General features: G+C 38.3%; 6 protein-coding genes across 6 annotated transcripts; 3 read left to right on the top strand and 3 right to left on the bottom strand.

The window, feature by feature from the left end:
* The first annotated feature begins 50,905 nt into the window (after positions 1-50,905).
* On the top strand, positions 50,906-51,958 carry LOC121513500 (E3 ubiquitin-protein ligase TRIM35-like). The gene is made up of 2 exons (XM_041793291.1): positions 50,906-51,725; positions 51,828-51,958. The coding sequence occupies exons 1-2, from the start codon at positions 50,906-50,908 to the stop codon at positions 51,956-51,958; spliced, it is 951 nt and encodes a 316-aa protein (XP_041649225.1).
* Positions 51,959-58,683: 6,725 nt separating this feature from the next.
* On the top strand, positions 58,684-78,540 carry LOC121513499 (nuclear factor 7, brain-like). Its single transcript, XM_041793290.1, has 4 exons — positions 58,684-59,566; positions 59,654-59,856; positions 64,072-64,094; positions 78,381-78,540. Exons 1-4 carry the CDS (start codon positions 58,684-58,686, stop codon positions 78,538-78,540), a joined length of 1,269 nt encoding a protein of 422 aa, XP_041649224.1.
* Positions 78,541-80,537: 1,997 nt separating this feature from the next.
* Positions 80,538-92,903, top strand: nrsn1 (neurensin 1). The gene is made up of 6 exons (XM_041794045.1): positions 80,538-80,594; positions 86,246-86,361; positions 88,119-88,211; positions 88,335-88,453; positions 90,290-90,477; positions 90,611-92,903. Exons 2-6 carry the CDS (start codon positions 86,263-86,265, stop codon positions 90,712-90,714), a joined length of 603 nt encoding a protein of 200 aa, XP_041649979.1. The 5' UTR covers positions 80,538-80,594; positions 86,246-86,262; the 3' UTR covers positions 90,715-92,903.
* A 6,343-nt stretch (positions 92,904-99,246) lies between these two features.
* LOC121513498 (doublecortin domain-containing protein 2-like) lies at positions 99,247-140,914 on the bottom strand. Its single transcript, XM_041793288.1, has 9 exons — positions 140,628-140,914; positions 137,340-137,394; positions 130,390-130,466; positions 130,043-130,177; positions 129,612-129,761; positions 127,277-127,331; positions 126,904-127,087; positions 102,263-102,333; positions 99,247-100,017 (listed from the first exon to the last, which is right to left on the bottom strand). The coding sequence occupies exons 1-9, from the start codon at positions 140,912-140,914 to the stop codon at positions 99,247-99,249; spliced, it is 1,785 nt and encodes a 594-aa protein (XP_041649222.1).
* Positions 140,915-155,302: 14,388 nt separating this feature from the next.
* Positions 155,303-184,458, bottom strand: slc6a3 (solute carrier family 6 member 3). The gene is made up of 15 exons (XM_041793841.1): positions 184,372-184,458; positions 180,598-180,808; positions 177,203-177,334; positions 174,901-175,117; positions 170,279-170,417; positions 169,085-169,219; positions 165,971-166,074; positions 163,166-163,290; positions 162,340-162,452; positions 162,124-162,252; positions 161,863-161,962; positions 158,713-158,813; positions 157,803-157,970; positions 155,429-155,500; positions 155,303-155,326 (listed from the first exon to the last, which is right to left on the bottom strand). The coding sequence occupies exons 1-15, from the start codon at positions 184,456-184,458 to the stop codon at positions 155,303-155,305; spliced, it is 1,857 nt and encodes a 618-aa protein (XP_041649775.1).
* An 8,811-nt stretch (positions 184,459-193,269) lies between these two features.
* LOC121513496 (lysophosphatidylcholine acyltransferase 1) lies at positions 193,270-242,566 on the bottom strand. The gene is made up of 14 exons (XM_041793286.1): positions 242,133-242,566; positions 233,342-233,481; positions 232,041-232,255; positions 219,126-219,238; positions 215,684-215,744; positions 214,217-214,275; positions 207,702-207,736; positions 206,979-207,033; positions 206,549-206,631; positions 204,813-204,938; positions 204,014-204,167; positions 200,325-200,423; positions 198,811-198,952; positions 193,270-198,645 (listed from the first exon to the last, which is right to left on the bottom strand). The coding sequence occupies exons 1-14, from the start codon at positions 242,253-242,255 to the stop codon at positions 198,416-198,418; spliced, it is 1,635 nt and encodes a 544-aa protein (XP_041649220.1). The 5' UTR covers positions 242,256-242,566; the 3' UTR covers positions 193,270-198,415.
* Between the last annotated feature and the right edge of the window lie 45,792 nt (positions 242,567-288,358).

The following is a 288,358-nucleotide window of genomic DNA, read 5'->3' as shown; positions in this document are numbered from 1 at the left end:
GTCTACACTCAGAGACCTCCCATATCCCCACCATGATAAGGTTCATAGGGTCAGAGCAGAGTTTAATAAGGATAAAGACTGTGTCCCTATCAAAAGAGGAACACATCCTCTGATTCTACAAAGTAGAAAGGCTGCAAAGTGGACTAGAAAGTGGATAGGGGATGTGGGGATTCTGTTAAAATTAAATAAATTTAGTTCCAATTTCCTGGCACAGAGGGATTTGGTGTCACAAAAGTTCATTTCATTGGCCTTTTGACATGACTAAATCAAATGCTGAGGAATTCATTTTACTATTATTTGATGGGCCGACGGGATTCACAAGGCTGGGGGCCGCTGGCAAAGGCCAGACAAAGCTTTATCCCTTATTTAATGTCTGCAAGTCGATACTAGACAGAAAGAGAGAGAAGAAAAAAAGGAGAAAAAAGGCAGAAAGTTTGCAAACCAGAGAGCAAAAAGGAACTTCTGCAAAGACAACCAAAGAACAAGACCAATAGCACGCTGTATTTATAATGAAAGCAAAAGGAAAAAGAGCGAGAAGGAATCGAAGGCCTTAGATGCTGGCCCACCTCGCTGCGGGGAGCCAAATGAACATTCTGATTTTTTTAAAACCATAAAATAGCCGATTCTGAAGCTTTCCTCTGACACAGGGAGCATTAAGCTGGTTTGACTGGGCTTAGGCTGAGTTATCACATCCCCCAGCCGGACACTACACACGCAGGCTGAGCCCGGCAGAGAGGACAGAGGGAGAGGACTTAAAAGCAGGAGCCCGATTCCTGTGGCATAATGCTGAGTTGAAAAAGGGACTAGCTGTCTGTACTTTAGGCTTTATTGGTCTCCATCATACAAAGCACAGCCAGAGGCGCTGTATCAGAGGTGGGGGGTGCTATCAGTACTTACTGTAAGATAGTCTGGAAGTTCACAGCTGGAATCCACAATCCTGCCTAAACTACAAGCACTTTTTACTTCCTTCATTCCATCAGGCTCCATCAAACATCAACCTGCCGTATAGCTTTAATACAGAAAAATGTGTTTGAGGTTTTTCTCTCCTGTTAAAGACCTTTCTTTGTTACTTTTCCTTAAAATATGAACTTTTTAGTACACTGAAGCTTGTCAGGATGGTCAATATTTCAACACTTTTCGATACTACAAGTTTTAAAATTATACAATTTCTGTTACTTTAGCAATAGTATATAAAAATGTACTGAGGCAAGAAACCGTCTGTTACATGGCAAATGAGAATCCGAAAGGAATGAAGTATGTTTAACTTGAACCACATCTTCTTTTTTTGTTTTTCATTTAGGGCTCTAAGGATTTATCATGGGGCCAAATGTGCCACGACTCTGGGCTGGATACAGGGGAAGAGAGTTGGCCGGACTCAGGCTCGACGCATCAGCACATGTGTGTCGTTCAGCAGCCAAGGCCAAGCTTGTGTCCAGGTGTTTTCACCCCTGATAATATGTCTTGAGACCACCGGCATGTTTTAGGCCCTTGGGACATCCACAGCATAACCAGGGGCTCTTGGCATCCCTCTCTGCCTGGATGATACCTTGGCCATGCCAACTCATCGCACCCACCCCTTACTTCACCCTAAAGGTGTGGACTTTGTTATTTTTTCAACAGATCATTTTCTCATGTCCCTGGTTTTTAAGCAAGGACATCCAGAGCATGGCTGGGTTTCTGTCAATCCTAATTCCTGCCTGATGGTTTCCTCAAGCAGATTACTTGCCACATCAAGGTCTCACATTTGTTTGTGAGCTTTTAAAACTTTTTTTTTGCTCATAAAAGTAGCTTAAGAATGTTTTTCTCTCGCTCTAGTTACAGATAGAATGGTTGTAAACAGCACAAACCTTTGCATTTTGTCTCTCTATGCAGAATCACTTCTTGCCCTCCATCTAAAGTTCCCAGCTGTGGCTTGATGTCATTTGCAACGAGTCTGTACCCTGGTATCTGTCCTACTGGTTCTCAACTGGTCTAGCCACAGGACCTGCCACAACCTCGTTTATGACAAAAATGGCCTCTCAAATGCCATAACTTTTTAACCACTCAACTTTGTGTAATGTAAAATGTTCCATTTTCACCCTAGGTAAAACAAAACATGATTGGACAAAGAGAACATGTTTAACCCTTGAGGTACTTATTGAGATAGTAGAAAATTCAAAGTGTAAGACCAAGAATATTATTGATGGAAAACCAAGGAACCCCCCCCCACACACACACACATATATATATAATTATTATTATTATGGTGAAAATCCAGGTCAATGATGTGACCATTTATAGTTCTTACCTGTTTAGTGTAATAAATAAAAAGATCAATACATACATAAAGTGTATGCATTTGCAGAAAACGTAAAAAAGAGTCACAGATATCCAACTACTAAATAAATTTTAGGCACTAGCTAATAAGACTCAAGGTAAAAAAAAAAAAAAAAAAAAAAAAAAAAAAGTGGATAATGCTTTTAAAGTATAATAAATATGTTGTGCTGTTGTAAAACTGGCGAAATCACATATATTTCATTATTTATACCACTTATTTTTCCTTATAATTTCCTCATAAAATGTAAAAAAAGAATCACCAATACAGAATGTCAAAATGAATTTAAGCAAAAATAAAGCTTGAAGTGAAAATACAATCCATAAAATCCTCCATTAGTGTGATAAAACTGGTTCTGGTTATGAATATGACCAAAAATCACAATTATTTACTATTCATACCTTCAAAATTTCTATAAAGTAATCAAATATACCACGTAATCACTTATCTAACAACATCTAACAACACTATAGGATACTATTGTCCTACATTATAATGAGTTACATGTCAAGAAAATACCCTTAGTATGACTTGATAGATGAAATTGCCATAAATATAGGCATTAATATAGGCAAAATTTCAGTCACTGTTTTAAATCCTGGGGAATCAAAACCTATTATGACATTTAACACTACTGTTCACCTGTACAATGTGTAAGTTTCATCAGCTTATCATGGTTAGTTATGATGTCAGGGCCAAGAGATGTAAAACTACATTTCACGAGTTCTGAGAACAGGAAGTTTGAGAAGCTCTGGGCCACTGCTGATTGGTCAGATGCCATGATGTTACTTTCTGTGATGTTTTTATTGCTTTAATGACTGAGCTTTCTGATTGGCTGATAAAAAACCTTTCTCCATCACAGAGAGTTGGGGGCATGAAGGAAGTCGACCAAAGCGTCCATTTAAAGGTATGCATTATATACACATTTTTCTGTGGTTACATGGAAGCGACACATCATCACTGGAAAACCAGCTTTGTTCTCCAAATATATCAGGATAAATGAATTGCGATTTTGAGAAAACAACTAACAATTACTTGTCATCGCACTGAAATGGGGTAAAATGAAATACATGGATGTCTGCTTAAGGCTTCCATACATTAAGGACTTTTTGCCTCTATTTTTTTTTTTGTTCCAGGCGAATGTTCTTGTTAAAAACAGCTCTGCAAACTACTTTTGGGTCCTGAGCCATGAGTACCACTGAAATACACAACTGCACATAAGTGAAACACATTTCCTGATCTAGTGTGCTTATTTCAAAATGTGATTTGTTCATTGTTTATGCTCATACTGCACTTACAGTGGATTAAATGTGCAGCTCTTATATAAATAGGTTTGTCCACAATGTTACATAAACATCATAGAAATATCTAACATAAAGAAACAGAGGGAGATAAAGCACCAGGTAAATGTGTTTTACAAAACAGACAGGGAATCTGAGAAAGGTAAAAATGTCATTCAGAGACCAATATAGTTTTTACTTTGTGTAAATTTGGAGCTTTTACATAGTGAAAAACTTCTATTAGTACTTCTATTTTGATCAGAGTGCTTTCTTTCTTTCTGTGAAAAGATCCACTCTTCTCCTTGATTACTGAATCCTCTTATATTTCCCACCTCTGTCTTAAACTATAGCACCTCATGAAACATTAACTGAGGTTGACAATTCTATTTCCCCTCCATTAATCCCTCTCTTTGTGGCTCTTTTGGGTCTCACAGCTGAGGTCCCAGGTTTTAGCCAGAGGCCAAAAAACATCTCCGTGCAGGCAACACATTTATTCTATTCATTGATTTATACATTTATTGACTTTTACTGTTATTTTTCCATTGAATGTTGAGCAAAAAGCCTGCATATGCACAAGTGCAACCATAGAGTATGCATACATGAGCATGGACTCACATATGGAAGATTAACCAATAAACACAAAAGAAATACATGGAAGATCTCAGACAGGCTCAGTGGTGGACAGAAGAGGCCAGTATGCTGGTGTTGGTTTGGTAAACAGCTCTGTAAATCATTGGTATCTCTCTTTGATAGCCATTCAAGGTTATTTTACCACAGGCTACTGATTTAAGCTCCCTGCATAAAAAGCTTAAATGACATGCACATACACACACTCACAGCCATAAACATAATCCATTTACGTAACAAACATGTCCTTCTTTTTACTTTTTATTTCCATGGGGCTGGGGCTTGATCCGAGATGAAATTGTGTAAACCTGCAGCACCCACACCTCTGCTCTGTGCGCTTCATAAATCAAGCCCTCTATCATTCTCACCAGCCCGACGCCGACATTTTTTCCTTGGAAATGAAGACATAGTAGAATCAATTAGCTTTGATGGACCTGACGCGGCTGTGGTCTTCCATGTGCGGAGCAGTTTAGATCCTGTTATTGCTGCGAGAGCAAAAAGCAAAGTTTTATTATCTCCAGAGTGTTCCATAATGTAATATCTGAGCAGACCCGGTGCTCCTATGAAGGCCGGTTTCATTGCGGTCAGTGTCTTCACCCATCAACTTCAAACACATCAAAAATAGCTCAGTGAAATGTATGAGCTTAGAGTGCACTTTAAATTCCTATTTGGACCAATTTACCTTTCCCCCTTTTTCTTCCTCTGATACCATCATGATTGTGTTTATGTGGGTGGAAAAAGCCCCCTCAGTCAAAAACAAGCACATTTGTGTCTGGTGGGAGGATGGCTGTGAAACACCACTGTACTTTTCCCTTGTGCAAGCTGATTTAAAGTAATGGAAATATCAAATTGACCATGGAAATATACAAGACCACACTTTCGTCTTATAATGTCACTGCATTTTTGTTGAAAGCTGCTGAGATTAGGCAGCAAATCAAGTGTCATGGTCAATCTAAAACACCCCTAAAGGCCTGAAAGTTCCTGATTTGGCCACACAAACACCATCTGCTCTGCAAATGTGTGCATCTACTAAAACCAACATTTACAAATTTATTGCACCAGTGTCCCCGTAGCTTCACTGTGAGTTGAAATCAACAAACGTTGCTGGACTTAAGCAGAAATCAATTCATTTAAGTACATTTTTAATTTGTCATTTTTTTCAACCAGGTTTGCAAAACTGAAAAGCATCAGTGTTTAACTTTCTGTCAGGACTCAGATAGCCTAATGCATTGATCATCAAATAGAGGCCCAGGGGCGACATCAGGCCCCCCACAACTTCCCATCCGGCCCCGAAAAGCTCAATTACATCTGGTACAGAGGAAAAAAAATTGCTATATTTTGGGTATCTTTCCTGTCTTTCCTTTTATAATTCCTACTCATATTTAAGTAACTCCTTTGGCTTTGTGTCTGATGGTTTCACATAAAAGCAACCATTATTCACCATTATTGGAAAATATGATGCAAGACAGACTTCAATGCACTAAAAGTGTCTGCATAGACATAAGCTGGCCCTTATACAAATGTAGTTGATGACCCCTGGCCTAGTGGTTGGGTCAAGCTGCATACACATGGACAGCCCAGGTGCAAGTCAAGCCTGTGGCTGTTTTTCTGCATGTCTCACCCCCACTCTCCTGTCCCTGTTTCTTACTCTATCCACTGTCCTCCTCCCTAAAATAAAGGCATAAAAAGCCCAAGAACATACCTTAAAAACGAAAAAAAATCATTGGCCACAGGTTCTAGATAAACTAAAAGGAGAACTAGTGTACCAACACTTCAAATAAAGCTGCTTCCTGAAAGATTTAAGTATGACACTTAGTAAACATTAATTACAAAGACGTTTTTTTGAACAAACTTGTTGCCATCTCCTGGGTAACAGAAAGTGAAAATACAATCATTTGGTGACAGGTCTTCAAAATATTCACATATTTACTAAAAGAAAAGAAAAGAAACAAACACTTTTTTTGAATTGGCTGTTTGAGAGGCATTACTCAAAGCAGTTCCTGTCTGTAGACACACGGAGGGCCATATCACAGGCTCTCTCTCTCGCTGTCTCAGACATGATCTGAGTGTAATGACATCTGCAGTTTGGCAAAGCATGATGCAAGAAAGGAACAACCTGACATTGGTTGTCACAGCCCATGTGACAATGCAATATGATGGTTAGCATTAGCGGCTAACAGCAAAAAAGATTTAAAATGTATTAAAAATTTATGGTTCAAAGGTATTTCACTTTAAATTACATGCGCCTTTCTTGAACACAACAGCGTTGGCTTAAGGAGAGACTGACTGAATTGCCGGCATGGGAGCCAGGCAATATGGCTATGCAGACAGGGCTGTATATTCCACGCAAACTGGGCTGAATACAACAACAAAATTGTAGGGGTAAATGTGTGCTACAGTAAATTTATTTTTTTGGAGCACTATTCTGGAGCACTTCATGTTCCCCTGCCTAGAGTGCACTGATCAAGTGTCTGTACTTTCATTCATTCAACTTAAAGTTTGGACTGAAGTTGACTTAACATTTCATTAATGATTTAAAAAACCTCAGTGAGGATGAGGTCAGGGCTCTGAGTGGGTCAGTCAGGTTCTTCCACATCAAACCATGTCTTTCTAGTCCTTGCTTTGTACACTGGGACACAGTCATGTTTCAATAGAAAGAGCATTCTCCAAACTACTGTCAGCAAAGCATTGTCCAAAATATTTTGGTATGCTGTACATAGATCACCCTTCACTGGAGATAAGGGGCCTAGCCCACACCCTGAGAAACAGCCCTATACCATTATCCCTCTTTCACCAAACTTAACAGTTGGCACAACCTTGTTAGGCAGGTAATGTTCTTCCTACATCCACCAGACCCAGACTCAGCCATCTGACTGCCGAACAGAGACGCATGATTCACAGAGGAGCAGTGGAGAACACATCTCCACTGCTCCACAGTCTAGTGTCTGTGTGCTTTACACCACTCCATCTGACACTTGGGATTGGACTCGGTGATGTTAGGCTAACGTATAGGGCGATGTGAATAAACGGCATGAAAATGCGACTAATTCGGAGGCAAATTTTGTTGTGCCTTTCTATGCACATCAGGAGTGACGCAATTTTGCAAATAAATTTAGCACATACTAAAAAATATTCACGCTGCAGAAGTCTGTGGTGTGATTTTCTGTCCTTTGGTGAACAGTGATGTGTATGGGAGTGGATGTTGAAAGGAGGTTTCTCCCTATCTTCTCCGCTCCGTGCGCAATTTTACGCACAGCCAGGAGGTCAGTGCCGTTTAGTTTCACTGTTTCATTCACTGTGCCGGCCAAGTTTGCTAAGAGGAGGACTGACTTCACATTCGTTCTGTGTTAAATATTATTAATAACAATAATGAGGGCACAGCTGAGGCTCGCTGTGAGAGGAGTTAACTCTCCACAGCACACCGATTGGCTACCCTGTTTGTGTCTCAGACTGGTCAGGGGTCAGAGGAGACTGAGTTGTTAGATATTTCATTGGACTAAAGTCCCGTAGGTTAAAAAAAGCTCCAGCTGTGCGAGTAGTGCTTTTACGCTCACATGGACATGTCGGGCTGCCTGTTGCCTGTCTCCTTCTCTGCAAGGCTGCATGAGGCAACAGCGCAAGCTCTGACTACGGACAGATATGAGGAGAGGACAAACAACATGTGGTGTTGGTGAGGAGGACGTTTTTGCTCCTCCGTCTACCTTAAAACTCAGCACCAGCGAGTGTTTTGACTGGTCAGATGTGTGCTTGTTGGAGCGAAACTTTGAAAAATTGACTAGGTTCGAAAAAAATATCTGACTTTGCTGGTGTGGAAGCTTGCATTGACTTGCTACGGGTTCGAAAAATAATGTTTTGTGCAAATTATTTGCACGAAAAAATTGCCTTTGGTGTGTAAGGACCTTTACATGCAGCTACTCGACCATGAAAACCCATTCATGTAGCTATTGCTGCACAGTTTTTGTGCTTACATTGATGCCAGTGAAAGTTCAGAACTCTTCGGCTACGAAATCAACAGCGACCTTTACACACCATGTGCTTTATCAGCCATTAACCCCTGCTCTGTCTTTTACATGCTCTTCTGCTTTGCAGTTAAGTTCCTGTTGTTCCTAAACGCTTCCACTTTCAGTTACAATTACAGACAGTTGACTGTGGAATATCCAGCAGGGATGAAATTTCACAAATCATCTTGCTGCAAATGTGGCATCCATCACTATACCACACTTGAAGTCACTGAGCTCTTCAGAAAAACCCATTTTATTTCACAAATACTGTCAAATGGAGACTGCATGGTTTTTTTACTGGGACGTACTAGTTCAGAAAACATTTCTCCTTTAGAGAATTAAAAATATTTCTCCTTTTATAATGATACCAAAAAGCATTAGATTCATAATAGTTCCTGAAACATAGTTTTAAATATATTAAGTTTGGTGTTTAATCATCTTAAGAGACTAGTTATTTGCTCATCAAGCAGATTATGAATTAACCATGAAAAAAGTTGTTTTACTCAATCATTTTACATTGTAACTACATTTGCATGTTTGCATTTTAAAGATGAGGCCACTGTTTGACTATTCCTGTCTGCTCTCTCTTAAATTATCTGATGATCAACACGCCAGCTTCAGAGTCATCATCACATAATTCACACACAATCCAGAAATTATGATTCTGAGAGTATGTCTCTCTAATATCCTGCACTAGGGAAATTATGAATTTTTATTACAACCACAGTCATATATTTGATTAGGTCATAAACATCATTTCTTTGTGCGTCTAGGACTAAAGATGATTAACTCCCAATGGAGGCGGCATTATTCATATTATTAAAAACAGTCATAAATATTACAGAAGGGACAGCAACTATGCAATATAGTGTGTTGAATTACCTGTTATGAATCTTTTTTACGTTATCTTCTAAATCTCAGTCTAATTATGTTTGTCATAATATACATGAGAGAAATAATTCACAGATAAGCCAAGCAACAGCCTGGATTGTCTGCTTTCTTGCAGAAAAGTCTCTAAGAAAAGAACAGAACAACTAATAAGCACCTTGACATAGTGAAAAAGGTCAAAATTTGACATGCTAAGAACCAAAAACACTTATAGAATAAACAATCAGGGTCAAAGGCTGCGGTTTTGGAGCACATCAACAATATCAGCTGGGTCATGACCACTGCAAATCTCAACAGGCACTCCATGTAAATTCCCATTTATGTATTCTCACCACATGCTGCATCCTCTCCTTTTCATACTGAGGCTAAACACACTGAATGAGAAATATTCTTTCATGTGAGAGAGTTCAGAATATAAATGAAAGCTTTCCACCAAATCACAGTGCAGAGATCTGTTCAATCTCCTATTACCTTGAATACAAAGAGACCAGATAATACCTCAATATTCAGGGGTGGCCTATACTTACAGATAGCAATCCATGTGAGTCCTGTCCATACTTGACGAGCCACAGAGAGCTAGGGATACGTAAGGAAATGGAAGCTGGTCTGAGTAAGAGAAAGAGAAGGAACAGCAGAGTAAGACACAGTGAGAGCAAACAAATCAAAAAGAAGAAGGGAAGATGGGGAAAAAGCATATGAGAGGAATTGATCCACAGATAAACGGGGAAAAGAGAGTGAGAAATAGGGAGAGAGAGAGAGAGAGAGAGAGAGCAGAGCACACATGACAGATAGACTTGGATGAAAGAGCTTGTGGCTAAATCCATCATGATGAAACTCTCCTTTGCACCAGGAGGCCTCCACTTCTTTAAGGTCTACAGACTTTGATGGCTATCATTTTAAAGGTCCAAACATCTTACTCTCAAAGTGTGTGTAAAAACGGGAATGGGATTTTTCCACATTTTGATGTTGGGGATGAGATATTGGAGGAGTTATTATATATTGGAGAAAGTGATTGAATTTTGTTGGCTGGAGGAATTGACATTTTTTACACTGATGGTTAATCTTTACATCTAAATTAAAAGTGGTTTTTAAAATTATATACATCAAGTGGGCTTTCATGCTTTAATAAAATTTGATTAAAATAAAAAACTCAATAAAAGTATTGAGTGTTAAGACATAAATTTTGCAGTAAAAATATTGTGTCCAGATATATTTAGTGACATTTTTCCTTTCACAAGTAGGCCTCTGGACATAATAATTTATTTTTATATTTTAGTGCTCTGATAGAGAGAAAAGACTAGTAGAACATGATCTTTGACTCATTCTGAACCCCCCCCCCCCCCAAAAAAAACACAAAACTGCATTTATGACCCTGATGTCACAAGTTCAATACCAAATGGGCAGAGCACAATTTTATTATTTTTTTTTTTTTTAGATCTGAGTGCAACACTGTAGATCATGCCATTTCAATAGAACATCTCAAGACCTGGGGTTAGCACGGCACTTATTTAGTTTTATTCCTATGTTTGACATAATCTTTGGTAACCACTCATCTGATAGGCATACTCTTAACACCCTCTGCTTTTAATTTACGTACTTGTATTATCTCCTTTAAGTCGATTTAATCCTGTTATCTGTTTTATCTCTCATGATATGATGTTGTCTTCCTGTTTGTGTCATTATGTTTTATATATATATATATATATATATATATAGATAGATAGATAGATAGATAGATCTTATCATATCATATCATCATATCATATTGTCTTTTCCTGAATATTTACTATAGACTGTAGAAAGAATTGGACAAACCCTGTGTGACGTCAGTCGTCTGCTTACAATTGGCAGACTCAAATGGCTCTTGAAGCCAATCCGTGGAGGCTTCCATATTGAAATCGCGGCCTCAACCGAACTTTGGATCAAGCGGAGCTCTGCCTGCTGAGCTATCTGTCAATCAAATGAGATGCACCAATCAGCTTTCATCCTAAATATAATCCAAACTATCCTGGTACAAAAAAATCCCCCCCGTACAATGAGAGCACAATAAGACACTAGCTAATGAGACATGTTTGGTGTTTTGAACCAGGCTGCTAACCAGCTCATTTCTAGTGTCAAAACCAGCTGTTTAACATGTGTCCAGACAGGACTTCTGGTGTTCCTGCAGCCAGCCTCAAGTGGACACTCGTGGTATAGCAATTTTTGGCATTTCTGCATTGGCTTCATTTTTCAGGACCGGAGGTTGCCACTTGATATTTACATGATTTACCATTGTAACTGCCTTTCAGAATCTTTTTTGTCATTCCCCTTCATTTTAATTGAGTTAATTTTTGTTGATTTTTGTGCTTCAGCTTGTTTTGACTTTTGCTTTCAAGTCCTCATTTACTTGGTTCGATTGTTAATGCTTCTTTTATTAATCCCTCAGTTTATGGTTTTGCTAAAGGCAGGATCTCAGCACTGTTAAAGCTTTGAAAACATCTTTTTAAAGATGCAATATAAATAAAGTTATTACCATTGAAAATACAAGGCATTTAAGTCTCATGTACTCTGAGGAGAAGGTAAATCATGTTTCTATTGACATAGTGTTGTAATAAAGGACCTCAATTTTACTTGCAGCTGCTTGCAAGAGTGAAAATAAACATACCAAGACAGGTGTGTAATGAAAGGCACTAAAATAGGGCAAAGTAAGCTAATAAGTACATTTTTATGAGTAGGCATACAGCTAGAATGGGCCATTTAGAGATTGAAATGTGGGGACTGCATGCAGTAAGGCAAGGCGGGTAAAGAGGTAAGGGTTGGGATCCTGACACTAATAGCAGTATTTTTAAGTCTTTGTTTACTCTTTATCTATTTTCTGAATCATTTGAAAAAAGTTCAAAGTATCAAAGAAAATTTAGCAATGAGGGATTTTTCCCAGAGGAACACAGTAAGATGAAGGGGCATGAAACAGACTGGCTAAATAAGTCTGCCAACATGCCTTTGCTCTCTGTTAAATATTCCTTACACATGTGCATGTTTTTATAGGCATTTTCTTTTACCTGTACAACACCTGGATGCAGCTTTTTGCCGCCATTATTTAAAGGGAGATACACAAGTCTTTAGCATACACTTTAATTTTGGCTTGGCGGTTACCTTTAATTGCAAAGTCCCCAATTACCACACAATTTAACCCTCTGGTATCACTCTGGAAATTTTTGTCCAAAAGGGTGAATATTTCACTTTCATGATTTTGTTGTCTTATAAAAAAAAAAAAAAAAAAAAAAAAAGTTGTTGTGTCTGAACAATTATAGTCAAGTTTGAAAACATTTCACACATGTTTAAATGCTTAATAGGCTACACAATGAGTCTATACAGTTGGCATGATGTTAGCTCTAAACTGCTGGATCATGCCAATTTTTTCAAAATAGTGGAGCTGGGGTGATTTGTGCCAAAGGGCCTGGGTTAAGTTGTGCCAGTGGCATACCCACAAACCCAGACCCACAGACACACCCAGACCCTGACAACCACACAACCAGACCCACAAACCCACAAATCCAGACCCACACACCCAGAGACACAAATCCCAGACCAACAGATCTAGACCCTAACCCACACATCCTCTCACCCAGAACCACACACCCAGACATACACCGACACACACATCCTCACAAATTCACACAACCACACATGGAGACCTACACACCTAGAACCCAGCAAAGAAGGGCCAAGAACAGCTGGAGAAGTGAGGAGATGGGCATGCCTCATCAGTGTTTGATTTACCAGCCATTTATTTAATTTAGCTAACACTGATTTCAGTTTAGAGTTTGCACTATGCTATTAAAGAGCAGTTTTTATTCCATTTTTAAGTGGCCTAAGTCACAATGGGATGTTCAGAAATTGGCCTAAATCACTTTATTCGTATATGTTACATAACTGACAGACAGCATTCTATGTATGTCAACAGGCATCTACTACCGAAGCCTTTTTGCCTGAAATGATTCACAGATATCAATATTGTGTATTTAAGTGTTTTTGTGTTTTCCCAAAAACTTGAAAATATGACTTATGCCAATAGTTTAATAGGGTGACGATATCTAATAAACCTTAAATGAGTAACTTTATATCATATATGTCTTGCTTTTATATATTGTTACAGTTTATAAGATTAAAATGTTCTGTTTTACTTCAATAATCTTCAATAATCACTGGCACAATTTACCCCAACGTATTCTCCCCAAAGGCACAACTTACCCCGCACCGGGGTCATGTTGTGCCACAAGACCACTTTTTTTGTGAAAGCTATATTTCTAAAACAGTTTATTTCAGATCAAAAGTTATTGTTCCCAGGGCTGCACCACATCCTGAAATACTGAATACTTACTTAAGTTGGAGGCATTACTGTCATGGCCTCACTTTAAAGTCACTTTGAGTAAAAACTGGCACAATTCACCCCAGTCTCCCCTAAGTTGTTAAAAATACAGCCAAACACTTGATGTTGGTTCACCTGAGCACAGAGACAGACAACTTCAAGAGCAAAGCTCAGTAGAGGATGAACCAATCTTACAGTCTTTGGGATGGCTGGAGCTCCATGAGATACAGGAACCTTATGTAGATTCATGTTTAAATGCCCACTCCAATGTAACAAGCGTATGCAAGTATGAGGGTATAGACGGTTGTAACATTCAAACACACAGATCTGTTATGGTACATATGTAGCTCATCATTATTCAAATGCACAGTATTTAAAATTCTGCCATCAGGGGGCTCTCAAACAAAACATGACATTTTTTGTTTTGGAGGACTCTCCAATAGCATACAATGATAGCATATTTACTAACCAGTGGTTACCTGTTGCTGTTTTGGGAACTTGAGCTTCAGCTGCTAGGAAGGTGTCTGCCTCATGCAGATATCTTGAGCCTCACACTGGCTCCAGAGGTCTTTAGCTTCTAGCTTTGTGTTAGCGTGCTGCCTTTGCAGGTTTTGGAAAAGTATGATTCAGAAATCATGGCATTGGAGAGTTGTTTCTGTCCTGGTCATGGTTTACACTTCACCATCACATTCTCGCCCTTTTGTGCAACAAATTCAAAGTAGTGTTCACATCTCCACGCATTTAAAGATGTCCTTGTTTGAACTGCTCGGCTGTTTTCCTCTGATGTGCCATTCACCTGAATCAGCAGGTTTTGTGTGAGCATGCATCAAAAGGGATGCTTGATCTGCTTTTTTTATGCTCGTGTTTTACATGTAGCTGACGGCAACACCACTGCGTTACAAATGTAATGTTAATACAGCAACATGTTACTTTGTCCTGCATTACATCCAGCCCTGAGTACTGGTGTTTTATATGGAATACTTACAGTTTGCTTCATGTAATGACAAATACTACTAGAAAATGTCTATAAACACTTGTTAAAATGTACTTGTTGGTGTTGTTTCATGTTTGTACTGAGTATGTCCTGTATCATTAAAGATAATGTTTGTAATATAGCACTCATTTTGGCCTCTCACTGAATTTTTAGTAGGTCTGGAATTCAGGCCTTTCTAGTCTTAACTTACTTCCTCTTCCGAGTTTTCAGCTTTTTTATTATTATTATTTTACATTTTTAATCTTCTCTTCATTTTCTCACTTCTCCCCTCTTCTTATTTCCTGTTCATCATCTCTCCTTCTACCCTTTAAAACTTTTCCTCTTCCTCCCCTCCTGTCCTTCACCATGACTTCTCTCCATCCCTCCATGCCAGTGTGTGCGTCCGTTTCTCTCCTCCTCCCCACACATTCATCCATCCTTTCCTTCACTTCGGCAGCCAAATCACTCTCTAACAGATGCCACGCTCATTCAGTCGGCCCTCCCTGGTGTACGGGTGTGCGTGTATGAACCAGTGTCTGTTGTGTCTGTGTAATTATGCATGTATGTGCGAGGGCACACGTGTGGGCATGTGTGCGTGCGTGCATTTGTATGTGTGGGTCTCAGTGGAACAGGCCTGGCCAAGGCTAATTGCTGCCTCCTACCTGGTGGTGACAGGCCTAATCAAGGATGATGAGCTCACTGTTGGTCTCTCTCTCTCTCTCTCTCTCTCGCTCTCTCTCGCTCTCTCCCTCTCTCCTTCTTGGCAGAAAAATAGATAGACAGCCTCCAGTCCCCCATTATGGGTTGTTTTTGGAGAGGAGAGAAGGATGGGAGGATGATGGCAGGGGTAAGGAGAGCTGGGAGGAGGGAGAAGGAAGGACAAGGCTTTTCATTTCAGTTCTCTTCTCTTAAGCGGGGGGGGGGGGGGCACCATGGGAGCAGAAATTGGCCAGAGTGCTTGAGGGTTGGAGGTACACAGGTTGCAGCACAATGGGGCCTATTCACCTCCTTTCAAAAAGTGAAGGGGCCAAAATGATTGGATGAATGAATAAATGAATGAATAAATTTTGTTTTGAGGCGTACTGGGGGGTAAAGTGACAAGATGGGTTGAGGTGGGGGGGTCTACATGCATGTAGGTGCACACACGAGTGATTGTGCAGACTGTGCCACAGGCTTGAAGGGGATGGCCATCCAATGAATGACTCTTGCGGTCCAGAGCTGCTTGAGCCTTGAATTAGAATAATGGCATTTGGCTTCAACTGTATCATAACAGCTGTGTCTGTGAGTGTAAATAGGTATCAACTTGATTGTGAAGTAGTTTAAACTGCATATGTGTGGTTGATGTGAAAGCCCAAAATTACCATACAAATAACACTCTTTCCAGATGACGTCATTTTTATTGCACATGCTCATACATACAAAGTTGCACACATATCTTTATTACTTTATTGGTCCCTGATGAGAATGTTTTATTCTTAAGGGTCAAAGGTCAAAGTCAGGAAGGGATGAGTATTGAAAACAGCATCATGCCAAAGGGTGAAATGAGGATTTAATCATGAAAAAAATAATGCCATATTTAAAAACAAAGCTGTTTAGTGAAATACTTAAAAACAGATGCTATTGGTTTTAAGCTCTAATATAACAGATGACAAACAGATTAACTAAACAGAAAGGTTCATTCATATCCGCATGCATTTTAAGCATAAGCATAAATGAGCCTTTAATCTGTTAATAATAAGGTAAATTTGGTTTAATATACCATGTTGAATTGTTTTGATGAAAGCTAAAATTATTTCTTCTGATGTATCTGTTCCCATAACAACTGGAAAGCAGGGATGGTTAAGTATGATCGCCCCTTAAATAGTCAGTCAAACCAGCCCTTGATCAGCACCACAGAGCGGCACATTTATCCTGACTAATAAGCTCAAACCCTCTCAGCTTGGTTGCATTATACTACTAAACATCTAAAAATGGTCCAATAGGAAGCATACACTGTGAGAGACAATGAAGTGACCACAATTTCTTTACCATTAGTGCCATTTGTAAAAATAACATTGGAGATTAGAATACAGACGTTTTTAGTAAAAGTCAGGGAACAGCAGCCTTGCAATTTTGACAAAGTTATATTTAATATGAATATGAAAACAGTCAAAATGACTGCCATGGTCCTTCTCATGTTAGAAAGGAGGAAAAGAGAGATTGGGGAATGGGAGGGAGGGAAGGAATCAAGAAATGAAAGGGGGATTAAAAAAGAAGAGCACGCCTGCTTGGGTTGATAGTTTATGTTGGGACAAAAGACTGAGAGGATGGAGTTAGGCAAGAGGAAAATGAAGGATGAGGAGGTGACGAAAGAACCGGGTGTGAGAGGGGGCAAAAAAGGGATGGAGGAGGAAGAGGTGGGGAGGACAGATGGAGCGAGGGAAGGGAAAGGAAAAGACAGGGGGAAGGAAAAGCGGGGCGCTGAGATGGACGCGTGTGGGGGGAAATGTGAGGGGGGGATTGGCTGTTTGGTTTTGATAGCATGTGCCAAATCGATTGTGGCTGACTAATCCAGTTAGTTATGGCAGAGGCATGCAGAAGAGGCGCTTATGGGGGTGTTAGGTTATAGTGTAGGGGTGTGTGTGTGTAAGTGTGTCGTCTGGGGTGTGTTTCCTGCCCTGTTCATGTGTGTTTGTGTTAGGCATGTCCAAAGCTACCACCATGCTGTGAGGCTTAGGATTGGAGAAAAAACAACAAGCACACACACTTGTCGGTATCACTCACACATGCACATGAAGAAGTGCTGAAAGCTGAATTAAACTGCTGCTACCGGAAAACTTAAGGACGATTATGACAAAAGCTGGAAAGGCTAACTCTACTGTTCTGTCTTGATTGTTTGGGTGAAATATTGTATTCATTAGATGTTTCAAGTAGGCACACACAGATGAGGACAGATGGAGTCTGCTGGCACTAACAAAGGGGTTTGTTTCAGCTGGAAGTACATCCCTTTCCCCACTAGCCATTTCCACATCCAAGAAATATAGTGCAGGATAAAAAATTTCCTTTGTCATATTCCATTTTAAGACCTAGTCAGAAATTATGGCTATGACCGCAGCCATAACATGCAGCAGTGCTTTGCTTAGCGTGCCCTCAACCCTTAGCCTGCACTTTACAATGAGCCACTTATGTAGAAAAGGAACGCTGGCATGTTAAATCACTTCATCTATAATTGCCTGCATTTACTTCTCCTTAGAGGCTCAAACATAAGAAATCCTCGCAGGCCCAATAAATGCCGCTGCTGACCGTATTTCTGATTAGAGGGCTGTAGGGGGGAGAAAGGAGGAAAAGGGGTTGACGCTCATTTTTCACAAACAATTTTTCCATTTTTCTTCACAGGCAGACAGTTGGCATTAGATTAGGGCAGGCCTAACAGAAGCAGGGCCGCTAGCAAATTGTGCGGCTTGAAGGGCAAATGCCCCTCTGAATTTATCAACTTATGGCTCCAGTGAGCTGCAAGGGATGGTGATGACCTTAAGATACCCTCCTAAGGATGCCTTTTACCGTCACTCCATGCTACATGCAGAGGCTCCTTGCAGGGCCAGAGGCGACTGGTCTGAATGAGAAGCAGTCATCCTTTTGAAGTTACACTTTAATAAATATGTAAGTAAAATAGCTTTACATTACTGTGGTTTTATGTGCTTTCCCTCATGACTCTACCAATAATATGTACCATTTTTGGCCAGTATTTATAGCTTCCCCACAACTTTCATCATTGATGTGCAGGCTCTTATGGGCTTTTACTGTTACATTTTGAACTTTCAACACAACTCAAAACCTGTTTACGTCAGTAAACATCAAAAATATGGTCATAAACAGATTCAAACTGAGGTATGACTACCACTGTTAAATACTTATGGACAACAGTTATTTAATATTTTGTCTTATTGTTTTTTTTTCCTGTATTTGTATTAAAGGTTTCACACTATAAAGCCCCCATTAAAACGTTTTCATTGGCTACAAAACAAACTGAAACTAGCACTGATGCATCTGTATGACCTGCATATGCAAACAAGATCACCTGATTTTGACCTGAATTACTCAGTATCTTTTCCAACATGGACATGTTTCATTCCCAGATGACCCAGTGGCCATGGCAGCCATTTTGATCCTTCGCCTCAGACAGGAAATGGGTCATTTCTGTATTTTGCTTACTGTTTTGAACCTATCATGCTCGGATTTTCACCTGAACTCATCAATATCTGTCCTAATATTGACATGACTCATTAACAGATGCCCCAGTGGCCATGGTGGCCATTTTGATCCTTCGCCATTGGACAGGAAGTGGGTGTAACTCTCAAATGAAACATTGGATTGACTTCAAATTTCACATGAATGATCAGCATCTTCCTCTCTGCAAATTTCAATGTTAATTTCATGGTTTTTCTCTAGCACCCCCTACTGTAAGATACCATTAGCCCCTCCATTAGTTCTCTGATGGGACTGATCTCCTGGACCCCAGACTGGTATTTCCTGAAACTAGACAAGATGGAGATCTCAGGTTGTGCTCTGCAGGAAACACCCCAATGGCCATGTCAGCCATTTTGATCCTTGCCATTGGACAGGAAGTGGGTCATTTCTGTGTGATTCTAACTGTGTTTAACCTTTAATGCTCTGATTTTGACCTCAAGTCCTCATAATCTGTCCCAGCATCAGCATGCTTCATAACTTGATGACCCAGTGGCCATGGCAGCCATTTTGATCCTTTGCCTCAGACAGCAAATGGGTCATTTCTGCTCTAATTTTCACCTGAACTCATCAATATCTTTTTCTAATATTGACATGACTCATTAACAGATGCCCCATTGGCCATGGCGGCCATTTTGATCCTTCGCCATGGCACAGGAAGTGGGCGTGACTCTCAAATGAAACACCAGATTGCCTTCAAATTTCACATGATCAGGATCTGCCTTTCTACAAATTTCAATGTTAATTTCATGGTTTTGCTGAAGTGCCCACAACTGTAAGATGGAATTACACCTCCAAAATAAAATTTCCAACCTTTTTATAATTTTACATGATAAAATAGTCCTTCCCTCATCACCTCTACATGTCCACCTCTAACATACTGCCACCTACTGTTGAGGGGCAGTACTACCTCAAAGTGCATTGTGCAGATATTTTTTAAAGTAAGGACACCCAAAGAAGGATCACCCTGGTCTCTCTGTAGTGCTGCAGCACACTACACATGTTTGCCTACACCCCACTATTGCCACACACAGGCAGTTGTGGCACACTCTGAGCTGCGCCGGGGTGTGAGGGCCCTTCAGTGCTGCTTGCAGCCCTAGTTTTTATTTTGTTTTATTATTTTGGGCCCCACAAACAGACTTTCACACACACACTTAAAAAAAAAAAAACACTTTGACAAAAGGGCACTGTGGGCATCAAGGGGCAAAGTGGCAGTTGCTCCAGAACCCTCCGCCCCCCTGCATGTGCCAGCTCGGAATGATACATTTGGTTAGAAAACAACTTAAAGCATATCTAGGTCTTAAAACCATACCCCTGGATTTGGTCCCCTTTATCAGCTGTAACAACCTCCACTCTTCTTGGAAGGCTTTTCATAAGATTTTGGTGTGTTTCTGTGGGAATTTGTGTCCGATCATTCTGTAGAGCATTTGTGGGGTTAGGCACTGATGCTGTACGAGAAGGCCTGGCCCGACATCTCCATTCCAGTTAATTCCAAAGGTGCTCGATGGGGTTGAGGTCAGTGCTGTGTGTGGGCCAGTCAAGTTCTTTCACATTGAACTCATCAAACCCTGTCTTTATAGTCCTTGCTTTGTGCACTGAGGCACAGTCATGATGGAATAGAAAAGGGTCTTCCCCAAACTGCTGCCACAAAGTTGTAAGCATAGCATTGTCCCAAATGTCTTAGTATGCTGAAGAATAAAGACTGGCCTTCACTGGAGATAAGGGGCCTAGCCCAAACCCTAAAAAAGCAACATATCAGTATCCCTTCTCCACCAACTTTCACAGTTTGCAAAATACAGTCATGCAGATAATGTTCTTCCGGCATCCGCCAAGCCCAGCCTTGCATCAGACTCCCAAACAGAGAAGCGGGATTTGTCAATCCACAGAACTCGTTTCCACCGCTCCACAGTCCAGTGTCGTGTACTCAACATCTCTCCATCTGATGCTTTGCTTTGGACATTGTGATGTGAGACTTGCATGCAGCTGCTTGGCCATAGGAATCCATTCCATGAGGCTGTCCCCACAGTTTTTGTGCTTACAGTAAAGCAACGGAAGTTCAGAACTCTTCAGCTATGCACCATGCACCTTAGCAGTCATTGACTCTGCTCTGTGACATGACGAGGTCTTCCATGCTGTTGTTTCTAAACGCTTCCACTTTCTACTATCACTCACAGTTGACTGTGGAATATCCTGCAGAGATGACATTCCATGAACACTCTTAATGCAAATGTTGCATCCATTGCAGAACCACACTGGGAGTCACTGAGCTCTTTAAAATGACCCATTTTGTATCACAAATGTTTGCTAAAAGAGACTGAATGGCTAGGTGCTTGATTTTAAACACCTGTGGCTATGGGTCTGGTTGAAATACGTGAATACAATATTTAACAGGTAACAATTAACAGGCTTTAGGAGTTTTGTGCTTAGCATGCTGAGTGCTGAGAAATCTGGACTGCTTTGGTCTTCTATTGAAAATAAGCAATGTCATCGCCAAAAAAGGCAGCTGTGGTCACAGGCTTATAAAGAAATACAATTTTATCAGTCCTGTCAAGAAAATACACAAGTAAATGACTCAAACTGAGTTTCAGTAGTATTATCAGACAAAAACACTAATTTTATTTCTAATTTTTTAATCATTTCTATGCATATGTAGTACAATACCAGTTTGTTGTCTTCCTTTTCCTCTTTGTCTTCTGTCACTTTAGCTTTGCTCCAATAAAGGGATTAAATGTGAGAAAAAGAAATAACACTCTTTTTCAGCCTGTTCATAAGATCAGATGAAGTCTAGATACAGAGTATGACAGAGCCACATGTGAGCGTAAGTGTGTGCACTAGTGCGTAAAGCCAGAGGTGTGTTTTCCCCCAAACTCTATCACTCACCTCCTGTGACAACTCCGTACAAAGACGTGTTGTTCTATCAGGCTCGTAACTCAGCTGGAAGGACAAATACAGTGGAAACACACACATTTCTAGTCTTGTGTAAAGATCACTGCTCTGTGCTGCTGTCTGCGAGGACTTACTGTACGGCTGAATGAAATGCAGTTGAATGGATACATTGTGCTTTTAAAACAGCCTGTAAATTACACAGTTCAACAGACGTAGCCGCAGAGGCAGACGGACACATGCAGGGACATACGCACTCGAACATGCAGACAGAGGATTATTAAAGCATGTGGGTAAAATGTTTCCTGTAATTTGGTGCAGATTTAAAGCAGGTAAATGCTCCTGATTGCTGCACATACATACTACTAACAAAAAACATTAAGAAAGACTTTTGCTGTATCTCTCAAAGTTGACATCTTTGAAACATGTGACCACACCATCAGAGTCCATACATTAACAGTAAAAGAACACCACGGGCAGTAATGGGTTTATTACATGTATTATCATGGACGTATTACATGGGTATGATTTAATACTCTGACAGTGTCATTTGTTCTTACTCTAATTATCATGCAACCTAGCTGATCTGAAAGCCGGTTAGTAGTTTAGAGTGCAAGGTCACCCTTACTAATGCCTGCTTAATGAAAAATGAGGCGTTTCAATACAGGCTAATGTCATAAACAGCACTGTGAGGCTCTGACATTATCCACTTATCACATGATCTTTAATGCTATATTTGACTTGTAGAGAGAGTGTGTATGGTAAAGGCTGACTAATAAACTGTTTACAAGGGTGGTGTTATATTTTACTACCAATGCACAGGGTGTCAAGAAGCTCACACTGTGAAAAACATTCTACACAAGTCCGAGTGGTTTCCAACAAAAACTATGTCACTGAGGATACTCACTCACTTTATTCAACTATAGTACATGTATTTATCTGTTTCTTACAGCTTCAATTGAAGGTATATTTTGCCACTTTCAGAATAGATGTCTAGTGGATGTTACACTTTAGCACCACCTCCATAAGCCCTGTTTACATACTGTGTTAAGAATGAGACAGCAAGTGACTGCACTTTAGTGCTGCGGCCATACTATGCATTAAAAATACGTGTTCAGTGACGACCTGGCAGTGGAACTCATTTGCCCGCCTGCTATGCAAACAACAACCCATATATCATTTCCATAGCTCTCTTACCTTGGTTTGGTATCTCTGCATGCTTTGTGCAGTGAGGCCACTGGCCAGAGAAATGAATGCAGATGAATTAGTCACAAGCTCAGAAGCTAGTGGTGCCTGTTTAACAGCATTTCACCTCATTTGGTCATAGATATGCTTTAAAATAGTGATGTGTTGTTCACGAGTCAGAACAAAGAGAGGACTATTTTTATGACCAAAAAGCTCCAGATTCCAGCTGAAATCAGTTTTAAAATTTTCTTATTGTTATTGTCATATTATATCATTAGTGCATGTCTGTTATTTGATTGATTAGTAGGGATGACCCCCCACTGTTCTACCACTGGCACACCATGTAATCTGAACCCTAAAATATTTTCAGGAAACTGTATATTTTGAAAAATAATTGCTGAATTTGGCAGGTGGAATGAAGACTGAAATGAATAGCCATTTGAGAGACTTTTAGAGCCAGCTCTTCTTGGTGAGCTGAGCCAAATGACCCAGATCATTAAAAAGAGCAGTAATTCCCATGACTTCCAATCAATAAAAAGTGAAAATGCTACCAAATGAAGAGCTGTTTGGGAAATGAAAGACGGTCTCTTATTAGTGAGCTTGCTAAATGAGCCAGCTCTCAAAAAAGAGCTGCAACTCCCATCAGCCTGGGTCTATAAACAAACCCATGCTTGTTTACTAGCAGAAGACTGCAAGTAATGTCATTTGACAGGGCAGTCTTAAATGGTTGCATCTACACAGCTAGTCTAATATGGATGGTGCTGCTTAAGCCCTTGACGCCTGTTGTCGCATATTTGATACTTACTTTTATGATACCTCTATCTAATTAATATGCTCAATAAATTACTCAAAAAAAACTTATGAATACAATTTGATAAATGATAAAAATGCCCTCAAGTGGATTATCAGTTACCAAAAACACCTAATGAATAAAATGAGATACTAAAAATATAATCGTTAAATTTTATGGAAATTTTGATTTTTTTTAAAATTTCAGTAGAAAGTTAAATGAACATTTCAGTTCCAAAAAATTTGAATTTTCTGGCTATTATTTGTGTTTTCAGGCGTTAGGGGTTAAAACTATTATGATAAAAATTAAGATGAAAAAAACACATGAACCTCTGAATAAAACTTAAAACAATCTGAAGGAAGCACCATACAATCAGTGTGAACATAGAGCTGAGAACAACAAATCCAGAAGGAGTTTGACTACAGTCTTTTGCTAGAAAGACATTTTTCAATGACATATTAGTTGTGCATATTTTACGTGTGCTATACTGATACTTAATATGTCAGAAATTTAAAGTAATTTCTAACAAATATGCAACTAAAAGATGCACAACCTTGAAATTGGAATAGCTGATATTTGTTTACTGCGTTACGTAGAAGAAATATACTTCACTACCCTTCCTTCATCAAGGTATTTATATTTATATCTTAAAATTACTTTATATTAGTTAGTAAGACACTTTTATCCACAGCATCTTATAACAAAAACATTATCAGTAGCTTTAAAATCAACATAAACACTCACATACGCAAACAATTCATAAGGCACAACCTGACGTCTCTCTTAAATGGTGCGTTCACTTTGATCCATGAGATGTGTTGTTGCCTGTGGCAGGTTGCATTATTTTAGCATTTGATGAATGGAAACCTGTCACACATATGAAAGTGTAAAATGCAGTCATGCATGGTGGGAGTCTCTCTTTATATAAGATATAGGACATAGAGACTAATACAATATGCCTCAAATACTCCACAGCCCAATCAATGGAATACCTGCTTTTACTGTAGCCTGCCTTTTAAATTGAAATAGCATTATTTAAGTCAGAGCCATCAATCAAACAGTCCAAACATATTAAAGTCAGGAGATATTTTGATAGAATGACTAGATTGAACTCAATCATGTGCGCATGACTACCTATGAATATGTGTGAAAACCTTTATGAATATGTGAATAAAGGAATAAAGGTATGCACATTGTATTACATTTACTGTCATAATCTTTTAGCTTACCTTTCAGTGGCTCAAGGCTATTTTAAACTTGTTAGCTCTCATTTTGACCGATTATGCACATGGTAAATCTATTTAATCTTTTATCACTGAGGCAGAGTCCCAGTCATACAGGGTACAGGAACCAACATGTGGAGGACTATGGGAGAGCTGAAGAAAATCATATGTTTTTTGATTTAAAAAAGAAGGAAAAAAGGACTTGATAGAGAGGTAAAGCACAGAGAACTAGATCGGCAGTCTGATGCAGAAGCTCAGAGGGCAATAAAAGTTTAGGACAATGGTAGCATTGACCACTATGTGGAGCTTCTGCACCCACATTTTAATCCTCCAACTCTACGTGACACATGTTTACATTCCATGATAAAAAAACATAAAAAACAGATATTAATGTTACTTTAAATGGCAAATTTGGAGTCATTGTGACACAAACAGCATCACTATCTACATCACTGTAAACAACAAAGTTCTCATCAGGTGTCTCATTTATAAAACCTTTGATATACAACATTTGGGAAAGGGCAGAGTCTTTGAAAAAATCTCGGAGGGTGATTGGATGAACGTTCTGTCTGTCACATCTTTACGGGCCAATCAGAGCAACAAAACCTGTGACGTCATCGCTGCTACCGAGGTGTGTGTGTGCAGCTACCGAGGAATAAATTCCATAGAACTGCATAACACGAACCATGGCGACTATAGACAGGACAGTAAACGATTTTTGTCGTTTTTGAAAAGAAAACAACTCACTGCTGTTCTTTGTTCTTCTACCACGCCTGAAAGGACTGCCCCTCATCGCTGGTTGGTCCTGTCACTTTCTAACTGTGCCCGAATGGTTCAGACGGTAGCTTTGCAAGATAGACACGCCAATGAGAAACAAGGAAACGGGTGTATCCATCTGCTTTGCAAGGTTAGGTGAATAGTGAAGCTATTTGGGAAGTGAAGAGCAAGAAATTTTTCACCATGAAAGCATAGCTGTGTGCGATATAGCTATCCTTTGCTAATGATTGCAAAATCATTGTCAGTTACCACTTTCAGACTGTATTCTGTTGCAGTAATGTTAATTTTAAGTTAACACAATAATATATGGCAAGATTTTGGGGAAATCTGTTCAGTCTACTGTAACCTACAGAGAGCGCAATGTCTAACAGTGTTAATTGGTTCTCTGTGAGTTTATCTGATTGGATTCTCTAGAAACACATCAAAGCCTTTCTCTACATTGGTAAGTGCATCACGTATATCAGTGTCTGTTTGCAAGAAATAGATTTAATCCTTTATTCATAAAAAAAATAAATAAAAAATTTAAAAAAGCTAAAACGAGAATAATTTTTATAGTGGCCCATTGAAAAGCCCACTGAAGTGTGTGACTTCACATGAAAGCTACAAAAAACAAGTCAGAATCTGAATGAGCTTTACTTGCAAGGTACTGTTACACATACAGAGCTGTGAAAAAGTATTTGCACCCTTCCCTGAATTCTTTTTTTTTTTTTTTTTTTTTTGCATATTTGTCACATTTCAATATTTCTGATCACCAAACAGATTTTAATATTAGACGCAGATAACCTAAGTAAATACAAAATTTAGTTTTTAAATGATTTCATTTATTAAGGGATAAAAGCCTTCTAAGTCTACCTGGCCCTATATGGAAAAAGTAATTGCCCTTTTAACCTAATAATTGTTGTTCCACCCTTGGTACCAACATCTGCAAAGATTAGCGCTTGTTATAACTGGCAATGAGTCTTTCATATCCTTATGGAGGAATTTTGCCCCATTCTTCTTTGCGGAATTGTTTTAATTCAGTCAGACTGGAGGATTTTACAGCATAAACGACCTGTAAGGTCATGCCACTACATCTCAATCAGATGCAAGTCCAGACTTTGACTAGGCCACTACAAAACCCTCATTTTGTGTTTTATTTTCTGGTAGAGAGCAAATTTCGTGGTTCTGTCAATCAGTCGTCCAGGTCCAGCAAAGCAGCCCCAGGCCATCACACTAACACCACCATGTTTGGCTGTTGGTTTTATGTTCCTTTAATTACGCCAAAAAGCTCAACTTTTGTTTTGTCAGTCTCTTGTCGGTGGGAATATTTTCCCAAAAATCTTGAGGATCATCAAGATTAATTTTGGAAAAGTGAGACCAGACTTTGTATTCTTTTTGGTCAGCAGTGGTTTTGGCCTTGGCCTGCTGGTCCTAAGATGTCATGCTGGGTTCTTCTGTGACCTCCTGGATGAGTCATCGATGCGCTCTTGGAGTAATTTTGGTTTGCAGGCCATTCCTGTGAAAGTTCAGTGCTGCTCCTAGTTTTCTTCATTTGTGGAAAGTGGCTCTTACCATAGCCTTAGATATGGCTTAGTAACCATTTCCAGACTGATAGATGTTAACCCCGTAAAGCCTGAAAACACAATTATAGCCACAAAATTCTAATGTTTTGGAAAGAAAATGTTTATTTTACTTTCTAATGAAATCCAAAAAATCTGAATTTCCATAAAATTTAACAAATATATTTTTGTATCTCATTTGATACATTAGGTGTTTTTGGTAACTGATAATCCACTTGAGGGCATTTTTATCATTTATCAGATTGTATTCAGAAGTTTTTTTTTTTTTTTGTAATTTATGATCATATTGATTAGATAGAGGTATCATTAAAGTATGTATCAAATATGATACAACAGGCTTTGAGGAGTCAGTGTCTTTGTTTTGCATCTATGATGTGCTTTTGGAGATCTTCAAGCCTACTTTACTTTGTCAAATGGGTTCTATTTCAGGTGTTAGTGGATTCAACAGGTCTTAAAATATGAAATATTAAAATTTGTTTGATGTCCTGAAACATGTAAGTGTGACAAATATGCAAAAAGTAAGAAATCAGGAAGGGGGCAAACACTTTTTCACAGCACTGTACTGGAATTTGACTGTGATAGCTATGCTATGATATCGTGGAATTAAATAAATCACAGATGGTTAAATTTACAGGTGGTGGATGGTTTAACAGTATTTACACTAGAGAGACAGGGATGACAGCAAAGCATCCTACTGATATTTTTCTCATTTTCAGTGTGAAGACTGAATGCTACTTTTGGATATGAACTGTTTGGAGTAGAGCTGAAGTGTTTGCAAAACCCCAAAACAGACATTAGCCCATCGGTGACTCTCTCACATTGGATAAACTCCAACATCAGGAGCTCATCATAGGCTTGTAAGTATTCTGAACATCTGCTCATTAACTTACAATACCCACAACTCTAGGAAAGATTATAACATTTATTCAAAGCTAAAGGTGAATTTAAGAAAATATATGTAGTTAGGAGCATGTATATTAATGAACTGACACATGTATGTATACACTTTGTGGGTTTGTTTTTCTCACTACTTGTGGAGAAAAGAAGGAATCTGCTGATTGAAGCATAGATTCCTGACCACAGACGGATTATGTTATTTGTAATAATGACACATGTCCAGCTCAATCAGTGTTCTTAAACATATTAAATCACATCAGAACATCTAAATTTAATATAGAATACTATGATCTTTTAAAAATCAATTCAATTACTGTAATCAACAAAATCAAGCTATTGCAATGGACCTCTGGGAATGGAGCGAGCCAAACATATGAGCTCCAGCTACATGATTGCCTTTGCCTTTGTCGTTCAAACTGTTATGGCTGCATTAAATTATGAACTCTCCCTCATAACCTCGGGTATTGCAGAGCTTATCGAAGCCACAGCTGATTCAATTCCATACATATAAAAAACAAGCACAGCGGGCCGTAATCAATGGATAATTTCCACGTTACATGTCCCGTGGACTTCTGAGGTGTCAAATGCAATCAAAAGTGTCAAAACCTGTAAAACTTCTCTCGGGTTGTGTGTGTGAGCAGAGAATCGGAGTGTGCACTTTATCTTGCCACTCAATATCAGCACAGTCCTTCACTGCTCTTTGAACAAGAAATGGAACCAACCACTGTGGTGTAAATCCAATTTCTAACACCCAGTAGGTGTCATTGTGCACCTCCTGTCAGTCTCTCTACTTTGCACATTGAATTAACATCATCATAATTAAAAAAATCACCTTTACTCAGACTTAATAGACTTATCACAATTACTTTCTTGGATTGGAGTCTTTAATTAGTGCTTGTTATTGACACCTTAAAAGGAACCAAATCGCTTTGGTTCCATCAAATACTGCAAGTAAAACTTAAGTATGTGAAACTCCAGGTGCTTTAGAAAGTTCCTGAATAAGTTAATAGCATTGTGTAATATTTGAATGTACAGTAAGTGAAATGTTTCCAAAGAAATGGATAAATCAATGTGTAGTCCTATTCTGAATGTAATAGGGGTGCAAAGGTACACATATTCAGAATGTGGCTATAGGATGGAGTTTGGTTCTCTCTTTAATACCCTTCGTCATACAGGTGAGGTGGAGGGTTAGACATGACTTGTCATATTTTCTTATCCTCTTTTTAGTTAGTTTGCTGACTGCCTTAGAGTCATTGCTTAAATTTACTTGGTAAAAATCTCATTATAAAATCACTGTGCTTTGCCAGCATTGTAAAATGGTGAACTTTTTAACCTTGCTGAGCACCCCTCGCCAAAAAAGGACTATGTTAAATATAGTCCTAATTTTAAAAAAAGCTGGAAACAAGAGTGCAGAACAGGTGGATGGAGCTGATCAGGGCTCCTTACATGCCACCTTTTGTTACTGTTTTGACCCCCATGGCAGCTGAATTCCCATACTGTGAGTTTAAATAAAGCCAAATGTTATTCATTATTACAGAGATTTGGCATTGATGGCATCAATGTATATTAACATTGCTTTGATTTATATCAAAACAAATGAGAAATTAATATTCAAAGAGTTATTGGTGTAATCATTCTAGAATTAGCTTTTTTCAGTTTTCAAATAAAATACATGTAAAAAGGTCAATCAAACCAAATATATTCCAACACTGTCATGACCAGTCCTTACACCAGAAATCAGGAAATATCAGTAGTAACAATACAAAGTGTATCTTAACCACTCTACTCTCTTAAGACATGAGAATAAGAGAAATGATTAAATTCGTCTCCTCATTTTTTTGTGCTTGCTAATGGCATTACATCTCTTTGTTATGCCTCGCTGGTGCAGACAGCAGTCCCTCAGTAATTAAGTACAAATGCTAAAGAGAGAAAGAGAGCAAGCTAGGGAGAGAAAAGAGGAAAGAGGCAGGCTCAGCTGGTTCCCTGAACATAAAAACAGGTCTAATTAACAGCGTTGACTTCACACATGAGATTGACTCAAAGGGGAGTGAATCGCAGGCAATTACTCATACGGCAGAATATCATTTATAGGCGATTCATTTGGAAACTTCTGCCATTTGTTTCAGTGTGACAGATTGTGGACAAAGTAACATTAATTAAGTTATATTTTTGGAAATATATCTAGTGCTGAAATATCCACATCGATATTTGTAATGTTACTTATTGACACAATCAGAGGAAATCATTAGCTCATAATAGAATGATGGTTATAAGAAGAACTCAAATAGGACTGCACAATAGAGGCTGTAATGATAATAAAGGTGATTTTGATCAATAACTAGATCTAAATTATCAATATATTTTGAATTTAGGGCCAATATAGCTACATAAATAAACAAGCGTCACTTGAGTTCCATTTTTCCTTTTTTTTAATTTGGTGCCGCTTTCAGAGATAACAATTATTTAACTCTTCGGCTAAATAGAGTGAAACTAAGTGAAAAGTTCAGTCTGTTGCTGAGAGAATTGAGGTCTGGGCTTTGACCACGCCAGACCTTGTTATCTTTAAATAATCTCTGTGTAGCTTTTACTGTATGCTTTATGTCATTGTCTTTCTGGAAAAATAAAAACTGTTCAAAAACCTTTTCTTTGAGTTGCTTGGAGTGTTCTTATGTCTTCATGGGGTAAAGGTAGCCAGGAATACTGGAACACTTTCCAGACACAGGTGTCCTTGCACTACAATCTCTTGAGACACATTCGCTGCACTCAGGTGATCCCCATTTTAGTAACTGAGACTGCTAGCACCAACTGGCTGTACCTTTGTTGAATTGGGTTAGTCTCTTTAAAGAGGGTGAATATTCATTCAATCACTTATTTTATATTATATATTTTTATTTAACTTACATTACTTTGATTTAAAAAATCTGTTTTCACTTTTACATATAATTTTTTTTCCAAAATAAAATAAGATCAATATTATAGTCACCATGATTGATTATTAAAGTCAGTAAAAAGGTAAAACATCCAAGGTGGTGAATGATTTATACAGGCACTGTGTTTTATTCCTTGTGGCCTTCATACACCCACTCTACTTCACTCTGTGAATGTTTTTCAGGTGGTCGAACGATCCAGCTGTGTTTCTTTGCATTGCAGAGGTTTAATGCAACAAAATCCACATCAGTATGAGCAGCCCATCATGCAATCACCCACTGTTGAAGGACAAAGAAGCACATCTTCCGCCACTAAAATGTAGGCCAATCATCACCCCTTATTTTGGCTTTGAATGGAGTCGTTCCAGTCTTACAATAGGGAAGTTACCTTGTGTGTGGATAGTGCTTTGTCATCAGGTTTGTCTGACAAGAGATGGAAAAAAAACCCTTCCTCGTCCTTCTGCCTTCTTCTTTTCTTTTCACAGTGAGACGTGATAAATGGCTAGTCAGCGTCCCACTAGAGAATAATGTAACTCCTGCCTTTACTGTCTGTCCATGCCTCCTGCCTCTACCTCTTCCAGGATTTTCCATTCCTCTTTCCCTTTTTTTTAACTCCCTGTCTCTTGCAGACACTCCCAACCTCACCACACACGCACATACACCTCCCACCCATTTTAACCCTATCTCTCTCCTGTCTGGAACACTCCCCTCTCCCTCATACCTCCCCTTTCCCTCTCTCCATCATCCCCCCCCCACCCTCTGCTTCCCTCCACCACAGAACAGAGAGAGAAGCCAACATTATTCTAGCAGAGGAGCAGGTGAGGGTTAAAAGGCGACCGCGGCCTAGTCTTCCAGGAATTAAAGGGAAAGAGCTTGGGGAAAGCGAGGGGATAAAGACGGGGCCTGTTTAAAATTCTGACACCTCTCCGCTATAAAGTAGGATTTCTGAGCCACTTGGGGCACAGGGAGGAGGAAAAGAGACTTAAGCAGATGCAGAGGGTAAATGCAAGGCTTTGTTATCCCTGACAAGCCCACAGAATGGAAATGTCATTAACTGACTGTAAATATTCAAACTCTATCTTTCCTGCTTTCACTCTCTGATGGAGGTTTTTACAATGTTGTTTTGTCTTAAGGCACATGCATAGATAATCCACATTGTGCACAGAGAAGATATTCTGGGAGACTTATATCAATAATTCAGGCATATAGGTGGAAAAAGAAAGGCATACGTAAGTCTCCTCGTGTAGAATTATTCATATGCATGCATTTTGTAAGGCAGAGCCTTTTTGAATTATGAAACTTGGAAATGGGAACAATGTTTTGCATAGTATAGAAGGTGCAGTTTGTGAAAATGGTTTTATGTGTAGGCAGCTGTATTACATTATGCTGAAAATGTTGGAAGAATTTCATTGACATTCTACAATGCACTTTAAGACCATAAGAGTTAAACTTTTCATCCCCTGAAGTTTGTAGAGTGGCCTTTTGACTGTATGTGGTATATATCTATGTATTTTTGCATATTCTGCTAACTTACTGCTGCATGTACAAGTAAATTTATCCCCCTTAGCTACAGGGATTTGTATACATATATATTATTTTGCGGGGGAATTGTGAAGAAATCAATTTTTGCCTGCGCATCTTTGAATATTCATTCTGCATGCATGTTAAAATGATGGACACACTCAAAGTACAAAAGTTGGAGTAAAGAAAGCAAAAACGACAAATCAAATCCAAAACCAAAAGAGAGAGAGAGATATAGAAAAGGTACAGTACACACAAAAACTAGGCACAAAAGACAACCCAAGCAGATGACAACATTTTCAGCCAACATCTTCAAGGACAAATGGAATAGTGCTGGCAGCCGCAGAGCACCTGAGGGCAGCCAGCAGAATCACTCTCCACCACCAACAACATATATTTGTCATTTAGCCCTCGGCAATTCAGTCCCCTCGAGACATTTGGAATGCCTCATCAAATGATGCCGATGTTCCCTTTCGCTGGGTTTGTGTTGTGTGCCCAAAAGCTGCGAGGCACATTCATCTTTGGAATCACCCAATCCCTTTCTTTCTTCCTCCCCCTTGCGGGTAAGTTGAGAGGCCCGCTGATGTGGGTTATTTGTCCCCTCTTGCTGAACACATGGAGTTAGTGTATTTGGGTTGATGTTGTTGCGGTATACTCTACTCCACTGCAGCAGATTGGAGGACTGAAAAATCCACATAGGAAAGCTGTGTGTATCCACCGATTCTGTCAAAGCTTCAAGACCTCTGAGGTACATGATAGATCACCATTTCACTCATGCGTTCATGGTCACCAGATGTTGACTACAAATTTTGAGAATGCCCTGGTTTTTTTTTGGGCCTGCATATGCTGACATATTTCTCCAGGATGCTGTAAGATACATCACAATTATTATTTGGATTGCCATTGAAAACATGCTAAGGAATTCATATTTTTATTATCAAGGTAGATATCTCTGATATAGTGCTATTCGTGCTATTAACTACCCTCTGTCAGTGAGTGTTAACAGATTTTAAAAGAATAAAGAAAGTGTCAAAAAGATGCCGATTATGACTGTTCAGTGTTAAATTATTTGAAAAATACAGCTTATTTTCATTTTCTGAAAAATTATAAATTTGGAGACAGGAGGTTTTGGCCCGATGCCAGCGATATCTAAAATCATGCAACAAATGGACAGAAGTTCTGAAATTAATCACTCAATGAGCATGGCCGCTTATGACTTTGTTGATCCTGTGGGATTTTTTGGTAGCACTGTCTGCTTGAGATTAATAGTGCAATGACTGAACAGCGAATGCAGGATCGCCTTGCAAATTGGTGCAAGCAGTCATATTCCCTCAAGTCTAATCCGAGTCAGATTGGAGGATCTGATAAACCTTCAAGATGAACCACCAGCTTTCAATCTTGATTTCGTCTATGTTACTAACCAGAAATAACATGCGAGCATTTACCGCCAGTGCGCCTGCATTAGCAAACAAGGTAACTGTCTGGAGTAGCACTGTGGCAGGGGTGGTAGAATTTACATGAGAAGGAATAACCAACCACTGTCATGCCTGCTCAATACTAGGGATAGGTATGAGTACTCGTGGCTGTCATTACTCTAGTAATGTTTATATACAAGGACAAAAACTGAAACATCACAATGACATGAGTTCGGACCCTTGCAACAACTCTCAAATTTAGCTCAGGTGCCTCCCATTTCTCCTAATCATTGCTGAGATGCTTCTACACTTTGGTTGGAGTCCACCTGTGATATATTAAATTCATTGGACATGATTTCTAAAGGCACACGCCTCTATGGAAGTGCTCACAAGTGTGAATGCATATCAAAGCAAAACCTATGCCATAAGGTCAAAGGCACTGCCTGAAATGTTCAGAGACAGGATCAAATACAAGAACCAGCTTGGAGTTCACAAAAAAGTACCAGAAGGACTCCCAGATTGTGAGAAACGTGATTCTTTGGTCTAATGAAACCAAGATTGAACTGTTTGGCCACAAGTCTTAACATTATGTCTAAAGGAAACCATTCACCACTTGGTGGTAGCATCATGCTGTGGGAGTGTTTTCCAGCAGCAGGGACTGGGAGACTGGTCAGGGTCAGAGCAAAGTACAGAGATTTCCTCAATGAAAACTTCTTCAGCAGTAATCAGCACCTCAGACAGGGTTGAAGGTTTACCAACAAACATGACAATGACCCTAACACACAGCCAAGACAACACAGGAGTAGCTTAGGGACAACTTTGTCAATGCCCAGCCAGGGCCCTGACTTGAACTCTATTGAACATTTGTGGAGAGACCTGGAAATGGCTGTCCAGCAACGGTCCCCACTGAACCTGAGCTTGACGTTCTGAGCTTGAGAGGATTTGCAAGGAAGAATGGCAAAAAATCCCCCTATCCAGTTGTGCAAAGCTTGTTGCATAATGTTCAAAAAGAGCCCAAGGTGCTTCAACTAAGTATGAGTAAAGGGTCAGAATACTTATGTTAGTGTGATATAGAAATGTTAGAGATATCATGTTAAGAAATGTATTGTAATCATGTTAATTTGCTGAAAAGAAAACATTTAGCTCAAAGCACCAATAGCAGAGTCATCTTTATGGTGGCTCAAATAAAGGGTAAATAAATACTTAAAAAAACTATATTTTGTCCTTTTAGGATTTCACAGAACTTTGTTATGAATTATAAATGTTTCAATTGATGATGCAACACCATTAGATATTGTGAGTGTAAATCAAGGTGAGAAGAAGGTGTTGCTCCTCCTACTGTTGAAAATACACGGATGAAAATGAATAAACAAGGTGCAGATTGGGACATGCATTGTATACAACATGTTATGTTATTTTTCTGTTTTATAAACTGACCCAGCATAATGGTAACACCTTCAAAAATTTAAGCTCATGCAATGTTTTTACAGACCAAGTGGGGGATAATCCAATAAATAAAGGTTAGAATAATTCTCCATCTAAAGCAGACTGATACACAGTAGTAATGGAAAAGGCACGCTCATTATCAGCCCATTTAAAGTTAGAAATAACCATTCTACATGCTGCAGCTCTGTGCCGGCAGCTCGTTATGAAGAATGGAAAGGTACTGAACATCAATAGCATGCATGACTTCTTTTATGAGCCTTGCACACAGTTAAATTGGTGACATTTGGCCTTTAATGGGCTGGCTGAAAACTCATATCCCTTCTAACTACTGAATGAGGACTTCTAATGAACACCCAACCAGCTACGAGAGTCAGTGGCCAGTACTCAGTGAACTGAGAAACCAGGAAAGGCAATTATCAAGGTTCCCCAACAGCACTGATCGAGGATTGCTGCCCAGAGCAATGTTTCTAACCTTGGTTTTAGAGCCCTGGTTTTACTGCTGTAGCCTCGCAGCAGTTTTCATTATTAAACAAATGCCATTACACTCTTTTGAGGGACAGATTTTTCCTGAATTTGATCCTCCAAAGCGGCTGTAAAACTGAGGAAAAGAAATACACATACTAACAAAGAAAATCCCAAAAGGATTTCCAGTTTTAGCTTCAGAAGTTGACATGCAAGCACTTTAGATTGTTTAATCACACCATCAGAGACCAAACGCCCCGATCAGCTCCTTCATGATCATCTGAAAGGCCACAGCATCAAGTCAGTGAGCCAGCCGACTGTAAAGTTGCTGATGGAGAACATATAGGACATGTTTTATACTTTTCATGCCTTCATTTTTTGCACGCGACTGTGCTATTGATCTACGAGTGAGGTGATTGGACGTTGGGATTAATGACCTCAGATGAAAGAAGTATTCCTCTGAGGTCCATTCCCTGAAATGCCACTAGATTACCTTCCAGCTTCCACCAGAGCTTCATCATCACAGTGAGTGATACAGGGGGGCAGGAGGACAGAACAAATGACGGCCCCTGAGTCACAGGAGAGCTGTGTAAGTGTAAAGGTAAGGTAATTTTTGTAAAGAGCAAAGACTCCATCCCTCTCTTTCTGTCATTTATTCATTCCCTCATTCTCCCCTTTCCTCCTCTCCCTGTCCCGTCCCCTCACTCCCTCTCTTCACTCACCCCTCCCTCTGCTCCAGCTCAAGTCCTCAATTATTTTCAGACTGCCAGGCAAGGCACTGCGGGGGCACAGGGGACCATTTGGACTTAGTACATTAAAGAATTCATGATTTGAAACCACCACAGCCCACCCTGACGACTCTATGATATGACTTTTCAGTGCCTGAAGCTCCTTCCCTCTTCCCCCTTTTTCCACCAGACTGGCTTTCATTCCCCCTGACGGCTGACATTGATCTATCCTTGAGTCTTTTAGCTCCAGGACTCCCATACCTTAAACTTCTGACTCCTGACCATTAAAAGAAACAGAGTAGACGATATTTATGAATCTGTCCGTAATGATTTCCCTGTCTGTTTCTCGTGTCGCCATCTGTAAATTGGCCTGTTGGTATCAGGGACATGCAGCGACAGACATGACAGCAGACAGCTGAGAAAGAGATGAAATGTCTCAGTGTAACACATGAGATCAATCTGTGTAGAAAGAGGGGCCCTTGTTAGAGAGAAATTGGGACAAGGGCACAGCAGCAGGACAGGTTTCTGGATTGAAAAAGTGTTTTCTGACAAAAAGTTTTTTAGCTTGGTGTGATACTAGAATTAATGCTGACATCTCATTATGACTTTAAAAATGTATAAGAGACCATCATCTACAGCAGAGGACCCCAAAGTGGGGGTGGGGACCAAAGTTAGTTTTATTTTTATGAAGTTTTGACTTTGTTATTTAAATTTCAGTTTAGTTTTTTTTGTTTGTTTGTTTTATTAGTTTTATCCATTTTAATTTGGAAAAGGCTTCATTTTAGTTTGTTTTTATTAGTGTTAGTGTTAGTTTTCCAGCAATACAGGATAATTGAGTATAAGGTGTGAGCCCCTAAATGGTACACAAGTCCCATCTGAACAGGCTTCATTATACTTACTCAAATTTGATATCTAAATACAACTCAAGGCGTATGAATGTGCATAAAGTGTATTTTGTATAACAGGCCATCATATTGTAAACCACCAGGCCAAATTTCAGTTATGAAAAACATCTCCAAGTTTATAAAAATAAAAAATGAGACAGTAAAATCTGCTCTAGGATGGTGTGGGCATGTCTGTTGAATGAGCTGAAGCCACACCCACTCACAAGAAATATGATTCTCTCAAATAAAAAAGAAAAAAAAGCTTCTTATCAGAGCGTTGCTGCCTGGTTTTGTGCCAGAGCAATGAGACAGACGTTGGGGATTAAATTTACTGTTTTCTGGCACAAATCTCTCTGTTATGTTGCTTTTAAGGCCACTGTGCCTGATAGATTTTGGAAATTTAACTCACAATGAACAAAAACACAGCATGTAGGTGGCTATTAACTTTCAATGAGTACTGGGACATCAGCTAACGACAGACTGTACTGATATTAATTGCTTGGTGGTTTTATATCATTGTAGCATGAGGAGTGCAGGGTAATCTCTATCAAGACCGTTGATGTCATGGGCTCAGATATTTGCCCTGCTCACATTAAACCAAGCAAAGAAAGAGGTGAACAACTTTCTGACAGTCTAAATAAAAAATGCAGTCACACATAGATATCAGTGTTTTCATGTTTAAAGCAGCCTTATTCCAACATATCTAGTGTGTTAAGACACAAAACTTGGATTTCACCTCACAGGGTCTTTAACCATTGTGTGGCATCTTCTTCAGTCAAATCAGGCAATTCTACACTCTTCAGGATTGTGTGTAGATATCCATCAGAACGCTACTGTCAAAGACTAAAACTTTGGATAGTTTTTACCTAATTTTTCTACTATAATTGGCGACGTGTCAGTTGCTGTGTACGACTAAAGTTGCACACCACACTGTTGCTCCAATTGTCCTTGATACCCTCTAAGAAGACTTCTTGGTCTACTGGTTCAAATCTGGTGCCATAAAAAACTCAAATATGTACAAAATTAAAAAAAAAAAAAAAAACAATGTTGTGCCCATGCTGCAATCCATTTTCTTGGAATGTCAGAGCAGGGAATGACGTTGCATCTGAGTTGAATTAGTTCCCTCTGCATGAAGTTTGTAAGGGGTTGTGGGGTTTGCCCTGACTTCAGAATTGTCAGAATTCCAAGGTTCAGAGCACATTTTTGATGACGTTTCCGACTAGCAGCATGGAGTTTCTAAGATCAAATGGAAAGCACCATCACTCCACCACAATAAGAGAATCTGTGCTCTCAGACTGACACACTATTAGACAGAAACTATAACGAGCTCATGAGTGTGCTCCAGGCAGAGGTAAACTTTTCAGTTATTGTTCCTGCCACCAGCTCGCACTGGTAACTACAACTGATAAGTTCAACCCATTTTGCCCAAATTATGCCAGTCCCACCCTGTGGGAGAAAGCATCCCATTTAAAAGAATGGACATAAATGGGAAAGTCTGGGTCATTTGTGATTCAAAAGCCAGAGTCTAAATCCAATAGTTTGTGGGTTATGCATTAAAAAAAGCCATTTCAGAGTAACGACTTGCATCTTAGAATTATAAAAGTTTTGTGTAAAGGAGTGTCTGCTCAGGCTCTCAGTCTAACTGGGCAAACTGCCCCCTTATAAATATATGTACTTAACCTTGTTGATTTTAACTTTTAAAATGTCAGTAATATGCTGGTGAGTGTGTAGAAAAGATCTGTTTATCGGTAAGCAGACTACAGCTCCTGCTGTTACAGAGTGCTCACTGGCTTAAAGTCAGTAGAAACACAGTAATGGTCCAGCATTTTACCACTATAATCCTCTCTAGTTTTATTTAATTTCGGTTAGTTTTGTAAATTCATAATTAAGTTTCAATTTCTTCCTTTTTGTGTGAAGCTTAGGTTTTATTTATTTCCAGTTAAGTAGAATGAGTTTTACATTTTAGTTTTAGTTATTTAGTTATTTATAGTTAACAAAAATAATCTTGTGCCAGAAAAAGGGGGTTCATGTGAGGCTTTCCAAAAAACAAAGTAATTTTAAATGATATAAGGTGGTATATTCTACCCATTATTGTGAAAAATATCCTTAAAGTGAGTTCACTTTACTTAATAGCCATACTTTTTTAAGTCAGATTTGTAAATAAAGGAAAGTTATTGTACAAAAACTTTAATTTAAATTTCTGCATGATTCTCTGTGCAAATCTCGTGATTTAACCACCCCCAGGGACGGCAGAGGTCCCCACTCTCTGGTGCTGTTATTTGGGGGGTCATGGGCTAAAAACTTTGGTAACCCCTGATCTGCAGCAGGGGTTCCCCAGAATAACAGTGCCAGAGAATGGGACCCCCACTGTTCCTGGAGATGGTTTAAACTTAGTTGTATACAGCCATTAAAGATTACTCATGTGTAGACTTACATTTTAAGGATATTTTAATCTTTTTTTCTGCATAAATCTCACCTGATAAAGTGCACTTATTTATACATATATGTATTGCATGGATAGATTTTCACAGTCACCTGGGAAGCTCCCACAGAAGGTGTTTGGGAAGGGCAGAAGTCTTCAAAAAATGATTGGAAGGTGATATGAAGAATGTTTCATCACATTAGTGACGGGCCAATCAGAGCAAAAAGACAAAATGCGCTTAAATGCATGTGCTTCTCCTGAGCTGACAAGCTACTGCAGCTGAATTGTGAACGGCGGAACCACTCAGTGAATAAAATCATGTTAAGACGGGCCAAGAGATGTGCAAAAACATTTTCTCTGCCAGGACAAGCTTTTGGTGTAACTTTAAGTAATTGTTTTAGAGGAAAATGTGGTTCATTTCAAATTAAACACTTTCCTAGCTACATCCGAGCTATGAGCTGCTGCAACAGCAGCCATTGCATACATCAGCAAACACCACCTGTAATGATCCAAACCCACGCCAAAGCAGGCCAGGGGAGGGGCGAACCCTTTTCTTCCATCATGAAGTGCTTCCAGTGTTTTTCTTTGCTCTTGTTTTGATAAAGGGATGTTGTCTAGTTCTGGAAAACTGCTGCTGTGGCTAAGTCCGAGCTAATCACTCCACTAGAGACTGTTGTGTACAACCACTCATAGAACAACTAACCACCAACAAAAAAATAACGCTCACAGACTTATGCTGAAGCAGATCAGCAGAAAAGCAAAAACATATTTTCAATCATGATGATTAGTGATGTTTTTACTTGATTTTATACAGAAACGTGGTGCAGATCTTTTTAAAAATGCCACTACACCCGGGATAATCACTGCACTGGAGGTAGCCATTGAAAATGAACGCCACCCACAGCTACCACCTGGTTCTCCTTAAGTAACACTGACTGGTCCAGATCAGCTCCAATCAGCTCCGATCTTCAACCAAGCGTTAAATTGGAGCTTTTCAAGATGGATTTGCCTGTTGACAGAGATGGAGTCAGGCAAATCCTTTTATTTTAAATATCTTTACAAAAAATGGGTAAAATGTACAATTTAAACCATTTAAAAATTTCTTTGTTTTCTGGGAGGCGTCTTGCAACCCCCTCTCAGAGTCTTGCTACCCCATGGGGGTCCCAACCACCACTTTGGGAACCAATGTATTAATGGATTTTACAGTATTAAAAAAAAAAAAAAAAAAAAAAAAAAAAAACGATAGTGTGTGAATCTCTAACTAAACTAACATATCAGTGATAGGGAAAAAGTCTGACAAAAACCCTAAAATAAAGAAACCGGATGCATAAAATGACCTAAATTGATTGACTTGCCATTAAAAAAGTGGTTGGTAAAGATAAATGGATCCAACACGGTGAATTCCTTAAAGGATCATTGACAAAATAGAGTAATGAAAGACCTAAAAGTCATCAGGTTTGCTTTGATCTGTGGGATAAGAAATGTGATTAAATAAAATGATCCAGACTGATGATTTTATTTATTAAAATTACTGCTAACTGCCTCCACAATTACAGACACTTTGTAATTTGACAGATTTTATCTGACTCAAGTGTTATCGCTAAACAGGAAGTGCAAAGCCTCCACATCGTTGCCTGCACCTGTTTGCTCTTCACAGGAGAGGATGACATCACCAGTTTCTACCTCCCAACAACACCAGAGTTCATTTTCAGTGGCAGAGTAAAGACAGTGCCGACGTCTGCTGTTACTACGCTGCTCACAGCAGCCTCATTCATAAATTTCCATCAGCTGCATGAGCAGAGGAAGAACACAGGAAAACAAAAAATAATGTCAGGACTTAGAAAAGGCACTATGCTTCTAATATGCCTGTAAAGTGAGGTGGAAAAATGAATTAAAGTGGCACCCTGCTGCATGTAAAATAACATTTCCAATGCTGACTTAATGCTCACTAACAATATGAGCTACGGAGGATAAAGAGAGGTCTTTTCTTCTGCATCATCAGTTGTAAAATCAAGCATTACATTTTGTGTAATTTGATAATTGTTTTGACATTTCTGAATGTTTGCATGCCAACACTATATAAATGCCAGAACAGGAAAAAGCTTTTAGACAGCCACTCATTCAACCTCTACCTTTTCATTCAAGCCCTACTGTGCCTCCAATTTTGAATATTATTTGGGTGTAACAACCTGCTTTTCTATGAATACAGTATAAGGCAGTGATGTGATGGGAACATACTGCCATCTCCTGGTCCGCGTAGGTCCTGCTGTGTTCTTGAATAGAAACTGGCTGGCTGTCTGAGACATCTGCTTGCAGACGTATAATGTAGCTCAATCTCTTGAGACTTGAGTCTTTTCTTTGCTCTTCTCCTGTCCAGCCTGCTGTTTCTGTTCTCTTTATGTGCGTTTGTCTGGAACAGCGAGACTGAGACAAAGCCAGAGAGGGAAAAAAGCAAGAAAGAGAGATCATATCTGCAGCACTTTTCTAGTTAAGATACAGAAAGCCTTAGCATGTGTTTCCAGGGACATTATCCCGCTCCTTGGCTACAACATGCAACGCCAGGCGAGCCCTCCTCACTGTGGGCGGCATGCTACTCTCAGTGTGAGTTCCCTAATGGCCATAATGGAGGACAAGACCATTTATTATTACCGGGGGGTTGAGGTATGTATACGGCTACAATTAAGGAGAAAAACATCCTGGTGCTTGTAAAGGGCAGTAATGTGACTCGGGGAGTGATGGATGCTGGGGGAATGAGTTGCAGGCCGGTGGGAGTATCTTATTATCTGAGGCGGGTTGGGGATCCGTCATTGAGGTAAATTAGAGAAGGAGGAGAGAAGGGGTGATGGAGAGGAAGGAAAAAATGAAGGAGAAAGAGAATGAAAGAGATGCTGAGGAGTTGGTTTGCTTGAACAGTTGCATAGAAACAGGAGCTGAGACAGTTGGAACTACTTATTTTAAAGCATGCACATATCTTATGTGTTGTGTTGTTGGTTTTCTTTTGCATTTACTCCTCTCCTCTAGAACTAGGATAATGGTTGAAATAGGCTGGCAGCAATGACCTGCCTTTTTGTGTCTTTAATATATTTGCACAAAGATGGTGCATATTTGTGTCATCACAGCAGCCCAACAAGTTTCTTGTCATTATTTTCTCTCTACATGTGTGCACAGGTGTTCAGAGTATGCATACCATTATTTACGTTAAATCACTTTTGCATACATTCCCTGTTTTCTCTGCAGCTATCCACTGAAATTATTGTGTCACTGCAGGATCCACTAGTCATTAGTGTGCCTGGTAACACATTCTTGTATGCATGTACTAAACATGCCTGCATACCCTTTTTTAATAAGTAGCTATCTATTTGAATTACTGTATCTGGCTGCATCCACAATCACAGCTTCCCCCTAGGGACTCAGTCAGACAGACGGTATGGGTGGTCAGCAGCAAGCAAATCTCAATTACACTGACAGGTGACAGTGAACTGAATAAATTATCATTATGCCTGCAGAGTAGAGCCTAACATATTACAGGCTGTATATGTTTATATGGGGGCCCATACACGTGTGTCCTCTTTTGGGATAATCAGCCATATGCATGAATTCATTGCAAGGGGCAGCAAATGCCAATGAGAGGCCTAATAGCACCATTAGGCTCTGACAAATGAAAACACTAACTTGCCCCAAAATGGAGATTCATAGGTTTCATTGCAGTTGGTTTCTTAACCATCTCTGCAGGGTCAATCTTATGATTATGTATGCCTGTGACATTTTGAACTGCCATTGATTCAAATGGAACATTTACGTCCATGGATCGCAGCTATTCAGGTTGTACAAGAGGTGAAATTGTGGAATGAAATGTGGGCGGATTTTATTATCTTTGGTGAATGGTAATGTCCAGCCCTAAAATGGGACAGAGTCAGCTTAAATCAGGCAATCAGGGGAGGTTAACTCTGTGCTGACTTTGGCTTTGAAACGCTAATATTTTATTAAAATATGATGAACATAAAGCAATTTAGCAAATTCTAAAAAAATACATAGGTTAAGCTCTATGAAACTGGGAAAATTGATTCATCACGTCCAAGCAAGTTGGGCTAATTTGTGCAAAAATAAATTGAGGTATTGCTCTGCACTTTGCAAGTGCAAATGCCCAGTGGATGTGCAAGTAATGACTTCTTCTAACCACAACTCTATAAGGTTGGGCCATTGTGTGAAACATCATTAAACACAAAATATACAGTATTACTTTGCAAATATTTTAAAATCTATATTAAACTGAATACAACACAAAGACAACAAAGTTGATGTTCAAACTTTTTTTTCTTTTTCTTGAAATATGCACATTCTGAAATGTGAGCCTTTATCGTTGTCTAAAAAAGATGGCTTTGGGGGCAACAAAGACTGAAAGTTGTGTAATGCTCAAAAAACACTTGGAGTATTCAACAGATAGGTGGGCTAACTGGTAACATGGGATAGTACCATGTACTGCATGAAAAGTGAGATATCTGACAGAACCTATAGATCTTAAGGAGGCGTGTTAAATGAAGTGCTGTGATGCTTAAATGCATATCAGGAGGGCAGGGGCGGCAGGGAAAGTTAAAGTTCACTTACAGTGGGGCACTTACATTTAAAAACTTGGAAATACTTTCCAGGAAATATCTGGTAAAAAATGTATCAGGCCAATCGGATGACTGGGTGTTAAAGGAGAACTCCTGAAACACTGTGTGGGCAAAAAGTCCAACAGTTGATGAACACAGTGTGTTCTTGCAAGGGATTTAGAGATTTTACCATCTCTAGTATATAATATCATTAAAAGATTCAGAGAATCTGGAAGAACCGCTGCACTTAAGGGGTAAGGCTGAATGCAAGTGAACTTCAACCCCTCAGATGGCACTAAACACCATCATCATTCTTTTACAACTCTATAATGCACAGTGAAAGCTGTAAACAGCATCCAGCAGCACTGCTGACTTCTCTGGACTCAAGCGCATCTTAGATGGACAGGGTCTAAAGTACAAAAACTTTGTAAATAATGGCCATCCAGTTTTCTAGGCTACAGAAGAAAAACATCATCCAGATTATTATCGATTATTATTATTATCACCATTAGAAGCCTAAATCCAACAGGTTTCAGGTTTAGTTATTGAGAAACCTTCACTCATTAGTGTCTATGGGTCGGGTAAATTGCACATCTGTGAAGACAGCATTTATACTTAAAAGGCACAGGAATACAAAGCCAAGTTGCAATTTCCCTGCTTGAAGCCAATTTTTGCATTTTTTTCTCAATTGTGGCCCATTTTTGTGACTACTCTTTGCCAATTTTGACCCATTATTCTTTCCTTTTTTGACATTTTATACCCATTTTTGCCACTTCCTTTTGCTTATCCAACCCAGTTTTTCAATTTTCACCATTTTTTTTTTTTTTTTTTTTTTGTTCCTTTTTACAATAATTCAGTTCTTTTCTACTAAAGTTGTCTAAGTTTCTTCAACTTTATTTCCTGGCATTCTGATGTTTGTGTTCATTCTGACCGAGCTATGAAGCTGACATTGACTTCCTAATCTTTTTAGTTCAGTACCCATCAACATCCAATAGAAAGGAAAATTCTGTTTTAAGGGGTTTACCTTTTTGGGAGGGCTATGTTGTACCAGGAATTATTATTATTATTATTATTATTATTATTTTGATTTGATGAGATTGGTTATTATTCACACTAAAAAAACATGGTTATGGGGAGCAGGTGGCCTAGTGGTTTAAGGTGCTCCCCATGTACATGGGTGGCCCGGGTTTGAAATCGGCCTAAGGCCCTTTACCGCATGTCTCTCCCCCACTCTTGCCCCTGTTTCCAACTCTATCCACTGTCCTCCTCTACTTAATAAAGCCCCCCCCCCAAAAAAAAAAAAAAAAAAACATAAAAAACATGGTTAACACAGCTGAACTTTATAGCGCACCCTGATGTTGACCTCCATAGGCCCCCAGTTTGGCTGCGCCCCAGAAAGCTCTCCTCCCTTGGAGAGGAGAGGCCTTGTCTACGCAGAGTCCAGACCTGTCTCCAATTCTTAGTATATATCGTGCATTATGAAGAGCAAATATGCCAATTAAAAACCCACAGTGATAAGCAACAAGATCAAGCAACAATGGGAAAGAAAACCCTTTCAGTACTTCAACAACAGTTCCAAGATGCTTACAGAGTGCTGTTAGAAGAAAAGGTGATGTCACACTGTGATAAAATGCTCCCGTCCCATTTATTTCGAACATTTTAAAGGGCAAAAAAATTGTAACAATAAATAACTTGTTTTGTGTTGTATTCTGTTCAATATAGCTTTAAAATGATTTGAAAATAACTGTGTTCTGTTTTAATTCTAATTTTACACAGTGTCCCAACATTTTTGGTCATGGGGTTTGCAATTCCAGTATATATTGTCCTCATAGATTAAATGTAAAACCTAAGCAATTTGATTTCCTGCCATCATTTCAAATCACTTAAACAGGAGTCCATGCAGCAGTCCTCCCTGTCTGCTGGAATACGCACTGTATAACTTTAAAAAGCAATTGGTATTTATAAGCACATGGAAGCCAGACGACTAAGAAATATCCCATTTAAACCACGCTGATATGCTGTTTAGACACCATGCAACGTTTTTCCATCTCATCCTTATCTGGATAATCCAAAATTCCAAAAAATGGGAATAAAATGTCACGGTCCTCTATCTCATGTACATACCCGTGACATTTCTCGAGCATGGGGTATAAACTTTGTTTATCCCTGCATCTGTGGGTGTTGTGCTTGTGTGTTTGCATGCATTTTGAGCGCTAGTGTGTAATCTGATGTGTCTGCTGCCTACATGTGTGTTGCGTCTATGTTTGCAGGTGGACTTTGTAAATTTACTTTCCGGTAGATGTCCTTGATTTGCAGTGTCAGTGGTGTGCAATGAGAGACAGACCAGTTTAATGCACAAATAGATAATCCCCCAGCCTCATGGTGGATGCAATGTGATAAGAAATTTATTGTCGTACGGATGTGCTTTCATTGATATCATCATGTGCCAAATGCAGGGAGAGAGAGCGGAAAGAGAAGGGGAAAAATGGAGAGGAACAGGGCGACAAAGAGAAAGTAAGAGAAAGACAGAAACTAAGACAATTAGTGACAAAACGAGACAGAATGAGCACGGGGCGAGAATAAAAAAGCCATTCAGTTACACAGACAGAAGGAATGACAAAGACAGTCAGACAGCAGGAGCAGGAGATAGAAAGAGGCAGATGGGGGACATTAAGTCAAAGTTAAGTAACCATCGTCTGCTTCTTTATCTCACCCAGATATGCTAATCCAGTGAGCCTCTGCTGATATGAGTTTAACAGCCTGGTTGGTGCGTGTGTGTGTGCCTGAGTGTGTCTGAGAGTGAGAAAAAGACCCAGTTGTCCTTTTTCTTCATGCTTCCAGTTACACCAGCTCTGCTTAGCCAGTACCGGATGACACAGTTATAATCTCATTGCAATGGAAAAATGCGTATAAATTACCTCTAAGGCACTCAGGGAAATGTGACTGTGTTTGTGAAGGGAGAGGAGTGACCACAGGAGCAGAGTGAATGGACTGAATGTGTGTTTGTGTTTGTGTGGGTGGAAGGAAGTAACAGAGAAGAATTGTGCTCTCTTCTTTCAGGAAAGGATTAATGTGTTCATGCTCAATCTGAATATGTGATGGAGGAATAAGAAGGAGTAGTACTCAAGTGTTTTGTTGTAGCTGAATGTAAAATAACAGTGTAAATACATATATTTAAAGCAAGATGACATGATTGTGCATACAGTGCCTTTTAAGAATATTCCCTCCCTTGGATGATTTAAAATTTTATCAATTTTCAAAAATCAACCATGATCAAAACCTCTTCAATGTCAAAGTGAAAACAGATTTCTTCGAGGTAATGTCAATTACATGAGTGACTGCATAAATATTAACCCCTTTCAAGTTAGTATTTAGTAGATGCACCTTTGGCTGCAATCACAGCTCTTAGTATGTGTGGACAGGTCTCAGTCAGGCTTGCACGTCTGGACACTGCAGTTTGACTCCATTCTTCTTTGCAAAACTGCTCAAGCTCTGTCAGAGCATCAGGCATGAACAGCCCTGTTCAAGTCCAGACACAATTCTCGTTTGAACTCGACCACTCCAGAACATTCACCTTGTTGTCTTTAATCCATGTCTATGTAGCTTTTGCTTTATGCTTTGGGTCATTGTACTGGAAAATGAATCTTTTCCTAAGCTGTAGTTCTCTCGCAGACTGAATAAGATTGCCCTCCAGGATTTTCCTATTTTTGCAGCATCCATTTTTACCCCCTATCTTTACAAGCCTTCCAGAGATTTATTCTGAGTTTTCTTCAATGGTGGCTTTGTCCTTGCCACTCTCCCATAAAGCTTTGACTGTTGAAGAACCTGGCCAACAGTTGTTGTATGCAGAGTCTCTCCCATCTCAGATGGTGAAGCTTGTAACTCCTTTAGAGCAGTCATGGGTGTCTTGGTGGCCTCTCGCTTGTCTCCTTCTTGCATGGTCACTCAGTTTGTGAGGATGGTGTAATCTAGGAAGATTTACTCATATGCATTATTTCTTCCATTTCTCGGTGATGCAGGGTTGATAAGTGTCTTGGAGTTTTATTTGTATCCATCCCCTGACTTATACTTTTCAATAACCTTTTCTCTGAGTTGCTTGGAGTGTTATTTTATCTTCATGGTGTAATGGTAGCCAGAAGTGCTGATTAACCAGTGACTGGACCTTCCAGACACAGGTTTTTTTTGGTATATTATAATCACTTAAGACACATTCACTGCACTCAGGTGATCCCCGTTTCACCAATCATGAGACTACTAGCACCAACTGGTTCGACCTCTGTTGAATTAGGTCAGTCACTTTTAAGGGGGTGAATATTTCGCTGTCTCTTTTTCTTTTTTGGCTGACTGCTGAGGGAAGCCCTACACATGGGCCTGTATGTGTCTGAGTCTCTTACTGAATGACTGACTGAGTGATGCTACTTTCAGAGTCATACCATGCAGAGTTGGATTGTCTTGTACTGCAAGTCGTCAGTAATGGCTGCCTCCACTGTGGTAAATAGAGCCATACATACAGAGTTGCGCTGTGGGCGGGGTTTAAACCAGGTTCATTCCTGTATATGAAGTAAAGAATAAAAACAACCCTTAAAGGTTTTCATGTTGGGAAAGATGTTTTCACTCTTCTGCTGACCTGCTTCAGCATGAGTATATAATGGAGAAAGACTTACTCATTGTGAGTGCTTGTATACAAGGCCTGCTAATGGAGCAATTAGCTCCAACTAGCCTTGGTTTTGTCTGAACTGGACAACGTGTCTTTTACAAAACACAGGCAGAGAGCAACCCTAAAGGCTTCCTGTGACAGAAAACAATGTTTTTACTACTGTTTCCTACAATTATGGTCAGCTTGTCCAGTATATCCAAGGACTGCTGCTGCGTTAACTGTTAGCTTGGATGTTGCTTTAGGAAAGCTGCTGTTGACTCAGAACTGGACCACATTTCTTTTTAAAGCCAGAGCAGAGTAACCTTGCAAAGCAGATGGATACGCCCATTGCCATGTTTCTCACTGGCGAATCCATCTTGCAAAGCTCCCATCTGGACCGTTTGGGCCCAGTTAGAAAGTGACTGGAGCAGTCAGCAATGAGGGACAGTACTTTCAGGCGTGGGGGAGTCGTGATGTAAACAAGCAGCAACAAGAGGCCGGTGCAATAATGGCAGAAGACATTAGTGTGGATGCTGCTAAAGTGCCAGTTTTATCAGAACTTGACAACATTTCTTCATTAAAAGAAGAGCAAAGAACAGCAATGAGTTGTTTTCTTTTCAGAAACGATACAAGTCGAGTACGGTCGCCATGTTTCGCATTGTGCAGTTCTCTATGGAGTTTACTACTCGGTAGCGGCTACGTCATGTGTTTTGTTGCTCCGATTGGCCTGTAAAGATGTGACAGACAGAATGTTCATCCAATCACCCTCTGGGTTTTTTTCAAAGGCTCTGACTTTTCCCAAACGCTGTGTATGAGTGGTTTTCTAGATGGATGTGTGAAACACATCAATCGGGCGTACCAAGTTAACATATTATAAAAGTTATAGAACTGATGCTTGATTGTCTACAAAAATATAGTCTTGTATCAAGCATTATTTATAATATCTGCGATTCTGAGAATAAAAGTATTTAGTCCAACAGTTTTTGAAGAGAAAACATGCAATTACATCAATCATGGGTCATGGGATAGGTGTTTCCTACTGACAGGGCTTTATGTTTTAAACTTCAGGGTCCTTCAATTACGAGCCCACAGTCATGAGGAACAGCACAATTACACCCCCAAAAAGAAATCCCTCGGCCAGGACACGCAATTCAGTCAGGCATTTTAACAGGCATCCAGGAAAGTTTTTGAAAGCCATATACTAGGTTTTTATCTTGTGTTTGTTTGACAGTACTTTATAGAATTCTGTTTTCACTTTGACATTAAAGATTTTTTTTCCCTTTTTTTCTGCCAAAAAAAACCCCAACATTTTTTATAGGCACTGTAACACTTTGTCTTTGTGGCTCGGACTTTATCATCTCTACAACTGTCATGCTTAAAAACCACAAATAAACAAATGAAGCTCCACCCAGTGCACAACACAGCACAAATCAGGAAGCAGGTAGGCTCTCTTCAGAGTCTCACACTGACACACACAGACAGGAGATCATTTCCACTGTGAGAAGAATCAAATAAACTGCTTCCATTCAGAGACAACATCTTCAGGAGGGGATACAGGGAATATTTGATTACTGCTACTTCAACCAGGTTCTGACTGCACATCCACAGAGCTTCAGAAAACACATTCAGTCAGAGTAAGTTACAGGAAACTGTGTGAAAGAAGAAGTCTAACCTCAACTGTGTCTGCTTCTCGAGAGTCTCTCTGAGTAAAATGGCTCATTATTGTTCGGAGGCCGATCTGCATTGTCCTGTCTGCAATGAGATCTTCAAGGATCCGGTACTCCTGTCATGTAGCCACAGCTTCTGTAGAGCATGCGTGCAGACCTGGTGGGAAGAGAAACAGACCCAGGAGTGTCCAGTCTGTGAGAAAACATACTTATGGTCAACTCCACCATGTAACCAGATGTTAAAGAACCAGTGTGAGGAATACTTAGAGCAGAAAGCTTGGGCAGAATCTGCAGTTCTCTGCTGTCTACACTTAGAAAAACTCAAGCTGTTCTGTCTGGATCATCATCAGCCGGCATGTGTCATCTGCAGAGACTCTAGAATACACACCAACCACACAATGAGGCCCATCTATGAAGCTGCTAAAGATTTCAAGAACAAGCTCCAGAAATTACTGGAGACCCTTCAGTACAAGCTTAATAAATTTAAGAACATCAAAGAAGACTGTGACAAAGCTAGAAAACTCATCGAGACCCAGGCTGCAAACACAGAGCAGCAGATAAAGGAGCATTTTAAGAAACTTCATCAGTTTCTAGAGGAGGAGGAGGAGGCCAGAATCTCTGCACTTAGAGAGGAGGAGGAGCAGAAGATTCACAGGATAAAGAAGGAGGTGGAAGCCCTGAGCAGAGAGACAGCAGCTCTTTCTGACACAGTCAGAGCCACAGAGGAAGAGCTGAGAACTGAAGATGTCTTCTTCCTGAAAAGCTGCAAGGCTGCAGTGGAAAGAGTCAAGCAGTGCTCCCAGCTGGAGGATCCACAGCTGCCCGCTGGAGCTGTGATAGATGTGGCCAAACACCTGGGCAATCTGAGGTTCAACATCTGGAGCAAGATGAATGACTTGGTCTCATACAGTCCTGTGATTTTTGACCCAAACACAACTCACATCACGCTGTCTGAAGACCTGACTGGTGTGAGAGAAGGTGAGGGTGTTGCAGAGGGCTCTGAAGGCTTCGACTCAGGGTGTCACAGCTGGGACATCAGGATTGATTGGAATTATGGTTGGTCTGTGGATGTGCATGAGAAGTCACACAACGGTATTACTATAGGCTCATGGGGGATATATTTTACTGATTATGAATATACAGCATTCTCTCCTTTAGGTGAAGATGAAGTTTCAGAGAGCATATGGGCCCAAAGAATCAGAGTGAGTCTGGACTGGGACAGAGGAGAGCTGTCATTCTCTGATCCTTACACTGACACACACATCCACACCTTCACACACTTTCACTGAAAAGCTGTTTCCATTTATTTCTGTTGGAACATCAAATTCGCACCCTCTCAGGATATCACCAATGAAGGTTTGTGTCAAAGTTGAACATTAAGGGTTCAGTAGATCAAAAGATTCCAAACTTTTCAGCCTTTTCATTTGTAGAATTATTTTTAAACTATTTAACTATTTTACACTATTACTGTGATTTCAGTATAAATTCCTCTAATGTCTATGGTTGTATCATAACATGAACTAATTTTATGTATATATTGTTACAGTAATAGGTAAAGTATACAATTTCATATCATTTTAAAATGCCACTTTTTTTTATGGAAAGCATCTGGCAACACCCCTTTCAGTGTCTCACAAACCCTTGGGGGGTCTCGACCCCAACTTTGGAGATTACTGCTGTATGATGATGAAGTTATTGAAATAACTGCTCAAATGTTGTTCTTGAATTTTGCATCATGATTTTTGCTTTTTTTTAAATCTGACATCTTCTTAAACTGTAAAGGAGAATGCAATGTGAAAAAAATGACTTAATATCTTATAGACAATTTGCACTGACTTCTTTAAATGTTTGTGGAGCACATGTAAGATAGATTTGTTAGCCTCACTCTTTTCTCAACAATTCTTGGGATTAAAACATGTCACAATGTTTGAGTGTATTAAAAGTCATAAATCATTCTAAATTCACTTTGTCTGTTGTCATTATTCAAAACTTTTTTGCCACTTTTTTAGAACTTTTTCCACTTTCTATTTTTTTTTTGCCTATTTTTTTTTTTTTTTAGCCACCTTGATCTTTTCACCATTTTTTCTGCATTTTGCTTTTTTTTTTTTTTACCTATTTTTGCCATCTCATCTTACAACTTTAACCTTTTTTACCACTCTTTTTTCATTTTATTTTTTATGTTTATGAATAATATTGTTATTGTTTTTTTCACTATGTATTTTTGCCACTTTTATCCCATCTGTCACTTCATTTTTCCATCCCAACCCTTTCAGCCAGTTTTTCCCATTTTCATCAAGTTTTGTCTTTGTTTTTGCAGATTTTCATTATTTTTGCCTCTTGTAAGTCATTTTGCCATTTTATGCCTGTTTCTGCAATATTTTTTGTCACTTTTGAGCCAATATTTGCCACTTCTTCTTGCCACCTAAACCCTTTTTGCCCCTTTTTCCACTTTTCTTCCACTATTTCCATTTTCCTGCCTATTTTTAAAACTCATTTTTGCTACGTTCCACCCATTTTTGCCACTTTTTTGTGTTTGGTTTGAGGATTTTTTTTGTTACTTTTAAATAGTTTTTCCCATTTTTTAACCCATTTTTGCCACTTCCTCAAACTTTAATATTTTACTACTTCTTTGCCATTTTTTTGCACACTTTTGCAATCGTTTTGCAACTTTTTGCCCCCTTTCACCCATTTGTGCAATTTCAAGAGTTTTGTCTCTTATATATCATTTTTGGCACTTTTTGCAATGTTTTTGGCCACTCTTTACCCACTTTTGCTACCTAAACCCACTCTGCCACTTTTTCCACTTTTCACCCATCTTGTGTCTCTTTTCACAATTATCCTATTCTTAAAAAAAGAAAATAAAGAGAACAAAAACAGTCTAAGTTTCATCTACTTTATTTTCTGGCATCCTGACATTTTTGCTCATTATGACCTAGCTTTAAAGTATGTCATTACTTTCCTGATCCTTTAGTTCAGCATTTCCATCCACATTGTTCACAATACCAATAAAAAGGTTATTTTATTTTCAGAGAAGAGTTTTGCATTTTGATAAAGGCTATTAGATCAGGGGTGTCAAACTCGATCACAGCAGGGGCTGGATTCTTGATTCAGGACTAATCTGAGGGCCTAACAGGGTCACCTTTTAAACCAGAAACTGTCAACCTTGTTTCACCGGTTATAAAATATGAAAAAAAAAAAAAAAAAAAAAAAAAAAAAAAAATAGCACAGATGATTAAATGATTTTGACATTTGAAAAATTTAAAAGATAAGTTTAAAGGCTCACAATCTGAGAAAAATAAATGTATTCATTCAAAAAGGTAAAAACATGAAACAAATAGAAAAATATTGTTTTTTTAATGGCAAATATATTAGAAAGAAGTCAAAATAATAAGTTAAAAAGGTCAAAGTAACACTAAAAAAATTAAAACTATGAATCTTAAAGCTCAAAATATTATATGAGAAGTCAAAATTAAATGTTGAAGTACTCAAAGTATGAAATTAAAAATCAAAATCCTAAATTTGAGTCCTAATTGTGAGATGCTGAATTGAAAATGTGAAATTAAAACAAAAATTAATTTAGTTTCTTACATTCCTGACTTCTTATCTAAATATTTTTACTCCTTACTTTTTCAGATTCTGTGGCTTAGCAAGGATATCTTAAATCATCAAGGATATGTTTACATTTTTATACTTGAGGAAATCTGCAGTCCTTTTACTGATGTACCAGTTATAACAGAAATATAAGATCATCTTGAGATCATCTTGCGGGCTGGATTTAACTGTTCCATGGGACGGATTTGGCCCCCGGGCCTTGAGTTTGACACCTGTGCCATAGATAGTCATTCATTTTTGATGCTTCGATAAGATTGGTTGTTATTGATGTTTAAAATAGAATATCAATATCACGGCATAACTTGACGAAGGATCATGGTTTTGTTAACCTCCATAATCCCCCAGTTTGACTGGGACCCAGAAAGCTCTCTCCTTTATCACTCTTCATGCACGGCCCTCTGCTTATGTGAGTTTGGTTGGTTTGGTTTCCTAAGTTCAGTAGCCAATCGCAGAGTCAGGAGGACCATCAGTGAAGTGACCAGCTATCAGGGTAACAAAATTAAGGTTGCAGGTGACTCTGTCATCGTATCTTTTCTCAGCGCTGACGATTCTGATCACAGGCCTGTTGTGTCACAATTTACTGAGTAGTGTAGGTCCTCCTTGCTGAATATTAATGTCTCTAAGAGCAAAGAAATGATAGTGAATTTGAGGGAAAATCCTTCCATTGTGTCTCCTGCAATGATTAACAACCATGCTGTTGAGGTTGGGCAGCATTATAAATACTTGTGTACTGTTACTGATAATAAATTGGCTTCTAATCTTCAAGCAGAAGCTGAATTTTATTGTTGACAACACTTTTATGAAAATTTTTTACTCTTATTTTATTAAATCTGTCAAATCCTTCTCTTTTATCACTCGGTCTCTTAACATTAAAAATCAAAATGAGAGGCTAGGCTTTGTCAAAGTTTGTGGAAAAATTCTTGGTCCACTGCTGAATGATTTGACATACTTGCACAGAGACTCTCCCAGTCAGTCTAGGCTGATCACAGCCGTCCTCTGCTCTCAGAGTTTAAGTTGCTCCAATCTGGCTGCAGATTCTCTATGCCAGCTTGCAGGAAAAATAAACTCAAGAAAGTAATTTTTTACCCGCTGCCAATGCCTTTTTGAATAAATAATTGTCATCTTGTTTATGGTTTTCATCAAAATTTTTATCCCTTATTGCCCTGCTGTTATTTATTGTTGTTCTGTGTGTTTATTTGATGGCCTGATGGTTGGCTGTGTTTGATGAAATGATTTGTTTCACTGTTGACTGCCTAGCAAATTGTTCTCTACTGTGATAATAAAGAACTCCGAGAATCTTGATCCTAAGATCAGCTGGATACAAACTCTAGGTAGCATTAATTTTAAAGAAATCTCTCCTGCTGTTTTAACATATTTTGTTCTGAAACAAGGTTTTAAATATAAATGGAATTCAGGCAGTGCTGAATGGGCCTGCGTACCTTTTTGTAGGTTGGGGTTGTTGAACAGAAGGTCTGTGGACTGCTGTACTGGTTTCTATCAGCAGCTATCAGCTTTATGTCCACACAATATGAAGTCAAATGGTTTCTCTGTCAGGTACAGAACTGTCACGTACCTTTGTGCACACTGGGGTTTTGTTGTCTGTTGCAGTGGTTTCTATCAGGCACAGAAGTGTCACGCCTGTGTGCATGTTGGGGCTGCATGGATGTGCTGTGGTCAGCTGCACTAGTTTTTATCAGATGCAGAACTTTCCAGCAGCTATCAGTTCTCATGTCCACACAACATGAAGGCAGAGCATTCTTTGTAATGGCCAGTCCAGCGCTGGAAAGTAAATACTTACATTTACTCAAATTACTATAATTCGGTAGTTTATTCGTGTACTTGTACTTTCTTGGGTACATTTTGAAATCATAACTTTTATCTTACTCAAGTAAATTGTAACTAGGGTAAATTTACTTTTACAATACTCATTTACTTTTTCCACCTCTGTTGACTACACAGTAGCACAAAGAGAGAGACTGATTTCACATCACACCCTAAAACAGCTGCAAAAATTGGAGTGCTGATATCTGACATTTGAACATTTCTGGGTTAATTTTAACTCCATCCTGAGTGAAACGGTCTTCAGTGTTGGAGTTATCTGACGGTGCTGATCCACCAGTGTTAGATAACTCTGTGAAGACCTATCCTTTCATGGCTTTGTGAAAGAGAAATATTCAACACCCTGCTCTAAACATTTGGAGAATAGGTTGTTAGATGGTTCCAGTAAGAACACCACTTTGGCATACTAGCCTCTGCTAAAAGCTTGACAGGCCTTCTGTGCATGGTAAAGATTTGGGTTCGGCCTCCAAAGGCCTCTTCATTCGGTACCGCTTTGGCTAAACTTGACCAAATTTAGCAGTGTCATGATGTATGATTGATACTTGTGCTGGTATTTTACTCCAATTTTCAAATATTGTAAATATCATGTAATTATTTTAGGAAATATACCTTCTCCCCAAAACACCTTGCAGGTCAGATGTTATCTGCTTACTGGCTGGGCTGTATGACACAGCTGATATAAAACACTGATCAAGCATGAGTCTTTAATGCATGGTGTAGCTGTGGTAGAGTAGTGTGAAGTAGAGATCCACCCTACCAATCAATCAACACAGACACACACAAAATATACTACGATTATAATGGTTAACTAATAACTTTCATGTAAAAAATGTTGGAACCTTCAGTCTTCACTCAGTGACTCAGTCACAAAATTTACTTTTGGTATCTGTGCCCAGAGTCCATCTTGTAGTGGGTAACAGGAGTTTCAGGTTGCTCCTACAGCCTGGAATCAGCTGGTCTCTTTGAATGTTTTTAAAGGTAAATTATAGTTTTTGGAGGTGCTGTAGATGACTTATTGCTCTGTGACATCACTCTGTCTGATTTGTGTTTATGACTAACTCTGTTGATTGTGCTGCTGCCCTCTCTTGGCTAGGACACTCTTGTAAATGAGCTTCTTGATCTCAGTGAGGTTCTCCTGGTTAAATACATTTTAATAGAAAAGAAAAACAATGATATAGAACAGCTCTGAAAAAATATCCATATCTTTTTGTTCACATTAAAAAAAACCTGGCTTTTTGAATTAGCTGATTCATGAATAAAACATCATTAAGGTTAAGGCTGCCCATAAGGTGGGATAAAGGGGAAAGTCTGGGGCTCAGCCAAACCCCAAAAATTGGTCCATTCAAAATAAAAAGAAAGAAGGGAGCTGGATACGGTTTTTGATGAAAATAATAACAACTTAAAACTATTTTTTAAATATTCCCAGAAGCTGATCAAAGCCAGGTCCATGAAGAGTGCATCACTAAGGCTAATAACCATGTGCATGCCTTAGTATAATCAAATTATATCTGCAGAGGGTCCATTTACTGGGCCTCTCAGGGCCCTGACTGTTTTTGTATACAGACCTGCAACAGGTGGTGCAATGGAGGGAAACTGAACCCAGAAGACAAGATCATGCATACAGTGCCTATAAAAAGTATTCACCCCCTTGGATATTTTCCACTTTAATTGATTTTATAAATCAACTGTGATCAATATGATTTGACTTTTTGATTTAAAAAAATGACAAATAAAAATATTTTCAATGTCAAAGCGAAAAAATATTTCATAAAGAAGTAATGTCAATCAAATAAAAATATATAATGTAAAATAAGTGACTGTATGAAAATTAATCACTAACAGGTCAGTAAGACAAACAAATGTAAATAGAAATAATACATAACAATAGGAACAGGAAGTGGAGCATGGTTTAATAAAAACATTTACAACCATGTACATATTAAATTCTTATCATGTTTTAAAACTGAATACCTTTTCATAGGCATTGTAACACTTTGTCTGTGTGGCTCAGACTTTATCATCTCTGCTATTGTCAGACTTAAAAACCACAAAGAGACCAATGAAGCTCCACCTAGTGCAACACACAGCACAGGAAGCAGGTAGGCTTTCTCTTCAGAGTCTCACACTGACACACACAGACAGGAGATCATTTCCACTGTGAGAAGAATCAAATAAACTGCTTCCATTCAGAGACAACATCTTCAGGAGGGGATACAGGGAATATTTGATTACTGCTACTTCAACCAGGTTCTGACTGCACATCCACAGAGCTTCAGAAAACACATTCAGTCAGAGTAAGTTACGGGAAACTGTGTGAAAGAAGAAGTCTAACCTCAACTGTGTCTGCTTCTCGAGAGTCTCTCTGAGTAAAATGGCTCATTATTGTTCAGAGGCTGATCTGCATTGTCCTGTCTGCAATGAGATCTTCAAGGATCCAGTGCTCCTGTCATGTAGCCACAGCTTCTGTAGAGCATGCGTGCAGACCTGGTGGGAAGAGAAACAGACCCAGGAGTGTCCAGTCTGTGAGAAAATATGCTCATGGTCATCTCCACCATGTAACCAGATGTTAAAGAACTGTTGTGAGGCCTACTCACAGGTGAAAGCTTCAGAAGAATCTGCAGCTCTCTGCTGTCTACACTTTGAAAAACTCAAACTCTTCTGTCTGGATGATCATCAGCCCGCATGTGTCATCTGCAGAGACTCTACAATTCACATCAACCACACAATGAGACCCATCTATGAAGCTGCAAAAGACGTCAAGTTTGAACTCCAGGAATCACTGAAGACCCTTCAGTACAAGCTGGAGAAATTTAAAAAAGTCAAAGAAGACTGTGACAAAGCCAGAAAACTCATCGAGACCCAGGCTGCAAACACAGAGCAGCAGATAAAGGAGCATTTTAAGGAGCTTCATCAGTTTCTAGAAGAGGAAGAGGAGGCCAGAATCTCTGCACTTAGAGAGGAGGAGGAGCAGAAGATTTACAGGATGAAGAAGGAGATGGAGGCCCTGAGCAGAGTGACAGCAGCTCTTTCTGACACAGTCAGAGCCACAGAGGAAGAGCTGAGAACTGAAGATGTCTCATTCCTGAAAAGCTGCAAGGCTACAGTGGAAAGAGTCAAGCAGTGCTCCCGTCTGGAAGCTCCACAGCTGCCCGCTGGAGCTTTGATAGATGTGGCCAAACACCTGGGCAATCTGAGGTTCAACATCTGGAGCAAGATGAATGACTTGGTCTCATACAGTCCTGTGATTTTTGACCCAAACACAACTCACATCATGCTGTCTGAAGACCTGACTGGCGTGGGAAAAGGTGAGAGACTGATGCTTCCTGATAATCCAGAGAGGTTTAATAGGTTAAGTGGTGCCGTTACGGGCTCTGAAGGCTTCGACTCAGGGTTTCACAGCTGGGACGTTGAGGTTGGATCGAACCAAGATTGGTCTGTGGGTGTGGGTGAGGAGTCTCCATATGAAAACAAAGTCTCAGGATTATGGAAAATACATTTTTGTAATGATGAATACACAGCATTCTCTCCTTCAGGTGAAGCTATTGAAGTTCCAGAGATTAGACAGGCCCGAAAAATCAGAGTGAGTCTGGACTGGGACAGAGGAGAGCTGTCATTCTCTGATCCTGACACTAACACACACATCCACACCTTCACACACACTTTCACTGAAGAGCTGTTTCCATATGTTTCTGTTGGAACATCAGATTTGGAACCGCTGAGGATATCACCAATGAAGGTCTGTGTCACAGTTGAACATTAAGGGCCCATGACCCCCCCCACCTCCCACCCAACATAGCCCGACTTGGGGACCCCCTCTGTTTCTACAGTGGAACTGGGAATAGTTTGGCACAGTTGTACATATTCAAGAATAGTCTTCTAAATTTTAATAATATTTTTAAACATTATTGTGATTTCAGTATAAATGTCATCTATTGTCTATGTTTTGTTTTTAAAATGAAATCATCTAATGTACGGTGCTTAACAAATTTATTAGACCACCTATCATATTTGTCTCAGAGACCATCCAGCATCATGAAGTGCTTTAATGCGGACTCTTTCATTTTCAGCGAGCTGTCCACGTTTTACCATTCTGAACAGGAATGAGGGATTTCAAACTGAATTGACCCAAGTTTGAGCCAGCTCACTGGGCTTCTCTGAGAAGTCAGAAATGAATCAAGCATAACATTCAACCACTAAAACTATTTTTTCTGTTCAGGAATGGAAGTAAATAACTATAATTTGACATATTTATCAAGAAATAATAATGTGCTTTACTATTTTTTTTTTTCAGATTTTTGTAAATCAGCAAATTTGAAAATTCATGGATAACAATAACAATTATATTTTAGCATTAAAAATATCATTTGGGTTAAAGAGCTTCTACATATTGGTGTATTAACCATCGCAGAAACATAAGAAATTATTTTGGTAATTACCAATGCTGTTAATTTAAGGCAGCTGTGACATAAACCTTACTTTGGTTAGGGTTTGGGTGGTCTAATAAATTCGTTAAGCACTGTATATATTGTCACAATAATACTGTAATGTACAATTTCATATCATTTGAAAATGCCTGTTACATCTGGCAACCCTGCTCTAAGTCGCAACCCCGCTTCCCCAAAGTGGGGGTCTCGAGGCCCAATTTGGGGATTACTGCAGTAGATGATGATGAAGTTTTTAAATAGCTGCTCAAATGTTGTTCTTGACTTTTGCTTCATGATATTTGCTTTTTTATTAATCTGACATCTTCTCAAACTGTTAAGGAGAATGCAGCGTGAAAAAATGACTTAATATCTTACCATGGACAATTTGCACTGAGGACTTTTTAAAATGTTTGTGCAACACATGTAAGATAGATTTGTCAGCGTCACTCTTTTTTTTTAATAACAACAGTTCTTGGGGTAATATCTGTCACAATGTTTGAGTTTAGTAAAAGTCATAAATCATTCTAATTCACTTTGTCTGTTGTCATTATTCTACACCTCCACTTTTATCCCATTTTTGCCCCTTTACAAAAAATGTTTGCCACTTCACCATCTTAACCAGTTTTTAACCACTTTTATTCATGTATTTATTTATTGTGCCATTTTTGGCTTATTTTCCCACCTTAACCCTTAAGTGCCATTATTTTTCCACTTTTTCCCCATTATTTCCACTTTTTTGCAGTCTTTTCCCCATTTTCTGCCACTTTTAAATTATTCCTGCCACTTTTGGGACACTTTTACACTTTTTTACATGTTTTTGCTACTTTTTTGCCAGTTATTGTAAATGTTTTTCTTGCCTTTTATTTGCTACTTACAAGTTACGTTTTCCATTTTACACCCATTTTTGCACTGGGGTTTTCTTGCCCATTTAGCAAGGCTTTTTTTGCTTCTTTCAACTTATTTTTGCCACTTTTTGCATGGGGGCAAAAAGTGACAAAAAATTGTAAAAGATATAAAATAACAGTTGCAAAAATGTGAGGAAGGGGGCAAAAAAGGCTATGGTGGAAAAAAACATAGATGCAACAATTTGCTAAAAATTAAAAGTAGTTAAAAGTGGCTAAAAAAAGGGCAAAAGTCGCTGAAAAAAGGCAAAAAACAAATCACCGTGATAATAAAGAAATTCTAGAACCTTAAACCCAAGAACAATTGGATACAAACCCTAGGCTGCATTAATATTAAAGTAAACTCTCCTGCTGTTTTAACGTATTTTGTTCTGAAACAAGGTTGTGATTATAAATAGAATTCAGGCAGTGCTGAATGGGCCCTTGTACCTTTGTGCACGTTGGGTTTGTTGCACGGAAGTATTGTGGTCAGCTGCAATGGTTTCTATCAGACACAAAACTTTCCAGCCGCTTTCAGCTGTCAGGTTCACACAACATGAAGTCAGAGTAAAAATGACCAAAGAATTCACAATGAGGTGAAAGCCCTCTTCAAAAGAACAGGCAGTTACAGACTTGTGCAGTTTACTGTGAGTTATTTGAATCAAATTCAGATTTTTTTTTTTTGATAGGCAGCTGTTCTTCCAATCATACATTACCATTTCAAACACCCCCTCATATTAACAAATGTAAATATGCCAAGTGTGATTAATGTATTTTTGAGTGTGCCTAATAGCTATCATGAAGCTCTCCATTAGGTGTTCTTAATATTGAAAAAGTCACGGTTCATCACAAATTTTAAGCATAATTTGGTTTAAATTGCCTGACAGAGTCCTCTAAATATCACAGCTTTAGGATCAGACATCCCTCAGACATTGTAATTTTATATCACATGGCTGAGAGTTTATCTTCCATACTTGTGACCAATCAATTCGTCATGCATTGTACATATCTCTGAGACTTGACCTAGTAACACAATTAGATTATAATCTAACAGATAGTGTTCATGTAAGGACAAGTCAATGCTGGTAAAAAATATTTAAAAAGTATATAATAATCTCAGTGCCGTGTTCACATGTGTAGCATGACTAATCAGCTGCTACCACATCTGCAGGTCTGATTCAAATAGACCTTGTTTCATTTTCAGCAACATGTTCATGGGACATGGCACACCATGGTCAGGTGTATCCAATCATCGCTCACCCCCTAACGACTGCAGGAATAAACTCTAACATGGTATAACGCGTGTGCATGGTTACATGCTGTGAAATCCATGACACATCTGCAAGAACAGACATGCACCCACAGTCATGCATGTTCACTGACATGCCCACCCACTCACCAGAGATCTCAGAAACCTTTGTGGGTAAAATGACTATTTCAAGCCCCAATGGCTAAAGTGAATAAGGCTCTATTAACTCTCTCTCTCCTCTCCATTTTTCTCTCACCTTCTGTTTATTTTCTTTCTTAACAGTCTCTTCCTCTCTCTGTCTTCCCCTTTTTTTTCTTCCTCACCCCCACCTTTCTATCCATCTAACTCTCCTTCTCAGCCTTCTTTCCCTCTCTCTAATATCTCCCCTGCAGCCATTTTCGGGACTCTACAGGGAGGGAAGCAATCTTAGATTTATTTTACCTCCAATTTCCAATTTGAGAGACCCCTGCTGCTGGAGGCGAATCTTCTGAGGGGCCTGATGTGAGTCGTCCTGTTAAATTAAAGTCTGTAAAAAATGGTGAAAAGATTTCCACATGTTTATAGAGCGACACGAGCAAGAGCACCATCCATGTTCAGTACACAGAGCAGTATGCATCACTTACCATCATGGTTTTCAGGCTTTGATTTTGTTGCTATTACTCCTGAGCTCCCTTATGACATGAAAGGTGACATGATTCAAAGAGGCTGAGCCAGAAGTGAGACAAAAACTTGCCCAGAGCTTCATAAAAAATAATAATGAAAACATGGATCTTCAGTGGTTACTACACATCTCTCATGTGACAAATAAATCCTTTAAAGCAACATCACGGAGAAATTTGGTTTGATGTGCCTTGTATACACTGTTGTAAGGCCCTGTCACACCTCCCCTTCTCAAACAATGTGTATTTGGTAACAAACAGAGGGTAGCAACGCTTGAAATGACATCACGAAAATCGAAAGAACCATGTCACCTGACAAAGATATTGTAACGGCTGGTTCAGACGAGGTGTCATTCCACTCCTCATGAAGCTCTCCTAAGTTCTTTAATCTGCTGACAACTCTCTAAAGCTGAGCTCATCTCTGTTGCTTTTGAAACTTTTCTTAGAACACTTTTCCCTTCAGTCATCTTTCCATGGATGTGCTTTGATACAGCCCCTGAGAACAGCCTGCCCCTTCAGCATCTGTGGCTTACCCTCCTTGTAGAGGATGATGATGATTGTATTCTGGACATTTGTTAAGTCTGCAGTCTTCCCCATGATTGTGGTTGTATGAACTAATCCATATAAACTAATCCAATAAAAGCATGCAAAGTATCAGGTCAACTTCAAAATACCACACAATGCACAGACTCCCAGTCATTACTCATCTCAATATTAACATAATGTCTCATCTTGCAGCGAGAAGATGAGGTCAACAGAAGGTTGGTGGTTTGCAGAGCTTCAACACTGGTGAAGGAAAGTTGATGTTTCCATTACCAGTTTTTTATTGTGCTATTTCAATTTTGCGCATTTCCAAGTGTAATGGAAACCCAGCTACAGCTGACATTCTATTCCTGTGTGAACTTGCAGTTCTCCTGTGATCGCTGCCCTTTTGTCTCAAGCTGCTCAGGACTGCATTTCATTGTGCAACCCTCTAAACATGCAGTGTGCAAGGTTGCTCACCTTCAGTCAAATCAAAACCATGGCGCTAAGGGAGCATGGCACTGGCGCTGTATATTAAAACTGCATGCCTGATTGACTTCAAAACAACTTTTTTAAGGTGAAACAGTTACATATAGTTACCTTAAATAGATATATTAAGCTAGACTATAACTTTGGGGGGCTTGCCTTTCTAAATCAAATTTGTATGCTTGTTTAATGCCTTTTGTGCGATATTGTTGCACAATGTGGCAACTTAAACAGTATGCCTTTAGTCTGCAGAAAAACAGACATTCAACAGTTACATCAAGGATCACTGACACTTCAGTGAAAGCTCTCTTAGACTCCTGGTTCCTGCTAAATTTGACCCCCTGCAAAATAAAGCCTCATCTATCCCCAGAATGCCCTTTGATAGTCCATTACCATTGAAAAGAATACAGTCTGCTTCGTAGTCTCCATATGTCCATTCTCAAATCCTCACACAAAAGAGCCACACACAATATTTCTTTTTTTTTTTTTTTTTGCTCTTGATCTTGCAGAAACACAGTCTCACTCCTTCTCAGCACACACTGTACTCCTGCATTCACACGCACTCAGCACACACTCCTCTATTCCCAGTATAAAGCCTGGAGACAGGTGTTGGATTAGCTTTCTGGAAGAAAAGAGCTCAGCGCCTTTGATAGGAGTTGAGCTGGCCTGGAGAGCAGGGAGGCAGGTGCACCACGAGAAGAAGGGAGGGGAGACAGGCATGTGGATGTGTGTCAGAGGATGCAGCCCAGTCATCCCGTCTATTGAGAGGAGTAGAGGGGGGGTTTTGGCAGAGCTGGCTCCTGTAATTGGAGAGCTTGGCTCAGCCAGAAGTGAAGCGTGGTTGGCTGTTGCCACGTGGTGACAGTGGCTTGCCAGCCGGCCTGTCTATACACATGTAAACACACAGACTCACAATTACACACCCCGGCAGTCGTTTTAAGTTTTGAGTGACTCCATTGACCAACATTTGGTCGTCAAAGGAGGATATTTCTGTTTTCATTAAAGTAATATCTGATTATAACATCACATTGGAAATAAAGGCAATATTTTTAGCATGAATTCTAAAAAAGACAGGATTTAGAAGGATATCATGACTGCACTATAAAGTAAATACTCACACTACATACTCAAATGCTATACAAACACAAACACAAGCTGCCAGCCTGTAACCAAGGTAACAGAGAGAGCAAAGGAGGCCTCTTCCAGATGCTTTTGTTCTTAAGGACATCCCTCAGAGAGTGTCTGCCCTATCACCATGGGACTGCCTGTCTCTCTCTCACTCACACATAGAGAGAGACAGACAGAAAGGCATGCACCTCTAATCCTCCAGTTTGATGCTTTTTCATTTAAATGACCAATTACAGAGACACAGGCAGAAAGAGAAGGGGAAGAGAAGCGAGGCAGAGGGGGTCGAGGAGGAGAGTAAACTGAACGGCAGATGGAAACCACAGAATACAAAAAAAAAAAAAAAAAGAGCAGTAGACGGGAGAGTTACTGAAGTGTGTGATACAGAAGTCCAGCTGGAGCCCAAGCTTGCTCTGCAGACTGTGAGGCAGGTGCAAGGTGGCATGTAGCAGGTTCAGGGTGACTCCAGTATCAAGAAAGTAACACTCTTTTTCACAGGGTTCATGGTTAGAAACTAAAGGCTGGTGTAACACTGTTAAGCTGTTTTCACTGGGGAAGGAGAGGCTTTTTCTGGCATTTGGTAGATGAAAAATAAGCCTGGATAACAGTAAAGAAGATTCATACTGTGAATAATCCATTAAAATCTATAAGTCTTCAGAAAACACTGCCTTCTTGGTGCTTTTGTGTGCTTTATTTGTTCCCAATTCTTATCTGCATCTCCCATGAGTAGCTTTAGCAGGTAATTAAGTGAAATTAAAAGTGATATTTATACCCCTATTATCTACAAAAAAAGGAAAGACTAGTAAGAAAAAGACTATTTCTTTTTACCATTGCTGCTTTCTCTGGGTAGGTGATTAACAGCATGTTGCAGAAACCACCTTGGTCACATTTGCCACAGGAAGATACACAGGAAGTGGTACATTCAACTAACAGAGTCACTGTGGGTTTGTTGTAGAGTCCTAAAAACTGTTCAGTCTAGATCATGAAGGTCTTAAGTGACTTAAAAAGTCTACATTTGTTAAAAATGAGGCATTAAATTAGATCAGGACCAGAATAACTGTGCAGGTCTATTTAGCTTCTTTATAGTTTTCTGTCTTCCTCAGTATTAATGTTTTATCTTACCAATGATGAGTTTGGTGTTTCTCATGGGCGTAGCATGGGGGGGGGGGTCTGATTACCCAGGCCCACAGCAGGGAGGGGCCCTTCAGAAGCCTCCAATGAAAAGTGTGTTTTTACTTTTTTTCTTAGTAATCAGTTCCATTATTGAATCAAAAGTGACTAAATGAATTGGTCAACAGACTGAAATTTGTATCAAATAAAGTAGAGTAAAATACTGGGGGCCCCTGCTCCTCCCTTAAAAATGTCCAGCACTGCAAATAATGCAAGTTAATTCAATTTAACCATAGTACAAATATTGCTCATAAAACAGGAAATTATGGTTCAAAAATACATTAAAATGCATAGATATTTATAATAATGATGCAACATTTGTTGCTTTTGTGATATTGCTGTGCAGTATTCTGTCTGGGGGCCCTTAATCCCTAGCTATGCCCCTGGTGTTTGTCAAAACAGGCTAGTAAACATACTAACAAACATTATGTGGCTGAACCGGTTAGCCTAGCTCATTTGGCCATTCATACTTCACAATAATGAATTCACTAGAATGAATCACAGACTATCCTCTTCCTATGGCTACAGGTAAATTCTGGTTTCTATCATCCAAAAAGAAGCGCATTATCTGCAAAGATATACTGAACATGAAGTTTGCAAGAGAGGGCATCTGAGTGCTGTGGTCTGCAGGCAGACTATCCTGCTTGGTTTTGAGTTGATTTACATTATAGCATATTAAAGTTTATATGATGAGTTTCAGGGAACAAATGTCATCCTTTAAGTTTCATTAAAATGACCTTAGTTTGAGTTTGAAGGAGGTGCATGTTTAATCTGATGTGATCTATTTTTGGAAGGGAAGAGATCAGTAGTCACACAGCAGCTCTTGTACCAAGCATGAGCATCACCCATGGTTGATTACTGATGCCCAATGAATGTTGATTATGCTTGCCTTTTTTCAGTGATCACAGCTGAGTGTGAGCCGTTGTTCTTTTCTGACAAATGATGAGCACTGATAGAGGGAGTTTAGCTTCCTTTTAACACGCTTACACTGCACAGCCACTTAAAGCAGTGCATGTCTATCAGATGTGATCTTCCACACCAATACAGTCCTGAAAATCCAGCAAAATAAGCTGTTTTGAAGGTTTCATTTAACTCAACAGTAATATCTTCATCTGCGTTATAATCAGCTTAAGTCCAAAAGCGTACTTTTCTTGCTTCTTACTACAGTGGTGTCCTCAACACTTTCGCTCCTGACAATTCCTACCTGAATGTCTTGAAAAACATGCTATAAAGTGTGTTTTTGTGTGTGTGGCTTGTATCTGTATGAGAGCCAGTGGGGTGTGATCCAGCGTGATTAATTGCTGTTAAGTGCGTCTCTCATAAGTGATGTTGTGCCTGAAGAGCAAAGCAGAGACGATTACAGCTCAGACTCATACATCAACCCCCACAGACCCGTGACTGATGACCACTCAGAGAAAATGTTTGAAAAGGGACAATTAAAATACGGGGGCAGCTGAGGATCACCGTAGGAGCACTGGGCTGTAGCCCGCAGAAACGCTGCATGTATGTGTATGTGGGTGCTGCAGCCTGCAGGAAGAGTTGTCACAAAGCTTAAACAAATCACTGGTCATTATTTATAAATGATGCATGATTATGACTAATATCCCTGCTCTGACACATTTGTCAAACACAAGGCTTTTTGCTCAAACAGATTTGCCAGAAGTATGAACAAAAAGACTGAAATTATGGCCAAAATTTTTCTTACATAATAATTCCCATTTATGCTTGAGACCCAGCTGTGCTGTTACATACTGGATGAGGCTAAGGATATGCCTTCTTACCTTTATTATGATTTATATTTAACTGAACCAGGATAATTGTATGTCCTATACTTTTTAATGTTGAAACTGAACAACAAAGATTCAAAAGTGTAGCTACACCTAACATTTCATGACCGATTGCTTTAGAAATCTCCAGCCGTGGCCTCCCCATCCTAACCTGATTTTGTGTTTCCCCCCTGAAGCTCCTCAGATTGATAATAAATGATTACAGGACATGTAAGCGATGCGTTCTCATAACTAGGTTTGTTGAGGGCAGAGTAAAACAGATAGCCTTTGGCCAAGTTTTAATATGGGGATGCCATTAATGGTGGGGGTGGATGTGTCGGAATCAAAGACTTAATAATGGTTATATGAATATTTTTCAGCCGATTTTTCCCCCTGATCTAACTTTGTCGAAATCTGTCTCATTTTTTGAATTACTCACAAGAATAAAGAAATAAGGAAGCAGTTCTGTGATTCTTTTTTGTTGTTGTTCTATGTCTCCATAAAATAACCATCCACTGAAGGCATCCCGTCGTGTCACTTTTCTAAATTGCACATCAGAGGTTTTATTCAGTTGTTTTCCCCTCACAAACTACATTTCTTTGAAAGTGTATAAATGTTGCCACAGTTTAATGTCTGAACAGCCATAACTTTGACAGCTTTGTCCCACCGAGAATGATCACTTCCATCACAGCGACACTTTTTTTACCCCCTCCAGTCAGTGGTTTATGAAATACAACGTGGCCCAAGTGCAAAGTCCGAGCTTCCAGCTCCGGTATGGCATAGTGACAGAGAAATCAATAAGATGAAGAATGGACAATAACACCAAGGCTAAGGTTCCTGAGATGGATGGATCAGGTGTCCCTCCCTCTCATCTATCATCAAATATAAAAGGGAAGGGGAGGGGAGGGGCTAATGCAGGACAGCTCTGACCAGGAGTACTTGAGGAAGAGAGTCCTGGTTAAGGTGTTTTGTCTGCATGTATCCACAATGGGCACTGGCACCTTTAAAACAAATTATTTTTTCAGGGCAAAGTGTCATAAAAATTTCATGCGTTTCATAATGTTTATAGTGTAAAAAAAATCCACAAACAATTCTTTTACACATATTTCTTTTTATATTAAGTAGAATTATGAGAGCAAATACAGCCTAGAAGATATCATTTATATTAAACATATTGTCTTTTACATTTCAAATGCACAAAATTGATGCATCCAAAATAACAAGACCCATATTTGTTGATACACACCAGGCCAAAGCTAGGTATAGAGTTGGTGGATACGAATTTTAAAAAATGAGCCCAGAAAATGCATGGTTAATGGTGTTGTTGGTGAAGTACTTGTGGTGTCCAGTAGATGGCAGCCTTGGTAGCTGGAAGCTTTTCTTGTCTCCAGTGCTTCTTGTGTTTACACTGGCTCATAAATGAGCTGCTTCAATGATTTATCAGTTAATTTCATTATATCTGCTTCACTATAATCTTAATATTGTGGCTATTGGATCCACTTCCAGAGGAAGCATAATCATGAAACACAATGTCAAAGAATATGCTACAAAACATTAAAAAATGACTAATAGATCCTCTGACAGCTTCATAACACAAAGAACCAACATCATGATGACAATATCCTCCAGTCTGTTATATCCTCCTTGCAGCCTGCTGATGATTTGATGTCTAGTTTTATTTTTTACACTGTGGCGATTGCTTTCCCTTTTTTTATACTAATTGAGCTTAAAAAGTATGTACAGACGGACAGTGTCATAATGATCATGATATAGTTTTGCTATTTACCTGGGCAGAGAAGGGCTGAGTCAAGTTTGACTCGTCAACACACTTCTCGCTCCACAGCCAGGGTCAAGCTTGACAGCATTTCTTTTGTCAACCCCTGGTATATTTCTGGAGACCGTATGAACATGAGCTCCTGGCAGACCTACTTGCTCAGACGGTACCTTAGGCCTGATTACTCACCACATCCACCCCTTACTGTGCCCTAGGTGTGAACTTTGTTATTCAACGGATTATTTTCCCATGCCTCTAGTCATATGCAAAGACACCCAGAGGATGGCGGGGTTGTGTTAATCCTCCGTCCTGCCTGATGGAGCCCTCTGGTGGGCTTACTTTCCATTACAGGCCTTATTTGAGCCTCATTTTTTCCCCCCTAACATGCCTAAAAGTTCTGCACAGTACTGTGCATGCATAAGCAACCAGCAGAGTTCATCAATGACTTGTGTCATTGCCCATTATATCAAATTTTTGGTAATATTCAAAAAGAAAATACTCCCTATGAGTATATCAGTATTTTGTTATTCATTTTTGTCGGGCAGATTCTTTGTACAAGGCTTATAAATTTGTCTTTTCAGTTTATCTATGTAAAAAACATTACTGTCTTGGCCTAATCTAAGTCACTGGTATAGTTTTTAGTCTCCATAGAGTATAGCCACATGTCAGTCCTCTCTCTTAGGATGACAGGAGAACAAAAGAGTAATCTCACTGGTGACTTCACTAGTTTGATATACAATTACCCCCAAGACCACTTGGAAAAATGGCCTAGTTCACTCAAATGCATCATCATGTAATGTTTAAGCCTTTAGATACTAGGTCAGTGATGATGTAAAATACGGTCTTCTTATCTTTTAGTTTTCTAAAGATCCTTACTCTCTGGAGGAGCATAATGCTGGCATCGGGCCAAAACTTTATATCTCCATTTTTCATGAATGATTTTTTTCATGAATAAGCACTGCTGGTCACCCTTTACATCTGTCAGTTGGTTTAAACCGTTTTTAAAGCAATGAAAATTTTCAAAAAATTACAAATAAGTCTGACATGATTTGAAAATACTCTTTTTTTTTCATTCCATGAAAGTGGTGATTTTGGAGATACAAGGCTTTATCCAGACACCAGCGATAAGTCAAATGACAATGTGGAAATACTAAAGGTCATTTTTAGGTGAACTAACTATCACTGGTGTCAGGCTAAAACCTCACATCTCCGTTTGTCATTATTTTATCAATATTTTTTTTCTGTTAATCAGTACTATTGGTGACCCTATAAATCTGTTGGTTGATTTTACAATTTTTAAACCAATAAAAATCTCAAAAACATGCTGACTGTCACTGTTAAGTGTTAAAATTAATTGAAAATACAGTGATTTTTCATTCCTTGGAAAGTGGTGGTCTTGGAGATAGGCACAAGCACAAACCTCCAGCTGTTCGGCATTGGCAGAGAACATCTGGCACATTTTTCAGGGCCGCAACCCACATACTCAGCTCTGCTGCTCATCCCACAAATGCATGATCCTTACAAATGTGGCATCATTTAAAAGGGTAATAAACAGGCTTTCCAACGGTATAAGATTTATTACCAAGAAGCATTGTTACAACAAAGAAATAATGTACCAAACACAAATTGCTTTACTTTCTGTTTTAAGTTTAGTTATTTCAGCTCAATTTTTGACTCCAACAGCTGGCACATTGTTTTCATAAAGTAAACATATGCCAACTGTAGCTTATCTTGTCATCAGCCATTGGAAGAATAAAGCGACAGCCATAAACTTACTTGAAGACAAGAGTCCATTCAACTGTTTTGGTCAGGGATGGTTTCTCTATTTTAGCATCAGAAATTGAAGACAGTCTGTAAAACACCAGCATTCAACAAGGCAGGGAACTCTGAATGGGAAGGGATGCAGGCTGTTGGTGTCTGTGAGCCGCTATCCTTGATCAGAAATGTCCTGTGGAAGTGTTGTAACTAAGTCCCACTCTTGACAACAGTAGCTCCCGTGTGGGCTCACAGTTTCTACACCTACACCATCAGGTAACTTGGGATCTCTCCTGCTTACCAGTCTCCCAAAAACTTTCTCTCCCCTCTCTTTCTTCCCTTTGAATCTCCATCTGTATAAGAAATTCCTTTACGTACTCCAGGTCATAAAAGTATCCCCTTTTATCCAAATTAGAATGCAAGTTATTACAACTCAATCAAAAACTGCTAATTTTTGCTTAGCTGGTTGTTGCTGTCTCTGACAAAGCCCACAGACCCAAACAGCTAACAAGAGCGTGTAGGGGCCCAGAAGAGCACGTAGCCGCAGTTTGCATTTCTAAATAGTGTCAAACACTGGGGCTTTCCGGGTGAAAAATAAAATGTTTAAAAAGTTTTCTAGATAGCATACAATTGAAGCAACATTGTCTATCAGCCCCTTTTTCTTTTTTTATTTTTTAACCTTAAACTTGCTATATAATGCAGATCGACTATACACACCTGTAGCACTGTATAGACTAGCTTCCCCCAGTTGGTCATGCTTAAAGGGATAATGCACACAGAAATCTCTGGAGGCTAATGCCACTTCTTTTTCCGGGTTCCTTCTACAACCCAGTTTCAAAAATACTGGAAGATACCTTTAAGTGTAGTAGAGAAAAGTAAGCATCAGGCACACCTTAAGGAAACAGGCCAAATGGGGAGCTACATACAACAACACAATGAAAGGCAATAAAATTGGAATAAAAGGAGCAAAATATGTCCACAGATGCATGTTTGAACCAGGGTTATTATGCTCCTTATACTTGAAGCTGTATTTTTATATATTTTTACACTGCATGCTGAGAAAGTTGTTGACAACACCTCTTTCTCCAATGGCCTTGAAAAAGTGCTCTATTCACAGATCTACCTTGCTGAAGTTGATATGAGTATGTTTTTATATCAGCAGTATTGCTGGCTATGTGGGTCACAATGTTCTGACAGGCAGTCAGGTAGCATTGGCCTTATTACTGATGACTGCAGGTCTGTGTTGTCCTCATCCAGGTCTGGTTTCTGTCTACATTACCTGCAGCCTAGAAACAAAATGATCCACTTAAGCAGAAACATCTGCTGTATAAATCTACTATTTGAACCAAGATTGAAGCTCTGTTACAGTGAAATCATCCACCTAAGCTATGCTAAATAAGCTTGAATTTAGAGTTGCAATCATGGTGCTTGGAGGCTTTGTCTGGTGTATAGATTTTATCTTAAAATGTATAGATAAAATGAGCCCTCTGCACTGCATTGCAAATTAATTGTGTTGCACATGGGATTTGCATCTGTGACCAAACCATGAGCCCCAAACCTTCCTGTAACAAAGATCTGCATCCAGTGTAAGTGTGGCATACCGTTAGTATAAATGTTCTATTGTTTCTTTGCTCTATGATTAATAATCTCTCCCGCTCCCTCCAACCCGCTCCCTCTCTTTCTCTCTAATGAGCTGTGGTCTGTTATCAGTCATTACGGGAAGCCTGATTATCCCACCGGCATGCTGCACACGCTCACAGAGAACTTCCTGAAGGTGACCTTTTCACGTTGCCATAGAAACCGCCTCTCTCTGCTCCAAGATGCTCAGCTAGTAAAGAGAGAGGGAGAGAGAGAGACAGAGGGAGAGAGAGGGAGATGACAGAACATTTTCTCCCAAACAAAAGTCTATTAGTATGCTGCAATGTGATAGCACGCACACATGCCATTTTACAATGTGGCAGCACCGATTGTATTGTTAACCAATAATATATAAGATATCAGCTCACCTATTATTAAACATGGGGCATTCTAAAGTCACAATTACTCATTCTTTATAGCATCTAATTTATCTCCAGATTAGGGTTTTTTAAGGTCCATTACTTCTTGGCCTCTCACAAATGCACTCAGTACGGCGAGTTCATTCAAACACATTGTGATTTATTTTGAAGTGGATTTGGCCCGAAGAAAAAACACAAATAACTGTTTGGACAGCAAACTCACTGTGTGCCAGTGTACACACTTCTTTGTGTGATCGATTATTTGTACAATTGTAGCTTACAAGACCAAAGTGAATTCTGGGGCATAGAGGTGTTGGAATGTCTGAAATAAGAAGTATGGAACCATTCCAGAAATGATAAAACACAACACTTAGGTTTATTCTGATTCACAAATCAAAGAGATATAGTGCTACTTCAAGAAACACCCTTATTATGAGGTGCTGGTTTGACTCAGGGCTTCACAGTGGAGTGGCGGTAAGTGCTGTCTCTGCTGATTTTGCATGTTCTTCCTATGTATGTGTGGGTTCTCTCAAGGGAATCTGGCTTCCTTCTACAGTCCAAAGCATTGCTCGTTAGGCTGATTGGAGGCCCTAAATACCTCATAGGTGTGAGTGTAACTGGTTGTTTGGCTCTACATATCAGCCTTGTGATTACTGGAGATCAGTCCAGGGTGAGCCCCTCCTCTCTCAAAATGACAGCTATGATTGGCTCCAGCTCCCATGACCTTATAGATAATGGAAGGATCTTTTGACACTCTACATATAAAGGCTACATATCTTGATGTAGCTGAAGGTTTGACTCCTGGTCCTTAATGCAAGGCAGCCATCAAAAACAGCTACACCACCAGTGTTTGGACTCTAGAGAGGGATACAGACTGCTGCTGTTGAGGGTACACATCCTATGATCCCCAGTGGGCTCTATGGCAGGGTGTGTGTATTCAGGTGAAAAATTAGGCCTGGCAACTTCTGCCCAACAATGCATGCTAAGCCAAAACGGAACCTACTGTCATCGTAAACTGTCCTATACTGTGTTTATTTGCCTTTTTTATTTTTTTGTTTCCTTCGATTGTCGTTTGTGTTTACCTTTTATCATAATGGCATCCAAACGTGCTAAAATGATGTTTCAAAGAAGGGTTAATAGCACTTCTGGACATCATTGCTGTTGGCCGAAATGTACATCTTCAGCTGAATTTAACCCTGTATTCAGTCAACTCCTGCCAACCCCTGGTAAACCGCAACAAATCAGCCATCATACACCATTCTTTTCTTTTCAATCTCCCCACCAGAAGTTTGAGAGTGGCCTGGCATTAAAAAGGTGATGTGTGCATAGAGCCTATCTCTCTGTAGAGCAGTGTTAATTTTGTCAGCAAGAATTCCTGGATTTATAATTAAAGGTTTTCCTCATTTATTCATCTATTTATTGATGTATTTATTTATTTCTTAGATGAAAGTGGCTAAGCTTGCAGTTTTTTCTATCGACAATAACAACCACTCTTATCAAAGCAACAAATTTTTATTAGCCATCTAAAAAATTAAAACACTTTTTTTCTCAAAAGGAATTATAAATGGCTAAAAGTGGAAAGAAATATGTTTGAAGTGGAAAAATTGGTCAGCAGAGGAAAAAAATAGGTGGAAAGTGACAAGAATGGGTGGTAAAGGTGGTGAAATGGGGTTTCAAGGCTAGCAAAAATGAGTTAATGGGGCAATGAAAAAAATGTTTAGAGTGGCAGCAATGGGTCAAAATAGAATTCTAATTGGTTACAAATGGCAAAAATTTACAAAAATTGATAAAATGATAAAATGGGTAAACTTTGGCAAAAAATAAGCATAAAGTGTCACAAATTGATTATAATGGCAAAAAACAACAGAAGAAATGGTTTAAAGGGGCATGAAGGGGCAGAAATTGATTATAATGGCAAAAAACAACAGAAGAAATGGTTTAAAGGGGCATGAAGGGGTAGAAAAGGTGGTGAAAATGGATTGTAAGAGAAGAAAAAAAAATCAAAAGTGGCAACAAACAAGTCAAAGTGGCAATTAAAAAGTGATGAAAGCGGTTACAATTTTTAAGTTGCAAAAAAGAGTAAAAATGGAAAAACTGAGTTGTCAAAAATGGAAAAAAAATTCCCCAATATAAATAGTGTCAAATAATAGTGACAAATGTGAAAGGGGTTAAATAGTGTCCCAAATAGATCATTTCAACACCAGAACCCAATAATAGTTTGACACACTTTTCAGCTCCAACTGTTAGCCAAGATGCAGGTTAGCACTGATGCTCCTGATCCAACACACACATATAGTGATATCATCAATAAATCAGGGCCCATTCTCCAGGTTTGTCAGGAACTCAGTCAAATCTGTGGGCAGGCCTGGTGTATGTCAGGGAAAGACCACAGACTATTTTCTAAAACCACAGTACAGCACATTGCAACAGAGTCTAAGAAAACACTCTTGTCGCCTGTGTTCTCTACCTCTCTGTGTATAGCCTTTAAAAGGTATTAGAACCACTTTTCACATCCACCTTATTCCTGGGGCCGCTACTGTAAATTTGAATATGGGCGAAACTCCTGGTGCTAAGGCAGAAGTACATAATGTAATTTAATACAGCAGCTAACAATAGATGCTAACTACGAACGACAGTTGTTTGATAGAAATTCACCGTGAATTTGTAAATAATGATATATTTTTGAAATCACATGTCCACGTTGTTTGTTCTGTAAGCTGTAAGTAAGTAAATAAGGTGGATACTACATTATTCCTGGGGGGTCTACTGCTATAAATGTGGTTGGAACTTCCCATACAGTAGCAATAATAGCAAAACACAATTCTTCCAAGGGATTACTAAGGAGATTTAGTGTCAACAGTGGTTGTTCTGAAACAAATATTTGCTACAATAAATACTGCTTTATTTTTATTGACTCAATAAAGTTAAATGAGCTGAATGTTTAAATAATATTTTCTGTAATGCTCAGTACCTGTTGCTTCGGTTGTGTTTAATATGTTAAGTTAAATATACAGTGCTTTACAAATTTATTAGATCACCTGTCATATTTGTCTCAAAGACCATCCAGCATCATGAAGTGCTTTAATGTGGACTCTTTCATTTTCAGTGAGCTCTCCACGTTTTACCATTTTGAACAGGAATGAGGAATTTCAAACTGATTCCACCCAAATTTGAGCCGGCTCACTGGGCTTCTCTGAGAAGTCAGAAATGAATCAAGCATAACATTCAAGATAATATTCATTTCATTTAATAGTTTCCAATCATTCATTCACAGTTCTTGAAGTATATGTTGAAATTTCATTTTAGTCTGCCACCTCCTGTGTTTTAACATCATGATAAAGGTGTTCTGATATCTTTACCAAATGGCATCACTCTATTTGTAGATATTCTGCAAATGATGAATGAGGAAAGCTGGCAACATTTTACTAAACAACAACAACGGGTGGTGAAGTACAACTAATATTTATATTAGTACTATCAGATTTTAATGTCAAAGCTGCTCTATATACAGAGACACTGACATATTCATAAGCACAGAAAGACACAGACATAACTAGACATAACAGCCTCTCTTCAGCTTAGAAATATCATTAAGATCATCGTCATGGCGACAGCTCCTCCGACCTTTTCATCTCTCCCTGCTGCCTCTGGTTCAGCGGATCATGTTTCTTCCTACTAACCTCTCCTGATACTCCTGCTGCTAAAACGTTATTCCACACCTTGCCACAAGCTGTAAACTTTATGACAGAACCTGTAACTCTTCCTGAGTCTGAGCTTTGGAGGGTTTTTACATCCACTGTTCAATATTGTCTCTCACTGAAAATTAATAAATGTTGATTGATGGTGCCTGGGAGAATGGATCGAGTCCTTTAAGTTGTCACTTTGCCAAAACGTCAGAGAAAGAACAGTAATGGGATTGGTAATAAACCCCAGCTTAATTTTGTAATCAATATTTTCAAAGTGCTTCTAGACGTGGTCTGTTTTTTTTTTTTTTTTTTTTTTTTTTTTTATTCCACCTAGGCATTATTTTTGGCAGGATTTAAGGTTAGATGCGGCTTATTTTTTACTGTTTATTTTTTATACAGGGGGTTCTTTGGTAAAACTAGAAGAGATACAAGACCATATACATTACGTACGACAGAAGAATCCCCCAAATTAGCTGTGCAGCATTCACAAATTAACAAACCTAATCACAATCTGACAATCAGGTGCCTGATTGTCAACAGTGAGTCCAGATTCTGCCTGCACTGATTGCTGCCCTGATGGAGTAACATCTTTTGATGGAGGCAGTCAGTGGTGTGGGGGGACATCTCCTTCGCTCGAACAAGGCTTGCCATCATTGGAGGCAATCTTAATGCAGAGAGATATCAAGATGAGATTCTGCAACCAGTGATAATCCCATATTTCCACAGTGTGACCAAACCTCCAAAGTGACAATGTTTGCCCCCACAGAGCGAGGTTTATCAGAGACTACCTCCAGAATTTGGGAGCAGAGAGGACTGAATGGCCTGCCAGCAGTCCTGACCTCAACCCCATTGAAAAGAAGAGGGACCAGCTTGGGCTTGCTGTTCGTGCCAGAGTGACCAACATGGCCACATTGATGCTGGTTTAAGAACAGGCTGGTGACCAGTGTGAGGAGGAGGCGCCAGGCTGGTGTGGCTGTGTATGGTTCTTCTCCACACTACTGAGAGTCCTATTTGCAAAATAAATAAATGGCTTGTTTCTTCATACTTGAATCATCCAATCCACCAAACAACACCATAAAATAACCAATGGCAGAATAAAATATTTGGTGTTGGCAGAGAAGACCTCAAAGCATTGTATAAGGTTCTTTAAACTCTTTTATGTAGCAGCTACATATACTCTCTAATTTATTCTATTTACCATATAAACTTTTTTGATTTTATTGATCTTACCATACTTTACCCTGCCTTAAAGATGCAGGACTGGACTCAGTACAAAACAATGCCAAATGCACTTTATCATCATCATCATCATCTATGGAGCTCAGTGGAAGTTCAAGCAGGGAGACTGTTTCTTCCTCATTCATTAGTCTCTACTTGTTTATATCTCTCCCTTCTTCCATTCTTTGTCTCTGGTGATCAGCTGATTATGGATGTTCACTCTCTTAAGTACTAAGCTAATCAGATCTGACAAACCTCATTCGACTGTCATCATGCACCAGTCATATTTTAAATCTGTCATCCTCTCTTTCATAATCAATCTGTCATTTCAGTGTAGACATTGCAACCCTCCTCCACCCCAGCCACCTCCATTGAGTTCATCCACATCTAGTCCAGATGCTGATATGTCTTTGGCTTATTGCATCCTGCATACCTCGGTCTCCTCCTCCAAGCCATCTCATTGGTGCCCTGGTCCAGTTTTTCAAAGTTTTACTCCTCATATGATCCTGCATCCCTCATCCAAACCAGGACTAGTGTTTAGACTACATAGTGGGGTATACTCAACCTCACTGCCCCTTCAAGTACACAAAGTCATTATGATGGAGTCTAATCACCAAAGACATTGCACATTTCTCTTTCATCAAAATTTTAAAAATACATTTTTAAAGTCTTTCCAAGTATCTCCTGATTGAAAGATATTCACGTTCTTTGAAGACATATTCAAGGACAACCCTAATTCTAATGGTGCAGATGTGTAGAGCAGAGCAGATACAGAGAAATCAAGCAGATAGGGGTAAAACAGAAGAGTTCAGATGTGACCAGAAATTAAAACTTGGAACTGTGTTGATGGTGCTAATGTTGTCAGATTGACTGTCCCTGGAGCTTATTCCAAGTCAGAATTTTGGTAAGCTACCATGGTTTGGATCATGTAGGCTATGGCTACCCTCTTTCAAAGAAAGTGAATTCAAGAGAGAAGGTGGTAGTTTAATTAAAAGTGTGTCTGATTGAAGGCCTGACTACTGACAGAACTTGTGGAAGATAAAGGAGCATGGATAAGATGAGCAGTACGCTCTTTTCTTTATTGAACAGTGTTTCATATTTGAGTCGTGATATGGCGTGTCTCTGTAGGTCATTCCTTCGTGCTCCATGAGGAGCAGTAAGAGGGTGACTAACACTTCCTTCAACAGTGTACGTCATTGACGATGCTAAAAATAGAGCATCCTGGAATGTGACTGGAATTCTTGTAACCCTGCACATGTGGACATTTTTTTGTTTGATCCCACTTCACCTATACTGTGGATTTGATGCATGAGTCAGAGGCTTATTGTTCACCCTCGCTTATTTCTCCTCTAACTTTAATTTCACTTTCTTTGAGTAATACATAATTCTGAGTAAGAATTGATCACATATTGACACACGTGTTCACTACAACACAGATAACAGCATCTATCTATCTATCTATCTATCTATCTATCTATCTATGATTTCATTCATCTATGAATCCATCTAAACGTGAATGTTCAGTCTTGAATGGACGTCTCCGTGCAGGTACCCTTCCAATCCTCTTCCCTGGTTATTTATATTCGCCATTGAATCATATATTGTCATGGAAGTTACGCCTGCGCAGTAAGACGCGTGAAAATCTGAATCATCGATGGAGCGAGAGAGAGAGAGAGAGAGAGAGAGAGAGGTGACCGTAGAGTGATGGGACCCGGCTGAGGGAACAGCAGCGAGTGATCACTCTCCGAGCTGGTAATGACAGGTAAATGACGATTTTAATCACATTTAGGAATATTTCTGGCGTTGCAGAAGGTCATATGGTTGCTGGATTGTTTGGTTTGTGCAAAATATATCGGAGAAATCATATTTCCTGCTTGTAAACCACCAGCGGGGTCATGTTTGCACGCGATATCATTTTGCACATCTGGATGAAGCTCTCTCTCATGTTGGGGAAAATCTGTCTAAAATGTTGTTTTAAACTTTGCAGTGCAGCCTTGCTCACAATTCTGCGCGTGTTAGTGTTAATTAGAAACGCCTAGGGGTTTGATATCCTAATCCAGTGAGACAAAACTTTCACCGTAAGCTCGTGCCTTCTAATGACATTTTAAGAGAGTAACATTTCCAGTTGGAGAAGACGTCAAAATACCTTGTTTAATGGAAGTGTTTCAAGCGTTTTTAAGTTGTGTATTTGTGTCTGTGTGAGTCTCATGGGGGGTTGGGAGGACGGATGGATGAGGTCTGTTATCAGCCTGGCGTCACAGATTACGTCTGTGTGTTTTCCTGCTGGGGCTGAGGGCTGGATGTAATAATGGCGCTCAGCACCACGGACAGCTCCAGGCTCAGCAGCTCAAAGGACATGTTGGAGGGAACCTCATCACACTTCATTCTTTTAGAGCCTCAACTTAAGAACATATTACTATGACTTTAATTTTAGAAATCTTATTGTGCGGCTTGGATACTGATAGATCAAGATCTGGGGACATGTTTGAATTTGTTCTCTGCTGGTTTAATGTGCTTTAAATGAGGAAAAATGCATAATGCCAGAAGATGCACCTGGATAGAGATATAAACGATCTTTAAAGGGGCATAATGCAAATCAGCAAGCCTTTAGCGAATCTAAACTTAGTACTTATCATGTTTTCATTTCATTTGATCCAAAGTAGCTGAAAACATGAAAAATATCTAGCCTTTTAGTCCAAGGATAGAGTTGTTGTGTGTCTATTTCTTCACTTCTGAATGCCTTATAGGACCAGAGCAGGTTAAGAACAATGAAAGCCTCTTAATGGAAATTTTTCTCATTTTGAAAATTAATGATCTCAGTCATAATACAACAACATAGTTGAGTTAATGCCAGGAATGTATGCAGAAGCACAGACTTGGAATTTAGTATCAGTACAACAATTACAAAAAAAAAAATGTACATTTGAGAATCTTTACAGGGAAATCTATATGACCCTTAAGAATGAAAAATACCAAAAAAAAAAAAAAAAAAACACACATTATGAAATGCCCACTAAATATTTAATTAACCCATATGTCCCATTAGAGATCATTTTGTTGATACACTGTTTCGTCTTGTTCCTGTACTTATTTTTTCCTCATTGTTTTTCTTTCTCTACTTTTTCTGTTTATTACTATAATTTTGTGAATCAACAACACTGTGTTTTTGACCATCTGATTGTTTGTTTTCCTGCACAAGTTTGTTTGTATGCACTTACTGGTGTTATAATTTTAAGTTGTAATATAATAATAATAATGATAAGAAGAAGAAGAAGAAGAAGAATGATAATGATAAATTATGTATGTTATGTTAAAACTACCATTTTTGGGATACAGTGCAAAAAAGTTGACAAATTAGGCCTCAGTGAGGCCTCTCTCACTTTAAAAGTATTGATGTTTACATCAAAGATTGCCTATATTGTTCTATTTTACACATTTTTAAAATCTGCCTTCCTGGATGATGAATATTCATGTTTTTAGCATTTTTAATAAATGCAGATCAGGGTACAGACCGACTTATTAACATCTGGGCAGACACAGATGTTCATGAGAGTCCTCAGCAGGAACAAATTAAGCTGTAATTGACTTAACATGAGGTACAGGGAACAGTGTGTCTCATCCTAATGCTGTGTGTCACTTAGCTCACTTATTTAATGCACCTGACTGAAACCCTGGTAATAAAAGTGCACTGTCCTCTGTTTTTGTTTCAAAAAGAGCAACATATAATCAGAACAACTACAAGATGACAAACTCTGTGGATTGGTCCTACTGACTTGACTTTTACTTGTATAGCACTTTTAAAAAATGGGAAGTGCTTTAACAGACTTATTGACGGCATGAACTCAGGTATTAAGAAAATACACATCATCACACAAAAAGCCAGAATAAACTGGGGCGCAAAAGTCTACAAAAATTAACACAATTGAAAGGAATGGACATGACACAAACCATCTTGAAAGTTCATCAAAATATCAAATGGAATGAAAAACATTAAAAATGTCAGCATGGTCAAACTAGGAAGATATCCTTTACTTATTAAAATACAAAAGAAAGCAGTGAAATGTCATAATCATGTAAAAGAAAGCAAGCCTGAAAAACTTCATAACTAAATCCTGACCTCCAGACAGCTGGTAGAGAGACTCTGTTCAACTCGAGAGTCCTCAGACACAAAACCAAAACAAAAAGAAAACTATTTAACTCAATGCAAGAATCAACCAAAAAACAAGGCAAACTGGAGAGATATTTGTCCCTTACTAGGAAACATGCAGTTGTCAAATTCTTAAGCGCTGCAACTGATCCACAGCTGAGGAAATGTTTGAGCATGTACAGACTCAGTGAGCACAACCTGGCCATCGAGAGAGGATGCCATAGACAAAGATCCCTAAAGACTGTGCACCCACTGTAGCCAACAGGAGGTGGAAACAGAACTGCTCTTTCAAACCACATGTCCTTTCTACAAGGACATCAGAGACAAGTCCTCTCCTTTTGTCACCAGCAAACAAAAACAATTCACCAGCATGACCTGGTTCATATAAGAAAAAACATAATTTCTATATTTATTTATTTATTTATTATTATTATGATTATTATTATAATTATTATTATTGTTGTTGTTGTTGTTGTTATCATTATTATTGTTAATTTTATTATTATATTTGTTAATTGTATTTTTCTTATTATAAAACTGCTTTGGTGAAAAAAACAGATGTTTTACATAACAATAAAGCCAACTGAATTAAAAACGAAATATCTAGGACAAGACAATATTATATGATATGACTATTAAAAAAACAAGTAGACACTATTGAAGACAACATCACGTCACATCATTAGAAATAAAACAAAGATAAAATGATTTAAAACAGATAAAAAGAGATGGAACAAGTAAATGTATTAAAAACAGAAGATGTTAAGACAGAAACAGAAGAATATGACAGAGATAAATAGAGTGAGAACAGCAAATTAAATAAGAGTGCTTAAAAAAATTAAAGGAGACATCACATGAAAGCCATTCTGTAAAAGTGAGTTTTAAGCAGTGATGTTACTGAATCTGTGAGCGTTATCTCCTCAGGCAGGTCATTCCCAAAGGATCCCTTAAAGCATTTACATTTTGAAAACCTTATCTCAGCATGTCTCTGGTTTCAATTTGAGCTGTTCAGTGACGGGGTCAAACCGAAAATCAGAGGTCAAAGGATAAAGGTTACTTGCTGTGATTTATCTCCTCCACAGCATTGGTCAGCTGTGACTGAGGCATTTTATGGAACAACTATGATTTTGGATCAGAGCTGACTTGACTTGACTTGACAAGTATCAAAAGATATGACTGCATGTGTAGTGATGGCTGTCAAAATAACTAGAGATATAACTGAGCTGTACAAGACTGGCACGGTCATCTTTTTAATAATATTAAAACAAAACTCTTGTTTTTTTTTTTGTTACTAACTGCCATCATTCATACTGTGAAAAATGCAGTCCATGTAATTGTGTTCATGAAATATTTTACAGGTAAATATAGAAAAAAAAAATCTCACATATGTATATAGTTGTATTTTTATATGTATTCTTGTAAAAAAGAAATAAAAAACATTTTCAGCTTGTCATGTGTAACTTCACTACTTTTATTTGTAAGTTTACAACATTTTCTAAATTTTCAACTCTTAAAATGACACCATCATCATATCTGGTTATATTTTCTAAGTCACATAAAAAAAACAGTCATTCTTTTATTTATTTTTGTGTGTTTTTGGAGGTCCTACATCTAATACAGTAAGTTGCTGTTAAAACAATAGTTCTTGTTTCATAAAGTTGAGGTTGTGCTGAAAAAATGCTACCAAACATGAGCATGGTAAATATTTTCTGACTGGTCTATACTGGAAAAGAGAAAAATCAGAACTGCAACAATAGCCTTCTGATGATGCTTTTTTGTGCTCTGGCCTCCTGGAATTAATGCATTATAAAACCGCTCTTTACTAAGACTGCTTACCTACCTGCATATGATTAAATCACATGTCCCCTATTAAGTTCACACAAAAAAGTTATTCACTGAAAAAAGCTCAGATTTATTCCCCCAAAGTATAGGTGAACTTAATTTCTGGACTACTCTTTACTCTTTAGAAACCGCCACTTTAAAAACTAATGCTTTGAAAACCTCTCTTAATGGTCCAGGGAGCCCTTACAGCCTCTGGTTTTGTTTCAGATTAAGTGCAGTGAGTCATACTGGAACAAGAAGTTCTTTACTCTGGAAAATTTAATGTCAGGATGTTTTTGTGTGAGACCACAGCATACATCATATTTATATTTCAAAGGAGTACTTATTCACTTTTTTATTTCTTTTGTCATCTACTAGAAATATTGCTATAATGGGAGTCACTGTCTGCCCCACCTGTGTACTCTAGTCTGGAACTGTTGTTGTGATAAAAATGCAGATTTAGTGCAGACTGACAGATCATGAAAGTTATGCATGTTTGTACCAAGGCACCAAGCTGTAAAACGCTTCTTGATCTTATACTGACGCTTGGGGAATTTAGAGTGTGTGTAAAATGAAGCTGCTGTTTTCTTTGAAAAAATGTTACTCCTTGTTATTATGCAGGAGAAACTCCCTGAACTCATAGACCAATGACATACTAGAATAAAGAAACTATATAATGCCTGATGTGAAGACAGCTGTTACAAATGATTATCTTTAATAAATCATCCATCCATCCATCCATCCATCCAGCTTGTCCCTTTCAGGGTCACAGGGACTCAATGAATCAGTCTTAGTCAAACACTCTCAGTAGAAAACCACATATGTTTTATGGTTGTAATATCACTTCTCCTGCCTGTGACAGATCCATTGTAAACATTCATATTCAAATCTTTAACAAGTCCAAATGTGACAGCAACAAACCATAGCTTTCTTGTTGAGGCCAAGCAACCAGATACATTACCTTGCCTATTCAACAAGAAGCATGGGAAACTTTACCTTGTATGTCCTTGCTGTTTATTTTCCAACATGGCCTTTTAAACAGGAAACATACTGCATAAACACCACTTTATCTTGATGTAAAGCACAAGAAAACTGGTGTTTTTATTTTAGTTTTGCATGCAGCAAAATGAGCAAACAGAGAATATACATATCAGCAGCACTCTCTGATCTAATACTGACTCCATGGAGGAGGACAGATATAATATTTCACAGCTTATTTCATAATGGCAGACAGAGAGAACGCATCATTAATCTCAATGTACTGAGGCAGCCATCCCCTCAGAACAATGTTATATAACTCCAGTTCTGTGTTAGGGTACAAGCTGCTGTATGAATGTGTAAATGTAGGGAAGAATTGCGTAGGTGGTTCCTCACAGTAGGTGTGTAGTTGTACATTCATGCTTTAATATATTTTTTATGGGTTTTGTGTGTGCCTGTGTGTGCAGGTAGACAGATGTGAAGGATGACTTCCTGCACAGAGATCTGTGGGTCAGACTACGGAGAGCAAGCTCAGGCCGGCGGGAACTGCCAGCAGTATGGAGTCCGTTCTTACCTACACCAGGTACAACACAGACGTCAAGTTTATATGTTCCCTTGTTTAATTATTAATCTTAATGCCCTTGTGAGAATTTGACCTGTTTTCAAAAGGTGTTGCACATAAATATGAAATAGAAATATGCCAAAAAAATAATATGGATGTTTCCTTCCATGCCCTTTGCAAATCCCCTTTATAATATGACCATGAATTATGGGTGGTTTTTCAAAATTTATAGTGTTTGTTGTCTTGGCGGATCAAAAATGATCCATAGTAAATAAAATTTAAGAAAATTACAAATTCTGCTTATTTCATTATTAAAAGAAGGTATTTCATGCAGATATGGCTATGGGGCATAAATTGCAAAAAAAGAGGGGAAACTGTACAGATGGTGGAATGAAAATGGCTACCAGGCTTTACTACAGGAGTGGCTGATAGCTTATACATAAGCTTTATATAGAAGCAAATTAGAGGCAGTCTGATTGCCCCATAAGGAAGACTGCAATCATTTGCTGCTATACAGTCATAAGCATATGTTTTAGGCATGATGCTAAGGGAGGCGGCCCAAGTCAAGTTTGACACATGTCAACACATACATGTTGCTTGGCGGTCAAGGTCAAGCTCAATGGCGTTTCTTTTGTCTGGGCCTATCACCCCTGGTGATAGGCTGGTGAGTGCCAGTGGTTTTGGGGGGCCTTGGGATATCTGTCGCATGACAAGGGGCTTGGCATAACCCTACTACCCGCTTGGACAGTACCCTTGGTCATTGGTTCCTAACCTGGAGGGCGCCTAAGATCTCATGGGGGGCGCTAGGCTCTGTCTGCTCTGAGGGTGTCAAAATTAGATTGACTGTAACTAAGATCATTGCAAAACTCTACTTAAATAGTTTGTACAAACCTCTTTTGGTATAATAAACATATTGCTGGCAGTGGGCAAAAACCTCGTATCTCAAAAATCCCCACATTTCAGTGAAAAGTAAGAGGTCATAGTTAGCATTTTATAAAAATAGAGGTACGAGATTTTGACCTGATGCCAGCAATGTGTACCTGTTTCCTCCGGGTTTTGTCCATGAAACAATTAAAGCTGTTGAGTTTTGACAGTAGAACTTTTTAATTCTTATGGGCCACAGAGGCCTCGCCTGTTCCTGGACAGATGTAGGAAGCCACAGCAGATTGGCTTCCAAAGCAGTTTGAGTCCGCCTATTGTAAGTAGACGGCTGATGTCACACAGGGTTTGTCCGATTCTTTCTACAGTCCACGATCCAGACATCCAGAGCACTTTCAGGAGTGTCAGTCCTCCTTCCCATCTGTTGGTGCCCTCAGGCAGGCTTACTCACCATTACATGCCTTACTTTCCCTCAGTTTTTGGCCCAAACATTACTAAAACGTATGCATATTTTTTCTTGCTGCACTTTGACATATACCAGTCTGTGACCATTCATCAATAAATGCTTGTAACTATTCAAAAATGTCTTTTAAAAACTTAAATATCAGAAAAAATCTCATGTATAAGGCATACTAACCAAAAATTCAAAAAGTGTAAAACTTCTTTTAACAAGTTGAAATGGATTTTGTTAAAAAAAAAAAAAAAAAGTTACAGAAAAACTTTTTGCTGTCATTCCTTGAAAATAGTAAAATTAGGCTTGATAGGTTTTAGCCCATGAGGACTACTATATTTACTATCACAAAGTTTTCCTCCACATAGTCTCATTTTAAATGGACTGTTTAAAACTGTAGTTTAGAAGTCCTAATTTGTCTCATTATCTCTCCTGATTTCTTCACCAGTTCTATGAGGAATGCACAGCCTCAATCTGGGAACGTGATGAAGATTTTCAGATTCAGAGATCACCGAGCAGGTGGAGCTCTTTACTCTGGAAGGTAAAGTTAACCTTCAGCTTTTCTCCTGATGCTGTCTGGAAACACATTGTCATTCCAAAAATTTATGAGCTGAGTTAATATAGTTGGTTTTTAAATTTTATAACCTTTACCACCCTCCTGCAGGTCTGTCTCGCGTTCGGCACTCTGATCTTGGTAGTGGGCCTCATTGTTGTGTTGGTGGGTTATGGCACTCCAGCGAGGATTGAAGCATTTGGCGAGGATGATCTCCTTTTTGTTGACAGGTACAAACACTAGCCAACACAACACTATAGCTTTACAGTGCCTATACAAAGTGATCACCCCTTAATTTTTTACCCTTCAATTTATTTTTTAGATTAATCATTGTCAACATTATTTAGCTTTTTTGACAAAAAAAATCTTTAATGTCAAAATGAAAACAGATTTCTACAAAGTAACATCAGTTAAAAAAATATGTGATGTAAAATAAGTGATTGTATGAATATTCACCCTCTTAAAGTCAGTATTTAGTAGATTCACCTTTGGCTGCAACCACAGCTCCAAGTCTGTGTGGATAGGTCTCAGTCAGGCTTGCGTATCTGGACACTGCAGTTTTACTCCATTCTTCTGTGCAAAACTCCTCAAGCTCTGTCAGGTTGCATTGGAATCTGGTACAGGCAGCCCTTTTCAATTCTGAGGTCTGGGCTTTGACTCGGCCACTCCAGAACATTTACCTTGTTGTCTTTAAAACCATTTCTGTGTAGCTTTTGCTGTATGCTACGGGTCATTGTCTTGCTGGAAAATAAATTTGTTCCAAAACCGTAGTTTACCTGCAGTCTGAACAAGATTGTTCTCCAGGGTTTTCCTGTATTTTTTCACATTAATTCTATCCTCCTCCTTTACAAACCTTCCAGAGCCAGCTGCTGAGGAGCATCCCCACAGCATGATGCTGCCACCACCATACTTTGTAGTGGGGTGCTGTGTTTTTGGTATGTGCTGTGTTTGGTGTCTGCCAAACAAAGCATCTTGTCAGATGGTCAAAAAGCACAATATTGGTCTCATCAGACCAAATATCTTCCTTCCACTTGACCATGGAGTCTCCCACATGCCTTTTAGCATACCCTGGTCAAGATTTAATCTGAGTTTGCCTCATGTGCCATATTCCTTCCATTTCTTAATGATGGATTTAACCAAACTCCTGGGGATGTTCAGTGCCTTGGAAATTTTTATGTACCTATCCCAACTTATACTTTTCAACAACCTTTTCTCTGAGTTGCTTTTATTGTTCCTTTGTCTTTATGATGTAATGGTAGTCAGGAATCCTGATAAACCATTTACTGGACCTTCCAGAAACAGATGTGTTTAGACTGCAATCACTTGAGACACATTGACAAAAAAGCTAAATTAATCAAAAATTGAGCAAAATGATATTCACCATGATTGAATTATAAAATCAATAGAAGGGTAAAACATCCAAGGGGGTGAATACTTTTTATAGGCACTCTACATAGTAAAATAACTACAGTACCCACAACGTCTCTGCTGTAACCGTATAAATATTATAGCACCTGTGAACACAGGCTGTACAGTCATACTATGAAACAATCGCTCACACTGTTTTTATTTACAATTTAACACAACAATAGAAAGGAGGTATGTATATGGTTGGACACAATGAATTATTGGAATTGCAATGGATTGTGGAACACATCATTCCTTGAAAACATGCACACTGTACTGTTTCTTCGCATTTCCTCCATTTTTAAATGCTGGTTTTAAGCTGAATCAAATATTTTATCAACTTGGGTATCTGAGTAGTTGGTTAGTTTGGTTCATTGATTAAAAATGCTGATAGAAGGATTTTACAGAATGTAAACAGAGGCTATAGATTGCAGTATTTACTTCCAGAACTAGAGCATGTTCCAAATGAAGGGCAAATTGAGCTCTGTTACAGACATCAAGATAATTTTCAGCCATTGAAATTAAAATTATTTTAATTGGTTTGGAGGCATAGCTCCTTCAGCAAAAACACAACACACAACACATACATGAGATCCAAACTTGATATTGACAGTAGACTGATGAAACACAACTACAAAATAATCCTTTTTCTTGAACAGCCATGCAGTCAGCTTCAACCGTGCACTGGATGTTTGTAAGCTGACCGGCGCTGTGCTGTTCTGTGTGGGAGGCACCTCCATGGCTGTGGGTCTCCTGCTGTCTGCCTTTGCCAAAAGCTACTCCAAAGAAGAGCTCTATCTGCAGCAGAAGTTTAAGGAGAGGTTGGCAGATCTGCACGCAACAGTTGGTAAGGCCTCACATTATACAGACCTTAGTGCGACACAAAAAGATGGAGATTTCAGACAGTAGATACAGGGTTTCTTTATTCTGCACACTGTTTTGAATGAACATCCCATGTATAGGAAGTACTTTTGTCCCAGGTACCCCCATAATGAGGGCGCCGACTCCCGGAGAGGGAAAGGTGCCAGTCACACTTTCCAAAGTGCAGAACATCCAGCCAACGACCACAAAGTCAGAGACCTGACAGACGCCAACATGAAGTCATACAGTGAAGAAACGTGTGTGTGATTGACATGTGCGCAGACTGTGAGTGGGTGTGAACATGTGTGTGTATGTCAATCTGTGTGCATTTTCTCTTATTTTGAAAGGTCAGCTTACATGACTGAATTTTTTTTTGTTTGCAGTGCTTGACATCAAAGCTTCATTTTTAAGGTTTAATCTGTGCTGAGCTAATACAGCTGTGCAAAGTTTAACTTCTTTGTTTGAACATCACTAGTATGAAATCCAATTTTAGTTTAACAAAGCACATGCAGGTTCTGAGCTTTATGCCCAGAAACAAACCGCAGAAACAAATCAATAAACCACAGCAGCTGAACAACAACATCTTAGTTAAGATGTGTTTTCTTTTGAGAGGACTCACTTTGGGAAAAGAGGATTGTGTGTGTGCCTGGGGGTGGGAGGCAGCAGATGCACCATTTGAAGTAATTGCTGATTGGCGCCCATTCACAGAAATGATCAAAAGAAGCCGTGGACACAACAGCTATTATTTCAACAGAAGAACATCAGGGGAAGTGTTTCTCTGTACTAAGTACTCTTTGTGCTCCTTGTACAGACAGAAAATCACCACAGAGAGAGGTGTAAATCAAAACAGCACGATATTAACATGTGCTTTAGCCAATTAATGAGTCATTTAAGTTCTGTTTACGGGAAAGAAAACTGGAGGCTTATGAGATACTTATATTGAACTATTCAGACCATCAGAGCAGATTAGAAGAGACATTAAAGGGTGGATTTCACACTGACATTTTCTCCTGCCTTATTAGGCTTCTGACCTTCAGTGAGTTTTCAGACAGGATCGATAGGGAGGCAGCACAGATGGATGAGAGGTACACTGAAGCAGACAGAGCATGCACAACAGCAAAGTCTGTCACTTAATCAAGGGGTTACCCTCAAGTCGATACAAATAAGGCATCCATAAAGGATAAATACCGTCCATGCTTGTATTTTTGCAACAAATTGATCAAAATGCCCTCATCCAGCTGCTATGAGTGCAGGTGCTATGTGGTTAAAGGGAGCATCAGTAGAGGCAGCAACGTGACAGAAATGTTACATAACAAGGGAAGAGCGTGCGACCAGCTCTCCAGTGAGATCCCATCAGCTGCATTGTCTTTGACAGCGTGACACTTGTTGTTTTCAGCCTGTCTGGTTTCACACATGCTTTGGATACACCTGAAACTGCAAAGAGCATGGCAAGTAAAGTTGAAAAGGTTTCATATACTGGTGTCATATCCAACAGAGGTTATTTAAAGGGGATTTATACTCATTTTACTCTTTAACTTACAAGCACAACAGGCTGCTACGGTCATGTGTTGCTGCTTTTTAGAACCCATTATTTTTGTTGCTATTAAATATGTTTTATTATTGTGATAAAGCCAATCTAAATGACGCTTTCAGCTCTTGCTTATGTATGATTTCTTTTTTTTTTTTTAATCTATTGTACACAACAACATCAATTGTACCACTGCAGATTTTCTTATGTAGTTTGGTTAAAAGTATGATAGCGGTTGTCACTGTCTAACTGCCATCAAGCATGTTCATTAATGCTGCAGGAACCTTCCACTTTCTCCTGTTTAAATCCATGCACTAACAATGGCATCACTGTTGAAATGCTATGCTGGCTTTATATGTTCATGTAAGTTGACCTTTTACCATTATTCCAACAACCTCTCCCTTTCTTGTCAGATTTTATGATAAGTTTTCTATGATGTCACTTCCATTCTCAGATTTAATGCAAACTCGTAGCTCTAAGAACAGCACATTAATTGTAAAGAAACCCACTGTTAAGCTGCAAAAATGAGTAAATCAATCTGTTAAAACAAGCTGTCATGGATCAAACCTCCTGTGCGGTGGGAGCATTATTAAGTGATCGATAAACGTGCTGACTTGTAGTTCTTTATGCTGTGATTTGTGCATTTTTTTTTCATTTCTACATTTACCAAAACTGAGTTCTTTATTGCAATCCCAAGTCCATAACTTTTTTTTTTTTTTTTTTGCTTTATTTCTGGCCATCAGATGAAAATGGTCTCCCAGTTTAAGTGTCTCCTGATGTAACAGTGGATTCTACCATTAAATGAAAAATGTACTGATATCCGATAAAGAACAAATATATATCAGTGTCTATATATACAGTATGTCTATTTTTCAAAAATACAATAAAATGATCTGCAGCTTTAAATATGGGATGATTGCATTTATTTTTCCCCTCAAAGCACATTCAGTGAAGTACAGCACACAAAGAAAATAACTACAGTGAGGTGAAGAAGTAAACCCCCCCCCCCGTTCCTTTCTTTTGGCATAGTCGTCACACCTTTCAGATCATCAAACAAATTTTGAAATAAGATATTTTAAATTATGATTTCATTTATTCGGGGGAAAAACGTCCAAACCTTCCTGGCCCTTTGTGAAAAAAGTATTTGCCCCTTAAACCTGGTGGCAACAACTGCAAGCAAGCATTTACAATCACTGGCTTTGAGTCTTTAGCATTACTGTGGAGGAATTTTGGTCCACTCTTCTTTGCAGAATTGTCTTAATTCAGCAAGCAAGGGGGGCCACAGCATCTCAATCAGGTCGAAGTCCAGACTCTGACAAGGCCACTCCAAAATCTCAAATGTTTTTTAAGCCATTCAGAGGTTAACTTGCTGGTGTATTCAGATTACTGTCCTGCTAAGTGCGCTTAAGCTTGAGGTTTGGAACTGATAGCTGGATATTCCCCTTCAGGATTTTCTTGTGGCGAGCAAAATTCATGGTTTTATCAATTACAGCAAGTCATCCAGGTCCTGAAGCAGCAAAGCAGAGCCAGACCATCGCACAACCACCACCATGTTTGACTGTTGGTATGGTATTCTTCTGATGAAACGCTGTATTAATTTTACTACAGATGCAACATGACGCACACCTTTCAAAAAGTTCAACTTTTGTCTCATCAGTCCACAGAATATTTTCCCAAAAGTCTTGAGATCATCAAGATGTTTTTCGGCAAATGTGTGTTCTTTTTGGTATGCAGTTGTTTTTGCATACCAAAATAGATAACCAAAACAACAGGGAGCAATTGACTTTGCAAGAGATTTAAAGTTAAATCACCTTGGTATTTAATTTGTTGTACTTAAAAACTTAAGTTAAATTCACAAAAGTTTTCATTATACATTAGTTAAATTTTTTTAAGGACAACTGGTTTCCTCAAATTTTTTAAGTAAGTTCAACTCATCCGGGCTTACAGTGTGGGGTAAGTTGAGCTGACACCATATGGCATTTAAGTTCAGTTAATTCTGTGCGAAATATATTAATCATATTTTATATTATTCACCTAGAAACATGTCTAATTTCAATACAAATATTTATTTTGCTTAATAATTCAGTCTAGCCTCTACCTTCTTGTTTTTGGCTGCACGATCGACCATTTAAATCAGACATTAATCAGACATGTATGATGTTAGTTGGTGACTTTGTCATCGAAAACTTTGCATCCAAGTGAAGAAGCTACCTCATCTCAAAAGGTTGAAGAATCTACTCATTCCCCTGCAATCTCAATGACTTGAATACTGAATGAGTATTTTGATTGTTCAGTGGTCTTGAAACAGGTAGTTTGCTCTGGGATTAACTGAAACTAATGCCAGAGGAACTCTCAGACACCCCTTTAACAGAGCAGTTGCAGTCTGCTGCCAGAACCCTCTCAGATCCTCAAAAAGTACTCCATGTCCTTCCAGAGGTTCTGTAGTAAACCTTGTCATTAAAAACAGGTATTGTGATTGCACCAAACAACATCCACTTTTTGACAGTTCTAAGATTTTAAGCCTGAGAAACAGGTGGAGTCAAATAAAGTATTGACTTTTGCTCTAAAAGTTCAAACACACCTTTTTCACTTCAAGGAGGAAAACAGAGTAATGTCTGGTTTAATTTATAAAAGACTTCAGACTGTCAATGCTGTAGTGGTATGATAAACTTCTTGTGTGAAAGCTATTAATGTAATCAATCAGCAGAGTCATTTGCACAGGGGAAGTGCAGTTTCAGTGCTATTCAGAATCTTATTAACACACTCATGCATGCACTAAAAGGAAGCCATTGGAGGAGATAACACTGAATTGATGGTAGCTCCAGAAATAGCACCTTAAGGATCATCACCTCGACCAGTCAGGCCGTATATGACTCACACACACATACCCACCCCCGCTGCCTCTGTGTCTCCACTCTCTCTTCACCTCATCCTCTCTCTTACCCATGAGCCCCCCCTCCACCTTCTGGGACAGTGACTCACAAACACAACGACTGCATGAATCTTAATTTAAGCTGCAGCAAGGACAGGAAGACATCACAGACGCTGAATTAGATCACAGTTCACACTATAGCTTCCTGTTTTAAGGAGGCGTTTTAATAGTGGCTCTATGAGTCCTTGTTTCATCTATAGGCAGTATGGGAATAAAATAAAGACGTGTATCACATTTTTAATCCAGTCTCACCTGTCATTCTACCTGAATAATAACATTGACCAGTATGTTGGCATCATAATTCTAAGAGCCATACATAAATTATGATTTCTACACTTGGTTTTATTTTATTTATATATTTATATTTAACTGTAAGCTTTCCTCTCACATAATTATTATGAACATAGTCAAACAAACATCTGAAAACACTAGTTGGATGTTTCCTCGGCCAAACAAAGTACAGCTATAAATGGTCTTGCTCATCATGTTGTCATGGTAGTATCTTTCCTCTTAGCTCTGACATCATCTGTTTACCAACACGCTGCTGCCTTTAGCTGGAAGGATCAGTCAGTCTGGAAACATGGCTGTCCTCACTGTTCAGTTTGGAGCTAAACTGGTAATCTCATGCCAAAGGTAAGCTGTCACAAAAGCCCAATGTACAGTCAAAGATAACTCCTCCACTGAAACCAAATTTACTAGAGTACAACTAGTTCAATTTGAGATTTTCAGAAAATAATTCAGGACATAAAGGTAAGCAGTGAATTAAACAAAGGAGAAAAAATAGCAGCATGTTAGTAAGCTAAATTAAAAAAAAAGGATGTACATGCATAAGTTAGAATGGAACAGCATAGCATAGGACAGATAGGCATGTAGCACAGCATACTAAGTCTGGCAGTGGGTTATGGCATAAGATGCTACAGCACACCCGACATACTATAGCATAACTCACTGTGACATATTGCATATGTAATATGGGTGTCCCTGTGGGAGACTATGTATGAGAGACGTAAGTGAGGGCGCCCTCTCTCTCTCTCTCTGCTACATGGAAAACGAGGAAGAGCTGTGTTGCGTTGCCCAGAAAATATCAAGTTTGTGGATGATCCGTCTGTAATGATGCTGTCTTGGTGCATTACCACTGCTTGGTTTACCACCACATTATTGTGGTCAACTTTAGTGGTCCAATATGTTGTTCAGGATTCACCTGTGTCCCTAGGTCAACTTATGTTTGCAGCATGTGATTGTCATCAGCAATGACGTGGATTTCAAGGATTAGACAGTGATGCCTAATGTCTCTTCTACAAATCCCTACAATCAAATTTCCTTGGCAGATGGCTCTGTTGTGCTCCCCTGTTCTCCCACATTTTTGACTGTCGATCAATAACGCAAAGTATTAAACTTTTTATTTGTGATTCATAATAAGAGAATTGCAATGTTTACTTGTCATTCATTCATGTTACTACAGCATTCTTGGAGTCACAAGGTGAGATCATCTTCAAAGTCACTTAAATTTTCTTTGATCCGTTTGAATGTGCTCTGTATAACTCCACCAAATGTTTCTTATTAATGTCAATGTCTCTAGAGACACATCTAAATGCTTACAATCAAGATTGTTTACCAGTGTCACCAGTTAAACCAACACTGCACCAGCCCTGCACATCAGATAAGATGATAAAATGGTGGCATGTAGCTTACAACTGCTGGCCATGTTTTGTTAGTGTGGTAAGTTCCCAAAAATATTTTAACAACTTCTAATATTTTAGATGTTGTGAAACCTTTCTCATTTTAAAGCTTGTTTGATAAAAATGCATTAAGACATTCTATAGCAGCCGTGATTGGAGTCAAGACAATATCTATCATTTATAGACAATATCTAGGTTGGCCAAGGTCTTCTTTAGTGAAGTTTAAACAAATATATCCACCACAGCAAACATTTAATCACACTTGAAATATTTTTTGTCATTTATTGTTTTCAAATAAATGGATAAAGTGACAGTGATAAATGACAGAGAACAAAGTCTGTTTTATTAAAACATCTTAACAAGTGCAGTTAATTTCCCTTCATTCTCTGGCAAAACTTGTAAATATAGAAATATGTATGTGTTAAAACGATTGGAGATTATGAGAAGACTTTTAAAGTATATTCATTAAATTCATGAAACAATCTAGCTAACACTCAGACATATGCTGTATGTTCACAGTATTGCAGCTAGCTCTTATACATGTTTATTTGTACTACAAGCTTTGGGACATGAACAAATATAACACAAATACAAAAATATTTGACCATGCGTCACTAACTCAACCATACCTGTAAAAAATAAACTTTCATTTTGAGTAATTCTTATCAGAACTACATTTTCTAGCATAGTTCTCTACTAGACGGTGTATTTTTGAAACAATATAGAAGCCCAGGAGTTTACAGGTTTTATGAATGAATATATTACCACACTTTTTACTCATTTTCTTTACTCATTTATACACATGGGCAAAATTGTTGGTACCCTTCTGTTAAATTAAGAAAACCCACAGCATTCACTGAAATAACTTAAAACTGACAAATGTAATAATAAATTTTTAAAAATACTTCAAGTTAACTAATAAAAATCAGACATTATTTTTGAATTGTGGTTCAATAGAATCATTAAAAAAACTATTCTAAGTTGTCTGGATAAAATAGATGGTACCCCCAGAAAAGACTGAAAATAATTTGGCTATAGGGACATGTTAGACTAAGGTGTGTCCTATAATTAGCATCACAGGTGTCTTCCAACCTTAATTTAGTCAGTCTGTCTATTTAAAGGCTGAAAAGTAGCCACTGTGCTGTTTGGTATCATGGTGTGTACCATACTGAACACGGATCACAGAAAGCTAAGGAGACAGTTGTCCCTGGAGATTAGAAAGAGAATGATGTTAAAATATTAAAGGTAAGAGCTATAAGACCATCTCCAAGCAGATTGATGTTCCTTTGACAATTGCACATATTATTCAGAAGTTTAAGGTCCACGGGACTATAGCCAACCTCCCTGGACGTGGCCACAAGAGGAAAAACTGATGGCAAATTGAAGAGACGGGTAATTCAAATGGTAACCAAAGAGTCCAGAACAACTTCCAGAGATTAGAGGTGAACTCCAAGGTCAAGGTACATCAGTGTCAGAACGCACCATCCGTGACCAAAGTGGACTTGATGGAAGATGACTAAGAAAAACTCTGCTGTTGAAAGCCACTCATAAAGACATGAAGCTGGAATTTGCCAAAATGTATTTTGACAAGCCACAAAGGGAAAATACCTTTGGAGCAATGAGACAAAACTGGAGCTTTCTGGCAAATCACATCAGCTCTATGTTCACAGATGTAAAAATGAAGCCTAACACTGTGCCTACTGTGAAACATGGAGGAGGCTCGGGTATGTTGGGGGCCAGCTTTGCTGCATCAGAGACAGGATGTCTTGAATCAGCGCAGGGTACAATGAAATCTCAAGACTATCAAGACATTCTGGAGCAAAATGTAATGTCCAGTGTCAGAAAGCTTGGTCTCAGTCATGTTGAACTATTTTGAAGTGGCCTTCTATGAGCCTTGGTCTGAATCCTATTTAACATCTTTGGAAGGCCTGCAGTCTGGAGAAGGCATCCTTCAAATCTGAGACAGCTAGAGCAGTTTGTGCACTAGGAGTGGTTCAAAATACCTGTGGACAGGTGCAGAACTCTCACTGAGAGTTACAGAAATCGCTTGACTGCAGTGATTGCCTCACAAGGTTGTGCAACAAAACATTAAGTTCATTGTACCATCATTTTTTTCCAGGCCAGTTTCATTAGTTTGTTTTTTAAAATGAATATATTAAACCACAATTCAAAAGCAATGCCAGACTTTCATTCACTAGTTTTCATTAAGATTTTATTTCTAATTATTTTTGTCCGCTTAAAGTTATTTCAGTGACCATTGTGTTTTTTATTTCTTTAACAGTTTAAAACCAACAATTTTGTCCACGTGTGCACAACTACATGTTTGACTTGTTCTGTCTGTTTCACACATGATAAACATATAGCGTCATGATAATTAGTTTTTGAATTCATACCTGAATTTGTTGTCTTGTTTCTGTGCATTATCAAACAATCAGACATTAAAAGCTGCCACTCAAACTGCTCTCTTATCATCGCAGTTTCTACAAGGCCATTTACGTAGTGAGATATTACTGATCACTCTTGTGCTGCTTTCAGGGATCTTCATTATTTTTAGTCATATTACGGTGTTCAGCTATAGAACAACCCAACCCTTAATTGTGACTTTCTTTCTCCTTTCTAATCCTTCTCTTTCTTACTCTTACCCTCACTCTCCTCATCATCTGCCTTCTCTTTCCCTTCATTTGATGTGGCATCTTTACGGCTGGCTTCGTTTTTCCCCTCTACATCCAGCTCTGCCTCACTCTCCACCTCGTCATCCTCTCCACTGACCTCTCCATTCATCTTTCTCTCCTCTTCTTTCTTTTCTTTGGTTGCTGCCTCCTTGGTTTTGCTCGCATCGTCTTCCTGGTTACTGTTGCTACTGCTGCTCCTTCTCTTATCGCTCTCCTTTGTGTCGTTATCTGACCGGGTCTGCTCCGGGTCACTGCTGTTTTCTGTCTCCTTCTCTTTCTCCCCCGTGTCTACATCATTAACTTGGTCCTTACTTTTCTTCTCCCCCTTTCTGCTGTCTTTATCTTGCTTCTCTTCTTCCTCGTTCGTGTCGTGCTCATTGTTTTCACCCTCAGAAGATCTATGGCTTCCATCCTCTTTCTCCTCGCTTTCCTGAGTCTTATCACTGTTACTCTCGGACCCCTGCACCTCACTCTTCACCTCCTCCTTACCCTCATCTGTGACCTCGCCCTTTATTTCTTCCTCTTCCTCTTTCTCTTCAACTCCTGCAGTTTCTTCACCCTCTTTTTTATCCTCTTTATCGCTGTTTGTCTCCTGGTTTTCCTTCTGTTCTGCACTGGCTGAAGTGTCTTCTTCTGTGGTGTTTTTATCAGCAGCAGCCTCCTCCTTCTCCTCTTCTTTCTCCTCTGCAGCTTTTGTATCATCAGCAGCAGGTTTCTGTAATGCAATCAGACCACAGAAGACAAACAGGGTAATCAGATTGTTTACAGCCATTCTCTATGCGACCTACATTTCTAGAAGAGACTGACAGCACTATTGAATCAAGATTATGCACAAAATTAAAAAAGTGAAAGCAAACATTAACATGTTTTCTTACCAAAGTCTATCTATAGCATGTTGATAAGTATGCAAGACAATGCAGAAAGACAGCAGCTTCTAAGACCCCACATTTGATCGATTAAAAGAAATTAATTAACACGTAACAAAGGCGTAATGATATAAATGTGAAAAACTGTTTAGTAAACATTAATAAAGCTAATTTGTTGCATAATAAATTGATGAATTTGAGCTCAATCCTACATTTTAAAGCATTAAAAAGAAAAAACAGTGGAGATAGAAGAAGAAAAAGGTAAAGAAACTTTTTCTTAGGACAACAAGGTTCATAAAGAGTGTGTTGTTTTACAACATTTCAAAACTTGACCAGACTTCTACACCCCTTCTCATGCAACATTGATGGGATGCCATGAAAGAAAGATTGCCAAAGAAGAAGTACCCTGCCTATACAAGTATTCATCCCCTTGGATGTTTTCCCTTTGACTTTTTTTAAATGAAATAATTATGGTCAATACAATTTGGCTCTTTGTGAGTAAAATGTTGGAAAAAAAATCTATAATGTCAAAGTGAAAACAGATTTCTACAAAGTAATGTCAATTAAATGAAAAAATACAACATAAAAAAGTGACTGCATAAATATTCACCCCATCAAGGCAGTATTTAGTAGATTCACTGGCACTGAGTCTCTGTAGATAGGTCTCAACCCTGCTTACACATCTGGACATTGCAATTTTACTCCATTATTCCTTGAAAATTTCCCAAGTTTTGTCATGTTGCACAGGGATCAGGTGTGAACAGCCCTTTTCAAGTCCAGCAACAATTCTCTATTGAACTGAGGTCTGGGCTTTGACTCGGTGACTCCAGAACATTCACCTTGTCGTCTTTAAACCAGTTCTGTGTAGTTTCAGCTGAATGCATCTGGTCATTGTCTTGCTGTGAAATAAATTTTCTCCTAAGCTGTGGTCATCTTGCTGACTAAACAACATTGTCCTCCAGGATTTTCCTATAGTTTGCCAAATTCATTTTACCCTCCACCTTTACAAGCCTTCCAGGGCCTGCTGCCTCACAGCATGATGCTGCCACCACCGTACTTCATAGTGGGGTGCTGTGTTTTTGGTATGTGCAGTGTTTGGAGTCTGCCAAACATAGCGTCTTGTCTGATGGCCAAAACCACTGTTTTGGTCTCATCAGACGAAAGAACTTTCTCCCACTTGATCATGGAGTCTCCCACATGCCTTTTGGTGAACTCTAGTCAAGACTTAATATGAGTTTTCTTAACAGTGGCTTTCTCTTTGCCAGTTCCCATAAAGCTTTGACTGGTGAAGAACCTGGCCAACAGATGTTGTATGCAGAGTCTCTCCCATCTCAGCTGCTGAAGCTTGTAACTCCTTCAGAGAAGTCAAAGGTGTCTTGGTGGCCTCTCTCACTAGTCTCCTTCTTGCACAGTTTGTGAGGATGGCCTGATCTAGGCAGACTTACACATGCGCCAGATTCCTTCTGTTTCTTGATGATTGATTTAACTGAACACTAGGAGATGTCCAGTAGCTTGAAAAAATTTTTGTATGCATTGCCTGACTTAAAATTTTCAATAACCTTTCTCTGAGTCGCTTGGAGTTTTCTTTTGTCTTCATGGTGTAGTGGTAGCCAGGAGTACTGATTGACCAGTAACTGGACCTTCCAGACAAAGGTTTTTTTATGCTCCAATAACTTGAGACACATTCACTGCACTCAGGTGATCCCCATTTCAATAATTGTGAGACTACTAGCACAAATTGGCTGGACTTCTGTGGAATTAGGTCAGTCACTTTAAATGTGGTGAATATTTATGCAAACACTTATTTTTCATTACATATGTTTGTTTAATTGACATTACTTTGTATAAATCTGTATTGACTTAGACATTAAAGAGGTTTTTTAGTAATTTTTTGGTCACAAAAGCCAAATTATAATAACCATGACTGATTCATAAAATGAATAAAAGGGTACAACATCTAAAAGGTTGAATACTCTTTACAAGGCACTGTAAACCATTAGCATCAGACTAGGCTTTGTGCCTTAACGAGAAGTCTCTTCACAAAGATGCCTTTGTTTGTCACTCTGCCATAGCCTATTATGTTCACTTATATACCTCTTCTGCTGGCTGGTCTTGAGGGGTTTTGTCCTCAGTGTTTCCATCATCAGCCTTTGATTCCAGCTCATCTGTAAACAAAGAGAAGTATTAGAGAAGAGCATATAGCTGAATATCAGAGAAATGTGTTCTGATTCCACAAAGAGAGGTGCCTGCTTCTCTGGAGTAGAGGATTATCCAGCATTCAGTAAATGTGTTTCATCACTATGTGTGATAGTGTGTTTAAAGGGGCTTGTTAGGGTTATTATAACATGAAAGTGTATGATAGGTGTCATCTTGGAGAAAATACTTCATCGTATATTCCCTGTGAAATGTATTAAAATATTCTACAGATGAGTTCACAAAAGAGAATCAGAAATACTCTCATTGACCACTTCATTAGGTACACTTATTCAACTGCTCAATAATGCAAATATCCAATGAGCCTTTTATATAGCAACAGCCAATGCTGCTATAGGTAAGTAGGCAAGGTCAAGATGATGTGCTGATGTTCAAACTGAGCACTGGAATGGCAAGGAGAAGTGAAATCAGTGATTTTTAAACATGCAGTGGTTGTTGGTGGTCTGGCAAGCTTTAATATTCTGACCTTACCATTTTAATATTGCTGCAAAAATCAAGACTTATCAGACCAGGGAACATTTTCTAATTTTTTACTGTCTAATTTTGGTGAGCCTGATTGAACTATAGCCCTTCTGCTTCAAAGTCCATTCAAAGTCTGGTCATTCTTCTCAGTCCTCTACCACCAACAAGGCATTTTAGCCCAAAGAAATGCTCTTCTCCCTATTCTCTGTAGACCCTAGATATGACTATGTGCCAAACTATCTCAATAGCTATGACATGTTCAGAGTCACTTGAATCACCTTTTTTCTCCACTCTGATGCTCAGTTTAAGATTCAGCACATTGTCTTGATCATGTCTGCATGCCTCAGTGCATTTATGCTATCAACTTATAAGAGGTCTGTGTTAACAAGCAGTTGAGCAGGTATACTTAATAAAGTGGCCAGTCAATGTGTAATGCCACTGTCATTTTTCTGTGAAAGAAACAGAATCCATTGTAATTCTGTATTTCAGAGCATTGCAATTCACTTTAAACACATAAAGGACCCAGCATTTGTTGATGTATATTATTAAATGTTTTTTCTTTTGTCAATTCAAACCCTCATACCACCAGTTTTTTAACTATCTTGTGTAATTATGCAGGTGAAATATTCCTTTATGTGCCAGCTTCTTATTAAGACCCAGAAATAATCATTCAAAGCTAATTACATCATCCTAAGAAATCATAGTACCTCTCCTATTAATAAGAGGGTCTCTTATTTCTCCTTCACTTAGAGACTTGTTGAAATTACACATCTTTTATACAACAGCTGAGGGTTTCATACATGAGCAAACACGGCACAAGAGTGACACCTGCTGGTGAAAGTTGAAAAAAACAACCTTAGTCCACTCCAGGCAAGTAAACAACTTCCCCAGACAATGGAGGAGAGCCAGAGAGATCTGGAAAACATTTTATAAGCCGGAGGGAAGGAGGGAGGAGGGGATGGCAGGGAAGTCCAAGGTCATGAGAAGCTTCAGAATACAAATTTAAGACAAATTCATCATTATCATCAGCCAAATAATGATCACTACAGGTATATTAAGGTAGATGTTTTGCTATTACTATTGATTCTTGTGGATACCATACCAAGCAACATGCAAAAACAGTTGAAGCTAAAAATCTGTTTTTCACTGGCCTAATTTGCAGCCTGTAGTCAGTGTAACAAACCTATGCAGTGGGGTAGACAGTATTAAAGGACAATATTGAATATTTTTAGGCTTGTGTACTAGTAACAAGGAAGAGCCATGGTGTTGGTCTGCAAAACTACAAGTGTGGATCTCACACACTTCATTGTAATTTCCTGTCTGATTAGCTGCATGATGATATTTATGACTTTAGGGTTCTAAATTAAGTATTTCAAGTTAATATTAATGCAGGTAACTAGGGATGTAATGATACACTTGAATGATATGTATTTGAATATTGGGTGTCTGATATGATATAATTAATTCCTACAATTTTCTATGTATCTTACAAGTAACAGAAAGTCAATTTATGTCTGCATTATGTTCTTTTATTTAGGTTCTGTGCCAATAAGAATGTAAAACAGATTTTCTTTCCAAAAATAAGAAATATCATTCAGTGTATATGTTACACAGTCTCTGGTAGAAATGCACGTTTTTCTTAATACAAAGTGACTGAAACATTCTTGCAATAATATTTGAAACCTTTTTCTGGAGTTTTTTTTTTTTTTTTTTAATCCCAAATCAAATGAAAGATGTATGAAATAAGCATGGAGATCTCCTTATATGTCAACAGTTGCATTCTTTATTTGTTTCTCACATAAAACATGGAAGGTTTTTAAAGGACAAAAACTTTTGCAGTATGTCACCAAATATGAATTCTTACATGTAATTTTGAAAAATGGGGCCATTACAACTGGCCTCAACATGTTCATTATCTGCCCAAATCCTGAAAACACCATTGCGAGTAATAGTTTCTGTGTCTCTGCGTTTGGGGTTAAAGTGGGTAGACAGTAACCTTGCAAAGCAGATGGATATGCTGTTTCTTTGTTTCTCACTGGCGAATCATCTTGCAAAGTTCCCATCTGAACTGTTTGGGCCCGGTTAGAAAGGGACAGGACCAATCAGCGACAAGGGGTTAAAAGAAGAACAAAGAACAGCAGTGAGTTGTTTTCTTTTCAAACACGACAGAAGTCGTGTACTGACATGTCTGTAGTCGTGTACTGACATGTCTGTAGTCGTGTACTGACATGTCTGTAGTCGCCATTGTTTGGCATTATGCAGTTCTGGAGTTTATTCCTCCGTAGCTGTGCACGCACACCTCGGTAATGGCTATGTCACATGTTTTGTTGCTCTGATTCACCCATAAAAATGTGATGGACAGAACGTTCATCCAATCACCCTCTGAGTTTTTTTTTTTTTTTTCTTTTTCAAAGGCTTTGCCCTTTCCCAAACACTATTGAAGGTTTTCCAGATGGATGTGTGAAACATCCATCGGGCATGCCAGGTTAGGGAGACAGGGTTTTGGTATGTCTTCCAGCTTGTATGTTTGAGAGGGGTCTGACTGCAGACATCTCTGGCGACTCCTCTCAATGTCTGTATCTGTGACAGTCTCTGTTGGAACGTTAATAGATGCTAAAACCTTCTAAATAATGGATTAAACATCTGTTTAGGGTAAGGGTTAGGGTGATGGTTGGATACCAACATTTTTTGTAGAAAACCTGATCTACAAAACATAAAAAAACACCTTTAATGAATCCAGGTAAACAGTCTGCTTACAGGAGAAAAGCTTGTCCTCCATGAAAACATTCTAACACAGCAAACAACTTTACGTAGCTCTGTTAGCTGCACAGGCTATATAGACAATGTAGCTACAAGGCTAATGTAGCTAAAAATAAACTCACAAGGCAAATATGTAAGCTACACAACTATGTAATCTACATAGCTATGTTAGCTTTAGCTACATTTGCTAAAGGTCACTTGCTAAAGCTACATTAGCTTATGTAGTAATATAGCATTGCTTAAGCTTTAGCTTCAGCTAACAAAGCTATAGAGTGAACCACTGTTCTCGTCACTTCTAAAATGTGTCTATACATAAATTTATCTGTAATATTTGCAATGTGGTTATTTCATGAGTGTAACTGCCAGACTTCTTTTATGAATAAAAATGAATTTATATAAAAATGGAAATACGTTTTAGTAGCAAATTAAACCTGAAGCTCAATCCCACTAACAGTTCTTCTTATAGTTTTGAATCATTAGGAGTAGTAAGTCCGCCTTAAAATCTGTCTGCACAAATGTTCACACATTAGCCTTTTTTAAGCTTAGAGCTAAACTGCTTATGAGTTTATGGGCATTCACTGTAAGAAACTCGTTCAGCCGTCTACTTTTGTAGCATGTATACTACAGTGTTTTTAGTCTTTTTTTGAGGACATGTGTGCAAAGCAATTGCTATCAAAACATTGTCATCTGAATGCATCTGAAAAATTGACCATTTATGAATGAGGTCTTGGTTACTGCCATGTTGTCAGCTTGCATCTTCAGCCATCCTTTCTTCCCCTCCTTTGTCTGTGTTTGGAAATTTCAGTCACTCTTGCAGTTCAGAATATCGATGCATAGAAAATGTTTTCTGTTGTGTCATGTTGCAAAAAATTTTGACTTTATAAGCTAGCTAGAGAAAGCTAGGACAGATGTCAATCTCTTAAAATTAGATCAGACCCTGAAAAACCCAGAGAATTTACCCTCTCCAGTTTGATTCATTGATAACGTCAGTGTGTGTGTTGGATCAGTATCGTGGTACTAGCATACTGGCTAACAGTTCCCTCATTTTGGAGCTGAAAAGAGACACAGATTATTGGATTCTGATGCTGAAATTATTTATTCCTGCTTTTTTTTAAGCCATTTTGCCACTTTTTTCACCCATTTTAACACTTTTTAGAGCTTTGTTAACACGTTGAACCCATTTCTTGCCTATTTTTGTCACTTTCAACCAATTGTTCTGCTTTTTGCCATTTTTAGCCCATTTTTGCTGCTTTCGCACATTTTTGCAGCCTTTTTAGACACTTTTTACCCATTTTAGCTACCTTTGTTGCAACTTGGTTGCCAGGTTGTACCATTTTTTCCACTTCTTGCCCATTTTTGTTGCTTGGCCACTTTTCCTCTCATTTTTGCCACTCGATCATGTTTGCCTGATTTTTACCAATTTTGGCCACTTTTCTGGAACTTTTTTGGAACTTTTTTTTTACCACGTTGTCCCATTTGCTTGCACTTTCTGCCCTGTTTTGCTACTTGTTACAGCTTGTAGCCCATTTCTCCACTTCTTTTTGCCACTCAATCCTTTCCCCAATTTTTGCCATTTGTCCTGACTTCTTACTCTTTATTTTCCACTTTTTCCCACTTCTTACTGGCTTTTGTCATGTGTAGCCCATTTATGTGACTACTTTTTGTTGCTCTGTCCTTTTTCCAGTTTTTTTCCCCATTTTTGTTGAATTAATGGAACTTTAATCCATTTTTCCCACTTCTCACCTGCTTTTTACCACTTAAAGCCAATTTCTGCCACTTTTTGCCCATTTTGTTACATTAATGCCATTGTAAACCCATTTTGCTGTTTTTTGCCATTTCTTATTCATTTGTTGCATCTTCTGCCACTTTGAGCCCGTTTTGCCACTTTTTTTTATTTTTACTTTTTGCCGTGTTGAACCCTTGTTTTTGCCCCTTTCTACCACTTTCAACCAATTTTTGGTGCATATTTTCATTTGTAGCCTATTTTGCTACTTCTTTTTGCCACAAACAAACCATTTTTGCTGTGTTTGCTAATTTTTGCCACTTTTTTAAGCCACTTTTTACCTGTTCAGTCATTTTCCAATTTTTTTTTTGTTACTTATAACCCATTTTGCCACAGTTTTCCCCTTTTGCCAATTTTTGTTGCTTCTTTTTGCATCATGTCTTCATTAGTCAGCAAAGTTGATATTTTTGTGTGAAGTTGGGGACATTGATGTGCGTTATTTGCAAGATATTAAAAGTACTGTGCAGATGTTACTTTTCAAATGTGATTTTAGTTTGCAAAATTTTTTCAGTTAACTTAGCCAAACATATGTAGCTGTAGACATGTAGTCTCTTAATAACATAATTGATGCTTCTATTTATTTTTGAAACATTTCAGTTTTGCATGAAAGTAAAGACAGTAAAGAGCTTTTAACTTTAGCCCAGACTTTGTATTCACATCTGTTAGCTATTTGTGTACAGACTTCTTTTGAAACAATCAGCTCCATAAGGGATGTTTGCAGGAGTGCAAAATCATTATTTTCTTTTCGTTTTCATGTGTCCATCAAAGGCCTCGGAGTAATTAACTAAAAACATCATAAGAGGAATACAACTCCACGCTCTGATAAACAACATAATTACACACTTGTTTTTCAAACACTGGATGAGACTGAAATTTCCAATCAGAAATAAGCGTCAAATGAGTGTGTGGAAAAAAAGAGAAGGGAACAGTGTAATTAATGTCTTTAATATTAGTTTCCCTTTCCACTCACACCAGTTAAAGAAGAAAAATGACTCGGGTAGAGATTAGAAGAGTTTATGGAGACATTTAATGCATTTCAAATGCAAAACTGATTGAAGTCTAGCTATGGTAGGAGATGAAACGTTATGGTAATAATAACGGACCTCTTTAAGAATATTTTATGGAAATCGCCGCATTCATTAAGGACGGTGAGGGCCAAGCGCTTGAGTGTAAGCAGTAAGCAGAGGATGAGCCACAGCGACTCTAAACATCTTAACGTGATTTGAGGATGAGACGCAGGCTCATGAAAATGCTAAATCAAATTAAACACAAGATTTAGAATCGCTCCCTCCTTTGCTTTCTGCTCTTCATTAAATCTTGTAGATTTGGGTTCTGGGATTGCAAATGTTCAGACATTTTTGTGTATAATAGTGTATAAAAATGTGTCTCTTTTATAATCAGGCACATTGCTCCTTTTACATAAACACTCCAGCACCCACACAGACATAACACACTCACATTTCAGAGGTATTACAACATCTCATCCATCAGCGTGAGCTAAAACAAGAATGCAAGTCTAAGTGTGTATAATTACTCATATAAATGGCTCTTACTGCCATTTTATGAAAGTTATAAATGGCTGTTGCTGCACAGAATCATAATAAAACTAAAGATGAAGTGATAGCAGGTAGTGAACTAAAATAACCTCCACAAAACAAATGCCATCTCTCCCTTTAGACACAACAAACATATATTCTGCTTTATGGCTGGAGGATTTTAGTTTTAGGGGACTGCTTGGTAAAACAATAAAACAGGCCTCTTGTGATCTCTAGATACATCGATTTGCACAATATCATGCAGCGTTGCTTTGATCTGTGTTTCCATTTGATGTGCTCATCCAATTCCGGTAACCCGAACACGCTGAGGGAATCCAGAGTGCAGTTTACACCAGGTAACATGATGTAAATACTATTCAATGAAATATGTATGGACTTTATTCATCAGCTTAATTAATAAAACAACCATCTGTATCACAGAAGAGACAAGTGTGCTCAGATGAACCCTGAACATGAACTGTACTGTTGAAGGCACATCACAGCAAACATATGCTGCTTCTTTTCCATTCCTTCTTCAGGGGTAAGGCTGACTTGTACATATTTTTTTATTTCATACAAACAGAAATTTTTAAGAGCACATTGCATATCTTTTTTCTGTTACATGTTATTGTGCGTTAAACCGGTGAAATCCTGCAGTGTCAGAGGGTGCAACCACTCCTAGCAGGGACTAACAGGATCTGATATGTTTTAAAGCTATTTCACTCCTGCAGGAATCATATCAGAGTTACATCCAGCCAGTGCAATCACGTTCATGACTCCAGAGCAAATGTTTATCAGAACAAGGCATAAATACATTTTTCATATTGCAAAAGGAAGATTAAATATCTAAACAGGATATTTGTTACTTTAAAAAGATGTGTAGTCACTGTACTGGAGGACGTGCAGCTTTTCATGTTGTGCAAATCATTTATTTAGGGATTTTCAGGAAGCTTCTCTGTCCTTTTACTTGAATTGGAACTTTAACTTCTGAATCTCAAACTCCACCTTCACAGACGGATGGACTTTAAGGTGCATCCTGACTGGTGAGTCCTTAGTGCTGTCCCATTCTTAAATCAAGTGTATAAGGAATGTGGTGTGAACTTCTCAACCGCTAACTGGACACTTTCCATGAGTCATACATAGCTCTGTCAGCTGTTTAAACTATGGAGCTAATGGAGCTAAAGCTAAGCGTACAAAACAGCTAAGTATGCAATGTGTCTTTGTTATCTGCGCAGCTAAATTAGCTTTAGTCATGTTAGCTGAAACTCATGTTGCTAAATCTAACATAGCCACGGATGATGTAGCCATGTAGCTAATACAGCTAGAGATAAGCTCACAAAACAGTTATGTAAACTGGGAAGGCATGTTATCTTCATACCTACGTTAGCTTTAGCTACATTTGCCATGCTCATGTTGACGAGGTTTATGCTGCTAAAGCTAACTTAGCTACATTGGCTTATGATGTAATGTTAGTTACATAGCTAGCGTAGCTTTGTTAGCTTTAGTTAAAGCCAATAGCATATACATAATTAAATCCCGGATTATACCTCTGACCTTTTGTTGATTGATCCTGATCCTGCATCCCTCATCAACGCCACCACCAGAGTCTAGACTCCATAGAGGGTATCCTATCCCTTGACCTTATACCCCAGATAGACTGTGGTAGCCTATTTATCTACAGCATAGATAGCCTATACTTCACATTCATCTGGGAAAGCTCCTTTAGAAAGTGTCTGTGAGGGGCAGGACTACTCAAAAAAGTCTCAGAGCAACAAGACAAAATAATGTTCATGTACTTTTCCTGAGCTCACAGGTTACTGATGCAGAAGTTGTGAATAGCAGAGCACCTGGATGAATAAGATTCATGCCAAGGCCAGCAAGGAGATGTCCAAAAACATCTTCTCTGCCAAGGTAAGCTTTTGATGTGACCCCGGACCCCCCACTTTCCTACAGCTACAACCAAACTAATAGCTACTGCAGCAGCAGTCATTGGATACACTGGCAAACCCCATTTGTAATGGTCACAAACTCACGCGAAGCAGACTGGGAGAGGAGCAAAAAAACAATGTATTTTCCGTCATGAAAGCTTTCAGACTGTCGCTGTGGCTACATCCGAGCTAATCAGTCCACTAGCAGCCATTGTATACAACCACTCACAGTACAACTAACTACCACCTTGTAAATCCTACAACTCATACAAACAGCTGTGAAACTAAACCCCATAGCTACTGGCTTATTCTCCTCAAATGACCCTGATTGGTCTTAACAGTGTTTGGTTCGGTGCAAACATTGTTAAGATTTACCTGATGACAGACATGGAATCTGGCAAATCCATCTGCTTTGCAATGTTACCTATCCCTGCCATCGGCCTCGCTACCCCTTCAAGTACATGAAGTCAGCATGATGGAATCCAAATACAAACATATTGCACATTTATCTTTCTTCAGAATGTGTAAAATAAATAGTTGTTCACTCATAATTAAAACTTCCCTGACTGAAATATTTACAATCTCAACTCATAGCAGCTCTGACTTCTGAGCAGGTTGTTGAGGAAAAAATTACTCATAACACATAACATAAGGGAAAATCTGTCAAGATAATCTGTACAATAATCAAGCCTTTGCTCTATTTGGTCGAAAAGGAGGGAATCAGGTTGTAAATTGTCATGATTTTATTATGTTGTGTGTGCCGGGCTTTAGGTTTTCAGCAAAGAAAGAAGATTCTAGTCACCTGACTGGCAGAAACTGTTGTGAAAGGGACTGTGACCCTCTTTCAGATTCTGAAAAAAATTACTAGATGGACCAGTTATTCCCAGACTGATATCATTTACGGTGCCTTTAATTGTGAGAATGGGCCTTTCTTAGTAAATTTCCTACAAGACTTATTGCTGTTTTGGTAGAAGAGGCCCAAGTGCAGCCGTTTGCTGGAGTGTTTTATTGTGCAGTTGAGCCACCTTGATTTGCTGTGAGTGAATGTGTGTAATAGTTCTGATTTAGCTTCGAATATATTTATAAAACTGGTAATGACGATTCATTAGAGCTTAACCATTTAAGGCTGTTCAGTCGATGCAGAGCTTGAGTGGAAAGACTGCTGAACACAATCAAGCCTCTAGTACCACAGCTTACTGCAACACTCAATTTTATTGCATCATTTCTTCTTGCTGATATGCACCACCACTCAGGCGTTATGGACTCTGACATCTTCATCACAAGCATTCTGGTTAGATTTCTTTTTGTGTCAATGCTTTGCATGTCAGGTCAATATGACTGTAGCACTTAGTAGAACAGAATCTGTTTTCCTTCAAAGCCATTACTCAATATAAATATCTTTATATGGTGGAGATTGTAGTTATTTATAAAAAAACAAATCACTGTTTTAGTGTGTAGTGTATTCATGCAATGAAACACAGGCAGGTGAAATCAATGACATGCTCCAACAGCCATATACTTGAGTGGATTAGCAGTGCACTGTAACACAAACACTTAGGCCTTGGTGTAGTACTTAATGTACCTAAATCACTCCCTGTATATCACCACCTACAGTACTGTATACAGCTTATTTACACCCAGCTGATTTAACCCACTCAGCACATGGCTGAGTTATAGCAGGCTGTAAAACAACACGGGTAGTAACTGTTAATTGTAATTATGAAATGTTGCCACTCAGCATGTGCGCTCCAGCCACTGACCGAGGTCCTGTTAAAACATTTAATGACCGTATGACCAGCCACCATGAGAAAGGCCCAGCCGGTGGTGAGTTTATAGTAATGTGACAGCCAGGAAACAATCCCACAGCATAGGGTAAATTATGATGACTGGATGATAAGCTTTGCTCATGTGGTTCTCTTTCTCTCTTGTACAATCACAATGAATTTACATGGGATTCACAAGAAGCAAAAAAACATACCACAAAGGAAGGAAAATAAGCATTTTGAGAATGTTTTATTGGTAACAAGCCAGGTAATGAGAACTGCTTCTAACATGTTGTATTTCTAATGCAAATGCTTGCCAAAAGCTAAATTACTGACTCAAAATTTTCAAGGGGAAATCAAATATTTTATGCAAAAGGTTTAGTTTAACTGCAACAAAGAGAACAACTGTAGCTCTGGAACACAACAAGGGCTAAAAGTTCCTGCACTGAAATTTGAAACTGAATAGAAATGGGATGAGCCTGATGGAAACTGGCTAAAAGATAAACCTCTTTAAAGCTTTTGAAGGTCTAATACTTGGCAATCAATGCAGTAGGGGTCACACTTCAGCACCAGTTTTAGACTAAAATGAAACCCCCTTAACCACCACCTGGACAGGATACTAAGCATTCTCAACCTTGCCATCCTAATCCAGCGGGGGTCAACAGATGATAGAGGGAGAAAAAATTAAAACCTTTAAAATTAACTAACATATTTTTGACTAGGGGTTGTTTTTTTTTTTACATTAAAATGCTTGTACCAATAAGATCATTTGTCTTATATGGCTGTTGTGAGGTTTTTTAGGCATGTGTCATGTAGCCAGCACTGGGCTGGCTACATGACAGTTCATGTACGTGCCCTCATGATGTTAAAATGGGCTGCTCCTACATGTGTTATCATGGTACCACAGGCTGCCTGTTATTTGCATGTCACTGTTGTTAGAGCTGCCTTTTCCAACCTAAAATAAGGCCGTAAACTAACTTTTATTAACATCTCTTGGCTTTTTAAATGTAAAGCCCAAAACACATTGGCACCATCCAATGTGTGTCCAAAGGATCTCCCTCATTTTATTCTATGAAATAACCAACACCGATGGTGGCCAGGTGCCCTGTGACACTCTACGTCACTGCTCTGTTCCCAGTGTAAAAGGAATTTAGCACCATCTTTTGGTTTTTCCCCTACCCTGTTAGGCAGGGAAGCGAGCCCTGAATGGGCTCTTTACTCTGGTATAAAGTTCCTGGCCAAGCTGGATGGTGGAGAGTTTGACCATTGACGTGCTGCTGTTGGTTTTTGCTAGGGACACCAATTGAGGTGCACCATATGACACCTTGCGACTGTGCTTCAGTGTGTTTTGGGCTTAAAAAATCGATACAAAAAGGGCTCATGTCACCTCAAAGCTGTTAGAACTATAGGAACCACAAATCCAGAGGCAGTTTGACTTCACTCTTTTTAAAACCCCTCACAAGTATGCAAGGCCTTCCCTTAAAGCAATGTTGTCTGGATGGGAACATATGTTACTCTAAAACCTGGATCATCCCATTTCTCTTTAGACCACAGGACAGTGTCCTTGGTTTACAAAAAGAGTTTTAAATATGATTAATCTTACCACAGAACAGTTTTTCATTTTCCTTTGGTCCATTTTAAATAAGCTTTGGCTCAGAGAAGACGATGGCCTTTCTGGATCATGTTCACATATGGCTTCTCCTTTACATGATACAGCTTTATTTGTGGATGGCATGGCCAACTGTGTAGACAGATAATGATTTCTGGAAGTGTTCCTGAGTCCATGCAGTGATTTTAGTAAAGAATCATGCCTGTTTTTAAGGCAGGGCCACATGAGGCCCCGACCTTGCCCCTTGCACACAGTTTATGATATTCTTTGAATCTTTTGATGATATTATATACTGTGGAAGATGGGAAGTCAAGCCCTAGCAATTTTATGCTGAGGATTTTTTTCCAAAACTGTACCACAATTTTTAGATGCAGATAAGTGCACCTTTGTGTTTTTATTTACATTTTACACAGAGCCCCAACTTTTTGGGAATTCTGGTTGTAAAAGTCATTACTCAATAATATTCTTAGAGATTTTATAACTGCAACATTAATGTTTAAATTCTATATTATAGTTCTTAGCAGAATAAGATGACTTGTGTTGTGTATAAACAGGGTAAAAACAGTAGTAACTGTTATACCTGATAATGATAATATCATTTGCATTAAGGTTTGTTTCCAAGATGCGTGTGAATTAATGAACCTTGGGCCGTATCTTTGTGGCAGACTTTCTGGCAGTATATAAAATGCCTCTTATCTGTAGTGTGTGCTGCTCTGGACTTAGATAGCTTTGACATTAAATCAGAGGAGAGCTCTGCTTAACAACGTCGCAGTCAGACAGGCAGAGCAATATTTATAAAGGTCATGGCTTCAGAGAAATAATTTAATAATAATAAGTGGACTGTGTTCTTTCTCAATTTTCCTGTGGTCGCCTGAAACCTTATCATCCAGTGTCCTTATGAGATAAAGCTTTAATTCCAAATGGGTTCTGTCTGGCTAAATAATAGAAACAGATTGGAAACACAGTTGTCTTTCATTTTAATTTTCAATAATTTTTGTTTTGACAACTTAACAGCATTATTTGGACTCGAGTGACATAATTGTATAACATTTGTCAGTGGTGAACATCCCTGCCCCTCTAGCTGCCCTCTGAGCTCCAACATATGATGCACACTTCTGCTCTCCACAAATGTCACATACAGTATTTACTCTAGCCTTTAAGGTTGAATGTCAGAGCTGTTTCTGTGTCGTAGGCTGACTTAGACCCTGCTCCTATCACACCTCGTCCATATGTGCTAAACTCACAAAACTACAAAAAAACAAGACAACCTTGATAAGAAGTGACACAAATAAAGAAAATTTGTGTCACTAGAGGTGTCTAAATGTTACCCTAACCCTATGCTTTCCATGTCACAGCCAGCTGTGTTGTATGTCACAGCTGAAACACTTGTTAGTAGATTAATGTGATAGATTAGTACAGCTAGCCTGCTCTTTAATCCAGTAATCCTGCATCAAACGGGTCATGAAGAACCTTTTTCTGCTGTAGTGAGAAAGAAGAGATTAGAGGAGGTGAAGATTGAATGAAGCAAGGATTGGGAAAGATGTATTCAGAAATGTGACACAGAAATGGTGCACATAGCCCACGTGTGAATATTTTTAACACAGTGCTCCCACTTTCTTAGAACTCACAAGGAAAAAAAAATCTTGCTTAAAATGTTGCTGTTTCTCATCCGTTGCCACTGAGCCTCTTTTGACACAAGCACACGATTTAAGACTCACGACCTCTTTGTGCACACATCTCCTGTCTCCCGATGCTGTTTTGAACCCTGTTTCACTCTGACAGGAATTAGAGATACATATGCTAACAAGGCTAATTCCCCAAGGAAGCATCACATTTTATGACACCAGAGGCAGAGTGTTGATCTGGCTGGATGGCTCGTAGATGTGCCATGTCTCACAGAAACACACAGATACACACAAACACGCTCACATACCCAACAATCCTCAGTCCTTTCACATTTAATTTGCTAAGTATACCACAATTTTTGCCATTTTGACCTTTTTGAAATTACTTATTTTTTTCTGAATAACATTTAAAACTTCCTTCAAGGGAAATAAAAGGAAGGGACATAATGTAGATCCACTGTGAGGCAGAAATTTAAATGACTTCTGCAACACTGAAAGACTGAGCTTTGGATATGAGAAGGAGTCAGCAAGCCAATCATAAATTTTTTTATCTACATATGATGTCCTTGAGCATTCACTGCAACTTCTGACAGCTCTCCTGACACTTATTATCTACACACTGTGGGGTTTAGGAAATACAAATAGATACACTGAAGATGCATAACCAACAGTAGAAGCCATAGGTCGTGTTTTTTTGTTGTTTTTTTTTGTTTGTTTGTTTGTTTGTTTGTTTTAATATGTGCTGGGGCACTTTAGTATTAATAAAGCATTAGTAAAGCATTTGTTAAATCATCTAGAAGCTTTGCTACTGATGCGGTTTTAAATCATGCTATACATTTTTTTTTTGTTGGCAAAGCAATACCTGACATAGCCAGACTGTTTCATATATCCATTACATGGATATATTTCAAATTCATCTAGGAAACCTCCCATGTAAAGTGTTTGGGAAGGGCAGGAAAGTGATTGGATGAACATTCAGTCTATCACAATCATTATGGGCCAATAAGAGTGAAAGACAAATGTGGTTGTACGCTTGCACTTCTTCGGTAGTAACAGGCTAACAAAAATGTCTAACGAAAAGGCTAACGAAATTAGTTCTTCAAACCTTTCTAGATAAACAAACATGGAATATTTGACACACTCTTAAACTGCTTAATTGTTCACACCTGTGATTTTAAGTTGATGAATGCCAGGTGCTCATGAGCAACTAATTAGCACAGAGAATTGCCCTTTGTATGCCCATATAAGGACATATAAGGGCTGTGTGCAAGGCACACAGGCGTGAGAAGAGAAGAAGCCAAATATCAGTAAGGGGTGGAAAATTACTAATTACATTCACTCAGATTACTGCAATTGAGTTGTTTTTTCATGTTCTTATACTTTTTCAGGCACATTTTGAAATCACTACTTTTACTTCTATTTATGTACATTTTAACCAGAGAAATTGTCATTTTACTTAAATACAATAATCTTGTTCTTTTTCCATTTCTGTTAACTGATTCCATATCACATCCCATAACAGCTGTTGAACATGGAAAAAAAAACAAAGTGATGAAATCTCAGAGTTCAACATTTTGGAGTTGATGTTTACTCCCATAGTGTAATTTTAACTTCATTCTGAATGAAATGGTCTTCAGTTTTGAAGTTATTTTACAGTTTTGATCCACCATTGTTAGTTCGATTCTGTTAAAAGACGGTGACTTCAAATCTGGGGCAATAAGTGGCTGGAGTATCCCATCATGCTCTTGGGCAGAGTGTTTGTATGTGTTTTATATGTGTTTAGCTGTACAGTGGCCACTGCTGGGGATCTTTTGCTCATGTTTCCACTGGATTGTTGCTGTTTTTTATGTTAGACACATTTGCACCATGAGTGAAGTTATCCACTGAGTCAGAGTTCCTGCCTGTGACTTCAGGTGTTCCTAAAGAAGGTACAGTGCATATTCTTCATCAGTATAGGCTACTGCCTTGCAATGAGGTTGACCCTATGCAGAGGTGACCAATCTCTGGTAACGTCCAAGTTCAATAAATCATTAAAAACAATTGAAATACTTTGATAGTTTTAAAAGTGAATGAAGTCCTGCTCCAAATTAGCATGCTTAATATGGCAGCAGTCATCACGGTGATCTGTGTATATTGTGTATGATATTTATAAATTGTACATTAATGCCTAAATGATTGTAATTACACTTTAATTGATTTAATGAGAAAAAAAAAATCTGCTTCAAAAATCAACTGGTGATGCAACTGAGTCAATTTTTTTGTACCAAATAACATTTCAAGATGCTTCTGAAAATTTTCAAGAGAAAATCTATTGCTACATATTTTTGATCTACAGTACTGTATATAACTCATAAAATGTTGCACAATTTAAGCAGCATTAGATGGCTTTGTCTGGCTTAAATTAAAAAAAAAAAAAAGTGTTATTCTTATACCAGCCTGCGCATTTTGAGACTACTTTGATAAAGAGAAACAAATATTGATAAGTAACTCCAATATATTTGTGTTGAATGCAGTGTTTTGTCTTTTAGCAGGTTTCTTCTTTGTGTCCACTGGGTAAAATTGTCTTATTTGCCAGGTTTCCATCATGTGCAGTGCTCATCTGGTGAGTACAAATACATACTTTGAATATCAAAACGCTAAAAATAGAGTGTCAGCGTAATAATAAATGCACAAGGGCATAAACAGAGTGTTTACAAGCTTAAAAATAATCAGTCAGTCAGAACACTTCTCTCTTGTGCTCCTCTCTCTCTCACACATCCTCCCCTCCCTCTCTGTCCGTCCTCCTTGATGTACAAGACTCTTTTGTTTGATTTTTTTAGAGTTGCAATTTGGCCCCAGCAAGGGGCAGAGGCAAGTCAAATTCTGCTTTGATGACTCTGAATGATGAGATTATCCAAATGAAAGGCAATTATCCAAACCCTACCCATCCCTCCATCCTTCAGTAACTCAAGGCCTTTTTTTCCCATTATGCTCCACCATCTCAGGCTGTTCATCATGTTCACTATTTCATCCACCTGTATTCTTTTATTCTTCCTTTCTTCTTACTTACAATATTACTTTTCAACCTTTTATTAACCCCCTTTTACATCTTCCCTTCTTATGTCCTGTGTCCTCTCATCTGTCAAAACAGATCTTTTTCTCGTTCTTAGATCGTTTTTCTTTTCCATTTGTCTTTCTCTGCTCCCCTTTAAAAGTATTTTTTTGTTCTTGTCAACAGCCATTAACAGAACTGGTATCAAAGACCCTTTTAGAAAACACAGATGCAGATGGTAAACAGATTGGTTTTCTGCAACTTTAACGTGAATCTATTATTAAGGCAAAAATTGGCTAAAGGATGTCAATAATTCCTCCATTTTGACAGAACTTCCATAAAGTAAATGGATGAGGCTCCATCAGGCAATGTGTCTTGTTGTTTGAGTCTTTTAAGCCAAATGTCTTTGTTATATCAAGTTCAAATTCATGCGATGACCTTTGCTGCATGACTTGTCGCGCTGCCTCCCCCTTGTCTCTGCTGTCACTCACTGCTGTGTTCAGTCTAATGAAGCAGAAAAGTCAGAAGCTTTACAATAAACCAGACAGAAACTGCTGGAGTTATCCTCAGTCTGCTTCCCAGCAGCTGATAGACAGTGAATAATGGGGGCTGGCGTACACAGACACGCACACACAAATGTCACAACAGAGTCCGCACAGAGCAGAGGGGGAGAATCTCCGATTACAGGGTCACTCAGTCTCATTTGTCTCCTCTCTTCTCTCACTCTCTTCATCATTTGCTTGTTTGTCTCAATGCCTGTCTCAGTGTATTTGTAATAAGATGACACCTTCATAATAATCCTTTGTTTTCACTCCACTGTTCCAGCACATCAGAGATCAACAGTGTGGGTTTCATGCTGTGTTTTTTTCCACAGCCGCTGCCAGTCAGACAACTTTTTTGGCGGCGTTCCCTTTGGCACCAGAGTGGGATGTGTTTACCTCATAACTAGCCAGGGCAGGAATTCCCAAAAGGGAAAATAACACCAAAAACACCTCTGCACTGTCACTACATCACTATAAAGGTGATAAAAACACACTGTGTTCACATTGAGGAGCTATACTAGGCGGCATGACGACAGTGCTAAAGTTAGCAGCTAACAGGTAGAGAATTCATTTGTTTTTCACAGCCAACACACAGCTATACTTTCAGCTCATCTTTAATTGTAGATAACTGTTTGTAATTTTTATTGCATGAACTGTAGTAAAGAAGAGCACATGACATTTATTTTTCAATGCCAAGCAAATGAACACTGCATCAATCCTGCACTCTTTAATAACCATGGGGGCGACTACAAAAAAGCCTGCAAAAAGACGTGAGTGTATCAAAACAGGTGTTAAAATTATGTTCTAATACAGTGAACAGTCATTATTCCTATTGTGATCTAACTTGACGATGTCAAGTATTCTATGTCATGATGTTCAATTTGCAAGTTAGGCAAAATGAATTTTCTAAGCTCCATCTCTGTCATCATTCAAATCCATCTTGAAAAGCTTCTATCTATAACGTTTGTGCAGAACCAGTGTTCAGTCCAATCTGTGTCATTTGAGGATAACGAGGCAGTAGCTATGAGCACACTTTAGTTGTATTCAAAGCTGTTCGCAACGGCTGCCTCCAGTGTGGTGATTAGCTTGGTTATTGTTCTAGCATATCTTCAATTTATTAGAACTTGACCTTGTTCTGCATTTAATAAGGAAAAAACCAAGCATTTCATGATGTCTTTGCTCGTCAGTAGACATAAGATTGCAAAGCAGATGGATACACCTATTTCCTTGTTTTTCACTGGCGAATCCATCTTGCCAAAACTCCCATCTGAACCATTTGGGCCCGGTTAGAAAGTGACAGGACCAATCAGCGATGAGGGGCAGTACTTTCAGGCGCGGCAGTCGTGACGTAAACAAGCAGCAGCAAGAGGCTGGTGCAATTATGGCGGAAGAGCTTAGCGTGGATGCTGCTAAAGCGCCTTTTTTATCAGAACTTGATGACATTTCTTCGTTAAAAGAAGAACAAAGAACAGCAGTGAGTTGTTTTCTTTTCAAAAATGACAAAAGTTGAGTACTTACATGTCTATAGTCGCCATGTTTCATGTTATTTCCTGTAGCTGCGCACATGCAGCTCAATAGCTGCTACGTCACGTGTTTTATTGCTCTTATTGGCCCGTAGAGATGTGACAGACAGAACGTTCATCCAATCACACTCTGAGTTTTTTTTCAAAGACTTTGCCTTTTCTCAAATGCTTCCTATTAAAGCTTTCCCAGTTGGATGTGTGAAACAAATCCATCTGGCGTGTCAGGTTACATTTGACCGGCATGAGATTGTGAGCATTGGGGGGGGGGGTTAGTTGTATTGCGAGTAGTTACATATGGCTGCTATAGTGGAGTGATTAGCTCTGATTTAGCCACAGTGGCAGTTTTGTCAGAACTGGAAAACATTTTTTTTTTTAATTAAAACAAGGGCAGAGAGCCACACCGAAAGCTTTTCATGCTGGAAGAGACATTTTCGTGTGTCCAATGGCTGCTGCTGTGGTTGTCCCAGCAGAGAAGTCATTTTTGCTTGTCTCTTGACCATCATTTATAATCTACGGCAGCGGTAACCTGTCAGTTCAAGAGTAGTGCATGCATACTATATCATTTTGTCTTGTCTCTCTGGTGGGCCGTCATGAGTATAACAGACAGAATGTCCTCCAATCACTTTCCACGACTTTCTTTGAAAAAGTCCTGCCCTCCATTGCTCTCTATGGGAGCTTTTCCGGATAGATGTGAAATATATTCATGTAATGGATATTTGAAACAGTCCATCTGAAGTGTCAAGCTAGTACCAATTATAAAAATGAAGAATTTCTCTGTCTATACATTTTTTGAAATATGATATAGACATTTCACTGCATGATATTCTACATACTGTATCTTTAAAATGCTTTGATCCGGGACACCATTTGACCAAGGCTCCTCAAAACAGGCGACCTAGGTTTGATTCCAGGCATCAGCTCCTTTTCAGAGCGTTATTACATACTCTTACTTCCTAGTTTCCCACATTTTACCCTGTGTAAAAGAATCTAAAAAACAGGATTTTTTGTTAAGTGCCATTATCTCCATTCTTTTCAGTGACCAGCAGGAGCAACTTCACTGGCAGTAGGAAGAAAACAGATATTTTTGACAAAATATGACAATAGTTGTACTCCTACTATGATTATTACCCTAGATAACTTCCTCTTAATTGGTATATGGTCTCAAATGCTAGTATCAAGTCTTGTTAATACCATGATTAACTATTTTGTTAAAAGAAAAAGCCCTTTATGTGAAAGAGACCAAGAAACGAGGTGTTTTTTGGCTATGGCTACCTATAATTGACAACGATTTTAAATTTAAAAATACGTAGCCATCCAGTGTTGAAACACAGTCCCTTATGATCCAAAAGCAAGATGGAAAATGCAACAGGTCCTCTTAAAAGGAAGAACAAACAAATGGCTACCTTGAACAATCATTATTTATAGCATCTTTGTTTAGGAGTAGCTTCTGATGAGCTGGTTCAGAACCATGTACAGAGACATAATCTTAATGTTAAACCAAGATTGCATTCAATGACCTTAATCCAGCACATCAGACAAACAAATAAGGTAAATATTTTTTATGTAAACATGACAGCATTTGAAAAGACTTTATAGGTCAAACAGTGAAGGGTGCATGAGAATTTGATATGCTCTCTAAGCCATTCAAACCATCCTGTCTGATGCCTGATCTTGTTTTCCGAGCTGTCTGTCTGTTAATTTAATCTTTGGTCAATGTCACCCAAGGGGACCAATAATGCAACATGTTTTTTTTCTCCTTCTGTAACGTGACATGCCACACAATCTGATGTACAGAGGAGGATACTGAGGGTGAAATTACAGGTTTGAGAAGCACACATGTACACACAGACAAAGACATCTTGCACACACATTCCTCATCCTTCTCTTTTTGATGCAAAATGCCAGCTCCCCTGAACCAAAGACACAATTCTCCACGCTCCTCTGGGCTTCTGCTGTCAACTCCGCTGCCAGACGAGGAAACAGGCAACATCTATCATGAGCCACAGGATGACGTAACGTGGTTAGTGCTGCAGTAGTCCTTACTAAAAGGTCAGAAGGAGTATGAGGAAAAATCAACATCCCCTCCCTTTCACTGGAAAACTTCAAAATAAGGTCATGAGAAAAACTCACAATCCAACTCCATCATTCTTTGAAAATCATTTATCATTTTTTGAAAAGCACCTCTTATTATCCACGGACAACCAACAATCTTCATGTTCAGAGGTTTGCAGCTGCCAGTGGGCTCAAAAGTAGCACAAATTCAGAGTTTTTTAGGACATTGTAATGTTCTGATCATGAACCCAGAGGATGATGTAATGTGTTTCTCCTTATAGTAGTAAATGTCATCATTCCAGACCTACTTTCAGCACTTACAGCTGCACCTTTTAGTAGAGCAACAGTGCCACTGTGTGGAAGGTAAAGACAGCAGCAGGTTACATAAGATTACAAGAGCTATGCATTACATCATATATCTTTATGTTTTATATCCTAAGTATGTCAAAGCCTTTATGTAGATCGTGTTTAAATGACTATTTATGGAAGAAAGCGATTCAGACAGCTAGACATTAAAGGGCCATGTAACAGCTAAAGTAAAATACTGTAACATGAGGATAAGATGCAGAAATGTTGTAGCCAGAGACTCGTCCTCTCTCAATTCGGCTTGTGCAACCTCACATGTATGTTGGTAATACTTGTTTTACTGTGTAAACCTTTTAGCTTTGGTTACATGGCTTAAATGAGCTCAGCAGTTAAACATAATGATTCCTGCTTTTGTTGGTTAACTTAACTATTATTCATGTTTACTTCTATAAAAGCCTTCCTAATAAAGTACGGTCATTGAAAGTTAGCTTATTAGGTGCCAGAAAAAACTACATTGCATTTCACTGTATTTTGATTAAGTTATAGTATGTCACATTAAAATGTGCATTAAAATACCATATTTTAACTCTGTCCTGGAATTTTGCTCCTTGGTCTTGTTTGTTCTCCATGCCCCTCTGCAACCTGCACATGTGTGAGAAGCTTAAGAAAAGTGGATGGGATGATTTAATGGATGATAGAGGGGTCTTTGCTTAGAAAATATTTAATGGAGTACACCATATCCTACATTTTGGTGCAAGTCAACATGTCTTCGTGTTTTAGTCTGGCTATAGCATAAGGAGTATTTTGTAGAAGATAATGGAGAGAATGGGGCGATCATTAGCTATTGAATGTGCCTCATTAGTAATATTGTTACATTTTTTTTTTGTTGTGCAGTATCCCATTATTCACTATCGGTTAAAAATCCATCAATACCCCGTCACCAGACATAGATTTGCAGATCTTTCTTTGGATAAATAATACAACCCCAATTCTAAAAAGTTGGGGCACGACAACATATCAAGTTGAAATTTTACCATTTCATGAAAATATTACCTTAATTGAGATTTGATAGCTGCAACACTTCTCAAAAAAGTAGGGATGGGGCCATGTTTACCTTTGTTTAGCATCCCCTCTTCTTTTAACAACAGTCTGTAAATCTATATGAAGGGAGGTCAGTTGCTGGAGTTTTAGGAGAGAAATGTTGTCCCACACTTGTCTGATGGAACATTCTAGGTGCTCAACAGCCCTGGCTTATCTTTGCCAAATTTTTTTCGTTTGATGTTGAGCCAAATGTTTTCTGTTGGTGAAAGGTCTGGACTGCAGGCAGACCACTTTAGCATCCAGACTCTTAAACTTTGAAGCCATGCTATTGTAATGGATGCAGTATGTAGTTTAGCATTGTCCTACTGATATACTGTATGTAACGCCTTCCATAAAAGGGACTTTGTCTGGATGGGAGTATATGTTGCAATCTCTGTATACTTTTCAACATTGATAGTGTCTTTCCAGATGTGTAAGCTGCCCACACCATAGGCAGTAATGGCAACCTGATACCATCAATGATGCAAGCTTTTTTTTTTTTTTTTCTTTTTTCAAAGATTTATTTTTGGCCTTTTTGCCTTTATTTGATAGGACAGTGGATAGAGTCGGAAACAGGGGAGAGAGCGGGGAGAGACATGCAGGAAATACTGCCATGGGCCGGATTCGAACCCGGGTCGCCTGCGTATATGGCATGCGCCTTAACCACTCGACTGCCGGCGCACCGATGATGCAAGCTTTTGAACTGTGCACTGATAACAAACTGGGTGGTCCATCTACTCTTTAGCCCACACAGCATAGCATCTGTGGGTTCAAAAAAGAATATCAAATTTTGATTTATCTGACCACAGAACAGTTTTCCATTTTGCCTCAGTCCATTTTAAATGAGCTTTGGGCCAATGCAGACGGTGGCTATTCTTAATTATGTTCACATATGGCTTTTTCCTTGCATGATATAGCTTGAACTTGTTTTTGTGGATGCCATGGCCAACTGTGTTGAGAGGCAGTGATTTCTGAAAGAGTTCCTGAGCCCATGCAGTGATTTCCAGCATGTAATTATTAATGTTTTTAATTCAGTACCACCTGAGGGCCTGGAGACCACTAGCATCCAAATGTGCATTTGTGGGTCCTCCAGCTATTTTTCATTTGTACCACTTACTTTTTCAGCCTTTTCCATGAAATGGTAAATTGTCTCAGTTTTAAGATATGATGTATTGTGTATCCTGTATCTCAATTTTTTAAATTTTTTTTTTAGATTTGCAAATCATTGCATTCTGCTTTAATTGTTATACATACAGCGCGCCAACTTTATTGGAATTGGGGTTGTATTCAAGTGGCATCAATAATCATGTTGTGAACAAGACAGGCTTATAGTTTGAAAGCAATGAATCCCTTTTAAGACAGACTCCATTAGCTGACACAAATGTTTTGACTGTGATTATCACTTCCTTTTCTCTTCTCTGAAATTATACATATATGTCTATGTTTCTTAGGAGGTCAACATATAAAATAATCATCTAGTTAGTCCTTTAGTCTCCCTCCTCTTCACTGTTCATCTGATGTTTGCCAGCATCTGTTTGAGTCCATGCTACAAATGTATTTATCTTTTCTTTTATCATACCAACAACATTAAGCTGAAATATTCCTTTAATTGATGTGCACCTGCTCTGTCTGTGAGCGTCCTTCTTTCTGCTAAGTAATCAGGTCTGAATAAAACAACCATCAGAGATAGCTTGCATTCTAACAGTCAATTACAGCAACTCTATGAGGAAAATGTTTCACTTGTTTGGCAACTGTCAAGTTTCAAATTAGCACCACCGCCAACCTTTACCACCTTTACATTGCAAAAATGTCACATGTCGTATGCAGCATGCTGTATGTGGTGTGCAGTATGTGAAAAATTAAATCTGCAGCATGCTAAAAACACCTGGATGTTATAGTGATTCACAAAAATTCTACAGCATGCATCATATCATTCTACCTCATGTTCTGCTACCCACAATGCTAATCACCCACCTAATATAGGGTTTCAATGGACAACAACGGCAAAAGCCTTATAAGAATTGGCATTAATTCTTTCCAATGCAGGTGAATTTATTTTCTGTCTTCAGGTTATTACATGTGGTAAATGTTCAACTCAATGAAACAATTAAAATCCAAATCACATGTAAGCTTTATGCAGACTATAAATGGATGCAACAATGTAGCAGCATTTGCACTAATGTTCTTATTTAGGTCTTCTTTCCATAACCGGAAACTGACTGAACAAGGCCTATTGCAAAAGAATAACTGCCTGAGAGTCACATCACCACTGTCAAACATACTGAGTAGTTTGTAACTTGAAGTATACACTGCATAATTCTCTCAATAGTAGTATGTAGTAGATGGTTTTGAATACAGCCTTTGTGTGTTTTTTTTTATTTGATTATTTATGTTGTTTACTTCTGCTGCCTAAAAACAAATGAAAAATAGCAAAAGCATAATCATGACCCAAAGATCTGTTCTGACACAAAAAGGTAAAATCACAATACGTTTATTGCTTGTTGTGTGAGTTTCTGCAATACCGTTGTCAGCGATGCCGAGTGTCATGCTTTGTCCACTTCTCTTCTTCCTGAGAGAGATGAGTCTAGCCTGAGAGATCTCTCTGACGATGGAGGACAGATGCTCTTTGTTGTTTCCAGTATGAGCTGGAGGAGAGGCCTTAGAGTCTCCATCTCCACTATCGCTGCATCGGACTGTTGACTTCGCCTATAGGAAATAAAGGGAATAAAGAAAATCAAATATTTCTCTCTTTTCTGCATTATCTTAACATTACCATGTCATTAATGTTCTTTGTCTTTTTTCCAATTCTAAGATATGAGAACAAAAGAATACATATATATATATATATATATATATATATATATTAATTCTGCTTGAGTCTCAAGCAGTTCTTACATTTCCATTTTGCTTGGAGAATCTGTAGATGGGCGGTAGAGAGTGAGCTTTTATTCTGAAAAGAAGAAATTTTACTCATAAATTCACAACATGGAGCAGTTAGATTATAACAGTGATGCATGATGTGATGATAAATGATTTCACTTAGTCATGAAAAATAAAACACTAGAAAAACAGACAATTACTATGCAATGCTGTATAAAAATTAACCTCTTACATTAAGACTTATATGTCTTAAAAAAAAGAAGAATCTTTGTGTTTGTAAAACACTTATTAGGCTATTATTAGTCTTTATCAATCACTAAAGGAGGAAAGCTAAGAAGTTAATTCGCATGCAGCAAACTATTCATCTGGGTAATAATCCTTGGGGGTGAATGATGAAGGCTCGAGAGATTTGAAAGAAGATTTTCACCCTGGAGGAGTAATTATTTTCCTCTCTGGAGCGCATAAAAACAAACTGAACGGTTTCCAAGAACAGTCCCTGGTAGCCATTGTGTTTTATTTTGAAGTTTCCACAACTCCTCATGAATTACCCTGGTATCTACGCACTGATGGACACTTATGGTTTGCAAAACTGCTCATGTTTCAACAATTTAGGGATTTTTAGGGTAGGAAAACAATGGCACAGGATTCACCTCAGTAAGTTTCATGATAGATTTGCAAAGGGTCAAACAAACCTATAGGTTACCAGTTTTAATGTTTACGTTTGTTGTTGACTTCTTACATGTGATTCTGTGAGTTTACATGTGATTTCACAATGTCTGTCCCACCCAAGCCCAGAAGGCAAAATCAGGAGTAAATCTTATTAGATGCAAGTGCTATATTAAAAGTCTGATTCTCCCTTAAATCCCCCACAGTCATCTTTCTCGTGAACATTTTGTAAAAGCAAAGCTTGTAAGTCTTGCAGAGCGACGCCTGCAAGATAGTTCAGTTAAATTAATCTTTACTCATAAGCAAACTCAGTTACATTAGTGAAATAAATAATTACAGACATTACAGACAAAGACAATGTTATAAATAAATTTTAAAGAAAAAAGCCAGAGGTCTTATCCAGGATGAATGTATAGACCTGTTACAAAAGTAGTTACATGAATGATTGCTTGCTATAGCTTCGTTAGTTTTAGCTACAGCTAACATAGTTGTGCAAGTTACAGAAATAACTACTACAAGAGCCTATGTAGCTAAGTTAGCTTTAGCAAGGTGAGATTTAGCAAATGTGTCTAAAGCTAATGTAGCTACATAGATAACGTACCTACTAAGCTTACATAGCTGCTTTGCAGCCGGAGCTTTAGCTACATTACCTATCTTAGCTTTAGCTAAAACTAACATAGCTACACTAGCTACATGATTGCTACATAAGCCAATGTAGCTAAGTTAGCTTTAGAAACATGAGTTTTAACAAACTAGCAAAAGCTAATGTATCTATTTTGCTTACATAGCTGGTTAATAGCAAAATAACTATTTTAGCTACATAGCTCTGTTAGCTATAGCTAAATAAGCTGTAGCAAATGCAGCCAAAGCTAACTTAGCTTCTCAGATATGGGGCATTATGTTGTTTACATAGCTGCTTTGTGAGCTTAGCTTGAGCTGCATTAGCTACATAGCTATGTAACTCCATTAAAGAGCTTACGCAGTTAATGGAGCTACATAAGCTACATTGGCTGCTAAGAGTGTTTTTATGGAGGACTTTTGTTTGTTTGTTTGGTGTTTTTTTTTTTTTTTTTTTGCTATAATCAAACCGTTAACTCAGATTAAATAAAGTTTTTGTAATTAAGTTTTGAAGTTCAGGTTTTTGACTTCTAACTTTTGATATCCTAACCGTTACCTTCGCCCTTACCCCAAGCCTTAAAGGAAGTTAAATCCAATTTTATTAAGTTTAAGCATTTATTTATGTTCTGATATGTGTCTGAGACGAACAGAGGTCTTCAGAGGTGAACAGTCTGAAGCCAGATTGTCTTGAGATTCTCTGTTTGTGAGTACTGTCAAAGTGACTCACCTAATGTGACAGAGCCTCTGACATTTGTCTTAATTAGCCTGGTTGTAAAATGTTATTTTCTGTTACTTTTTGGTCTCTGAAATAAAACCTGAATGTAGTTATGATCTAAAATGTGTTGTAGCCCAGTGTCAGCACTGGCATTTCTGCTTATAGTGAGTGAAGTCATGGTAGTCACATGTCTGCAAATTGTTGACAGATAAGTGACAAATGCAAATAAGAATAGGGTATCATAACTATTACTTCTAATTAAACATAGTCAATGACTTTTCATAAAGAAAAAAGCTTTAAGTCTTCACATGGTGATTAAATGTAGTTTATATTCTGTGGTGCAGTGCTTACCCATTGACCCTCCTCGTCCCTCTAGGTTTGGTGAAAAGTAAATCACTGTACGGCAGCTTCTTAAACCTTTCTCTCCCTGCAGCCACATAAAGCTGCCCGCTCTCCAACTGATTCCCATCAGTCACCTGGTTGCCTTCATAGGTGTACAGACTAGAAAACAGACCCAGAGTCAGAAACCACAGTCTAAGTGATGTACTCATGCCAGTTTGTGTGCATTAACTATAACTCAGCACGTTTTACCGTGTCACCTGAAAAAAAGATGACAATTTTATTTTATATTATATTTTAACAGGAAGCAGTTAGATTAATTCTCTTGTAATCTATTAATGCAAATGTATGCAGTAAGGTGCAGTCTGAAACTTTTGTGATGTTGTTGAGATGTTTTAATGACAAGAATAATGTAGGATAATGATGCATTTCTTAGTGTTTACCTTCGTACTCCACCCAGGACTCTCAAGCCCATCTTCTCCGTGATCATCTCAAGGATTTTGTCGAACTGACTGAGCATCCTTTGGTGGATCAACAGCCTCACCGCAGGGTTCAAAACATCCCCATTTGCTACCACGCTGTGTACAGAAAATACAAAGGAATATAGCAACACTTTAGCTGAACATTTCTATCAGATATAGTCCCATGACTTAGAGAAGACTTTAGGACTTTAGGAGAAATTAATGGTCATAGGATGACATTAAAAAGACTGAGAGTAATAGGAATAATACAAAAATCAAGAGCTCACTTTGACATAACTCTGAAAGAGAACTAGGGAATAACCACTTACAATATCGTGCATGGCTCTTTGATGGGTTTCAGGAATCGAGCTGACACGATTATTCGATTAGGTGGCAGCGGCTTGGCCTGAGGACAATGAAAAAGAAGAAAAACGTACGCATATGTAAAACAAATGATCTCAATGATCACATTAATAGGTGCATGTCAATGAGCAAACGTCTAACAGTTAATCACATGGATGTTGGTGCTAGAAAGGCTGGTCTGATTGTTTCACAAACTGCTGATCTGCTTAGATTCTAACACAACCATCTCTAGCATTTACAAAGAATGGTCCAAATAAGATAAACTATCCAATGAGCTGCTGTTTTTTGGGTGAAAATGTCTTATTGGTGGCAGAAAAACCAGGCGGGTTAGCTGATAGAAAAACAACAATAACTCAAATAACCCCTTGTTACAACAGATGCCTGCAGCAGAGCATCTTAGAAGGCACAACACATCTGTTGTCAGCTAAGATTAGGAAACTGAGGCTTCAGTTCACATTGACTGACCAAAATTTGACAGAGATTGAAAACATTGCCCGGTCTGATTGTTGTCAGTCCCTGCACAAACAGTCAGATGGAAGGGTCAGAATTTGGTGTAACAACTTGAAAGCCTACCAGACCACCAACAATCCTGGCATGTTCAGTCGGTTACATCACCTTTCTTCCCCATTATGATGCTCAGCTTGAACTTCAGTGCATCATCTTGACCATGTCTACATGCCTTAATGCATTGGTTTTTGCTGCCATGTGATTGGCTCAGTCTGGCCTGCCCACAGATTTGTCTGGGCCCCTGAAAAACCCAGAGAATAGGCTCTCCCCGGTTGTGATTCATCCATGATGTTAATAAATATGTCAGATCAGCAGCATTGGTGCTAGCACCCTGGCTAACAGTTTCCTCATTTGGAGAGCATCAAACTATTATTGGTTTCTGATGTGAAATTATTTATTTGTGCTATTTTTACCCATTTTAACACTTCTTCTGTCTGTTTTTGCCACTTTTCTGCCCCTTTACACCACTCTTTTCACCCTTTTTTGCCACTTTTTACCTTTTTACTCTTTTGCCACTTATAACCAATTTCTGCAGCTTTTTGCTGTTTTTTTGTCACCCCTATTGTCCCCTTTTAAGCCATTTTTGCTGCCCCCTTTCATTATTTTGCCACTTCTAACCTGTTGTTTTTTTTTTTTTTTACTGCTTTTAACCATTTTTTTCTATTTTACTCATTTTTGTCATTGTTGTCACATTTTTAACTGGGTTTTTCCCTTGTTTGCCATTTTTTTGCCCATCATCACCCATTTCTTACTACTTCTGACCAATTTTTTGCCTCCTCTTACAATTATTTGATTATTTTTCATTAAAGTTGTCTCAGTTTCTTCTGCTTTATTTTCTGGCATCCTGATGTTTGTGCACATTATGGCCTAGCAGTAAAGTCTGTCATTACTCTCCTAATGGTTAAGTTCAGTGTGTCCTTCCACATCATTAACATTACCAATAAAAAGACCATTCTGTTGTAAAAAAAAAAAAAAAATAACAATAACAATAATAAATAAAATGGGGGTTTACATTTTGAAAAAGGCTGTACAAATAAATATATTTTTTCTTGCTTTATTAAGAGTTATTTTAATTCAGGTTAAAACCGAATATGGTTAATACATCTTCGCTCTACAGTGGATTATGATTTTACTGACCTCCATGGGCCCCCACCTTGGCAGGGCTTAGAAAGTGCCCCCCTTTATCCCCCATGTGGGTGACCTTGGGCTCAGTAGATATTTGTGTTGGTAAATAGTAAATATAACCTAGTAATAGGATCGGTAAGTGTAAATAATGCTTTTACAAGATGGCTGCTATTTTCATTCTCACCACTAGATGCCTCTACATTCCCCACATTAGTCCCTTAATGAAAAGCTCTCTTCCCATTGAAAGCTTAAAAACAGACCTTTGAGAACTTTCATGGTTGTTTCTTAAAACAGTTGAAAACCTTACGCATGATCCAGATTTTAAATATAACTTCCCCAAGGAAACTGAAGGTCACTGCAGGTTAAGACTTCAGATCCTCTAAGGACAAAAGTGGCTGGAGAATCAGAGCCAGTATAAATGTGGCAAGTTTTTCTCCCACTGTGAGAATTTATGACTCAGAGGTGTGACCAAAACAAGATTTTAAAAGCTTTAACCCCTAATGGCAAAGATGAAGGGCTATTGTTCACACATCAAATAACAATGTTGTGACAGCAATAGAATAAATGCCTAGTAATCCTTAGAGATTGGGAGGATGCACAGAGTGAGGTCCTGTCCCCTGATGACCTGCTGTGACTCTAAGACTAAGATATGAATCCTGTGAGGGTTAGAAAGGGAGATACTGAGGTGGTATATTAGAAGTCCTCTAGGGTCAAAGGCTGCTGCTTGGCAACTGAGGTGTGAAGGTTAGGAGTAGGATTCAGAGAACTATTTTCTATCTATTTCTAACTATTTAAATCGCATAGGTGCTGAAATAATGAGTTTACCTTAAAGCATGCATCTAATCTTTACCATTTTGTGTGTAATACTGTGAACCATGAGCATCAGTGCAGAACTGATTCTGACATATGTAAGCCAGGAAACTCTGCAACCATGAAAGGGTAGGTGTGAGTCAGTATGTGGGAAACATTAAGAAGAAATACATTGTTTTTAGTGGCATGTGGAGAATGTGGACTCAGTTAAGTAAGAAGGGAAAGTTCCCTGCACTGATTTCAGAGTACCCTTTGAACTTGGCAAGCTGCGTATAATTCAATATGAAAAATAATGAAAACTTTGGTTTAATAAGAAACCAAAACCATGGAATGAAATTGACTTGGGATGTAGCTCAAAAACTTGATCACATATTTCAATAAATCCTTGGGTTCAATAAAGTTAGGACATTGTGTAGTATGTAAATAAAAACAGAATCTGATCATTTTAAAAATATCTAAACCACATGTTTAATTCAAATTAGCCTAAAGACAACAAGTCAGATGTTAGAACTGAGAAATGAAATTGTTTTTGGAAAATAATACTCTCATTTTTTAACTTGATGCCAATAACCCTTTAAAGATGTTTGCACAGGGTCATGTTTAATGTTGTGTTGCACCACCTTTCAGTTCCAAGAAAACTTGAGACTTTCAACATTTCAAGCAGAGATGTAAAGTATCAATGATGGGCCCCCAGTGTAGGTTATTATGAGGGGCACTCATTAGTTTAAAGGATTTAGACACACATGCACGCAAGACATACAAACACATTTAAGCATTCATTTTAACTTGGTATCAACAGTGCATTTAGAAAGTATTCAGACCTCCTTCACTTTTGTCAATTTTGTTATGTTGCAGCCTGATGCTACAGTTAAGAAAATTCTCATTAATCTACACACAGTACTCCATCATGACAAAGTGAAAACAGAATGTTACGTTTTTACAAATGTATGAGAAATAAAACCCCAAAATATTCCATTTACATAAGGATTCAGACCCTTTGCAAAAACACTTGAAATTTAGCTCAGGTGTCTCCCATTTCTTTCAGTCTTTGCATGTTTCTACATCTTGATTGAAGTCCATCTGTGCCCCGATGGAAGCCCACTTGGAGTTTACGACATACTCCACACGAAAGCCAAAGGGGCTTTCATGTGTTTTGAGCAGAGGCTTCTAGCCACTCTGCCATAAGTCCAGATCAGTGGAGGGCAGCAGTGATGGTTTTCCTTCTGGAACTTTGTCCCATCTCCACACAGGATCTCTGGAGCTCAGTCAGAGTGGCCATCAGGTTCTTGGTCACTGCTCTCACTAAGGCCATTCTCCATTTTCCCATGATTGCTCAGTTTGACCAGGCCACCAGCTCTTGGAGAAGTCCCAGTTGTGTCAAACTTCTTCCATTTCAGAATTATAGAGGCCACTGTGCTCTTGGGAACCTTCAGTGGAGCAGATTTTGTTGTGACCTTCCCATCCTGTCTCTAAGCTCTGCCGGCAGTTTCTTTGACCTCAAGGCTTGGCTTTTGTTCTGATATGCATTGTCAGCTGTGAGGCCTTCTATAGAGAGGTGCCTGCCTTTCCATATCATGTTCAAACCAATTTAATTGACACACAGCTGGACTCGAATCAAGGTGTAGAAGCATGAGCAAAATTTAAAGTGTTTTTGCAAAACACCATTTCTGTAGGTTTTGCTGTATGCTTCGGATCATTGTCTTACTGGAAAATAAATCTCCTCCCAAGTTCTCTTGCAGACAGAAAAAGATTCTGGGGAAAGTAAGATTTTCCTCAAGGATGTAACTTTATTTTGATACTTTTATTTTACCCTCTACCTTTACAAGCTTTCTAGGGCTGGCTGCCAAGAAGCATTCCCACAACATGATGCTGCCACCACTGTGCTTGTCTGATGGCAAAAAAGCACCATTTTGGTTTTATCAGACCAAAGAACTTTCTCACTTGACCATGAAGTCTGACTTAAACTTTTCAATAACTGTCTCTATGAGTTGCTTGGCATGTTTTTTTGCCTTCATAGTGTAATAGTGTCCAGGAATACTGATTAACCAGTGATTGGACCTTCCAGACACAAGTGTTTATACTTCAATCACCTGAGACACATTCACTGCACTCAGGTGATCCCCATTTCAGTAATTGTTAGATTATTAGCACCAGTCGGCTGGAACTCTGCTGGGTTAGGTCAGTCATTTCAAAAGGGGTGAATATTAATGCAATCACTTATTTTATACGTCATATTTATATTTAAATATTAGATATTACTTTGTGGAAATCTTGTTTCACTTTGACATTAAATAAGCCATAATTTCTTTTTGTCAAAAAAGCCAATTGAAACACCATGATTGATTTATGATATCAATAAAGGGGAAAATATCAAGTGGGTGAATTTTTTTTGTAGGCACAGTAATGTGAATAAAAATAATTTATCATGCTGCATTTGCTCATATGCATAAGCTCATGTTTTCAGTTCATTTGGACTTCCAGGAGGGTGCTGTGAGGACACTGTCACCAATAAGCCTGTTGCATAAATAACATGCACGGTTTTTTTCTAAACCCTTCTGGTGTGAGAGGACAATTTCAGTCAACCAAAGGGGGATACAGATAATTGGCTAAATAGTCAAATATCTGCCCTGATAATTGACCAGCAAATCAGTTTCATCATTATAGACACATTCCTGCTACGGTCTGCTCTCTATCTGATGGGACCAACACATGACATGTCTTTGAGCTATACTCAATGAAATATATCATTGAAAAATCACCACATTTTGTTTTAAATTAGCCACATTAGCCGCATTAGCCACAATGGCTCAGTGTTAATGTTGATAGCTACAAAAAACAATACTTATGCATGGCAGATCACTGCATTAGGACCACTGCATTTTAAGCTTTTAATTTACCAAACCACTTTGTTCATGTCTTAACAATACTGAAACCAGCAGTTCAGCTTGAAATGAACAGAGAGCTACACAATAGGCATGTTATTACAAAAAGAACTCATAACAGGAGTTCTATTTTAAGTACAAAAATATGAGGGAAGCATGTCTGAAGCATGATTTCTTACTATGAGCAAACACAAATGTACTACATTAACCTTTCATCAGCCTGTCCTAAGATGCTCTAAAACCAATAAGACCAAGAAAATAAACTTGCCCGTCATCAAGCCAGCTAAGAGTTCTCATCATTAATTGGCACAATCACAGGTTAAGTGGAGTATTGAGGGGGAAGCAGGGTCCTTGTAAAGTAAATTGACTCACTTAATGCTCATCACACAATCATAGCAGCAAACACAAGCTCTTAAGGTTATCAGTGATGAGACTGAATCAAGAAGGAAGGGGATAGTTTCTGGTGCTTTCGTATGATTAATTTACTGCAGAGGACAGACAGTGAGGCCTTCACATAATTATTTTGTGACAAAAATTGTTGAATATACTTGTTTTTTCATAAAAGAATGATAAGATAAGTGCCCCTTCCTTCCCTTGACTACATTAACAACCCTTATTTTGAAAGAGGACCTGCTGGTGACTTTAGAGATACATGAGCCTGTGGACTCCCTGACTTTAAGCCGCTCTTGTTTTGGCCGTGACTTCATAGCTGGTGATTAAAGATGCATTGAAAGGCCGGGGATGATTATGATCCAAAAATCAATAATGCATGGCCATTGAGACGACAACAAAGTGATTCTTTGCAGAGAACAACGGAGAGAAATGCTAAACATTACACCTTGCTTAAATGATCTTTCTGGAACCTTGACACTGTGGGTGGGGGCAGGAGTGCAGAGGTTATCTTTTCAAATCCACGTGCTCTCATTGCATGTAGTGAGACATGCTTCATAAATGTCTAAAACCAGATCCAAACACTGCTTAAAATAGGACTGAATTAGTGGGGTACTCGTGCTATCCTGACCTATATAACCAAAGCAGAGTGAAAAATGTGGAAAGCCAGCTGAACAAGATTATACTTAGTATGTAAGACAGGAAGTATACTGACTGATGTTGAACTCTCAACTAAATCGAGTGGGACTACAACTACATCAAGCTGCAAATCTGAAAGGCCAGCTGCTGAAGTGGAACCTGAGGATCTTTTTTGGCAAGATTAAGGGTGCACATCACCCCAAGACTGCCTGGATGACGGACAAGACCATGTTAATTATGTAAACAATTTCCATCTCTGCAGATTGTGTTTGAATGCTGCCAAAGATTGCACAGATATTTGGATATTTCATGCACATCCCGCCCTAGTTTATGTATCTGATCTCTCTTATTACAGGAAAATATTTTCCCTGCTGGTCATTCATGAAAGCAAAAATACACAGAGATAGTTATAGAGATGCTCCACCACACAGCTAAAATTGCTAAAATTCATTTTTTTTCTTACAGCATGCAGCAGGAAAACTCACAGCCTGCCTAACACAGAAATAAAGTCAGACAAACTGAAAGTTCACTTGTTTCTTGCTTTGGCAACATTTTTAACTTACCTGCACTGGAAGAGTCTGCATCAGTCTCCTCTTTCTTGAGCCAATCTGTAGGTAACTAAATATAAAAGATAAATTGAAATCAACAGGGCCATTTTCTGATTTTTTTAAAAATAATAATTAAAAGGAATAAAAAATATAGTATTTTATTAAACACATTTTTGAATGCATTGAAAACTTGAAATCATCATCAGAAGTGAGCAGACAAACTTGTTTGCTTGCTGAAATTACAGAGTTCAGTATTTAACACATTGCTTAAAGAGGCTATAATCGTAGCACTTTGTTTTAATGACCTCTAATTTCCCACTACTTTTATAATATTAAGGTAGGGTTAGTTTGTTCATTACAAGTAATAAGTTGGCATTTTACCGAGACACAACTTAGCAATATTAAAGAAGTATTCACATAGTAATAATATACTAATTCTCAAGTATTTTTCTTGCAAAATTGTGGAAATTCTCTGTAGTAAGCTGGCATTTTACCCTAACCCTAAACCTAAATCAAAGAACTGGTTTCTCTGGGGCATTTCAGATCATTAATTCTGAATTTCTTGTCCTTTTTTTTAACTGCTAATGTACTTTATACCTCTAGTGTATGTTTTAATACCATGGATTTTCATTCCTTAAATGAGGGCACGCCCTCAATGATTTTCGAGTCTAAATAAAGATAAATATAATTAATAAATAAACCCTGTAATACTGTGAAAGTTCCCTGTTATTTAGGTGGTATGTTACTCTTACCCTAATCCCTAAACCTAACCTTCGTAATATGTGTCATTTCTCTGGTAATTAGGTGGTATTTTAGCCTTACTATAACTTTCTAATCCTAACCTTTGTCATTTTTTGACAGATCTCTTGTACTAAGGTGTTTTTTACTCTAACACTAACTCTAACCCTAACCCTTGTTGTATTGTGGAAGTTCTCTGGTAATTAGGTGGTTTCTCAGCCTCACCCTACCGCCCTAACCCTAATCTTAACCTTAATCCTCTAATATTGTGACATTTCTCCAGTGATTAGGTTATTTTTGTTTGTTTGTTTTTAATTTTTTTTTACCCTGATCCTAATTCTCTAATCCCAAACCTCATAATATTGTGGCAGTTCTCTGGTAATTAGGTGGTATTTTACCCTAACCCTTTAAGTCCTCATTATAAAGTGGCACCTCTCTGACAATCAGCTGTTTCTTTACTCTAACACTAACCCTAACCCTAACCTTCTAACCCTCACACTAACACTAACCATAACCTTAACCATGTTTTTAATGGCTTTTATTTTTTTTATGGTTTTGTGTTTTTATGTCATTTTATAGGTTTTCATGGTGTTCTTGCCTGCTTTTATTTCTTTTCTCCTATTTTGTTCAGTTCTGCTGTGTTTGTGCTCTATGTTTGTGTTTTTACTGTGCACTTTGGTAAACTTTAATGTTTTTAAAATGTGCTATATGAATAAAGTGGATTTGATTTGAACCCCTACCTTAACCCTAATTATATATTGGCAATTCTCTGGTGATAGGAAGGTGTTTTACCCTAACCTTAACCCCCATAATATTGTGGCATTCCTCTCGTAATTAGGTGGCATTTAACCTTTTAACCCCTGAATCCTAACCCTCAACCATACCCCTGAAAATTACTTAAACATTATTCTGGAAGAACTCACTTTAATTTAGTGGGCCAAAAAATAAATTACCTGGGCATTATCAAACAACTTATACAGAAACTCATCTTATTTCTCAGAGATCACTTGGTAAAATGCTACCCAATTACAGCTAAATTGCCACAATATTAAGAGGGTGAGGTTAGGGTAAGGGTTAGGCCAGAATACCACTTAATTACCAAAGAATTGCCCTCAACATTATGAGGGATTACTTTATAATTAATATATTATTACTAGGTCATTTTTTTCTTTAATATACCACATTACCAAGTTAGTATTTGGTAAAATGCCAAACTATTACAAGATAATAACCATCTTATTCTCGAGAAATTATTAGATAATTATTATTATCATGAAATCACTAGGTCAGGCTTTCCCATACTTCATAGCCCAACTTGAGACCTGAAAATTTTCTTCATTCTACTGTAACATAAGACTCAAAACATTTAACTTCTCACTCTTATTTCATAAACAGGGGATTTCAAAGTAAATGGGTAGTTTTAAAAGATATTAAAGCCACCAAAAAGTGCAATGAATGAGCCACCAACATTTATTTAATTTCAGCAGGCATCTGCAAAGTCACCTATATTTCCTTTATGATTTTAAAATGTACTTTGTGACGCCATAAACCCTTTCCTAGTAATATTTATGCAGCATAGTAGAAGGTTGAATGGAGGGTCACTGGTTAATTTAGTACCAGTCAAACTTGACACTTGTTCTGTTAATCACACATAAATGTTGAAAAGTTGGCATGTGAGTTAAATCTTCTAGCTGTGTTTCGTTGCTTCTTGGACTACAGAACAGCATTTTAACATGTAGTTGTGTATTTTGTGATCATTTAAAACTTGATTTTAACTTTCAAAATCATGTTTATGGTTTTTACATGAGGAAAGAGGCCTTCCCAGTCCACTTGCAGTAGCCCACACATTGAGAAGCACTTGGGCCCACTACAATAAAGTTTTACCAGTATAATGTGAGCATTATGCAAATGAATATATTCATCTAGAGTGCAGGACAATGAGTGATCACTTTATTTTATCTTGTCAGCATATTGGAAGTGATTTTCCACACAATTCCTCTGGGTATACAAAAAACAGGATGTATGCAGCAAAATAAACTGATGTTAACTGTTTATTCTCATCATTTCTGCAGCAGGTAGCTCTACCTAATCTGTGCTGTGATTTGAAAACACCTTTACCATGAAGCATGCTCCAGTTAACAGACTCAGTGACTTTAATACCTTTTCACTGCTTCCAGCACTCTCAGTGCTCCACTACTGCCTTCTATGAATAACCAGTTACACAAAGCTCATTATCTGCAGCATAAGTCAGCTTATTTTTAGGCCCTGGGAACGCACACCTCTCAGTGCTGATCTCATCTGCCACATGCTGTGATTTAACGGTGTAGTTACTTAAAATGTTTATTATCATGGACTTTAAAGCCATGGTTGACAAGAAAGGGGTTCTATTAACCCACTGAGTGATTGGCTATGACCAGTGTTTACATTTTGTCATTATTCAGAGTATTTAGAGCAAAGCTGGTTTGCCAAAGTCTTATTCCAGTATTTACGCACATGAAAAACAAAACATTAACAAACACAACAAACAAAACACGAGGGAAATGATTAAACTAATCTTTTTCTTACTCAAGCCTTTTGAATTTCTCCCTCCCTGCAGCCACGTATTGCTCCCCGCTCTGCAGGCTCTCCAAACAGTCCACCTTGTGCCCCCCTCTTGGCGTGTAGATGTTTCTCACCGCTCCAAACGGCGCCTGTATCCCTCCGGTCACCTCTCTCAGCAAAGTCTCAAAGTTGGACACCCTCTTCTGGTTGATCACAATCCGTCGTGCTTCGTAGTAAGGATCTCCATTCCTGTACATGAAAACATTCTTCACTATCGGCTGCGACAGAAAGTTTGGCTTCTCTGAGCTCATCGCTGTGCGTAAAATGAGGCTGGTGCGTGACGGGGAACGATCTATAATAATCTTAAAAGAGGTTGAGCCCAGTTGCGAGATAGAAGCTTATAGGCCATTATAATGACATTAAGAGCTGATCTAGCTAGGACCAATATTTAAAGATGAGTGGAGCCCAGCCCAGCACGCAGATCTTTGGTGAAGGTAGCCGTTCAGATAGAGGGCGTCCGGAGCAAAAATACCACCTGTGCGTGAAAGAGGGAGGGATTGAGTAAAAATAAATAAATAAATAAATAAACCACATGCATGGAGGTGTTGGCCTAACGCGGAGTTAAAAGTGAAAACTGTTCATTTTGCAGGGTCGTAATCCGCTACAGAGAGGACGGTGCAGATGTGGCCGCTTCGTGTTCACCGTTACGCAGCTGAGTCAAGCTGCTCTCTGTAGTTTCCCTACGATGTCAGCTGGGAGCTCATCTGTTGGGATGTATCTATGGGAACACGCTGCTGTTCTCTCACCTATTACCACAGACTTCACATGGCTGCAATCAACAGGTAGTCACTCATTAACTGAGATGAAAAAAAAAACAAAACTATTTATTGTATTTGTGATGATGGTGAGTTGGGGACAATACAAATGCATCTTTGTGACGTTGATATTTGTAGATGAAAATGCTGTAAAAACTCTCTAAAAGCCACGTGAGCATGTTAATTGGGCATCAAGAGACCAATTGCGAACTGGTGCCATCCCGAAAGGGGGACTACAAACATGTTTGTTTTGTGTATTATTAGGGTGTCGAACGACAACAGGGAGATCTGTACTCTGTGTACTTTTGTAGTTCCACGTGTGCTGGTGCAGCAATTAAAAGCCTGAAGAGTCCATGGTGTAATAGACAGGATTTTTATCCATCCCCAAGAGAGTAAACACGCAATCACATGTTATAAATCAGCAGTATAATTGAGCAAATATGTATCATATTCAAATAAATATCAGACTACGTGTGATTTTGTGATCTTTCATAAATAAGAAAGACTAAAACCTCTTTCACGTTTTCTATCCTCTTCACCTTGGTGCTTCATCGTGGCCTCTTTTACCAGAAACAAGCAGAAATAATCACTGCTTCACAAGGAAAATAAAATGCTTTACAAACCAAAATAATAAAACAGCAAAAATACTTACAAAGAGCAAGAATAAAAGACAAAAATAGTACAAGTATACAAAATAATATCAAATGATCAAAAGCCAGTTTAAAGAGATTTCTTTTTTTGTTTTCAGCTGCTTTTTAAAAACCTCAATTGAAGCAGCAGACATAAGCTAAAAGGGACAGAGTTCCAAAGAGTCAGGGCCACAACCTCAAAGGCTTGATCCCCTTTGGGTTTAAGTCAGACCCGAGGTACAACAAGAAGACCCTGATCTGAGGACCTGAGGGTTCTGTTGAGGATGTAGGAATGGAGCAGGTCAGTTATATATTCAGGTGCTTGATTATGAAGGGCTTTATAAACAAAAACAAGGGTCTTAAAGTGAATTCTGAATTTCACTGGCAGCCAGTGTAGATATTATAAAATGGTTGTCATGTGGGTTGATCTGCTGGACCTGGTTAATAGTCTAGCAGCAGCATTCTGTATCAACTGTAGGCTGTCAAGAGAGGATTTATGGAGGCAGGTAAGGAAGGAGTTACAGTAGTCCAGGCATGAAGAAATGAAAGCATGAACTAACATTTCTATGTCTGGGGCAATGAGAAGGATCTCTGTTTTGCCTGTGTTGATGTGAAGGAAATAATTATCCATCTGGTCCTTAATAGTAGACAGACAGTTGATCAGTTCATTAACCTTACATATGTCATCAGGCTTAAAAGAAAATCGCAACTGAATGTTATCAGCATAAAGATGATAAGATATTCCCTGATGTTAATAAGATGTTAATAAGTCTCAAAAGTAGCAAACACAGATGGACATTTTAACTTGTCCTTTTTTATTGTCATTTATTTTGTCTCATGGAACCAGTTTCACCTTCAAACTGGAGGTGGATTAAGTGGTAGCACTCAATCAAACACTCTACAAAGCCACTCACTCCCTGCTTTTAATTATTTATTAGTATCTCAGGCATTAATGGTACCTATAAAGAGTTTTCTGGGTCACATGGCATGTCTACAGAAAATAAATAAATAAATGTGTGTGTGTGTGTGTGTGTAAGAAAAGTACATTCAAGTGACTTGACCAAACCAAAAAAAAAAAAAACAAACCAAAAAAAAAAGGCTCATTAATTGAACGTGTTTGACCCTGCAAACATTTTCTGGGTAATGTTAGTATAACTGAAAGCAAAGCATTTGCTTTGAAATTCCCTTTTATGAGACAAATATATTGTATGATAGATTAAAGTAAATATTTGAGTCTCATGTTGTGGTGGTTTTGGTGGGCCGCCAGGGCTTTTCAGGTCTGAAATTTGGCAGCAGTTTACTGAAGTTTGTGAAAGGCTGATTTATGATATGTATTCATGGCTTGTACATAAACAATTAAAAGGTAACAGTATAGCAGCAAAACATGCAAAACCTTCAACCCAATGCTACAGCTCCCTTCTTAGGTGCATTTCTCAGTTTTGACCACCTGATGGTGCTGTTGCACTTTATATGCCAGAAGTATTAAAACAAGCTTCAGACAAAATAAAATAAATAAATAAATAAGTATATAATCACTGTAGTTATAATACAGTGGCACTGTGAGCTGTCAAATCTTTCCTTATTGATCAGGTGGCATGGGTCAAAGGTAACCAAGGAACAGCCAATCAACCTGATGTTGGTCAGTGAACTATGCTGGTTATGCTATGCAGTCAAAATAGAAAACTAAATGGATGGGGACATCAGGTTTTTCCAAAAACGTACAGAATAAAAAAAAATTGGGAGCTTCTTTAGTTGGCTACCAGTTGCCCAGCTTGGGAGACCTTGCCCAGGTGCACTGTGATGCCCTAATCTGGCCCTGAATCTTAATGCAACTTCAGTTCACAAACTGCAATTATGGATTTTAATCTTCTGTTTAGCTGAGAGGACAGCATTTAGTGTTTACTGATATTTAACTGAACTGCAGTGTATCATCAGAAACACAAGGAGGGATTGAGAGGAGAGTTTAAGCTACAGTATGTCTGGATGTTCTTGAGTATATCTGTAATCAATTAAAGTATCAATTGTGCATTAATATGAGTGTTTTACATTTACATTAATTTCACAATATGGCTAGTAAAATTAGTTTAAAGAAAATAACTATGTCTAAAAGTAAAGACTACATTAACACTTGTTTTTTGACTGAAACTGGTCTAAAATTAACCTGGCACACCAGATGGCTATGCTTCACATCAATCTGGAAAATCACTCATAGACAGCATTTGGAAAAGTGCCGAGCCTTTGAAAAAAACTCAGAGGGTGATTGGATGAACGTTCTGTCTGTCACATCTTTACAGGTCAATCAGGGCAACAAAACATGATTTAGCTGCTACAGAGCAGCGCCCCTACAGAGGTGTAAGCTCCATAGAGAACTGCATAACGCGAACAATGGCGACTGTAGACATGTTAGTACATGACTTTTGTTGTTTTTTAATAGAAAACAACTCACTGCTGTTCTTTGTTCTTCTTTCAACAAATAAATGTGGTCAAGTTCTCATAAAACTGGTGCTTTAGCAGCATCCACGCAAATGTCTTCCGCCATAATTGCACCAATCTTTTGTTGCTGCTTGCTTACGTCACGACTCCGCCGCACCCAAAAGTACTGCAGCTCATCGCTGATTGGTCCTGTCACTTTCTAACCAGGCTCAAACTGTTGAGACGGGAGCCTTGCAAGATGGATTCGCCAGTGAGAAACACCTGCTTTGCAAGGTTAGGCTAAAATATTTTTGTATTTTTGTCGACTAAAACTAAACTCAAACTTAAAAACAACGAAAATATGATCCAAACAAAAAGACAACTACAGCTGAATTTAAAACAGTTGCCAAAATTAACACTGGTTGATATAAAAATAAAGCAGAAATGTGTGTTGTTTTTGGACCTCAGCACCCAGGGTGTTGAAAAGAAGACCTGTGCGATGATGACCGAGTTAATGATTGAAAAAAAGATCTAATTTATTTATTTGTTTATTATTTATCTAACCAGGAGTATTCTCATCTTTTTACAAGGGTGTCCCAAGACAGCAACATGATAATATTAATAGAGTGTTGTGTAGTGCAGGCATTAAGTCAGTAGAGGGCAGTGTACAACCAAGAAAAGGAATGCACTGGAATCAACACATTCACACATGAGTGACAGAGGGGTTTTCTTTTCACTGTTATCTGTTTCAATGGTTTTCTCTGGAGAAGTTGAAAGTATGAGCAACATTGTTTCATTCCAAATGTGACAGGGCTGATTCATGTAGACCTGCTGCCTTCATCTTTCCCTCAGAATGTAAAAAGTAAAATATTATTTTGTGAATCTCAGGAAAAGGGAAGGATGTTGTATAACAAAGAATGAGACAGATGATGCTGCTTGGGGGACACCACAAGACAGACTTTCATTTTACCTGATTATTTGATGATCTCTTGAACAATAAATTTGTTCAGAAACCTCAAGCTTCATTTTGCACTAAAAGATTATTTGAGACTCTGAAACTACCATTCAAGCAGTCATTTAAGTAAGGAGCAGAGCATGCCAAAACCAACATTCATCATTTTCTGGCATCTCCTCATAAACCATCAGCTTCTGCTGGCCATTCTATTTCACTTTCTCTTCTCTTTATAAGGGACTTTCTCGGAGAATCGTTCTTTGATTTGGCACAAAACACCCAGTAGAAAAGATCTGGCGAAAAGAAAATTCCAACGACCTTTTGAAACAGCAGCAACAGATAAGCAAATAAGTCAGGTAGGGCAAGACTGTTGAAAATGCAGCTGAATGTGCTGCCCTCTTTGACTTTTTTTTTTTTGGCAAAGCCCAAATCATAAAATGCAGTGCATCTTTAAATAAATAAGGCTCATGTCCTTCCACTTCTCCTTGTGTTTATCCTGTGAGCCTAAACATCATTGGCAAGGCATTGAATTATACATAACTGCTTTTATTCTATGAATGTATTAATGGGGTCTTTTAAACCACATCCTCACATGGTCAGAGCTGCTTTGCAATTGTTTGAGTTTGTCAAGTTTTGTAAGCCTCACAGCTTCCTGTTTCCCAGTGGTTTGGTAGTGTCATCAAATAAAAGGAGGGTGGCCTGAACAAACATGCATCATAAGGGAGCTTATTTCATGCCAAATAACAGATAAATGAAAGGTGCACTATACAGACAAAAGTATTCAGTGGCCTGATCATCACACCAACAGGGACTGTATGACATTGTATGAAAATACATGTACCTTAATATGGAGTTGGCCCCCCTTTTGCAGTTACAACAGTCTCCTCTCTTCTTGGAAGGCTTTTTACAAGATTCTGGAGTATTATTGTAGTTGTCCTTTCATTCTGTAGAGCATTTATGAGGTCAGGCACTGATGTTAGACGAGAAGACCTGGCTCACAGTTCATCCCATTGGTGCTTGATGGGGTTGAGGTCAGGGCTCTGTGTGGGCCAGTCAAGTTCTTCAACACTGAGCTAATCAAACCATGTCTTTATAGTCCTTGCTTTGTGCACTGAAGCACAGTCATGATGGCATAGAAAAAGGCCTTCCCCGAACTGTTGCCACAAAGTTGGAGGCATAGAATTGTCCAAAATGTCTTGGTATGCTGAAGCATTAAGATTGCCCTCTAAAGGAGATAAGGGGCCCAAACCCCGAAAAATACTGTTATCCCTCCTCAATCAAACTTCACAGTTGGCACAATGAGGTCAGGCAGGTAACGTTCTCCAGACATCCGCCAAACCTAGAGTTGCCTATCTGACTGCCAAACAGAGAGGCGTGATTGGTCACTCCACAGAACAGGATTCCACTGATCCACAGTCCAGTGTCAGTGTGCTTTACACCAAGCCAAGATGCTTGGAATTGGACTTTGATGTAAAACTTGAACACAGCTGCTCGGCCATGGGATCCCATTTTATGAAACTCCCGAGCATTGGTGACTTTTACTCACAATGTGCCTTAGCAGTTGTTGATCCCACTCTGTAATTTTACTGGGCCTTCTGCTTTGTGGCTGAGTTGCTGTTGTTCCTAAATGCTTCCACTTTCTAAAAATATCATATACAGTTAATTGTGAACGTCTAGCAGGGATGAAATTTCACAGACTGTCTTATTGCTGAGGCAGCATCCATCACAGTACCACACTTGAAGTCACTGAGCTCTTCAGGATGACCCATTCAGGATCACAAATGTTTCTAAATAGAGACTGCATGGGTAGGTGCTTGATCTTATTCACCTGTGGCAACAACTCTAATTGAAACACCTGGATTCAACTATTAACAGATGTGGCCAAATACTTTTTTCCATATATTGTATATCTCATAGGTCTCGACAACTACATTTGTTCTTCATGAACAAAGCTTAATCCTAATTTTCAGCTATATACCCATTTTACCTGAGTTATAGTGGTACAAACAAGTCATTGAGTAACTGATTATTATGCTGGAACATTTGTTTTAGAAACCCTTTCACTGAGAAGTATAATTTTCATGAGTAATGTATTGGTTGCAGTAATAATGCCCTCTTTTTGACTGATGTCTGATGGTACTGGGAGCATGTCTTAGTCACACAGGGACAAATGGTGCAGAGATTTTACGCTTGGTCAGGGGTGAAACAAAGTGACATGACAAAGATGACACATTTGGACCACAAAGTATTTATTTCTGTCTCTCTATCTATTACATTTACAATAAACAACCATAATAAATAACTGCTGAACAAAACTTCAACAAATGGATAGTACACCTACATGCACAACATCGGGTTAGTCTTTCTTACATAAATATGACTGGTTCCTTTATAAAATAGTATTAGTGTGTACCTCACAAGAAATATCAAGGCTAGAGATTTGAAGGATGTCCACTGATAAATCAGATTTTATTTTAAAGCTTCTTGGAGAGTAATTATCTCTAAATGCTGTCAGTAATAGGCTCCTCTGTGTGTGTGGCTTCTCTTTTAACAGAGTGTTGACTCTCTGGTTACTCTAATGAAAAGTGTTGATTCAGGGTCATGCCGCCAATATTGACAGAGCTAACAGCAGTTATAGATTCTCTTCATTGCATTGGGGCTGTCTTTATTTTTGCTGTCTTTTAGTTGTGCATGCGTTGATCTGACAGGAGCCTGAATGATAAGACTCGTCTTTAGAATACCAACACGGTGGTGTAGATTTTAAAACTTTGACTTTTCAGTGTGTCCCTGTCTTACCATGGCAAATACAAACATATTCTATAACTACGTGATCACAGCAGGGATCAAATAGACGCGGCATGTTTTAAACTAATAATCCAGTACTGACACACAAGCAGGTGACTGTTGTGAATGTTTTAATTGAATTAATTATACTTTATTTGACAGTACAAAACAAAGTCATACAGTCAGAAACACCACAAGGCACAGTACAGCAGCACAGGCGTACAATTTAGGACATAATTAACCCTTAAGTGTGTTACATGAACCACAAGGTGAAAACAAGCCATCGCTGACCGGTTTGAAATGGTTTCTGATGAAACAGAAAGACTCATGAGAAGGTTTGATGATCCATGTAATTCTCATTTTAAGGCTAATGTTTATATCTACCACACAGTAACAAAACAATAATCCATATATACATATAATCTTGTTGGTCTTGTTTATTTAATATCATACAGTACAATACGATACAAGCCCCTCTACATTACATTAACTCTTACAGATAAATAACTGGATAACTTCATGTTTTACATTACACACGGTTCATTTTCAGTTCAATAAAAAGCAGCTTTTAAACAGTCTTGAAACTCTGAATAAGATTATGTAAACAGTAAAATTAAAGCTTCATGCTTTTGATAACGTGACAGTCATAGCAAATCTCCAAATCTATCTTTGTGCAGATAAAAAAACAAACAAACAAAAAAATCTTTAAATATACATTAATATGAACTGTTACAGCAGGGAAGAGATATCGACCTGGCTGTGGAGGACAGAAGCTGCCAACTGGTAAAATTAGTGCTTAAAATTTGACATGAACTAAAATTATTTTTAAATTTTCTCTTTAAAAGTGTTTTTTACGTCTATGTTTATTCTATTGTATATGTAAAGTATGGGTTCATTTTGCAACTTCATTCATTTATTTTTAATGCACTTTAAAGTTTTGACCAGTGTCATTTTTTTTACATTGAAGTTTTCATTGAAACTGAAATGTATTTCATTTACTTTATGTCTATTTATTATTGCTATATACAGTCATGGCAGCCAGACACCTGTCGACACACGTGTTTGGCTTGACGGCATCTCTTTTGTCTGGACGGTGGGTGGTTTTCGAGCCCTTGGGACATCCACAGCACAAACAGGGAGGCTGACCAGCAGGTCAGCATGGTACACTATGCCTACTGACTGGCCACATCTACACCGTACTCTGCCCTAAAGGTGTGAACATGTTTTTTTTTTTTGTTTTTTTTTTTTTCCCACAAATGATTTTCCCATGCCCCTGATGATATACAACAGCATCCAGAGCACAGCCAGGTTCGTGTCAATCCTCCTTCCTGTCCAATGGTTCACTCAGCCAGTTTAGTTGTCACATCTACGCCTTACTTCTGACTCAGTTTTTCAAGATTGGCAGCAGAACATTCATTGCTGATGGCCAAACTCACAACCATTCATCTGAGAAACTGTTTATCTCAGAACAGAAATACATACTAAAACTTTTGAAGTAAAATCCAATGACACTTTTATTTAGGGTTAGGGTAAGGGTTAGGATACCAAAGGTTAAAAGTCAAAAACCATACCTGCAAAACCTAATTACAAAACATTTAATAAAGCTGAGCAAACAGTCTGCTTACATAAAGCTTGCCTCCATGAAAACATTCCAACACAGCCAGCTTAGCTTACACAGCTCTGTTAGCTGTGTAAGCTAGGTTGTTAATAGAGCTACAGAGCAAATGGAGCTAACACATAGCACCTAAGAAAGCTACAGTATGCTGTCTACGTTTTCTGCATAGCTAAGTTAGCTTTAACCATGTTTTCTAAAGCTCACTTAGCTAAAGAAAAAGTAGCTACATAGCCATGTAAGCCATTTAGGTATGTTATCTACGTAGCTACATTAACTTTGGCTATGTTTGCTAAAGTTTACGTAATTAAAGCTAACTTTTGTACACTGGCTTATGTCGTAACTTCCAACACAGGACTATGCACATGTAAATCCTGGATCTCTGATCTTTTGCTCTGTTTTATTCATGAAATGTTTCTTAGTCTGTAATGTTTGCAATGTGGTTACTTCATAACTGAATTAATGTTTTTGTAATTAATACAAATATTAACATTTCCAGAGTGACTGCCAGACTTTGTTAATGAAGTTGAATTAAAAAATAAAATCTAAAACTAGAAATACCTTGTACCGGCAAATTACGGCACTTCTTTTCTGAGATATTTGGCATCTCAGATGAATGGCCAGTGAGAGTGGCGGTCAAAAATGTATGGTCCCTAGCCAGACCCCTCTCCTGTTCCGTGGCTTACAAAGCCCTGTACAGTACTGTATTCAACTACCCCAAATTTTGTTTCCTGTAAAATTTTTTCCTTGAAACATTTGTATTTGCATTTCTTCTCCCAAATGTGGTGATTTTAATCATGGTTCTTTGTATTAACTTTTAACTATTGACATCAGCCAACTTTATGTGCTATTTGTGCATTCAACACTCTGATTCAGAATCCTGGTATTGACAGCCATGTTTGCCCCCTGATTGCTGAGCCTTGTGCCCCCCCGAAGCCAGAAGCACATTCATCAGAAATAATGACACTAAGATCCTGACGATGTTTAGAGGTTATGAACCTGGCTGTCAGAATGGGACAAGAATCCATGGCTACATGAGTTAAACTAACTGAAGCTACAGAACAGAAGGCAGTGGTTAGCTAGTGGTAATTTTGCCATAGCTGTCTGTCCATCATCAGGAAACTCAGTAAATCACGGAGAGATAAGGCAAAGCAACCAGAGGATATCTGAGGAGCCAGCTTTTTTTTTTTTTTTTTGCCATAAAGCAGCATCCTGTTTCCCCCTCCAAAAAAATGAACAAATTAAAAAAGGGTTCATTTAGATAAAATGTTATCATCCAAGTAATGCCTATTTTTCATTCAAAACAATTCTGGGTGCATTAAAAAGCAGATCTATTTTTGTTTCTATTCTAAGTTTCTGATTTATTTAATCTTTAGTTTTTACAATTTGGCAGCTTCCATCTTCCATATGGCAGGATAAAATTAACAATCAAGTGGTCTATTGGCAGAAATTCCCTTGGCAAATAATTCTCATGTGAGAAAGAAATAGACGAGTTTCTAAGTTCATTTTAGTCTTTGGTTGATTGGATCAGCAGTGTGGCAGAGGACGTGGTTCTTAGATGTCCCTGATTATGATTTGGTAGATGAAATGTTTTGAGCAAAGTGTCTGGTCATTTAGGCTGGTAATACTTCACAGCTGTTGTTTCAAACTGACTACAGACAATTTAAGTTTTTTTTCAATAACTTTACCTAACTGCAAAAGAAAGAAGATTGCTTTCATTTAATGTAAGAAAAATAGCAAAAACACCCAGCCTATTGATTTAAAACCAGTGAGATCTCTGTACCCACTAAGGACCCATTCAGAAAGAAAGCTTTGCTAATGTTTATTTTCAAATGGTTTTCTGATTATGTGCAGTGCCTATAAAAGAATTCATTCCCTATAATGTTTTACCCTTTCATTGATTTTAAAAATCAACCATGGTCAATATAATTTGGCTTTTTGACCAATGAAATAGTAAAAAAAAAAATCCTCTTTAATGCCACAGTGAAAACAGATTAGTCTCACAATTAGTAAAATTTGGATCACCTGAGTGCAGTAAATGTGTCTCAAGTATTGGAGCATAAAGACACCTGTGTCTTGAAGGTCCAGTCACTGATCAATCCATTTTCCTGGCTACCGTTACACTATGAAGGCAAGAGAACACACCAAGCAACTCAGAGAAAAGGATATTAAAAAAGTATGTCAGGGATGAATACAAAAAAATCCAAAGCACTGAACCTCCCAAGAGCTCAGTTAAATCCATCATCAAGAAATGGAAGGAATATGGCACATGTCTAAATCTGCCTAGATTAGACCACCCTAACAAACTGAGTGACCTAGAAAAAGAAGGAGACTAGTGAGAGAGGCCACCAAGACACCTAAACTACTCTGAAGGAGTTGGAAGCTATGGAAGAGTGGCAAAGAGAAAGCCGCTGTTGAAGAAAAGTCATTAAATCCCAACTCGAGTGGTCAGATGGAAGAACGTTCTTTGGTCTGATGAGACCAAAAGGGTGCTTTTTGGCCATCTTACAAAATGCTTTGTTTGGGGGACACCAAACACTGCACATCAGCACAAACACACCACCCCCACTGTTAAGCACAGTGGTGGCAGCACCATGCTGTGGGGATGCTTCTCAGCAGCCAGCCCCGGCAGAATTGTAAAGGTAAAGGGAAAAATGAATGCTGCGAAATATATGAAAAACCTGGAGGCTGTAGTTGCAGCCAAAGGTGCATCTACTAAATACTGACTTGAAGAGGGTGAATATTTATCCAGTCACATATTTTAAATAAAATATTTTTTCTGTTTTCAGTTTGACATTGTAAATTAATCCTTTTTTTTGTTTTTGTTTTTTTTTTTTGTTTGTTTGGTTTTTTTTGGTCAAAAAAGCCAGATTATATTGACCATGACTGATTTACAAAATCATTTAAAGGGTAAAACATCCAAGGGAGTGAATACCTTTTTTTATAGACACAGTAAAAGTGGCTCCCTTCAGTCGAGTATTAAGTGGTGAACTAAGGTTTGTGTCTTTTGCTCAAAATTGCTAACCTGACACGCCAGATGGATTTGTTTCACACATCCATCTGGGAAAGCTTCAATAGGAAATGTTTGAGAAAAGGCAGAGGATTTGAAATAAAACTCGGAGTGTGATTGGATGAATGTTCTGTCTGTCACTTCTCCACGGGCCAAACAGAGCAACAAAACAAGTGGCGTAGCAGCTATCGAGCGGCGCTTGCGCTGCTACCAAGGATTAACCCAAAACATGGCGACTATAGACATGTAAGTACTCGACTTTTGTCGTTTTTGAAAAGAAAACAACTCACTGCTGTTCTTTGTTCTTCTTTTCATGAAGACATGTCATCATGTTCTGATAAAACTGGTGCTTTAGCAGCATCCACGCTAATCTCTTCCTCCATAACTGCACCAGCTCTTGCTGCTGCTTGTTTACGTCACGACACTGTCGCGCCTGAAAGTACTGGCCCTCGTCGCTGATTGGTTCTGTCACTGGCTAACCGGGCCCAAACGGTCCAGACGGGAGCTTAACGAGATGGATTCGCCAGTGTTAAACAAGGAAACGGGCGTATCCATCTGCTTTGCAAGGTTACAAAATTGCAGGAATCATAACAGTCTTTAAGAAAAGCAAGCAAAAAGATAAATATTACAAACAAGACTTGTACTAGGATGTATGGACTTGAATATATGGAAGCCCATAGCGGACGTACATCCATACATTTAGCTTACTCCCTTTTTGTCCTAATAACAAGCAAATTTGGGTTGTGTTCTCAAATTCTGGATCTAAACTTCAAACAAAAAGTAAGGCAATTTGTGTTTGGTACATTATTTCTTTGTTGTAACAATGCTTAATGGCAATATATTTTATACCGTTGGAAAGCCTGTTTATTACCCTTTTAAATAATGCCACATTTGTAAGGATCATGCACTTGTGGGATGAGCAGCAGAGCTGAGTATTTGGGTTGTGCCAAATCTTCTCTGCCAATGCCAAACAGCTGATTCTGCCATTGACTCTTTTTTGGTGTTTGGTGGATTGGATGATTGAAATTTGAAGAAACAAGACATATTGACAATTTAACAATTTATTCATTTAACAAACAGGAGCCTCAGTAGCGCGTGGAAGCACCATACAAAGCCACAACAGCCTGGCACGTCCTCCTCATGCTGGTCACCAGCCTGGTCACACATTCCTGTGGGATGGCGTCCCATTCTTTAACCAGCATTTGTCGCAAGTCAGCCAACATGGGCCCATGCTCACACCTGGGGTTACCAGAAGCTCAAAACAAGAGTCAACAGCAAAATAAGCTGTTTAGCATTGGCAGAGAAGATTTGGCACATTTTTCATGGGCGCAACCCACATACTCAGCTCTGCTGCTCATCCCACAAATGCATGATCCTTACAAATGTGGCATCATTTAAGAGGGTAATAAACAGGCTTTCAAGCGGTATAAGATTTATTACCAAGATGTGTTGTTACAACAAAGAAATAATGTAGCCTACCAAACACAAATTGCCTTACTTTTTGTTTGAAGTTTATTTATATCATCATTTTTGAATAACTACACTGTTTTTCCCATGATAACGAGTTCATTTCATGTGTTTTCTTACAAATCTTGAGAACTTGATGACTTACCTTGGAACAACAATGTTAATATTTCAAAATAACAAGTCGATGACAGAAGGTATTGAAAAACAACCAGAAAGCACTCACAAAAAGAAAATTGAGTCAAATAAAATGTTTGGATACATGTCTGCCTAGGGCTTCCATAGAAATTGATCACACCCTGTGGCATTCATTTAATGTCTGACTTCTAAAAAGATGGAGTAAAGAGCAAAGATCCTAAAAGGCAAATACCACCACCCACTGTAAAAAGAGAAAGTACCAAAGAAAACTCCATTTTGAAACTGCATTTTGAAAATAAACTCTTCCTGATGCTGCGTGTAACTCAATATTTAAACAAAGTACACTTACAAAATGCTTAACCTCTATTTTATACACTGTGCCTCAATAAAATATCATGCACCTTTGAGTTTTATTTTACTAGGTAACCTTGCACATGATACAACGTGAAGTGAAAAGAATTGGTCCATTTGCCTTCTCACTGCTCACTTTTTATGAATTTGAGCTTTTTTTTTATTTCTCACATTGTAACAAGTGCAAAACACTATAAATTGCACCATATTCCTTAAGCTAGTCTTATATTTATGGAAGAAGTAGTCTGAACATTGAATTTACTGCTTCATTTAATCCCATTCACCTGTATTAACATAATGGTGGAGAGGGTCAATGCACAGCTTCACACATCCACTGTTGAAATTAAAGAACACTACAATTTATGTTTATCTTTTTTTTGTCAGCACTTTTAATCTACGACCGTCACCTCCACCATCAGTGAGATTAAATCTTCTTATCTCTTCAGACCTTTGCTGTGCACACACTCATCCACCCAGTGCCCACACTCTCATTCTCTTTCTCACTGTCTCTTTCACTCCCATGGTGTATTTTTCAGACCACCAACCAATGATGCAGCTGCGGGCGGAAGTAGAAAACATCAGTGAAATAAGCTGTAGCCTAAGGAATGAACAAATCAGAGTAAGAAATGATGAAAATACAAGATCATTTAGCACTCACTGTGAACTGCCGAACTTCCCCATTATCGACCAAATGATGCTCTGTTTCTGGGGTGATAGCATATGCCAGTCTCTGTTCCAGGAGAGGGTGAGAGGAGCAATATTCATATTTAAAATCTCTGAAATTTAAGTGGAGCACAGAGGAGTCGTACCACAGATCTTACTTAAAATATTATATTATCAAAGTGCTGTGAGACGGTATTTTCCATCTTCCTGATGTCTTATTTTTTGCACATTTGTCACATTTAAATGTTTCAGATCATCAAATAATTATAATATCAGACAACAATTACCAGAGTGAACACAAAATGCAGTTTTAAATTATGGTTTCATATCAAAAGAAAAAAGCCATCCAAACCTACCTGGCCCTATGTGAAAAAATAACTGCTCCCCTTGTTAACCATAAATTGACTGTGATTAACCCATTTTTGTAAAAGTTTATTTCAATTTTATATGCCACAACCAGACCTGATTACTCCCACACCTTTTGAATCACAAAATCCCTTAAAAAGAACCCGTCTGACAAAGTAAAGTGGGCTAAGATAAATTTTTAATAGAACAACACATTATGTTTTTGGGACTCAAGCCAACCACAGAGCCTTTATCCACAAATGGAGAAGACTTTTAGCAGTGGTGAACCCTTCCAGGAGTGGCTGGACTATCAAAATTACTCTAAGAACGCATCTATGTCTCATTCAAGAGGTCACAAAATAAATCAGAACATCTAAAGACCTGCAGGCCTCACCTGACTCATTTAAGGTCAGTGTTCATGATTCAACAATAAGGAAGAGAAAAGGCATCCATGGAAGAGTTCTGAGGCCAAAACTACTTCTGACCAAATAGAACCAAGGCTCATCTCACGTTTGCCAAAAAAAACATCTTGATCATCCCCGAGACTTTTGGGAAAATATTCTGTGGATGACGAGAGAAAAGGTTGACTTTTTGGAAGGTGTGCATGCTGTTACATCTGCCCTAAAACTAAGAAAACACAGTGGTGATAGTTTGATGGTCTGGGGCTGTTTTGCTGTTTCAGGAACTGGACCACTTGCTGTAATTGATGAAACCACGACTTCTGCTCTCTACCAAAAACACCAGCAAGTCCAGCTCTGAATGTCTTAAAAACTCCACAAAATTAAGGAACAGCCTTGTCAAAGTAAGTACTTAAATCCAGCTGAGATACTGTGGCCAATCATGCTCAAAAACCCTCTAATGTGGCTGAATTCAAATGCTTCTGTGAAGAAGAGTGGGTCAAAATTCCTCCACAGTGATGTGAAAGACTCGTTGCCAGTTATCACCACTGTTTTAAGTTTTCCCCATTTGTGGATAATGGCTCTCACTGTGGTTCGCTGGAGTCCTAAAGCCTTAGAAATACCTTGTAACCCTTTCCAGACTGATAGATGTCATTAGTTGCAGTTACATAAGGAATATTTTCATAATCCGATTACATTTTTCTGATCAGGGAATCAAACTTCTCTGCTCACATGGACACTAAAAACACATTCTGATAAGATGCACATGCTCACGCATCACAGATTTGATCTGAAAAAAAAAAAAAAAACTGCTCTGATATGTGCTGTATCATCCCATTGGTGAAATCTACAAAAAAAAAAAAAAAAAAAAAAAAAAAAATTGGTGTAGAAGGAAAAATTCTTCTAAACAAACCGCCATCACCATACATACAACAACAGATTGCTCATTCTGTCAACTCTTCCAAGTGCAAAAATAATGGCTTGTTCTACTTTCTCATGTCTGAACCTTACATTATCTTTATTTTTACTGAATTAATAAAAAGTTGTGTGGGAAACAGACCAGTTTTCTTTTTTTTTTTCAGGCCATGTTTCTGTCCATTCTGGAAATAGCGAAGCAGAAAGACATCATGCCACGTGAGGCAGCGTGAGCAGTAAGACAAAAATCACCCCAGACAGGGAGAGACGATCAGATTGAGTGTTTTCACGCATACTGATCCGAACAACAATCTGCATAAAACACCACTCTTTGTCAGTAGCTAAGTTCTTTCCGGGTGAGCCGGATTGGAGAATTTAATTCTGAATGAAGTGTTTATATAAAGAATTTTTATTCTGATCAGGCAATTATTCCAGTTACAGGTGGTCCATGTAAACATAACCATTAGCTTTATTTATCATGAGTTTAACAAGAGGAGCAATTCCTTCTTCACACAGGGCCAGGTAAATGAACTCATCATTTAAAAACTGCATTTTGCATTAACTTGTGCTATTTTAGTCTAAAAATAAAGTCTGTTTGATGCTCTGAAACATTTAAGTGTGACAAATATGCAATAAAAAATAAATAAATAGATCAGAAAGAGGGCAAATACTTATTCACTTCACTGTATATTTAGAGTAAAATCCACTTACATCACAGAACTTTCCAGGCAGTGTGCACAGCTTGTAGATGGCATAGAGAGGCACCATGGCCATTGAGGACATGGCCAGACACCATCCCATCACGTTAGCCCATGGGGGGAACACGTATGTGCTGTATTTAAGAGGGTTATAGGTGACAAAGCTCACTACCACCATAAACTGGAAGAGAATGGAGAAGAGAAAGCTTGAGAGACCAACAGTTCATGGCAGTTCAAGGCAATATAGACAGCCCTGATTCAAGAACATTAAAAGCCCCTTATCTTAAGACATGTGCAATGCAGTCTGGGTAATTATGTCATATGGCTGCATTGGTCTTCCTCTTGTGTAATATCATTATTAAAGCCTTTTAAATTCAAGAGAGTGGTATAATTATTGAAGAGATCAATAGAAGTGAGTGCAATTGGAAAGATGTTGATTAAAGGAATAATGCAATCGTTTGACATCCCAACCCAGAGTGCACTGCAACTGATGAGAGCAGTCAAACATCACTTCCTGCTCCCCAGAGTGACCGACCTTCATTTGGGTGAAAAAGTCTGAGCAGACACTCATATAAACTTATAACTTTTTTTACTTTTAAATGTCGCAATGCAAATCCTTGCTTAGAAAATTCATACTTTTACGTTTTACTCACTGTTCCCTGGATTTGGGCTCCTACTAACAATTTTAACTGTTTGGTTTTCATATCTTCAAGCTTTTAAATTATAAAAGACTGTCTTTCTTATTTACTGCCATTTGTTTTGATGAAACATTTTCAGCCAGGAGGAGGCTGGGCCTGTATTTGTGCAAATAAATCAATCATCAGTTAGTGCGGTCTCACTTTTACGAAGCTGAACAGAGGAAGGAGGATGTTTTTTGTCTTTGTTAGGAATATTTTGAGCAACATGTCAAATCATTGACTAACCAGAAGGAAGCAGGGGCTGACAAACTTCCAGCACAGCCTCCAGTACCTTCCAGGTCTCTGGCCAATCATCTCCTCAATGTCATCACTGAAGCGGTCCACCCCTGAAACACAGAAGTCCTTGATTTAACCTTCAAACATCTCTAAAACCCTGTCACTCTCGCTAAAACTGTAAAATAAACTGCACTGCTCCAAAGATTCATAGCAGGGTTGGTGTGCAGCACTCATTCTTGTTATTTTTGTAAAAATATCAGGCATTATATTTATCATTAAGTCATTTAGTTAATGTATGTGTTCCTTATGCAAGATTTTGCAGGAAGCTTTGGATTGTTGGATGTTAAAACTAAATTCACCAGAAACTGCTGTGTCCTAACTAAAGTCAATCTGAAGAGCTTACTGTGATAAATAGCTGAGCCATTTTTCCCTTATCACGAATTGCACTTTCTCAGAAACTTGCTGCAGTGTTTGTTTTCTCATGCCTTTCTGCCTGGGAGGCATCTCTCCCTGCAGAAGAGTACATCCAGACTGACAGACAGGTATTCAGCTACATGTACTTTGTAGTGGACAGCAGAACGAAAGACCAAAGTGGACAGGGGTCAAGAGTTTTTTTGCCAGCAGTTATGAGGATGGGGGTAAAAGCCTGCTAAAGCCTTTGGCTTGATTTATCTGGCCTGACCAGGTCAGGACCCTCTAAAGTAGGCCAATATGCTGACCCCAGCGCCTCGGGCCTAGTTAGTATTTAGCCTTTCTGGATCTCTGACAGTCAGGTTAAGTAGACACAAGACAAGAAATTCAATACAGAAGTTCAGGTCAACCATCCTCCTGACCTTAAGATTGTTTGTATATTTTTCCTTGAGCTGGTGTTTGAAAATTCACACTACAAAAAGTCAGTTTTCTGCTGGTGGTGCAACAGGAGTAAATAAATGAGAAAAACACTTATTAAACTGTTGATTTAACACAAATCAGATTAAGACAAAAGTGCCAGGAAGAAAAGAAGACAAAGGAGGGGAGAACAGTACACCCAAAGGTGATTTTAGACCACAGGAATTTTCCCAGAGAGCTAGGAATCTTTTGAGGAACTCAACTGCAGGAAACAGGATCTAAATTTAGTTCTTGGGTAGAAAATCTAGCCCCTCTAGAGTCCCTATGCAGGACGAAGTATTTCCAAAAGTCCATGGGGAACTATGGGGGTCAGGGCTGCAGTGTTGAACATTTCTGATTGGTGATTCAGCCAGTGTCTCTGCAAAGGACATCCTAAAGTTTCAGAGTAAGGTGTCAGATCTGAGATGAAAAATCATCAAGTCAGGGTGCGGATGTCCTTGTGCCTAGCCCAGGTCAGCCCCTCAGACAAAGTCATACAAATTAAAGCAAAGACTGATTGAAAAGGTCTCAAGGAAAAAGGCATCATACTCCGACAATAAGGTCTTGCAAAATGAAGCATATGAAAAGGTCTTAGGAAAAATGATGCCAGGTTTCAAACAAGAAGGTCTCAGGAAAAAGGTGCTGGACTTCATACAAAAAATTCTAAAGCCAGACGTACACTGTACAGATTTTATCTGATTCAGCCACGAATTTTGAGTTGTACGACTCGCTTGGAAGTTGTGCTGACTTGAAGTCGTATGGTGCATTGTTTGCTGTGCTGTGTCAAGGTGGATAGGACGGCTGTCCATGGTTTGACTATAGCCCAACCAGCTGCTCCCAGCTGGTTCTGACATGTTTGATATTTTGGTGATAAGACATATGACACTCCCACAGTGGGAGCAGAATCAAGAGCAGAATCCTTAACTTTAAGGCATTTTTCCTTTGTAAACTGTCAGACAGCATCTTAAATCATTATGGCAACAGAAGGAATGACTTTCCTATGCCCCCTCACCCCCTGCTGTAATAAAAGAAATAAACAAGAAGGAAATAATCCTACTGGGGGACCTCCAGCTGACACGGATTGTGATGCTGTTTGTGTGCGTGATAGAGAGAGATGATGGGAGAGGGAGTGAGGATATGACTAGATACAACTTCAACCTAAGTATGTCAGACTTTTTAAAGAAACGCCACAGATTTTTGTTCACATTGACTTCACTCATACAGTGTAAGCACCAAGGTTGTGCACAGTGGTTTAGTGCATGATAAACGCAGGTTTATGGAGTATACCCTCTCATGTTTTTTGTTACCAAAAAGTATGCCCAATCCTGAAAGCACCCCTACACCACTGAGCGGGTACAACCATTGGACCGTATAGTGTGAGCTCATAAATTGTGTGCAATGGTCATGCTTCGAAACAATAATTATCAACGCCTATTTTTCTAAACCTAATTTCATCTGAAGTCAGCTTTTTATCCTGTGACCTTATCATTTTAAATCTATCACATTTTATCCTGAGACCTCATTTTCTGAAGTCTGAGACATTAGGTTTTTTCTGAAGCTGATAATTTTTCATGTGAGATCTTGACTTGACTCTGAGACATGTGAATGCCCTAAAATGGACACCATATTACACCAAGTTAATTTAAAGCACAGCCAAGCAACACACAGTAAAAGGAGGATCCTTTGACTTTTCATTGACCCCACAATTTTCTCTCGACTTCTGCAAAAATCAGCAACAATGAGAAGGAGTTTCATGTGTTTCATAAAACAAAAAAACTGCAACAAACTTTAACCTGAATTAAAACAACCTTTAACAGCAACGAGACAAAAAAATGGTGAAGAGACTGACTTTGGACATCTGGAGAGAGAAATTGACTTTGTTGTCGCCTTCACTTGCCACCCACAACAATCTTCAACCTAGCTATTAGACAGCTGACTCCTGTCAATGACAAATGGTGGGAGCTTGTTCCCAAGCAGCAATTTGCTTTATGTGTTGGCTCACCACTGCTGGCTGAACACAGAGGTAATGCTTGAGCTGTCCAAACTCCACCACAGCTACAGTAAAACCCTCAACCTTCACAATAACATGCACACAGATGAAGAGGCAAAAACCATTATTGGGGATAGACCCTCCTGCAGCAGTATCCTAACACCTAATGGAAATATGTGTCATTGAGTCACAGCTCTCCTTAGCCAACAGATTTCTCATCAAATCCTTAATATAGCATCAGCTTTGCTGACCATAACAAAATGAATCATCTGTTTCTATTTCCTCTCCTGTCGATCTCTCACCGTAAAACCATGCGATGCCGATGGCTTCAATAAGCACTCCAAAGAGAATTGATGTTCCTGCAGCAAAATACTCCAGCAAGGTGAACACATACATCCCACCCTGAGGAGACATGAGAAATGTATAGTTATCATCTTATTATATTATGTTCAGCATGCAGGTAACACTAAGAGAAAAAAGAAGAGAAAAAAATGTGTAATAGTATCTAAAAACTGAGCAAATGAGATCATCATGTAACACTGACTGATCAGTAAGCTACTTACATTTGTAACACAGAAGAGTGATATGAGAAAGGTGAAGACAACAATGAAGAGGGTGAACAGCTCTCTGTGCTTGTGGAGGCTTTTAAACTCATCACACAGACCCGTGATCACAGACTCCATCCCACCCATCTGTAAAACCAGATTCAAAAGTTCATGAGATACAAATTCAGGGGCAGCTGAATTCATTGTAGATGTGGACAGTGGATGGAAACTCACAGCACTGTCAATGCCCAGCGTCAACAGCATAATGAAGAATATAACTGCCCATATTGATGAGCCTGGGAGTGTTGCAATGGCTTCTGGGTAAATAATAAACACCAAGCCAGCACCTAAAGACAAAAGTTATAATCAGTTAAATCATTCATTATTGTCTTAAAACAGCATTTAGAAATGTTGCTATGCAAAAGCATTGTTAAGGGTATGTGCTGAAAAAAATGTAACAAAACAATGGTACTTTTCAGTTTGAGGAGTATCTATAAGGGTATCAGTGTGAATAAAAATTAACAATCTCCACCCCTACCCTGGTCTGATCACCAGTCAATCTAACGGCTGAAACGGTATAAAGACCTGGGCCATAAAATCACTGTAGATTAAAAAATAAGGCCTTCAGCTTACTTTTGAAAAAAAATGAGAGAGGTTGCCATTTCAACAGTGAATTCCAAAGTTTAGGTGCAAAAAAGAAACATTTCTCCCCAGTGCTTGTGTGGTACACATGGGGGGCGCTCAAAAGAACCACTGTATCAATGAGCAGCAAAGGTAGCAATTATTGTTGAGGAATCTCAATCCTATCTTTTTTTAAAAGACAAACATATCATTCATTGATAATCTTTGTTAAAAAAAATGCAATTAATTTCGCAAAGCTTTAAAGAATTTGAGTCATCAGACATTGTTTCAGTTTGCTCCAAATCACTGAAGTTAGTAAGCTTGAACATGAATATTTAAACTGAAGTTGTGTCACAGCCTTAACTTGCCGATTTTATTCACCTTCAAACATCCACACCATATATTTAAACATGACATTACAGACAATTTAAAACCCTACCATCAATGGCAACTTTGTCCAGGGCCACACTGTGCTTGTGTGACATGTACCCCAGGAAGGAGAAGACCACAAAGCCGGAGAAGAAACTGGTCAAAGAGTTGATGGAGCTGGTAATGATGGCATCTCTGGATCAATGAGAACAAATAAGAAAACAATAGCCAAGAATGACAACATTAAAGAAAATCATCTTTTTCTCGTTGGTTAATCAACAGTCACACAGTCAGTTTTAATGTAACTGACCGGCTGATTAACAAACCAGTACACTAAGGAGTGTATCAGCCAGGTTTCTTCTCTGTCTTTGATGTGAAAATGATAACATGCCCAGTAATGACTGTGGTAGCAACACAGTCTAGATAGCCTTAATAGATTTCATAGATCAGTCAGGTAGTCAGTGTATCTTGTTATGTGACTGACTGGTCTGTTATGGTACGTTTCCACCAAGGGCCTGGTTTGGTCATGTAAAGTTTGGTACAGTTAACTCTGATCTTGCATAGATTTCCACAGCCAACTGTCCTTACTAGGTAGGCGGGGGTGTAAACCAGATGGCAATAGCTGTGTCAGCTATGTCATAGCATGACATTGGATGCATTACACTCTACACAATCTGCTCCATTCCCAAACAAGCTTGAGCCCCAAAGGTTCAGTTTGTTTAACTGGTGTGAGTGCTCCGTACCTCACTAAGGCACGTGAAGTGTGCCATATTACAACATGTGGATGTATCCATGTCCAGGCCTCGTTGGGCTTGGAGCAGCAGGCCACTTGGGGACTGGACAGTGGGGGAAAGTATGTTTTAGCATGCTATTTATTTGGGCTGGAACTGTTCAGGTATCTGCATGAACCCCTCTGCAAAGTCCTTTGAAAAACTAGCTGAAATACTTTCTTGCTCCAAGTGGTGCCATCCAGTTCCCTCTGCAACCTGACATGCCAGAAATACTGTTTCATATATTCATTGCATGGAATATTTCACATCCATCTGAGCAACCGCCCATACAAAGAATTTTGCAAGAAAACAACCTTTCAAAAAATTCTTGGAGGTTGATTGGATGAACATTTTGCTTTCAGATTTATTTTGGGCCAATTCAGAGCAACAAAATATAATAATGTAATGTGCAACTCTGGTAAGTAAGCCCCATATTGTGAGCTCTGGTGTGATTGGTACAGTTTGGTATGGTTGCGTATGTTAATCCCCCTAATACTTTGTGTTTCCACAGACTTGGTTGGCAGCATTGTAGGCCAGATTGCAAGGCACCAGGAAGATCTGCAACTCTGAGATCGTCTATGGGGTATCCATTTGGGACTGATAGGTAAGCGTGGGACCCCTGGGGAAGGGTGGCAAAAAATGGTATGACTCGGTCATTTAGGTCCCTTTCCAGCTTTTGATGAGGGTAAACACAGATAAACTCATACCGTGCCATACTTAAGTGAAACAGACTGCTCAGTGGAAACAATCTATCGATGAAACAATCTCATGCTACAGCTGGTTGGGAGAAGAAGAAGCACATCTTTTTACAAAGAAAAGTTTTCAGTGTGGTTCTTGGCTCTTCTTTAAATAAATAAATGTTTTCCAGTTCTGATAAAAACAGTCACTATAGCTACATCTGAGTTGATAACCACCAGCTGCTGCCATTGTTTACCAGCCTCCAGTACTACTGAACTATATCCATAATTACCCCCAAACTCATCCAAGGCCAGTCAAGAGAAGGAGAAAAACATCACTTCCACCAAGAAAAGCTTTCAGTGCACTTCTTTGAACTTCTTTAATCAAGAAATGTTCATTTCTGGTAAACTTGATGCTACAGCTCTTCTGAGCTAATTGCATCATTGCCGGCAGCCATGTTTACAGGGTTGTAGTACAACTTAACCCCACCTGTAGTCACTGCCTCATTCTCTTCAAATGATGCTTATTGGTCCTGTCGTGTTTTTTCAGACCAGATACAAGTGTTCCAGGTTGGAGCTTTGCCAGTTGGTTCTGCCTAATGGCAGACATGGAATCCAGCCAATCCATTGGCTTTGTGAGGTTATCTATGCCAGTGATCCCTTGGATGATCTGATATTATTCGCAATTAAAAGAAAGCAGAAAGTTAAATGAAACTGATCTCCTGAAATACACAGGATATCTGCACATGGCACATTTTGTGGCTCTCTTTACTGCTGCCTTTTTGACCAGTCAGTGGACTAAGGTGTCTAGCTCCACCTTTCAGGATCAGATAGGTATGCTTAGTACTGCCGAAGAAGTATGATAGGATGGATTGAGCCAAACTGAACCACTTGGTGGAAACATGGCTGTTTAACATCACAGTTGCAAAAAAATATTAAGTGGATAAAGCCATTGTAGAGTACAGGTTTAATGAGAGGAGAAGCTTGGTGTTTGAAAACAAATAAGAGTTAGGGGATTCAATTTTCAAGTACAGAATTTTGCAGCTGGCATTACCATTCAAAGTCTGATATTTTCTGACACTGGCTGAATAATATGGTTTAATCCATTTAGTGTTATGTTAAGGGAAGACTCCTCAAGGTGGATGGTGTCAAATGTCAGTTATCAGAAACATTAAAAAAAGGAAAAGAGGAGATAAAAGCCTCCTGCAGGGCACTGATGATTTCAAAGAGCGCAGCAGTTTTGATTGGTGTTATGGCTGTCTGTTGCACAGCATGATGTCAAAGACATGGCGGGTTTCAAGGAGCTTCAAAGGTTATTGTAATTCACCTGTTTATGTCTCGTGCATGCATTTGTATCTACGTGTGTGGAAGCTCCCTGTCTCATCTCCAGCTGCATTTCACCCCATGCCTCTCCTTGTGTGTCTTTACCTGTAGCAGTTGTTGCTAAATTTGTTGTAGCTGGAAAAGGCGATTAGCACACCAAACCCCACTCCCAGAGAGAAACAGATCTGTGTCGCTGCCTCAATCCAGACCTGGGGAGCGACAGAACAAGCACACTTGTGTGAAGCGGCAAACAAAAGGCACAGGAGAGGAAAAAAGCCATTATTAGGGATAATTGCAGGAAACTCATTCAACAGCAGTAGATGAAAGACGCTAGTGAATACGGGGGGTAATTTTGCAAATTACTGCTCCATGCATCTACCTAATCTAATTCTCTCATTGCTGCCATGCATCTCTCGATCGCTCTCCTTCTTGCGTTCTCTCTCATCCTCTATAACTGCATCCTTTACTCCTTTATGCTTTCTTATTGAGCTCTTCAGCTCTTATCAAAGTAAAAGGATGTGATTGCAGCATTCACTTAATAGAAAATATTACAACAGTTTAGCCAAAAAGTGTTCTGACATTTATTTCTAATCGCTTAGTGTGCCCAACAATTCTACCTTAAATTTAGTTTGACTCAGCTTTTCTCATGTTTGTAATTATGAAATAAAGTTAATTAAAATTAAGTACTGCAAATACAAAATGCATTTTTTTAAATGTTGGTTTCATTTAATGAGAGCAAAAACATTCAAATCTATCTGGCCCTGTGTAAAAACATAATTTCCCCTTAAACCTAATGACTAGTTTTGCAACTATTGGTGGCAGCAACTACGAGCAAGTAACTGAAAATGAGTCTTTCACATCAGTATCTTTGGCCCACTCATCTTTGCAGTTTTGATGTCATTCAAACACATTGAAGGCTTTTTGAATATGAACAACTTGTTTAAGGTCATGCCACAGCATCTCAGTCAGACTTACACTAAGTATGGACTTTGACTATAGGCTTCTCCAAAACCTTCATTTTCTTTGTTTTTAAGCCACTTAGAGGTGGACTTGCTGTTGCTACAGATAATTGTTCTGATGCATAACCCAAGTATGCTTGAGCTTGATGTCTGTACTGATGGCCAAACATTCTCCTTCAGAATTTTCTGACAGAGAGGAGAATTCATGGCTCCATCAATTTTGTTAAGTAGTCCAGGTCCTAAAGCAGCAAAGCAGTCTCGTATCATCACACTGCCACCACCATGTTTGACTGTTTGTATGATGTTCTTTTGATTAAATGCTGTGTTAGTTTTACTCCAGATGTAAAAAGACCTCACTGTTCCAAGTCTTCTCCATTTGTGGATAATGGCTCTTACTGTGGTTCCCTGGAGTCCCAAAGCCTAAGAAATGGCTTTGCAATCTTTTTAGATGTCAATGACTTTGTTTCTCCACTGTTTTTGGGTATCTTTATATTGCAGCATGATGTGTTGCCTTTTGAGATCTTTTAGCCTACTTCACTTTGGCAGACAGGTGCTACAGCTTCAAACAGGTCTGGCAGTAATCAGGCCAGGGTGGGGCTAGTGAAACTGAACTTAGCTTTCCCAAAAATGTGGTTAATTCTGTTTAATTCATGTTTAAACAAGACGGCCAATTGCTTTTCTACATTGGGCCAGGAGAGTTTGTATGGTTTTCCCCTTTAATGACTGAAATTGCCATTCGCATTTTGTATTTACTCTGGTTATCTTTGATAAAAGTTTTTTTTTTTGATGGTCTGAAACATTAAAGTGTGATAAATATGCAAAACAACCAGAAATCAGGAAAGGGGCAAATACTTTTTTTTTCACAGCACTGTATATGGATAACACAGATCTTTATACACAAACTAGAAAGGGGAGAAACCAGGCACTTAAGGCGTGAAACATGAAAGGATGCACTAAAAATTATTAATGACAATGGCAAAATAATTTAAAAAGTCAGCATGTTTCAACCATGAAGAATCCTATAGATTACTGATGTGACTACACTTTAATATCAACTACAGCCAAGAAGAAATATGGACTGTATTTGATTTTACACTGTCACTGTTTTGCAGTCTTGGCCATAAAAATTAATAATGAGAGACTGAAGGAGTTATCATACATGGTAGGAGCTGTGAGCTTACCGATGTAACCTAGGTGTTCATGCTGTCTTCTCTTTACGTAGCAGAAGACAATCATTGTCATCCTCCACGAGGAGAGTAAGCTACATAAGGTCACTGCTGAAAGAGCAGGCTGTTCTCAGAGGCTGTATCAAAGCATGTTCATGGAAAGCTGACTGAAGGCAAAGTATGTTAAGAAAAGGTGAAAGAGCAACAGGGATGAACTCGGCCTTCAGAGGATTGTCAATCAAGGTCGCAGAGTCCAGGCACAGAATCCAAGGTGCTTGAAGTCCAGTGTTTTCAGTTTGCACAGTCAATGCTGTTATGAGGTGCCATGTCATTTGCTGGTGTTGGTCGACTGCGCTTTATCAAGTCCGGTGTCAATGTTGTCAGCCATCTACCAGGAAATGTTACAACACTTCAGTCCTCCATCTGCTGAGAAGCTTTATGGAGATATGGATTTCCATTTCCAGCAGGACTTGGCATCTGCCCACAGTGAAACCAAAACTACCAGAAACTGGTTTGCTAACCATGGTATTAGGCTACTGTGTTTGAATGGCCAGTCAGCTAGCTTTACCTGAACCCTATAGAGCATCTCTGGAGAAATGTTAGGAGGAAGATGAGATATAAGAGCAACCTGGGCTTCATTACACCCCAGCATTGCCACAGTCTGTTGGCTCCATGTCACATCACATAGATGCATTAATTTGTGTAAAAGGAGCTCTAACCAAGTACTAAGTGCATAAATGAGTGTAATTTTCCAGATGGACAGAAGGAAAAATGAACTTTTCCTTTCTGTAAGCACCTTAACATTTCTTAATATTATTTGTTGTTATTTTTGCTGCTTTGTAACAGACATACAACAATAATAATATCAACATTATCAATCAACTGAGTAAATCTTAATAATCATGTACAACGCCCAATGTTTCATTAAGAAACAAATCAAGTCGTTTTAGCATCTCCACTTTGATGAAAAAAAAAAAAAACTCCTGTTCAAAATGCCAGGCATTCCTTCAAACTGTCTTTTAGTTTCTTCCTCTCTTGTAACCCCTGCACGCTCACTTTGATATTGACCTCCTTCATTCCTGTCATACACTCACCTTGGCGTCACAGAGTCTCAGGAAGTCCACAGAGAGGTACGCTTTAATGCCATCGATAGCTCCAGGCAGAGTGACTCCTCGGAGCAGCAGGACAGTCAGGACCACATAGGGCATGGTGGCTGTGATCCACACAACCTGAAATGGTTGCACAAGGTACACATACACACATGCAGATGCACACAAACAGATTAACCCCCCCACACACACACATAGAGAGCAAGGCATGCATACACAGAAAGATTTACATGCATCTACACATTTATACAGTATGCAAGTGCTTAAGCTGAACTGGATGTAGGATATCCTTATACCAGACTTACTTCATGCAGTTTCATAAGCTTAGAGCAGTGATATTCAACACAAGGCTCTTGAGCCACATGTGGCTCTTTTATGCCTTAGTTTGTATATTATTCCCCCGGGAAAACTTTTGAAAATGGAAATTTTGGCCTGACAAATTATCCATGGCAAGTCACATTAATCAGTTTGTTTCAAACACTTCTACAGTAGGCTTTAATTTTCAAACTTAATTGTCAATGTTTTTTTTTTTTGTCTGTATATTTCTATGACCCTTCATTGCAATTTTTGGACCTTGTATTCCATTTTTAGCACTTTCAATCCATTTTTGCTGCTTTTGGCACATTTCTGACACTTCTTTTTGCCACTTTTCACCCGTTTTTACCTGCTTTTTGCTCTTTGCAATTCTTCCCCCTTTTTTTGCCATTTTCGCCCATATGCCATGGGCTGCCTTTTGCCATTAAATGCAACTTTTTTTTTAATGTTTTTTGCTACTCTTTGCTGCTTTTTCCAATTTCTTCCACATTTTTTGCAAATTTAATTACTTTTCAATATTTTTTGCTACGTTTTTGCCACTTACTGACCATTTTTGCAATTTAAAGCCTATTTTGCCCATCACCCATTTTTGCCATGTTTTGCTACTTCTTGACCATTTTCTGCCACCTTTAACTTAATTCGATTTTTCTCTAATTTTTTTTGCCACTTGTCACCCCTTAGATTGTGGCCCTTGTGAATGTATTTTTCAACAAGTTGGCTCTTTGGTTGAGCAGGCTTGAGTAACACTGGCTTAGAGGATTCTTGTTAAATGAAACTGGGAAAGAATTGTAGTAATATTGTTTTTTTTGTTTGTTTGTTTGTTTTTTGTTGTTTTTTTTTTACACTTAGAAATGTATCCGTTACCTTTCCAGAGGTCTTCACCCCCTTCCAGAGACTGAAGTAGAGCAGAACAATCACAACAGCCAGACAAGAAGTCAGCTGCCAGCGTGGAGGTCCCAGATCATCAATACCTCTACTGTCCTGGATGTTAAGCACCCCTCGCCTAAGAGAGAAGAATATTCTGTTAAGAACCATAAAACCAGCAAAGTGACCATCATAATGTCTTGTACATGGCACCACACATTTTAAGACCTGACTTAAAGCTGCTTATGAAATGAGTGCATTAATACTGAAGCTTCTGAATGACTTTTAAAAGGCCAGCGGTGAATAGACAGTGTTTCTACATGGTTACATTTAATGTCCGAAAAACCTTGCTGCAGGATATGTTGCAGATTTCTGACTTATAGAACGCTGTCAAAAAAGCCTTTGTTCACAATTTTGACAGCAAAGACCCACTAAAAATGAGACATTTGACTTTAAAGACTAAGCAGGATGAGATTATTTCAGAAAATACAATTTCTACATATACAGAATGTAGCAGAGAAAAAAGATTCATCTTTGATCAAAATCAACAGCAGCCTCTAAAAGTCTACCATATGCAAACCCAAAAATGTAACCTCTAACATGATGATGTGGTAATATCAAGGCTGGCCATAAGGAGGGACAAAGGGGAGTGCTTCCTGGGGCCCAGCCAAATGGGGGGTCCATGGAGGTCAGCAAAATCATGGTCCATATTAAAGTTAGGCTGTGATAATAACCACTATTGTCAAAATGTGTAAAATGAATTGTATTTATTAATGCTGTAGAACAGTATAGCCTTCTCAAAATGAAAATCCTTTTTCTAAAAACAAAGTTACCTTTTGGGTCATTTTAACAATGTAGATGAGCACACTGAGCCAAACATTTAGGAGAGTAATGTCAGACTTAACAGCTAAGCTATCTATGATATGCACAACTGTCAGGATGCCAGAGCTAAAAGTAGAAGGAACTGAGACAACTTTAAGAAAAAAATGATGGATTGATGGTGAAAAGAGGCAAAACTTGAAATTTGGCAAAAAGAAAAAAAAAAAAATACAATCATTAAATGTGGACAAAAAGGCAGAAAAAATTGTGCAAAGTACAAAAAACAATGAAAAATGGTTAAAAGTGGCAAAAGTGGCTCAGAGAGGCAAAGAGGGGTAAAGCATGGAGAGAAAATGGTGTAAAGTGGTTAAAAGTGGAAAAGATCGGTTTAAGGTGTCAAGAATGAGTAAAAGTAGCACCAGAAATTAGGGGGAAAGTGGAAAGAATGGTTTAATGGTTGCTAAAAAGTAGCAAAATGGGCATGTAAAGTAGTGACAAGGTTTAAAAAAGAAAGATAAGCAGGTTGAAATAGGGGACGTGGCAAAAGTTGGTAAAAAGGGGCAAAAATTGACAAAATGGAAAAAATGTGGCACAAAATGTGTGGAAACAGTGATGAATAAGGGTTAAAAACTGGCACCAGTAAGTAATTTGAACACTAGAACTAGTAACAGTGTGACACATGTTTTAGCTCCACAATTAGGTAACTGTTAGCCAGGTCACTATCACTTATGTCGCTGACCCAGCACAGATTGATATAATCTATAAATCACAACTGGGGAGTTCCCATACACTGGGTTTATCAAGTGCCCAGCAAATTCTTTGGGCAGGCCTGGATAAGACATATAAGTGAGTGAAAACAATGTCAACACATTTATCAATATGTTTAAGAGCATTTTGGAGAGGCAGAGAAGTGAAGATGGGCAGAGGTTCACCAATCAGTGAAAAACTTCATCTATAAATGGTGAAACTATTTCAGAAAAGTGTTCACAAATGTAAAACTGCAAAGACTCCACAGAACATAAGCATATCGAAAGATTCAGAAAATCTGGAGAAACCTCTGTGAGCAAGGGACAAGGCCAAAGGTCAATATTAGATGTTTTTGATTTTCAGGCCCTCAGGCAACAATGCTTTAAAAATAGGCAACATCTGATTTGTTATTTATGTTCTCTTGTAATACATGTCTGTGTTTTATCTAAAATCTCCTGTTCGCCCTCAGATTTTTTTTTTCTAACTGTGACAGAGGGCTTCCTGCTCTTCCACTTTTTTTTTTTCTTGGTAAGTGTGCATGCAAGCAACTATACAACCTCCTGGACTTTAACCAAGACACATTTTAAGTTCTACTACATAGAAAGGGGGACTAAGCCAAAGACAAAGATGCCTGACAGCCCACATCAAGATGGAGCTGAAAGAAGTAATCACGGGTGTCTTTAAACTGCATATGGCTGAGTTCTGAGAACACCAATCTGAGATGCTCCAGCTTACCTAAATATCATTATTATTCACTGCATTAACAGATTTTTGGTCTTGAGCTTGATTGGCTTTAAAATCAACACCTGGCTTTGTTGGAAGCTGAGTACCTGGACTTCACCAGTGACACACGACATGTAGGATGCCTCAAGGAAATCTGGCTACACAATAAGTTTCTACATCTGTTGCAAACGATGTAAAATATTGCCTTAGGATAAATAACAAAGACCTCAAACATTATGACAACCTGCAAAGGCACAAGAACTAACAGCAGATCTAAGAGTGTACTTTCACTTCAGTATAGCTGAACTAGATGAAGTGTTAGTATATCACTAATTACAACTTGATTCAGATAATATCAGGTACAGACAAGACTGAATACGATCAGTCAGTGTTCAGCTGATGTGGTCAAATTGTCTGCAGGTGGTTCCATGTAAATAGCACACTGCCTATTCAGCTGTGTGGCTGACATGTCTCAGCTGTCACAACAGACCATCCCCTTCACTTGTTGGGAAGGAGACACCTGCTAATCTTCAGGCGACAGAAGGCTGCATGAGATAAATGCAGCCATACTCTAGAAAACACACCTGATGTTCATGTTGTGTATTGTACCATAACTTCAGATATATAAAGTTATTTTGAAGGCTCAATATGAATGCATAGCAACATTGAAGATTCTTTACTGGAATTCTAGTTTTGGAAAAGCGTGGTTGGTGCAACTCAGCCTTATTTTATTTTATTTATTCAGAATGTATATTTGATACACGGATACAAAACTTACATCAGATATGTTTTTATAAGACACGAGATATTTTAAAAGTTTTATTTTTTTTTTTTTTTGGTAGGTTCAAAGAATTTAATGAGAGTTATAATATTGAACTAGAACTATAATGATAAAGACCTCTTCCATTAATCATCAAAAACTTAGATGAGAAGAAGACACAGGAGACTCAGATGGCTTAAGCTGAGCTGTTTACTATTCCTGGCCAGAGAAACAGTGACATCAACACAGTGTGAGGTTGAAGCCAGATTTCTAATGAAGTTTCTTATACATCTTCGGCAACCTTAACCTTGATCATAACTCTAAATACGAGTCTACCGACTCCACTGAGTGACCTCCAGTCCTAAGACGTACTGGAGCCAAACTGTCTCTGTCTAAGATTCACAGACACACAAGCCATGAGGAAACAACCTTGACTATAGGCATGAACGGCATTTCATCTAACTCAAGCTGGTGAGTTTAGACTATCAACCCAGGAGAGGGGGAGAGACACCTGGAGTCTCCACTCCTGACAGTACATCTTGGTCTTAGCCTTGAAATAGAATATCTGAAGTATTACAAATGCCAGAAATACTGGAAATTTCCCTAACAAATAACCCGGAGGTTACAAGTCTCTGGCAGACACACAGCTTCCAAACTGTTTAGGTACAGCGGTGGGTCAAGAAGAAGGGCTGGGCTGGTTTCTGTAGTAGTGTGATTGCTAGAAATAAAAGTAAGGATTAGGATGAGGCCCTTTGTCCTCCAAAACTGATTCAGTTCATCCCTGAGTTATAGCGAACATTTGTGCAAAGTTTGTAAAAAATCCCTACAAGTGTCCATGAGATTTTATGTTCACAAGCAATGCAACTGACAGTACAGCTACATGTAGTTTTCAAAACAATATTTCAAGCTGAAGCCATTTTACTGATTAAGGATAAAATAATGAATACAACTACTCTGAATTTCTTTGGTTGGACTATATGCACAAAAGTCTGGCCACACCTGTTGATTATTGAATTCAGGTGTTTCAATCAGACGACCGTTGCCACAGGTCGTTCTGAAGTTCTCAGTAGTTTCAAGTGTGGTACTGTGATGGATGCCACCTTTGCAAGAAATGGTTTTTGAAATTTCCTCCCTGCTTGATATTCCACAGTCAGCTGTAAGTGATGTTATTAGAAAGTGGAAGGGTTAAGGTACAACAGCAACTCAGCCACAAAGCAGAGGACCATGTACAATCACAGAGCAGGTCAACGACTGCTACGAAGCATGGTGCGTAAAAGTTGCTAACACTCTGCTGATTACAACCCCTGAAAGTGTAATGGCCAAATACTTTTGTCTATATAGTGTTTGTTGTTGTAGCTCTCCTTAAAAGTCTTAAAATGTGCATACTTGTTATGTTAAGCTACTTTTTTGTTTTAATTCATTTAACTGAATTTTCAATAACATGGTCAGGCTAAGCATTTAATAATAAATCTAAGTATTATTGATATATTTTTAAGTAGAACAGAAAATAACTGTATATCGACAACCATGTTTGAACAGATGAGTGGTTGAGCCGTAGTTTGGTCAGACTTACTCAAAGTACTCCTGAGCAGGGGTGGACTTTTGTGTCTCATTGGCTGAGCTGTTGGTGGCCCATTCAGAGCAGTTTGCACTGTTCCAGGTGTTGTTGCAGTGGACCCAAGGTAGCTCGCCAGTGAAAGACGAGAACAGGTAGAACATCGCCCAGGAGATGATGACATTGTAGTAGAAACCAACGTAGAGGGAAATGAGGATCACCGTAAAGCCTACACCTGTAGAAGGAAGACATTGGTTAATATTTATAGACGTTTAAAGACAGCTTTATGGGAGATAAAACAGTAGATCAGCTGTGCACACTTCATGAACAAGCGGAGATATCCGCCCCATGAGGACGACTTTGACTAATGCAAGTATGTCAATCAGGGATGTACAGTACCATATGTTTAATTCTTCTATTGACTTTATAAATCAATCACTGTCGATATAGTTTGGCTTTTTTGCCCAAAAGAGTTACAAAAAACTCTTTAATGTTAAAGTGAAAACAGATGTCTAAAAACTAGTGTTCATTAATTAAATGAAACATGTATTGTGAAATAAGTGACTTCATATTCACCCACTTTAAAGTGACTGACCAAATTCAACAGAGGTCCAGCCAGTCGGTAGCAGTAGTCTTACAATTAGTCAAATGGGAATCGTCTCTAAATATGTGTAGACAGTGCTTGTGCACAAAGAGACATTTTGGTTTTTAGAGTAATTGGGGGGAGTTTATCCTCTTGCAGACGTACAGTACATTGAGAATTCAATGATATTTTTCTTTTTTGGCATAAATGTGGTGGCCTCAAAAAGCATCCAATCCTCTTGTGAATTTGGCCCTGTGCTTACAAATGATTTAAATGAAGGGGAATAAATAAATGGAGAAAAGCAGCAGACCTAAAATCAAGCCTTTGGTGAAATAAAACATAATATGGGCTGATTTCAGCAGAAAAAGGTTCTGTTGACTGTTTATAGTATGATAACATTTTAAGAATTGACGTACATTCCCTAAATGATACAAACTTATCTATTGCTTTACTGCACAGTGAAAATTCACCACCTTTAAGTAGAATTTATCCCATTGTGAGCCCAGTAGCCTTCAAGCCTAACAACTTCCAACCTTCCCTCTTGACGTGTTTTTGTTAGCAACCTATCTGCCCTTTCTGTAAATCTGAAACCCTGACCACTCTTCTAAGGCTGAATCTAATTGTTAACCTTTGCTTAGAAGCATGACCACAACTGAGCCTTATTGATCTCTTTGTAATGTGGATGTGATATTTGTACAGGCATTGATGCCTTTTGTTAGCGCACCATGTAGCCATGCTATCTCTCCATCTCAACCATCTCCCCCTCTCTCTGTCATTTTCCTTGAATGCATTGATCTTGAGAGGAAACCAGCTTGTTGATCAGAATAATTACTGTCAATATGGCCATGTGTATGTGTATGTTTGAATAATTACAGTTATTCCCCTGCTGAGAGACAGCGAGAGGGTGAAGTGTGTGATTAGAGCGTCATCCTACCCAGTGTGGTCCCTAGCAGACAGGGGGCTTAGACACACATGAAGGATCACAGTCGCGCTGTGGGCCACCTTCAGACCAGCAAGGGCATGATGCAACAAAAGACGGCAGTATGTCATCAAATCTTGAAGCAACAGATGGTCTGATTTGAATAATGTTGTTTGAGGTTGTATTTATGTTGCAGAGTTGGCTTTCAAGTATGGATTTATGTGAAATCCAAATTAGTTTGATATAAACAATGGAGAGAATATGTACAAGGCTGACTTAGAAGCTGTGTGAAAGCATAAAAAGTTTAACTAAACAAAGTGTTTTTTCTGTTCATGGAAGCATTTCAGTGTTTGTCTCCCCATTAGTTTGGATGGCATCTTTCTAAACTACACTTTGCTTATTGATGTGTTGAAAAGTACCCAAGTGTCAGCCGCTGTTCTACGCCACTATCTGACAGAAGAATTTGGACAATCAGGACAAGAGTCTAAAAGCCCAATTTTCATTTGCTTTCCATCTGAGTGCCATCAGAACCTGATGTGCGGAGGATAAACAATGCCTGTCGCTGCTCCACGCAGAGACAGTCAGACAAAAGATACTGGCATGTGGACAGACAGGCATGTAGGCAGACAAGCAGACAGAGAGACATGTACATATTAAAGAAAGATTACTATCAGGCAGAGAGACAGGCATGTAGGCAGACGGACAAAGGGACAGACGTAGGTACAAGTCATACTTCATAACAGGCAGGTGCCAAAGATGTGCATATTCATCAGTGTGGGCTTGTTGAAGTGTGTGGCATAAAGTGTGCCCCCTCTTACCTTTAAATAGGGGGCAGATCTTCCAGACCCCTGCTGCCCCCTCTCTGTTATACTGTCCCAGAGCCAGCTCCATGTAGAAGAGAGGCATTCCTGCTATCACCATGAAGAACAGGTATGGCACCAGGAACGCACCTGCACACACACATAGGTATATTAGTTTCAAGAGCTATATAGTGGAAAGGAAATGTATCTATTTAGATTTATTTAACTCTTTAAAGGGCAACCAGTAAAATACTGCTGTCGGATTACAGTCTGAACTAAATTAGCACACTTGTAAAAGAGATCTCGATCTCAATGGGTTTTTTATCTGGTTAAACAAAGTTTAAATAAAAATAAAATAAAATAAACATTTAAGTTAAAAAGTAGATGGCGTAATAAGATACAAACGGTTAGTTAACAAAAAAAAAAAAATTTTGACTGGCTGAAATACGTATGTCTTTTCAACTCCTGAACCATGCTACATTCCTCAGTTGCCCGCATCTTCACCTATTTCTTGACCTGTAGAATATACATGGTTTCTATCCATCAGTAAAAACGGGGCATTGGCCACTGGGAGGCATTAAGTGTATATCTACCAATTAATGGACAATAGTCACATAAAGAGGGTCTCTATATAAGTGAAGGACCTTATTGATCCATGGTATTAAGTACCAAAAATGTAAGGCTTTGAACAGATGCATGCATAGATGAAACAGCCCCATAGTTGTTTAGATGCATAAAAGTGCATCATTCCATCTTCTTCCACTTATCTGAGGCCAAGTAGGGTAACAGGCTAAGCAAGTTAACCCAGACATCCCTCTCCCCTGTTACACTTTCCAACTCCCTCTTGGGGATCCAGAGTTGGTCCCCCAGACTAGACAGGAATTATAATCCCTCCAGCGCATTCTAAGTCTACCCCAAGGTCTCCTACCAGCCAGACATGCCCGGAAGATCTCCAAAGGGAGGGCCCAGGAGGCATCCTGATCGGACACCTGAACCACCTCAACTGGTTCCTTCCAATTGTGAAGAAGTAGCATTTATACTCCTAGTTCTCTCTGGATGCCTGAACTCCTTACCCTATCTCAAAGGCTGAGCCTAGCCATCCTGCAGAGAACAATCATTTCTGTGATCCCCATCCCCACCACTGGAGTGCAGTCCCCCCATTGAGGTGTGCTGCTCCCTCCCCCACATGACTGTAAACTCTGGCCAGGTTAAGAGACAGCTGGAAAGACTCCACCTCTGCAAGGCTCCAGGCCCTGACGGCATTAGCTCCAGGGTTCTGAAGACTTGTTCCAGCCAGCTGTCTCCTGTTATTCAACATCTCTTCAACCTGAGCCTGTGCCAGGAGAGGATACCAGTACTGTGGAAGACATCCTGCCTTATACCGGTACCCAAGAAGACGACCCCATCTGACCTCAAGGACTACCGGCCGGTCGCTCTCACATCACATGTGATGAAGGTGCTGGAGAGGCTGGTCTTGACCCACATCAGGCCACAGGTGAGACTATCCATGGACCATGGATGCTGGACAGACAACGGAGTACTTTCTCAAACAGACTGGTGCAGCTCCACTGCCACAAGGACAGATACAAAAAATCTTTCCTACCCAAGGCAATAACTCTCTATAACAGTTCACCTCTGTCAAGCAGAGAGCTGCCACCCTGACCGTCCGCTTCCTTAAATGCCGCCATCTTCTTGCCCTGTTTTTATTGCACATCTTCATCTTGCACAGTCTTTCCACTTATTAGCCAGTACTCTTTCTGGTTGTAAAATTTGCTCTGTGTTTCACAATTGTACTTGCACTTTAAATGCACACCTTACTGTTTATTTACTGTGTATTATATTTTCTTCTGCTGTTTACATGTTGATTTCGAGCTGCTTTAACACCAAAATTTCCCAGTTTGGGATCAATAAAGTACATCTATCTATCTATCTATCTATCTATCTATCTATCTATCTATCTATCTTACCCAGAGTTCATGACCATGGGTGAGGGTTGGGAAGTAGATCGATTGGTAAGCTCCCTCAGCTCCTTCTCCACCACCATGGTCCAGCACAACACCTGCATTACTGCTGACACTGCACCAATCCACCTGTCAACTTCACTCTGCCTTTTACCCTCAGCAAAAGAAATGCAAGACTTGTTTCAGAATTTAAACCCCATCTACAACTTTAACTTTTCACAAGTTGTTTGATAAATAATCCAGAGTGTTCAAACAGACTCAGTCACATCACCCTCAGACATGATAACAGAAGACTGGTTAAGTGTATTTTTCCATGAAATAGGGAGTTTTTATTCCACATCAATTAGAGAAAATCTAAGTTTTATAATTAAGTGAATTTGTGTATCCTTTTAGAGCATAATTATGTAAACCTAATTCATGTCTAAAAGGTGATTGAGTAAAGAGCAGCATTCACTGTCAGCTTACTGACACCTCACCCTTGATTTTATTATCTTGCTTGACACTTAATGCAAATTATTACATGTCACGGTTGATGGTGAAAGCCCACAGAGACGAAATGCCAAGCAGAGGGGTGTCATCTGTCACCATAACAGTTCACGACTTTGTGAAACTTTATAGGTACTTTTTTAGAGTAGGTTTGATTGACACCTGATGCAAAGTTCATGGAAAGTTCATGCGCACACAAATGGATGTGGTACATGATCAGACAGAGAAAAATCTGTGAATACAAACATGCTTATACAAAAGTTTGGGTTGAGTAAAAACATGGAAGGGGCACAAAATTAGAAACTAACTGCAACTGCAGGTAAACAAGAAATTTTATAGGTTGTGATTTCAACATTTGTCTTTTATCCAATGGTGAGTGATCAATTTAAAGCATAGTAAGATTCCATGGATAAAATGATTATACTACAAAAACAAACTGGAATCAGTGACACACAGTCAGCCTTGACTATCTCTACGGTATTGCTGACGGCTCTTAAACGTAATGAAAGCTCTATGTTAAACAGCCATAATTAGTGGCAGTGATTGTTGGTGCTAATCTATTCAGAGCAGCTGTGCTGGTTTTTCTCCTATTTTGATCTCTGTGAAGTGCTAAAAAAAATCTCAAATAACAGCCAGCTAAAACACACATGAAATGTAGTACAAAAACAATGTCATCTGCATACATGTGCAATACAACCAATACACACACTTGTAGGCATGCAAAATGTGTATAGGCAGAAATAGAGTGTACAAGAGTGTAAATATATTCTTGCTCTGTCTTTCCCTTTTTTACATGCTCTATCTCATCCACTGTCTTTTTCTTTTCACTCAAAATGCTCAAATACTTCACAGCTAGACCTTATTTCCTTCCTTTTTAATTACATAAAAGCCAAACTCCCCCTCTTTTACTCTTTTATTTCCTTTCTTTTGTTAAAGATTAGATAGACTGAAAGCAGCCCTGCTCACCTCCTCCATTCTTGTAGCAGAGGTATGGGAATCTCCACACATTGGCAAGATCCACTGCAAATCCTATCACAGACAGGAGAAAGTCGATTTTCTTGCCCCAGGTCTCCCTCTCCTCCTCCTCGTTGGGGTTGAGCTCAGAAGAAGCGGGAGCCACCAAGTTGGTCGAGGTGAACTGAACACCATTCTGCTCCTTCACCAAGATCAACTCCACCTAAAAGAGTTAGAATCACAGAGTAGAAATAAAAGACCAGGAAATATTTATTAGAGAATTGATTATAAGCCTGAGACTGCATTTTTAAAATTACCTCATGGCATCACACATGTGAACCAGTAAAATTCACCTTAATTTCTTTAAGGTTAATGCACCAATCTTTTTGTCCATGACCACACAGCTGTGACATCATCATGCGTTATATTTGTCAAATGATTGCGAGAAATTAAAGCCACATTCTGCATTGCAATCACATTGTGTGGAAGGTGCATTTTTAAGCTCTCTTATGGTTTATTTGATAGCAATAGGTCAATTAAAGCAGGAAATATGATCATTTGAAAATTTGATTTTATATATGGGGTTCCATACAATACATGACTGGCACTGGCATTTCCTTCACAACTTTAGCCGACTGTGCCATTTTTGTAAAAGAAAAAAATCTCTTATTTGTTTACAATCTGCTAATCATTGTTTCTGTCAAAATGCAACCAATGTAATATAATTAGGGCCCAAGCACTGACCTCAGAATGAGGACCCTATTGTATCTGTAGGTCTTCTTAGATATTATGTTTACGACACTTCACTGCTTGTTTTGGAGGTCTTAACTTGCCCAAAAAGTCCCAAAACCGTCCATAAAATTGTCCCCCAATGGAAATTTTTGTGTTCTGTGGAATTGTGCAGTCCATTGCACAGAGCCTCCCCAGGGACCCCAAGAGTGAGATAAAGGACTGGGAAAGACCAATATGCATGAGAATCAGTACATATATGTATCAGGTCTAGATGAAATAAAAAGTCTCTTGGGACCATCCTCTAAAATATACAGGAAACACACTACAAACAGTTACAGGTCAAATTTGGCAGTTTTTTGGCTGTTTTGGGCTGCATCACTGTTGTCACTTCTGAAAGATATCCTCCAACAGATTTCCTTGGGTTGTATCCTAATTTTTTGTGCTTATTCTAGACAAGATTGACATCTAAAGTTGTGGTATCTGTGAGTTTTCACCATAGGGCAGGGCTGTGAATGGGGCCCAAATTTGGAAAAACTTTTTTCCATATTTTTTTGAAGTGTGCCAACTATTTTTATTTCTATACAACTGAGTGCTTATGGCAGTCATCACCAAACTTCACAGGAATGATCACACTTTGACTGTGAATACACGCATTCATCATTATCATCACTTTGTCACAGCACCCCCTTCTGGCAGTTGATCATTTCCTCCTCTGTGACACAAGTGAAAATTGCAATAAAATCATTGGACATAATTGTTATTTGGCTCTTCAATGATGGAAAAGTAATAAAACTGGCACACAACATCCTCAATGACCCAACACACATCCTGCACCAAGAAAAATAAACTCCTACCACCAGGAAAATGTTTCAGAGCCAGCGGTCACAAAATAAAACTCTCATTCATCACCTCATCTATAACACTTTTAAACAGTCACAGTCATAACATCCCTCTGCTGAAAAGCAGATATCACCCATAGCTTTTGTTTTTAACTTATATTTATTTTACTTAAGGTTTAATTTGTGTCTTGCTTACTTAGTTTTATTTATTGTATTTTAATTATTTGTATTGCATTTCCCTTTTATTATGCGCCTTAAGGGTTGTGCACAATATTCAACACTGTGCAATATGTGTTTGGCTTGTGTGTTGTTTGTGTGCAGCTGTACTTGGCACTTTTAGCCCAAAACAAGTTTACTTCTGGACAATAAAGTATATCTTATCTCATCTCATATGGTCTTATTTTATTCTCATTTCATCCCATCTCATCTAACAAGGACATTTTGGTGTTCTTGTTACCAGGAACCCATTCGCGTTCCACTGGAAAGGGCTCACTGACTCACTTGGGTACCGACCCAGCAGGAGAGAACCACTGGTTTAGTGGACAAAAAAAAAAAAAAAAAAGAAAAGAAAAAGAAAAGCCATAGATACAAATGTATTCTGTGTAAAAAAAAAAAAAAAAAAAAAAAAAAGTTAAAAAAATTTAAAAAAAAAAATTATATATATATATATATATATATATATATATATATATATATATATACAGTGCTTAACAAATTTATTTATTAGACCACCTGTCTCAGAGACCATCCAGCATCATGAAGTGCTTTAATGCGGACTCTTTCATTTTCAGTGAGCTCTCCACGTTTTACCATTTTGAACAGGAATGAGGAATTTCAAACTGAATTCACCTTTTTATACCCAAATTTGAGCCGGCTCACTGGGCCTCTCTGAAAAGTCAAAAATGAATCAAGCATAACATTCAACCACTAAAACTAATTTTTCTGTTCAGGAATGCAAGTAAATAACTATAATTTGAGATATTAATCACGAAATAATAATGTGCTTTACTATTTTTTTCAGTTTTTTTGTAAATCGGTAAATTTGAAAATTCATGGATAACAATAATAATTATATTTTAGCATTAAAAATATCATTTGGGTTAAGGAGCTTCTACATATTAGTGTATTAACCATTGCAGAAACATACAAAATAATTTTGGTTTTACCAATTTCTACCAATGCTGTTAATTTAGGGCAGCTGTGGCATAAACCTTACTTTGGGTGGTGGTCTAATAAATTTGTTAAGCACTGTATATATACACATACTCTTTAAAAAATCATTTTGTCTTAACGCACACTGGTGCATTAAGACAAAATGATAAAGGCTACTTTTTCATGTGTTTTGTTTTTTTATTCTGTCACTGATCAAGATGACAATTGTGACTATAAGACTAAAACATGTCAGAAAGTATCAAAATTTCCAAAGTTGGAAATCTCAAAAAAGCTTAAATTTTTCCACTGTATTTCTCATAGACTCTGTCATAGATATATTTAGAGTGCAACATATGTATTCTTGATAATCTGGTGTAAAAATTACAAATAACAGTTACAAAAGGTTTTGGATTTTCTCCATTCAATCAACAACTGTGAATAAGGTGGATATGGCAGAAAAAACATGCATTTTTAGCTTCTATTTGTGTAATTCATTAGCTCCCAAATGGTTAAGCAAAGGCATATCTAGCAGTGCGTTGTGAATTCAAACAACTACGCATGATAAATGAACTATACATCCACTAAAGACACTGCAAGGCCTGTTCAAAAGGCCATTTTACAGTGATATGAAGATGGTGTGCCTTGAGATTTTGGCTTGATCTTAGGTGTGCCTTAGGCAAAAAAATGTTTGAAAAGCACTGCTTTATCTAATACAGTAGGTTAGAGGTTGTGATGAAAATATGATGCCAAACATGAACATGGTAAACATTTTCTGAGTGGTTTATATTGTTAAGAGAAAAGTACCAGCAAAACTGTAAAAATAGCATGTGGACTTCTAAGGGTTGAAATTTTTGCTTTCCCAAAGTGTTGCTCTTGTTACAATTATTGTGTCTTTTCCACCCAAGCTTTCTGTGTCCTCATAAATTGAACATGACAGACCATTTAAGAGAGAAATGCTCTTAATTAAAGAACTTGCACCATGCGGTGATGCAATTAGGTTTCCTTAATCCAAATGAATGGCATATCATTGACCCGACCGTGATTGTGTCAGAACTGCACTGACCTCTTTGGGGCCCATGGTGTTGGAGGTGGGTTTTTCTGGGGCTACAACTGAGGACATCAGGCCGACAGGGACTCTGTCTGTTAGCATGGAGAGGTTCACAACTTTCTGGAAAAAATACCAGCGGTTGTGGGAAAGGAAGGAAGTGAGGTGGAGGTGAAGAGTCTGCTGCAGAGTGAAAACGAAACATGGGTAGAGACTTTTAATATCCTCTGTTTGGGTACCTGCAAATACAGCCAAACACAAATTCTGCAAAAAAAAAAAAAAAAAAAAAAAAAGCAAATGACAATTCTATTTATGGGCTTTAGTTTTAAAAAATTACTCTACTGGCATATTCACACACTGAGCCTCACTTGTTACAAGAAATGCATTCAATCAGTTTTCTTTAAGCACAAAAATTTTAAGCTGCAGAAATGTAATACATGTAGAAGTCGACATTTAAAGTTATATAGGTGAAAAAAAAATTAAAAAACAAACATGGGTTGGAGAAAAGGAACCCTGAGCAATGGGATACATGCTGAGGGTAAAAGAGGGTGTGGAGGAGTGTCTCTAAATGGCCATCGTAGCATGCTCTTTTCATTTCACACTTGTTGATCGCCATTTTGCTCACAGATCTGGTCCAGTGTCTACTGACCTTGTCCAATCATAACACGTTCATAGGACACTTTGGATCAGACTTTTGTGTTTAGAATTCTTCATTTTGAAACTGTAGCATTATGGGTTTCTTCAAAATAGAAATAAACCTGACTTTTTTATTGCTGTTTTGCATTTGTTTAAACTAGTCGTTAAATCTGTGGTAACCTGGATATTCATCTACTTGTGTTTGGACCATGTGAAACTTGTAAACAGTCCCTCTTAACGAATCAAATAGTCATTTAAACTTCACTCAATTGAGATTTTTTTTTCCAGTTTCAATCTTTTATCGGGTAATTTCTACCATCATAAGACACTAACATACATTGCATGCTAAAACAAATGCTGTTTAATAAAAATTAAGAAAAAATCTTTTAAAATTGCATCAAATTTTAAAAGAAATGCCATTTGCAAAATGCAAAACACACTTACTTTTATGAAATGATGTGTGAAATCTCCAGTTATCACTTTAGAAAATTTAATTCCAGCTATGCTGATGTTCCTCAGAGCTCTGCAAATGGATGCTGACCATATTTACGCAGATCGTTCTCGAGAAGTTAAGTCTGCCTCAGTTGACTCAAAAATGGTAAAAGAAACAAAAATGGTTCAAGATTAGGGGGATGTAGCTGAGTTTAGAAAAAGATGATGAAGTGTGATGAGTTAAAGGTGTCTCTCCTTCCCTCTTTGGCTCCAGGGACAGACACACAGAGCCCTGAGTACCCTGTGGTCTGGTATGGAGATCTATCCGCGATACCACTCTTGTATGAGAAACAATCAACAGCACCCCCCATCCCCGTCACTCTCCTCCCTCCCTCCCTATCCAAGCTTCATCTGTTCCTCCTCCTCTCCCCATCACTGCATTTTTTTTCTTACCTGATGACTTTCCTTCTGTGAGAATCTGCAGATTAAGCGTAAAGAAATTAATCATTTCTACAATGAAATAAGATACAATGAGTTCCCCTGCCTGATTTTTTTTTTTTTATCAGTACCTTCAGAAGCAATACATATGATGTAAGAACATTATGGATTTTATTTACACAGCATTACTGTTAGGCGTGGAAATACCTGAAGGATTATGTCATTCTTACTGGATTGTGCATTCACTTTAATAACCTAAAGACCCATGAAAGGCTTTCACTATGAGAAAATGCCTTTTTAATATCATCCTTTAAAGTTAGTCCTCTGCTTGATTTAATGTTTTAATACAAGCCTGAAAAACCAATCCTAATCCGACTTTATGGAAAGTTTTCATATATCAGGCTTTTACAGTTTTTTCTTGTCACAAGTTTTTTGCTCACTTTAACCAAACAGTTATTTTAAAAAAATACTGCACAGTATGTAGTAGTAAGTGGTAAAAGTTCATGATCTTCTTAAACACATATTGAGATCTTTATTTTGTACCAATTCAATGGTTATTTTTGGGCATTACATGTATTATGTAGAATAATCTGAGTACTTATGCTATTTCGTTAACTGAAGAGCAGCGGTTACCATGGAACGGTGCAAACTCTTAGTCATTTTTAAATTCCTTTGATGAAATTCAAAACTTATTCTATCTCAGTCTGCTTTTTTGTAATGACTTAAACTAAGGGTAATTGACAGCCAGTTTTGAAACAGCTTTTTTTTTAAATTAAAAAAGGAGTTTCAGGTTGAAGATTATCAGTGTGTCTTACATTACAAACTACTGTTAGTCTACTGTTCCATACAGCAAGGCCACCATAAAGGGGGGATAAATGGGGGAGATTTCTAGGGCCCAGCCAAACTGGGGGCCCATGGAGGTGAGAAAAATTACGCTCTATTTTAAAGGTAATCTGTTAAAACCATATTTATATTTAACCTGAGCAGTTACCACTCCTATCAAAGAAGCAAAAACTAAATTTTTGTTTATTCTGCCACAACTTCATTTTACCAATCATCATGCACCTGTCATATTTTAAATCTGTCATTCTCTCTTTCACAGTCAACCTGTTGTTTCAGTGTTGACACTGCAACCCTCCTCCACCCCAGCCACCTCCATTCAGTTCATCAGTATTCAGTCCAGATCCTCACAGGATTTCTGTTCATCTGATCCTGCATACCTCCGACTGCTTCTCAAACCACCTCTTTGGCTCCTGGTCAAGCTTTTCAGAAGTCTACTCCTCATCTGATCCTGCATCCCTCATTAACACTACCACAGGTGTCAAGACTCATAGAGAGGTGCCCTATTCCTGCTGGATGCCTCACTACCCAATCAAATACATGAAGTCATCACAGTGGCGTCTAATCGGCAACATTGCCCTTTTTTTTATTAAAATGTGTGAATAAATTATTATTAAACTCATATTAATTCTCTCCTGGTTGAATTTATGCTTTAGAAAAGCATGGCCTTTTTTCAAAATTTAAACCCCTTCAGAGCTAAGTAATGGTGTCAGAATGCCACAAACATCTGAATGCCAGAGTATAAATGACTTTAAATGAAAAATAACTTAAAAAAAAAAAAAAAAAGGTAAAAATTGGCAAAAACAGGACAACCCACTGTGGATTGTTTTTGGTCATATGCTGGTGAGAGCGGATTGCTCCACTACCCTGATCTCTCTCTTACCCATGTTTTTGAGTGCTTCCCTAAGTTATACTGGCACTGAACATGTCACACTCCCACGGAGAGTGTGAGACATAAACAACATCCTCCTTAAATGTGAGGTATTCTGTATACCCTGAACACCTTATCACCTAAAAGTCTCAATGAAAAAATGGATAACCGCCCCTTTTTGTAATGTCTTTAGTAATGTTTTTTGTGACTCACCTATATTTATACTGTAACACTCTGTCATCCTATGCAATCATGAGTTTGTGCCTTTTAGCCTGCTGTTGTGATTGTTGTCTTGCCTGTCTTGCCTGTGATAGATGACTGTTTATCTCTAACTTATGAACGGCCCCTACAGTACTTAGAGGCGCCTCTCTAGTTCAGTAATGTATTTGATGACGGCTTCTTGCCTGATGTTTGCTACATTATACTATGGAGTTTTCTCTCTCTCTGATTGATTTTCTGTTTTTTACAGAGTTTTGGAAATGTGTTTTTGTGGTTTGGATCCACACTGTCATGTGTTCTTGTCCCATACTATGTGTTTAGAGATTGTTAGAATTTAAATATCTACATAATGATGCTAATGATTAAACACAGTATCTTGAACATGTGAAATTATAAATATCACATAGGGTCACTGGGTTATGTGTTGATATGTGATTTGTGAAACTTGCTCATGTGATGACTCATGAAATGGATCATGTGACTGCAAGTGTGATTACCACCACCTTTATATAATGAGCCACAATGCACTTGTCCTTTGAGTCTGATGAAAAGTAGCAGTGCTCGAAACATTACTACTTTGGTGCAATAAAAAATGTATTTTTGGAGCCCTGCAGTGTACAAGATGTTTTTTTGCAAAAAAAAAAAAATGTGTTCAAAGCAGCAAAAATTGGATTACAGCAGTAAATTGGGCAAAGGAAGGCAAAAAAAGAGTAAAAATGGGTAGAAAATGGTGAAAATCTGTTAAAAAGCAGCAACAGTGGGTTACAGGGGCTAAAATAGGCAAAAAGCAATAAAAATAGTAAAAACTGGCAGAGAAAGGCAGGGAAAATGTATAACACAGTGGAAAAAAATTAGTTCAAAGAAGCAAAAATTGGAAAAGTGGCAGAATTTGTTACAGAAAGGAAAAAAGTGTCAAGGGGTCTGAAAATGTTGAAAAGCTTTAAAAAAGTGGAAAAAAACTGTTTTAAAGTGGCAAAACTGGCAGAAATAAAGGGGGGAATGGGCGTAGAGTGGCATAGAAGGACACATATGGGGGGCTAGAGTAAAGAAACAGGGTTAAAATGGGTGGTTACAAGGCAAACATAAGTCAAATGTGGAAACTGGCAGAAAAAATGATGCAAAGTGGTTAAAAAGTGGCCCAGATCAGTAATTTGGAACCCAATGACAGCTTCAACTGAAATGAGACATTAAGGAGCAAGAACAGGGTTTACCTAATTTCACATGTCTCTGGCTGCAGGGAGATGCTGCAGTGGCTTAACCAAAGTGTCCTGAGAGGAACAAGAAACCATGTGATTAATCCAATAAAAAAATGCATAATCATATTTTGATGAATGCATAAGTGCTGACAGCCTTAATTTGAAATAAACACAAGATACATGGGCCTTACTGAAAGGATAAGTGCTCTGTGAAGAAATGCCTAAACTCAACTCTTCCCTTATTATTGGACCCCACAACTCAACTGTTGATGGGCCAGGGTTGTCAACCTCCCTTTTTCAGTGTTTTATTCAGTTGGTCCCACAACACCTCAGGAAGGCTGAACAGTGAGCTCCCTCCTTAAGAGCTTGCACCGCCCATCATGCTAACACGCAGATGTTCTACTTACCAACTTTCTTGTCTTACCCACCTCATTACAGAGTCATAAGCAGCATTGCACCTTCAACGGACCCAGGTGTATAAACAAATCCAGTGAGTTGGCCTAGGCTGGGCTGGGAGATAGAGTAACAGGAGGTATACTCTGGGGAAGCTCTGACAAGTAACTTTTGCCAGGCTTTGAAGCATAAGGCTTAGTCCAACCCCAAAAATATCAGTGGAACAGATGCACTTTGTGCCAGCCTGTGGCATTACAGACTGACAACATGCATGTTTACACAAAGATGGAACGTCATCTCCCTGTAAGAAACAAACCAGGGTTAGTTACTTACTAATTAGATCTCTGTTAGCTCATACCTGCCTGCTCTGGAGCCGCCCTGGTTGAGCAGCAGAATGCCCAAGGCCAGGTAGAGGTAGCATCAGGCTGAGCAAGTCAACCCAGATGTCCCACTCCCCAGCAACACTTGTTGCAGAGGATCCAGAGGCATTCCCAGACCAGACACACCAAGGTCTACTCCCAAACAGATGTGCCCAGAAGAGGCTTCCTGATCAAATTCTCTAACCACCTCAACTTGGGTTGCACTGAGACTACTATGACTGTTTCAGAGTATCCAATCTCTGGACAATCCCAGAATAACTGCTGCCTCGGGACTCTACAATTTAGGCAAAACGTTTGGTGAACCAGTCTGTCTACCTTCCAGCCCTTACCTGTGGTCATGATGTGGTAACAAAAGAGTAAAATCACAGAAATACACTGCCTCAGCTAGCGTCCTTTGCAGGTTGCCTGGGTTCCTACAGTAAGGAGCTCTGGTAGCTGGAAGGAGCTTGGAGTAGGTCTACTGCTCCTTTGCAAAAACAAGAGCTGGCTTAGGATGGTTTGGTCATCAGATAAAGTGCCTCCAGTGTGCTTCAATTTGGAAGCCCTCCTGGCATTTCCAATTTGGAGAGGACCCTGCTTTGAATCGAAAAGTTGCTCCAGGGTTGACAACTCCCTTTGACTTGGGATTGGCCTGTAATTTCTTAGAAAGAGCTGGACAATGTTTCCAGGAAGTCTTGGTCAGTTAGCTGGCACAGTGACCCAGCTTTAGGCATTGCTGTTGTGGAACACCATCAACAGCTAAATGAGAAATCAAGCTTTAAGATTCTTGAATGCCTGCATTTAAACTCCATCTGTTAAATTTTAAAGTTCTTTTTTGCTGTTGTTGATGAAAACAGAACCCCTTTTTCCTTCTCATCCTCCACCAGACCCCAAAGACCCATCCCACCCACTCAATAGGCAAAAATCCCATTACTTGTTGTGTCTAATAGGCCAAAATGCAATCAGAAGCAAGACTTCTCCCATTTTAAACTCAACCAAAACAGGACTGGAGCATCAAATAACACAATCAGTCTGCTCCCCACGGACAGATTTATGACCCTTATGTCTGGAACGACAGCCCGTTGTTTGCAAGGCCATCGTGGTGATCAATTGACCACTAATCCTGTACACCAACACTGCCCTCACCATGGCACACACATTTTTAAAATGTAATCATCCATCAAGCCTCCAGCCTTATATCAGAAATTGTTGGGTCGATTTAAGCCGAGCTGGATGTATGAGGTTTCCGATGGCGCAATGACAATGGTGAGGTGAACATAATCGAGTGTCTTGTTTTCATAAATGCAACAGCTGAGACCCACAGAGAAGAGAGGCAAAGAGGAGGAGGAGGGAAGAAGAGCAGGGGACGGGTGAGGTAAAGTTGGAGGAAGGATACAGATGGCTGAAGCAGAGAATTAGGAGACTGAGGGGAAAGGTGAGAAGTTAATGGATGTAGTGTATTTCAGACTTCAATGATTGTTCCATATCTAAACTGGACAGTATCTCTACAGCTTTCGGAAAAAGGAGTGGAAACATCTTTTTTTTCCCCATAAAATTATTAAGTATCTTGTTCTGTTCTCTGGTATGATTGTAATCTTAAAACAGTGTTGTTGTTTTTTTTTTTTCAGAATCAGTGTGCAACACCATTTTTCTTCTTTCCACCTGTCTTGCTTTGTCTGAAAACTGTCTACAAACTTCCACAGGAAGACCAAAAAGAGGAATGAGGACAAATTCTTTGTCTGTTGAGTCATGACCCAAACCACTGATTCCAGACAATTAAAAGTGCCCCCCACCCCCCCTCAGAAAAAAACGACTACTTCACGTGCTGAGCAACGCAGTGGGGACTCTCATTAAGATATAAATGATGCATAATAAGTTCTGCAAGAGAGAATAGTTAAAGAAAAAACTTCATTAGCAAATGCTCCTCTTGTACATTCTTTATACTGTCTGTGGAGTAAGTAAAAAAAAAAAAAAAACAATCTCTTTATTTCAAGTGACACATGAAGAATTAGAGAAGCTAAGCTGACTGAATAAAGGACTCCTGACAAAGCAAGAAGTCTGAGAGGCAATGCTCAGCTGTGCTTTGAGCTAGAAGTTAATGCTAGCATAACACACTATGTGAAATTGTTTACAGACCACATTTGTAAAGAAAAAGACAGAAAATGCCACACAAGTGAAGGACAGATCCATATACATAGAAATTCAATCAATGGTAACAAAGGCATGCCAGGTAAATTCATTCAATTTGTTAACTCAACAAATCTATTAACATGCCTGTCATGTGTTATAGACTTTTTGTTCAAAGTAATTGATGTTTCAGTGCTCAGTAATATCACTGACATGGATTTCTGCTGTCTGGGCCTCCAAAAGCCAGTTTCACTCTTCATCTACTGTTTCTGAAGCACAATATTTAAGACTACTTCAATACAGTGTTACTCATCTAAAGAGGCTGTTCCTACAGTCGGTTACCTCAAGAGGGAGACATTTCTGCACCACACCAGCAGGACATGGCACACACTCATACATGGCTTATTCTACACATCAGTGTTACACAACTCTGCTAGACCAGAGGGCAAAATCATAAATTATAGCACGCACAAAGCTTGGCTTAACCTTTCATTTTCATCATTTTTCTTTACCAATTGTCAATAGAGATAATTATTTGTGCTAAAACACTAGTTTAAGCCGTTACTTTTTATATCCATTGTCAATTCCCAACTGAAGTTTGTCAACTGTCAGATGTGTGTCAACTCTGTCAGATGGTTTTGTTTCTTTTTACAAAATAATATTCTTTCTTCACTTTACTCCTAATTTGTTAATTTACCAGGTAAACTACATGAAATAACAAATTTGTTTTAAAAAATGAGTCTATTATAGTTACTATTAAAGATAAGGTTAGAAAATCTGCTTTGCCCCTTTTCTCAAGAGTCAGGGATATTTATCTTGAAAGATCTTTTGTGCACACATCCAATGGAAAAATGTTGACAAAAACATGAAGGTTGACAATTGTATTTGACAATTAAAACCTACTGTGACATCCTTAAACAGGCATATCATCAAATGGTCCCTACATTTTCCATGCTCAGATTTCAGTATTTGTTAAAAATCCTACACAAACAAAAGCTATCATTACATTTAGCACTGCGGTTCACTTTTATACTGTGTGAGTTTCAAATACTTAATATGGTTAATTATGATTTTAGAGCTGCTTGTGTGGGGTCAAAGAGATGTCAAACTGCATTTTAAAAATTCTGAAGGAAACAGCAAGTTTGAGATGCCCAGCCACTGCTGATTGGTTGGATGGTGTGACATCACTTTCCATGAAGTTAACTGATCTTCACTGACTGGCTGAGAAAAATTAATCTGGTTCTATGTACCATTAAACATTTGGGGGATGCAAAAAAGGACGTTGAGCAAAGTGACCATTAATAGTTCCTTGCCCTATAAAGGGTTAAACAGCCACACGTTGAGTATCACTGACGTACATCATATAACCAAACACCTAAAATAAACCCGGTGACAGACAACAGTGTGTAATCGTTTCTTTTTTTAATTCAATCCAAGAGTCACATTAACAAGTTATATCATAGCAGTCCTGAACAGACAAATTCAAAGTAGCTTGCAGTAATGACTCTTCATCATCAAAATGCATTATTAAAATAAAACCTGTTTAGCATAGAAAAAGACAGGAAGTAAAGCTACAGAGAAAACAGAGTTCAGTTTCTTGGTCCACAGACAGTAAGCCATCAGAAAGACAATATCGCTCTATTAGAGTACACAAGTCTTTCGTCTTAGGCTCACTGCTGGACAAACTGTGGTAAGCAGGCAGCAGTAGCATAAATATACAAGTTTAACTCTTGCAGATTTACATTTCCCCCAATTGACAGCAAGTATAAAAATGAGACACACCTCTTCAGAGGTGTTTTGGATAAAGGGAAACAGGTGTGGAAAAACAAGGACCCAGATTGTTCTTACAGCTACAATGTGAGATTGTTCTGAAGATTGAATATGTTGAAAAATGCATATTTATCTTGCCTCTGAAATATGAGAACATCCCTATGACGTTTAAATGAACATGTTTGTTTAAAATAATTACAAACACAAAAAGGGTTGGCCCCTTGTTTTTCATTCAGGGTCTCAGAACCAATTCTTTGTCATTTTTGATTGAAATTAAGATTCTTAATCAATAAAAAGTGTCCTTTCCCTCATCCAAACAGAATGTATTATACCATTACAATCTACTTTAACATCACATCACTTAAGAGTATATTTAACACTTGTCTATGCCAGGGTACAAACAGATCTTGGTTAGTCATATCAATTGTTGATGCCAAGTACCACAAATTCATTCCGAGCAATAATCCACAATCCTGAGAAAAGCTAAAAGTAAGTCGTAAAAGTGGTTTAAACTGAGTAAACTCTGTTTTATGTGAGGTACAAATTTCTCTAACATGTGATCCCTAATGTTCTCCCAGTTTGCAGCAAATATATTAATGAAAAAAATGATTCATAACAGAAAAATGCTACCTAGTAACTTTAAACAGCAATGTGATATTTCTTTAAAAATAAAGAAAATGATCTAAAGTGCAAGCACACATATGTATAATTTAAAAAAAGGAATAAAGGGGAAAAGATTTGAAATCATTGTATTCATTTTTATGTGTGTGCAGTCTGCAGTGTTTGTGTGATGTGGCCCGTCATGCAGTGCGAGATTTCACCTCAGGGCCTGACACACCTTTCACTTGTATGCTGCCTATTTCAACCTGCACGACTTCAACATAAAACATAAAAAAGTCAATGGAGAGAGGATTCAAATAGGGTAAAAAGTGTACATTTAAAACCATGATTTCTTCGGAAAATGTCCACTAGAGATCAGCGCTTTGAGTAGCTTCTGACTGTGACAAGATTGTCTATACATTCTCGTTTTTTTAGCATAAAAATTCTATAGATTCAAGGCTATCGGTTTCCATAAGAAATCTGCATTTTGTTTCTAAGCAGTCATCTCAGCGGTAACAGTAATAATATAACAACAATAAAACTTTACACTGTGTAGGAGGAATACAACACAAAACAATCGCAGTATTATACAAAGGAAAACAAATGTGGCTCATTTTTCACCGTTAATACAATCTGCTGAGGAGAGAAGATCACAGATCTTTGTCATGGCAGTGAAAATAAAAATCATTCATATACGTATATCAAAAATTCACAAAATGTCCTGCATTTGGAATATTCAAAATACATATCAGAACTCTTCAAAAGCATACATCTTGAGAAGGCTTAAGAGATGTGAAATATTGCTTCACTGAAAGCCGTAACGCAGACACACGTGCAGTATGCATGGTCATGAAATGTGGTGGGAATGTCAGGATCACCGACACGATGAACCGGGAATTATAAAACAAAGAAAAATATGAACTGACTGAGGTTGAAAGCCATAAACAAAAAAAAAAACAAAAACAATACATGAATGCACAGATCCCAACTTTTAACTGGCTACAGACAGATTCTGATGCATTTCACTTAATCTGCAGAGAAGAATTCCCTTTAAACACTGATTTTCCCCAAAAATGACATCATGTACAGTACGGTACATTTGGAGTGTAGTTACGCCAAAATATGTTCACTGTGTCATTCTGATCTCAAGTTTTATGTCATTATGTCTTCTTTACAAAGAGACAAAGATAAAAATTAGAGATGGGCTGGATCCAATCCAGTATCATTTTAGGGCAGATAATTATGCTATCTTTATATCAGACATAAGACTGATGATGCTAATCCATGTCACCAATCCAAATTACATTGTTTTTGTGGGTCCACCACGTGGTAGTAATGCTGCTGTTAGCATAGTAGCTATGTAAGGGACAGCAGCTTGGAGTCCACTCATCATTTCTCACGCTGACACTAAAGAGCAGTCAGATAACAACCCAAACCTCACCCGTTCATGTTCCTGTTTGTAATGTGAAACACCGTAATGCTCCTCTCTAAGGCTAATGTCTGTAATAACAGCAACTTGAAGAGATCACACTCTTTCAACCTGTCTGTGGCTTTAAAAAGAGCTGCAGCAACTTGTATTACAATAGTTTAAACAACTGTTTAGCAGTGTTTCATACTTGAAACAGTATTTCTTGTTTAAAAACCCAAAAAATATTTTAAATGAATAAAAATTAAAAGTTCAGCAGCATGAATACTTTGTTTGAAGTCCATGATGATTCAAAGAAGCAGGCTGTGGCAGGGATGCCACTATAAATAGGGTAACTGTAAGGAAGGTGGTCGCCGCGGAGTTAAATAAATAATAACTATAGCACTTCCTACAAATCCTTCACAGTTGTTTGCCTGGAGTGCTTTTATTGTGAACGGCCACAGTGAAAGGGAGTGAATGGGTGGGTGTGACCTGCAGTGTAAAAGCACTTTGATTAGTCGGATTACGAGAAAAGCGCTACACAAGTGCAAGTCTGTTTATCTATCTATTTCACATCAGGAAAAAGTGTTTTAAGTAGCAGCTTGCACTTTAATGTCAATTTTTAGTTTGAAAACTTAACATTTGTTGGTTCCGGTTGCAACAGTCCCTAGATAGATCCTGTTTAGTTGAATGATTTTTTTTTTTTTGGTTTTACGAAGTTTTTTGTTGGGTAGATATTCATTTATACTATCTATTTCTTCTTTTTTAACACTAATACACTTTTATTTTAAATATTTAGTTTCCTTGGGGAGCACTGTGGTGCTGTTGGTTGTCTATGTTTTTCAGTGTAATGAAGTTTTCAAATATTAATTCTAAAACATGACATTTGTTGCTGCTTCCTGTTAAATGAGAGGCCAGCATTACGTTTAAATAAGTTTGTTGGAAACAATATTAATTTTAATTCATTCAAAATTTTTTTTTTGGTTTTTAAACAAGAAATACTGTTTCAAGTTTATTACATATTACCTAATACCACCATAAACACTAAAAATATTAATTATTATTTAAAAAAAATAATAGAATTCATATCGGGTATTGGTACTGATGTATCAGATCTGCCCATCTCTAATAAATATCAGGTAATAAGTTAGCAAATGATTAAAATGAGCATCTTCGTATGCAACATAGCCTATTTATCAACACATTCAGAAAGTGATAGTAATTTTAGAGGAAGTTTCTTGGATTAAAATTAGACTTCTGGACAAATTTAAAAATGTGCCATAATGTGTCAAAATCCTCTCATTAATTGAGGTAATAAATCTATAAAAACTGTTATATAAAGGTCACTAAAACTCATGTCCAGCTGCACGATTGGCCACTTTGAGACTGGATTTTATGATTTTAAGGATTAATTTGGTTGTGCCAATTAAACACTAAGAAAAACTGGAGATAATACCACTGCAGTCAAATGTTTCCAATTTCAGACTAGCCCAAAACAATTTGATTGGACTCACAAGTACCTGGTTCACTGTTAGTGAGTTAAAGCAGCACACAGTTTCACCCAAGCACATCAAAAATAACAAGAAGGTCAAATTTTTATGAAAAAAGGGCCCATGTCTGATCTCCCTATCCTTTAACACATCCTGACACAGTAGGCTGATAGATACTACGCTGTGGAAAAGACAGGAATGATCAAAGAAAGGCAGTGTAAGGCAGAAAGGGGAGTAATATGACCTTTCCTGAACGTGCTTCATTGGTCACACATTGTGAGACTCCCCTTACGGCCATCACACTGACTGAAATAAAAAAGATGACAGGTGACATTAAACCACCTAATGCATTTTTGGTCCACATTGTGTAATTTGAAGAATTAAAAAGACACTTGAATAAGCTAACCTGAAAGAATGACATTGATGAATGTGAATAAGGAAGGAATGGGGAGAAGAGTACTGAGAAAACAGAGACATGCGCGTAACCCAGTGAGCGCCAAAAATGATGACATCATACAAGTTTTAATATTTCATTTTTGTCACTGAACCCTGAGCTAAATCAAATATATCACTGTATATATATATAGATATATATATATATATATATATATATATATATATATATATAAAAAACAGGCTCATAGCATTTATAACCATCAAACCAAAGAGACCTGGGTTCACCTCAAATGTGGCTAGTAAAAAGTAGACACAGTCGTCATCGGTACCCTTAGGTCTTCCTTCTTTATATGAATAATCTTCAATACTGCTCAAAATAACATGAGCCCATGCACTCTGCACTTTCAGCTAAAAAGGCAGCTACCATTAAAGAGAGGAAATAGATAAAAGTCACAAATAAAATATTCAAATACTGATTTTGCTAAAACTTTTCCATCAAGGGCTTGTGGTTCGCTTGCTTCTCCCATGTTAAAAACATGCAGTTAGCACTATGTTAGAGGGGAAAAATAAAATAAACTTTTGCCCCAGGAACTTCTGTAAGTGCTTGCCCTTCAAGTATTCAAGCGTTTTATCTAAAAGAGCCATTGTTTTGGCATTTTGACGATTTTTGCTATGAAAAAATAAAAATTAGCAGATACCAGGCTGAAAATAACTTTCATGGAAACACATAGGAATATAAAAGGGTCAGGTAAACTTCATATTTGTGGTTACTGAAATGTAGTCCCTTACTATTTCAACAAGTTACTCATGGAGAAGTAACTACCTACTCACTCAGCACCCTCTCACCAGGAGAGGTGTTCATTTTCTGCCGCTAAAATGTTTGAACCCTTTTAGTTGTGTTTCTTGTGGAGTCCGTCTGTTGTGCCATGGTCATTCGGGCTGAAGTCAGGGCAGAAACCGTTTGCTATTTTAGCTGTGGCAGTGCCTTGCAGGTTTGGGGAAGACGGGCTGGGTGCTGTTTGATGGCCTTGGCAGGGGCTGCTGTGGAGGCCTTCATTTTCTGTGTGCAGGTACTCTTCAGAAAAGTCTGGGTGCTGCTCCACAAAGCTTCTGAACTTGTCTGTACGAAAGACCACAAGAGGGCGCAAAAGACAACATGAAATGTAAGGTGTAAAAAAGGGACATACTACACTTAAAACTGAATTTGCCTGCTTGTCGAACCTACTATTTCTCATGTACTTCTGATTATAGCAGACAAGTGAGTCATTTTAAAAATGACTCTTACCAAAGGTGATCTTTCCTGAATCTTCAGCATCAATGGCAGTAAACAGATGTGACACGTTGAGGCTTGACACTCCTAATGCTGTCTTCAGGATAACTGCCAACTCCATCTCTGTGATGGCGCCATCCTCTTCTGCCTCAAACATCTGGAAAAAGTACAAAGTGGAGAAATGCAAATGGTCCTCTCTGTGACTTTGTTTTTAGGCACATCACTCTGACACAGTAGTCAGATTAAGAGGCAGTTAACTGCACTTTAAAGTGAAATACATAGGTGATATTCTAAAAAATTAATCTGTATTTAAAGGATAAGATGAGCCAGACAGTCATGAAACTTTGACAACTTTAAAAATTATGAACATAAAAATTAAATCTGATGTAACAGGGTAAAGATTTTCACATTGCCATGTGGAGAAGTGTTTCAATGGTATCCACATTTGCCAGTAGTGCCACACAATTAATCAAATTACAACTACAATCACAATGTCAGGCTTTGTAATTAAATAACTGAATAAAAGGCTGCAATTATTTCTGTATTAAAGAGTATTTGAAAGCAGGGCTGCTTCACACTTTTAAACATTAAATTAAAGACTTTTAAAGACCTATTTAATATTTTTCGCAGCAAACATTCAAAATTGAAAGGCATGTAAGATTCCTTGATACACCGGACTGAAGCTGAATTTTTTAAATTTAACAAATTGTTCATCAGAATGTCAAATGGTATAGGAGAAAGACATTATTTGGTCAGAAATGCTCAAATCTGATGATTTCTAGTACATTAAAAGCCTCTATTCTATCAGTGTGCCATATGATAACATTTATAACATATCTTTAGGTGCGCCAACCTGACACTTAGAAGTTAAGTATTATTTTGTGGGCAACTCCTAGGCCTAAGAACACGAACATGGACAAACATATACAGTATCCAGAAAGGATGATCAAAATCATAAAAGAAGTTGGCCAGAAAGAAATTAATTAATAAAGACACGTCTAAGTAAGAGTACCATCTAAAATTTAAGACTTCTCACAAGTAAAATTAAGACTTTTTAGGACTTTTTATGGCCTGAAATTTCAAAAGTCTAATTCAAGACTTTTCAAGGATCTTGGGGAACCCTGGGAAAGGTCTACATAAATGCCTGTATAAATAATGGCACAGCATTTGCAATTGTAGAAGTGCCTTCATTTTCAAAAAGAAAAAACTATTATTATTTCTTAAGAAGTAGCTTAAAAACTTCATGTTTAGTATTTTTTATGCTACTTAATATCTGTGTGTTGTGAAATACACACTTCAGAACTATCATTATTCTCTTCATTCTCCTTGATAACCAAGCAAGTAGACTCATGATATCATTGGTATATCATAATTGCAATCACAAATTGCAACACTGTCCAGTATCATTGCAACTGCATATTATTACCAAACTGTGCAGCACTACTTTCTAGTATTTCACAAGTATTTAATTACATGAAATATAAACACAAAACAACATCTAATTCATTTTAATGATGCTTGGAGTTTACCTTGAAGGCCAGTTTCATTGTTTCCAGAGTTTTGGCAGGTCTGCATACAACAGATAAGGCTATCACATATTCTCTGATATCCATGCAGTTATCTTCATGCTGGGGAAATAAAAGAACACACATGTTAAAAAAGAAGTAAGACAGGATATCAGTGAGGTTACACATTCATTTAAAACAAAGAAGCAGCTGTGGGTGATTGTTGCCAAAATCATGCGGTGCCTTTCAACCAAGATAACCCAGAACTTCCAGGAACTTCTCCTTAAGATGCTAAATAGTACCTCTAGGAAACAATTGTCTGCATTTCCACTAGTCTGAAATCCCCTACAAATTATGCAAATCAGACACCCTGACACAGCCAGGCTTCAGGAAGACATAGTAAATCAATATTACTGTGTGCCATTAGATCTTTTACTAAAACAGATTTAGACTTTTGATATTTAGAATTCTGGGTTGTAATGCATTTGATGAAATGTTCAGAGCAACCAATGAGAAGGAGCAGACCGGGCAGCATCACCATCCAGCAGAGATGCACACAAGTCATTTTTTGCAAAAGTTCAAGTCAAGACTCAAGTCTTTAGTCACGAATCAAAGTCAAGTCTCAAGTCTCTGATTGTTGTAATGAGCATTCTATGATCTGCCTATGATGTCCAGTCTGCTTAGACCAATGCATTGTTCTATCTAAGGAATTTAGATCCTGTACTGTATTATCACCATCAGTAGGGTGGGGTATTGTCTGTGGCTGGCTTGCCGTAGTGGGCGCATGTGTACACTTACATATGAACAGGGCATGACATTAACTTTTTTCACACCAGGCAGCCACTGTGACTAATGGCTACTAGGCACTCAGTGTTTCCACTGGCTGCAGTTCTGTTGTTGGGAATGTATTTGCTATACATCATATGTACCTCTGCTATAAGATGAAACACATGCTCTTTTTTTCCCTCATCAATATGATCAATATCAGCTCTCCTCTTAATAAAGCTCCTCTCTGTGTACATATGAACACTACAGACACATGAGTCATACTTCATTGACAGAGACAGACACTGAGACATTGGAGATTAAATGTTCTTGTTATTCGCAGATACATTTCTTTAATGGTAGTAATTTTATACACACAAAAACACTAACTGTTAATGAAGTGTTTATTCTGAAATAAAATAAAAACTCAATGAGCATTTCTAATTCTTATGCAGACAGATCTTCAACAGAGTACGCCATTTCTCCATTCTCCTTAAAAAACTCCTGTCATCATTTATGGTGTAAATTTCCTTATATGGGTAAAATCAAGCTAAATTTTACTTTATTCAGCTGAAATCTCCTGGACTCCTTAGTTACTAATTTATCTGTTACAGCTTTTTATCCATCTGTCTCTGTTTCCTGCTGATCCATGAACCATATTTAAAGTTTTAATGTTCCTATCGTCTTTTATGTTCATTATCAACAAGGGGCAATGCAGAGATTCTAACATTAATTTGTTCCCCATAAACACATGATATTACGGGATTATTAACCAAATAATATTTTAACCTCGCGCACACCCATGGCTCACGCGGGTGACACAGAGACACGCACAGCTGGAGCGTACGCGAACAGCGCTGACACTGATCCTCCATGGTCAGAGAGGAGCTTTAATGCAGGAGAAAACAGTTTAGGTGTTCCGAAACTTTTGCCCTCAATAGACTGAAGCCTGAAGTCTGAAGTCTGCACTACCAACATGTTAGCATGCATTTTAGAGTAGGTGTGTGCTTGAGCATCATGTTTGTGTGTCATATGCAGCATGAATGAAGATGAGGAGGGGAGGAGAGGAGAGGAGAGCAGCCGTTGGTGCTGCATAAAAGACGAACGAACCATCAAACAGAAGGGGAGGAAAGGGGAAAAGAGGGACAGGGGGACAAGAGATAATGATGGAAAAATTAAAAACCGATGATTGTGCACAAGTCCCAAATCACGAGTCCGAGTTGAGTCGTGAGTCTTTTGCGCATAAGTCCAAGTCAAATCTCAAGTCACTGATGTGTGCAACTTAAGTGCGACTCGAGTCCAAGTCACAGACTCAAGTCCCCATCTCTGCCATCCAGACGTGACATCCTTTCACCACAAACAAACTGAAACACAACTGTACACTGGATTTCATCCTGATTCTTTTCTTTGATTCATGGTTTTGCTGCAACTGTGACACATGCCAGAACAACCTGTTTTGGAGGGACTGCTAACCAACGATATGGATAATCATCCATGTTTATCCTTATTCTGAAGTCACGTTTGATCATGTGAGATTCTGTGAAATCTTGTGTTTGAGTTTAAGAGTTAAAAAGCGTCTAGTGTGTGGCCGCCTTAGTAATGGATATAATTTAAACCCATCTCCGCTTTCCTTCCTCTTATCTCAAAGGAAAATTTAGAACTGACGGCCTTGTTTACATGACAATATTTTGCTTCGTTTCCATTTTCAAATTGTTCCATGTTAAGAAATGTTTTGAAAACAATATCCATATACATAAGACCGCAGGAAACACCAAAGACGCTGTAGTGAAGTGATTTACTGCACAATGAATAATAAAGGAGAGCCTTTTCAGAACAATATTTCCATTTCCCCTTTTTTAAACATATCTGCCTCTTGGAAGTGATTACAACTGTCTTTTTCAACCTTAATATGGAAGCTTCAAGCTGTCTCCTCCATCAGCTGCGCACTAGTGTACAGCCGATGGAGGAGACAGGAGAGTCGACAGGCTGAAGTTTCTGTGTTGAAACTTTAAGAAGAAAGATAAGGGCTAAATCATTTCCAAGAGACAGATAAATTTGAAAAATGGGAAAGAGAAATACTGTTGTGAAAAGGCTCTCCTTTTTCCAGTTGTGCTCATAAGCAGGGAGCGCTGTGCTTTTTGAGAAAATACTTGAGAAATGTAAGGCTGTAGGAGCTAAATTTGTACGTGAAGGGCTGATATCTGTCTCCAAGTTCTGCTTTATGCACTTGAAATCAGGTCCATATACAGTCAGAAAATTCAATTTATAACCACATATCAATAAACATAGTCCACTCTGTCTTTAGGAAACAGCATGGATCTCTCAAGTCCAAGTATCCCGAACTGAAGCAATTAGTCTGTTTATCATTCTGTTTTCACCCACTCCTCATAGAGCAGCCAGCAAGGTTTTGCAGCCTGGCTGAGTGTGCTTAAAGTGACATCAGTGCAAACTCTCTATTGTGTTGCTCCACCATTTTGGGACGGATAGGTAAGCTTGGCTCCCCTACGGAAGGATGCCAAAAACAGTAGAAAAATGTGGGTCAGTCATTTCAGACCCTTTCCAACATTTTGATAATGGAAACACAAATAAACGCGAACTGTGCTGTACCAAACAGAACTGGACAGCAGAAACAACCTTACTGTTCCTCAGCCTTTGAAAAATCCCCCATAACTAGTTTTAGATCCCAGTTGCTGCAGTCCAAAAGCACCATAGAGAACCTCAAAACATCCACAGTTCCTGTGGAAAGTTTCTGTGGCTGAAAAGCACCTAGTGACAAGTAAATGTGCCCAAACCTTCACTCTTTTGAGTGTCACACTGTAGCTGCATCCCTGAATGAAAAGAGAGTCTATGATTAAGCTTCTTAAAGGCATCCTGTAGTTGGTTTTGGTCCCAGGCTTTGAGGGTTACAATGTTAAGTTTTGAGACTTCAGAAAACCTCCAGTTTTTACCTCATCAAAAAGAGTAAACAAGTCTCTCAGCATGTCTGAAACTGGCACGTCAAGAAACTGAGCAAAGTCATCCAAGCCCAGCTTCTGCCCCTCCAGCTTCCTGGCTCTGTTCCCATACTCCTGCAGGACCTTCTCTGTGTTATTGGGTTTCAACCTGTAACAGCAAGGGCAAAAGACTTTGTTAAAGAATAACTTGACCATAGTGTCAACAAGGAAATACAGAGAGGCGGCAATTAAAAGTAAGAAAGGAAAATACACAGATTTTCTGTTTTCAATAGTAATGGTATCAGTGTCTTCTCTTTTAAGTTTTTTTGTTTTTTTGTAGAGCTTCAATGTTGGTTTGTTCCAGATCTTTTTACATTCTTATTCATTTTAAATTCCTTTCCTCTCTCAAATGCAATGTCATTGGCCCTTGACATTGCCAACTGTTGGCCATAGCGGGAGCAGACAGTGTATTCCAGGCTATGTGTGCTGTTGCCAGAATAGCTTTCACCTGCCAGAGAGGGATTTCACCAAAAACCTGCTCTGTGTATGTAGATCCGGCTATCACACTCTGCAGATTCCCTCCTCTTCAGGCACCAGACCAATAGTGGGAGCCACTAGCTCAGTGACAAGGACACAATCTCCTACTGCCTTTCCACCTGTGCAAATGACCAGTTATGTTTGCTGGAATGCAAAGGGCATCCCGTCCACACATTCAATCTGGGTCCCTCTGAGTATTTCATTCCTTACCCTTTCAGCCCCTTCTCCTTGCCTTTCTTAAATGGTAGAAGGGCATTGGAAGGTTTAAGTGACTCACCCCAGTCTCCTGACGAGCTTGGCATACTCCAGCAGACAGGTGTCGACTGGCAGTCTCAGCTGGCCTTCTGCCATGGCCAGCTGGCAGTCCTCAAATGAATAGTCTGTGATAGGTACCCCCAGGGCTCTGAACACAGCACAGAGGAGACAATAATGGGACATCAGTGTGTGCAAATCAATACCTGCCGTAGGCTCAGAAAGGCCAGAGCAGTAGCTATTATGGCTACTTGCATGTTGAGAACACTGCTGCTTTTTTTGTCTGTCTGCAGAAGTGAAGTCTCCCATCCTACACTTCCTTCAGTGAAGCACAGTGTGGGAGTGTCTGAGCAAACAGGTGATAAGTCTAGACTTTTTAACCTGGGCCCTTTATACATGACTTTAAATAGAGGATAAAGTTGGATCACAGAGAATTTGAATAACAGTTCAGATGTTTTATTCATAGCAGGAGGAGAGTTACAGTCTTACACAGGATATTTTGTTACTGAACAACAATAAAACAGCAATCTGTGACTGATACAGAGTGAAAAAAATGTTGCATCTGTTGTCAACACATAAATGAAATCCAAACAATTACAATACAATCCAGATTGTTTGTCACCCTGATATATAAACTGCAGTCTGTTTTTGAAATCTCCAAAGGGAAAAAGCCTTAAACTGTTCTCTTGTGTGACGACTTCTATTTTGTATCTCGAAGTTTCTGTGCAACTGCGTTGCTTTCCCTGTTAATACTCCCCATTTTCATTAATAATCTAGAAAGGGGGAAAAGCAGTTAAAAAGCGGCATCACATAACAGCACAAACCTCCGCCAGTGGGTGTTGTGTCGTTATGTTTTCCTGCAGATTCTCAGCAATAAACATAGGGAGGAATTTTGCATTGTGTTTGGTGTCTTACAAATGTGTGATGATAACAACTGCACAAACTTGCAGTACGGACGTGTTTTTCAGCATTTAGTATTGATGTACAAGTTGCCCTGGTATATAAGCCACAGCCAGCTTTTAGATAAGAAAACAGGCATACGCACCAGATTTTACCGTCTGAAACATCAACCCCATTGCAATCTTGGCAATCATCTATTATTGTCTGATAAATACTTTGTACCTCTAGGAATGACTTTTCCGTTAAAACCAGTAGAAAGTGTTAAAGAGACAACCAGGCAAGACTTCCTTTTCCATATGGAAGTCTTCAACATAAAGACTGTCATTTCTGTTTTCCTTGGAGCAGCAACACTCATCTGATGAGTCTCAGTACTACAGTAAACTGTAGGTGAGATGGCTTTATTCACACTCACCCTAGTGGATGAGGTCCAAAAAGAAACTAATTTTAGGTTAATTTTCTAACAATTAAGGTGAATTCAGTTAGCCAAAATAAAACCATGGTACAACTTCATAAAAAGTAAAAAGCCAGCCTCTGTCAGAGCTTTACTAAAGAGTAGATGAAAACTTTTCCATTGCACATTTCTTGAATGGAGTTTTGTTTGACCCTTTCTCAAGCATCTTAGGTAAAGAGGGAATCTAACCACTGATTGGCTTTATACACAGTGTGAAGAAGATTCAAGCTCAATGTGTAAATGTTGTGATTTATAATGGATTGTACCGGTAAGCTGTAGTTTAATGCAGATATCTGTCAACAGAGACAAGTAAATCATAAAAATGCCATCATTGTGGGCTGGTTTGTCTTTATGGACAAAGTTCCACCTCCTTGCAGGTTCTAATATATGAAGAATATATATGAACTTACTGTGCCATGACACGTCTCACATTGATGGCAAAAAGAGCTGGATTCTTTTTCTCTTCCTCTGATGGTGTGTAGATAGGAAGGAACTGTAGAGAAGCATTTGAGTCAAATCTCAGCCAAATCATTTGAACTGTATGGACACTCAATTTACTACACATCAAACTCCATTAATTCAGATCAGCTGTGTCCCTCTAGTATAAAATTAGCTAAAGTTCTACATTTGAAACACAAAAATAAGGAAAATTTCATGGCCAGACTGGCACACCAAACATTCATAGGAAACATCTCTATTAAAGCCTTTTTATATTGCACACATGAATCACTTTTTATAATGCAAGTGCTTGACTGTAAGTGCAGGGATACTTACGTGTTAGAGGACATTATATTGAGGTTTGTAAATACATGCAGCATGGAGGGGATAATGTTTTCTTACCTCAATCACAAACTCATTGTGCAGCTGGCAGAGTGTCAGCCACAAGATTTCAAACCTAAATAAAAATAGGGCATAATCAGTGACAAAAAAGGAAAGAAAAAGAGAATGAGCCTTCAGTGAGATCCATGTCTGTAAAGCAAACAATTTGAAATTACTTCAAAGGTATTTTTCCTCTTAGAAATAAACAGTTTAAAGATTAAGGACACAATGCATCTTTCATAAGCCAATGACTATGAAAATGTGTAAACCTGGTGTCATGGTCTGTGTCAGGGGGACAGTCACTAGATGAATAGTGAGTAGTTCTGTTTAGTTTGGGTTAGAAGATGGCCAGCTGCTTTCAAAGACAAATCATAATGATGAAGCTGAACCAAAACAGGGCGAGGTATTCTGAGGACACCACAGAGACTGATAACAAGGGCAGTCTTTCTCCTGGAGCCATGACTAATCTGCTTCCAGTCTATTTGAGACGTCATTGTCAAGATTCTGGTTCAGACCACAGTTTTCATTTCCAGAACAGGAGACTCAATTTAAGCAGCAGGACATAATCGATGCTTTTAACTATGCTATGGCTGCTGATAGTAGGAGTCATTGAGGAATACTGGTGGCTGCTGAGGGATAATAAAACAACATTTTTATATTTGCTACTTGGCGTTCACTTAAAAAAAGCACAGCATGTAGAAACCTTTCCTACAGCATGTGAAAACCCAAAGAAAGTATACTTACGCTCCAGGCCCTTGCCACGTCCATGTGATTGTGTCCTGGAAAAAAAGTAAAGCAAAGACATCAAACAGAGTGAAAAAAAAAATGGACCAAATTTGAACTTTCTTTCAACGTCTGCTCTTTTTGTAGGGTACATGAATCACACTGAAACAGATCACTCTCAAACACTGGGTTCAAACAGCTCTAACTAGATTCCTCATCTCACAGAAATATTGTGCTTCAGTCTTAGTTTTTGAGGGATCTTCAACTTTGAAGATCTTCAACTTTTTTCACATATGGAGGCTTTTATGAATGAAGCTTCAGTGACACAGTATCAGTGAAAGAGCAGAAAAGAAAGTGATTGCAAACACAAAACCTAATAAGGCAGTTTGTTTACATCCATGCAGCTCCTTCTGGTCTGATTCTACAGTCTATAGTCTTGTGCTGATCGCGTGAAATAAAAATCATGACTTTTCCCTGCTTGCTTGTGGTGAATTTTCATGTAATCATTTTCTACATTCACACATACACCTTACCTAGAAAAATTCAAAACATTTTCAAGAGTTTGTGTTTATGCGAATGAGGTTTTAGGTTGGAGATATACCTGCTGTTTACATTTGGTTTTAAGGCTGGTCTGATGAGTGGAATGTGAAGTACAAACTTGACAACACTCAAAAAAGGTTACAATTAGGTTAATTCAGAAATAAGAACTAATCTAGTAACCATCAATAAATAAAGGGAACATCAGATCAGCTTAGGCGAATGGTAATACATGGTCAACATCGTGTGCCCTCCGTTTTAGCAACATTTCCTCTGTGCATGAATAAAACAACATTAGGGGCCTTGTTAACTGGTGAAATTCCACCAAATGTGTCTGAAAATCATGAAAAAGGAAACACCCCTGCATATACCTGTGTTTATTTTTTCATTGGTATTAGGATCAAGCATTATCCATTTAATACTATTAAACACTCCTCAAATTCTACCAGGTATACGGTATTACCACTTGGTGTCTAAAAACCACATATTATACTAGCACTTGCTGACATGCAAGCACACCAAGCAGAGCGTGCCTCTGCAGGCCTTTCATTCAATCCTTGAACAAAATGATTCAAGTCAAAAGAACAACCTTGCTCACAGGGATGCTGTAATCTATGGTTGATACACTGCTATCACATCTTACAGGTGAGCAGAATTACATCAGACCAGATTATCAGATGATCCTCTGTCTCCTTTTCCTCCTCTCTCTGTCTCAGTGTGGGCAATAGCTCATATTTTCTCTTTTCCACCCATCAATAAGAGGAAATGTAAAAATAATAACCACAGCTATTATCATACAATATGTAAGAATGTGAAGTAATGTTCCATGTGGTTTTAAACTGATAAAGAAGAACCTTAATTAATTTTCCATGTTTCACAACACAGTGAGCTCTGTCCTGCCACAAGTTCCCTTTAAAGGAGGCTTATAAAGTTACAGACTACAATACAGCTTAAAATAACCAACGAGCACCAGTGAACTTCATCTATGATTCAGATAAAAAGGGATTAAGATAGGTTTAAGTGTTTATAGAAACTGTTGATGGTTCAACTAGACTCGACTTTGGTGCTGCTGCATGTAGCACCTGTGGTTATTATTAATAGCCAAAACTTCAACATTTCTCATCACTAATCTGCACAGAAAGAAGAATTAACATGCTTTTAAACTCACACCAATACACCAATACTCACATTACAACCACTAGTCCATGTTTAACAGTTTAACCTTAGAGAAGACCAGAGTGCTGTACTTCGCCGTGTCGGGCTTTGTTGTGCTGCACGTAAGTTCATATAGGCTGTTTGTTTGCCAAATATGCCTAAATCATCATTTCATGTATCATGTTAAAAATCTTTACACGCTGGCAGTGGATCAGCTGATGGATACAGGCACATATTCTTAAGGTATTTACAATAAACAAGCGCTCATTACACAGAACCGTCTTCAAGATGGTAATTAAAGCAATACCGTGGCTATTTTTTAAAACCCCCGGATACAGTATAACCACATTAACACCAACAGTGCCATGAAAACGTATTTGCCCCCTTTCTGATTCCTGACTCTTTTTTGGCATATTTGTCACACTTAAATGTTTCAGATCATCAAACCAATTTTTATATTTCACAAAGACAACCCAAGTACATACAAAATGTAGTGTCTGAATGATTATTTAATTTTTAAAAGCGGGGGGGGTTCAAACCTATCTGGCCCTATGTGAAAAAGTACTTGCCCCCTGAACCTAATAACTGGTTGTGCCACCCTGGGCAGCAATAACTGAAGATGCCTCTGTCACATCACTGTGGAGGAATTTTGGCCCACGCTTCTTCACAGAACTATTTTAACTCGGCCATATTGGAGGGTTTCCAGCATGAATTGCCTGTTACACACAAGGCCACACCACAACATCTCAATTGGATTTAGTTATGGAGTTTGACGTGGCCACTCCAAAATCTTAATTTAGTTTTTCTTGAGCCATTGAGAGGTGGACTTGCTTGTGTATTTCAGGTTGTTGTCCTGCTGCATAACCCAAGAGTGCTTGACCTTGAGGGCACAAACTGATGGCTTTCAGGATTTTCTGGTAGACAGCCGAATTCATTGTTCCATCAATCACAGTGATCCAGGTCCTGAAGCAGCAAAGCAGCCCCAGACCATCACATTGCCACCACAATGTTTGACTGTTGGCATGATGTTCTTTTTATCAAATGCTATGTTCATTTTTTGGCAGATGTAACTGGCCGCATACCTTCCAAAAGTTTAACTTTCGTCTCATCAGTCCACAGGATATTTCTCCAAAAGTCTTGGGGATCATCAAGATGTTTCTTGGCAAATGTAAGACAAGCCTTTGTGTTCTTTTTTGTCAGCATTGGTTTTGGCCTTGGAACTCTCCCATGGATGCGATTTTTGCCCAGTTTCTTTCCTATGGTTGAGCCATGAACTCTGACCTTAACTGGGCCAGTGTGGCCTACAGGTCTTCGAATGTCATTCTAGGTTCTCTTATGACCTCCTGGATGAGTCATTGTTGCACTCTTGGAGTCATTTTGGTTGGCCGACCACTCCTTGGAAGGTTAACCACTGTTCCCAGTTTCCTCCATTTGTGTATAATGGCTCTGACTGTGGTTAGCTGGAGTCCCAAAGCCTTGCAAATGGCTTTGTAACTTTTTCCAGACTGACAAATTTCAATCCCTTTGTTTCTCATTTGTTCTTTAATATCTTTGGATCGTGGCATGATGAGTTTCTTTTTGAGATCTTGTAGCCTACTTCACTTTGTCTGACAGCTTCTATTTAAGAGATTTCTTGTTTCAACAAATCTGGCAGTGATCAGGCCTGGGTGTGGCCAGTGAAATTGAACTCAGCTTTCCAAGAACTATGGCTAATCACAGTTAACTCATGATTTAACAAGGGGGGCCATAACTTTTTCACAGAGGGCCAGATGGGTTTGGATTTTTTCCCCCTTAAAAAATTAAATAATTATTCAAACACTGCCTTTTCCATTTACTTGGGTTGTCTTTGTGAAATATAAAAAGCGGTTTGATGATCTGAAACATTTAAGATTGATAAATATGCAATAAATAAATAAATAAAAAAACATCACGAATCAGAAAGGGGGCAAATACTTTTTCACGGCACTGTAATCCTAATTTGTGTGTCAAAATAAACATATCAGTCAAGCATTTACTGAAAAACTAAACTAAAAGGAAATGCATAAGGTACCAACAGGTGTATGGTAGCTTGATTGAGTCCCAGTCTTTAACACTTAACTAACCCATCATTAACCTTGAAACAAATGTGGACGTTTAAGCTCTCTGCTGACAATTGAGACTTGTTTTAAACAAGTTATCATCAGTTTCTTCAACTCAAACAGAAATCTGCATACATGGACATTACAGAAATCTAATTCTAGCAAAAAAGAGGGGAATACTTTTAAAGAACATACAAATACAGAGAACTGTGACTAATGTCTAATACTGCAGAACATTTTAGCACATCTCTTCAAGAGAAACCAGTACAGGTTTTCTGAATTTGACAATCTTCAAACAGTTCCCTCTTTTTTCAACAATGTCCTTATCTAACGTTGGTTTTCTACAGACCAACAAGCCTGAGCGGAGCTTTGGTCTTGCCTTCTGAGTCATACCATGATTAGCCAGATTCCCAGTCAGGCCATCAGAGAGTTCCTCTGCACACTTCACTGAATTCCTCACATAACTGGACTTTAACAACTTCATTTTAAAACAAAGTTTGTGAAACTTCAACAGGAAAACTCCCTCTTTCTCAATTAAAGCTTTACTAATATATAATTGTTTCCAGGGGCTGAGTTGAAGCACAATGAGAAGCAAATGTGATTCATAAATTATATAAACAAATGTGAATTACAGATTCATTAAAAATGTATTCACTCTTACTTCTGTTGCTACATGCTCCCATGTGCTCACAGATATATGCATCTACATAATTACTAGTCTCAACTGGTTGCTAAAGCTTTTAAACTGACTGCAGACAGAGGATATCTGTGAACCCCTGAAGACCCATGCAACACTGTTAGAATGACTTAGCTCTGACTGCTTTGTTTTAGATCAATTATTCCAGTTTAAACTCAATATTGAGACAGTTATGCAAGGAAGTCCAATTTAGATTCAACATGTTTTCCAATTGTTTCTGAAATTTTGTGAAACAGGAATCAAACATTCACACTGAGATATGCCAGTTGCAAAGGTGAGAAAGCATCCATGGTTCAAACTCTCCTATTTCAATAACTACACAAGAATTCTATCACTTTTCACATGGAGACCAATTATTAAACTACCTTAGGCTGAATATGTGCAAAGTTATCCCCGTAATTAAACAACATCATTCTGCAGTTAAGGTCTGCAAGTAATAATGTGTGATTATTATATCTGAAGGGTTTAGAAACTTGACTCCTCCATGTTTTACAAAGAACAAATGACCATGAGTGCTGTCGAGGGAGGATTTCCCAGCACAGTCTGGGATTCTGCTGAAGAAGGAAAAAAGCTTGTCTATAAGCAAGAACATTTTCTTCTTAATGGATACTATATATATCTGTTATTTGTTTCATCCCATCAGGCGACTGGCTAGATCTTTACATACCCACTGAGAGAGTCTGGTAGGATGCCAAGCAGGCTACAGAGCATGGATAGTATACATACAGACATTTACAATACAAATACAATACAAATGCCTCAAAACAGTGATAAAAATTACATTGCAGGCAAGGAATGGGCAGTAATATGGTAACACTGTATAATAGGGTATTAAAAATATCCACAATATTGCTTTCATTACTGTCATTAAGACCGTGCTGATGAGTGAATATTCATCAGAAATTCCTCTAGAATATGTCTTTATCCGCCAGCAGCATCACTGTGTGAGAAGATGCTTCACGTGATGACAGAACTCCTGTTAATGATGACAGGCTAATTTGGTGAAGAACAAACGCGCACACACTGTGTGCACTGGTGCATTTAAACTCGTGGGCCATGGCCTGGCACAGCTCTGTTACCGTGCTCTGCTCCTCTCTGAAGTCAAACTGATAAACATGGACCGCTGGTTCTAATGTGATCCACGGCAACGCAAGTTTGAAAACACTTCTATGGATCAGTGATGAGGAGTGAAAGGATTTACAAAAAATCCAAACATGCTGTGTCCATGGTTTTGAATGATGTGTTCTGATTGTAGCTGATTTTAACAAATACTTGCTGTTTTCTCTTTCAATGTACTGTTGTTTGACATTTTATTTGTATGACTACCCATTGTTTGTCTGCAACTCTGACTGTGCTGCTGCCTGTCTTGGCCAGGACACTCTTGAAAAAGAGATTTTTAATCTCAATGAGTTTTTTTTTTCTCCTGGTTAAATAAAGGTTAAATAAATAAATAAATAAATAAATAAATAAGCTACCCATATTAAATGAACTCGTGGGCAGAGCTCGTCATCGAGGCACAACCCAGAAATAATATTTAAGCCTAATTTTAATCTGTTTAAAAGCACACTAAACATAACTTCACACTCCCAGATCCTATACACAAATAGCTGACCATATTTCTCATATTACCTCAGGGAGAAAGTGAGGGATCAAAAGAGAGTGTCCATGTTGTAGATGAGAAGAAAAAGAGAGAAACCTTAATTGATCCTCCATCCTAATGTTGCTCATTTAAATCCAGTTTAAAAATAGTGCTTCAACTATGAACTCATTCCATCCTGTACATGTCGCCTCATATTGCTCATGCACACAGGCAAGCACTTATAAACTGTTTTCTCAACACCTGGCTATAACACCATATACTGTGGCAGAAATTTGAGGAGGGTATGACTGTTTTTAAAAGTGAATACTGCACAATCATGTTGCAGGCTTCACATGTAACTAAAACTTCTACCATCACCATATTTAAAGTTGCATATGACATTTTGTGTCACATATGGGATGCCAGCTATACATCCTCTGCAGTCATTAGTTTGTTTGTTACCATGTTGTGTAGTCATTTAAAGGCCTACCAGTTTGTTAGGGTACCGTATCACCACAGGTTGCACGGGTACAGCTGGAATGAAGGCCCCTGCAGCAGCAAACAAAGGCACAAGAAGTATTTTAATCAAATCTGCAAAGAATAAACTGGGCCAAAGATAAAGGAACAAAATGGTATTTTAGATCTCTTCATTATACGTATCAACAATGTTTGGTTGATGTGCAAGCTTATTGGAAAACCAGTTGTTCTCACCTACTATTTCAAATGATAGCAAAGCAAGTAACAATACTATAGAGACACCTGTGTCTGGAAGGTCCATTCACTGGTTAATAAGCGTCCCTGGCTACATTACATCATTAAGACAAAAAAACAAGTAGGGATTAGGGCTGTCACGATATACCGGTATTGACGATAATTGTGATATTAAAAAATAAAATTTCAATATCATTTTAGTGCATATGATAATATCGTGTAAATGACCCAGTGCCACTTGAACACAGTTTGGAAACAGAAAAAGAAAAATATGCCAGGGATCGGTCAGTAGACATTGGATTATTCCAAAGTTATTAGTTGTCATTCTTCAGTTGCACACAAATGCTGTGTACCCTGCTATCAATAAATGATTTTGTTTCAGTTACTATTGTAGTAATAGCAGATGTTGCACCTTGTGGATTTTCTGTTTATCAGTTCATCTGGTTACCTTTTAACTAGCTATCAAGTGTAACTGCACTTTTTATATGCAGTTGTACAGTTACTGTTTTCATATTATCTCAGTACCTCCTTAGACAGGTATTTTGAGTGTAATTCAGATGCCAAAAGAGAGAACACAACATAAATAAAGTTAAAGATAAATTTGATTGATTGTCCCATTATTATTTAAATTTTTATTGATATCGTGATAATATTGTTAGAGACTTTTTTTGCCCACAATAATCATGAAGTGAAAATCTGATATCATGACAGCCCTAGTAAGGATGACTACAAAAAACTTCGAAGGCAATTAACATCCCCTGGAGTTCAGCTACAATATTAATGCACTTATTTTTCAAAATATATTTCTATTTAATTGACATTACTTTGTAGAAATCTGTTTTCACTTTGACATTAAAATGTTTTTTGGTGATTTTCTTTGTCAAAAAGGCCAATTATATAAACCATGATTGATTTAGACAATCAACAAAAGGGGAAATCATCTAGGGGATGGAATCATTTTTATAGGAACTGTAAGTATCAACAATGTTTGCCTCATGGGTATCCAGTCTAAAACCTCTTCTACTCTCACATAACATTTTAGCAAAGCGAGTAATGGTTTAAGTCCCACTTCCTTAAAAAACTGGATACCAGGCATGTACACATTTTTAAAAAATAAAGTATTTTCAGACTAGACTGGGTATGAGACATAAGAGCATGCTTTGAGTAAACAGCCTCCAGCAGAACATCAAAGGAATAAAAAGAAATGAAAGTTGAATGAGGAAAATGATCAGGTAGGATGCTTTACCTGGTTTAAAGGTGATTAGGCAGGATCTATTGGTGCATGTTCCCTCAGGAAAAATCATAATCTGTGGGACACAAAAAAAATAGTTCACATTATTTGGAAAACAGAAGCTGTAAAGCATTTAAGCTTTCAGTTTACTGCAAGCAGTAACATGTAAGAAGAACAGAACAGTTAAACAGAAAATCACCAGTTGGGAAAATTAGGGCCGATACTGACACTGATGTCTTTTTTTATTACTTCTTTTGCTGTAAGAATGCTGGTATGCCAACATTTTTTTCCCACATTTGACCATAAAAAACAGATCAGAGCTTGTCTAACTGGTCACTTCCTCCATCCTGTAAAAAAAATCTCCAGTTTGATTCAGCAGTTAGACATACCAGATACCAGCATGATATTGATGGATACAGCAGATAAACAGAGGTACTAATGACTGATATCTTTTAATTCAAAAATACTAGGCCGATGTTTGTCAACAGGGCCGACATTGAAGGATAGTGCATATGTTAAACCGACGTATGTGTGCATTCCTAATGTTAAACACATGTTTGTCTGTGGTCAGTAAGCTGCCCAGGATGATTCTCTTAAAAGGTGGACAGCTCTGACAACAACAGCTCATATCTAGTATAAAATATGCATCTCTAAATGTGTTGCTAGTTATCAATTGAAGCACATTAAACACTGTGACACAGGAGAAAATGAGTGTTTTTGTGTATGATGCACGTGAATGAATGGAAGCATATGGACCAAAACATGGCGTGTAATATGTGCAAAAGTGTCAAAAATACAGAATAGTTTTCTTTTGATCATAAAACATGTTACCCTTCTATGACTGAGTCTAGCCTGGAGTCTGTGAGTGAAAAACAAGTCCATGTGACAGTCAGACAGATAGATCCACATTATATACACTAGTGTCCTCATGGCGCTACATTAAAATAATCTATAATGAATTGGTCAGGGTCACATGTTGCTTGCCCATGTCCAGGCCTACTGCCCTTTTCCATGTACAGGATCAGCCCGTATTGAAAAATAAAATGCACTGTCGTACAGAATCAATACAGGGCATGATTTTGACACACTCCAACGCATAAATGTTTACACATGCTGGGAACAACAGGAGAAGGGATTCTCTGTGTTTTTATTAGGGACAATTACCGCACCGTTTGTCTCAACTGGTTTATAATTCATGCTTGCAGATTTCTGAACTGTGTGCATGGAGTTGCAATCAATGTGGTTGTCCACGTGTGCTTTAAAAGCAGCACAAATCTGTCTGTTTTCAGTCTGCGAAATAATGCATGACAATCTTGTGAATGGATTTGCAAACAGCTTTTGTTGTCCCACATATGAGGAGGATAAATAAAAGCAGGGACATATGGAATATATGTGTATGGATTGATGCTGGGTCTTTATAATAACATATCAGATTGATTGATTGGTTGAGACCTGCCCTCTTTGCAGTGTCTCAAGATAACTGATCATAAACATGTTCTTGAGAAACATTGTTAAATACTAAATGATAGAAGCCTATAATTACAAAGAAATTACAAGAAAACAACTTCACCAAGTCATTTTTGACCCACTGATGCATGTAAGTTTTAATCATTTTTATGATTCTATCTTTAACTACTTATCCTGTTCAGACTGCAGCCAATCAGGAGTGTACCTTTCTCTAAATGGCAGCTCACACTAGACTGACTGTCAGCATATCACAGGACAAACGTAAAGAGACAATTACACACCACCGGTAAGTAATTAACCCATCAAACATGATGTATGTAGGAGGAAACCACATGCACCAGGAGAGCTTGCAGACTCCATACAGGAAGGCTCCAGCCCAGCAAGGGATTCGAACCAGGAGATGTCTTTCTGTGAGCAGACAGCATTAACCACTACTCTACTGTGCAGCCATAATATTAATTTTGTTTGCTGTGGTCTTAGTTAATTGGGAAGACTATCATCAGGGCTCCTATGTGCTTTTAAAATCTCATTTGAGACATTTTGTGACCAGAACTGAGAAAATTTAACACTACTTTTGGCACTGTTAATGGTAAAACGCTGTTTCCCACAGGACCGAAATCTATTTGTGGAGGGGGGTGGGGTGTATTTAATTCAGCCCCAAATGACACAAGTTTGGTGATTAAAATAGACTGTTCTATTGGATTTTTTACAAAATTGTATGCGGAAAGTAAAAATCAATATAAAGTCAAATTTAGCAGTTTTATTTTGAAATGGACTTAGTCTTTTACTAAAAAAATCAAAAACACATAAATCATGGAATACTCTGTCTTTTACAGTGTATGGAAAGTCCTGAAATGTGTTGTGTTATGTTTACTATTGCTGATTATAAAATGATCTAACTAGCCACTAACTTGCCACGCTGCTCTGTTTACCTTCTTCTCCCTTGCTTCTCTCGCCGCTGATATAAAAAAATCCGGCCGCATGTGCAGGAGTTTTCTGGATGGGCAAAGGAGAAAAAGACAGCTCTCTGCTGTGAGAGATGCATTCAGGGACAATGGGAGGAGCGAAACTCCAGCAAGAAATGCACCCTGGCGGCTCAAAACGTCCACATAATTCATACTCGGGTCTTCACGATATAGTTATTTTAACGACACGCTACATTCGCAGAGCGAAGGCGAACAGGTAGCGCCTGAATCTATTTATGGGGGGCCTAATTTATTTATTCGGTCCGCCACAAATAAATGAATGTATGGGAAACAGTGGAAAAATGAAAGGCATATGTGATTTTTTCAGTAGAATGGACGAGGATTTTTGGTACATTTAAGGCAATATGCCATATGTTGTATTAATCATAACACATTTTAGCAGGGGTATTCAGCTGATTCTAAACAATGCAGCCATTAAAAAGCAGAATGATACTTTTTGAAAGACCTGTTTAAAAAAGGGTGGGCTGTATGGATTTTTAAGTTGTTTGTTGGAGAACTGGACTTGTGTTAGTGTATTTAATCAGAGAGGGCTAGATAAAACCAGAGAGGGGCTCTGCCCCCCCCAAAAAAGAACATCCACTAATGAATTCCCTAAGGCTTGTAATATTTCACTCTCTGTGTAATGAGTCTATATAATATATGGGTTTCACTTTCTGAAACGAGTGACAAAAAATATTGAACTTTTTCATGATATTCTAATTTGAGATGTACCTGTATATCACAGTTCATAAGAGGACAGTAGAAAACACAACCAAGACTTTCACAGCAAAAATGTTTTTAGAAAGTGCATCATTTATTCCCAAAATTGCATCGCTCCTGATGTGCATAGAAAGGCCCGACAATATTCGCCTCCAAATTATTCACATTTTCGTGATGTTTATTCGCATTGCCCTTGATGTGTAATGGCCTTAAGTCTGTAAACGTTGAAATCAGGTGCTGCAAGGTTGTGTTTGTGTGCTCACAATTAAAGACACTAAGTGTGCAGAAGAGTTTGTTTCTTTTACCTGAGGCCATTCCCCTCCAGAGTGCGCTCTACGTTTGATCTCCTCCACAGTCTTCTTTCTGGAGTCCTGGTCTGACCGAGATACAAACACCGGCCTGATGTACTTTATCAAGGCTGGAAGGAAAAGCAGAGAATGAGTTGAGAAATGAAAATGAGCACCGGAACCTTTCTGCTTTATATACATGTGTATATATATATATATATATATATATATTTTATATTTTAATTATGCAACAAAAGCTTCACTACATGATCTATATCTACTGCATTTTGCTGTATGAGGGAATGAGAGTTGGGAACTCTGACTCATTCCCTAGCACTTTCATTTATAAACAGACAAAGGCAAAACTATGTGAACAATAAACATTCCTAAAATAAACAATCATTATGATCAACACTTAAAAACAGTCTGATGGCTTCAGAGAAACAAATACTGCACTGCTACATTGAAAATACAGCCATGGAAAAAGGCAAAGCTCCTCTTTATATGAATAGCCACTCTAATGGTGTCCTCAATCAAAACACATAATTTCAACTCTCACTCTCCTGAAGAGCTGCACAGAAATGATGAGTGGATGAGATGTTGTGCCATTAATGTGACATTCATATGACTGTAAGTACTGTTAAATAAAAAGCCTGTTATCTGGAAACATACCTGAAAAAACTACCCGTAAGAGCAAGCCATTAGCCACACTTCAGTTTGAATAAGACAAGTTGTTCAAAGAATGAACTGGAAAGGCAGGTAGAAAGCATTATACTTGGAAAGCTTGAAACTGAAAATATATCATCAGCAGGGCCTGTTAACTCTTCATAGGTCTTGTTCAGCACTCAATATTCCTAACTAGAGGTGGGACAAAATATTGATACCACATTATATTGTCATCCTGGCTCATGTGATACAATTATAGAACCACTAGTGCCAAATATCAATAATGTTGGACAGTGGAGTGATGGAGTTAAGAGATTAAGCAGGATCAGAGGTGAAACTGACACCAAACTGCAGTTAATTAATGTATTAATTATGCACTTTTATCTTGCTTGGGTGCATTTTATATCCTTCAGTTGATAACAGACTGTGAGACATCATTTCAAAGCTGTCTTACACTATATAAACTACTGCAGAGTTGCTGTCATAATATTATGGCTGTCATGGATCAGTTGTTGCCTATCCCATTTTATTACAAGTTTCCATGCAAGCCCTATTTTCATAGTAAGCATTAGGGATGTGGCGAGACACTTTTATCACAAGATTAGGGGTGGGTAAAAATATTGATTGATCGATGCATCACAATATTTCCCCCCTCAGTTCAATATCGATTCAGCAAATCCTCTGAATCGATTCACCTCCTGTCCAGTGGGGGTCACTGTGCGTGTGATTCACGTTGTATGGATGGAGGCCGCACTCGACCAAACAACAACCAACCATAACCATGTTATGTGAGGTTTATCACAATTTCCAAGAGGAAAGAAATGTTATTAAAGTTTACATGCACTTTACTTTTTCAGTGTTTATACAGAACTGGCATGTTTTTTACTTTTGTACTACTTATGCACAAATAAGTTATTATTGTGCAAATCTTTATTTTCAGATGTTTTATTTCTAAAAAATGTGAGGTGACCTACCACATATGTTCACATGGTCATGAAAATAATTATTAAAAATTGTCAACAGGTCATTTGTGTATTTCTGCTTCTTACTGAATCAACATCAAAGCATTTAAATCAGTATCGAATTGATATAGAATTGAATCGCAACCTAAAGAATCGAAATCAAATTGAATCGTGAGGTTCTTAGCAATAGCCAGCCCTAAACATGATGAGACGAGATCAGGGCTCACAAGAAGGAGACAAGACCAGACAAGATTTTACACTATAGGGCACAAGCACGGACATCAGAGCTAGGAAGCTACCAAAATTGAAGGAATTATTATGACCCATCCAAATCCATCCTAAAGTTTGCAGTAGACCATGAACGCACTGCAGTCTAATACGAGACTGTCTGTGTGTAACCGAGTTAGTATTAGTTAGGGATGTTCTTAGCGGTATAATTACTTAGTCGATTAAACGTAAATCTATATTTAGAATAGTCAAAACTAGTATAAAGATGAGAGAACACAAAGACAAGTGGGTGTGATGTTAGCCTGATAATACTCTGTACAGCATGGCTAGCATTGAAAGCTAGCGCCGCTCGCTTTCGTTCCTCTTTGCAGATTAATATCGTGCTTTGATATTTGGCCTCTTTTCACTTCAGGTGACTACTCATACGTGAGCTTAACCCTCGACAGCCCACATACCACTTAATTTCCATTTACTACTTTGGAAAACTGTCGTACCACGGTCTTCCTTCTATACGCTAACAGCTTAGCCACCGCCCAGCTTCTCATTGTTTACATCTGGTGAAGGGTCGGAGAGGAAAGCTGCGACAATTAACTGAAGCTACAGTGGTCTTTAGTGGCTGGAGGTTCAATAAAAAGCATTATAGACAGGGATTTCAAGCCCATATTCATAAAAAATGATAGGTAATTAGTTTACTAATAAATATTATTTAATTTTTAGTAGTAGTTCAAATAAATTTGTTTGGAATACATCTAAATTCAATTCTTTTTTTTTTTGCTTTTTAATAAGAGGAGCTGGGTGGTTTCCTACAGCCTCATGTAACCTCACACATTATACCAACAACAATAACAATTAAAAAAAAAAAAAAAAAAGAAAGACAAAAAAATACATACATACATACATACATATATATATATATATATCAGAATCAGTATGGGTGTCGGCGCATATTTATGGGAATCGGATCGGAAATGAAAAAAAGTGGATTGGAGCATCCCTAATATCATGCAATCATTCAGGTTCCATTTCTTTAGAATAGTCAAGGAAAAAAATCCTACCCCCTTTATTTTTGTACTTTTTTCTTATCAAATATAAGAATGACAAAAACCCTTCAATGCAGCAATTCATATCCAATGTGGACTACGAGTAAAAATCATTAGAATTAGGCACTTTTAAAGAATTGTTCAGCCCTTGTTTAGGAATAAAAGAAGGTTAAGGAATAATCGCATATCAAATCACAATTGCAATATTGGGGAAAGAAAATTGCAATTAGATTATTTTCCAAAATCGTTCAGCCCTAAATTCCATCAAACAGGGACATCACTCAGGCCCCATATGTGGTGACTGTGTCAGACCTACAGGCCTGAAAAGCAGTTCACATATATATCAGGTCTAGACAGGAAAAAAGGTTTCCCTCTCGTTTTCAGTTGAGTTTTTATTTGTTTTTACTTCAGGTTTGTTAGTTTAGTTTAATTTTTACTTTGCAAAAATGCTTAGTTTTAATTGAGTTTTTATTAGTTTCAGTGTTATTTTTAGTTTTTTCGGATACATGTCAGGACTGAGTGAACATCATACATTTTTAAAAACATTCAAAAATGCATCACTTCATTTGTCATTTTATTGATTTAAAGTTGATGTTTGAATACAATTCCAGACATAAAACTACCACTGTGTGAAGTTGTAACCAATCAATTCATGCCATTTTACACTCCCTGAAACCTGGGTGTAGGTGCCTGTCAGTATGGTTGTGTCAAAGAGTAAAACTAAGGGAATTCTGTCTCTATTTTTATTTTATTTTAGTTAGTTTTGTAAGCACACTAGTTAGTTTTTATTTAGTTTCAGTTAACTAAAATGATATTCAAATTTTAGTTTTAGTTATTTAGTTAGTTTTAGTTAACTATAATAACCTTGGTTTATTGTATGGTTATTTTTATTTATGTCTCAAAAGGGTCACAGCAGGCCATATTACACCACCACCACCAATGCAACATCCTGATTTCACCCACAAACAAAGCACTCAACACGTGACAGTTTCATTAATATTGTCATGACTAATAAGACCATGACTTCTACCTTTTAGAGCCAAGAGTTCCCTCTCAGCATCAGACTGGAACAAATGTAAAAAGCACATAGTGTATAATGACAGATCTAAATATTCTTCACACGAAGGAAGGTAAAGTCTGAGTGGGGGGTGGGTCTACTATGATGTCTTCAGTGGCAGACAGCTAGCTATAGGTGAGAAGGCAGTGTGACAACTGTCTGCTTTCTGAGGCTCTCCTCAGAGCGATGTCTGAAAGTGACGCTGGCTAAATCACTTGTGCTAACTTAATGTTACAACTTCCTCTGCAGCCTTCTCCTGTGTTTCACTCTGGACAGTGCTGTCAGCAGCAAAAGGTATCTTTTATGGTGCGCTGGGCTTTTAAAATCTGAATATGAAAAAGAGGCTCACAGTTTGATGTTTCCTCTAAAAATGACAAAGGAAAGCAATGAAACTTGAGTCACAGCTAAACACATGACTCATGGCGCTATAAGATACAAGTGTGGCCTGGACACTGAATAAGGACAGTGGTCAAATGTGGGAGGCTGAAACTTTTTCCCTCACAATGCTACAATGATAGAGACCTCCATGGTGGATAGCCATCAGCAACAAATGACACACTCCTTGAAACCCTAGTCTGTGGTCTGATAAGACCCAAGTGTATTCATATAAAACCAGAGATACATCTCTTTCAATAGGACTACTCCTTTTTTATCAGTCCTCCTCACACAAGACGATCCTTTATGCAATAAGTATACCGCACAGAGCTTGGCAACCACCGTCACTGCACAGTGCATTATAGGCCTGTTTGAGTTGGAACCGGTCAATATCACCATATTGGCTGGAGGATAAATGGACGGCGATAATTGGACACCTCAAAGGGCACTAACCCGCTTATACCATGGTCACTTGCCAACGAAAAAATAAAATAAAACTACCAAGTTATAATTTCATATGTTTTGTGATCAAAATAGAAGCTGACTTATGTGGGAATCATTGGTTTAGTATGGTTGTTTTATGGCACTGTGGTCCCTATATGTATTTATTTGATTTTTAATGACATAGCATTACTTTAATGATTTACTTTGAATCATTTGACGGACCCCCAAGCTGTGGCTCGCGGACCCCAGTTTGAGAACCACGGGTATAAGGTACGTGGCAAAAGTCATGGCATTAGCCCTCAGAGACTTCAGTGTGTGTTGCTTCTTTACACAAATTGTGCTAAGGGCACCAGCAAGGAAGCTAGGCTACACAGCACTACAGACAGGTACAGCTGCTCGGCTTAACTTGGAGAGTTTTCGGCAAGAATGAGCCGGCCTCTAGGCAACCTTACTGAAATATCCCTTTAAAGATACATAGGTCTTTATTACAGAAATATTCCCACATTAATCCATAACAAATTGAATTGTAAATCAAACAATTAAGGAATCTGTGAATTTAAATTTCAATCAAGTCAAGCAATCAGTGTTGATAGCCTGCTTTACCTATTGTGATCAGTCAACAGAAACACAGGAAGATTAAATTATTCTGGTAGGAAAACAGGCTATCAAAGAAAAATAAAAACCCTGCAACAAGGCAAAGTGTGTGAGGAAAGCATAAAGTGAAATACAAACGGATTGAAGCCACAGGTCTTTAGAGGAGAAATTGATTCCTGCTGTGAGCTGTCTGCGACAGGAAGGGATTAGAGCTCCAGCTAGTACTCTGAGAGACACTCTACACACGTCACTTTGGCTGATAAGGTCTTAATGCTTATTCTGAACACCAGTTGCCTGCTCAGGAATGGATGCCTGCTTCCTACTGCATCGCTGTCAAGACTGGTCAAACTACGGTGAAACAAATGCATCAGTACATAACCTTTCAATTGTTTAAGGACAGCACTGTGAACCTAGAAAATCATATCGTCTCTTATGTAATTACTTGCACAAATTGATCAATAAGCAAATGTACCATAATCTGGTGTCCTGACATTGCAATAAAAGCAAGTAACCTGCAGTGTCTTGACGACTGTCCATCATACAAGAGGTAACAAAGATGCGTATAATGGCTTAACAGGAGGAGGAGAAAGGATGACTAAAATAACAAACACCGAGGCCTTTTAAAGTACATCCTTCTGCTGAGGCCAAAAGGACAAATCTCTAAACTGGCAACAAGACAGGTAACTGAACTTACAAGCTAGTTAATAGGATCTGCTGTTTCACTAGTGTGTGTTGGTTGCAACAGAGCATGACCCATTTGACCTCAGCATGCGGACATGCATGGTGCACAGACAGCTTCATTTAGCTGTCATCAATCCTCCCTCAACAGTCTGTAGTTACAATGGCAGCTAGATGATGACTTTATTTAGGAATTCATTATTAAACTGACTGGAGAGGAACAGAATCAGACGTGTAGGTTGTGGCTAAAAACATCTGGAACTGTGAGGTATGGGAATTTAGTCCTTAAGCCTTTGATCTAAATAAAATGATGAAACAAATCAAGAGGCCTTTAACATCTGGGCAAAAAAAAGGTAGTGGAGGTAGCTTATTATTACTTGTAGTCAGGATTTGACTGGCTAATTTTTCTTTAAATCCACAATTTACACTTCTTGAATGATAATTAAAATGAGTAGGGCTGGGCGATTATGGGAATGATCATAATCACAAATAATTGAACTCTTTTCCTTGATTTCAGTTAATAAACAGTTATTTCACCCCCTGCCCCAGTTTGTGCTGTAAATATATATACATAATTTTAAAACAAATAACTTAAATTTTGTATATTTTAAAGTTTAATGCATCAATTTTGTGTACTTCCAGAACAAAATTATGTGGCTTAATATATAAAATTCTGTTTACTTCAAAGAGTAATAAAACCAGACTGGTGCTGATTCCAGTTTGACTGACCATTTTCAAATGAATTTTCCTGGTCTGAACTCCTGATAAAGATTTAATATTAAACCGATTTTCTTTCCTTAAAAACTGTCATTGACATTAGTTACTGACATTGACATGAGTTACAATTAAACATCAACAAGGATATTATACCAAAAACTACCACAGACTGTTGTTTTTCAGAAAAACTAACCTTTATCTGAAAAAGTCACAAAAATTCTCATTTATTTTAATGATCATATTCCTTGTTGCAATAACAAAGGCAATATTTTAAGTTTTTATCTGTCTTTTATTATAAAAAACCTTTATCAGCAAGGTTGACAATTTTAATCATAGCCTAATTAATGCTATGTTTTATTGGTGTTTACCTCAAAATTAAACTAACATAAACTCATCTTGCCTCCCCACTCCCTCATAGGCTGCACACCCACAGCAGCTCTCAGATTCTCACCTGTTCTGCTAACGTTCTCTCCCTAACTGTGTTTCTGCTTTAGTGTTATCATCAACCGTGAGTTGATTTAAAACAGCTGATCTGCGAGAGTAAGTTTGATGTTTATTCATTCACGATGAGAATCAGCGCGGTAACTTGACGGAGTTTCTTCATAAATTCACAAACTTAACAATGGCAGAAGTTGAAGTTTAACAGGAGAGGATGAGTTTACAGCATTTATTGCGCATTTATTGAGTGATCACGGATGGCACCGATCTCCATAAGTAGATATCTTTGGGGTTAATTTACTAATGTGTGATGCCTAGATAAGGTTATGTTCGGTCAACGCTGTATACGTATTACCTTGATCATATGTATCATACAAACACCGGCCTGATGTGCAGAGAGAGAGAGAAAGGAACGCTCAAAGCAAGCCCCCCCTTGACGCCCCGCAGCTTGAGTTTTACTCCGGAGTGCTTTTGTATACTATTGGATGGGGCACTGTCACGTGACCCCCTCTCATGTAGTGTGCTTCTATGGTGCATTAACTCATTGAGTGCCATTGACGTATATATACGTCATTTAAAAGCCAACGCACGAGTGCCATTAACGTATATATACGTCTAGGGCCGCAGCAATAGATTGTTTTTGTAGTCGAGTACTCTATCGGTTCTTCTGACGATTAATCGAGTACTATAATAAGAAATATTGCATTTTTTTAATCAGTCACTTTGGCTTTTTCAAGAGAAGTAGTACTAGAGAAATGAGAAAAGAAGCTGGGTCCCTTAAATGAACTACTTCTATATTAAAAATTGGTATTATTCTTTAAAGAAAATATATTTTACAAAGTGCGATTAAGTTCTGATGACAGTTTACATTACTTAACATTACAAGGAAAGGAAGTTAAATAATGACATTAGATTATGCCATATTTGGGGTTTTAGGGATCCTCTCCCATGAAATTTTGCGTGCTAACACTATTTATTCTATTGTAGTTTACTTTTATTTTCCAATTTGTTATCAAAGTAAAGGGACACAATCATTTTAACATCCTCTACTTTATATATGCGTGTGATATTTCACATTACAGCAACAATAAAGCTCCATCATTCACACAGAGGTCTATTGATGTCTGAAAGGTGAACCTTTAGATTACAGAAATATGGACGATTTATTCAAAGTGCATTTTAAGGGATAAAGCTGCTTCTGTGACCTGTTGAATCCTGACTATATGATGATGAATTTTGACCTATTTAGTCTCAGTCAATGTCTGCAGAAATAGGCCTAATGTGTTTCTATTTAATTGGTGTCAATTTATTATCAATATAAGTCTTATAAAATTATTTGGGATGCTGACACTTTTTTAAAAATGCACTGCAACCAAGATGTCAGTGCGCTGAATTTTAAATAATCTATAATTAAATGTATGATGTGCGCTCACTGAAGAAGGGGGGGGGGGGGGGGGCAAAAAAGGACTTGAATCGTGACGCTTGACGGTGTTCTGTGAAACTGTCGGGCCAATAAACCTGAAGTTTATGAAATTCCCTTAAGTCTGCAGACAGAAACTAAGCGCTGTCTCACTCCAGCGAGTCATGCAGAATCCAGGGATCAGCGCTTTCATTCATCTGCCTCGGCCAGCCAAGAGGCTAAAGAATGCCGCCAGGTTTCCCCCGTGCGTCGGAGAGAAAAGGCACCTACTTGCCAGCTTGATGCATACAGCGACGACACTTCAGAGACAGACTTTTCCGACCCGGACTCTGAGGAATGGCTGCTGAGTGAGTAGGGATGGCACGATTACCCGTTTTCACGATTAATTGTGGTATTAAACTTTACGAGTTAATTGTAACATTTCCTAAATACCATCAATTTTCATAAAAGATTATGCTGGGAACCATAATGGTACAACAGCACAACTCGCCCAGAACGAAAACAAAGTTACATAACATCTGCGTGTCACCGCCTCCTGTTGCTCCGTGCAGTTGCAGGCAGAGGCATGTCACAGTCCCAAACACGCTACAACATGGAAGAGGAAGAGCTATTCCCTCTGAATAAACGGTTGAGGTCAGCCGTGTGGGATTTTTTTGGATACAAAAAATATTACCAGGGTGTCACTGTGCCACATACTCAGCTCTGCTGCTCATCCCACAAATGCATGATCCTTACAAATGTGGCAACCTTTAAAAGGGTAATAAACAGGCCTTCCCACAGTACAAGATTTATTACCAAGAAGCATTGTTACATCAAAGAAATAATCTACCAAACACAAATTTCCTTACTTTTTGTTTTCCAAATGGGATTATTATCATTTTTCTTGTAATTTTTGGTTACTTTACATTGTTGATATATTATTTTGTTATGAGCGCATTCTTGGATGGAAATAAATAAAAATATACAAGACCTATAAGGAGTGTTAATGTGATTTTACTTATTCATGGTAGTATGAAATTAATTAATGCAAAAATAACCGTGATAATTGTAAAATCGCAATTATTTCTCTGACAATAATTGCACAAAGAAAATCTGTAATCGTGACATCCCTACGAATGAGCGGAGCAGATCTTGCTCTCCGTCACAGAGCGATGGAGGTAAGTTAACGTAAGAAACCCTCTGATTATTCAGCCAAATGTATTGAATGAAACCATCACTCATGCGTTCACTAATGTGATTTCAGAAGCAGACTTCAGAGAAGAGCAAGCCCCATGCAGTTCTGCAACACTGTCTGTTGGCGGAAAAAGAGGTAAGGACAAAAAATATATATATTTAGATTATATATTATATAAATAATATATATATAACATATTATATATTTTATTACTTCTATAATTTACAGGCAGTGCCAGGGGACAAGCAAGCAGGAGAGGAAGCAGGCGTATAGGGGGTCCCGTGGCGGCCGTCCAGATGTATTGTGCCGTATTTTGTATTTATTTTACAATAAAATAACATTTGTAATACAATTTTCAGATGTCTTATGTCATTGTAGGCAAAATTATAACATTCAAATCACTGTTTTGCTTGACAGACTCTCTTTCACAAAAATGCATTTTTCTCTGCTTTCTAGAAAAAAACAGTTGTCTTTCTGGTGAAACTAGCCTCTATTCAACTTCAAAAAAATTAAGAATGGAATAAGCTGCAAACAAATGTTTTTTTGCTTGATGAAATAGAGTTTCGTCTTTCATTTGAGCTATTCAGTGTTTTAGGGGTCATAGTACGAAATATTCTTTGGGTCTTGAAAGATGACTCAAAATGGCCATAAACACTGGCACAAGCCACTTTCCATTTCATAAAAGGGCTGGCACTCAATGAGTTAATAGAGAGATTTACAAGGGGGAAAAAAAACAAAATAATAGACACAGCAGGTTTATGTCAGTTATTGGCTCTAAATGTCAGTTTTGATTATTTTTTAATTAAGCACTAAAACTGAGTCCCATTTTTTCATTTTACTTAGAAAACATGCTCATTTATTCTGAGAGGAAGATGAAAAAGAGAATTAAATTTCTTCATTTTTATGTAATAACAGTGCAAACCCCATGGTTTAAAAATCCCCAATAAAGTTCTATGGAACTAACTTTTAAAGTGAGGTGAAGTGAAGTGAAGCTCACATTTAAAAATGCGTTATCTATGGAAATAATTTCATACACACTCAAGGTTAGGGATTTTCTGATAAAGCCTTCTACTGCCTTTACCAATTACTAATACAGTGCCTGTAAAAAGTTTTCACCCCTTTGGTTGTTTTCATTAATTTATAAATCAGTCGGGGTTAATATAATTTTGCTTTTTTGACAAAAATAAATTACAAAAAGTCCTTCTTAGTGTCAAAGAGAAAAGAAAGAGAGAAAAGATTTCTACAAAGTAATGTCAATTAATTAAAATATGACAAAATAAAGGTTAAAAAATAGGTAAATTAAGTGACTGCATTAAAATTCACCACCTTCAAGTCAGTATTTAGCAGATGCACCTTTGGCTGCAATCACAGCACTGAGTCTTTGTGGATAGGTCTCAATCAGGCTTGTACATCTGGACAATGCAATTTTACTTCATTCTTCTTTGAAAATCTGCTCCAGCTCTGTCTGATTGTATGTGGATCGTGCATAAAGAGCCCTTTTTAAGTCCAGACACAAATTCTCTGGATTGAGGTTTAGGCTTTGATAAAGACACCCCAGAACATTCACCTTGTTGTCTTTAAACCATTTCTTCTGCAACAAGTGATCCATGTTTTGCAGGAAAATAAATCTTCCTCCAAGCTCTTGCAGATTGAATAAGTTTGTCCTCCAAGATTTTCCTAGAAGCATCCCCACAACATGACAGCATGATGCTGCCACCACAGTGCTTCGCAGTGGGGATGGTGTGTTTGTGGTCACGTGCAGTGTTTGGTGTCCGCCAAACACAGCATCTTGTTGAGTCTCCCACATGCCTTTTGACATACTAAGGTTGATATCCAATTATTACTGTGGTTTTCTCTTTATCTTTATCACTCTTCTATAAAGCTTTGGCTGGTGAAGACCCTGGGTAACAGTTGTATGACGAGTTTCTCCCATCTCAGCAGCTTAAGCTTATAACTCCTTCAGAGTAGTCATAGTTGTCTTGGTGGCCTCTCTCACTAGCTTCCTTTTTTACGATCACCCAGTTTGTGAAGACGGTGTAATCTAGACAGAATTACACACGCGTCATATTCCTTCCATTTTTTGATGATGGATTTAACTGAACTCTGGTGGATGTTCAGTGCCTTGGAATATTTTTGTATGCCCTAACTTATATTTGAGTCTTCTTTTATCTTTATGGTGTAATGGTGGTCAGGAATACAGATTAACCAGTGGCTGGCCTTTCCAGACACAAGTGTTTTTATAGTACATCACTTGAGACATATCAACTGGACTCAGGTGATCTCCATTTCACTAACTGTGAGACTACTGGTGCCAACTTGCTGGACCTCTGTTGAATTAGGTTACTAACATTAAAGGGGATGACTACTTATGGAATATCTTATTTTACATCACATATTTTTGTGCAATTGTCATTACTGTGTAGAAATCCATTTTCACTTTAACATTAAGGGGTTGTTTTATTTTTTTGGTCAAAAAGGCCATATTATATTGCGCATGATTGACTTTGATACATTGACATTGTCTTTGCTTACAGAGCAGCAAAACTATGGAAAGTTCTTTGACCTGCCCTTTAAAAAGTGACGATGTGTATTTCCTTAAAAGACAAGTTAACCCTTAATGCCTGTTGTCGCATATTTGATATATACTTTTATGATACCTCAATCTAACCAATATGCTCAATAGATTACTAAAAAAATTCTGAATACAATCTGATAAATGATAAAAAATGCCCTCAAGTGAATTATCAGTTATCAAAACACCTAATGAATGAAATGAGATACTAAAAATATATTTGTTAAATTTTATGGAAATTTTGATTTTTTCTAAATTTCAGTAGAAAGTTAAATGAACATTTCAGTTCCAAAAAAGAATTTTCTAGCTATTATTTGTGTTTTCAGACTTCAAGGGGTTAAGAACTGTACATACTTAAACCTAGATAGAACCAACATGTGGCAGAACAATATACCAAACAAACTGCATCTATCCATATAAAATCTGTATTCTTCTCTAAATGGATGTAATGAAGAGTCCCATCGCTCACATTCTTTACTCATTTGTTACTTTACCTCTCCGTCATAATACAGGTAATAGCCATACACATGACCATGACTGCTATGTGTTATGTATGTTTGATACTTACTGCCCCAGAGAGGTATATCCTTGCTCTCAGCCTTCATGACTATTGAGGCCATCGTCATCGTGACTGGGATGGCGTCAAAGTACGAAGAGTGAGGTGCCAGGGTGAGGATGGGTGCTTCTGCTGGTAATGCTCTTCGTCCTTTTACCGTCATCCAATGGAAACCCCCAGCAAACCACATGACCCGCATGATGATCTTCAGTATTATGTCCACCAGTCTGCAAAAAGAAAGACCATGCATATAAGGGGGGGGGCTTCTCATGTAAACAGCTGATGGAGGATAAAACTTCCATCACTGGCTAACAGATACATAGAATAATGCAATGTCTAATGTCAAAAAGCTGAAGCAGAGGACTGAGCAGGGCAAGATTTCTTTTACTGAAATTAACAAGATAAGTAAGCGGTGACAAAAGTAATCACCTAAGAATGAGAGCAGTTTTACCATACTGTGAGGCACTTCTTCTTTCTTAATTATCTGCCTTACTTGACAGAACAATCCCCTTTCTTCCATGCGAACTAAGGCCAAAAGCTAAACTGTCACCTTGATTAATCAATCCAGACTAAGGATTTTCAAAGAATGCTACTAAGTAGCAGAAATGAGCACTAAAATACATCTGACGATCAAATCTTTCAGATGACATTTTGAAAAGCAGAAAACAGGATTCACTTATCCTAAAACAGGCAGAAATGCTATCCTGAACTTCATTCAGAACCGCTGTTGACTGGTTTGCATTCTCAAGCCCAGAGGGACTTAAATAAAATGGGTATCCTGAACCACCACTGGGCATGTCTGTATTTATTTCTATTTAACACTGAAGCAGTTAGAACTACACGTCGCTTTTATAGTAGTCTCTAACAAAAATATAACCTCATTCACCTGCAGTAACCTTTCGTGCTTTATTTTTAGTGTTGAAGATTAGAGCACATGTAGCCACTGTGGATTCTTCTGAGGACGACTATTTAACATCAGCAATGACACAGAAGGCGACAGAGGGTCAAAAAACTGAGCTATCAAAGAAAAAGAATGGCTCTAAGATAATAAATACCTCTCAACCTCATAGTCAAAGTGAACTTATTCAAACAAGTTCAAAGAAATACCAGAAAGATAGCGTTTTAATGTGACGATATCTCTTTGATAGCAAGCACATCAACAAACAAAAAAACCTCTCATTTACCCTTTCATTTACTAATTTCTCTAGATGAATTAGTATGTACATTGGATTGCTTATTTACATGAATTACAGCGCTTTCTGATATGCAGTCATTTATAAAACCAACACAAATAGGAAAAAAAAAACACCCACCTCCTCCACAGGCACTGGGATTCAACGGTGGTCTCTGAGCGTCCTACTGAGGCCATGAAGGCAAAAGGCCAAGCTAGTAGCATCATAAATGCAGCTATGAGCAGGCGGATGGGGAACAGTGTGACTGTCATTAACGCAATCTGCAAGAGAGGGGAAAAAAGAGAAAGGGAAGAGTTAAAAAAAAAAAAACAGCAAACAATAATCATCATGCTTCACTTTTGTTTGTAAGATTAAGCTGTTGAGGAAACATTAACTTTATTTTAACAGTGCAGTCTTAATCCATCAAATATACCACCAATTTAAGTGTGCTCTATAAAATGTCTGCTTTGTGAGCACTTATTGTTAAGAAGTAGTAACACAGCTGATTTTATTTTGACCAAGCAGAGTAACGGATGAGGTGATGATAAAAAGTAGCACTAGAAATTTAACATCAGTCATGCAATAAAGCAGAGAGAGGTTGTGCAATATTGTGCAATGTCACAGTGTAAGAAATGGTCCCTGATTACAGTGGTAACTTGCAGATAAACAAAACAAAACAAAACAAAAAAGAGCTCAAATGCTGGGCTGTGCAAGTGCAAAAGAGATAGTTTAGGTGCCCTTAGGTTGATTATTGCCGTCATATTCGTGGATACTTCCTACAACCAGGCACGGTAACATAAACTTACATGTTACATATATAGACATGTTTTTCATTGGTGCTAACAAAACCTGAACTTCAATGTTGACTGTTTGCTTTACAGCTTTTCGTGACTCACTGAAAGCAGTGGTTATCTTCTGTCAATATTTGTACTGACAGCAAGCACTACTGAAGAAAATGAAGTTGCCTGTACTCTTATCTTATCCATGAGGGCTCTAGTCTGATAGTTAAGTCAATTTATATAAGTCAATTTAAAGCTTGCTCAATAAACTACAACACTACAAATAACATGTATATACTGAAGACTAGAGAGCTGGAAATGAAGAGGTTCAGCCTTGTATTTATGAGCGTCTTTTCCAAAAGTACTGTCCCAGAGAAATAACCCTGTTTACATTATGATGGCATAATCTGCAACGTAAGTGTTTTAATCCTACTATACCAAGAAACTTAGTGTCTACCCACTTTTATTCTCCCTCCTGTTTACTCTCCCAGATTCCCTTAACATACATTAATGTGTTATAAATCATCCAGAGTTCTTTCATATAAAGCACACAATGTGGCACAAGAAAGACCAACAACTGACTAAGCAATGGTGCTTTTTCTGTAGAAAAAGGTTTCTTACAGGGATATTTGACAGCCATTGTATAATGCATTTGCTAAAAAAATTATTCAGACCTAAAGCATGAGAATGCATGAATGTCACTAAGAGTTAAAATAAAAGCAAAGCTACAAAAGCAAAGTGGTTATTTAAGAGTTAGAGTGAACTGAGGCTTTGTACTAAAAGGCACTAAAATGCATGCAGTAAGAATTAACAGTAAATAGGAGCACAAAGTAAGCATTCATTTAAATTGCTGTGGCAAAGCTGTTATAGCTAATAAAGTTCAGCCCATTTTGTATCAATTTAAGATGTGTGGAAGGTGTAGTAGCCACTTCTATTTATCACCAAAAAAAAAAAGAAAAACCTGACCACTGCAGTTAGTAGTAATTTTTTAATGTCTCTGCACATCTGAAGAGACCATGTAAGAGTGAAACCAGTTAGCAGTTTTACCCTTAAACCACAAAGAACAGGAGAGTAAGTTACAAGTACTTGTTTAGATGACAATTTGATACTGAGCTCAAATTTAAGTTATATGCTTTAACTACTTGATGCATTGTTAAACCACAATCACTTAGTCAGCACTAGCTTTTCAAGCTGTTGGCTAATGCATGTATTCAAAAGCTTTTTTAACGGTATAATAGGCTCTAGTTCAGGGTCAAATTATGTATCTTTCATAATTGCAGTTTTGAAATCTGCGCTATAGTTACATTGCAGGATAGCTTCCACGTCTGTGTTGTCTGATGAAAACAAAGACCACCTGTTCTCTCAATTCTATGACCAACTTTCTCTGAAAGTCTGTCTGATATCACCATTAGTGACTGAATGCTGTGTAGGAAATATAGTATGTCTGCAAGTCAAAGTATTCAGGCTACCATGTTACTGCTCTCAGATACACCAGCATGATGCTCCAGACATCAGCAGAAACTTGTCCCAATGCTTTTTTTAATGCTGTGGCCAACTATATAATCTAAATATATAAAGTCAAAAGCAAGGGATGTTCCTTGGCCCATCCCATTAAATACAAATCCTAACTTTGTTTAGCCAACTAGTCTTAAGTTAAATGAACAGATTTTGTAAACTAGCATCACATTGCCTGCAAACATGGATGCATCATCTTCCTTCTCTTCCCACGATTTTCATGCAGCGCAGCATCTTTTCTGCATGTTACATTATGATAACAGTGAAAACAAATATATTGTGCCACACAAATGGCACAATGTGCTAAACACAGCCCTCCGTGTGACACAGCGCAATGTCCAGGCTTACACCATGGGCATTATGGATACATGACTGATTTAAGTCAAGCCTTGAGGTAAATAGTTTTAATTGAGTCACTCGAATTACTCGAGGAATGGTTTCAGCCTTAGTCCACAGTGACCCAGAGGGCCACATCACAGGCTCTATGTCTCTCTTTCTCTCCTCAAAGAACTAAATAGGCCGTCTCATTCATGATATACATTAATGTTAAGGGAAGTTCAGTTTTGACGTGACAATGGAACAAGCTGCCATTGGTTGTCACAGCCTGTCACAAAGCATTGTGGAATACAATGTGGTAGTTAGCCTCAGCTGCCAGCAGCAGAAACAGTTTAAAAATGGACAACAAAAGACATTCAGTATCATAATAACTGGTGTGGATTTCATCTTTAAATACAACAAAAGTCGCTGAAGTTCTAGGCTTGCTAGAAAAGCTTCCGTAAGGAATTCAAAGACATGGATAGCGTCATTGGACTGGCCAAACAGCAAGCTTCATGAGGGGAAAAAGAGACTATGATTTATAGTTCAAAAGTTATTCAACTTTTAATAACCTGTGTCACTTCTTGTTGTATATGACCAGTCTCAGAGGGACAAAACAAGCATGTTTAAAAGAGTTTCATAAACTTTATGGCACATTTTATTTTCCAGGCACACTTTTGTGACCCAGTAATTCATTCAAGGGTAGCTTTGAATATAGGTAATTAAACAAGTAACAAGTTTTATTTGAAGAGTTCATGAAGGAATGTGTAGCTCCACCTGATCTCTCTCCACCTTTCCTACTCCTACTTTGTGTGAGATGAAAATAGGTTTTTCCATCGGAAATCAGAAAATGCCTTAAACAGCCCAAATATGAAAGTAGGCCTGTAACTAATTTATGTACACTGCATTTATCTGGTATAATTCCTGATTTTATTTTTTTTTAAATTGTAATTTATATTACAGGTTGAAAACCTGTAGCAGTATCAGTTTTTCAATATGTTTAAGCTCTACTCTAATGGTCTCAATTTACTCCCAGTGAGGAAAATCTCGTATCACTGACTCTTCTTAAACTAAAACTAAGAAACAGGAAGGTGTGCTAAACCTTCAAAACAATACGGATGTTTGAGCCAGACCTTTTAGGGGCAGTGGAGGTACGTGTCTGTGTTTCATGTTTTCAAAATGCTGAATGAAGAAGTTTCACACTTGCATGTCTGAACACTTTCCTTTTTGAACTTTGTTTCAGGTTAGGGAGCAGCAAGCACAGTTTCGCAAGCTGATTGATATGTTGTTCTGAAGTCTAGGTAGGGCTGGCAATGAAGATTTTGAAGATTTGGTTCCTGCATGCATGGTCATATTCTGGAGGAATGCTAAAGGCCAGTGGAGACTGTCTGGGGATTGTTTACAACTGTTTAACTAGACCTTAAAGTGTCAGTGGGAAGTATTATGGCAAATTAGTAAAGCAATGATATATAAAGTTATTTAACCTTTTGCACCCTTGTCCTTAAGTTCAGCAAATGACCCCTTATCTTTTGTTCTGGAGACACATTCAACTATGCTAATGAGAGGACAATGTGCTACCTTCATCTGACCAAAAAAAAAATCACTGATCTTTATATCGAGGGATGAGCTATCGACTACCTGCCTCTTTGGCAGGAACAGAAAAGATTCAGGCCTTTGTGTGATTTCTCTGTTAATCACACAAGGAATGCAAATTTAATCTGGGAATAAAATTAACTTTCACATAGCAGCTGGAACTTACGCCTAAAGACAACTTTTGGCTGTTTAAGACTAGATCAGGACTGAGACATTTGCTGATACACATGGAACAGCAACAAACGCAGAGCTATACGTTTAACTGTAACCGGATGCACAAATTTCACACAATTACAGAAAAAAAGTTGTTTCAGCAATTTAATTAAGGATTTTTTTTGCATTTAATAAAAGAAAAAATCTCTTTTAACAAAATGGACAAAAAAAACCCACTTAACTTCAGTAACATTTTAAATGCAAAGGTTGCTTTAAATTCATTCATAGATTCCCTTGAATTATGAACATAAAGGGAAAATTTGTGTTAAAACATGCAGATTTAATAACAGCAAACATTTTAAGTACTGATTTTAGATTTTTTTTTCTTGAACTTCTTTACATACATGTTGACTTGAATAGTTATTTCCCTTAATTCTTAACATAGTGGTCTATTAATATAGCATTTAGTTCATTTGTAGTTTTGTAATAAATAATGAGATTTAGATCTGTGGTGTGCGATGTTACAGTTATTTATATTATTTTTGATAAATTGCAATCTTGAATTTGATAAATGGATAAGTTAGAGCAAAGTTCTTAACCAGCTGGTGAGACTTTTTTGTGTTCCTCCTCATTACAGTGACAATCTCGTTTAAGTAGTGCCTTTTCAAATGCTCTGATTGATCCGCTGGACGACATGCTGTCAGCGACACACCTGCTGAATAATGTTAGCACTACTGTTGTTGTCTTTGTCCACTGTTGTATATTACTGAGAAACAAAGTGTTCCTAAACAGGACACTTTTATCTGGGTATATTCAGACTGTTGCTGTGGTTGTGTGGTTGCCAGGACAGTGGGACAGTGAGTTGTTCTCTGGTTTTCTGTCTATGTATGAACTTTGTTCAATGTGTATCCGTTCGCTACACATCTGTACCGTACTGAGGGGCCCATACCGAACGGATACGGTATAATTACACATACCTTTACAACCCTAACCGACAGACATCAATGGATTATAACCCCTACTTTAGGGTGTACCCTAAATCAACTCAATTACTTGGCTTCTACATCAGCAAAAAATCACAAGTATCAATAGTTGAGCTCAAGAATAAAGCCAAATCAGGAGTTTTGACAAGCCTCCACAGATGCTTACAGATCCAAGGCAACTGACCAAAGTAATATCAGTCTGCTACAATTTCTTGGTTTTGACAGTCACACGCTGGGAGAGAAGTGAAAAGTCTTCAGTTCCTCTCACTCTTAAGGTCAATGGTACCTACTCCTTTAACGTGAGCAACAAAACAATGAGCATGTCAATTTAACAGCAAAGTTTCAGCAGGCATGTTTGTCGAGTGATTTATCTTGTAATACGAAAACATGATACCCATGCTTATGAGCCCTCAGAAGGTTTGTTTCTTTAATAAATATATACCATAAATCAAAGACTTGCAGATAAAAAAATGATTTTATTTTGGATGCCATATCCATGGCCAAATATTACAACCACACTCACAAAAAAAATCTATCATGCATTGGTTTATCTATGATGACTTTACTGCTGCTGTTCTGACTCATTTTAAACATTTCACTTGCAGACTGCCATGTAACAGTATCCTTCTTACCAGAACGATCTGGGTGCTTGCAACTATGGCTTTCTTCTTTGGACACATAAACTGCTTCTGTAGGTTTTTCTGTCATTTGAATAGACAGCTGTCACCTTTTCTTCTCCAGTCCTCTGAGTTTCACTTCACAGTTAGTCTCTCTTGTGCTGCTATGCAAAAAAGCAAGATCTGTGCAACATGCTGAAAACACTTTTCCTCAGTTACGTCAGAACAACCAAGAAACTCAATTCCATCACTTCATGACCCACTTTTGCTACAGCACTTAGTGTTTACAAGAAACCGGTTTTTAAGTGCCGAGCCACTCTGACTGACTTCTATTATGTAAAGTTATGTATGTGTACAGAAATGAAGTGGTCGTTGAAAAAAACAAACAAGCACATCATAATTAAATGTCACTGTTGGTTGAAATGAGAGGAGTAAATGTCATATTTAGACAATGTTTTAGGTGATATTTATTTACAAATGTTATTTTTTGCATATGATTACAAGGTGCTGAGAAAACAAGCTTCCTATCATGAATTTAAACTTGATCTGAGTAAATCTGCTAAGTCTGGTGCCCATGAAAAATTCTCTTTACTTCAGTATGTTAGGAAAAGGGAGTAACCAAAACACACCTATTCTCTTAGACTTTGATCCATCTGACCTTTTCCTTTAGTCTCTTTAACTAAAGCCAGAGGGCAACAAAATGTGTGCACCTCCCTAGGTTACCTTTCTACTTGTAACAAGATATGCTTCTATGCAGAAGCAGTGGCATTCATAAAACTGAGGCTCTGCTCTCAGACCGAGCTATGATTGAAAATATCTCTTAACTTTGTCCCAGTTTAGCACTGTTTACCATTCTTAAGAATACCGTACACACTCATCTAATAATTTTGACAGCTCAACAGTCATCTGCATGGCATGAATGCACTTCAAAATGTTTTAAGTGATTTAATACAGCACTGCACTTCTTGGTTTCAGTTTAACAACTAGGTTTGGTTAACGTTATGCTACTGTAACATATAAAAGGTATGCAAAGTTGGGATCACAAAATATAACTTGTTTTTTTTCTTTATCTTACAGCTTTGTGTGAGTCTACCAACAATACACAATGAATTTGTACATTACTGTACAAACATATGTTTGACTGAAACAGGATATTTCGGTGCTTACTTAAGGGTAAGGGTGGATACACACACGGAGACATTCACACGTGCACACTTGCCTAACAAAGGTTTTTCAAAGAGATCATATGAGGTGAACTACAAAGAGCAGACATGCGCCTCCAAATTTATTAGCAGCCTGGTCTGAAACAGCGGGATCAATGCAAGACTGTGATGAGTGGAGGTTTCCGTCACCTGTGTCTAACGCCACATGTTGCAATATTTGAAAGACAACCTTGTGCTGTGCAATCATGATCAGATAAACGGGTCCAGACTACTGGTTGTAACCTACAGATGAGGATCACATTACCCCCCCTTGTTTTACTGCTCCAAATCACGTTGTAGCCTCCCAGACCTTGAATCGTAAAAATCAAACACGCTTAATATTACAAATATTCAAGGCCATCACTAGTTGATGACCTCTCCCTCCTTCAGCTATTAACATAAACAAATAATAATCAACCTAGATCAACAAAAAGTGGTATCATTCTGAGACTGAATCAGAATGATGGGCACCATAGATACTATTTGTGCACAAATTTTAGCAGTATGCTGTAGGATGCTCATGTGAATCAATTCAGACAATAAAGAAGGCTTGTGAGTAAGTAGGCCTAAATAGAGAAATGTATGCAAGCAAAGCAGAGACATTACTCTGCAAGAATAAACTGAATATAATGCATTCATACTATGCTGAACCAAAACGAGTGTAGACCACATGAATTACTTCTAGTCCAAGGTATTGTCGACTTTCATTTGGACTAGTGGGGGTTACACTGGAATGGAGTAGTACCGAAAAGAAGCATCAAAATAGTTGATTTAAGTTGGTACATTAGGTAACATAGTGTTGGCATCAGTGTCAAGCTAGTACCAGATTTCACTACTCTTCCTAATCTGTGTTCATATATTTTTTCATTGTAACTTTTAAGCTCTGAGGGCAAAAGTATAAAGGGCCTGGCAGCTTCAAGTTGTTTTTAAGATAACACTTTTGCAGACAAGTCTAAAAGCTTAATCTGATTATCAGCAGCAAACAGGGACGACGTGGTTGCATAAATCTGCCCCCTGCTGCAAAATTATCAAATGTTATGGTACATATATATAGTCCCAAGACAGTGGTAGAAGCGTTTAAGAAAACACATGCCAATAATTAGTGAGAGAGAGAGGAAAAGTGTGAGACTGACAGTTTTCCATGCAGTTTCTAAGCCTCTGCATCCACACGTGTTGTTTGCTGGGTCGCACCATGAGCACCAACAATGCTGTGGAAAAATGCTGAGGGAAGCTAGAAACTATGTTTAACAGAGAAGGCACGCCTGAAAATGTCCGTTAAACAATATATTAAAGGGCTTTAACAAGGAAGCAGCGTGCGAGCATTCATCAGATGTGACAACAGTTAAAGAGCAACAAGCTAGGCCCATCACGGACAGGCGGCCATGCTCAAATAGCTGTGCATCTTTTACTGTATTGTTAGCGGAATCCTAGATGAGAAAAAAAATGATGCTCATGTAGTGTGCACTCACAAGTGAAATAAATGTTGTTGCTGCAGCTAGACAAATATGTTTAACAAACTACCCTCTGCCTTTTAGCAGTATTAAATCACAACAGGGAGGGGATAAGAGAGAAGGGGAGAGCAACATGTATGTAGCTACAGTTAGCCGACTTGCTAACACTAGCACAGCTGATTAAAATTAAAAACCTGCAAACTTAAATGACGCTGACAGCCCCTCCACTGAGTCGTATTGGTGTGTTTGTGTCCTACAACCCATCTATCTGCTTGTTAACGTATTAGTACAAGAGTAAAGCAGTAGCCGTTCGTTTTTATTTACCTTTGCTTTCTCCAGAGGGGTGAATTTCAAGACGTGCACAAAAGGGTTTCTGACCGGAGGAGCTTGGTCCATTTTCTTCCCATCTCCTTCCACCGCACACTGTCTGTGACTAGGCAACCTCATTCTTGTAGGAGTAACGTTGGTCGAGGTTGAAGCTGAATCTGAATGCTAGAATAAAAAATTACTCCTGACAGGGAGACTCTTCACGCAGGGCGCAGTTTCCCTTATCTTCCTTAAACGGTGGCTAATTGAGGTGGCAGTGCGGGGTTATTACCGTTATCTTTCTTTCCCGCACAGCATGGAGGGATAATGGTTGGCTCAAGGATTAGCTGGAGGTATTTGAAGTCGCCGATATCTCTCTGCCTACAGTGCGCAGGTCGCCTACCTCCACACCGTGTTCCCCAACCAGTCCGTTAGCTCAGGATGCTAACGGAGCCACGATACCGCTCCTGTGTCAGAGCGCATGCGCATGATACATCATTTGTATCCGTCTCTATAGCACGATGTGATGCTGCCTTCACAACTCTCCAAGATATCGTATTTTCAAAATCCCTACCGCTCTAAATGTGGCTGTGGGGATTTCTACACAAACTGACACGCATAACAGGGTCTTTCTGACCGGAACGAAACATTGTAGAAACAAAAGTATTAACCTCAAGGCAATGGGCCCTAAGTCAGCGGTTCTCAGCATAGGGGTCGGGACCCACCTAGGGGTTGTGAAACACTGAGAGGGGGTCGCCAGATACCTTCCAAATAACAAGGAATATTTTAACCAATTTTTTTTATTAAAAAAATACAAGCATAAATTTAGTCAAATGTAAAAAAAAAAAAAAGCACCTAGGGATTATTTAATGAGGCTTATGCTACAATTGAAGTGATGTTTTAAAAATCCTTAAGATGTACTAGCCTATATGTCTGCATAAGACTGTTACATTTTATTTTTCATAGATTTTTTATTTTTCAATATCAGAATGTGCACAGCTCCATCATCCTCCATCAGGTACTGAGGGGGTCCCCGATCTCTGGCACCTTTATTTAGGGGGGTCACTGGCTGATAAATTTGAGAACCCCTGCCCTAAGTTTCTTATCAACTTTGAAAAAGTTAGGATTTAATTAAAGTATAAATGCATTTCTTAAGAGAACATGGAATTTACATTAGATGGGGAGAATTTCACAGCAATAAACACTAGGATTGTAAGAACCAGGGGTTCCCAGCTGGTGGGTCAGGGCCCAAAAGTGGGTCGAAGATGTATGACTGGGAAAAAATTGTGCAATTGTCTATGGCAGTCTTCAAAAACTTGCCTGTTTTGTCCTGTTTCTTTTTTGGTCATATCTTGTATACTATCTGAGGTCTAAGCTGGTCTACTTTATATGGAAAAAAAAATTAACTGACCAAAAATATCAAAAAAATTGGGTCACATTTCGCCTTGAGTAGTTGATGGTGAGTACTGAGGCTCAACCAGTTTTTTCAGTGTTGACTTAAAAGGTTTTGCAGCATTTCTATTCATTTTTCCATACATTTTAATGATTACTGGGTGAAATTAAAGATAAATACAGAGAAAGAAGGGTTACTGCTATTCCACAAATGTGATATTTACACAAAATTATTACAAGATTAACCAAACCAGAGATATTTAAATGGTCCATTAAGAAGTTTATGTTCTTCCAAGTTAAAGAGGGTATGTCATCATTTTTTTACCCAGCTGTGGAAATCAGCCCTAAATAATTTTTATGGTTTCCTCCTCTGACGAACAGAAAGTAGAAAGGTCCACCTCAAAATGTAATCTTTTATGTATAAAATGACTAACAAGCTAAATTGCAAATACAATCTTTGAATTTTGTTTCTTTGCCTTTAAGAGCAACGGGGCAGGAAAGGTAAAAGGAAAAAGACTGTTTCATAAAGGTAGCCCCAACAATATATTTTTTTGATAAATAAGAGATGTTGACTGCACATTAAAAAGGCACAGCAGGGTAGATATTAAAAATATATATATACTAATGTTTCTGCTGGTCATTGGCATGCCTACCATAACAGCAATTAAAGCCAGTTGTGATGGAGTGCTTTGGAAAAATAGTAATGACCCACATTAAAAAGACCATTCCAGCCCCCCTTAGGTTTTTATAATTTGCATCATTCCACCAATGATGCTGTCACTACTGCCATCCACACAGCCCTCACACATCTCATATCTGAGAATGCTATTCATTGACTACAGCATTTAACATGATGATACCACAGAGGCTCTCTGAAAAACTCACCCTTGAACTGACACCCTCCCTTTGTAACTGGGTACTAAACTTCCTAACAGACAGACTCCAGTCAGTCAGAATCAGAATCAGAATCAAACCTCAGCCATCAAAGCTATAAGCACAGAGACCTCACAGATATACCCCCCAAAAGATATACAGAGAAGAGTGTCAGAACCAGCTCCATCATGGTCTGGACAGGATATCCAGCATGTGATAAAATATGCATAATTTATCTGCAGACCAGCCTTTCCATCACTGCAGAGCATTTACTCCACCAGGGTCATCAAGAGGGCCTACAACATCATTAAAGACAATACCCACCCACAACACAGCCTCTTCACACTCCTGCCCCCAAGACACAACAACCATACTGAGAAACGTTATTTACCTGCCTTTGTGGTTTTATTTTTACTCTACATGTGTACAGTATAGTACAATAATGGATTGTCTTTTACATACATGGTGTACTGTGTACTTCTTTATGCTATCATTTCAGGTCATGGAAAACAATGCTTCAAAGATGTATTATGGTTGCTGTAGTTCAGTGGCTCTTCAAATATGGTTACATGCCTCCCCCTAGTGCTAAAGACTTGGCAGTACATTCAGGGCCCTCTGTCTTCTCAGTCATACTTGTGAACACAGCTGCATGATGACACAAGCACATATAATATAGGTCTGTGCTCTGGGTTTAGAGTATTTTTATGTCACCAAATTAGTCAGGTTAAAAATTGAGAAAAAGGGGAAACCACTTTCAGGCACACTCACTTGAGTCTATTAGCTGACATCTACCTGGACCACACAAGAACACACAGTAACCAGGGGTGAAAAGCAACTAATTCAATTTATTAAAATTACTGCAACTGAGTAGTTCTTTGGGTACTTTTACTTTTTTAAGTACATCTTGAAATCAGTACTATTACTTCTACTGAAGTACAATTAACCAGAGAAACTGTAGGCTACTTTTACTTGAGTACAATACCGTTGTTTTTTCCACTTCTGTTGACTACACAGTGGCACATAGTAAGAGAAGTGATTCCACATCACATCTTAAACCAGCTGTTGGACACAGAGAAAACTGGAGTGTTGAAATCTCAGGGTTAAACATTTCTGAGGTGATTTTAACCCCCAAAGTGCAATTTTAACTCCGTTCTGAGTGAAATTGTCTTCATTATTTGAGTTTTTTGACAGTAGCTATTTATCAACTAGTGTTAGTTCAGCTCTGTTAACAGTCACTTTAGCTTAGCTCTGGCCACTGCAAAAACAAAATCTGAGGGATGTGTGGGTGGAGTTCCCCTTCATACACATGTTTATATGTGCTTGATTTGTGTTTAGAAGTTGTCTGTTGTAAAGTGGGGGATCGCTGCTCTTTTGTTCATGTTTCTGGTGGATTGTTGTTGCTTTTGATGTGAGACACATTTGCACCATGTGTATTTGTGTATGTGTTATGTATCCACTATGTCTTTAGGAAACAGCATGGATCTCTTTTGAATCCAAATACCCTGAATTTAAGCAGATATCAGTCAGTCCCCCCCCCCCCTTCCTCCGTTCCCCACAGTGAACCAGAATATTTTTTCCACTGGCAGATGTGTTGTGCACTGAAAGTGACATCAGTGTGTACCCTCTGTCTCAATGAGTGCACCAACCTAAGCTCATTCTCCTTGCCCTGGCTACACCACTGGTTCTGTGTTTTTGTTAACTAGCCATGTGCTGGATACATAGACAAGAAAAAAAAAAAGAAAAAGAAAAACTCTGAACCTGAAGCAGCCACTGAGAGGAAATAGGTAAATTAGCTTTGAGTTTTTACTAAAGCTCTTTTGGCAACACATCTTAACAAAAAATATTCTATATGTAATAAATAAATATATGTATATTTAATTTATTATATTAATATTTTTAAATGAATAAATTTATGTATATTTTTAGATAATTATATTTACAGCTGGGCCTTTTTTTAAAATAAATTTAATGGGCAGGAGTAATTTATATCACTAGCATCAAATGTATAGAAAGTCTTTTTTGCCGTCCAGGTCGATGCTGGTCTGGATGGAACTATGTGCCGCCACATGCAAAAGGTCTATAGAGCAGTAATTCCCAACCTGTGGGCTGTGGCCCCCTGGTGGGTCGTGAAGGTATTGCAAGTGGGCCGCCAAATCATTTCCAAAATAGTATGATTTTTTTTTTGGGGGGGGTTATATAAAAATTTAAATATACAGAATAGTGTTTTAAATGTTAAAACTCAGTTACATTTAAAAGGATATTAAAAATGTTAAAATATTCTTTTCATTATTTTGTTTTGTTTTTCCTTCAAGTATTAGACGTGAAAAGCAAATGAGAGATAGGAACTTTTGTTGTTATCTAGAGGTTACTGTGTGGACAGCTCCTTGAAAACTGTAATACTGGAGGTGTTGCAACATGTTACATATGCTGTGGAGCTTCCAACATGTTTCTCCTGTATTCAGTTTAGTCCTTTATGTTCAATCTTCAATTTAAAAAAGTGCTCTGAGAATGCATTATATGGCCTCTGTATTTATGGGGTCAGAGGTGGGCCACAAAGATTTTTGAGACTTAAAAGTGGAAAAGGTTGGGGACCACTGCTATAGATTTTAACAGTAGCAACCCACTTTATTGGTGGCACTGGCTCAGGAGGCAAAATTGGCCATTCTAGTCCCCCATATACATTTAGTAAAATCATTACAGTGCTTTTATTGCATGATTTAGGCTAAACAGCTACCTGAGAACTCATAACTATTGGACATTTGAATCGACACAAAGGACTGTGTTAAAAAAAAATTAGAAAAAGGTACAAGACAGAGTCCATAATCCATTGAGATTTTTTTAAATCTTTGCTAATGCTATCTTTTCAGGCTTGCAAACCATATAAAAAACCTTTCTGTACAAATAAGCCCTATAAGCACAACGCTGAGTCACTCAGTCCACACCCATCAATCAATCATTCATCCTACCTCTTCACCTCCTGCCCTTAACCCTTACGAGCCAATGACAGGTCAGTGTACTGTAACAAACTTAATTTGTATGAGCATTGTGGTTGCTAGCATGTCGAAAAGACCGACGCTATCCAGGCATAAGTATAAAAAAACAAAAATACCCAAGGAGCAAGGACTACACCAAACAACGAGATGCATTTTTAAGATTTATTGAGTCCAGGAACCTTGAATAAGGATGGCTCAATCCCTGAAGTTGTTGAGGTGGTGTCAGCTGCAAGTGCTGCTAGCATCAGTGAAGATGCTACTTCGCTTCCATATGAACCACCAAGTCCAGCGTTATGTTTACAGACTGATACACCCTCAGCCATTAATTTAGGTCAAGAAGATGCAATCAGCTTCACCACATCAGAAGTTTGCCAGTCATCAGATCCCCAGTCAAGTCTTGTAGGGAGCCTTGAGTTTGCCAGTGGCATCGGCATCGCTCCACCAGAGGCGCAAGATGGAAGCGGCAGCAGGAACAGCAGCACAAATGCACAGAGGCAAACAGCAGCACAGTGTAAGTAAACTTTAAATGATCTAGGTAAATGGCCATCAATTGTGACCCAAGGACTAAAAGACATTTTGATCACAAGAAACCATATCAGATAAAAGGAATTAATTTTCCGAGAGACAGTACTCAGAAAATTTTCTTACAAACAATTTACCTACAAACAGAGAGAGACTGGAATGGCCCTGGCTTGTCTATTCAATAAGCAAGGATGCTGAATTTTTTTCTGTCGTAAGCTTTTTAGTTGCAGTGAAAGAAAGTCAGCTCTGGCAAGAGACGGTATTAAAGACTGGAAAAGCATGTCAAGTACCCTAAGCTCTCATAAAAATCTACAAAACATGTAGAAAGTTTCCATAAATGGAAAGAGCTGGATATAAGGCTGGCATCGCAAAACACAATAAATGCACAAAATCAACGTAAACTCGCTGCTGAAACAATACATTGGCAAAATGTGATGCAGCACTTGATAAGTCTCATCGGAGTAATGGCAATGCAAAACCTGGCACTCCATGGAAGCAGCAATTAATTAGATGAGCACAGCAACAGCAATTTCCCAAAACTAGTGGTAACTAGAGGTCTTTTATGCCAGCATTATGGCTGAACACATCAAGAGAATAACTTCAAAGGAAGCACATGTTCATTATTAAGGCAAAGACATTCAAAAACGAAATAATATCCATGATGGCATCAAAGATTCAGCAGGAAATTTTAAAAATGTTAAGGTCATCCAAATACTCCTCAATAATGATAGACTGCACTCCCAATTTGAGTAGGACAGAGCACATGACCATAATCGTGGGAAACAAAAGCATTTGTTGGAGTTCAGATAACCAACTGCACCAGTGCAGGAATAACAGGGCGTGACAGGGCATGTGTGTACTGCTGGTCTCCTCTTATGCATAGCACTTCTGCTCTGCTCTAAAGTTTCTCTATGCAAGTGCCTGATCTTATGTAACTATTTTTCAGCTGTATATTTCATACATAACACAATTTACAATTTAAAATGTCGCTCAACATTTAGTGGTTTGATTATGATAGCTGATGGAAGTTAGTGATAGGGATTTCGGCTCTTTTAAGTGATCCAGATCGTTTAGTCTGGCTCAGTAAGAAAAGCCGGCTCTTTCAGCTCCCAAATGGCTCTTCATTCGAGTACCAGTTATGCTCATTTGACCAGCCAGATTTAAGCAATGTCATGACATATGATTTATATTTGTGCTGGTATTTTAGTTTAGTTGTGGTCAGTTTTTTTAATTGATGAAAATATCGTGCTATTATTTTTTTTAAATATACTTTACCCCCCCCCCCAAAAAAAAAAAAAACCCTTGTGGGTCAAATGAAATCTGCTCACTGGCTAGGCTGTATGAAACACCTGATATGATTAAAATTGTACCATTAGGCTTGTGTCCTTAATGCGAGATGTGCCTGTGGAAGTGGATGTAGAAAGGAACATTCCTGCTAATCAACCACATATCACACAAACAACATACATTAAAAAAAAGAAAAATGGTTATAATGATATGAAACGGCTTTCAAATGGGATCCGGCTCTTGTCGTTCACATAAAAGAGCCGGCTCTTTGAATCAGCTCATTCACGAACAACCCATCACTAATAGAAGTGAACTCACCCCATGAACTCATATAACGTGGACACTCTCCACACGCAGCATTTCCAGCAGGCGTAGACCAGCACTGCTCTGCATCTTCGTGGCCTCTTTCTCAGTACTTCTTGTTTTGAATTGAGGACTCTGTTCATGCGACGCCAGAGTGCGTGTGAATCCTGGGACCACTTCAAGCATGAACATGTGGTTTGTTTTATTCTTTTCTTTCTTTTTCTCTCCCTCATTATGAGAAATGTATGAATGAAAACAAATCATTATCTTTCTGATAAGTAAATACACCTGATGAGGTGATGTTTTACTGAACAGTCCTCTGTTCAAAACAAGAAGTAAACATCAGAGAAGGGCAGGGCTGAGCTGTGTTGATCTGTGCTGTCATATTGTAGCGTTGTCTTGATTGAGAGCCCCCTGGTGGTGGAATTTTACATGCTGTGTGTCTGACACTGATATTCACACATGTTCAAATCAAAATCCGACTCTGCAGACCAGGTTGATATTAAGGCAACACGGAGACTGCTAAGCTTTTAACCTTACATCAGTGTTTTAGTCTGATGATAAGATAAAATGTGCATAAACAGCAGTTTCTAACATATCTTCTGGGAGTGAGTCTCTCATTTCCAAACCTATTGATTGCTCTGCTTGTTCATACAGGTAGTGAAGCATGTGGTGGCAATGAAACCTGTTCTTTATTTATCACACTTGATTTCTTTTCATCCTCTCAGTGATCCTGTGTTTGCTTATGTTTTTTGTAATTGCAAGTATGTCAAGATCAGTCACTCAAACACACACACACAAACACCATTCAACTTCATTCTTAATTTGGATGTAGAACATGTAGTCAAAGTGCCCCGTGGGCTGACCATATCAGGTCGTGACATTTGCATTTGACAGAAATCACATCAGACAGGGTTAATACTGGAGAGGATGGAGGGATTGAAAAAGGAAAAAAAATAGCAGAAAAGGTTTCACTCATTCCTCCTGCATCCCCTCTCTACTCTCTTCCCCCTCCTCCAATCCCATAGCCAAGGTGCTTAAATTAAAAAGGAAGAAATGCAATTTAAAGACATGGGGTAAACAATCACAAAACACTTGTTTCTGGAGGAGACACAATTTCCTGGTGCCTTGTCCAATTTCATATGGCCCGGAGGGCTGCCGCATGCGTTTTAACACCTGGTTCTACACCACTGATTAAAATTGTAATGCCAGTGTTGAATCAATCCATATGACATTTTGGAAATACACAAGTATCAGGACATTTTATATATACAGCATTTTTTCTGTTGTTTTCATTTGGAAGCTGAAAGGTGCAAGGTGGCATTGGGTGTCACTACTATGCCTTCAAACTGTTTGGAGGGAAAAAAGGGAAGTTTCAACATCCTAAACAAGTATGAATATTTCACTATCAGTGCTTAATACACGATATACTCAAAATGCCTATTTAGGGTGTTGTGCAAAACTTTAAATGCACCAACTGTAATTATATTCTTAGGATTTAACGATATAAATGCATTACAGGAGATTGTGATCAACAGTAAATCCTGATGCTATGATGAAGGTTTTTGCCTGGAAAAGAACATGATGGTGTGTAGAAATTATTATGACTTAATCCCAAACGTCACATGGATTCACAGACTTAAACACACATTACTGTTAAGTTTGTCTGTTAAGTCTCAGGGGTTTGGTGTTAACCCAATTGCACACCACCAGTGATCATGGGGTCAGTACTGAGTTGTGTAGCCAACAGTTTAGGCCAAACCACCAAAACGTCATAAAGAAGAATACTTTGGAAAATTGAGCAACTTTTGAGGAAATTTTGCCAAATGTTTTGAGAGTTTGCTCACTTGGCAGAGGGACATACAACTATACATAAGATGGCAATTGCAAAAAATAATCTAAGTTAAAATACCACTTAAATACCAGAGAATCACCACAATGTTATTAGGAATTGCTTGATAGTTAATACATTATGAAAAGGTAAATACTTCTGCAATATTACAGAGTTACAACTTGGTAAAATGCTAACTTATTACTAGGCTACCTTATACTTTAGAAATTAGAGGTAATTACTCTTATTACTTTAAAATTACTAGGTAATTAGGGCCCACTAAAATAAAGTGCTACCTTCCATTCTTTCCATTTATCCACACACATTGGAAATTCAGTTAAGTGTCTTGCCTAAGGACACACTGGCACTCTGCTCTTAGATTCATAAATGGCATCCTTACGACACTCATCACTGTATTCTGTATAACAAAGTTGGTTGGTGCTCTCTGGCACAAAGGCGTGATGAACACAAGTATGCTTATATCTATAAGTCCTTGATTGGAGGCACACTTTCTTAATTAACATCTGTGCTGTACTGGACCACTGGACATTATCAAACTCACTCTACTGACTGGTTAATGCTGCAGGTCCCAACAGTTTACTCTGACTCGGGTAAATCTGCATTCAGCTATTGTGCTCCTAAAATGTAGAACAACTTTTGAGAAATTCTGAGAATTTGTACACTAATTTTCTTGGAAAATTTAAGATGATGATCTCAAATAATTTCACCACAGTGTGTAACTGTTTTCATTGATCATACTTTCTTGTCTTGTTTTAATTTGCTCTAATTGTGCTTCTGTTGTATCTCAACATTGTAAATGAGGGAAACCTCAATGATTTTCGAGAATTAAATAAAGGTTAAATAAATAAATGAGAATGCAGGAGCTGGGGATTGAACAACCAACCTTTCAGTGGAGAGACACATTTATTTTACCCTGTACCTTTGCAAGCCTTCCAGAGCCAGCTGCTGAGAAGCCCCACAGCATGATGCTGCCACCACTGTGCTTAACAGTGGGGATGGTGTGTTTGCGGTGATGTCAGTGTTTGGTGCACATCGGCAACTTGTCTGATGGCTGGAAAGCACAGTTTGGTCTCATCAGACCAAAGAACCTTACACTTCACCATGGAGTCTCCCACATGCCTTTTGGTGAACTCTACTCCAGATTTAGTAGCTTTCTCTTTGCCACTCCACCCTAAAGCTTTGACGAAGAACACAGGTGTCTTAAAGGTACAATGTGTAGAATTTGGCTGCATTTCGCAGAACAGAAACGGTGTACATGGGATATAATGTTTATATATCTATGTGAAGTATGTTAAAATAAGTGCACAATCATCCCCTTTAAACTTTTGTTTTCTTTTTACAAAATTAGAAAAAAGCTTTTTAAATTTACATTTCCGCGGGTCGCCCTCACGGAGGCTGCCATATTGAACCGCCATGTTGTCTACGGCAACGTTTTGGGGACAGAAAGAGCGAAACACGATTTTTAAATACGAACCTGCCCGCCGGTCCTGAAAGCTACCTGGAAGGCAGGTGGAGAAGAAGACTGACCTATAGTCTATAAAAATTATGGTTACAAAAAGGAATGAATAAACCCTCACCTCGTCACTGCTGTAAATGATGTCCGGCTCACAATCCTTTTTGGTCTTCACAGGCTCTCGTCGCCTAGTGATGTGACGTTTTGGTAACAGATCGGCTCATTCTAAAATCTGAATGCTAGATGTCGCTAAAATGCCAAATTCTACACATTGTCCCTTTAATACTACAGTCACTTGAGACACATTCTCTGCACTAATTGTGAGACTACTAGCACCAATCAGCTGGACCTCTGTTGAGTTAGATCAGTCACTTTAAAGGTGGTAAATATTTATGTTGTCAATTATTTTACCTTACATATTTTTGTTTGCCAACTCTGTTCTCACTTTGAAATTAGAGGGATTTTTTTTTTCAAGATTTCTTTTTTCAAAAAAACCAAAATAAAGTACCTATCTGTGATGAATAAAAATCAATAAAATGGTTAAACCTCTAAGGAGGTTAATACTTTTGTAGGCACTGTAGCTAGTGTTTTTAATTGGCCAAACCAGCTGCAGAAAGTTTCATGCATCTTTCTCAAAACAATGAAAAATACATAATGTAAATCAATGCAGACACTCAAAATTAAAGGTCAAGAGTTACAAGGTATTTTTAGGGCAAAAGAACAAAACGGAACCTTTTAGAGCTGCAAGAATTAAATAAAAGAGAAGAAGAATGAGATCAAGAGGCGATGTCCAGATTTTTGTACCTCTGTTAAATCCGTACACGGCCCTCAGGCCAAACATCTGAGGCAGAATGACAGACAGGCTGATGTTTGCTTCACTCCACCATAATGTTTTACCAGCTCCTGCGCCTGTGTCAATCAATGGCCAGCATGTTCAAAAACATATTCAACACACAAAGAGAACACTTTAGCTTGAGGAAATGGATTGTGTGCAAGATTGGCAGGGGGACACTCTGGATGTGTCAATCACCAAAGGCCCTTTGTTTTACCCTTGTTTCAAGCTCCAAGAACAAAGACGTTCCCCTTTTGTTTCATTTGTCTATAGGATTTAACATTTCTGTTCACATTTGGCTGCAGGAGAAAACACTTAACATTAAAAAACATTATTCCACAGAAGAGGTTTATGTTTTATGTTCAGCATGCTTTAGTGAGAGAGCTAATCTACACATTTATGAGAAGCTAATGATGAGCGAAGGATGGAGGGAGCGTGTGTAGGCACTAAGATTGTTAGCATTTGAAACCACAATTTCACACGATGGACATTTGAAATCTGAGAGAGCTTCTCTGGCGTGGCATCTAAGCGGCTTCTCACTGTTGTTTTTTTTTTCTCATCTCTTTCCTCTGGTCTCTTGTTTTCCTTTCTTCCTGTCTGGCCTCTCCAGGTGCCGCGCTATCTCACAGCTAACACAGGAATCCATGAGCCATGTACATCCTCAGCCCTTTGAAAGGGGAAGCCACTTTGCCGCTCATCTCGGAAAGCACCTTCCCTCGTCCTCTGTGTTCCTCGGGGAGATGAAGGCTGCTACTGCGGTAGAAGAGCGGGGTATTGTAACCAAAGCCACATGCTGAGCAGGACGGACAGTTGTAAGACAAGAAAGATCTTTGTGGAGAACACAAGTGCTTGGCTGTCCTCTTGCATGCCTGTCTGTCAGCGGTGCTTTGCTGGCCGGACACCTGTACAACTGTAATTTTACACAGGCATAAACAAAGATGTGCTACACAGGGGGGCATGTAAAGAGGGATTATACAGGCATTTGTTTTATCTGTGCGTGTTTTCGTTGTGAGGAATTCAGTAAGTGGTGCAGAGTGCCCTCCTCTGAAGGGTAATGTTTGAAGGAGAAAATCATCACCCTCCATCTCTGAAGTGGAAGCCTTTCAGGAGGTGAGACTGACACTGAACAAATGAATGTGACGTTCACCACTTTTGGAAAATGTTGCTGGAAGATTCAAAGGATGACCTTTGAGCTTGAGAAAAAGCTAGGTTGTGACCTGAGTGAACTCTGAGGGACTGAATGTTTGAAAACTTTTGGTTTTCTACGTGCTCACAAAGCTCTTAAGAAAACAGATTCAGAGAAGAGAGAATTTAGTGATGATTACTGGATGATGGTTAATAAATATAGATGCCAGTCAGTTTAGGAATAAAAGAGGCCACAGTTTTGGTATGTGACTGAATGATAAAGAGCAGGAAGAGGAAACAGATAAACTTTCACGCTTCCCTTACACACAAACACACACAATTACCCTCGGCCTGTTGTGCTGTTGTCAAGGGTTGGGTGATCTGCCTCAGCGCTAAAAATGTGATAAAGAACTAGGACATAGATTACCCATGTCTGTGTACACAGTTAAAACCAAAGCTTTTAAGATACAATACGTGTAATTTCTGCACTGAAAAATCTCTGTTAATCTAGAAAGAGACAATTCCTATGTCCTATAACAGTGTTTGGCCACCTGACTGTTACATCAACAGGGACTGTAATGAGACTGTTTTCAAATACATGTACTTTCATATGGAGTTGGCGCCTCTTTCACAGCTATATCAGCCTCCACTCTTCTAGAATCTTTCCACAAGGTCAAATCAGCCCCATACCATTTCTTCAGCTTCTTTCTTCACATCTAGGGTTAAAACGCTAATATATATGAGGCTTATTTATTGAGAAATAGTTTGAAGTTGACTCGTCTTTAAAGATGTCATTCTCATACATCTTCACAGGACTGTGCTCAACTAATCTAAATGATTTTTAAAGATATATTTAATGTTTTAGGGTAAACAGGTGTCCTGTTTTTATTCTGTGTATTCTTTTGATTTCTTTTTTTTTTTTCTTAAAGTAACTGGTAAGCCAACCGGCAGCAATTCAAAACTCAAAACAGAGTCATACAAGCAAGTGTTTGTCCTTCAACCCTCTGGGGTCCCCCCAGAAGAAAAACTCCCACTTAGGACCCTCAGGACCCAAACAGGTTCTATTAAACTCATATAATTTTTTTTTTTTTTCAAAGCTTAAATCTTTCAATCAGCTTCAGCCCTAATCAGAAACAGAAAGTTTTTATTCCTTTTTGAAATATCTATCTATCTATGCATTTTTATGCCATTTTTGTCAAAATAGCAACCCATATTTTAACAAGAAAAACAGCATCTAAATTATAAATTGCAGCGTGGAGTGTTTTAGGTAAAGTTATTAGAGCCATTTATATCAATAAATTATAACAACATTGATTTTGATGCATTGTAATTTTTTGAACAGTCCAAGTTAATAGTTAAGTTAATTTAACATAGTAAAACTCACACTTAGAACCCTTCAGACCCAAATTGGTCCCTGCAGAAAAAGGGCATAAAAGAAATATAAATTACTTTTTTTTTTCCAACTTACAAAGCCTAACTCCTTTAATAAGCTTCAGCCCTAATCAGAACTATAATGTTTTTAGTTATCTATTTTACATTTTCTTTTTTTTAAATAAAGACACCCCCCTTTCATAATGAGAATACCACATGATATAAAATCTTTACAAATGTGAATTGCAGAGTGTAATTTTTGGTGTGAAGTTATTGGAGCCTTATATGTGTCAGTTAATTATAACAAAATTGATTTCTTTTTTTTGCATAAGTTTTTTTTTGAGCTGTACATGTTTATATAAAAAAAACTGACACTTATGACCCTTGGGTCCCTGCAGAAAAGTGCTTTAAGAATCATATACATTAATAAACAGAGAGGACAGAGGCTCACTGTGCCAGATGTTGAGGAGGAGCTGGAGAGACGGCTCCACTTAATTCTTCCTTAATGTCCCCACAAGCGTCCTCTTCCTCTTTAGAAGCTCCTCTGTGATGCCAAAGGATGAAAAAAAAATTGTCAGTAGTGACATTGTGGCCCTTAAAGTGGCCACAAGTGGCTGATTGCAGCCAGTTTGTCCCACCATATTTGCACTGGTCTTGTCAGCGGATCATCACACGTTAGGACTGATTAGTTTGAATCTTTTTTGTGACATCATGGCCCAAAAAATAGACTGCCCTGGCTCCCTGTCCCACAAGCTGAGGGTGGACTCATGGTGGACTTTGAAAACACCAGACAAAATCAGTAAGCCAATGTATGCCCAGAGCTCCGTCTCATCTATGTCTCCCCATACAGCCTTAGTAAGCTGCCCCTGGAGATGTCTGTATCTCAACATAAGTTGTATTATCTGTGATGAGTAGACCAAACACTGTTTGAGGTCTGCTAATTCTGGCCACAGCAAAATGTGTTTGCCCAGGGGGGGAAATGGAGGAGGCACATACCATTTATACATATAATCCAGTATTATATTTTCTGTTTTGTGCTGTTTTTTTCTTGTGTTGCTGCAAATGAAATTTGGTTGTGTATTATGTGCAATTAAATTAAATTTATCTTATCTTAAAAGCTCCTTATGAGTTGGGTCCCACCTCCTCTTCCACCTCCTCTTCTTCACTGCTGAGGTCCACTTCATCTGTAGCAGGCCTCAGAATGGCTGCAAGAGCCTCCTCTGTACAGTACTGACTTTTCATTTTTCTTTATCTGTGATGGCACTTCCAATCTCTGCTCTCCTGAGCATATCAGCGTTAGACACTCAGTCTTACCAATGATACCCAAAGATGCACTGAAGAGAAGTTGTCACAAAGGAGTCTGACTTTTTCCAGTTGATTCTGGTGTGAAGCAGGGATGTGAGGCAAGACTGTGCCTGATGCTAACATGCTTAGGAGAGTGGAGATGGGAAGAGTAAGTTTCCTGATACAGGAAGCTGTGCTTTTATGGACCGAGAAGCATCTGCCTGCAGACGTCTATGGTGGGGTGTTTTGGGCTCATCTGTTGCAGACCTCTACAATGGGAAAACCTCGACCGTGGGGCGGGAAGTGGTGTACTAACCCTTGTTGGGGTTTTCCTTAGTTTGTGGTGTTATTTCTAGTTTTATCCCTCTCAGTAAATTTTCAATTTTTATTCATAGAATTCTGCTGTTGTGCTGGTCAATGTCACCCCATCATAGAGGCCCCCCTCAGTAGAGGTCTACAGCCAGATCCTCTTGACTTTCTGATCCAGTTCACTGCATACTAGATGCCCAGGACATGGTGGTCTGGTCCACACACTGTGGTCGACTGTGTGTGTGATGGAGGGGGCAGCTGGGAAGATACCCAGAGAGATGGGGCATGGGTCTGGATGATGGTCATCGGGGGCCAGAGCAGTACAAGACCAAAGTTGACATGGTGGGGCAGCATGCTACCACCTGACCTGAAACTGTGGGTAGTATACCTGGTGCTTGCTTTTTGTGTCCCTCTTAGCCAACACAGTCACCTTTTTTCTTGACAAGCAGACTGAAAATATGTCAAAGCAAAACACCTACTTTGGTTGCAGCAATCATCTAGGAGCTTTGTAATAACATGTTTTACTGATAACAGTTTCGGCCATTGTCAGGGTCACAGAATGACAAATTCAGTCAAACAGGCTAAAAGCTGATATCAAACATTTTCCACTGTCTTGTGTCTAATTTCTGTTAAATTTGTGAAAAAATAGAGTCCACAACTTTCAACACTGCACCATTTGCCTCCCTATTTTCCTGTCTGACTCGTCTGTCGTCTACTGTTCTGTCAGATTATTTTTAGTCTAATTGACCAACTGGTGATGACACAGATATCAGAGTAACAGGATTATGATTTCATGCTTTATTTCCCAGTTTGAATTTTCTGTCTTTTCCCTAAATCATTTTCTCATCTTATCTTGGTCGTTAAAAGTTCAAATCTCCACGTTTCATGATAATTTGGTGGGCGGTTCTTATTCTGAGTGAAGAATATGAACAAATGAGAAGAAAAATCTCCACCTCATTCCTTTTAACTGGCATGTGTTTGCTGAGCAAAGCAAATCTAAGAATAACCAGGATAGTGGAGCATTTTATGATGTTTTGTTATTTATGGCATCATTTGTGTTGCTTTATTACTGACCATCAGTACAACAACAATACTTTACATATTAAAGGGTTATTACCTTTAAAAAAACTTTCATATGAGACTACTAAAAAACAAATTCAATCACTACCTGTTTGACACTACATGAAGAACATAAGTCTTAGTCACCCACTGGGTAGTTTCTTGTTTTGAATACTTAGGGTATACAGTTTTGTATTGATGTGTTGTCAATGGTTTTGTGTGGTTTAGACTGTAAACACAAGTTAAATAACAGAGAATGGATCATTTTAAAACATATTTTAAAAACATAACCCAAGTTTAAAAATTTCTGTCAACTTTAAAGCATACACCACCATTACATTGGTCTTTAGAAGCCCATTTATAGATCATCTCTGTCAAATTTAGTTTCCTTCATGCATTATCTGAAGACATTACTTTGGTATACAGTGCTTTTAAAAAAGTATTCACCTTATTGGATGTTTTATCCTTTTATTGATTTTATAAATCAATCATGGTCACTATAATTTGGCTTTTTTGCTGAGAAACAAACCCACAGCATGATGCTGCTACCACATTGCTTCACAGTAGATATGGTGTGTTTGTGGTGATGTGCAGTGTTTGGTGTCCCCAAACACAGCGTCATGTCTGATGGCCGAAAAGCAACATTTTGGTCTCATCAGATCAAAGAACTTTTTCCACTTGACCAGGTGGAGTCTCCTACATACCTTTTGGTGAACTCCTGTCTAGAGTGGTCCTAGGTGTCTTGGTGGCCTCTCTCACTAGTCTCCTTCTTGCACAGTCACTCAGTTTGTGAGGAAAGCCTTACTTACATTTCTTGATGATGGATTTAGCTAACTCCAGGGGATGTTCAGTGCCTTGGAATTTTTTTGTATCCATCCTCTGACTTATACTTTTCAATAACCTTTTCTCTGACTTGCTTGGAGTGTTCTTTTGTCTTCATAATGTAATGGTAGCCATGAAAACTGATCAATTAACTAGCACCAATTGGCTGGATCGCTATTGAATTAGGTCAATAACTTATTTTACATTACATATCTATATAAGATTGACATTACTTTGTAGAAATCTGTTTTCACTTTTAGACTAAAGAGTTTTTTTTTTTTTTTTTTTTTTTTTAAAATTAGCCAAATCATGTTGACCATGATTGGTTTATAAAATCAATAAAAGGGTAAAACACCAAAGGGGGTAAATACTTTTTATAGGCACTGTATACCATCTAATTTGTCTGGAACAATGCATTTACATTAAGCATGGTGGACATTTTGAAGAATTTGTCCTAAAATAATATAATAATATATGATAAAATGTTGTAGAGGCTGTCATCAATGTAGAGTCGCTCATTTTACTTTATTCATTTATGTCTTTTAAAAATAATATTTTACCTGGAAAGATACATCTTGATCTGTCCTTTTTGTTATTGTTGTTGCAGTACTTGCTGTGAGCAAATGGAGGAGCTCTAGTGCTTCTTTTTGACCACTGGGGAAGAGCACTGGGAGGCCCACAAGACAACCAGTGTGTCCATGAGTGCATGTTAGGGACTAAATCTGCATGAAGGAGTGTATAAACCTCCTAACTACAGTATATGTTTGCAGTGTGTGTGTTCAACCCTGCACAAACAAACATACGCATCTGTACGGTTTTGTATTTGTTTTCTTCATTATACATTTAATAAAACAACCAAGTTTGCATTTCATTTAAAACAAAGCATGTGCAGTATCAGGGATATAACTTGAGATGCACTTCGAGGCATCATATTGAAATTCATCTGTGTTGTGCTCATCTGCTAATAAGGAATACCACATTTAAGTTGAAATAATATATTGTAAGTAATCAAATTTGAGAAGATTATTCATTCTTTGACGGAAGGTTGTAGGACTTTTATGATGTCACTGCGTGGTCATGTAGGAAACTTTGTTTGAGAAGTTAAATCTATCAACAATGTCTGAACATTTTTGGTATTTTTGAAGGTCTTTGCATGGATAAGATGATGAAAAAAGATGAAGGCTCTTTGGCTAAGTAAAAACAAAAAATAAAATGTTGAGGAGTAATATATATATATATATATATATATAAATGTATTTTTTTTAGTCAGGCTGTCAAATGAGTTTTGTCCTCATCAAGTGTAACGTCGTCATATTTGCAGTATGCAGGGTCTCAGTGGGTTAAACTAAGAGTAACTGACTTCTTTTGTGGATACAGACTTGCTTTATTTTGAAATAAGGTAAGGAACTTCAGGTAGAATGGAGTTTTTGGCATGGTTTCAACCACAGAAAAGGGAAAAAAAAACTTGTAATGGATTGAAAAGGAAATAAGGGAACAATAAAAGGTTGAATGTTTGATTTTGTAAGGTGCAGATGGCTTTTGACTTGTCCACTAAATTATCTGGGAGGTTTTCATTAAGTGGAATATATACATATATATATATACATAGCTAATAAAAATACTTCCAAATTTCATAGCAATTTCCCCTTTAAAAATTCCATGGAAATTCCTGATAAATACCAATCAAATTCCCCAAAATGTTCAAACAAATATCCCAATTTCCATGAAAATACAAAACACCCCCCCCACACACACTCCCACACCCCACCCCCACCCAAATTACAATTACATTTACTAAATTTTCATGAAAATGCCTGAAAACATCCAAACAAGTTCCCCTAAAACATCTGAAAGTCTATTTAAAAAAATGAAGCAAATTTCCCCCAATGAAACTTTCCAAAATATGAAAACATATTTTCCAAATTTTCATGAAAATACTTGCAAATTTCTAAGCAGTTGCACCAAAATATCCAAGCAGATTATTTAAAAATTTCTGTGAAACTCCTGAGAATTTCATAGCAAATTCTCCAAACATTACAAGCAACTTACTTAATCTTAAATGGAAATTCTGGGAATTAATCCAAAAATTCAAACAGCAGAAATGATTGTGCTGTAGGGAAATGTAATGTCCTCATATGTCCCTGCAGAGTCTTGGTTGGTGGTTGATGGTTGAGGTTGATGCTGACAGCCCTAATATTTGGTAATGGTATCATAGAAAACATGAAATGCTTAAGTTTATCAGTGATAGATTAAAACTAGCAAAACTCAACAGAGAAAGCAGTTACAGACAGAAGGAGATGTAACTCGAAGTAAGAATGTTAAGGTCATTGTGTAATAAACTGCAAATGGAGGTTAAAGCCTCTCATATCCTTGTGCAATTCCAAAGAGAAAAAATTAACTGTAGTTTTACAAATAGTTGAAGAGTAGGCCTCATTTTCTGCTGCCGCTGTGTACAATAAAAGTCCATCAGCAGATTATCAAGCAGAAATGTCCTTTTTCTTCATCTTAAACCCAGCCGTCTCACAGCCCTAACATGGTGTTAAAACTGTCTCGACACAATGCTTGACATTGGTCTTGCAGCAAAGAAAACAATAGCCCTACATGCTCCTATCAAACTCGTACTTAAATCCCCCCTTTTACCCCGCTTTCATTCTGTGTCATTCTGCCTTGTATCTGGCCAGGACTTACAAGTCTCCGGCTGTGACATAAGGGATTCCATGTTGTCCACTCCTAACAGATTACACAAGGACACAAGACAAAAGAACAGCAACATGGCCTGTGCATTTATTTGCCTTGGTAAAGACAGAGGCGGGGAGTTAAGTGGATGATAGGAGAGGGAGGAATGGAGAAAATAGAAGACAAAAAAAGAGAGAAATAGTCATTCTAATGGATATGCATATTTATGGACCCAAGAACACAGTGAGAAAAAAACACTTAAAGAAAAAGAAGGGGAAAAAGGGGAAGCATTTTTTTTTACTCTCGGTTATCACTGGTCCAGGCCGGCATCTTTATTCTACCAGGAGAAAATGCTAATCATCAATCTCAGGCTGCATGCTACGTCTCTGTTTAATAGCTGATAGGGAGTCTCCACAGGCTGCTTTGCTTCTTTGTTTAAAATGACATATAATGGGACTGAGCCTTATCAGTGTCTCAATGCATTCTCTCTCTCTTTCCTTCTCTCTATTTCTCTCCCTCCCTGGGATTGTGGTCCTGTGTAAAGGAATAAGGGAAAGCAAAGCACGATTGATTTTGAGCCAGGGATAACTTAATCCATCAATTTAACATGAAATGAATATGCAAGAGTGCAGGGGGAGGAGGGGGGTATTGGCCAAGCTCTTCAATAATGGCAAAGCAGGAGGATAAATGGACGAAAGGATGGAAAAAAGAAAAGAAAGTGATGTGGATAGTGTGACAGTAGCTATAAAACATGCTCTCATCTTTTATTTTCATTTTCTTAAACTGCTGAATATATAAATCCCAAACACAATGAAGATTCCTCAAGAATAATTCTCTTAAGAATACATCACCATTGCTACAGATAAATCAACTGACCCACTGTGGAAACTAAAGGGGAATTTAGACGCAAAAACATATTTTGTTTGTTGCCATTCTTTTAGTTTTATTTACAACCTCAATTTCAAAAAAGTTGGGATGCTGTGTCAGATGAATTCAGAATGCAATGATTTACAAATCTAAAAAGCCCAAATTTTATTCACAACAGAACATAAACAACATATCAGATGTTGATGCAGAGACATTTTACTGTTTCATGAAAATCATTAGCTTATTATGAGTTTGATGGCAGCAACATATCTCAAAAAAGTTGGGACAGTGCAACAGAGGGCTGTAAAATTACTGAGTGGTACTAATGAAAACAGCTCTATGGGCATTTTGAAACTAATTCGGTTGAGGTTAAGGAGTATTTTAAACAGGCATAGACTGTCAGAAGTAAAGATGGCAAGAGGTTAACCAATCTGTGAAAACCTGCATCTTTAAATTGCGGAACAATTTCAGAAAATGTTCCTCAGCATACAGTTGCGAAGACTTGAACATCCCACCATCTATCATCAAAATTTCCAGAAAATCTGAAGAAAACTCAAAGGGACAAGGCTGAAGGTCAATATAGGATGCTCATGATCTTCAAGCCCTTAGGCAGCACCGCATTAAAAACAGGCATGATTCTGTACTGAAACTACTTCATGGTCTTAAGAACAGCTCCAGAAATCATTGTCTGTTAACACAGTTTGCCATGTCATCCACAAATACAAATAAATCTGGCCATATGTAAACATAATCCAGAAATGCCAACATCGACTCTGGGCTAAAGTTCATTCAAAAAGAACTGAGGCAAAAAGGAAAACTGTTCTGTGGTAATATTAATCAAAATTTGAAATAATTTTTGAAACCAGGGACGTCCTTTAGACTTAAAGAGGAGGGACCCTCCGGCTCATTGTCAGCGCACAGTATAAAAGCCTGCATCTCTGATGGTATTAGGTTGCCTTAGCACCAATGATGTAGGCCGCTTACACATCTAAAGGCACTGTCACTGCTAAAAAGTATAAAGAGGTTTTAGATCAACATACGCACCCATTCAGGGAAGGCCTTGCATACTTCAGCAAGACAATAATAAACCACATACCACATCCATCACAACAGCATGGCTTCACAGAAGTCTGAACTGGCCAGGCTGGCGTGGAGCCCTTTCACCAAGATATAACATTTCACTCATCGTAAAGAGAAAAAATCCTCCTTAATTCAGACCATGACATTTCAGATCAGTGTAAAGAGTGCTACCCCTGAAATGAGACACAGAAACAGTTTATAGCACTTAAGGGAAGTTTATGACATTTCCACATGGGTCTTATTTTCCAGTTCCAGGGGTTGCTACAAGGGAAACGCACACTAAAGCTTATATTAATCAGAAGGTTCAAAGTATTTTTATTAGTACAATGGTACATTTGTCACAAAGACAAGAGTTTCAGTTTTCCAAAAATATTTAAAAAAAAAACACATAACAGCAATGCTAATTCATAGTTCAAAGCCCCTCCAGACAATTTTAAAAGACTAGCATTAAAAAAAAAATCAAGTTATGATTAAGTGCTTTCCAAGACATTTGATTTACATATTGCTCATTCTAGACCTAAAAAGCACAGTTCATTTCTCTTACAGGTAACTGTCCTGAAAAGTCAATAGACACTGGAGTCGGGTGTTGCTGCTTTTGTGTTTTCATTGAATTAACTGTATCTGTTTGTTTTCCTGGACCTCAGAGTAACCTCTGTTATTGAGTCGTGCTGAAACACCTGTCTTTATTGACTCTTTTTTTTTTTTAAATCAGGCTCTTTAAACAGAAACTGTTTTGGTTCCCTAACTTATTAATCACCTTTAAAAGATAATAATGTTTAAAATGTGTCCATCTCCAGGACATCATAATGGTACATTAATGGTACTTTATATTAGATTGGGTTTGCAAAAAGCACGAGTTTTGACCCTTCCTGAGTAATGACTTTAAAACAAAATGAAATAATCTAGCTGGATATTTCCATTTCCTCACCGTCATGCACTTACAGGTTGCTTCTGTTTATGGCGGTTTCGGGTCAGCTGCTTGTCTGTCACATGATCAGGAGGGAAGAAAAACATTAACATTGAACATGGGCTGGAGCAGATGAAAGCTCTTGGCCCGACTGTCAGTGCTGTGAGGTGATGAGAGATGTGGTTACTTATTCATGAGTCCTAAATGCAGAGCAGAGGAGATGGGCATGGCTGACCCTGAACCATGGTGTGTGTTAGTGTATATGTGGCTGAGCACATTTGAGTGTGGGGGGATATTAGATTAAAGCAGTCTGATTGAATCAAACTCAGTAAGCCAGCTGTGGTGTTGATTTTATCCACACAGCCATCTCAGATAAACAAAGCATGTGCTCCTTTTATTAAAACTTGTTTGTTAGTCATGCCTAAACTCACCAAGTCTTTGACAAAGACAGAAGAGGTCAGCAATGGACTGTGAGGTTTATCTCCTGAGGTTTTAATGATGTAGTCAGACTTTCTTCTAAATACTAGAAAATGCAGCAATGTCTTCTTATAGAATTTAATTAAATCGAAATATGGACAATTTAAATCACTTTAATAAAAATATATTGCAATATTCTTTTTGACCAGCAGAGGGTACTGTATGCGGTTTGCCTCAAAGTCAGTTGCTGAAGAAGCAAATAAGAAATTAATAGAAAGATGGAGTATATTTGGCTTTTTTGTAGATAATTAAACAATATTTGGTTCGATCTCACATCCCATAAACTGGAATTGCATCATAAACACAGTATTGTGAGTTGAGTGTATTGTTACATCCCTACTCAGTACATTGTATGTGCTTGCTATAAACCTGCTTGCTTAACCTACTAATTAAAAGTTAAACATGTTTCAGCTTGTTTTTAATAAATCACAGATATCCTCAAACTTTCTGAACCAGTTGTTCTCAACTGTAAAGGTTTAGGACTCACCGCCAGCTTTTGAACAAGCCATCGCAACCCTAAATTCTCAAGCATTTCAACGATATCCAGCGCTTACTGTTGCTTACTGTTGCTGTGTTTTCCCAAGGGTGAAGAGTAACTCATTACATACACTCAAGGTACTGTAAATGAGTCAATTTTTGGGGGGTACTTGAACTTTTTTTTTAAGTATGTTTAGCATACTTCAACTGCTAAAGTAAGTTTTAACCAGAGTAACTGTACTTTTACTAGAGTGCTTTACTCTTGTATTTTTTTTCACAAACTGGAGTTTGTATCTCAGGGTTAAACATTTCTGACCTTTTTTTTAACTGAACTACTTAGTGTAATTTTAACTACGATCAGAATAAATGGTCTTCCGTGTTGGAGTAATTTGACAGTGTTGATCCACCAGTGTTGCCTCAACTCTCTAAAGAGCTCATGTTTCTGTTGGATTGTTGTTCTTTTCTGATGTAAGACACATTTGCACCATGTGTGAAGTTATCCACGTTAGAGTTCCCACTTGTGACTTAATGTGCTTCCAAAGGATGCACAGCCTTCATCACTATACATTGGATTTGCAGTGAGGCTGACTCTCTGCTTTGTTCTTGCCAGAGGTTTTTTTTTTCAAAGGCTCTGCCCTTTCCTAAAAGCTGTATATGAGTGGTTTCCAGATGGGAAACAAATCCATCTGGTGTGCCAGGTTAGTCTGGTTCAGTCTGATTTGGTAATGTACACAGTTTTTTGCATCTCTATGGTCAGAAGTTGAGAGAGTACCAAATTAACTGATATGTTATCCTACTTGTTTGGCACTCTTCTGTTGGAGTACCAGGCCGATTTCAGTCTGTTGACTGGTGGATATAATCATACCTTCCTGTGCAAAGGAAAAACACAAAATGTACTGTTATGTACTGAGCCAAACAGGGTTTTCTCTCAAATTTTGTCATAAGCATGCTTTCAAAGGAAAAAGTGAGATACTATGTCGCAAATAAACCTTGAGGGATATTGCTTAGATTGAAATGACAAGCAATTCAAGACAGGAAGAGCCACAGTGATGAGTCATTTGCACACAAGCAACTTCTTACAGTTAGTTCTTTTATCTGAATCAAAGCAGTCAACTTCAATTTTTTTGTTTGTTTGTTTTTTGTTTTTAAATATACATAGAATAGAAAAAATGCAACCAAATCAAAGGCCATTTGGAAGCAGAAAGACCAACTCTTATCACTGAGCTTAATTCCTATTACAACAATGGACACCACCTGTCTAAACAACTGCAACATTACGGTTTACTGTAGTGAATCATGCCAAACTTAAGAAAACATTTGATCTGACCTAAGCGGAATAAGCATTAGGGGCTACAGTATTCATCAAATTATGGCGTCACTCAAGGTTTGTAAGGTAGATCTCTAATAGGCTTTGCAGAGACTGGATCACTTTTATTGTAAGGACTATCAGGCCAGATCAAAAGTGACCACACCATCAGAAGATCAATACATCAAGCTTAGTCCTCTGAGAGATAGAGAATCAGTTTCATCACAGTTACTGATATGGCTTAATAAAGAAGACGAGACCTCAGGCAGAAAAGGTGCTGCCAAACAAACACTTTGGGTGGTCGAGGGAATACTAGAATACTAGAGTGGTCTACAAGGGAGGTTACATTTGCTGAAAAGTCTAATTACCTCCACCAAGGAGGTTATGTGATTGGCAGGGTTTGTTTGTTTGTTTGTTTGTTAGCAACATAACTCAAAAAGTTATGGATGGATTTTGGTGAAATTTTCAGGAAATGTCAGAAATGGCATAAGGAAGAACTGATTAGATTTTGGGAGTGATCCGGATCACTATCTGGATCCAGGAATTTTTTTAATGATTCTGTACTGTTGGGGGATAGAGCTAATGGTGGAGGTCGACACTCTCCAAATGCTTTTCTAGTTTCAGAATTGTTTTGCAAGATCTGCCACCTTTTGGTTTGTGTCTTAATGGGAATGGTTCACACAGCTGAAAATCAGGAGAATCAGTCCACATAAATCTCAAATAATGGTAAAATGGTGGTCTCAAAAATAGAAATGTTCATTCAGGTTCTGTTGCATGACCTAAACCTAAATCTGCATAAAGGTGGATGGAATAGGGTCAGATAATGACATTCAATAAGCAATGTCTCTTTGCACTTCCTAAAGTGTAATCAGGAATTTAACAAATATTATACTTAAGTACAGGAACTATCAAAAAACCCCACTAAAACTGAACAGTTTATTAATTATTGTGCAGCCATAGAGTCCAGTTGAACATGATGACTTATGGATGATCATTGGCAAAGACTGAATGTAGTTTTTCACTCTCTTCACTGAACATAAGAAGACACCTGTTCATGTTGTCTCCTGACACTTTGAACTCCCGTCTCCTCCTCCCTCCTCTGCTGAGTTGAGTTACATTGGAATGCTTTGGAGGGGATATTTTGAGCAAACAGCATCTTTTATAATCCATATCCAGTGATCCAGTGACTCCACTTCCTGCTGAATGCAGCTCTTGTGTGATCAGAGACCTGCACACAGCTGAGGGTGCTACTGTTTCAAAGCAGCTGGAAACAACCTGTCATCACACAGGGCTGGAGATAATGGATGGGTATTAAGGGTTTTATCTGAATGCTTGGGAGTATCAAACTTAACATGTGTGCACACTTTTTATGCAGAAAATTGTGATACCTGAATAATTAAATTTAGAGCTAAAGCTAGACAGCTGTACTTATGATTACTTTATGACTTTATTTATTTTTTTATTTATACACACACTGGGGGGCCAAGCTGTCAAGGCAAAATGAACACAGGTAAAAAGTTTTAACTTTTAGGCATCTTCAGTCTAAAGATGAGTTTCACATATCCAAATAAGTGAATAAGTCAAGTAAGTTATACAGTGGCTATAAAAAGTGTTCAATCCCTTGGTTGTTTTACTCTTTTATTGAGTAATTTTATTGACAGTCATGGTCAATAAAATTAGGCTTTTTGACCAAAAAAAAACAAAACAAAACAAAACAAACCTCTTTTACATCAAAGGGAAAACAGATTTCTACAAAGTCATTTCAATTAAATTAGAGTGTGTAATGTAAAATGACAGATTGCATAAATAGTTTGCCCCTTTGAAGTTAACAGAGGTCAAACCAATTGGTGCTAGCAGTTTCACAATTAGTGAAATGGGGATCTCCTGAGTGCAGTGAATGTGTCTCAAGTGATTGTAGTCAAAAGACACCTGTGTCTGGAAGGTCCAGTCTTTGGTTAATCAGTATTCCTGGCTACCATTAAACCATGAAGACAAAAGAACACTCCAAGCAATTCAGAGAAATGGTTATTGAACAGTCAGGGGATGGATACAAAAAAATTGAATGCATTGAACATCCTCCAGAGTTCAGTAAAATCCATCATCATGAAATGGAAGGAATATGGCACATGTGTAAATCTGCCTAGGCCAGGCCGTCCTCACAAACTGGGGGGCTACCAAGACACCTATGGCTACTCTGAAGTTACAAGCTGCAGTAGCTGACATGGGTGAGACTCTGCACGCAACAACTGTTGCCCAGTTTTTTCACCAGCCAAAGCTTCAAGAGTGGCAAAAAAATCCACTTTTCACCAAAAGGCATGTGGAAGACTCCATGGTCAAGCTGAAGTTCTTTGGTCTGATGAGACTAAAATGGTGCTTTTTGGCCATCATACATGACACTATGTTTGCTGGACACCAAACACTGCACATGACCACAAACACACCATCCCTACTGTTGAGCACAGCGGTGGCAGCATCATGCCATGGGGATGCTTCTGGACATCAGGCCCTGGAAGGCTTGAAAAGATAGAGGGTAAAATGAATGTGGAGAACATACAGGAAAATCCTGGAGGACAACCTTATTCATTCTGCATGAGAACTATGGCTTGGGAGAATATTTATTTTCAAGCAAGACAATAACCTGAAGCATACATAAAAAACTACACAGAAATGGTTTAACAATAACAAGGTGAATGATCTGGAGTGACCACGTCAAAGCCCAGACCTCAATCCCTCAGTCAGAATGGATTAACATTGCAGTGTCCAGATTTGAAAGTCTGATGGAGACTCAGTGCTGTGATTTCAGTCAAAGATGCATCTACTAAATAATGACTTGAATGTTTATGCAGTCACTTATTTTACATTGCTAATATTGTTTAATTTACTTTGTAGAAATCTGTTTTCACTTTGATACTACAGAGGTTTTTCTTTCTTTCTTTTTTTTTTTTTCATTTTTTGTCAAAAAGGCCAAATTGTATTGACAATGACTGATTCATAAAATTAACAAAAGGGTGAAACATCCAAGGGGGTGAATACTTTTTATAGGCACTGTATTTTTTAAGAAAAGAACCCATTTCTTATTCTCTAGTTTAAATTTTTATGCTAAACAAGCTCCTAGAAATTTTTTAGCGCCATATCTGAGGTAACTTATAAAGGACAGTCAGAAAAGACATTTTATCCACAATTTTATTTTATTTAGTTTTGTAAACACAGTTTTAGTTTTATGTCTTTGTGAAGCTTTATTCTTATTTAAAGTTAAGTAAAATGATTTTTACATTTAGTTCAAACTTTATCGTAACTAAAATAACCTTGGTTAAGTTACTGCAAATGAAAATACCATGAGAATGTGGAGGCCTATCACCTTCTATCTGTGTCCACATAAACTAGAAGACAAAATACAAAAGTGAAGTCAGCAGGAGACCCATAATCCCTTTGGCTTCTACTAGTGCTTCCATACCCAGCCCAACCAGCCCTGTGAGCAGCTTGCCAAAATTGATAAAGCAGGTGTCGGATAAAAAAAAATGTAAACTTAGTGCCAGGCTTGTAGCAAGACAGATGATAAGAGGTAAAAAACAGTGTTGCCACATGTTCCCAACCTGATTTACAAACTCTGCGCTCTGTTTTCTATCTCCCAGACTCCTGAGCAAACGGGCCAAAGAGGTTACACCACAGGAAATGAACTCAATATCAGGTAACTATTTCTATTTGATAGAGCTGGGTGTAAAATATGCACAGCTGGACTCAGTGGGACAACCCCACCAGGCTATTATTGACTATTCATTTTTCCTTGCTTGTCATTGATGTATGTGGCTAAAGGAATAAGGGATGCAGATGTAACCTATAGCATATACACTCCTTTTTAAATATACATTGGCCAAGAAGTAAAAAGCTGCCCCAGTGATTTTTCCACAGTCCTTATCTGCATTTGCAGGTTGCCCAGATCCATCAATGTTTATGAAGCCAGGGCCGATGTAATTCTAGCACATTTATCCAGCTGGAACACACAGAAACATGTAGACACAAGCACACACACTTAGAGAGACTTTTCCATTATGCCATGAATATCTCTGCAGTGGCCAGTAGGTTTTTTTCCACCTTTTCTTAATATCCAACCGAGACAAAAATCTTGAATTATTTTAACAGAAAAATTTCCCAAATATTTCATAGCAGATAAGGCAAAGATATGGCTGAGGGAGGCTCCTGGCTGGGCGTCACTGGAAGATAACTAGGTTTTATTAATGACCTGACAGTGAAACAGGCTAAAGTAATTAGGATCTTTCCTCTCTCCTTCTCTTCTGCCCCTCTTCCCTCTTTTTGCCTCGATAGATGTGCAAGCAAATTTTGGCGATAGTTTGATAACCAAAGGGACACCAGCGTCTTGCCAACAACACCCACACCCACGCGGAGCAGAATGAATGAGCCTAGGAAAAAAGAGGGATGCCAGTGATGTTATCAAAGTACATTCGATTTGCTGCGGAGGAAGCAAGGCGCCTATCTGTTACATTCACCTGTGAATGGTTAATTGTCCGGCCCATGTATATAGGCCAGTCATTAATAACATTTGACTAATGGTTTCATTCTTTCTCTCTCCCCCATCCCTCTCATACCTTCTCCCCATTTACCCTCTATTTTACACAGATGAAGCTACATTACTGATGTTTTCATATTGTTTGTTTTTTCATTGCTGGTATGCTAACAAAGTATTTTCCCATGATATAACTAACCTAACGTCACTTTTTAGTTCTTTTCCTTGAAGATAAACACATGAAAATAATCATTATAATCTATTTTTATTGTGTTTTTTGTTGAGTTAATCAAAATTAATAGAGGCAGTGAATATACAGTCCTATGCATACGTTTCAGGCTTGTAGGGTGAGGATTCATCACAGGGCCCAGTGTGCCCCACCCCAGGCTGGAGAGGGTACAGAGGACAGCCAAGGTTAAGCTCAATGGCATCTCTTCTGTCCAGGCCTTTTCATTCCTGGTAATACGCCTGGTGGCCCATATTGTTCTCCCTTGTCCCTGGTAATATGCAAGGTCATCCAGGCACTACTGGGGTTGTGTCAATCCCCCTTCCTACCTTATGGTGCCCCCATAACATCACCACATCTACACCTTACTTTGCTTAAAATTGTTGGCCCAACCATGCCTAAAAGTTCTGCACATTACTGTATGTCAACTGTTTTTTTACTTAACTGCACTGTAAGACCAGCTTTGGCCAAGCTGGTCTTACAGCTATTGCATCATTTTGGGTTTGATTCTCAGCAAAAACCATACAAAAGCGTTGTCATACAGATAATTTTCAGTTGACCAATTGTATTCTTCAAGACAATTTAGGAGCTTTTAATTGCCTTCATCAGGCATCAGATTATTTGCTCATGTCCCTGGAGCACTACCGGGGTTGTGTCAATCCTCCTTTCTGCCCAGTGGTGCCCTCAGGTGGGCTTACTCACCATATATATGCCTTACTTTAAGCCTTAATTTTTCACCCAAACATGCCTAAAAGTTCTGGAGATAACTTTGCATATGTCTCCATATAGGTCTGGATTTTCCATGCTTGTCCTCTGATTAAAATTAATGCAAATGCTTACAAAAGATTTGGATTAGTGAAGAGATTTCGCTGATTTTGCTTTTTTGTGATCTGAGTTTCTAATTCCTCTAAATTCTCAATTTTTTACAAGTAACTAGTATGGTTGTAAGATGCTTTAAATTTAAAAGCGGTTGTTTTGTTTTCAATTTTTGTACCATTCTAAATTGCTATAGGCAAGATTGTGACATGAATTAAACCACAGAAAAAGGAACTTGTCATGGATTGAAAAGAAAAAAAGGGAACAGTGAAAAGTCAAGTGTTTGATAACACAACATAAATAATAATAATAATAATAATAATATCTTGAATTTATATAGTGCCTTTCAAGAAACCCAAGGACGAGTACTTTTGACTTGTCCACTGAGCTCTATGTTTTTTTAAGTAAAATGAGACATCAAGGGACAGTGGTGGCTGCAGGAGGATGTTGTGATCAAGCATGATTATTATTATTTTACGAATTTATGATGGACCTTAATAATCATGATTAACTTTCTCAAACCTGAGCATTGTTTTGAATGCATTTTCAGTTTTTTTTTCCTTTGGGATTAGTAGGACTTTATTAGTTTAAAAGTCCTCTTGAAACAGGAACAAGTTTTTTTTTTCTCCCAAAAATGATCCTCTCCTAAGGGTCCTGTTTTTGCATAAAACACAGCACTGATGTTGGCCAGCTGGTCAGTTGCTGGGGGTCTTAAGTCAGAAACCATGTCTGTTATTCAGAGAGCTATGGTGGAGTCATTTTTCTTTGATGATGGACCACAAAGATAAACACAATACCCACTGAAAGTTCTACAATTTCTATGAAATTTTCCTCTCAAAAATTGACAGAAATTCCCTAAGCTAAAAAAAATAATAATAATGATAATTACCTAAAATTTATACTAAAATTCCTAACATATCTTTAGTGTCCAGTAAAGGTACATCAATTAAAAAATGTTTTGGTAGAACACACATAAAACCCACACATTCTAATGACAATTCCTCCCAAAATTCCAGGTACCTGAAATTTCATTCCCGCAAATCGCAGCAAATTCTCAAGAATTTACAAATAAATTTCCCAAATCAACTTGAAAATACCCCAAAACCTTGAAGCAAATTCCTTGAAAAAAAAATCAAAGCAAATTTCCACAAGCATGTGAAGAGATTTCCCAAATTTCCATGAAAATGCCAAAGCAATCTTACCCCAAAACTTCCAATGAAACTCTTCAAAACAGACAAACATCCCCCACAATTCCTGTGAAAATACTTAAAATTTCCAGGCAAATTTCCCCAAATATTCAAAATAATTGCCTGTAATTTCCATGAAAATTCCTAGAATTAGGCAAATTCCTCCAACATTTTAAGGAAATCACCTAAACTTCACCTATCCGTTGGGAAAGCTGGACTGTGCTGTCATCATATGCAGATGCATAATCTTTTGAGGTTAATGCAAGACAGGGCTGAGAGAAAAGAGGTTTGGATAAAGCTCAGGGCATTTTCATGTAAAAAGTGAATAATTGTTGTTATTTATATTGTATTTATGTATTTATTTGAACTGGGACGGAGTACATAAACCAACATTCAGGCAAAAGTAAATGTATCCCAGGCAGCCTGAAGGCTTGTGATGCAAATGTCTCAAAAAATGTACCAAAAAATTCTTCTAAAGGCAACTGTACCTGCAATAATCTGGGTAATAAAACTGTCACTGTTAAAAACACAAAGATTCACTACTAGCAATGCTAAATTGGATTCACCATTCCTCTGTTTTTTATGACAGCCCCACATGACAAAGTCCCTGTGCACAGAGACTCATCAAACATGTGCTACACAGTTTGATCCATGGCAGAGCTGCAGTCTCAGAATACATTCTCAGCTGAGTTAATAAAAATAGCATATGATATAATCAGCAGACAGAGAATGTATGTCATATAATTATCTCCTAGAGGCAGACCACCCCTGTGGGGCAGCTCTCTCTCTTAAAGGCCCATTTGTCTTTTGATCCATTAGTAGAAACACCTGCACGTATCTGTCTATCTCTCACAGCAGCTGTACCATGGAGAGCAAGAGTCTGAGATACATTAAGACAGCCAGTTGGTCTGTTAAGTGTTTAAATGTGATGCAATCCATCCCCTGAGTGCTCAGACAGACCCTCACACTGTGTGTATGTGTGCAACTGTGTGCCAGCGCTAAAACCAACTGATTGCATGTGATCTGCTAGTAACCCTCTCTATGTTTCTAAATATGAACATATCTCTGAGCATGTGTGGTCAGACTTTGCATGAGTGCATGGATGTGTGTTTGTGTGTCAGACAAGGCAATCAGGCAGGCAGACAGAGAGCAGCGGTGAGTCACTCCAGATAGATCCAGTGTCCACTTATCACAAAGGAGAGGATAAGGACATTATCTCTGAATCAAAGGTTTTCAGCACTATCAGAACTGCTTCTTCTCTGAGCCGGATGGCTTGTCTCTACTCCCACAGACTCTCTCCATCTTCCTCTACCTATCTCTTCTCACCACACAATTTTCACTTTTCCCCTTTGCTCATGTCTGTCAGTGTCCTTGTCTCTCACTGAAGTGTTTTTATCTCTCATTTTCATCTTGTATGCACACTGAATTGAGTTCAGACTCATTTTTAGTTGGTCTCATTTGTTTAATTCAGTGGGCTCTATTAGCCTGGCCCATGGTTTTAAAGCACATGTTCAATGATAAAAAAAAACAGACATGCATTAATCTGAACAGAGCAGATCAACCCAAACAGGAACTCATTTAGGAACACTTTATTCAGTTAACAAAACACCATGCACAGATTACCAGTTGCATCCCATTACTAATTTGATCTAATGACCATGAAATCAAAACAGAAAGCAACTGAACAGCAAAGCAGCCTTGGAAATGCAAAGTAACATGCTGTTTGTATGTTCTCTTTATTCCCACATGAACCTGTGATCTCTTGACCCAGCTGCTCTGTGCGGCTCTGTACTCAGCTTCAGAAATGGGTCCAAGGGGGTGGAGGGGTGGGCACATGCCTTAAGTCAGAGCTACCCTTGCACACTGTGGACACAGGCCACAGTGAAGAAACTGTGGGTGACCCTGACTGGCAGTTTATTGTTACAATGCATGTTATATTTGTCTATTCTTGTGTCTGCATGCTGGGAGTAATATTAAAACCAGTCAAATCCCTATTTTTCACAATTTTTATTCTTCTTTCTATGCATTAATTTGACCTATTGAGGGGGTATGAGCTTTTTTAGTCTTTATTTTTTTCCTTTTTCTTTATTTAGAATTTGTTAATGTTAACAATATCAACTTTGAAGGGTAAGATTACTCAATAGGATTTTAAAATTGGCTCAGTTAAAGACTCTGTATACTTATTGCATACACTGAGGCTGTTCATGACCAACAAAGCCCTTTGTCACCCATCGAAAATGCAATTTTTAATACCCCAGCCACTGAAGGAAAAAGAAATAAACAAACAAATAAAACTTGTTCTGTATGTCATAAGGCTTTCAGTCTGGAGTCAGGCATATTCCCATATTTGGCACACAGGGAAACTGCATATTTTTTCCTGGTCTCCTATAGAGGTACTTTTGTAACATTGATTAATATCTGAAAAATGTATATAACAACAACAACAGCGATAATGATGATGATAATAATAATAATGATGATGATGATGATGATGATGATGATGATAATAATAATAATAATAATAATATAATGAAAAGCAGAAGAGGAAGAAGAAATTTTAGTATACTATATTTTCATCATTATAATTATTTGCAATTTATGTATTGAACATTATATGAAACAGTTTCTTAAAATGTTGAAATTAGAAACAAGTGTAAAAATCAATGTTGTTGCTTATCATTACTGTATTCAAGGCTGTGATAATTCCATGCAAGGAATTTCAGTTTGCATGTTGTATCAGTGAAATATATATATATTTTTTTTCACATTACAAACATCAGGGTTTTTGTACTTACATTGGCATTTAAAGCAATGATTCTCAGCTGGTCGAGCTGTGGGACCCACCACAGGTTTCATAATGATAAACCATGACCCAAATTTCTGATATTTTAGATTTATTTATTAAAAAAAAGACACTCCAGATAGAAATATGACAGGACAAAGAGGCTAAAGACAATAAGACATATAACATCAAGAATAAAGAAAATTAATTAAATAAATTTAATAAGATTTATGGGAAAAAATCATAGAAGATTTCGGGAAGTTTCTGGGAAAAATCCCAGATGAAAACATATCCATAAAATTCACCAAATTCTGTAACATTCCATTGAAAAATCATGAATTATTACAGCAGAAGATCACTGAAGTTTTTGGGAGGAGTCCTGAAAATCCCTTGTTCCTTGTGAAATGTTCTTAGATTTAGAGAAAACACTCCTGAATAGAGAACCAAACGTTGCTGGGGAAATTCCCAATGAAAATTCCTAAAAAAGAAGAGAAAAAAAAAAAAGGGAAATGCCTCAATCTTCCTGGGAAAATTTTTAGAAATTAGTTTCATTCAAATTCAGGACCTACTGACAACAATCTTTGACCCATTTGGGTCACCAGTTGAGAACAAGTGATTCAAAGGGTGACGATCAAGTGTAATCTTGATCTATAAAAAAGACCCCTAATGCAATTTTTAAGGTATAGTTTTTCATTGCAATTTATAAATGATATCCATTTTGTTCACAAACACCCTGACTGTTATAAAAACCTTAAATGTTTAAAAAAAATGAATGTAATGTAACATTTCCTTTATGTTTGTAAATTCAGTGAGGACATAATCGCCTCAGTTTGCCGTATTAGGTTTATAACAAGACAGAACGGATGTTCCTCACCGAGTACAATGATGGATCCTTGATTTAAGATGTAGTACAGCAGTTTAACACTGGTGTGTTTGCAAGACAGACAAGATGTTCTACAGCTTTTACAATGACAGATCTGCAGTCGGAGATGCACAACTGGTGTGAGTTCTTGTGCTCGTGTGTGTTATTCTGGGTGTGATGGATCAGCCCTAGGTTGACATGATGTCCAACAGGAGTGTAGTACAAGCTCAGAGAAACCATGTTGCTTCTGGTCAACATGCTCTGTGCATTTAGTCAGCTAACTAGGTTTCCTCTTGTGGTGAGGAATGAGAGCTTTCTACCGCAGGGCAGCTTCTTTTCCTCTGCGGCATCCTTCCTTCCCTCCATCTTTCCTTACATCCTTCCTTCCTTGAGTGTTTGCATACCTTTCTTATTTCATTATGGCTTAAATGCTTAACATTTGTCTTGATTTCTGAGATAGGGCATAGTTAGTATCATGCAAAGTGAAATGACCATACTTAAAATTCTGGCCTTAAATCTATAATCAATTTTTCAAAATTTGCTTTTATACTCCTTAATACTCCCTGATTTTGACTGATCTAAAGTTTTAGATTCACCGAGCTCTATGTCTTTAATATAATAACCAAATTTAAGCACAAAAATTTAAATTTGTAAGTGTCTGTGTTTTTATTTTGTTATTTTTGTGTGTCTGTGCATGAGAGAAGCTATTTTATATTCTTATGCATTTGTCTGTGCTTGTGTTTGTGTGTGCATGTGTGTGTCTGAGTGCATGTGCGTGCATGTGTGTTTTTCAGGGGTAATTAGGGCAGAAAAGTTGCTGGATGAAAATGATTTTCCCTGTACCGGCCTGCCATCGCTGCTCAAATCCCCACAGAAAAGCTTCGGTCTCTCATCCTCCTCAATTTACTTTGTCTACTCGGGCTGTGGAGTCCCTGCAGAGCATCACTACAATGCAACACACACACTTAGACACACAAAGGGCCATTATAAAATGCCAATTTATATTTCATATGTTCCTGTTTGAATCTGTTTGGGCCACACAGTTACAAATGGAGGTGACGTGGTTAAAGTATTTATGCTATGCAACCCAACAGTCTATCTATTAGTAATACGGGAGAGTGAGGGGAAACATATTCTTTGTCTTATATCCCATTTGTTGTCAGGATGGATTCACTCATTCAGTAAGATGCCATACAGGGATAACAAGGGGACCATGAGGGGCACAGAGCAGAGGCGGGGGGGTACGTGTTCGTACTCACCAGTGAACTTTGCTTGTCTGTGGGTGCCAGTTGAGCTGAGACAAGGCGTAGAGAACATGTAACTGTTATTTTTTTGTTGTATATTTCACTGTTTTGTATTTTTTTTGAGCATCCTGAGTCCACATTTGAACCAGACATTGCAAGAGCATGAGCTAGTGGCTAAACAGGGTAAACCAAATCATCTATTATTTACATTTGTTTATATATGTTAATCATTATTTAAACATGATTTGGTATTTATTGTTCATGTACAAATGGAGTTAATACATAAATAAAATGTTTCCGGTTGATGTACCGTGGCTGCTATGAACAGCTGAACCTGTAGCATACACTGTAAAGATGTGCTGCATTAAGGCGGATGGGCCGTTCAGTAGCCCAGAGAATGGGCCCTTCTCAGATGTGACTTATTCAGGGGTTGGAATCACATTTACTCAAATTACTGTAATTGAGGAGCTTTTTGTGTACTTGTACTTTATTCAGTACATTTTGAAATTTTCCTTTTACTTAAGTATATTTTTAAGGAAGTATCGTACATCATTAAATTTTAAAAAGCATCAACTACTGAGTAAATAAAATCAAACCAAATTTCTAGCTCTCTGTCAACAACATGAAACTTGACCACTATTTGGTCTTACTTCACATGATGGTCAGCACACACAGCACACAAATCACGTTTTGCAATTTTAAAAGTATGTAATGTAAAACAAGTGACAGCATAAATATTCACCCCTATCAAGTCAATATTCATTAGATGCACCTTTGGCTGCCATGACAGTGCTGAGTCTGTCTGGATAGGGCTCAATCTGGCTTGCATATCTGGAATTTTACTCCATTCTTCTTTGCAAAACTGCTCAAGCTCTATCAGGTTGCAAGGGGATCAGGTGTGAACAGCCACAAATTCTCTATTGGACTGGGATCAGGGCTTTGACTTGGCCACACTACAACATTCATCCTGTTGTCTTTCTTTGTAGCTTTCGCTGTATGCTTTGGGTCGTTGTCTTGCTGGAAAATAAATCTTCTCCCAAGCCATAGTTCTCATGCAGAATGGATATGATTGTCCTCCTGGATTTTTCTGTATGTTCTCCACATTCATTTTACATAGTGTCTTGTCTGATGGCCAAAAAGCACCATTTGGTCTTATTAGGCCAAAGAACTTTCTTCCACTTGAGCATGGAGTCTCCTACATTCCTGTGTCAAACTTTAGTCCAGATTTGATCTGAGTTTTCCTCAACAGCGGTTTTCTCTTTGCCACTCTCCCATAAAGCCTTGACTGGAAACAGCTGCTGTATGCAGAGTCTCTCTCATCCCAGCTGCTGAAGCTCATTGAGAGTAGTCATAGGTGTCTTGTCGGCCTCTCTCCCTAGTCTCCTTCTTGCACAGTCACTCAGTTTGTGAGGATGGCCTGATCTAGACAGATTTACAGATGTACTATAATCCTTCCATTTCTTGATGATGAATTTAATTGAACCTTACGAGATGTTCAGTACCTTGTGTTTTTTTGTATCCATCCAGACTTATACTTTTCAATAACCTTTTCTGAGTTGCTTGGAGTGTTCTTTTGCCTTCATGGTGTAATGGTTGCCAGGAATACTGATTACCAGTGACTAGACCTTATAGCATCAACTGGCTGGATCTCTGTTGAATTAGTTCAGTAACTTTAAAGGAGGTGAATATATATGCAGTCACTGATTTTGTATTTCATATTTTGATAAATTAACATTACTTTGAAGAAATCTGTCTCACTTTGACATTTTTTTTTTGTCAAAAAAGCCAAATTACATTTACCATGATTGATTTATAAAATCCACAGAACATCCAGGGGAGTCAATGTGTTTTTTATAGACACTGTAACTGTACTTTTATTTAAGTACAATCAATTTGCACTCTTTCCTCCTCTGTACTTTTTGATATCAACATTTGCGTATTGGACCAGTAGTCCAATCTTTGGTACTGAAAAATATCTTATGAGGCTATTTTTGGGTTCAGAAGTTTACTCTACTCTTGTGCAGAGCATAATTAGCCACATAGTTATTCAATTGGCTTGCCTTGGTTGTCAACACTTAAAATAAATAATTAAATGAAAAGTTATTTTGTTATATCAATGAGAATGATGAGTGTCTTTGGTAACAAAAAAATAAAAATAAAAAAGGTAATGAAACTTAGCTTTACATTGGACCATGTTTTTTCTTACTTCTATGAGCCCCTCATGTAGTTGGCCTCAGAAAGTTCTCCCCTTCTTCTGCTCTCATGGGCAGTCTTGTGCAATAAGTATGAATTACATTGAAGTACATGCAATTATTCCTTTTAAGAATCTGTACAATAAGTCATCCTAACTGGACCTAAATTCCTTGTTGCGTAAGCAGACTTGGCCAGTAAAGCTGATTCTGATTCTGAAGTCCCACAGCAGCACAGAATCCCTTCCTGATGTAACACTAGATTCTAACACCAACCAAAAATGGCCTGACAAGAAGTGTAAAAGTCTGTTTGTAGTGCAGTCCAACAGCCAGGTTATGACCATAATTTCACAATAGTCAGCGTTAAAGACTGTATCTCTATTTCACTGAAAAGATACAGGCTCATACTTTCACTTTAGGTATCTGAGTAACATTGAAACTATTTGTTGAATCACTTTAGGGAATCTGACAAACCAATGTTAGCACACTGGTAGTAGTCAGGCAAACATCATGTAAACAAGGAGAACTGGATGCTGCATTAGGCTAAATGACAGTTAAGTCTAAGGCATGCAGTGTTGCCAAGTAGCAGACAGCTAAAACAAAAGCAACCATGTTTACAATAGTGTGACAATGTGCCATGCCAGGGAGAAAGGTACAAATTAATAGTTACAAAGTGAAATCTTGCTCGGGATCCATGTTTACCTCTGGTTAAATGCATATTAGATGAATGTGTGGAACTTCAAAAATAAAAACAAATAAACTCTCAAAGCCAGGCGGGGGTGCACGGGGGCATATTGTAATCACAACACGCTGAAACATAAGTTAAGAGTCTTTCAGAATTTATATAACATGGAAGTGACATTATTTTGCATGTAAGTATGGAGGAGAATTTGCATGAGATATGAATTACTTATAAGGGCACAACACAAGTTTTTGAGTTCTGCGGGCACCAATCAAAATTAATTATTTCTATTGTTAATTTTTTATTGTCTCAACACACGACTGAGAAAATGCATTAGTCACTTAGCATCCATTTAATTTTTCATGGCAAGCTGCTTGGGAGGAAAAAACATAGTCACCAAAGAGAAAACAACAAAATGGAACCACGTGATGCAGCCACATACAGTGATCGCAGAGGGGGACGAGTGGAGACATCGGTACATATGGGCATAGGAGTCTCAAAGTCACTATTATTTCATCTAAGTTTAAAACTAACTAAGTTCATACATTTTTGTCCTTTTTATATATAAAATAGAAAAGCACTTAGAGAGCACAGACCTCTGCCATTAGCCCTATCTCCCAATAGTAAAGAATCCTTTACAGAATTCCTGGATCCGTCCCCATGTGCCCCCCACCACAGAATAGTCGATTACTCCCTACCCGATGGGGTGGAAACACAGTGAGTCAAAGTACTAGCTCCACTTTGGGTGGACTGTCATGGCGGAAGCATTGCCAACAGATGCACTGACAGTCTCACCCATGGTCTCACCGGATGACTGGAAGTCATGGCAGATGGTGAATATTCCTCTACTCCTCCCAGCAATGTGAGTATTCTTGCTACAATTTGCTGTCTTTCTCTCTGTTACGCTTCGACTCGTCTCCTCGACTGGGCGTGCTTATTTCAAACTCTATAAACTCCAAAACTTTGAATCGAAACACAGCCAAAATGCTGCTGGGATTGAAGTTACTCATGTCTGCCATCTCCTGGCGTAAAGTGGTAACAGCGCAGAGCTTTGCCATTAGCCCTATCTCCCAATAGTACAGAATCTTTTAAAAAATTCCTGGATCCAGATGGTGATCTGGATCAGTCCCAAAATCTAATCAGTTCTTCCTTATGCCATTTCTGCCATTTCCTGAAAATTTCATCAAAATTCATCCACAACTTTTTGAGTTATGTTGCTAACAAACTAACAAACTAACTAACAAACTAACTAACAAACCCACCCGATCACATAACCTCCTTGGCGGAGATAAAAAGTGAAACAACAGTGGAACAGCTATCAGCTATCTGGTCCTGAAACTCTTTTTGTCCTTTTTAATATGCCTCACCTACATAAATGTCATCTCTGTCCACAGATGTTTCACACAAGGGGCCTGGGTTTTGAAGTTCTAGTTCCTGTTTGTGGTATTTTTGTTCAGGCATAAGGCTTTGGTCTAAACAGTATGAATGGGCAGCAACAGCAACAGTTGATCTCTATAAACAGATATCTGCATAAAAGTGCAGCTAACAAACTGTTATGGATAAAACATTTCACCCTCAGAGAGACATTTAACAAACTCTGTGGTGTGAAGGCTAATCAAGCATTTCAAATTCTAGCTTCCTAAAATGCATCAAAAAGATCAATTTGACCTTCATTAGCAATCCTGCATTTAAAAAAGTTTTTTTCCCTCAAGGACAGACCTGACAAAGCTGCATTTTCAGTTTTTAAAAATCCCGGTCTCTTTTTTGGCACACTTAAAGCAATAATAAGTAGGATTTTTGCACTGAAATGTCTGTATTTAAAAAAAGGACTACTCAAATGTTAAACTCCTCTGATGTTTATATATGTATTTTTTGTTGATTTTTCTCATTACGACATATATTTCCCATAAAGGTACTATTCATGGTTTTCTCCCTCACTATGTGAAATTCACCAGTTATGGTGAAAATGTTCATTTGCTCTCTTCCTCTACTCAAAACAAGAAGTAAATCACGGAGGGAACTGTGCAGTGTTATTTTGCTGACTGAAAACCCCCTGGTGGCTGAATTAACATACAATGTATCTGGACATTTTTCACAGTGCTTCACTTTTTCCATGTTACAACTTTAATCCAAATGTATTAAAAATAAAGAACAAAAATATAACATGTACATAAGTATCCACAGCCTTTGCTCAATACTTTGTCAAAGCACCTTTAGGCAGCAATTACAGCCTCAAGTATTTTTTGGCACACCTATTTCTGGGCAGTTTCTCCCATTCTTCTTCACAGAACCTCTTCAGCTCCATCAGGTTGGATGGGGAGCGTCGGTGCACAGCCATTTTCAGGTCTCTCCAGAAATTCATTAGGTTCAAGTCTGGGCTCTGGCTGGGCCACTCAAGGACATTCAATCACAGAGTTTTCCTGAAGCCGCTCCTTTGTTATCTTGGCTGTGTACTTAGGGTGGTGGTCCTGTTGGAACACAAACCTTTTTTAATTTGATTTATTTAATTCATACACCAAGGAAACAACAGGAATCCAACAAAACAGCCAGGGAATGATAGGCGCATGAAAAGGACATCCCAGGTAAGCTTCCAAAACCTTCTCCCCAGTCTGAGGTCCAGAGTGCTTTGGAGCAGGTTATCATCAAGGATGTGTCTGTACATGGCCATACTCATCTTTTCCTTGACCCTGAATACTCTCCCAGTTCCTGCTGCTGATAAACACCTCCACAGCATGATGCTTCCACCACCATGCTTCACTGTAGGGATGGTATTGGCCAGGTAATGAGCAGTGCCTGGTTTCCTCCAGACTGGAACGCTATACTTAAGATGCAGCAGACTCAATGTTTTTCATCATTTTTGAACTTGATGTGAATAATGGCAGACTTCAGTGGTGTTTCTACCCCAGTTGTTGGACACACAAATACTGCTGCCACATGTCAGTGAAGTTACAGTGTAGAAGGGGCTACAGAAAACTGCCCCTTTTGTAAGGGGCAGATTAATGCTAATTTCCAAAAGAACTGACTTAGAGGCTTTTGTTCAGGGTTCAGGTCAATTATTGAAACTGCTAAACACTCAGCTCAACCCAGTAAAAAAAATATCTTCCCTAACTGGGCTGTAACAGCAGGCTGAGGAGCCTTATGGAATCTGGTCTGAATCCCTTTTTACTTGTCTACCTCTCTCATGGTTGCCCATTATATTACCATGCTAACTGTGTGTGACTGGCTCCATGCATATTAAAGACATTCGTTTTAGTGTCAAGCTATGATGATGATTTGTCTGAAAATATGCTCAATTAGCTATTAATCCTTTACCTCCATGCAATTAGCATTCTTCATGGAGGAGGGGGAGCTGGGCGCCTGCTTATAACAGTTTGGTTCCAGAGGTACTGGAGGTTTTCAATCTGATCAATAATACAGACCTTAATGAGGCGCAACCTGCCCCCAACTGGGAAGATTTCATCCAAAATTCATTAATTTCCTGTTTTATTAATCTGGAACCACAAGCTGAGATGTTCAAAGCTGCAGGAAGGCCAGAACCTGTGGTGCAGAGAAAGAGGGCAAATAGTGAGGGAGGGCAGAGACAGAGGAATTATGTATGCATGTTTGCCAACTCTTCATCAGGAGCCCCTACCATCAAACATCCTACCTTCAAAGTTATCTAGAAAGTCACACAACTCTGAGGAACTGTGATCTTCCACATGTAAAGCCACCTTTCATCTGGTTTATTCTCACTGAAATATACAAACTGGAAAGGTTATACAACATTAAAATACTTCCTTCATCATTTTAGTTATGTATAATGGGATTAGCAAAAAACAGCTCCAGTTGTACAGAAGGTGGAGGAGATGCTTTAAATGGGGGTAGACATGTAATAATATCAGCAATGATGTCAGTCATTTCTGATTTGTGAGGAAAAATCAACTGTGTTTATTTAGTTGATCAACTATGACTAAAATGTTAGTGAACGTCTTTTTTCCTTGAAGAAGATGAGACTAATACTAGCTAGAAAAGCATCTCTAGTGATGAAAACTGACAAGAATTAAGTTTTTGTCAAGAAGATAGACTAAAATGTTAGTGCTGGACTGTTGGACATTCAAAATCTATATTTCTCCACCGTGCATGTAATCAGCAAAAACACAATTAGAAATGTGGTTAGAGAGCCTTTAAGGTGTGTCAGTATTTTCTTTTGCATATTGTAAAGTAATTTATGTATTAATAATGCACAAATATGAATGTTTTATATTAGTTTTCACAATATGACAAAAAAAAATTAGTTCAAAGAGAATAATTGTTTTGACTAAAAGTAGAGACTTAAGTGTTGCTGAGATTTGTCAACTACAACTAGATGAAAACTTTCAAGAGTGAAAAAGACTAAAAATGTGTGTAAAACTAAAAGGCATTCTAACTTAAGGACTAAAATGAGGAACTAAATTCAGATGCCAAATTCAGCTGAAACTAACGATACCATTAATTCAGTAATGCTATCACATACTGCTAAATAGACCAGGATATGGGATGTAAGACAGCTGGTGCGCCCCCCATTGGCCACTGCAGCTCAGTCAACATCATCAGTCAGCATCTAAATGATTTGGACTGATGTTTGATATGTGTTGATGTGTTGATGTGTGTTGATGTGTTGATGTGTTACATAAAATTAATCCTGTTCCAAAAAAAAAAAAAAATGACTGACAAAAATTTCTGCGTCATTGTGCAAACATGATTAGAAAAACATGAGATCGATTTTCTTTTTTAACGTGCAAAGATCTTGGACAAAAAACCTCACTCAGTGTTGACTCCAATTTTCTAAATATTTTTCTGAATTTGATGCCTGCAACATGTACTTATAAACAGAAGATAGGGCCAAGAAAAGACTGGAAATTATGTGGAATGATAAAAAAAATAAAATAAAAAGATCTGTAGGTTAATCGGTATCAGGTGATAGTTTCATGACTTGGTAAAAAGGAGCACTTCTAAAAGTCTCAACTGTTCAGTCGATTATGGTATGAGGTTCTTGGGAAAGACAACAACAGTAACACACTGAATCAATTTTTATTTGGGTTTTTATTCCCAGACTGGACTTATAGTGAACATAATAACTGTATTAATCCTTTTGTATTGAGCATGGTAGAATTTAAAAGAATTGACCGTATGGAGCAGTAATCTTGCATTTCTTTTTCCAGGGTTTTTCCTGCAAATTAAATTACAGGCTGCCTCCAGCAAACCTGGTGTCGCCTCCAGCTCTCAAAGCTCTGACGTCATGAAAACTTAATTTCCCTATCTGAATCTAAAAATGTTGAGCCCCTTCATCACCCACATGAAAGAAAGACTGACACCATCCTTCCAACAATCTACATAAATTTTAACTGTTTCATTAACAAAACCCAAAAGAACTAGGTCTACAAGTTATTGTCCCTGTGCATGCTTAGGTTCTCCTAGGGTACTCTGGCTTTCTCCCACAGACCAAATACTGGTTGGGTTAACTGAATACTGCAATTGACCAGCAACCAGTCCAGGGCAGTATGTATGGTGTAGATAATAATTTATATGCATGGATGTTATTCTTCCCAAAATGCCTTCAAATTAACAAACTTAACAAGTTTTCAGATGACTTCTGTTCATATGTGCAAATCTAATCTTAAAATCTCAGAGCTGACAAAGCCTCTTTGGTGCCCTCCCAGGGGCTCCAGACCCCAGGTTGGGAACTGAGGATCTAAACGTGTCTATCAGGAATATCCATGCTTTTTCCCACAAGACAATGCCAATCCATGTCCTGCACGAGTTACAGCAGCATGGCTTTGCAGTCAAAGAGTGCAGGCACTAGACTGGCCTGCATGCAGACCAGACTTGTCTCCCACTAAAAATGTATGTTGATTATATAGCATAAAATATGATCACAGAAACCCTGCACTATTGAACACATTAAGACCGCATCAAGAAAGCATAAAAATAATTTGACTTACTTGAACGATTGTTGTCTTCAGTCCTCTCTGTTTACAGAGTTGTTAGAAGAAAAGGGGATATTATATACTGTGGGAAACACACTTCTGCCACATTTTTTAAATATATTGTATGCATCAAATTCAGAATGTGTGTATATATTCCTAAAACAACACTGAAGTGTATAAATGTAAACATGTTGTTCTATATTCCGTTTAAGATAGGTTAAAAAGGATTTGCAAATCATTGTTTATATTCTATTTTACACATTGTCCCAACTTTTGTGGACTTAGGGTTTGTAAAATAATCAAGAGGCATTAAATGTATAGTCCAAGGTTTGGGCCGTAGCTTGATTTTTTGGCTTCAAGTCCTCTTAAAAAGAGTTGTTCACAGTGCATGGGTAAATTATTAAGCTAAAAATATGTTTTGTATGTTGTAGCTCAGTATAAAATACACATGCTAATGTTTTAACGTAGTGGCCTTGTCTTTAAACACCACGTTTTCCTCAGCACACCCTTCTGCATGCTCCT

The sequence above is a fragment of the Cheilinus undulatus genome, linkage group 8, assembly GCF_018320785.1.
Source record: "Cheilinus undulatus linkage group 8, ASM1832078v1, whole genome shotgun sequence".
In the NCBI taxonomy this organism is placed as follows: domain Eukaryota; kingdom Metazoa; phylum Chordata; class Actinopteri; order Labriformes; family Labridae; genus Cheilinus; species Cheilinus undulatus.
This window is presented reverse-complemented; position numbering and strand designations above follow the sequence as displayed.

Coding starts and splice junctions, on each gene's coding strand:
- nrsn1 (XM_041794045.1), top strand. CDS start 86,263: ATGACTTCCTGCACAGAGATCTGTGGGTCAGACTACGGAGAGCAAGCT. Junction 88,212..88,334: donor GGAGCTCTTTACTCTGGAAG/GTAAAGTTAACC, acceptor ACCCTCCTGCAG/GTCTGTCTCGCGTTCGGCAC. Junction 90,478..90,610: donor AGATCTGCACGCAACAGTTG/GTAAGGCCTCAC, acceptor CTTTTGTCCCAG/GTACCCCCATAATGAGGGCG.
- LOC121513499 (XM_041793290.1), top strand. CDS start 58,684: ATGTTAAAGAACTGTTGTGAGGCCTACTCACAGGTGAAAGCTTCAGAA. Junction 59,567..59,653: donor AGATTGGTCTGTGGGTGTGG/GTGAGGAGTCTC, acceptor TCTCTCCTTCAG/GTGAAGCTATTGAAGTTCCA. Junction 64,095..78,380: donor GAAGATGAGGTCAACAGAAG/GTTGGTGGTTTG, acceptor TTGCCCCCACAG/AGCGAGGTTTATCAGAGACT.
- LOC121513496 (XM_041793286.1), bottom strand. CDS start 242,255: ATGAGGTTGCCTAGTCACAGACAGTGTGCGGTGGAAGGAGATGGGAAG. Junction 233,482..242,132: donor CCCCTCTGGAGAAAGCAAAG/GTAAATAAAAAC, acceptor CCTCTCTTGCAG/ATTGCGTTAATGACAGTCAC. Junction 200,424..204,013: donor TGTTTACTCTTTTTGATGAG/GTAAAAACTGGA, acceptor TTATTTCCCCAG/CATGAAGATAACTGCATGGA.
- slc6a3 (XM_041793841.1), bottom strand. CDS start 184,458: ATGCTAACAGACAGAGTCCCTGTCGGCCTGATGTCCTCAGTTGTAGCC. Junction 177,335..180,597: donor CTGCTACAAGAATGGAGGAG/GTGAGCAGGGCT, acceptor GTGTGTGTGCAG/GTGCGTTCCTGGTGCCATAC. Junction 169,220..170,278: donor GGGTGAAGACCTCTGGAAAG/GTAACGGATACA, acceptor CAACCATTTCAG/GTTGTGTGGATCACAGCCAC.
- LOC121513500 (XM_041793291.1), top strand. CDS start 50,906: ATGTTAAAGAACCAGTGTGAGGAATACTTAGAGCAGAAAGCTTGGGCA. Junction 51,726..51,827: donor CAGGATTGATTGGAATTATG/GTTGGTCTGTGG, acceptor TCTCTCCTTTAG/GTGAAGATGAAGTTTCAGAG.
- LOC121513498 (XM_041793288.1), bottom strand. CDS start 140,914: ATGAGCTCAGAGAAGCCAAACTTTCTGTCGCAGCCGATAGTGAAGAAT. Junction 129,762..130,042: donor GTCCTGGGTGGAGTACGAAG/GTAAACACTAAG, acceptor TCTGTTTTCTAG/TCTGTACACCTATGAAGGCA. Junction 102,334..126,903: donor ACTCGGCATCGCTGACAACG/GTATTGCAGAAA, acceptor CTTTGTTTACAG/ATGAGCTGGAATCAAAGGCT.